The sequence below is a fragment of the Calonectris borealis genome, chromosome Z (genome assembly GCF_964195595.1).
Source record: "Calonectris borealis chromosome Z, bCalBor7.hap1.2, whole genome shotgun sequence".
Taxonomy (NCBI): Eukaryota; Metazoa; Chordata; class Aves; order Procellariiformes; family Procellariidae; genus Calonectris; species Calonectris borealis.
This window is the reverse complement of record NC_134352.1, coordinates 81,197,311-81,485,668: the sequence shown is the minus strand read 5'-3', so window position 1 is coordinate 81,485,668 and position 288,358 is coordinate 81,197,311. Positions and strand designations below refer to the sequence as shown.

The 288,358-nt window shown below is 37.7% G+C and overlaps 1 protein-coding gene across 1 annotated transcript; it reads left to right on the top strand.

Moving 5' to 3' along the window:
• Positions 1 to 58,360: 58,360 nt before the first annotated feature.
• Positions 58,361 to 234,082, top strand: LOC142075383 (GTP-binding protein Rit2). The gene is made up of 5 exons (XM_075136612.1): positions 58,361 to 58,640; positions 110,617 to 110,673; positions 131,332 to 131,405; positions 150,947 to 151,138; positions 232,722 to 234,082. Exons 1-5 carry the CDS (start codon positions 58,538 to 58,540, stop codon positions 232,947 to 232,949), a joined length of 654 nt encoding a protein of 217 aa, XP_074992713.1. The 5' UTR covers positions 58,361 to 58,537; the 3' UTR covers positions 232,950 to 234,082.
• Positions 234,083 to 288,358: the final 54,276 nt, after the last annotated feature.

Genomic DNA, 288,358 nt, shown 5'->3' with positions numbered 1-288,358 from the left:
CCTCTCCTCAGCTCTGTCTGGATCTAGGCCAAGATAATTAGCACCATTTGGTGTTGCAAAGCACACTCCTTGGCATGCCTAGACCGTTGCTGTACAACCTCCCGGCAGCCCTACCCAGTCCTGTGGGGAAGGGCCGGGCCTCAGCACACCATGCTATGCTAACTGCTGCTGTGACTCCTGTGTCCCCTTCCACTGCTGTGTGCTTGACCCTACCCTGTAAAGTGCCAAACTTCCCCAGAAGCAGCCCAAACCCAAAGGCAACTTCCAGCATTGGCAGCAGAGCCCAGAGCTACTGCTGCACGCTCGGACAGCACCGGCTGTTGGCAGCCACCTGCCTATTTGAACGGTGACACCGATGGCCGCACCTCTGTTCGCAGTCCCTGGGCCGCGGTGTGCCCTGAGGAACCCCTCCACAGCCATCCCCAAGCACCGCTGCTCTGGCATGAGGCCTCCTCCCCCCTCAGCCCAGCTGCATCCCATCTCGGGAGTCTATAAACCCCACCAGGTGTTGGTGTGCACCACTGCCTGCCCTCGCTGCGTCTGAAGCTGCTGCAGCCCCAGCCACAGAGCTCCCAGGTATCGTAAAGTTTCTGGAACTGTTAATCTGATTCTTTTTAGGAACCTGCAGATCCAGTGGGATCTCTCATTATGAATCTTTCTGGCAGTAAGATGCTCTTAGGCCATTAAAGAACAGGTTGGACCTGGTGGGAGAATCCCTCAGCTTCCTTTTGTCCTGACGAAGGAGTTTTCAATCATTATTGAATCTTATTCTTCCTCTTTGGGCAGTCTCTCAAAGAGCTTTTTAGGTGACTGAGCTGAAAGAAGACGTGTGGTTTGCATTTTTGTAAGTGGATGATGCGGCATGGAGTTTGGGTTTAAGTGAAACGTGCAGGAATTTAAGGTCCCACTGGGTGACGGATAAGTAGCTGCTAACACTGTGTTATTGCAAGCAGCTTTACCAGGGCTGAGGTTGCGCGTAGGGCTGAGGTAGTAGTCATGTGTAGCAGTTCTGAGTCATGGCGTTCTGGATTATGAGTTAATTGGCAAATATAAATTAGAATAGAGTGTTTGCAATATAAGTTAATGTTGCAAAAAGATCCCTGTCTTTCCTCCACATAAGAAATACTGCGTTATGAAAGGCTCTAGTTCTAACAAAAAATAGAATATACAAAAAAAGCAGAAACTCCAAGACGCAGAAGGTCAAAATGCACAAAGCAGCATGTTAAGACTATTTTCTCTTGAAATGGCTGGAGAAGAAGCATCATTTTAAAACGTTATCATTGCTGTTACAATTCTTTTTTTTTTAACCAGCCAAGGGTGCTGTATGGTGACTGCAAGATTTAATTTAGTCTTGAAGACAATCACAGAGATAACCATGAATTTTCTCTGACAGATGCTGTAAATATTTTACATGGCTCTGAAAACACAACTGGTTTTATGGAAACAAGTAAGAAGTATTGCACAGTATCACTAGCAATACTGATTACATTTCAGTAATACCCTCCAAATGAGATTGCCTTTAGGACTGTGTGAATGAAAGTTTCTAGTTGGACACTAACAGATGGACGGGGAAACCTCTGTATGTCTGCATCTGAGGTGCCTATGTACATTGATTTGTAGGGCAAATAAACAGTATTCTAGTCTCAATTTTCCTTTCAGTAGCATAGGATAAAGCTTAACAACATCAATGGTAGCTACTAACTCTTGTTATGAATTATTATTTTCACCATTCTCTGGGGTTGTAATGCTGCTCTGGGGACTGCATTTTCTTGAGATAAATCCCTCAGAGCTGTATGATGCAATGGGTATATATGGAGAAGAAAATAGCTGTGAACTGAATAGGCATATAACAATAGAGAATTATCCCAGGCTAAAATCAGAAGTGATATTAAGCAGCAGTAAAAGTTATAGATAAGTAAATCAATGTGAAGGAAGTGCACATAAGTAAAATGTTGTTAGCAGAGGAAAGGAGGTAGAAGTCTGATACTTCTTCAGAACAAGTGGAAAACAGGTGTAGTTGGCCTCTGATACACATTTGTGTTGGTTGTTTTCCCCCTTATTCCCTCAATAAAAACAATACACCCGTATTTTAGCCTGCTTTGATTTTCATCAGTTAATGAGCATTTGTTCTAACTTGAAATTCACTATGTGTGATTGGTCTTGAATTTGCTTTGAACAAGGGTTTCAAGGGTTGTGTATTGCGTTTCTTTATATATACAAAAATTGCCTGAAGGACTGCCAAGGCTTTGCTGTTAGGAAGTGCTTGGGACAAGGCTGATGCTGCCAGGTCTGGACTGATATGGTGATGCTAGGAAGCTCTGTTTGTCTCAGGTGTTCCTCTACTATCCAGGGAAAGCACTTTGTTTTCATTCCTGGTCAGGAGGACCAAAGAGGGGAGTTTTGACTTCGGGTATGGTCAGAACAAGAGGTTTGGTTTACTGCTCTGCTCCAGGCTCTGTGAATAAGTACCTGCATTACTTATTATTTTTTCTTGTTTGTCAACCCTCATTTTTGCTGCCCTTGTATGTCCTTTTCTTTGACTAAGTCTTCACCCAAACAGCCAGCCTACCTCTGTTACTCCTCCGCTCCCATTTCCAATAGTTCCAGTTTTGCTACATCCGTAGCCAAATTTGGAATTTCTGATACGGTTACCTAGGTAACCTCATCCTCTCATGCTTTTACTGATACCTTTTCTTGGACATGGCTGGCACTGCAAAACTTGACTCCCACAGAGGTCTCCAGTGCTTCCCTTCAGTTGTCTGTGAAATTTAGCCATTTCTGACTATAACTCCCCCTTACTCACTTGTGAAGTCCAGCCCTCCCTCACAACACTATCTGCAACTTTTCTCAGCTTCTTACATTACTATTGGCCACATTCAGCTATTTCTTATGTCATGTTCAGCAGTTTTCCTGTTAAGCTGGCTAAATGTCAGGCCAAGGCCTAGTCACTTATTATTTGGCTGTGGTCCTAACGTTAACTGGTATGTTCCTCATGTGTTCGTATGCTTTTATGGGATAGAAATGAAGGGTCAAGAATTAAGCCTGGATTCTTGGTGTCCAAGATATCTGTGTTCAAAGACTAGCTAGTTTGTCTCACCTTTTAGTAAAACAAAGAAGTTAGCCACCACCACAGGATAGTTTAGCTCTGATCTAAATCATTAAGATCTGAAACACTGTGGCCCTCAGTTTAGTCCACAGGTACTGTCAGGGACCAGCAAGAGCCAGCTGCGCCGTTGGATACGGGGATCTGAGCATGGTAACATGGTCAGCAGGGTAGGAGTCCCTGCAGTACAGAGGAAGGCAAGCCTGCAGATGGCAGCTAGGGTTAGCCAAGAGTCTGTGTGGGTGAGGGTCCTAGGTGAGGCTGCTTAGGGCCATTAAGACCTATTAGTGCCCTTAGGGCCCTAAGAGGTACCTTGAAAGACATTTATATAAAGCTATGGTATTTCTTAACACTTCATTTAAGTGGTTCAAATTGTACCTGTCTTGAATGTTTCCTAAGCCTGTCTTTGTTGAATTACATTTATTACTTGATTCCTGATTTGGATGAACTCTGTTACCTCACAGTTAATGCATAGATTATGAAAAAAATACATTACTTACTGTAACACATTCAACAGCAAATATCTGTTTTCTCCCTGTCTCTCTAAAGCCAACATTACAAAGCCAGAGATCGAGATACAAATGATCCATCATTACTCAGTGGAAAATCCTGGTTCACAAAGCTAGAGCAGCTTTGAGATTTCACAAATGAAAGTTCATCCACCTCTGATTAAAACTATAAAAATACAATTAAGGTAAAAGCAAACTTATACCTAATCTCAGAGTAAGACAGCTTGAAGTGACCAAATGACCGTCCCTTGAATAATGATACAATAATATTCTTTATGGAGAGGCAGTATCTTGCCCACCAGCTTCCTTGTGAGCAGAATGTTTTAGTTGATATTTTTTAATATTCACATTCATGCAGGATAGAAAAACCTTGTCACGTAGTATGCATGATTTCTGGACCTGTCTCTGTCCCAAGGGGTTGTGTTCCTCACCCGTGGAGGTAAGCTTCACACAGCATTCTACTGGAGGCAGTCTTCTGAGTGGAAAATGGTTGTTACCAAAATTATATGAAGCTCAGAAAATGTATTCTAGGGATTGAAATTTTACTGTGAATTTTTTATTTTCCTGTTTAAAAGACTGGTATAGTTTGTGGAAAGGAAGCAGTTTTCAAAGACCTTTCAGATGGAGAATTATTTAGACCTAAATTGAAGCAGGGAAATTAGTTCTTTTAATGTCTGTTACATTAATTGAATGGTTAAGGCTTTTGAGTTGATGCATGCCGATTCAAGTTGTTAATCCATCTGCCTCAGTTTCAGGTAAATACCCTGTCTCTGAGACCGCTGGGTACCTAGAGAGGCATCACTTTCGTACTCATGCATTGTATGATACTCTGCTCTGGAACTACTCAAAACTTTCCTAGAAATTTCCCAGGGAGCAGGCAGCTGGACTGACACCATCCAGAGCTCAGAAAAGTGCCTAAATACAAGACACAAGATTTTCTTACCCCCTTCTTTTAATCTAATAGTATTTAATAAGAATTAGAAGACAAATGTCTTGATACAGAAAAGTAATACAGTCTGAAGATGTTGTGGGCTAAGAAAATAGTTCATTCACACAAGTACAAAAAAAAAAAACAAAAAAACAAAAAAACAAAAACCAAAAAACAACCAAAAAACCCCCAAACCCCAGACCTTTCTTAGAGTATTTAGTTCAGAACGGAGAGTAAAATCAGATTATATTAAAGTTTGTCACTGTAGTCTTTAGAAACCAGAATAACAAAAGCAACAATATGGTCTTGGAGTTTCTACTTTATAAAATTGAATACCTGATCTTCTAAAGTTAGAGGTGGCATAAAGGGGTTGTTATAAATGTTTAAGTGTAAATTAACAGATGATATGTCTCCAAGCTCAAGAACAAGTATCGTAGTATTTTATTCTTTGTCACATCTGGGTGTGTGCAGAATCCTCAGGGCAAAGAGCACAAAGAAATGGTGGGGACTTAACCCCAGCATTCATACATGCACAGTATGCATGCATCTGACCATCTCTGTTTCTTTCTAACAATAACTGACTGTCGTCATAAAGGATGATGGGTCAATCTGCTCTCAATGGGAAGAAGGTGTCAATGCTATATACTTCTCAAAGTGGTTGTAAAGCTCAACGAAAAAACACTTGCAAACCACATGTAGAGGAGCATTGCTAAGAATTGCTATGAAATTCTATGATTCTATGAAAATGATCAGATTGGAACTTGTGCTTGCTTGGCATTTTTTGCCCTCTTAATGGTAATTTGCAACATAGAAATGTAAGAGAGTTATGATACCCGGAGCTAAGAAATATCTGCAAAAAGATTATACTGTCAGCCAGCATCAATTATTGCTATTAAAACCTGATGCAAAAATAATGCCTGTCCTAGAATCCCCTTGTTGATATCTTTGTTATATATACATGGCAAAATATCATTCATCCACATACACTTAACTGAATTTGCCCTTTGCCTAAATCTACAATATATAGTACTTATATAAAGCAAACGATGCTTGATATGAATCCTCTCTGAAATATGGTCCATAAAATTGATACAAAACAGGAACAAAGTCAATGTAACTAAAATATTTACAGTAAGTAATTTAGGCCTATAATACCAATTTCCTATTATTTTTTTCTTTGTACTTTTGTGCTAAATGCCAAAACTGGCCTCTAGTAGTGAATGAATGAGAGAAATATGGTATCGTATATAGTGTTCATGTCACTTTTATTCTGTGCAATAAATTTAAAAGAAATACACATTATCTGAACTGGTATCTGCTATCTGAGCTGAAAACAAACATGTTCTCCTATAATCTCCGTGCTATATTACCCCAGTTGTGCTTCGTATTTGTCATTTTTTCCTCCCTTGTGATTAAAAGCATCTAAAAATGGTGTCTTGCACAGTCTTTCTTGGAACCACATTGATCGGCCTGAATTCCTAATTCCTGATTACATCAGGGTACAGGAATTGCTCTAAACCCAAGAAAACTTGGTGAAAAGTAATTCCCTCTAAAGCAGTTATGCAGATGTCAGACTGTGAATGGGGCAGTTATGGCTGCCCATTCCAACCAGCCCCCTACAGTGTCTCATCTGGCATCTTGCCTGGCTGGGCAGATGTGCTGCTACCTGAGTTCGTTTCCTGAACATACATAGGAAGAGTCATGCTCCATCAGAACACAGAGTCATCTAGTTTAATAAATGGCAGAAGGTGAAGGGCCTGGAGCACAAGTCTTTTGAGGAGCAGCTGAGGGAACTGGGACTTTTTAGCCTGGAGAAAAGAAGGCTGAGGGCAGACCTTATGGCTTTCTACAACTACCTGAAAGGAGGTTGTAGCGAGGTGGGTGTTGGCCTCTTCTCCCAAGTAACAAGCGATAGGACGAGAGGAAATGGCCTCAGGTTGCACCAAGGGAGGTTTAGATTGGACATTAGGAGAAATTTCTTTACTGAAAGAGTGATCAGGCCTTGGAACAGGCTGCCCAGGGAAGTGGTGGAGTCACCATCCCTGAAGGTATTTAAAAGATGTGTAGATGTGGCGCTTAGGGACACACTTGACAGTGTTAGGTTAACAGTTGGACTCTATGATCTTAGAGGTCTTTTCCAACTTAAATGATTCTATGATTCTAAGGAACTGGGTGTTTAGGAAAAAAAGAGATAGGGGTTTTGAGAGCAAACACTTTCAATGGTATAAAGACACAGGTGTTATTAATGAAGTGGATGTGCTTCCTGTTACTGGGAAATTTTCTTTAAGAAAATTTGTAACACATGGTTCTCACTTACCTAGGTATCAGACAACTACATGACTTCACCAGTAAGAACTAGAAGGCACAAATCAGGGTGTCATTATGATGATGAAGATTAAGTATCTTCTCTGATAAATGGGACAGTGCAGGAATACAAGTAACAGGGAACGTATCCAGCACACATGCCACAAAGAGGTCCTGCGATGCATAGTCCACACCTTCTGCAGTGCTTTGGAGGTGATCTGTATTCAGAGATTTCCTGAACAGCTCTGAGTAAGGCCAGAGAAGGGAAGAGATCTCTACGTATCATTGTGCTGTGTGAGAGAGTGGGAAGCCGGACCCTCCCAAAAGGGTTTTGCTTGAAAAGCTGAATTACACCAGAATCCACATACGCAGCTAGTCAAAACAAACAGTGATAAAATTCTGTCAGGAAAAGAAAAAAAAAAAAGAAACAGTTTTTGGGAGACATAATTAATTCTACTGACATTTTCAGAAGTGGATTTTTTTTTTCTTTTTAAAATAATGTTGAAACTATTTTATTTGCCGAGATGAGAATCATCTGTTTGAGGAAGTATTTGTTTGAGGAAGTGTTTGACTCCAGCTTCATTGTTTTGATTCATTTAGTAAGGTTTTACAACATTTTCAATATCGTATTTCTAAACCACAGTAAGTAGGAAATATACTTTGTCATTTTGACACTATATAAATAAATTATTTCAATGTCTCTGAATAAAATGACTTTTCTATTTATATGTCTTAACAATGGTGCAGATGCAAAGATTTGAAAATGTGGATTGTTTTCTAGTTTCAAATGATAACTGTTTTGGAATACTGTTTTTTCTTGTAAAACAGAAGTTACATTTTCTGAACATCTTTGCTGCTAGGAATTCAATTCTGCAACTTTAACGTGCTTAAAGCAAGACAGATTAACCCCAGCCTATAGATTTGAATGAGCCTCAAGGAACTACTTATTTTCCAGGGCTTTTCCAAGAGCATTTTTCCATATTAGTGCACTATGGTCTAGAAGGGAAGAGAACAACATCCAAATTAAAAGCCGCCTTATCTGTTGTCCTGTATGTAGTAAAAACAGAAATAGAGAATTTTTGGGTAAGCTCAAGTTTTTAAGGTGATTAAAGCCCTATTCTTTATAGACCACTCTCTGATGGGTGTGTTTCCTAGGGGCAACACAAACATCTCTTGCAGAGTTCAGGGCTGGAACATCGCTCTTTATTTGTGTCTTTGAAGTCAAGCTTGTTTTGCTGTTGTGGTTAAGAAACCAAACTGTTCTCTTTATCTTCCCCTTAAGGGCAAAGGGGACTGAGACATAAAGTGTTCTGCAAAATTTTCAGGGATTCCTGAACACAGGCTCTTGACTATTTGAAGCCCAGTGGCTTAACAAAGAGATGTTATGCTGTCCCTGTGTTCAACCCTGCAGCACAGTGATAAAATAGGACTCGGAGCCTCAGGGGATGCAAGATAGGAATTAACATTAAATTGTTGTGTAACTGTCCTCTATCTAATAGAACAGTAATATACATACATTTCTAGCACTATATCATGAAGTAGATGAATAGAAGCCAGCAGAGCTATACCAGATGGATATCTGAAAACATAACTGCAAACTTTTCAGGTGGTGCATTTGGATTGTCAGGAGTGTTCTACATTTTAGAGTTCAAAATGAAGGACTACTGTTTATTTTCTCAGGCGTTGCACTTTAAAAATATAGCGTATGCTAGCAACACATCGCTGGAAAGAAACATTACTTACACGGGGTTATACTGGTACTTCTGATAAAACACTGGACTCCCAAATTGCTGCATCAATGTTTTTGATTTTGATACAATGTACAAAACTTTATGCAAGGAGGAAAATGCAGACATTCTTGGTTGCCACAGTTATGGATTTGATAACATGAGATGAATAGAAGAAAGGAAGCACACTGCAGAGCAAAATAAGCAACATAAACAATGGTTTCTCTTGGTCTTTCAGTCTGGCAATTTAAAACTTTATTAGCCCTCATTTATTAAAAGGCAGCATCATTGAAGTTTACCACAAATGTATGGACACTGCTCTCCCTTAATATCATCAGAACAGATCCTTAGAAAGAATAATGCATTAGGCAACTGTAAGCCTGAAAGTTATTGGACATTAGAGAAAAAGACTGTAGGAAACCACCTATTTTTATGAACTTTAAAGGGGAAAGCATTCATGATTCACTAAGTCGCCGAGGCGAACTGCTCTGGTGCCGGCACAATCGCAGTGGAGCGCTCCAGCGCAGTGCAGAGCGGGGTTTCCCAGACCAAGGTGAATGGAACTAAATCCAGTTGGTAGCTGGTCACAAGTGGTGTTCCCCAGGGCTCAGTGTTGGGACCAGTTCTGTTTAATATTTTTATCAATGATCTGGACAAAGAGTGCACCCTCAGTAAGCTTGCAGATGACACCAAGTTGGGCGGGAGTGTTGATCTGCTGGAGGGTAGGAAGGCTCTGCAGAGGGACCTGGACAGGCTGGATCGATGGGCCGAGGCCAACTGTATGAGGTTCAACAAGGCCAAGTGCTGGGTCCTGCACTTGGATCACAACAGCCCCAGGCAACACTACAAGCTTGGGGAAGAGTGGCTGGAAAGCTGCCCAGAGGAAAAGGACCTGGGGGTGCTGGTCAACAGACGGCTGAATATGAGCTGGCAGTGTGCCCAGGTGGCCAAGAAGGCCAATGGCATCCTGGCTTGTATCAGAAATAGTGTGGCCAGCAGGAGTAGGGAGGTGATCGTGCCCCTGTACTTGGCACTGGTGAGGCCGCACCTCGAATCCTGTGTTCAGTTTTGGGCCCCTCACTACAAGAAGGACATTGAGGTGCTGGAGCGTGTCCAGAGAAGGGCAACGAAGCTGGTGAAGGGTCTAGAGAACAAGTCTTATGAGGAGCAGCTGAGGGAACTGGGCTTGTTTAGCCTGGAAAAACAGAGGCTCAGGGGAGACCTTATCACTCTCTACAACTACCTGAAAGGAGGTTGTAGCCAGGTGGGGGTTGCTCTCTTCTTCCAAGTAACAAGTGATAGTAGAACAAGAGGAAATGGCCTCAAGTTTTGCCAGGGAAGGTTTAGATTGGATATTAGGAAAAATGTCTTCACCGAAAGGGTTGTCAAGCATTGGAATAGTTTGAGTCACCATCCCTGGAGGTATTTAAAAGATGTGTAGACGTGGTGCTTAGGGACATGGTTTAGTGGTGGACTTGGCAGTGCTAGGTTTACGGTTGGACTTGGTGATCTTAGAGATCTTTTCCAACCTAAATGATTCTATGATTCTATGATCCTAACACACTTACTCACTTTCTGTATCTCATTATCACTTAAACACAAGTACAATATTGAAATTAACTTACAAACTTCTCAACTTCCTCTGCTGGCTTTCTGCCTGAATTTATAGGAGTCTCTGTACATTTGAAGTGTTCCCAGTAATCACAGGGGACTAACCAAATGCCAATTTGGAAATGAAGTTCTCTTTGCAATCTCGTTCATACTTTACCCCCTGCTCAGAGAAGGAATTCGGCTATAACCCAGTCACTAACATCAGACAGAATAGTTAGGTTAGTTGTCTACATAATGCATCAGAAAAGTACGACAAAATCTTTTTGCTTTTGCATCTTGGATGAATCTTCTTTCTCATTTACTAGACAGATAACAGATACACTGGGTGCCATTCAATATGAGAAATAACACTTGATATTTTAATCACATTTTCCTGGCTTTACAAAATAACTGATGATAATATTTAACAAAAATACTACATTTATTTTCCAGAATGATGTACTTGGAAGGGAATTAGGGACAGCTTTAAAAAAGACACTTAGAAAAACAATAAAAGCATGATATTGCAAGTTATCATTGTTTTTAAGAACAGTTGCATTTTTTTCACCCCCCAAATTAATAACCTAGAAAATTAGCTCCATTTAGAGTGGGGTTCTGACTGAAGAAAAGATAAAAATGACATTTGAAATGATTGTCATCGTGGCTGCATGAATCCTTCATAAAGACGACCAAACCACATAATTGTTAACTCAGTAGAAAGACAGGAACCATAACAGTTATTTTTGGAAAAGATATAATAAGTACAATACAGGAATATTATAGAAAGATTATAGAATAATAAAGAGTGAGAATTTGCATCTTAAAATGAATATACTGGATTAATGATATTAAAAGTGTTAAATATTTCATTGCAACAGCTGTATTCAGATGGAAATATACTTTGATCAAAGCTGTTGCAGAATAATGTTAAGGACTTATTTAGAGGTTTTTCCACTCCCTTTAATGAGTGTGTGATCTGGATCCCCTTTATCCTTGATTCTCTTTTTATAGAAGAGTCATGTAGATTTACAAGGTCGTGTTTAACCAGCTTCCTCATAGGGGGGAAGTGACATTACAGTCATGACTGAAATGGAGCCTTCGATTTCCTTGGGCTTTTTCTTTCAGTGGGATTGTGGAAGAAACAAATGTCTAATACTAGAATACAAAAATATCAAGGATAATCTAATAAAGAAAGCTTTTATTGGAATGATACTAACTAATCTTTTAACGAGAGAGGCACATATCTCCCTGTTTTTATGAATTCTTGTGGAGTAGACAAGATGCTGCTTTTTCAGGTCAGATGTATCCGTCATTTATGCCATTGCTTGGATGAGCGGGAAGAAGCAATGTTAAAAAGTGCCTCATTTTGCACCCTAGTTCTACCCACAAGGAAACAGGATACTGTAGCAAGGACAATTGAGAGATATGAAGCTGTCTGCCTTTTATTAACTAAAAAGCAAGTTGGCATAGAACAGTCTGCACTGTCCTAAGGATGAGTAGATCCTCTTTCAATGACTATAATTGGGATCACAAAGGACAAGATGTAGTTCAAACCTTTCTCTAACATAAGTGTCTGTCATGTTTTCCACTGGACAGGACAAGTCTCTACCTGTAGCCTTGTGTGTTCCCCTCCCACATTGCATAAGCTACATGAAATAAGTGAAGAATTCAGCAGAAGTTGAAGGTTTTCAAGCTTATAAGAAGGGGTATTTAGAAACTACATAACAAGAACAAAAGTTTTCTAAAGTGTTCTCCCAGTGTTTGACAGGCAATTAGGATTCAGACAGAAAAAGTAAATTGTGTAAATGTGATCTTATAAAATTATATTATTTTCTGCTACGAACAGTTATTGAGCTTCCAATTTGCACTCTGTATTTAGTTGTGATAAACAAAATAAAAGATAACAGGCTGAAGAAGCAGGAAAAGCCATATCCAGTATGGGATGCCTTTGATGGGAAGTGACATTCAGTGACCCAAGAAGGGCCTTCCAGCCCTTAGTTCCAGAGAAGATCAAAGGAAATGTAATTAAAGTATATTTTGGCTGGAGAAATTATTCTCAAAAATGACACAGGAAAGTTATTAGTGCTTGAAATTTCTGTTAATTTTACCAATGTATTGCCACTAAAAAGACACGTCAGTAATAAAATAATGAAATTTGAATTTGCTGAGCTTATATACGTTCATTTAAAATGATAGGTTCATAGTGGCTTGATTGTAGCAGCAATTTGATATGCAAGAAACTTATTACAGAAGGTGATAACCAAGATGGATTTCTGTAACTAAATCAGGATTCTAAGTCTTGACTTTACATATGGGCCTAACTTACCACCACCTCCCCCTGCAAAAAATCATCCCTTTACTTGTAATTATCAGACTGCAATAAAAGACATGCAGGTAATCTGAAAAAAAGCTCAGTGGTCTCTAGAGAGAAACAAAATTGGTAGTAGGATGACCTTTAGAGGGAAATCAGGAAGGCTGTATAATCTGATTGTGAGACTTTACTGCAAGATCAGAGACTCATATTTATATGCTCAGGCAGGTGTTCATGTAACGATCTGATTTATTCATCCATGCCAATATTGAGAATTATTTGTAAAAATAAAAAAGTAGCAGTGCACAAAAGGAAAATACAGAACTGGAAAAGTCTGCATTGTTCAAAAATCCATGGTAACTTGCAGAGAGAAAACACTTCCATAAATATATGCATTGGTCTTAATTTTTTAGTGATTTTAATAGTGTCCCATTGTTTTATATTCCAAGGTTAAAAGGCCCCACCAATAACAAAAAGTCTGTTCTGGTTTTCTACCTGAAACAAACATAATAATTTTGCATCTTAAGGGCTGAAGTGAATCTCAAAGTTGAAAAGGGTGTAAAGAGAAATATTTTCTCTCTTAATTAACTATATTAACATTTTTGGTTTTAACGCTCACAGAGCTATAATGTTCCTCTCCATAACAGCCACGCAAATCATTGGAACAGTGAAGAGCAGCTATGTTTGTGTTAAATTCAAATGGAACTAAACTGTAAAATGGCTTAAATTGTTCCTGGCATTAAACTAACACATTATGGATAATGTGTTTGGCCTAATGCCATCCTCTCTACTTGGATAGATGAACAAACACAAAAAGAGTTTCAGCAGAGGATGTTTTTGAATGGTTTTAATGTTTGTAAATAAAGAACTCTGGTTCTCATAAAGAGCTATGGTCCTACATAACTGATTGGGGAAAAAGGACAAACAAATGTGTCCCTTGTAGCTAGACAGACACTGTTCTGTTACCATATGAGTTCTCAACAATTCCACTGTAACTTTCTGAACAAGTAAACAGCCACAAACCCAGTGTTGTGGCTGAGACGTTCGTTCTTTGTTGCTCTTCTCAGCTAGACTTCTTGCTGACGCAACAAAGACCTCAGGAAAGTCATATAGAGGTTCTCAATGCACTGGCTCAGATATTGCTAAGTAAGAAAGTATTATTTTCCTCTTTAGTGCAGCTTCATTAAAGTGTTTGATGTTGTGTCTAATTGTAAGTTGAATTTCACAGTATAAATATATCTTTGGAGGAAGCAGTGAATCAGAGATTCCAGCAGTTTCCTAGTCAAACCCTTGTCTTCCCTACAGAAGTGATCAATAGTCCAAGTTCATTCAATTAAGGCATACTCAAAAAATCTTTCACTAGAAAGAAAGTACATCTGATTATTTCTTTGTGGCCCTCTATTCCCTTTAATTCATCACTCCTCTAAGTGTAGTCTGATACTTTTTTTTTTCCCCCGTTTTTATTTTGAGTCAGTAAAAGAAGGTTGAGTATTCACCGTGTAGCTCTCCTAAGGGGACTCTCACTGCAGCCTTGCCTACCTCACTGCAGTAATAATTTTTGTTTACTACAAAAAAAATTGGTGTTCAAAAAATGGCTATGGAATTCTTCTATCTTCTGTACAAGGAAGTAGGTCATAGTCTTCCCTTTTCCTTTGTCTCACATCAGCTGTAGTAGAGACACTCATGCAAAGAAAACATCTCCATTTCCTTCCTGTGCCCAAGAATCATCCTTCGCTGTTTTAAACTCTCTTGCTTTCCATGTTATTCCTTCTCTTGCTAAAATACCCTGTTCACCAAACTTAAGTCTCTTCCTAATGGACAAGAATTTATACAGAAACAACCTTTCTCACTGAATGCTTTCTGGACTTTTTGTTTTCTTGTGTGCACAGTTTGTTGGTGGGTTTTTTGTTTGCTGTTTTTTTTTTTTAGTGCTCAGGAAGAGGACCCTAGACAGCAAAAGCAATGTTACATATGGCATAAATGAATAAGTCTTTAATGGTTTGGAAATCATCTGATTAATTCATTTATGAAATTCCCTACAGAACAGTTATTGTGCTGCAAACCTAATTGTTTCATTTGGTGCAGCTTTTCAGTGCATTCTGAAATACATTGTGTTGAAAAAACATTTAAATATATCAAGTCCAGATCTGTCCTATCTGTTTTTAGTTTTGAATCCAATTAAGAGACAGTGGTGGTGATGGGGAAATAATATTGAAGCATCATATAGCCTCAAAGGATTCCATTGTCTAGACTGTATAAAAAGTAGAAGAAGTAAAGACTGTCTTGACAAGCTTCTTATTTAGAAGTCAAAGGAAAGAAATGCACAAAGAAATGACTGAAAGCCACTGGTTGCAGGCTATAGGTTTAAACAGGGAAAAAAACTGTGCCAAATTTAGCAGTTCAGTGGTTTTCAACATGTAACATAGGTGTTTGAGAGAAAAGGACAATATTAAATATGAAGGACAGGTAAGTGGCAAGTCTGTTTCCTGGAATCTCAGATTTTTTATACAGCATTTGCACCTCCCCTGGAAAGTTGTTGCACTCTGCGATTCAAAAAAGAGCGAATATTTTGACTGTAGCCTTTCATTTTAAGGTCTTTCAATAGAATTGTAAGCTGGTTAGATCTAGTGTGATAGATTATTCCAGTGCTGATTTTTCAATACAGAGTATGGGATCCTCCTCAGAGTCTATTTAGAGGTCTTCATGTATTCCAAGGGACTAAGCTCCCATGAAATCTACTGAGGGTGGTTGGTTGAGTCTGTGAAGCTAGAGGGCTTCAGAATGAGCTGAAATTGCTCTGGAAGACTCCGGAGCTGATAGTACTGGACAGTCTGGGACTAAGCTAAGTTACATTGTTAGTTCTTATATTTCAGGTACAATTCTCAATTTCATTTACCTTGGGTTTGCTTGATGCCATTGTATTGATCTTCACACTTACTGTGATTGCATCCGTCAACACACCTAACACTTAGAAAGATTTGACTCATCTGTCCAGTTGAAATTAATCAGCCAGTCTTCCTTCTTAAGCAATACAGAAATGTGGCAAGTTTATCTTAGAAATGTACTTTAAGATAGCATAAGACCCCTTTGACATCTGTCTTACTTTTGACTCTAAAGGAAGTAAGACCCACTATCATACACTGAGCAGTGAAGTTCAAGTGAGATAAATCCCAACCATAACACTATTTTTTTTTTCTCAGAGAAAGAAAGATAGCTAGATATGTGGGAAGAGAATCTTACTGAACTCCATGACTTTGACCTTGGTTTCCCAGAGAGGTTTTCAGGATAGGCTTTATGATGTGGGGAGGAGGAAATCCTACACCCAACCTTCCAGCTTTTTCTGGATAAACAGTAATTCAATAATATCTTGACATAAAATTAATTTGCTATTAACATTTTTACATAAAAGTATAAATTGCAAGTATACTATTGATAATTACATAGCTTTAGCTATAAGTCAAGTCTATTCTTATTTTCATGTTGTGGTTCTGAACTTGCTTTAGTTTTCTGTGTGTATTTTTAAATCTGTTGCTTTCCTATGTCTTCTTAATATCTGTGATAACTTTTAAAAAGGAAGAAATACAAATCATATTGTTCCACATAAACATTGCAGCTGGAGAGGTAGCAAGAGCTACACTTATAGTCTGCAGACATTTCTGTTACACCTTTGTCTGCTCAGTTGTTTATAACTTTCTGAAACTTTCAGGCTACAATTTTATAGTCTTGACATGACCCTGATGGTTTTTTTCTAAAGCTAAATATAGCAAACAAAGTCTTTTCCCGCTTTCCATACTTTGATTTTAAGAGAGTCCCAGCGTATTGTGAACACATTCATGACTAGAAGGAGAGTTATGTTAATGGATCACATAAAGGATCTGCATCATACTTTGTCCTCCGATAACAGGTAACCATACTTGCGCCTGTATGTACATATCACATGTCAGATACAGCCACATAGCTGCATGCAACAGGACCAGATTCTTTTGTTCTACAAACAGTGGATTTTGCCAACGGAATTAAATTATTTCTTCTCTCTGATGTCTTTCTGGGAGAACTTGGTGCTCCTCTATGTTTTAGTACCATCATTCATAACATGGGAATACCAATACACAGGACTGTTACAGAACTTGTCAGAGTGGATTGGGGACAAAAGTCACCCAACGGGTAGAACATTTTCTCAGGAACATCTAATACTCTTCCATTGCAGCTCTCTTGATGGTTCATTTCCAAATCTGAGTTTATGAATCTGAAACTACAGATTCAGATCAGGGGATACACTGTGCTATCAGGAGCTGTCTAGGGTGGACACCTCCTTGTACTATTCGCATTCTTGTTTTTTTCCAGTTTGCTCGGGGATGAGGTGAAATTGGAAAGGGAGGTAGAGAAGAGGATGTAGCGGGTATTGTGTTGAGGGTATTGATTAAAACAGAAAATATGGAGGTTTCTTGTGGGTGACTTTGTCTCTATTGCTACCAGCCACACAGGGTCAAGATTTCTGGGCAGGATTTGAGGCACTGGCAATATTATTTAAACTTCACTGGCCCTGAAAAAATAAATTGAACTAATCTCTTTACAAAAAGATGTATTTTTTTGCTTCCTCCTTTGAGGTTTGGAGATAACTTTCTCTCTCAAAGGATTTTAGTGTCATAAGTTTTAAACATATAATTGCAACTGAAAAGATTAAATTAATGTAAATCTATGGCCTACCAAACTTTTAGCTGAGAAACAACTTAGTATACACTTTGTAACTTCTCAGATTTTTTCCATATTATATATATGCCTATTTATCATTCTTAAAATGGGCTATGTGAGGTCATTACGACTTCAAAGAGATATATTGAAACTTTCCTACAGAACTGAAAAAGAATAATTTCACAGAAGCACTTTTTTTTTCCCACCTACATGAGGATTTATAAGGTGTGTACTTATACTGAACCAGAAATTCTTTACTGTAGGAGCTATAACAACCTGTAATCTACTGACACACCTTGTAGCCTGTTAAGTTATATATTAGTGTATTCATGTACAGTGGTTACAAATAACTTCTAAATTTTATTAGTAGGTCATTATTAGTGATCATTTTAATACCAGAATGTTTACAAGGCTAATCAAGTATAGGAAGGATAATCCAAGCCAAGAAAGTGTAAGTACGGAAAGCAAGACCTTCTAAATGTTGTCCAATCAAATGAACTAAATGGAATGACACTGGACTTTCATCCAAATAATGACTTGATAGCTCTATCCCTCTCTTTCCAAGGGTCTGATCCCACAAGGAAGTCTGGATTGCAACATCCCTACAATGATAGGAAGTATAACCTTCATCTACTCACTTAAATACTGTTAGAACTTGAACAAATTTTTTATTTGTTAAGCTGAGCTCCCATTTCCCTTCTGTAGAAAATTAGCTCAGCAGGCTCACAGTCACCAAAATTCCATGATCTATAGTCAGAAATGGATCTGTGATTCCTCTCTAATGATAGAGCTTAAGAATGTGGAATACCTAGTGACAGCTGCTATATGAAAATAATCAGCCTTCAATCAGTGGGAATGATCTCACAGCAGGCTTCTATTATTCAACAGTAAATGTTTAGAATAAAAATTTTATTGGTGCAGAAAGGAAAAAGAATTAAGCAATAAATAGCTTGTCAGAAACCCGATAGCAAGTTTGATTAGGGTACACTATTACAAACATACTCTAGAGACGGAGAATAATATTTGGGATTTTTTCATCCAAGACTGGAGCATGTTGCCGTCCCCGTTGATTTCATTTTTCTTTCTTTTTTCATAAATGCTCAATAATAGGAAATGAATTATTTATGAAAGTACAGACTTGAAATGCTGACCTGCAACTTCAATATAACATTAAAAATCAGCAATTTTACCACCCTCAACTAACAAGCTCCTGTGATTTCACTGAAAGTCACAGAGTTTTGCTACTGAGAGTTGTTGATGCCTCCATATCAACCCTTAGCTACTGTGACAGGTTCAGCAGAGGCCATAATAATAAGCACAAAGTGATGATATAGAACTGGACATTTACAACACATGCTTTTGCAATAGGATTACAGGATAATGATCCTAAACTAAAATCATAATAATAATGCATTTGAAGTGCCTGAAAAAACACAGACAAGAAGTTAGATTCTGCTCTGTGAGCTTGCAACATCTTCTTAGATGAATAACCTTTTTACAACTAGAAAGGATGAATTAAGAACTGGTCTAAAAGAGATAATGAAATTACTATCTTGTATGGGATGCAGAGTACGTTTTATTGTCCATTTGCCCAAGTAGGTAGCATGGCAAGAGTGAGTGTGTGGGGATAAACTGATTGCATTCCTTATTACTATTTCATACTGTCATTGGCTTAACAGCAGTGCCAAATAATGAATCAATTAATTAAAAATACGATTTTTCCCACCTTCTTTTATTTCTCTTTCAGTAACCCTTTAGAAGTGTTAATTTAGAGACAGATCCCTAATTATTGTGGTCCCAGAACACATGGAGGCCTCCCTTCTGTGCACTGAAGACACTTACCACTCATAAACACTAAGATACGTTTTAGAAAAACAAGTCATTGGTTGAAATGTCCTGTCTGGGGAACCTCACTGAACTTTTTGGTAGAACTGAGACTAAATGTGATCCAACAGGTTTTTCTAGAACATGTATTATTCATATGACACACGTATTAATATATATTCAAATATTATTGGACTAAAGATACAGTGCCTTTAATAGATTTTTTTTTTTTTTTTTTAGAAAGAAAGCAAATCCTTCACAAAGAAGCATTTATTACAGTACACACTATTTAAGAGTTTGTTCTTTGTCTCATTAACTTTGTCTTATGTCAACAAAAATACTGTGCTATGAAAAACTGCATGGGAAGATTTTGTCACAATGCTGTCTCATCACTTGACTCTAGACAAGAACAACTGTAGTTATGCTCAAACCCAGGGACTGCTTTTGAAGTAAGATAATGTTTACTGCATAGCCCTGTTGTGGCTATGAAATTAAACAAAAAGAGAGTGGAAAAAGAGAGCTGGCTCCCTCACAACCTCTATGAAGTCCCTTTCATAAAAACTATCCAAACCCAGCTTTATTTCACATGAGAACACAATTGCTGTTACTGTATCACCAATGCTGTTCAAACTATTTCACTGATTTTTTTTTTTATTTTTTTTATTTAATTTAACTGCTGATTTTTTCGTCTATAGCAATTTTGTTCAAGTTGAGGGTATTTGGATGCCACTCAGGAAAGACATGTCCCAGAGCATTTGGTTACAAAACACATTAGTACATCATTCCGTTCCTTATTTCAGATGATGAGTTGCCTGAAGGAGGATAAATGGCTCATAAAGTTCTCAATGGCCTAAAAGCAGGACCATCTGTTGAAGTCATCAGTGACTTTGTGGCTAAGCTTAGCAGCTGGGAAACCTTCAACTCATCAGCTCTTCTTTAATCAGGTAGGCATCTCTGAAGTCAGTGGGATTTATTGTAATAGATTCTCAAAGGGCTGAGACAATGATAAGAGCTTTTCCCATTTTGAGGTGATATCCATATTTCAACTCATTTCCATACGCAGATTTTTAGTTGTTCAGGTACCTGGCACTCTCATGCCAGAACTGCTCCACATCTGTTCATATTGCTCAGAGAGATTTGTCAGAATACCAGAAAATGATAAAGATCCACTGGACCCTTAGTTCTGATACTGCTGGTAAATTTGAATACTCAGAATCACATATGTGCTTCTAATGAATTATTGTTTGTGAATTTCATCACTCTTGGGAAGAGCAAGCATGAAGCGCCGGAGCAGAGGAAGGGGCTGAGGTCTTGCTGGAAGAAAAGAAGAACGTGGTTTTCTTGGCCCCAGAAAGATCAGAAAGTTCTGTTTTCCGTTTCTACTTAAGCCGCAGAAATGTTTTCATGTACAACTAGATTAATATTTTTTAAGTTGAATTACAGATCTGAAGTCATATTTAAACTCTTGAGGCACTACATGGGGAAAGTTCTGTGAATCAGAGTGGAACACACAATAGTGGATGCTGAATGTAAGCTCTTTTAGCTATTTACTAAGGAACCAACGGGGATAGGAGTGTGCCATAAATCTACCTTCTCGGAAAGGTGGATTGTTTTGAATTGTAATGTTGTATATTCTCAGTGGAACTCTCCTCAAAATGTAGGAAACTGACCCATTACATTTGCAACTTATTTCAGGAAACTGGAGAAAAAGACAGAGGCTGGTCATTCTTGCAAAAGATTTCAGCTACTTTTTTCACTAGCTTCAGAGAGTAAATTATGAATTTTAAAAGTTATTTTTAAAATAGTAAAAAAATACAAAATCCCCTCCTTTGCTTGACAGGATTTAAACATGGAACTTTTATTTTCTAAACCTGAGTGTTGGATAAAAGTGTAAATGACAACAGTTGTTGAATGATACATTTTGCCTTTTCGTGTATTTGTCACAATTTTTTATGACTTGTTAAAATATATGGCATATCAGTTAGAGTTTGTACTTCACTTCTGTATTACCTGTATCTCCTTTGCCTGGCAGCTGTACTACGCAAATCCCCATTAAAGTATTGGCACTGAAATTTCAAAGGAATCCTTAAGATGCAAAATTATAACACCCTTATGCAATGATAATACAATTCTGTTCACCTAAGTGAAAGATTTTGATATAAATGTTGGAACACAAAGTGCTACTCAAACTTAAAATTAGTTTTATTTCATAACATGCAAATTCAAAACATATTAATGGGAAATGTCAAATCTGATATGCTAAAGAAGATGAAATCCTGCAAAAATTTCTTTACCCTCTCGCAAAAAAGAAAGAGGGGAAAAAAAAAAGACTAGATTACAGATTTACTTGTGTGTCCAGAGTAAGAGCTAATAATATTATTTTGATACATATTCTTTGTAATGCTTTGTTAGATTATAGTTGTCTTCTGAGGCCAAACTCAAAGCCTATCAAAATCAGAGTGGAGAAATCCATTAGCTGTGAAGGATTTCAATTGAAGTTTGTTATTTTCTTTGCATTTCTCTGCTTATTATGCATCAGTTCAGCCAAGAAAGGGTCAAAAAATTATGAGAAATAGGTATATCTGTCTTCTGTTTTAACATGTGCATCAACATCTCTAATGTGTGAATCATAGGAAATGATTAAAATAAAAAAATCTTGTGCTACTTGGTATTTTCTTCCTGAAGTTCCACAGCTTGAGTATAAAGGTTTTCTTGTGGATCACAGCAGCATTCTTTTTTGTATTATTATTTCAAGGAAAATTTGTAACCTCTCAGCTTCTAGAGAAGAACTTGAAAGACATTGTAAATGCACTCTCTCCTGATTAACACCCAAGAGGAAGGGAAAAAAAAAAATATAATTTAAAATTATCTCAAGATTTTAAGTAGGCTGGAATTACAGCTTCTACATCCTTCATTTGTCAATACTGGATAAATATCTTAAAGACCAGAATAGGTTGGTGGGTGCCTTCTGGAATATGAGGAAGGTTTGATTTTTGAGTGTCCTGTTGTGCTTTGTATATTGTGTGTATTATGACAGTGAGAAGATTTACGTAGTTTTCTTTGAAGGAGTACAGATAACCTTTTTTAGCTTCTCCATGAAACTGAATAAATAAAACGAACATCTGTTGGTGAGCAAAAAGTATGTGATCTGTTCAGCAGCAGCAATTATATTAGAAACTGCTGCATGCTGCAAACCCATCTTGTGGGATTTCTTGGTTTGAAACAGCCATCCCTCACAGAGTGAGACTAGAAAGTCACAAGACAACTTACAGATGGTTAACAGATCTCACTGCCCAACCGATAGGAATATCCTGGGAAATAAAATGAGTTATAGAGAACCTGAAAGATCAGGTTTATGTTTTTTAATTTTTTTTCCTTTTTTTTCCCTTTTCTACTGAGCAACTTAGAAATTATTGGTCAGTTTCTTGTCGATTGCTGGTTTTGTGATTGTTTGGGGGAAACAAGCCTTGAGGAAAAAACCCTTGCAGAATTGGAAGCCTATTCCCTTGTAGTCAGCCATTATTGCGCATAAACCTTATTGGGAGGGTTAAGTGACTGCTGTATGTTGTATCTATCAGGGGTGAGGGTATCACATAAAGGGGTGATCACTGATGATTTTGGCGTTCTTTCTTTTCTCAATCAGCAAGAGCTGGGAATACTGAAGCACTAATTCAGAATATTACTTTGTATCTTTTTTCCATGTGGAAGTATTTTCCTTCCACGTGGAGTAGCTTCTATTAAAGACTTGATCAGCGTTTCTTTTAGCCTTTTGATGCAAAGTGCAGGGCACCTGGGTAAGATTCTGGTTCCCTAATTGTCCCAGCAATCTCCTGTTAAGGACATGACACACTGTGGTTTGTGAACAAGAAAAATGATAGAAGTGGGGGAAAAAAGGATTGGGATAGTCAGTTCACAGGGATACAGAGGTGCCCAGCCAGTCCTTGGAATAGGGAAGCACTCCACAGTGTACTGTTGAAGAGGCCACTAGCTTATATAAAAATCACAGCTCATTGCATTTTTGCAGGGTACCAGCTCCTGCCTGTCACTGAGTTTTGAAATGCCTATCAGTTGCATAAGACAGAGATATCCCTCAGGGATAAGTCAACTTACTGTAACCAATACAGCAACAGCAAAGCAGCTGATCAGAAGTGACTTGTTTATCTGACGTGCATCAATACCTCACCCACCTGTTGTAGGGCTCTTGTATTACAATTGCAGTGGAAGAATTGTGAGAATTAGTCAAAAAAATCCTGTTTAATACCCTCGTCTCTCTTAAAGTTTTCTTGACATCAATATTTCTCTGCCTTCTTCCTATTCAGTACTCTCCACACTATCTGGCAGACCTCCAAATCACCCCTTCTCTTTGATTATACAGTATTCTTTGCTCCCCAAGACATATTTCCTCTTCTGACTCCAGTAACCAAGCTTTTTCCTTTGCACTTTCCACTCTTAAATAATTCCTAGGAATCACTCTATATAGTTTGCTGGTCAAGTGGAGAGTCAAAAAGTCAGGCTCTCCTGTTAGTGTTGTATGGTCCTATTCCTTGCTAAATGACCGTGCAACTACTAATCCTGATAGTTGTGACCCTTGGCTGCTAAATGTTTGACTGAGATGAAGGAGCAGGGGTACAGCTGAGAGCTTCCCACTCTGGCAGGGCAGATATGTTAGACTGCATTGTTGAACTGGCCTGTTAAAATCATCCTCCACATAGAGGGCATTGAATCATCAGAGTGATCTCAGTGGGTTGCTTAGAAGACCGGCTAGCATGTCAGGGACCAACAGAATATGATGACCTTAGAAAGAAAACTGTGATCCTGGCTTGTACTTCAAAAAAATCAAGAATATCTTTTGATGGTCTTGCCTTATTCTGCAGCTGAGAAAAATGTTGCAAATCTTTCTGATGCAATCAATTTTGCCTGAGGCAAAGCCTTGCAGGGTCACTCTAGATTTGGCAAACACTTTCCAGGAACTGAACTTTTTGTTATTAGGTCTGTGTATAAACATTATGTGAATGCTTCTCAGGGGAAAAAAAAAGTATCCTATAGAGCTTTTTGAAGTCACATCTCTGTGTATAGGAAACTTGTTTCGCAGGAAGAAAAAGGTGACTGAGTATCAGGGAAGTTAGAAGTGCCTGGGTGTGAGCTGGGACATGAAGCTTTTGAGTAGCTCTCCTAAAGACAGAAGTAAAGAGGGAAAAAAAAAAATGTAAGACTCCCAGTGGCACAGTTTGGAGGATAGGTTAGAAGCTATACAGATTGTATAACACAGATAATTGTTCAAGGATTTATTTGATGTGACTATGTATCTTTTTTTTTTTTCCCTCAAAATATTCCAGAACTGCTTGTTGGTTTAGGTGAATAAACTGGATTTGTTTCATATGATTTGGGCCTATTCCAAACAATTAAGCTCTGTAGCTGGTTGAGATGAGTGATATTCTATGTTGCTACATTTTTTAAGAGCCAGCTCCCCGTAAAAAAGGGAAAAATCAATATTATTACATGGATTGGAAAAAGCATTGTTTTTTCTTTATTGCAGAAGAGGATGTCAGTGTAATTTCATAAAGTGAGACAATATCTTGAGTTACCAAGCTGGGTGCTTGCTTGTTTATGATAGCTTTTTTCCTCCCTCTTCCTAGCAACCAAGGAACACAATATTATCAGGTTAACTGAAGTAGTCTCTACTCAATAAGAATTAATTGCCCCTTGCAATACAGAAACATGTTTTCTGAAATCTCTGTGCCTCTTAGGTCCACTTATACCCACACAACCACCTACAAGCCTCAGGACAGAAAGGGGTGTGGATGAGGCTGTTTTAAGTATTCCACTTCAAAATCAAGCTCTCGGTTATGATTCTCATGCATATTATGGTAAAACTGGAGTAAATCCAGAATAAAGCTGGTGCAAAATGGGAACAAGTTCTCATCCCTTTTTAGAATTCTATGCTTTTTCCCCAAAACTGTACACCTTTCTTTCTTCCTGACATTTTTCTCTCTTTTCTGCCTTCTTGATTTCAGCATCGTTTTCTCTTGAAGTTTAGACACATAAGGAAATACTAGTTTGCTGCGTTATACTCCATGAGGCTGTGACAGCAAATGCTGTTTCTGCATTTTCTGTCATAATACCCATTTAAAATACCTCTGAAAATAATGATAACAGTCATGTTCTCAGATACTGCACTAGGATGGAGCTTTCTTAGTTGTATTCTGAAACTAAAGATTTATCTTTCCTAGATAAATTAAATTTTACCTAGTATGATGAAGATACGAATTTACAGATGGAAATTGTGTCCACTCTGTGTTAATATCAAAGGGTATGTTTGCTCTTGCATCTTCACATAAATGGAATCACAACAGGAACTGTTTGTTGTTTTTGATAACTTTTATATGTGTTATGTATTATGTTTTATATGTGCTATGTGTTATATATGTACAGGTCAGAATCTGGTGTCTCTTGGGCTGAGGTAAGTTGTCACATTGTACGTTGTTTTCATATCAGTCTGAAAAACAAGCATTCTTCAGCAATTAATTATTGTCTAGATGCTTCCCATTCTGGATTTTTGATGAGTCTTAGTACCAAGATTTTTGGACAGGACTTTAACTATCTATGCTGATTGGACTGTGGAGGTGAGTTGCCCTTTTAAAAAAGAAAAAAAGACTTTCATTAGCAGATCAGCCATTGCTCAGCAGATGTACTAAAATTTGTTTTCTTTCTGCCTCTGTCATTGCAAGAAGTATCATGTCTTAATCACCAAGATAAGTTCTAACTTTAACCATGCAAGATCAGAGGGTTGAAAATATCATTTTCAGGCCCTTCTATTCAGTGGAGAAAACAAATAAAGCTACCAAAAGTTCCCAGCCTTCAGCTGTATTTAAAGTTCCTTAAAGTCAGAAGGTGGAAGAACCGTTCATATTGAGATCATCCAAAAGCTAAAAAGTACTGCTGCCATATAAAATAAGCAAGAAAACAAATCCCCCTTTCTGTCGCTCTCACAAAATTGTCTTCCCTATTGCCATTGATGCAATGAATACTTTCATCCTACCTTGCTCAATTATGAGTAATCGGGGAGACATATGGGGAACAGCATTTCACTTAAGAAGGGAATGTCAGAGAGGAAAACATCCAGAAAAATAGATCTTTTTAAATCAAAAGGAAGAAGCTGTGCTTCTGAGATCAGAAAGAACCTACAAGTCTTATTTTACAGATGATATATTACTTTGGACATGTCACATTGTGTTGCGTCGAAGATGCTTCTCCATGTGAGAAGTGATGATGTGACTAATGCCAAAAGATGCGTAATATCATAATATGATGTGTCAAAAGAAACATTTCCAAAATATATCCCCAAAATCTTTAACCCATCCCTTGCCTTGCAACAATTTAGAGTACAACCTGCCTTTTCAGAAATTTTTATGTTTTGCATTAGTTATTATGAGTAAATTCCAAGGAATTATTTGTATATTATCACAGGCTAAAAAGCTCCTCCTGTCAAGAATACATGGCATAGTTTTCTGTTTTGACATCTGGCTTGTAGTGCAGCAATGCTACTGACAGGATTCATATCTGTGTCTTCTTCGAATGAGTAACAACTTCAGGGTAGGAAAGACTAGAGTTAGCTGTATAAAGTAAAACATTCGGAGTGTCAATAGCGAAGAAATGGAGCTTTTGTTTATCTTGCCAAAAAGGTTAGAAATTCAAAAATGCTTCTTTGGACACAGAATTTAAACATAACAGAAGAAACCAACCTAAAAGGATTTAAACTCATTGAGTTTCTGTGCTGATAGATCACTGGTGCAGTTTAAATGATAGCAAAGGGCATGATAATGAAACAGGTAAAAAATAATCATTATGGAAACTTCTGTACCTGAATAGAATCACAGCACAGAGCAAAAATGATGAATGAAGAAAAAAACTTGAAGGAGCTGGTGAATTTTGAAGCCATTTCTTTGAGATTGCCAGCAGAAAAGAACCAGAGTAGTGTTAGCCAAGATGTTAATCGTGACAGTATATGAATGGGAACTGTTATGTTAAAAGTGACTACCTTATAAACTTCTATAAAACAGAGTATGCCCAAGAAGATTTGTAGACATTTTAAACTGTAGGCCAAAACCATCTGGATTACATCTTGGATGGGTTTGTGTGAGATTAGGAAAGAAGTCTCAATAGACTGTGGGGAAAAAAGTATAGGAATTATGTGATGACAGTGATAGGATCAATCTGTAGACACAGAGAAAAGACTGAGGACTGATGAAGATGCTGGGTACAGGTAAACAAGCAATTTTAGTCAGGGAACAATCACGTTTGCCCAAACTCTCATCTTTTTCCAGAAGTATGGAAGTCCACTGAAAGTCAAATTCTAGCCTGTTTATAAGATATATGCCAAGCATTAGGAAAAGCTTCGAGATGACTAGTAGAAAGTCTGTCTCAGAGGCTGAGGTTCCAGTGTAACAGCTGGAATTCAGCTTGCCTAAATTTAGCTGTCTAAATAGTGATCATCTTGCCCACCCTATGATCAGTGAGGACAGGTGAATATCTCATCTATCTGATTCATTCAATCTTGAGGTAGGAGGGATAAAATGTCAGCACTTTTCCATTGACCTAACAAAGCAGAATAAGGGAAGTGATTCAAGACAGCCAGTGTGGCTTCACCAAGGGCAAGTTCTGCCTGACCAACCTAGTGGCCTTCTATGATGGAGTGACCACATCAGTGGACAAAGGAAAAGCTATGGATGTCATCTATCTGGACTTCTGTAAGGCCTTTGACATGGTCCCCCGCAACAACCTTCTCTCTAAATTGGAGAGATACGGATTTGATGGGTGGACTGCTCAGTAGATGAGGAATTGGTTGGATGGTTGCATCCAGAGGATAGTGGTCAATGTCTCAATGTCCAGATGGAGGTCAGTGACGAGTGGTGTCCCTCAGGAGTCCATATTGGGACCAGTACTGTTTAACACAATCATCAATATCATAGACAGTGGGATCGAGTGCAACCTCAGCAAGTTTGCAGATGATACCAAGCTGAGTGGTGCGGTCGACATGCCTGAGGGATGGGATGCCATCCAGAGGGACCCGGACAAGCTCAAGAAGTGGGCCCATGTGAACCTCATGAGGTTCAACAAGGCTACATGCAAGGTCCTGCACCTGGGCTGGGGCAACCCCTGGTATCCACACAGGCTGGGGGATGAAGGGATTGAGAGCAGCCCTGCCGAGAAGGACTTGGGGATATTAGTAGATGAAAAATGAGGCATGAATTGGCAATGTGCGCTCGCAGCCCAGAAAGCCAACTGTATCCTGGGCTGCATAAAAAGAGCGTGGCCAGCAGGTCGAGGGAGGTGATTCTGCCCCTCTACTCTGCTCTTGTGAGACCCCACCTGAAGTACTGCGTTCAGCTCTGGAGTCCCCAGTGCAAGAAAGACATGGACGGGTTGGAGTGGGTCCAGTGGAGGGCCACAAAAATGATCAGAGGGATGGAACACCTCTCCTATGAGGAAAAGCTGAGAGAGTTGGGATTGTTCAGCCTGGAGAAGAGAAGGCTTCAGGGAGACCTTATTGCGGCCTTTCAGTACTTATTAGGAGGTGGGTGAAAAACTGGCAGGACTGTCGGGCTTAAAGGGCAGGTGTCACTGACTGAAAGTCCAACTGGCTGTCAGATGTGAGTAACGTTCCTCAGGGCTGCTGGTCAGAGGGAGTTCAACAGACTGGAGGAGGGGGCTGATAGCAAATTTGGGAATTTCAACAGTCAAATGTGAAGTCCTGTGCTGGGGACAGAAATAGCCCCATGCCTTAAGACATGCTAGGGACTGACTGGTTAGACAGTACCCTCATATCTCCTCGTATCTTGATGCAGGTTTTGACAAGAGGTTCTTGTTAAGAGAGGTGTGCAGGAGGGAAGAAGAGACAGCTAATTTTTCTGTACTATTTAAAAAAGAAAAAAAAAGCAAAGCAGAGGATCAGTATTTGAGACTACTTTTTTTTGAAGAAAAAGGCTGATTTCTCGTACGTTCACTGATGTTTATAAGGCTGCAGAGTATTGGGTGGCAGGGACTTCTGAAATCCTTGACTCTCAGCTACTGCTATTCTAAGCAAAAATACAATGCATTTCCAAATTATTATTTGTCATCCACAAGCATATAGGTGACAAAGCGATTCCTGAAAAAGTTTGCAGGTCTAGAGGGTACAGCAAATTTGAGGTTATTTGCTGCTCCAGTGGTTGAGGTCAGGAGTGCTTTAGTACTACAGTCAGAATTTTGTGATCTTTAGCAGGATTGTTACCCATGCGAGCAAAGAATAGTCCATTCATGAGCTTTGGCAATAAAGCCTAGGAAAGGATTGTTTCTAAGGTTTAAATTACTGGCAAGAATCTTTGGCTGTTAGAACTCTAATTGTGCTATCAGCATGAAGCATATTTTACTTCAGATTATAAATAAAACAGAAAGCCGTTCTAACCCATTGTAAGAAAGCATTACAAGACTCCATGGAAGTAAAACCCTGGTTTGTTAAATCTGCTGTTGTATTAACAGTTACAGTAAGAATCTTGCCTCTATCACTAAGGCAGTTAAGTTATATAAATATTTTAACAGGTATTTCTATTGTGGTACTTGGAGAAATTACTCATTGAAATGCTTAAAATGAACGTGCAGGAGTCCATCAAACTGAATGTAATACATACATTCATACATACATACAGGAGAGCAGATCTCGGCCTCTTCAGGAATCTGCTTGGTAGAATACCATGGGATAAAGCCCTGGAGGGAAGAGGGGACCAGGAAAGCTGATTAATATTCAAGGGTCACCTCCTCCAATCTCAGGAGTGATGCATCCCAACAAAGAGGAAGTCAGGCAAAAACGCCAGGAAGCCTGCATGGATGAACAAGGAGCTCCTGGACAGACTCAAAAAGCAAGCGTACAGAGGGTGGAAGCAAGGACAGAGATATTGTCCAAGCAGCCAAGGATCAGGTTAGGAAAGCTAAAGCCCTGACAGAATTAAATCTGGCCAGGGACATCAAGGGCAAAAAGAAAAGCTTCTATAGGTATGCGGTGATAAAAGGAAGACTAGGGAAAATGTGGGCCCTCTCCAGAAGGAAACAGGAAGCCTGGTTACCAGGGATATGGAGAAGGCTGAGGTACTCATCGACATTTTTGCCTCAGTCTTCACCGGCAAGTGCTCAAACCACACCGCCAAAGCCGCAGAAGGCAAAGGTAGGGACTGGGAGAATGAAGAGCCACCCACTGTAGGAGAAGACAAGGTTCGAGACCATCTAAGGAACCTGAAGGTGCACAAGTTCATGGCACCTAATGAGATCCACCTGCTGGTCCTGAGGGACCTGGCGGATGAAGTTGTTAAGTCACTATCCGTCATGTTTGAAAAGCCATGGCAGTCCGGTGAAGTTCCCACTGACTGGAAAAGGGGAAACATAACCCCCATTTTTAAAAAGAGAAAAAAGGAAGACCCGGGGAACTACAGGCCAGTCAGTCTCACCTCTGTGCCCGGCAATTTCATGGAGCAGATCCTCCTGGAAACTATGCTGAGGCACATGGAAAATAAGGAGGTGATTGGTGACAGCCAACATGGCTTCAATGAGGCCAAATCATGCCTGGCAAATTTGGTGGCCTTCTACGACGGGGTTACAACGTTGGTGGATAAGGGAAGAGCAACTGACATCATCTACCTGGACTTGTGCAAAGCGTTTGACACTGTGCCACATTACATCCTTGTTTCTAAATTGGAGAGATAAGGATCTGATGGATGGACCACTGCACGGGTAAGGAATTGGCTGGATGGTCGCACTCAAAGTGTTGTGGTCAACAGCTCGATGTCCAGGTGGAGACCCGTGACGAGTGGCGTTCCTCAGGGGACCGGCACTGTTTAACACTTTTGTCAGCCACATGGACAGTGGGATTGAGTGTATCCTCAGCAAGTTTGCAGACAACACCAAGCTGTGTGGTGCGGTCGACGCGCTGGAGGGAAGGGATGCCCATCCAGAAGGACCTGGACAGGCCTGAGAAATGGGCCCGTGTGAACGTCGTGAAGTTTAACAAGGCCAAGTGCAAGGTCCTGCACCTGGGTCGGGGCACAAATACAGGCTGGGCAGAGAATGGATTCAGAGCAGCCCTGAGGAGAAGGACTTGTGGGTCTTGGTTGATGAGAAGCTCAACGTGATCAGGCAATGTGCGCCTGCAGTCCAGAAAGCCAACTGTATGCTGGGCTGCATCAAAAGAAGTGTGACCAGCAGATCAAGGGAGGTGATTCTGCCCCTCTACTCTGCTCTCATGAGACCTCACCCGGAGTACTGCGTTCAGCTCTGGAGTCCCCAACATAAGAAGGACATGGACGCGTTGGAGTGAGTCCAGAGGAGAGCCACAAAAATGATCAGAGAGGTGGAATGCCTCTTCTTTGAGGAAAGGCTGAAAGAATTGGGGTTGTTCAGGCTGGAGAAGAGAAGGCTGTGGGGAGACATTAAGTAGCCTTCCAGTACCTGAAGGGAGCCTATGAAAAAGTTGGAGAGGGACTTTTTACAAGTGATAGGACAAGGAGTAATGGCTTTAAACTGAAAGAGGGTAGATTTAGATTATATATAAGGAAGAAATTCTTCACTATGAGGGTGGTGAGGCACTGGAACAAGTTGCCCAGAGAAGTTGTGGATGCCCCATCCCTGGAATTGTCCAAGGCCAGGTTGGATGGGGCTTTGAGCAACCTGGTCTAGTGGAAGGTGTCCCTGCCCATGGCAGGGGGGTTGGAACAAGATGCCCTTTAAGGTGCCTTCCGACCCAAACCATTCTGTGATTCTATAGTGGTTTGAATCACAAGAATAGGAAACAATAAAAGTTTGGTAGAGCTTTTCTGAGAGGTGGTAATATAGCTTTAAACAGTTTTTCACTTTGGCTTGCTGTAGAGCTACTCTGCAAAGAAATACTTATCAGAATTTTATGCATAGGACTGTAATACGTAATGCATTATAAGGCTGTAAGGGTCTTATGGGAACTGTATGGAACCCATAGCATACTGCATAACTAAATGCACCTTAATATTATAACTGGACATGGGAGATTATTTTCATGCAGAATGTTTTTGACAAATTTTCCTTTTTTAATTAAATAAGTTTTTAATCTTATTTTTATTTAACAATTGAAAATTAACAGATTCCCCCCTTCTTTTGTGGCATTTTCTTATGTTTTAATATTTGCCAGGGAAAAAAAAACCAAACAAACCAACTGACTTCTTTTGGCTTGGTATGCATAAAGCAAAGCAGAAAGCATTAATGTTTACGATTCTTTAAACTCTGTAGTTTTCTACCATGTGCTTTCAAATCATAGAAATTATTCATTGTACAATTAATAGAATAGGTAACCATTATCATTAGATAGAATAGGTAATCATTATCACTTTTTTTTTCTATTATTCCACCTTTTTCCTTGCTTTTCCCAAATAGTCTTCAAAAAACCTCTAGTGCACTTCTGGCTCTTTTGTCCAAATTACCTCTACTGTAAGAACAGAATTCTATATAAATGCTTTTAAGGTCCTCATTTTGACAATTCAACAGCATTAAATGACTTAAATGAACATAGTTGCACTATCATGTCAATATACAAGCGTGATACTGAGACTTAACACCTCAGGTAGTCATATAACAGACACCAAATGATCTGGGCTTTATTAAAGTCAAATAAACAGTTGAAAAAGGCCATAATTTTTTTTTTTTTTTTTTGTGAATGTGACATCTAATAGTGCTACATTTACTGTTGGAGAGAAGAAGTAGTGATATTAAGCTGCTATACAGGAAGTCTGTGACAGAACTACAGATTCTGAGTGTCAGATCAGTACTTTAAACATTCTTAAGTAAGTACCACAAGTACTGTTCAATTGTGCTGATATTGAAAGTTCACAGGTCTCTCAACTTTAGTTGGACATTTCTGATTTTAAATACTCACAAGGACTGTTAACGTAAAAACCACTTTATTTCCTTTTAATGTAATTTGATTGTGTTTTATACTTAAATTATACAGTAATATTGTTATCATAATTGTCCTTAAGGGATGATATAAAATGGAAGAGTTAAAATAATAAAAAAGACACAATTATCAGGCATGGTAGAACTTTATACAGAGAAGATGATCTTTCTCAGAAATGCCTAAATCAGGCCAAGTCAGAAAAAAAATGACACAAGATGATTACTCAACATCCATATTGTCACAGAAACTCTACTTTACCTTTGAAAGTAAAGGGAAAATAGGAAAAATAGGAAAATCCTTCAGTATTTTGACTAACAAACTGGGAAGCCAGTACAGAAAATATTTTAATAATTCCCCCCTCCACCTTCCTTTTCTTCTTTTTTGGATGGATTTGTCACCTCAGACTTAGGACTGTTCAGTTTTTGAACTATTTTCTTTAAATATTAAAGTCTATTTGGGAGAGAGATATCTTTCCCCTTTAAAAAAAAAAATCACTTGTTTAAAAGCCAATTTTTATTAAAAAACAAACAAACAAACAAAAAACCCCAAAAAACCAAAGCAAAAACTCTACAGGTTTTGAAGGAAGGTTAATCCTCAATTTGGACCATGTGTTTTCATACGCAGGCTGTAAATTGCAATAAATGTCAGTGTTTGCTAAGGTGTTACTCCTTTTTTAGGTATGAAAATATACATATTCCCAAACAATTGTATTGCTTAGGCAGAAATCATTTTTAAGATCAGACAGATCAAATGTTGCATTAACTAGATACATGAAACTTGCTTAATATATAAGAAACATTCTCGGAATAAGTTTGCAGTAAGGAAGGAAACATGCAAAAAAAATAGCTGTGTGTCAGTAAACAACAACTGCTGCAATAAAATACAAGTTTAATTTCGTCTCACATCTTAGCAAAGGTAGTTCATTAAAATTTACACAGTTTTATGAAAAAACTATTCAAAATAGTTGTGTGCATGTATATAATTTAGAATGGCCAGTAAAAGTGGAGGGTTAAGTAGGTAGAAATAAACATAAGAATAAAATAAGCCAAATTAAATTTGGTTAATTGAAATTTAATTTTTAGAAAAGTTATATGACAATGAAATGATGTGGAAGTATCTCAGGGCTTAATTGCCAGTGGAAAATCAATGAATCCTCTGGAGAAATTCAAATTCAGATTCAACTCCAAATTGGCAGTATTGTACAGAACTCAAGATAAAACTGATAAAGAGCAGTTTGAAAGCTTCAGTTGTATTCCAGGACTTAAACGTAAGGTAGAAGCTTTTTTGTGGTTACTTTTAAAACTTGTGTTCAGGATCTGATTGACATGATACATAGAATATGTAAGTTGAATAATTAAATAAACAGAAGATAATTTTTAAAAAAGGTCGTATGAGAATTATTTTTAAAATACAATTGTCATTGCTTCTTATCAAAATACAGTAAGACCCCTGCTTTCTGAAATTAATCTATTTAAAATAAATGGCAGAACAATCCACCAATATTTGGTGAAAATTTTTAGAGCAAAATACAGTAGAATAAAATTAGGATGTAGTTACTAGAGTTCAACAAAGATACACTGAGTTTACCAGCACAGGAAGGAAGAGATTAATCTGTGTTTAAGAGAAAAACCTGCCAAGTAAAGGGAGTAGCATTTTCAGTGTAGAGAAAGGCAGACATTCCATGATTTGTTATGAACCACTGAACAGCAGATTAATCTATGTCCATCTATCAGGAAGACTGATGGTGCTCTGCTGCTCGTTAATACTAGGTCCTTTTTCATCCAGAGAGTTGTCTTTGTGATGTGCGTTTTATGGCTCTACAACTTTCCAAGGTTACTGTATTTATGATAGATAATAATTTGCCAATTCTGCTTCTGTTACTTGAAGTAATGGTCATTCTACCCTAAAATTACAAATTAATAGCTATCAGTACCTACTGAGGATACTTCTAAATCATAGAAATAGACTGGGAGCAGGGGGTTCTTCCAAAGATAACCTTAATTTGCTAATTTGGTAACAGTGGACTCATCCAGCTGGCAAATACAAATGTAAAAAAAAAAAATGCTTATCAGAGAAAAAATTGCTAAATGGTTGCAAAAGTTAAATAGAAAAATGAAAACAAAAAATACCCAAGAAAAATCAAGCCTTGCTTCTTCTTGTTATTGTAGTCAACCTGTTGTAACAATATGGTCTGTATTTTTGTCATTGGCCAGCTACATTATATGTTGTAGCTAAATCTGGTTTTGACAGCTGTATGATCATGAATCACTGAAGTCAGTAAAAGATTTTTCATTAATCTCACCTATTTTCCCAGGTAGAAACATTATAAGATCATCTGAATGAAATGCCTTGATAGCAATGTTGGTCAAAGTTTATGATTGTCTTTCTCTGTTTCTGGGGGTCAACTTTACATAATCCATGAAAGATCAAGGGCTTTGAAGACTGGAAGGCAGCCATTTTCATAAGGTGTAGAACTCCAGCTTTCTGCTCTACAGCTACACAGTTAGACTTGTTCTCACCAAAATTGTTTTATCTTTTGATATATTTCCAGTGATGCTATGCCAGAACCCATCACACAGTTTTCCAACTGCAGTGTAAAATATTGTAAATTAATTCAGCATTGAAGTTATTTATTTATTTTTAGCCAAATAATAACAATTGTATTTTGGGTTCAAGTAGGGCTAGTGGCTTTTGAGCATCTCAGTACGAGTGGATTTTGAGTCTAGGACAAAATTATTTTATGGCTAAGGCCCTTATTTACAAGATTTAGGTGCAGAGATTGCTCTCTCTCTCATTTTAAATATTGTGGTTATTAAAAAATTCTTAAAGTACTACTTTCATATACGATATTAAGAAATTATGTTCTGTAAATGTTCCACTTGCCAAAATAATATCTTTTTATATAAGTCTTAAGAATAGATTGCAAATACTAGCTGGCTTCTGAAGCAGAATCTTTTTTTTTTTTTTGAAAGGGAGAGGAGTTTGGTTATCTGTGTTCTATCAATATAACGTATTTTCTAATTGTGAAGTATAATACAAAAATGCTAGGTGCTTGCATCAACGTTATAAAAGTTCATACAGTTACATTTTTCATCCGTGATCCCCTAAAGCAAAATAGGACCCTTTTCCCCAATTTGTACCAGTAGTATCATTCAGATTTTGTTACCCAATTAACTTTGAATGGATGTTTTAAGTCCTTTTTTTGCAAATCAAAGTGAAACTTGGAAAAAACCCACAGCAGTTTGAAATAAACATATACTTGTTAAAGTTTACATTATTTATAGTGGCTTGATGAAAAATGAATGAATACAAGGAAAATAATAGAAGGCTAAAATCACTGCTTTTGGCACTTATTCTTTTCATAATCTTCTTTTTTTTTATTATTTTTGTATACTTTTTAAAGAAACTGAAAACACTCCATGACCTTTGATTTGTCCACCCTGTTATGCGTAGAATGTCTTTATACATAGATCGTGTTTGTCAATGTTATCAGTGTTATACTTCAGCATTTTGTAAGAACTTTGTTTCCATCTCCAGCAGATACTAAAAGCAATCCATATTTCAGCTTTGCCAAACGTGTATTTTAAAACAAAGCTAAATGGCGACCTCAGTAACATAAAGTTAAAAAAATAAAATCAAATCCATAATACCAGCTGCACTGATTATGGGATGAAGTCATATAAGGTTATCATAAACGTGTTAACTAAGGCTGAATGCATGGCTTTGGGACATATTTTGCTTCTGGTTGGCTAATAATGTTCATGGCTGTGTCATTTACCATAGAAAAAATTAGTTTCAGCCAGTCTGAAGATATTTACAGTTTTAAACAAAATTCAACTCTTACATAAGTACCTTTTTTTAAAGTGGTACCTTTCATGTGATTTGTAGATTTGGCCACCAAACTAAAAAATTAATTATTCATGCAGAACTATTTTTTGTCATTGCTGAGATGTAGATATGTTAATCTAACGAAGCACTGGAATCCTATATAGTCTTTTCCAAATTTGTTTTTCAGTTACCAGTAGCTTTGTATTTAATATAAGTTTGTTTGTGATTGAACAGAAATTTCCCTTGGTGGCACAGTTTTCAGTGTTGTAACGTTTGGGACAGATGAACTGTGTTTCTTTTGCAGCATTTACTGCTGTTAAACTAAGTTGCTTCTTTGTTATTCATGTATGGGATTACTCTCCTGTCAGTTTACATCATTATTAACATCTCTGTGAAGAACATACCTGTGCAATAAGGATCCTTCCCCAGAATATCGGACTCAAATATGGTAATCGTTCTTCATTCAAAATCTCACAGATTTCAGAGTTTTTAATGAACTGAACATAGGTGAAATTGTGTGGGGTTTTTTTTTTTTTGGTCATACCATAGGTTATCTAGAGAAACAGATAAAAAAAAAAAAAAAAAACTATTGTTCATATCAAACTATAATAATTCTTACACAGTTGAGAGGAAATAGAATGTTTTCTGTCTGCTGTCCAGAACAAACTAAAAACACTTGGGGTTTCCTAAGTGCAGTTTACAGATGATTCTGGACTGAGGTTCAGCAAATACAGGTGCTTTGTCTGTGCAAAGGTTATCTTGCCTAAGCTCATCTCTTCAGAGCAAAGGAGGTTGTCGACATTTTTAAGAAAATCTATAGCAAGCTGAAGTCCATGAGGGAATCATAGCTTTAATTTGAAGCAGCTGGGTAGCCTGAAAAATCTATTTGATTTAACAAAGGACAGAAAAAATATGCTAATACTAAGGCATAAGGCTTGACATGGGGTGCTGAAACCCTACAGCAGTTTATAAACCAAACCTGCAAAAAAAATCAATGACTGAGCCCGAAGTGTTCGAATCAGTGTATATGGGTCTTAGTCATATGAATCCTAACAGTCAATAGGATTTCCATATATCCCCAAACCATGCTTTCAAAATGCACTTCTTATCCAGAGCTGTCTGAAGCTGATGGGGAGAAAAAAAAAATTCCTCTTGATTTCACTGTGCAGTGAATAGGCCACTTATGAAGAGCATATCTTTTCCAGGCAGCATCCCTAAAAAATCCATTGTAGGACAGCCACACAAATATTTTAGTAGGGAAAGAAAGATGAGAGACTTTAAACGCAAAAGTGACAGGTGCTTTTCTGTGACATACAAGGAAGGGTTTTGTTAATGAAAGGGTGTTTCCTAGGCCAATGCAAAAGTCGTAATGAGTATTTAAGAGTAACAAGTACGGTACATACAGCAATGAAATCATACAGATTAATTACTAGGTTATAAGAAACTTTTCTGTTTTCCACTAGACAACAAGAAAGGGAACTAATGATACCCATTTATGAGGATGCAGAATTCCTTTATGAAAAAAGAGAAATTCTGTTCTCTGTTCTGATAATTTATATCCTGCCAGTGTTTTTTTTATTATTATTGCTGTTATTCTAGGGAAAAAAAAAACAACAACAAACTAAATTTTTTCTTTTTTTTTTTAACTTGAGTTTTCTGTAAAAAACACCAAACTTACTTATGTGGAAATACTTTGTTCTTGCAGATGTTTAAAGGGTTTTGATTCTTATCATAGTATGCCAGTTCTTTTACAGTTCATGGGAGGATTCCTTGGGAGAGTTAATAGGAAGGTAGTGGGAAGGATGTCTCTGTAGACATTGTTCAGAGAAGCGCACATAGCAAAAGACTTGCCATCTTTCTGTGCTTGTCCTGTGTATATCATGATTGCATCCAATCCCAATTCTGTAGCTTTGTAATTTGTAAGTCAGTGTTCAAAAAAAATCAGCTGCCCCATCACTAAACACCTAAACATGTAACATAGCACATCTGGCTGATATATTTTTCATTGATCAATTATTGCCCTGCTAAATGACACCAGGTTTGTTTGACAAATTGAGTGTAACATCATCACTATGTAGTTTACAGTTTTCTCCCCCAGCATTTGTAACCCTGGCAGATTTATTCCTTCTGACTAAAACAGCTACAGACTCAACTAAAATAACACAAAACAAGTTGAAAGTTAGGGACATTCCCAGTGAGTGCCTGCGGTTAACATTGAACAAATTCTCAGATGGGATTAAGAATTAACTACTACAGATGTATTAGGAAAAGTTGCATTCACAGTCACTGTGAAAACAAAAATGACTAAGAATCTTAAAATAAGGCATAGGGACGTGTTTTCTTTTATTAACTGTAAATATCTACACATGAATTTCTCTCTTGATCTCCTTTTATAATCTGAAATTAGGTAAGAGGAATCCTGCTTTATGTTCCTGTTTCTAAAATTGCATTTCAGAACACTACCATCCATGTGGCAATTAACCATGCAACAACAGAAAACACTGGATACCAGCTTAAAACCAGCTTTGGGACTGAAAGAGAGCACAGCCCTCTTTCTGTTGATGTGTCTTTCTCTCTCCAGCTGTCATGTATATGGCAGAATTGCACGTGTATATGGCAGAGGGGGCCCCTTCTTCCCAACTCTTCTGTACTAGTCTATTAGGGGATCAGATTCAAACTTCCCAGTTCCTACAGGAGTTCTAGATTCTGTTGCAAAGTGTAGTACAAAAATGTAAGTAGATGCAGTGTCCTCTGTTACTTCTCACCCTTGCTTCATCTGCTTTGTCTCTTCTGGAAGGAAAGGCCATGAAACTGTCTCACCTCCAAATGAAATTAGGCCTCTAAATCTGTGCAGTTATTGTTAATAATGGAAGCTGCCATAAAGAAAATAAGCTTGTTTGTCAGGGACTGAAAGATGTTGCCATGATGGTTTACAAGTGCAAACTCAAGATTCTGCTAGGCTTCTAGTTTGTATTAATCAGGCATACAGATTTACAGGAGAAAGTAAAGATCCATTCCCACTAACATTTAGTACCAGTCGCCTCTCTTGGGCAATAACAGCCATTAGTTGCTTTATGTACATGTTGTTCTGTTTTTTTATGTAACGTTTTTCTTCATTTGTACATTCTGAATCTAATTCTCTCTACAGTTCCCATAGTAAACTCTCAGTTTTCCACCTACACAAGGAACAGTATTTTGTTCTTATCTTTTAAGCGATTGTATTCTCTTTACATTCCATATTTCCTGTAGATGTACTTCTCCAAGAAAATTAGTCAAGTGTGTACTAGAAGTAACAATAATAGTGAGTACCCTCTTATAGAACCTTTGGAGCGTTTTGTTTTCCATTTCTATTATTTAGATTTTTGGGTGGATAATCTGAAGATACTAGAATACCTTGTGTGGCACTGAACTGAGTATTTTGTAGTGATCATTTCCCTATGTGCATTCATTACCATTTGCAATTCTTTAAGCATAATGATACAGCTAAAATGAAATTTGCACTTTGAAGGATGGGGGGGAGTATATATACCTGCAAGTTTTATAGGCTATTTACATCGTAGTTTATGACACAATGGAATGAACATGCATGGAATAAGCATAAAAGGGCATGGTAAGAGCATGCAAGTGGAACTGGGAAGACAAAGATGGGAGCTACCCCTCCTGTAAGCCTTTCTGCATGTTCTAGTTTAGATTGTGATGATTGTGTTGTGTGGACACCCAGACAAGAATCGGATATACTGAAATACTAATTCACTAGCAGAGTGGATTTGGATCTGAGTAGGAGATGGGAAAAGAACACATCACGCTACTGATTCTGTTATTTGCTCAGAGCTGTAGTAAGAATTTACTCCCTAAGTATCTGCTGAACTGCACGTTGTCTTGTTGCTGTTGCTTCATACTACTAAAAATGATACATAGGGAGAACTGGAAGGCACGAGGGTGAACACCAACCCAGACTTCAGTGGCTACTAATACTTTGGGATGTCGTGATTTTTGATGCTTTTCACCTGAGCTGAGAGCTGAGTTTCAGAAAAGCTTTCTGTACCAAAACCACAAACTGTTAGATGAGAAATAGTTAGCCACTGAATATTAACTTTATATTTGTCATTATGCTTAATGAAAGGAAGGAAGGAATGCAACTTTCTGGGAACTCATTTTCTTATATGACTACAGAGGTTTAAGAGTCGTTTGATGTCTGTTTCCTTTGTGGTGGGAGAGAACGCTTGCTTTCAGCCAGTTAAGTGCTATCCATTTATTTTGCTTGAATGCCAATCACCGTAGGATTTTTGCTACAAGTGTACATTGCATTTTGCACCTTCTATCATCATGTTATTTAATGCAAGTTCTCTACATGAGGAAATGATGCTGAACGAGATGTCCAGCTTACGGCATCAGTATCATTCATATCTATGTCATCAGTGATAATGGAAATCTAGACTTCCCAACAACTCTATGCTATCTCAGGAAAATGGGGAATGAGGAGCAGGAACTTAGTACACAGAGCATTTAAGAAGTGCAGTATCCTTATGATTATCTGAAATGGTTATAGTGAGTATAAATGTGCTTTTTGATGCAGTGCAGGTGGAAAAGCATGAGCCTGTAGCTAAAGCTATGTAGAATATTGTGTCAGGAGTGGTGATTATTTCTACAGAAGTTAAGGAAATATCCTGTGTAAATGGAGTATAATTGCTGGGTGAAGTTTTGGAGGTTTGCTGAAATGAGGATGAATTTACATGCTGCCAAGGTTAGGTGGCAGCTGGCTGAAGTATTATCCCATTCTGAAAGCAGACACATTCTCTTTCTGTCTCTGCCAGTTCACCGTAAGATGCTGCTACTTCTAATATTACTAACAAGACAGGAATTCTTTAGAAACCATCAGCTGGAATCCAGGGCTCATCCTTAGCTGACTGACCCAACAACTAGGTCGGAGCTGTGTTCTTACAAGACTGTCCTATCAATCCTATTTGTTTGCATAGTGGCAAAGTTGCAGTAGGGCAAATGGAATCCATCCTAACAGCCAATATTCAGTGGTTTGATATGTTCCCCTGCAAGATGCGAGTTACCTGATTAAGTTCCTAAATTCTTTAAAGAGAGCTGTGGAGTTTGAATGACACTTCTGGTTCTTTTTCTCTTGCATTTTTGATGATGTAGAGTGCTGGCAGCATAAGTGGAAGTGCCCTATATCTCTCTCTTCCGTGAATTGCTTATGGCCTGAAAATAAAGGGCTTCTTCTATGGTATAGGAAATGTGATTTCAAAGAGGTTCCGAACTGTAATGGAAAAAAGGTTCTTTGAACAAAATAAGTTGTAGCTATAATGACATTTTAAAAATAAATCACTTTTTCTGGTGTGTCATAGGCCCACTTTAAGTATACTGATTGGATGGAAAAACTGAAGAGAAATACCTGGAGTGAAACAAAAATGTAGAGTTTTCAGATTGCCTTGTTGTCCAGACCACAGTGTTTCTGGGAATGATGAGCGCCATGGGAAACTTCTACACAGCCCAGGGAAGCAATTACTTTTTAGTAAGGGAGTAGGTAGTGTTGGGTACTGATTTTCTGGCATATATGCAACTATGGCATTTAAACAATCTGGATTTTTCACTATGAAGGATCTAAATCAGCCTTCTCTCCCTCCTTTTCCCTGTCTTTTTCTGGTTTTCTGTTTTCCTGTCCTTCTTTGTCTTTTTCTTCCTTTCTCCTTTGCTCCCTTTCTCTCTCTCTCTTACTTTCTTCTGTCTCCATCTATGTCTTTTCCTTAATAAGCCAAACTGTCTATTCTTTTAGCTAAAGTTGGAATTGTGGTATTTTGAAATATTATTTGGAGTGATTGTTGCTATTCACACTGCAACAAGCTAAGAAACAGAGTTCTAACTCTAATATTACTTTTCCATAGTGTTTCTTCTGCAAGTAGTTCCCAAATTCCTTTGCAAATTCTAGTTATTATTGCTACTATTGTTGTGTTAATTAAGAGACATAAACATAGACTTGTATGCCCAACCAGAGTGGCAGTGAAACATTATAGGAGCGTTGCTATAGGACACTCTTTTCAGCCCTCGAGGGATGTTATTTAAAATCGGGGCTTGTCATACATTATGTTAGGCCATATGCTCTGACTGCTCTGTGGATACTGTTCAGCACTGGTGCATAGCCTCCAGTGTCAGATGTAAAATGAAACTCCAGTTTGAAATCTATACCTGTCATGTTCTTATGTTTTTGGGTCCCTGAGCACTTCAGGTAATTCGAAAGACACCTGTTTGCTAGAAAACCTTAAAAAGAGTTCCAGACTTTGAAAGTACTGTATAAGCTTATGATTTATGAATGTGTCTGACTCTTGTCTTTATTAGGAGTCTTTAAGTACTTGAAGTAAACATGTTGTAAATTTGGAACTAACTGTTTGTAGACACTGACAGTGTGTCTATTTTCTTAAGAAGGACATGATTGTGAAGTGTTAATACTTTCCTCTTGTAATAATCAGTGGCTTGTATTGGTTTGGCTGGTCTTATCCCAGAACAAGATTAAAAGAAAATGAGGGTAAAAGTGGTTTCACGCTAGCTCAAAAACCATCCAGATTTCTCAGAGCTTTTCTGACCGGCTTCCTGAAGTAGATTTCTCCAGTCTGAGGGTTTTAGTAAAACACAATACTTCTCAAAGACTCCTGACACAATGTCAGGCAGCCATGAATGAAGGAGAGAGTTAAGAAAAACCTATGTGATTTTTCCTCTCCTAGAGACCAAAATACCATAGGTATTACTACAGGACTTGCTACCAATTTTTTCCTATTGATAAAAGATTTTCCACTGGGTTGATTTACTCGGGTTTGGGCAGCTTTGGATGAGCTAAACAGATCTAAGAGCTGCGTAACAGGTTTAGTCTTAAAGCACATCACAAATGCTGTTATTGAAATAGGCTATGAGATATTTTTGTGAAGTAGAAAGAGCCTCTCCCTTTGGACTCAACAGGGAGTACGGGAAACCTGGTGCTAAATCTTTAACTGGATGCAAGATATAAACACAAATGCTTTTTATTTGCATTTGATAACATCAGACACCTTGTAGCTCTCTGCCCCTCTTCTTTCAGGACGAATTTTTTCTTAAAACTACATGTTTTAAGCCAATATTACATAAAGAATTTTTGCAATTACTGCATTTTTCCTTTTTCTGAAGAATATTAAAAACTTCTTTTTCTGGAGTTATACCCTTATCATAAAGCGCTAGTGAAGCTGTTGTACCCAAAACTCCCATCCCTACACATAGATCCAGTTTTATCTTACCACCTTTTCCAGCTTTGTTGAATATTTGCATCTGCTTGTTCTTTGAAATTTATGACATTGGATAATCCAAAGGTTGTGGTGAGAGGGGAAAAAAACCCCAACCTATTACTATTGCCTCCAGAAAACTCATTGCACTTCCCTGTCCTTCCCCGCTCTCTTTGTTTCTTAGCTCTTAGAAGTGACACTAGACAGCAGCGAGTATGTAGCCCAAAAGAGTGGATCTGTAGAGTGAATCACCTGGTGCTATGGACCAAACATCCTCACTAAACACATTACTGAGGGCAGTCAACTAATGTTCTTCAAAAGCACACTCCTAGTCCAAACTAACATGCCAGTCTGGATTCACCTTTAAAGACTTTCATTTTGGACCCCATTAAGTCTATGATAAAAAACAAAGCAAAGCACTAATCCATTTCAGATGGGATCAGAATCAATGCAGTACCATTTTCATCATGAAATTCGTGATAAGCAAGGTAAGACCAGACTATAAAAATCCGAAATGTTTCTTCTTCCTAATCCATCTCACCTGTTCTAGTATGGTGAATAAGGTAGAAACAACTAAATTGGGTGACAAGGGCAACAAGAACAGAAGACAAAGTTGTCATAAAATACAAGGGAAGCATAAAAGCAAAGACAAACAATGCTAAAAAAAGGAAGCCAAAATAGAAAAATCATGTAAGTGATCTGTGGTAAATCCAGATGGATATCATGTCCATTTTTTGACCATCTGCCAATGGAAAAACTGTCAACATCATGGCATTTTGTTGTGAAAACTGGATGGCGTAATGTTTATGAAAGCATAATATCTGTATTTGGGCTAGGGATTGGCTCTCATCAAAACAGGTCTCTCGTGCAGGTCTCGGCTGTTGTTGGTTTTGTACAATAAATTGCACAGATCTGTGACCTTACTTAGCTTACAGAGGATCAGCCTACCTCTCTGACTTCAGTCACTTAGGATGACTTATGAAATTAATACTTTTTTAATAAAAATTTTGTAAGGCCCTCATCCTAGAAACACCTACACCAACAATTAGCATTATATCTCACCCTTAATAAATGAATCATGCTAATAAAGGTATGCAGATTCATACCAACTGGAGGCCTGGCACTTCATTTCCCCAAACATTTCGACTTAACAAGTAAAATAGTTCTTCCTTGTTCTCCTGCAAAGTCCTCTCTAAGCTTTTTGCTGGAACATGAGTCAGGAAATGCTTTTGCCTTGGGTTAATGAAGCCCTGAATGTTGATCTGAAGCACATAATCTTTCAGACTGCTCCGAAATCTGGGATTCTGAAAGTCTAGTAGTGATACACTGCACCTGCAAGAAGTCAGGATGATGTGAAACTTCAAAGTGAACAAAGTTTGTGCCCCATTTGACAGCAAAATGGGAAAGTAGAGTGGGGGGTCATGTGGAAAAATTCCTGGATTTATAAATTACTTTCATAGTTTGAGGTGAGTTTTTTGGGTTGAGCCTTTGAGCCCCTTTACCATTCTCTTCATTCCAGTAAGAGTGCCAAAGGGAAAAATAACAGGAATCCGGAGCAGTGTGATTCTCATAATAAGGTCTCATTCAAACCTGACCATTGTAGGTACAGACCTACTTTAGGTTGTATAAAAATAAAAATAAACATTCTGAGAAATTATCATTGTCAGATGTATGATGCCTTCTCAGAAAACCTCCGTCTAGCTTCAGTAAATACCTTGAGAACGCACAATCATTTTTTTCTGCACTAGGGATATGTACGTGCGTGCACATGCGCAAACACACACACACATCTCGCATCATAATTCTGTTGAAGACTACATTGAGACAACATCAGTGCAAAAATCTCCTTTGATTGTGAATGATTTTGAGGAAGCAATGTGATGCCAGTGGTTGTTCTGGAGGATATTAATTCATCAGACAGATCTCCGTTACTATTCATCAATTTGAGGAAAAGTAGGTAGACAGGAGAAGCCCAGGCAGTTTGAAGAACTGCACAACTCGGACTCCACTTCCAGGTTTCCCAGTTTACGATTATTTTTATTTCACATAAACCAAATCCAAAGTCCAGGAAAAAGAAAGAAAATCTTGATTTTTATTACTGAAATCTAGGTGACTGATTAATCCTGCCCAAAGATTGGGGGAAGTAACAAGCAACAGGCAAATTAGATATCCTTCTACTACATGCTTCAGTGAATTCAGTGCAAAAAAATAACAGGCACTAGATGAAATAATGATATAATTTCCATCATGAACTGGATAAGATTTTGTGGATAGAACATTAGAAAGATTTGTGAAAGACATTTTATAATGATTATATATGATATCCACATAAAATAAAAGTATATTAAAAAAAGAAAATATTAATAGCTGAAGCTTTGCACATGAATGAAAAAGAACAGCAAGTCATAAGGAAGTACTCATATTGCCAGTGGTTTAGGAAAGAAAATGAAAGCCCATCTAAAAAATAAAACACAGTAAGAAAACACATATTTGATATCATTCTCTTAGGTACAACAGGATGTGAGGTAATCACCGTCTTGTAAAGTGCATTGGTAAACAAATTGTGATTAATTGGACAGTCTTTGACAGTATCACTCTTAATTACCTGTCTTTAATTTGAGGTTTCCAAAGATTCAGAACTCTAGAAAATCAAATCTCCTTAAGTTCCAGTGGGCTGTCAATTAAATTTGACTGATTACATTCACCGTTATCCTATAAAGATAATCCAAAATTAATTGCTATACTGTGCAAATTGCAGCAAGACAAGAATAGTTTACAGGCTTAAGGAAATGTATGGTAATGTGCACCTATGCTCTCCAGACACCTGAATCTCAATTTTAATATTCCCAATGTCCTTCCAATGTCAGACTTAGTGATTTTTATGGGACTCATTATAGTGCATTTCTGCTGCAATTGGAAGATTCTTTAGCATGGTTCATGGCCCATACCTGCCAGATGAATCACTATTACATATACATGAGAAGAAAAAGAAATGCAGGCTGGCAAATTCAGTATTCCCAATTTGCTTTGGGAATGTTTTCTTCAGGATTCTGAGGGCTCAGGGAAAGAACTTTCTCCGGAAGGGTTTCTTGACTCTGTCTGTACGCGAGCTTGGCCATTAAAACTTCCTTTATTTAGAATAAAATTGTGTAGCGCCTGGTTGTATGAATAGGATTTATAGGAAGATTTAAATGGGATAATCCTGTCATTTTTTTCATAGAAATGAATGCTGACATTGAGCACAAATAGAAAAAAATAGCTGGAAAGGTGAACGTTCAGCATTCAGCAGGTGTAAGTGACATGCTGCAGTAGTAGTGTTAGACAACGACCCACTGGAGGTAGCTACAGATTCTAGAGAAATGGGTCAGAGACCTCTCCTTTTTTTTAAGAAATCATTGAGAAACATGAAAAAGCTGGGAGAGGAAAAATTGTTAACAAATAAGACCAAAATCGTGGTGATTCTGTTTTGCAAAATAAAAAGACAAAGATTGTGTTGAGAAAATTTTAGTGATGCTTCTGCATTACTGTGAGTGGAGATGAATACAATATAAAAATAGTAATCAAACTTATTTTAACTCATTCGTGTGTTTATGTAATACAGCTATTGTCAGTGACACTTTCTGCATGATCAAATAAATATATGTTACTAATAGCCAAATTAAATAGATGTCAAAGACAATTAAGGAATTACTAAGCTATGTCACTAGTTATGTAGCAAGTACCATAACTGCAAAGGAATAATATTTTTCTTACTTGCCTATAAATGTATTTACAGTATCTCAAATCCATCTTTACAGTCAATGAATTCTTATCATGGTATTTTGCTTTCCCTTCCTATTTCTTTTTTGCTAACTCGTAACATTTTTCCGAGTCAGTATTTCACAAAGAAATATCACTTAATTCATGGAAGAATTGAACTGTATTTAATAAGATGCATGATAAATCTAGACACCATTTACTTCAGGCAAACTTGTAACTAAACTGCCTTCTAAAAGAGCAGAACATCTATTCCTTTATGTAAAAAAAGTAAGACATAGCTATGGTCTTTATCTTAAAAGTGAAGCTGATTTAATAAAGAATGTGAGAATGTTCTCTGCAGGGTAGAGGATAATCTGGTTTTGGGGTAATCAAAAGGAGTGGTATGTCATGAAAGAGGTTGCCTTTTCCACTTCTCTGTTAAAAAAAAAAAAAAAAGAAAAGAAAAAAAAAAGAAAAAAAAAAAGAAAAGAGAAGTAAACCTTCCATTTTAAATTTACATAATTTTACAGTTTCTCCTATTAAAGCCAATGTATCTCATAATCTTTCTGGAGCAGGAGGGTCTTAAATGCTGTAGAAAATATTGACGGCTGACAGGCAACAGTTATATCAAAGTCATAGTCTGCTTCTCATCTGGTGGTTAAGCTGCTGAGAGAGATTTTCTGGCAATACTGATCTAAGAGTGGGCCTTCAGATGAGAGCACGAGTTACTGTACTGTTATTGAGATGTATATGCTATACTAAAACCTTGAACGATGTGATTATAAAAATAGTTGTTGCTTAAGGAAAAAGAAAGTATCAGTATGCTTTTGAGGAACTTACAGAAAAATGGAAGGCATGTTACAACACAGAAAGAGAATGACCTTTCTGGGTGTGGTAGGAGAGAGGAGGCAATACATTCTAGTACCATTAGAATGTACAAATGTTTAAAGTCATTTAAGTGTGAATGAAAATACAAAATTGAGGAGTTGAAAGATATTTCCATAGGAAAAAAAGATGTTTGGATTGATTTGAAATAGACTTTAAATTCTAATTAAAACCAAATGGAAGTAAAGGGACCTCTTGAAAAATAGCCTAAGTAAGAATTAGGGTTTGGTTTTCAAATTAAATTTTGTAAACTTCTTGTCCCAAAGATTGAAGGATATGCATACAAAATGGAAATGCAACACAGACTAGCCAACTCAATATTTGTAAAATGATGATATTATAAGGACTGTCCTGAGATGGTGATCAGCTCCTAAAAGATTCCTGAAATCCAGTCAAGGTCCTGGAAGAGGTGCATTTTTCATCTGATGTGTATCAGGGGCTTGGCTGATTGCCAGCATTCAAGAATCCTTTATGGTCTATAGTTAATAGGAAGAACATAAATTCCTCTGATCTCTTTGTTGGCCTCTGTCTAACATGGTATTTGTGTACTCCTTCCTATTAAAGATCCATTATTGTCTCAGCCTTTTCCTTTTGTTATATTGTCAAGGTCCCTCTACAGCAAACAGCTACAGCAAAACTAAGGAGGATAAATTTTTCAGTCTAGCCCTCTTCATGAATAACTGTGGGTATGTCTTCTAGGCACATTAGTACCCACAGACAGCAAAAAGTACCAAAAACTCTCTCATGGGCGCATACAAAATTCTCTGTTTCTCTCCAAACTTCAGTCTAACACAGGTGTTCTGATCCTCAGTCAGAACTCTGAACCTGATCTTATGGAAGGAAAAAGTATCTGGGACTTGAGACCTGACCAGATGTGGCTCCCATTCAAGTTTTTTTCATGAGAAAATTAGGCAGGACATTTGTTTTTACTACTTTGTTGTCACAGGCAGCAAATTAAATGGCTTCTCAATAATACCATTCTCACCTCTTGGAGCCCTGGAACAACATTGCCAGAAGAAAATGGTAAAACTTTACATTGGTTGAATGCATGTTTGGAAATAATGTTGTAGTGTAGGTTTTTAAGTCTTGCTGTAAAATACTCTGTTTAAGTTATATTGTCCATATATGTGTTATTATGTATGAGTTTGTATATATATGTATATATATACATTTGACTCCAAATTTAAAAAACATCAGAAGGAAAATGTCTTAGTAGAGATTTGTGGACATAATAAGGTGGAATTTGGCAGGTGGATGTATTTGTTAGCCTTTGAATTTCACTTGTCATCAAGATTAATCCATAAGATATATTTATTTTGGACAGAGACATATGGTTCTTCATCTCAAAACTCTGAGCTCAGTTGCTTAAAGAAATTACTCCATCACTGAGTAAAGATGAATCAAGGAAAGCACTACCACCAAGATTTTCTTTCTTTCACAAAATGATTGTATTTCCAGATAGCTATAGCTGAAAATACTAACAGCTTCTGTGAAGTTCCAGGCTTTTGAGAGTCAGACTGTGTACTTCTGGAAAAGAAAAGTAAACTAACTTTGGTAAACACAGAGAAATATTGGGACTTAATTTGAATGTAAAATTAGCTTGTGTCAGCAGCATTCCTACATGGAGACTTATATGGTTTCAGTAACCAATTAAGCTAACTTAAACTTCACAGGACTTGGCCCATTTATGAGCTTTCTAAGTTGAAGTAAGACAAACACAAGGGGATTCAGCTTTCCTTAAACCCCCTAAGTACCATCTACAGGCTTTATTAACTGTGGCCTTTTGAGACGATCCTCAATATAGAATTTGAAAAATATGTTTTCCTTGTCAAGAGAAATCTGTCCTCCTAAGAGAAGAAAATATTTGATTACGCAGTCTTTGTTGAAAGCACTTCATGGAAATATGAAAGATTTTATCTAGCTAACCCCTCTTTACTGTTTTATCTCTTTTTTTTAATAACGTAGTCACAAATAACAGATTTAGGCTTTTCTTTGTCATTTCCCAGAGCTTTGGTGATGATGACATGTCACTGAAGCAGGGCTAATTTGGGCTTTTTTTTTTTGCCTCCTTTCAGGCTGTATTTTTACTAGTTTTATAGGAATGTCAGTAAATACTTAATTGAAATATTGTCTTTGCTGAGTAGACAGAAGGATCTCTGTTTGCGGGTATCTGAAGAGTCTACTTTTGGTGATCTCATTATGGTGTTGACAGCTGCAAGAAAGTCATCACCTGGTGAATTTAGCCCCTCAATCTGTTCAGTATTTTAATTTTCAGACCATCTCATGTCTTTATCCTTCTTCCTCCAGATTGCAGAGTTTTCTTTTCATTATAGAGCAATGAAAAACACACCTGATATGAAAACTGACATTAAAGCTTGGAAATAGAAGATTAATAGGTCATCTAATACACAATATTGTTTTGGACAATTCTTTAACAAATTTAGCTCCAGTAAGGGATATTAAGTATTTCCAAAGCAAAGAATTGGGGTTCAGATTTTGCAGCAGTTTTCTGAATGATTTTTTTTTTTTTTGCTAAAGCTGAGCTTTTTAAAGTTAAACAGTTAGTGATACAATGAAGCCTATTGTGACCTTTTTTTCACTCAAGGTTAATTAACAACATTATAAAATTACTGCACTACTTTGCTTTTCGTGCCATACAGAGGTTAGATTAGCTCTTTTCCTAACACATAAGCCTATTGATCTTACAATATTTGTAAGAATAGCATCTTTAAACTGATTAACAGACTAACTAGTGACAGACTGCAGTGTCTGTTGTCCTTGGCAGAAGCAGATCTTGAAACACTGTGGAAGTCACAAGTGGAATATTTGTAATCTTTTACAACACAACTCTGTAAGAACTTTCCAAATAAATGAATTTATGTACTTGTTAGTTCATAATCCACTTGCTAGCGCTTAAATGCAAGAGTTTATCTCAGATTTGTAAAACATAGTGATATCTTTCATGAAGGATTCCTGGTGTTTTCAGTGCTATTTTTACATATGAAAATGATCCTTTTAAACAGATTGGAAGCTATCAAAATAAGTAGGATCATCAGAATTCAAGCACAGGTATGAACAGAATGGCAACAGAAATTTTTAGTCAAGAAGGTACTGCACTATTACTTCTGAAAACAAGAGTATATATCTTAATTTTTGTGCCATTTCTTGTAATCCATTATTAGCCCATTAGGTAGCTGAGTCCAACCCTCCATTGCTCTAAACTTGCTAAATGTTCCTCTATTCAACATTGGAAAAAATATGTCCAGTGGGAGATTTAGCTAACCAAAAGTCTGAATTTTCTTGAAGAAACCTTTCACTGATGATTTTAAAGGAACTGACTCTGTTTTTCTTACTGTTGGTACAGTTGTTCACCTTAATTATACATTTAGAAGATTATTATTAATTGCAACAGATTTAAGAACTGCAAAAGTACTCACTTCTGTTCAAGCAACAGAATACCAATAAACAATTTGATTTCTAGAATAAAACTATCTCAACATGGAAAATAATCCATGATGCTAGGAAAGTCTAGGTCAGAAAAATTCAGATTTATCCTGTTTGGTGTTTCCCTGATGAAGCTGAAGCTAGTCTCTGTAGGTTTACTCATTATGGACAGCGAAGTGGAAAACATCTGAATGACTGATAGCAGATCAATTCAAGAGTCTGTCTACTGCTTTTTTTTTTTTTTTTTTTTTTTTTTTCTTCCCCTGATACACCATTTGACTTGATTCAGTGTTAAAATTCACATGCTTGACATGAAATCCAGGAAACCGTTTTCAAGCACAACAACTTTTGGGATGCAAGCATTATCATAAACACCTTCAAGGTAACAGTCAAAATGAGAGAATCTTATTTTTTGTAACAATCAAAATTGGAAGAATCTTTCCAGAAACCAATATGACAAGGATGACTTGAAAAAGAAGAGAGTAACAAAAAGCTAAAAGTCGGAAACTGACACAGTCCCAGTAGACTGTGATTTGTCACTGAGAGCATTCAAAGACAGATTAGAAAATACCAAAAATTTTACATCTGTTACTGTTGATCGCTTGTGTTTACTGTAACTACGCTAAGCTTGAAATGCACTGGTAGTAGGTGTAAATCCATTTTATATGAAGTCTGGAAACAATAATGCGGCCAGATTGGGAAGCACACTTCGAAACAGGCAGTGGAGAGTCTTTGGGAACACAAGAAGCATAAGAGGTTAATAAATGATTTACGAAGGAGGATTGATAGAGGCATGTAAGAATAAGAAGAGACAGAAAGGCTGAGGAGAACAACATTCTCTATATTTATCTTGTTAATTTGATTCACTAGCTCACTATTTAAATATGTGTTTACTATGTTCACTATGCCTTTTCATAACAGCTGTAGCAGGTAGGATCAGAAGTTATAGTCTTACTGTGTAATAAAGGACATTCAGGTTTCAAAGACAGTTCTAATAGGATAGTGAGGCAATTTATTTCAGCATTTGAGAAACTGAGTAATTTATCTCTCTGGAAAACTTTAAAGTAAGGTTAAGCAAATATTGTTCAAATTACTTAAACAGATTTGTGAAGTGGGGCAGGGATGAAAAAGATGGCCTCTTCAGAGCTCTTCTGACCCTATTTTTATAGTATTTCGTATCATATCCATGCTTATAATTCTCCTTCCTAGCAAAAGCACTGAAAGGTGAATGAATTTAGAATAAACATATATTCATGCTCACAGAGAACATGTTTATGTGGAGTTAAGTCTTTAAGATCTGCACATTCTGAATATCAGTGTTGCATTTGAAAGTATAAAAGTCTTATCTATAAATGTAATTAAAATTCAACAGAAATCCATAGATGACCTGCAATCATTAGTACTTCTTGACAGTAAGATCATAAATCATTTGTGAAACCTTATTGGAAACCCAGAGAAAATAGCTTTTCCTTTTGACGTACTCTAGGACACGACCTTCAATGTTTCTGTTCTATAAGAAGTTAGTAATCACTTGTAAGAACTTTTAAAGTTAACGCTACTTGGATGTTCTCAAGAATGTGATAAACTGCCCCTATTTCTCAAACCTTTGCACAGCAAGTACAATATTAGTTGCATTGTTTGACCTGTTTGATAAGCAAAGGGAAGATGTTGCTCACGGCAAACCTCCCTTCTTTGACAAGACCAAAACCACAATGCTCTTTTACTCTATGGACTCTGAAGTTGTTTCACATTTTCTGTTAATAGTCTCACATCTTTTCTCCTTTCATTTGCTTTTGCCACTTGACTTACTAATAAGTCTTGGATTAAAATGCATTGCAGCAGAGGCAGGGGACAGTATGTTGTCTGACACTAGGGACAGAAATAAGAACTTCAGAACAAAAGGCATATGTCTTAACAGCTTGAGCTGAAGAGCGAGTTTCAAGGTGGGAGGTTGTCAAGTGTCCCATCAACTATACTATGTGTGATACACCGAGTCATCCTACAGATGGGTAATTGGAGAATAGAAAAAGGATGGGGATTACCTAAGGAAGTCAGGGTGCCTGTGGCAGATGGGTGGTTGAACCACTGGGTGTGTGTTGTAGGAATCTGAATTCCAAAAATGCAGAGCTGCTTCTGTAATTTATTGGAGGTCCCTTAGCAATATGATTCAGAGGTGCTCAGCATATTTAAGAGTTAATATGTTAAAGCCGTTAATGTAAAATTTAAGTTTAAAATTTTTGAAGTCCCCTAGCAATTACTTTATTATGCTAGCGTTACTCAGAATTGATCAAGTTAAGCTAGTGTGCCAAACGTACTTTTTCGCGGGAGCAGATTGGATCAGTTCTCCAGTGCTGTGCAGTGATTTCTGCATTAGCACTCTTCCTTGTCACAGCAGCACTTCAGCAATTCAGCAAGGTGGGTTTATATGCCTTTTTATGAATGATGCTTTTTACATTTCCTCTCTCTGCTGTGCCTAATACGTAAACATGAGGGACAAAAGAGTGGTCAGTGTTTCCATAATAGCATGGCCCGCAGTGGGCTTATGCATATTCACTTATTATTAAACGGTTCACATGCCTTTAAACCCATCACTTACTCGAGCACAAATCCGTCAAGATTTGCATTTTGCTTGCTATTCAAGTTTTTAAACTCATGAGCTCTTTGCCTAATGACAAGAATATTTATCCAGGTTAATTGATAAAATCTGCTCAACATAAAGTGCTCTAGGAAACAATTTCAGAACATTTACATGTTGTATTAACATCTCATTATTTTATTCAACACCCCCAGAGCAAGTGGGGATGTAGGATGAATGGAATGTGTTTTCTAATGGCATTTTCTCTAGAAAAAGCTCATCTACTTCTCTCCTAACATACCTATCTCTATGTTGTCTTTTGCTTAAGACCTAAACATCCTTAAAGATCTAAGCATACAGCTATTTCAATATTAACCATCAAAATGTGAATTCAAACAAAGCAGTTGCTAGATTTTGAATACTGAATGCTTTCAGTTGATTGCTGTATTTTAGAGTGAGTTTGAATAGCAAATTAAAAAAAATAGAAACAAAAATCAGCAGATTTGCTTGTATGGTCATAAGCAATATGTAAATAGCAATAGAGTCTGAATTTGTTAAATAAATGATTCATTATAGGCTAGTACCCCAAGCTTTTTTCCCATCTTTGCTGTTGCTCTTGTTTTACTGAGGGCAGTTTTCTATGAATTTACATCATGATAAATGTGTCCTTAAAGCAGGGAAACAAAGAGAGAAAATAGAGGGTTGGAATTCCTTGTGGAATAAGTCACTCATTGTAAAAACTCTAGTATCTCAGGTTCAGTTATTGTATTTGGTACTGCTTCTTCCTGTTCTCCATAAAGCATTTACACTGATGTTTTTTCCCTATATTATTAAGTGTTTCAAGCTGAGTCATTTCAAATCTTCCCAGTATTAATTTTGTTGGCAGGAGACTGAAAGCAAAACCTCGTACTTTTCTGCTCAGGTGGGAGAAGGAAGACTAATAGATGTTATCATAAATGGGAGTTAAGTTAAATACTTGTCCTCCACTACTGAATTGGATGAAATTAGGGCGGAGTAAAGTGTTTGTCAGTAGGAAGTTATGAGGAAAAACAATTAGAACAAATCCTGCATTATAAATAGGAATGCATTATCACCTTTTTAGGCTCTGGACGAGTCTCTGTGAAAGTTAGGAGGATATGTTTGTCCAAGTGTTTATATAATGTAGTGATACTTACTAAACTGTTGAAGTTTAATAAACTTGAATCTTTGTCTTTAAAGCAAGCTTTAATGGTTAGTCCTCAATCAATAGATAAAAATATTTATTCTATTCTTTCAGACATAAAAATGCTGTCTTCATTTTTCTAGGTTTTTTTAAAAGGTGAGGAACTGGCTTTCCATTTAGTTCTGACTTATTCTGCTTCCTGCAATAACATAACTCCCTTTTGAAGTCTCTTCCATTTCTTATATTCCTTCCCTACTTTCCAGCTCCAAACAAAAGAAAAAAAATGACTTACTACTTCTTTCTGGCAAACACCAACAGCAGGAAAAAAATCTGACTTATCTATTACGTATATATAATTTTCACTAATATTTTTTGGAATATTTTGCTTGTTGTGCCCACAATACTCACTTCCCTGGCATTTTAATGTCAGCCAAATGTTACTGCCAGCTATGGGGTTAAAAGCTCTTCAGGAGGAGATTGTTGTGTTGATGGGAGATTACCAGAAAAACCCAGCTGTTCTAAACAGTGGTTTTGGTATCATTATCAGTTTTATCTAATATGTCAATACTGAACACCTGAGGATGATTTTAGTGAAAATGGAATTCTAATCATAACAGGGATTTACTGACCCGCCTGTCTCTTTCTGTTGAAGTTCAATATTCAGACATCACATTATTACATTCAGAATTTCCTGGTTAAGTCCTGTTTTATGCTCTGAAGACTAAATCCTTCTGAATTCTGAGGTTTGCATCCAGGCATCAACACAGCCACCCAGCCCTGACAGTACAAAGCTGCTCGTAGCATGGTTATTACAGAAATCCTGTAGGACAACAGTAGCAGATCCTGATTCTGGATGAGTTCTCAGAACACAGTGGCTCTCCTTCTGTTCTCTTTCACTCTGTAGCTGTAAGCAGACCATCATACTTTCATTCTTCAGTGTTTTCCCAGGATCTGTTGGTGTGACTACTTCTTAAGCAAGAGGTGGTGACTTTAATAGTCCACAGTGGATTTTGTATTACTCTCTATTTAAGTTCTTTTGCATTACAAGTTCGTTTCTACTGCCCAAACATCAAGTGGCAAGAAGTTCCTTAAGTCAGCCATGACTCTTATAAAAACTTTGGTTTTGAACCCAGCTAGTGTCTGTTTCATCTGATGTTTCCTAATTTTTTTATTAGGAAGGAAAATGAGTTTTCGTGTTCTGTTCACCTTCTCCATTCCAATTATAATTCTATTATCATCCCTACGTATCTCTTCTCTTTAATCATGTATTTTCCTAGTCCATTAAGCGATCTTTCATACATGTGCTCTTCTATACCTTTTCCTCTCCTTCCTAATTTTCTTTAAATCATGTCCTTAATCAGGCTATGATTTTTTGTGGTGCGTTTTTTTTTTTTTCCTTTCCCTTTCAACTTTTAATTCTGTACTCCTGTGTAATGTCATATGTTTACTTTCTGTGAAATAATTGGAGGAGCGGACAGATGAAGATGTCTGACTTCCAAGACTGATTACTTTACTAGTCGCCTCTCCTGCTTCCATTTCCCTGTCTCCTTAATAGTTGCACGTGTTGTGAAAGTCCAGCGCTTTTCAAAGGAGAGCAAGTTCTGCTTTCCACCCCATTTGCAGTAGATGCTTTTTGGTCCTCAAAAATATTGCATAACACTTAAGGCTGGGCAAGTATCTTATTACTTATCACATTCTTTAAATATACTAGATCTGTTAAGGACATCTTCAGAAAGCAATGAAGAGCTGCAGTCTTTTGTTTTAAGTTTTCACTGAATAATTCTAATGGAAGATTTTCACACTGGTTGTCATGCACAAACTTCTTGCTTTATTCTTTTCTTATTTATTTGGACCGACCATGTTGGTTAGATAAATCACCTGATATTAGTATGAAATACTTATAACAATTTGTTTTTCTTCTTTGCTTACATGGATATTTTCTGGATGAACAGATCTTTCCCCCTCCCTTCAGTCCCAATCCCCTTCCGAAATTCTGTGTGGGGGAAAAACAACAACAACAACAACAAATTTTTCAAAGTACCTGGTTTATTTTTCAAAATAATTGATGCAAACTGAACTAAAAGAGAATTCATCTGGTGGCAAATATAACCTTAGAAAACTTCTCTGCTTTGCAGTAAGCGTCATGAAGAACAAAGACTCTTAAAAGTTGTCGCTTATTTCACTTCTAATACTATTAAATGTAAATCTAGCAAACTTGATGAACATAGGATGAATATTGAACTCCAAGGTGGCAAGGAGGTTGTCTGGTCCGTGTTATTACTGTTTAAGATTCAAGCAAGTGCTACATGGAATAACAAGCATCATAATTAAGAAATTTGATCCGTTTTCTTTTTCTGGAGGCTCTGCTCAATTTGATTCCAATGACACAGCAACACCCAGAGGTACCAGGGCTCCTGAGCCTCACAAAACTGCTTCTGTCCAGGAAAAGAAACACAGAGAATGATACAGAGCTGGGAGGGGGCAGAGAGAGATTTTTATTGGAAGCTGTTAAAGTGGTTGCTATGAGACCTTCTCCAGCTAACACAGGCACAGCAGCGAGTGTGAGGCTGATATATCGTACCTCTTGTATTATACCTTTCCTTTCTGCCTTTTTTTTTTTCCTAACACAGCTTTTATAGTTGTTTAAGATCAGAGAAAACACCTGCCAGTTGCTTTTTCTTCCCTTTTGCTCCCTTCTTCTGCCTCGTGCAAGATGGAGCTAGAAAATGAAATGATCAGCTCCTCCAGCAATTCTTCAGCAGGCTCCAGAGAGTACAAGGTGGTGATGTTAGGAGCAGGGGGAGTTGGCAAAAGCGGTAAGTTTGAGCAACAGCATTTTTGGGGAGAAGGGGTGAATTGGGAGTGTAAAGTTTACAGAACAAGAACGTTGCTTAATGAGGGGTTTCGTTCCTCTTTCTCTTGCACATGGCTTGGATAAAAGACTATAATTCGTGATTGGGGCAATGAGTCAGCTTAATTTGTTACAGATTGAAATGTTATAAGCCTTTTTAATTGCATGTTTTTGTCAAACTAACCTTGGCTCCATTGTATATGAGGAGAGAGTGGTTAGCCTGCGGCTGTCGGTGTTAACAGCAAGCGGTCAGGACACTCTAACACTTGGTGAGGGGTGATGGTTTGCTGGATGTAACTTGTTGGCCTGCCGGTCCTTGTGCCCAGGCAGAAATGAAACTAACTGCAAGTCAGCTGTACAGTGCAAAGCGTGCAGGATGCCTACAGTGACTCTCTTTTCTTCCCCACATCTTCTTTTGACTTTTTTGCTGAGTTTCATTATGGCTTAGCTGGTGTTAGTCTCCTCTCCTGTCCGGACAGTTACAGAATGCATCTGAGTCTCACTCCAGGTGATATGGTAGATTTGCAGTGTATTTTAATATCCCTGTCCAGTGCTGGCAAGATATGCCAGTGTCTGACAATGGTATCTCTTCAGTGGAGTCATTATTTTCTCTGGACAATGTTTTCTTTTTCACAGATATTATCACCTTTGATTTATTCTCACTGACGCTAGCATTCTCTGTTCTTAAAAAGACTTTGCTGAACGTGCAGTGTTTGTCTCGGAAGCCAGTGTATTGAGCTGGCCACACAACAAGCATTTGATTACATCCTCTGGAAATTCAAAAGAAAAAGAGAAAAAGAAAACAAACAAGAAAAAAAAGGATAATAAGATATATCCAGGCTAGATTCCAGACAAATTTCAGGATAAGTAAGCTGTGACACTAAACTGTAATAATTGTGTAGATCAAATAAGTTTTATTTCCTATTCAAACAACAAGACAAGGTATAGATGCAAAAAATTAAATATTGGGAGTGGATATAATTTCCTCCCTGTATGCATAATCTCTGTTTTCTTGTTATGTTTGGCTTCAACTTCAGCGGCACATCTTTCCGTGAAAGCTATTTCCCATCAGTATTGCTTAACCAAGCAAACAATTCTTGCACAAATGTTAGGCTATGATCGCTATATAAAATGGGAAAGAAGAAAATATTGGTTATCTCAAAGTAACTTTCTGCAATTTGAAATTATCTTTTCCATGGTAAAGCAGGTATCCAAGATGTGTCAGCTGGAACTTTCAGTAAAATGTCACTTCTTTTTTTTTTTTCTTCTTCTTTTTTTTTCCTTTTTTCCTTTTTTTTTCTTTTTTTTTCTTCTTTTTTTTCTTTTTTTTTCTTTTTTTTTTTCTGCGTGCATCCAAAAGATGGCAGCAATTTTTCCCAAACCTATTATTGTAAGAACAATGTCATTTTAAAGACTCATTCACCAAAACAAAAGATATTTCAAACTATTCATAGTATAACTCTATCACAACAGCCAAATTTTATACACACATTCAGGAAATTTTAGAGTTCCCATTTACTATTAGATAAGAGTTTTAAAGCACAAATGAAGTTTATTCAAATCTCCTTGTTCAGAAAAAAATAGCTGTTGATTTCATGAGAATAAAGCCTTCAAATCTGTGGATTTACACAAAGTAATGATACATCTCCAAAGCTGAGGACCACATAATTATTCAAGAAGAATTGGGTGTCTGTCTGGTCTAGAGAAAAAAAAATAAGATGGAATGGATAGTTATGTTCAATGGGATTAATGAAAACCTTCTGTTGTTTTCACAAAAGTGAAACTTCTGGGGGAAGAAAACAGCAACTGAGAATTAAGAGTCTAGAAGGAGGTTGGCAGTTCATCATTTACCGGCTATGAACTTCCAATGTGGAATGGGTGTGAAATATTTCAGTAGAATCCTGAGATGATTCGGATAGAGATAAGGAAAAATTGATGTCCTTCCATAAATCATAAATTCATTCTGACTGTTGTATAGGCAGGATTAATTTACAATGGATTAAAAGCAGAAAAAGGCCTGAATGACTACTTTCATTCTTCAAGATGAGCTCTGCTTTCCCCTAATGACCTAGATTCACTCTGTCCAGGAAATTACGGATTTAACCATAAAAAAGGGTCAGGGTAGAATAGGGATGAGAGATTAAAAAAAAAGTTCAATTTCCAACTTAGAGTTTGACACATAAGTGATATATGGGATGATGTATTAATAATATCCTGGTTTCTTTCCCCTTCTTTTCCCTCCTCATTCTCTTTTTAAGTCATGATAAAGCAGTAACAGCTGGGGTTAAGTTGCTGAGTGGGAAACCTCTTTTGGATGAAAGCCTTTCAGTTCCTCATTTTGTTCAGTATTAAATAATTCAGATTTGGAAAGAATTTTCTTTAAAAACCAAGCCGCAGAAATGTTAGAAGATTTCTTTCTGCCCTGGAACATAGTTGACTTCTAGGGATCCCCTGGACATTTTGGTCTTCTGTTTCCCACCCTCTTCTGCTCTCTTATTGTGCCATTTCATACTGTATGTAAGGAGGTCTTTGCACTGAAAATTGCACGCTCATTACAAGGGGCCGAGGGTGGTGATTGTACGTGTGGAGAGGGAGGAATGAGGAAGAGGACACCAACCATGGATGTTCTTTTGAAGTTTGTGTTTATAGAGTATTTGCTTTGGGTGTCAGGCTTATCTCTTCAGTTCTGTGTTCCAAGATGGCAGAAAATCCAGAAGGGTAGCCAGCCTCCTGTTATTTGGACTATTCAGTGTAGTGGACATTTTACAAGAATTAGTAATAGAAGATAAACTCAGCACATCCAAATCTGATACCCACCACATTCAGAGTAATGATGTGTAAACTGCAAATAGTTTAAGAAGTCACTTAAGGGTCCTCATATTTCAAAGTCAGTACCATAAAAAAAAAAAAAAATCTCTACCAGTACTTTATAGGAGGAAAATAAAACACCCCAATCCCCAGAATTCAGAACAAACAGGTTATAGTGGTTTTTAATTAAAATGTACAAATCTATAACTTGGCAGTGTTAGGTTTATGGTTGGACTCGATGATCTTAAGGGTCTTTTCCAACCTAAATGATTTTATGATTCCATATGTAAATTTTCCTGGGAAGTGATTTCTGTATCGTAATTATAGATTATAGATTCCCTAGAATGATTTATCCCTTCTAAGACTTCTGAAAATAGAACTATTTTTGTTTTCAGAGCAATATGCTAATTTATTACTATATGTAGGTTGTGTCTGACATCAAGCACAGCTATACACTCTGCTGTAAATTCAGACCAAAATTAGGCTAGAATCGGGAATTAGACTGAAATGAAATAAAATAAAATAAGAGTAAATTTTCTACTGACTCTTATTTGATTATAGTCCATACTGAAATTACATGTTTCTAATTATAATTAAATTTCAATTTAAAAAAAGATTTTGACACTTGTTCTTCTCTGGCTTGATGACAAATCTCAGATCAGCTCAGTACTGTTGAAACCTACCTGAAGTTGCTTGACGTAGGGTTTAAATCCTAAGAATCTTAGTGGTTTTGAAACAGGTTTTGCTTACAAATACTTTCAGAAATCTGCATCTGGACAGTGAAGCTAGTACTCTCATGGTCCCCAATCTGATGCAGCTCAGACCTGTGGGTTTAGCTTTATTTTTCAGTGTTACAAAAAATATACACAGAAGAGCCTCTAAATCCTGAGACCATGCATTGCTGGCTTATATTTAGCAAACTAATTACACTAATAACAATAATTAACTGCAGCACATTCTGCAAAACATTAGCAATAATTAACTGAGGGGTTGAACAGTGACTACCAAAAAGAGCAAACAAATTGATGTAGCTGTGCAACTGAATGAAATAGAAAACCTCTGTCTAATGAAAAATTGTTATTACCTAGGCATCCTTCAAATGTTGATCAGATTGCACCACAATCTAACTTTACGTGTATCTTCTGGGCTAAATGAAAATGTTATTTTAGTTTGATTTTTTTTTTTTCCCCCTTATGCTAGCAAAGTTGATTTATTTAAGGGTGAAGACGATCTAAGGTTATTCCTGGTAATTGAAATTACATGTTTATCCATAGAATGGATGTATCATAGATGCAAGGTGAATTTCATGCTACCTGTCCTGTGAAAGTTGCATTTCAGATGAGAAGAGGAATTTTTAAAATATTCAAAAATTAATAAATATTTGTAGCTTGTAAACTGTTTTTTCTATCTTAGAGAAAATGTGCATTTTTCAAGATTTATTTCTCAGACTGATTGCCAGTTTACTTGTTGCCACCTCAAAAAAATTGAAATTTTTGTAAAACTAATATATTTTTAGTTTTAATATACAGGTTTGGAAAACCTTTAGATATATATTTCCAGGTTTCAATCTTAAAAAAAATAAAAAAACAGGGGAAGAGAAGGAATTAAAAGATTCTCTTAGGGTTGTTAGAGGAAGAGTATGAAGATATGTATTTCTCAGCCTGAGCTGATTAGGGAATGCATGCTTACCCCATTGATTTCCATCATTTTTTTTGCCAGTGTTGCACAAATGCCCTATTTCTACAGATACAGGTGACTCATCCAATTAATTTCAGGATCGTGTGTACGAAATAAGCTCCAAAATGTGTGAAAACAACAATAGTTTTTGTGTTGTGGGAACTTCTGTACTAGGAATTAGATTAAACCCCCACTTTTATTTATGTGATCAATTCCCTTTGTTTTGACTAGTTTTACCTCTTATTCTGCCTAGATAAAGCAAATTCTATGCCTATTCATTTCAAGCACGTCCTCATAGCAAGAGTCCCCAGTAAATAGAGGGGTGTGTACTGGAGAACTGGCCCACTCCAGCTGTTTGGAGATAAATTAGCATATGATCCAGGCTACACTGGAAGAAGATGAAGAGCGAAGGTAGAGATTCCACTGGCATCAAAAGAGCTGAGGTTTAAAAGTACCATTTGGGTCTGCTGATGCTGTTCTTACACCATCACAAAGCTCAGTATTGTAGAACACTCTTCATACATTGATCAAACACTTTCTCAGAAGGGGTTTGGGGGGGGGGGTGGTGGTGGTATTGGTTTTGGGGTTTTTTTTTTTGTTTTTCCAATATACTCTCAGGTACAGCTATGATTCCCTAAATGCCTGGTAAATGGATCATCTTCTGCCTGAAAAAAGGTAATTTGGATTTTTAAGGCCAAATATAAGACCCTGGGAATTTCAGGGAAATAATTAATTTTACTCATACAAATGAAAACAAAAAAGAATTTAAAAAATGGGAAGGAAAAAAGTATATCTGTTTGTCACCCAGAGAAAAACTTCCTTGCTTGGTAATACTTCTGAAAGCATAAGGGTATCGATCAGTCAAAATGACATATAAATTCCCTTGGTCACTTCATAGTACTGACTGTAACCTGTGATCAGCTGTGACCTGATGTGGAAGTGTCAGTGCAAGGCTGGGAAAGGAAGAGAGGAGACAGCAGAATACTAACAGTGGTACAACCCAAAAGACATAGTAATACATCTTGGCAATTATGTATCCAGGGAGAAAATATCCTAACTGAACACTGTAAGCCACCAGCTAAGTTTGTCACGTCTGGGATGGTGTAAACTGAACTACAGTCATAGGTCTAGTGAAGAAGTACAATGTTATATGCAGATTGATGGTGGTGTAAGTTGTATTTTCTCCATGAAAAAAAAAAACATTGTAGAGAAAGCCCACCACTGCCAGACAACCACAGCCCTGGGTATAGCCAACTTCCAGTTTTTCCCATAAACCAGAGTAAGCACCAGAGACTTTATAAATGCAGAGTTCTGATATATTTGTGATCTTTGATAACAAAACTGTTCTTATGTTTCAGTTACCTTCACAGATAGGTTATTGAATTCATTTCAAGCTCGATTTTGTGTAATTCCAACTTCTAGCCATTTTATCTTATCACTTCTGTGTTAACAACTTTGAAAAACTCCCTATTCTCTTATTTTCCTATCTGCTTATACCTATAGACAGTGATCAGTTCACACCTTGATCTTCTTTCTCTTCCATACATCAAGCATCTGAAATCTCGCTTGTAGAAGCTTATTTTCCTGCTCAGAGCATTTTGTATCCTTAATTTGAGTGCTCTAGTATTTCCACATCATTTTCTGAATATGCATTCCAAAAATTCACATGCTATTCTACTAGTGGTCTTACTAGAAGCAAGGCTGCTTACTGGTTTCCTCTTGATAGTCCTTTTTTGTTCCTCTGAAATAATGAATTCTTTTGTTCACGTATAGTTCATAGAGATCACATACAGAGAAATATCCGCAGTAACCCTTAAGTTACTTGCTCTTTCCCCCAACGCAGTCACCTGTGCTATCACACCTTAGTGATGACCTGAATTCTGCATTTCCATATGTGTTATCCTATTTTGGAAGTATTTTGCTGAGTTGTGACCATTGAAGCTGATGATTCAAATAATTCTGGACCGGTTTCAGATATTCTTCATTTATCTTTAGTATGTTTGTTATCCACTTGAAAGGATTAAACACATTGCTTATTCATTAATTTTCTTGACTATGGGCAGACCTGGTGGCCAGAATTATTTGCCTTTGGGAAATGAGTTAAAGATGTTTTCACTATTTTGCCAGTTCACATAATTCAATGGCTGGAGGGGTGGAGGATTCAATTATGGCTCCTGCATTTAATAGGATGGTTTCTGCGTGTGAGATACCAATTGGCTACTGAGAAAGCTGTCTGCAGTTCTGGTTTCTTCAATACCAGAAGCTGTCTGATAAATAGGAGAGAGTTCAGAGAAGACCAATAGAGATGATAAAAGGGTTGATGCAATATGATTTGTGATGACAAATGACTATGACTATATTCAAATAGCTCTGTCAACCAGTAGTCCATGATTCTTTATTGTGCAACTTGCATATGTATACGGTGATTTAATGTAAATGGGACTGGATGCAGCTGTAATGTGAATGGGTTGGTCTATCCAGCTTCTCCCATCATAACATCCAGATGATGAATACCCACTTGGATAAGGCTAGCAAGTGGGCTGGTCATTGTCTGTGCCACTTTGGCACAGGGGACGGAGAATTTACAATATCTGAAGGTAATAAATATCAAGACAAGAAGACATGTTTTCCAAAATTTGAGGAGGAAAGGGACCAGAATTGCTTAATGGAGAGTAATCAGTTAAGTGGTAAAATTAGAATTAGAACATGTATAATTAGAGATGTATGAGATCTTCAGGCCTGATTTCCTTTGGTCAATAAGAGCAGTATATATCCTTAACCATTTGCTTAAAAGCAAGATGGAGCAGATTGTGGCATAGTATTTGAAAGGAACAGGGTGGTGAAAGTTGTATTAGTCTAATTGGTTTACACTAATTTAAGATAGAAGAATACATTATAGAGATTGAGCATTAATGAGCAAATATACTTGAACAGAAAAAGCATTTACAGACTTCAAACTCTCTTATAGAGCAGAAGGAATACTGTCATCCTCAAGATTATGAAACATGTTAAAAGTCCTCAGGACTTTGTGGCTGATGTGGCATTACTAATATGTATAACCAACATCTTTCTTTATGTTCAGACTGCTTAAGAGAGATCCTAAGGCTGGCCTCAAGACTGAACTTGTTTGTTGTGTACAAAAAAAGTCATTTATGTTGCCTCACACAGAGCTAAAGTGCATCCTTTAGAGTATAAGGGCTCCTGTGTAACTGGAAACAGGCTGAGGTGCCACCCTAACAGTGATGGCCACCTAACGCGTATGTTGGGTAGTGGTGCAGGTGGAAGGTAAGTAGATCTGTTAGCTCACCACTTGCAAAAGAACTATTCTCTGTTCTGCTGATGGAAATGGGATTTACCGATTCAGGACCTTCATCTGAACCTATTCTACGTGAACAATGATGTGAATTGATTAGAACTCATGGCAAGTTATATTAATGAATCTGCTTTTCATGGTGTGATTTATGGAAAGAGGGCTTCACTTACACAGTGAGGATTTCAGTGAGATGTATACTGTTCAGCTTTTCCCATTCATACTGCTTGCTATTAAGAGATAGGAAACCTTCTGGGCTGTTCCTCAACAACAGGAATTGAACTATCAAGGACCCTCTTGGTTTCAACCACACACAAATCTGCCATTTGAAATGCCCAGATTGAAGTCTCAAATAAGGGAACAAGCACTGTTTCATGACAATGACTGGGCACTGTCGGTATCTTTGCTGTAAACAATCTGTTGAGGCAGCCACAGGAACTGTTCCCCTTCCAAGCCATCCCTGCTGCTGAGCTGAGCCATCTGCAGCATTTTCGGCACATGTTATCTGCTAGAATTTGGATGAGATTAAATCCATTAGGGACAGTCTTGAAAGCACAATTAGGAAAGATTTTTTTTTCCCCTTCTGTTGCTGCTTTCATCTCTTTTCCTTCCATACTTTCAATTATATTTCCTTCCATTCCTGTGGTAATCCTTTTCCACTTTTAATTTGTTCATTGACTTTAATTAGTCTCCCTTCATGCCTGCAAGCCTTTCTAATTTTTTTTTCCTAGAAACTAGAAGACTCATCATGTTCACACAGCTCCACAGACAGGTATTGAATGTTACCAAAGCATTGTGCAGGGTTCCGGTTTCAGAGGTCTTGCTGTCATGGGCAGACACTTTGCTGCAAGCTATAGTGATTTCCTAATGAATTACCTGCCCACTAACCAGATCCTGGTGGAGACACTGGCTAAAACAACTTTGTTTCAAGTTGTGTGGAGAATATCGAAAAGAAGAGAGTGTGTGTGTGTATAAAAGACTACCTCAGGACTTGCCAAGTTGAGCTATTGTGATTCTGGCCTCCAAAAGAGGTATGTTTTCAACTCAGTTACCTGTTGTAAAGCAGTGTTTCATCTTTTCATTCAGATAAAAACCAAGAACTAAACTAGTTATTTCAGGGACCCACAAATGGTTATAATTTTTCAAAATTCATTTCATAAGCTTTTGCAAAGTAAAAGCTGTAATCAGCTGAGATATTGATGCACGCAGTTCTTCTTTAGCTTACACTGACCAGTTACGAGAAGAGCTGCTGTTTAATTTCTTTCCTTGCAGTCTCATTGAAGTGCCATGCAGTTTTGTAATTCTGTAGTTCTTGTCCATTTTCACATGCACAAAATAAAGGAACTCTAGCTGAAATTCATATTCTATGTCAGATCCTGTGATTCCTTTAGTAACTTTACTAGCCTGCTACCTGCATGACAGCTTGTTTTGTTACACTGAACTGCTGCCTGCTGAACAGGATCTGTAGTGTCTTTACAGAAATGTCTCTTTAGCAGCTTGCAAAATAAGTACTATTGTTTCAGATTTTTACTCAGAATGTTCAAAACCAAAACCAAGTATTGTCAAAATTTTGATTGTTTCAAAACAGCGGAACTCCAGCTTCTTAAATCGTGCAGAATGCCAGGCAGGCTGTAAAGTTTCCCTTTCTCTAAAATTTTGTCTGGAACTTTCTTAAATAGAAATGATGTTCCTTTCTCAATTTGAATAAAAAATAATCATTAGACATTCTCTACACAGTGGATAATCTTACTTGGGTTGCCTGGTGACAGGGTCATCTGTTCACTCATCACACACAGCATACCAGAGGTCTGCTTCTACAGTATCTGCCACTGCATACAGCAACAAATGTATTCCTGGGCCTCATGAGGTCTCCTTATGTTTGTAGATATGCTCTAGAGACACTTTATTTCTCTGCTGGGAAGAGAGGAGAAGAAAGAGCAATCTATCACAGTAATCAAGGAGCCCCCCTTGCGCTCCAGAAACCTGGTTTCTTATGCCTTTCTTTCACTTACAGCAGTTTCAGTGGATTTTCTAGTGTCTAATAATAGTTGTGAACTTGCGTCATAGTCTCTCTCTCTGTGGGTACTCCGTTTACTGATCTGTTGTTATAAAAGTGGAAGTCAAAAGACCCATTTTTTAAATGGTTCCTCCATGAAAATTGACCAAGATACTTAAAAGTTATTAAATGTCTGACACAACAACAAGTAGTAAATCACATAAGCTTCCACATTTTTTCGGACAACGTGCTCAAAATGACAATTGTCTGTGATATCTGAGGGTGGAGAAGTGGTTAGGAAAAAAAGCAAAACAGGAGATACAAAAAAAATAAACCGTGGAGTGGGAGGGGGAAATGTAACAGAGGTGAACAACTAAGAGAATGTGAAATTAGAAAAAAACAGAGGCATAGCAAAAAGATTGAGAAAACAGAAGACTAGACAAAGATGAGTAAAAGCAACGGTAAGGGCATAAATGGATAGAAGGAAAGGGCGGTAGCTCACACTTCAAAGAGCATTGGTTTCAGATGTTGCCTTTTCATTGTGCTTATCCTACTAGATGCTGCTGGCCCATGATTATACCCCAACATCTTCTGCAGGTACTGGTGGCCAAAAAGTATAGAGAGGTCATGTTAGCACATCTTTCTCCTGCCTCTGTGACTTCTTATCCCATGTTCCTCACCCACTGGCTTTCTAGAATAGGAATCTGCAGCGGCAGCAGCACAAATCATCTTGGTACGGCCCTTTTTTTCCCAACTCTTCAGGTGCTGTAGAAGCTTGCCTCAGCCATGGACACTGCTGTGTAAATCTAACGTTGATATAAATTTATGGGGTGCTAGGCAAAGCATAACGTTTTTATGATCATCCAGAACTGAGAGGAGTTTGCGGGCCCCAGCCTTAGCAATACCTAGCAGCTAGTGAAACCAGTGGGAGGCCCAGCACTTGTCAGACTCTTCTCTGTTCTTTGAAGAATTAGATCCATCCACACACAAAAATCTCAAATAAAATAATGAATCACCGTAGTACTAGAGATATATTTCACACAGCAGCAGGAAATAAAATTAAGTTCTGTTTTTCCCCAATGTGGGAAAAGTGTCAAGATGCAAAGCAAAAATATATGTATTTCTGTATGTTTTCTCTTATTCTTTGTGACCCAGCTGTTACCTTTGCTCTCTTTCCCTAGCTTTTACTGCTCATCACACTTGCCTATAAACAAACAGCTACCTCCCTATAATCAAATGTGGACAAATGGCAGTAGGAGGAAAAATCAAAACAAAATGCCAGTGATTATAAACAGATTTAAATACACACATCGTTGAAACATGCTCATGTAAGATTTATTTAAGTGTAAATATAAGACACATTTTCACTCTTTAAGGAAAATAGTTGTTAGTGCCAACGTGTTATTCAAAGAATTATAGAAAGCTCTGCAAAACCCAGTGAGATTACCACTTCTACTGATTGACAGTGATAGTATATTTGAAGAATAGAATTATTTGGTGACTGAAAGCCTTTATTCCTTAATGTCATTTAAGTAAAAAGAACTATGGATCAAAGTTTACGAAACTGCATTGTATGTTTCTAAAGCATCATTGTACCTGCTGGATGAGTATTACTATATTAAGTTTCAAGTATTAGTTAAACCAGTTTTGTATGTTAGGATACTTTAGGATGGTGTAATTCAAAGTCATCAATAAGGTTGTGAATTAAGTGTATTTCTCCTTGCCTATAAGCAGGAAAAATGCAGAAATTAAAATTTTTGTTCCAAGAAATTTTTAACTGTTCCCTTCCTGACTCTGAGTATCTCAAATGAAGTTGATAAAAATTGTAGGCAGTGAATACTTTACTGCCTACAAGGTTGGAACTCATGGGAATATCTTTGGCAGAACTGATGTACATTTAGTCACAACAAATAGCAGGATGTGGATTGGGAACAGATTAGATAGGCTGTAGTAGACATGATTGCTCAGGAAATGACCTAAGTAAACAGAATAGACTGTGAAGAAAGTTCCTGATGGAATCAAAGGTTTCCCTGGCTCACAGTTCAAGTTCAATGCAATAGAAAAATACCATGAATAATTCTTTTCAGGTTTAGTGCATAACAGGTTGCTAAAAAATCATTAAGATGTTGGTGATAGAGTTACTTGCTTCTGAGTTCTAATTCCTTCCTCCCACTTTTCTCTCTTTTTTCTTGCAGGCTCTCCCTTCAAACATATGGTATAATTTATGAGGGATGTGGTAAATGTAAAATACCACCTGTTTATGTTAGTACAGTGTGTGGAGCCCATGCTATCTTTCAAAATTCTTTTAATCTTTCTCATAAAATTACTTTAAATGTGTTTCCTGCTAATAAAATATTTTACCAGGAACATGGCAGTGTTGAATGGCTTAGTTTGATAATCTATTGTGAAATAGTTTTTCTGTTCCCATTTTAAATTTTTTATATTTCTAATTTACTTCTATATTTATATTAATTTCAGGGTGTTTAACATATGATAAGTTTCCCACAATGGCACAGTGTTAAAAATTTACCTATCTTCAGAACCATCTCTAGCTAAACTGATAACCAAATACATATTTCTTTACTTTAGCACTGGAAAACCAAGATAGGATAGGTCTTATTTGTTCCGTCAGTGTCTTCCGTGTCATATCTGTTCAGCTCAGTGATTACTGTCAGTATTGTGGCGTTTAAAAGAGCTGAAGAGAGAGTGGAAATGCAATTTGTGTTCCATGCTGTCTCACGTATCACGAAGAAAACTGGCAGCTTAAAGCAGACTCTTTGCTTGGCCTTAGCAGTAGAGCAGAAAGAATACAGCTCTTTTTTTTTTTTTTTATACTGAGAGTTCCATCCAAATGAATGCATCTTAATGGGGAAGCCATTTGCACAGGAGTAGGTGGGGAGGGGAGGGAAACAGGGAAAAATTATGCAATTGAAGAAAGAAATCTGTACCTGTTCTTGACTGTCTCTTTGAAATTACCACAGAATGCCTTGACCTCTGTTTTCTGCCCTACCCACTCAAATATCTGTATTAAAAGGGTTAAAGTCGTGCATGGTTAAATGGGATGGAGCAGAGAGAGGGGAAGATGTAGGAATTACTCCAGTAATTTCTGTAGATCTGGGGAGAAGTATCAAACAGTCTTGTATCCAGCAGGTATTATAACAGAATTTATAACCGAATTTTAAGGACAAAGAATCTCAAGCATGTTTGGAGTTTATACATTATGGAAGAGAATAGCTAACAGGATAAATGTTACCAGGTTACAAAAAAGTTTCTGACGTTTAAGAGATAAGTCTTTGGGCAAGCAATTATGGTGGATTGATCCCAGCCAACAGCCAAATACCCACCCAGCCGCTTGCTCGCTCTCCTTTCCCACAGGAAAGCGAGAAAGTGGGAAGCGAGAACACTTGTGGTTTGAGATAACAGTTTAACAACTGAAGCAAAAGCTGTACACACAAGCAAAGAAAAATAAGGAATTTATTCACTGGTTCCCATTGGCAGGCAGATTTTTAGCTGGAAAAGAGCGTCTCGGCACATAGTGGTTACTTGGGAAAAAAAGTGCCATAACCATGAATGTCCCTGCTTCCTCCTACTTTCCTTGAGCTTTTATTTCTAAGCATGATGTCAGATGATATGGAATATCTCTTTGGTCAATTTAAGTGAGCTGTCTCAGCTGTGTCTCCTCCCAGTTTCTTGCCTACCCCCAGTCTACTTGCTAGAAGAAAAAGAAAAAGCCTTGGTACTGTGCATGCACTGTTCAGCAATAGTCAAAACATTTGTGTGTTATCAACACTGATTTAGTCAAAGATCCAAAACATAGCACCATACGGGCTGCTATGAAGAAAATTAACTCCATCCCAGCCAGAGCCAGTACAGCATTTTATAGTCTGAAAAGGAGTGAAAGAGATTTAATTGTTCTTTGTAATTTGTGTCTGTGACATCAGGTTTATATCATATCAACCATACGTTGGTACCACCATGCTCTTGTGTTTTGTTGAGTTGCTGTTGGAGAACACAAAGCCAATGAGGGCCATCATTATTCTCCTTCTCTTTTCTCCTTGTTTATAATTTGGTTATTGAAAAACTATCTGTTTTTTCTTTGTTTCCTCACTTTTCTTAGAAACATCTTAGTTAAACTCTAACTACAGATGGACATCTCGGTGGCATGGAGATATTTCTGCTGTACACCTTGCACATGTATGGTTTACTTGTAGGCCATCTCCTCAGTGCACACATGGTGGTTTAGAAATATTTGCAGTCCAGCTGTCTCACACATTCCTGGGGAGCACGAGCATTGAACCCAGCTGAGTCTTACAGTCAGGAGCTAAGGTACTTACAGTGTTCTTGTAGTTTTTTCACACAAGAGGCAGTTTATGGCGTGCTACTTTTTTTTGCAGTTGAAATGAGGAATGCCATATTGATAGCATCATTAAATCATCATTGGCAAAAGGTGGGTCAGTATCCCTAGCATTTGGTGTCACTGCTAAAGTACCTATAGTTCCAAGGAGACTTAAATCACTTTGAACTGTCTTTCCTGGAAGGAGTCTGTTGCAGCCCATACTGCAGGTCAGTACTAGTCAGTATTGCAGTCATCTTCCACACGAGGTCTTTATTCTCAGTCTCAGGATTCTCCCTACGACACTGTATTTGGAAGTCAGTCTGGGAAGCCAAATTGCTTTTGAAGTCTAAGACTATTCAATTCAGCAGTTCTATTATAGCTCAGTAACTCCAAGCCAATATCAACCACACGCAGAAATCAGACACGCTACGGCACAGCTGAGACAGTGGAATGGGTCAGCAGCAGACTTCCAGGCAATTTTGATGCCATGCAGAATAGACACTAGAACAAGACAGCAGTGCTGCCTTCACACTGCAGCTCTCGTCATCTCTGTGATATTGGCTTGCAATTCTCGATGTCCAGGTGGTATTTTTCAAAGCGTGGTTGTTTCTTGGCCTCGTCGGGATTCTTGGCGAATCTTTGTATCTGCTCTGTGGCAGGGAATGGCCAGTTCTGCATGGTGATCTCTAAAGATTGTTAGCACGTTCTTACCAATCCCAGTAGTCAGCATTGAAGTATGCAGGGAACAAGACTGATGGAAGTGCCAGTTATTAAAGGCCGATGAGTTTTTTTCCCTCTTTCTTTTGGTTAAGTTAATTTGATAGACATAAATGCAATAAAAAATATAAAAATAAAAAATAAAATTATTTTCTTCACTATTTCATCTGATCTAATGTAGTGCTTATGACTATACGTTGAGGCTGTGTTTTTTCCCCTGTTGCCATCTTGGTTCATACATATTTTTAAAAACTGCATATCTATTTGTTAGTTTTTGGGCATTGAAAAGACACAGAAAGTTTGAGTGAACTAGGAGTCCCCAGACAGCCATAAATCTGCGGCTGGATTTTAATTTTCAGTTTTTAAATACATAAATCTGTGTGATTAATGATCTCATCATTTACTTATAAATAAAAAGAAATTTAAGCTGCATGGTGTGTAGAAACAAATCACTGGTATTGTTATTATGGCAGCTGATGCATATGCTGGTGGAAGTCAGAAAGATATTGCAAGCATAACACATGAGTAAATGTAAATACCTTTCTGGTCTAAGTTTCCTAATCTCCTGACACTGGAACACGGGGCTACGTTGCTACTGATTATCTAATGGCAAAAAACTTGCATCGGAACACAGAATCTTAGCCCTTTATCTGATTTCCATATTTTATGCTGTGTTTTGTGGTCTAGTGTACATCCAACCTCTCTGCTTCTGTTTCCCATCTGTAAAATGAGGCCAGAGATATTTGCCTTCCTTTGTATGTATAAGCTTTCTGACCTTCAAATGCACAATACTTTTTTAAAGCTATTAAATGATACATCTTCGTAGATACTTAAGCCACAAGGGGTCATCATGTGCAGCATAGTTCTGTGACTGGTACCGGGTGACAAGTTCTTTAAACTTTATCCAGCAATTTCTTCAGAGTCCATGTCATCTCAATAAGCAAATTAGGATAAATGTGATAAACACTAAGATAACTTCTGTAAAGATGTCACGACTAGACATAATGATTCAAGGAAAGAGAGTCTATAATACATTTTGGTAAACTGAGCAATCAGTGAAATTAGTGTGTATCTCCTCAAACAGAAGAGGGACTGTGAATGCCTACTTGCTACAACTCTTGAATTACTAAGCAGATGGGGAGGCACAGCCAGCTTCTTGGCCGTGTTTTGGGCAGGGCCCAATATTATTCCTTTTCTCTGAGAATTCCTCCCAAACTGAAACTCCAAAAGACAAATAATAGTTTATTTGAAACCTTGATAGACTTAAATGTGAAAGACCTAATTAGGTATTCAAGATTCAGGCAGTTTTGGGATTTCCCAGAAAGAAGCATCCAGGAGACTCTGTGGGAAGAAATTTAGGTAACAGTGCTAAAATTCGTCTTGCATAATTTCAGCTTCTGAAAACATTATCTGAGTCTAGATTGTTTGAGAAGCCCGGATGACTAGGCAACTAGGATGACTAGTTGTCAAAGGATAGGTGGTAATAACCAGAATTCAAATGTTGGTAGGTATGGCTATAATTGATGTGGAGAGTTCTTGAACATAATAAATTGTTGTATTCAGTACCAGTTCCTATTATTGCAGAATTTATCAATGTTTCCTCTTTTTTATGTAAGATATATATGATGGCTTCCTTAATATTTTTTTTTTTAAGATCTTTTTCCTTTGTTAAAACCATCTATAATTTCACTAATTATAATGTTCCCCTTTAAGTTGAAAATGTATAGTCTGGTGGTCAGTGTTGTGTGTGACTTCCTCAGACATTAATCCACTGGGTTTGTGAGACTTTTTCAGTCCCAGTCTAAAGAGCTTGTTTCTCTTATCTCATGTAGACTGATGAATTTAACTTTGGAGTTCCCTGTTCTAATATCAACGCTGGCCAATACAGCAGCCTTCAACATGCCCAGAGATGAAGCTTCCAGTTACATTTCGTTTTTATTAAAGCAAGTTAGATGTGTGACTTTTTTATTTTCAGTGAAGCAAACAGTAAGCAATTGCTGTCCTCCTGCAATCTTCTTTTCATCCATTTTCCAACTGAAACAATTTAGTTTCTACACATGACAAAACTGTGAATCAGTTATTATTTAGCGAGTTTTAATTTTGCCTGCATTAAGTACCGTAGATTTGTGTAGAATATTTTACAAAATGTATGTTACTGCAAATTCCTTTAAGGATCTCATAAGAGAGAAGCATCATTACAGACTACATCTCTGTAAGAAATATTTTTAATCACATGGTAGCTAAGTGTTCCAGAAATGTAGGATTGAAAGAAGCTGACAGGGTGCAAGGCTTTGCTCTGCTTCCATTCAGGCAGCGAATTCTTACCAGATCGGAACTTGATATTCATAGTTTCATTGAAGCAAGTTAAGTCAACAGTTTCAAAATGGTATCACTGTATTTAGAGAGTTTGGTGAAAGATGAGTCAGCGCTTCATGGAGCAGACATATCTTCTGACATTGACATCACTTTGTCTGCTGTGCTTCTCATTTTCGCTGGCACCTGTTCTTGATTGATCTCTTGTTCTGTGCCACTTGATTCATCATGGTCAGTGATCTAAGGGCATGAAAAATTCATGCCAAGACAACAAATACTTTGTAGTTTATGATATTTCTTTCCCTTTGGATTCAAGCCAATTAATTCCTCCAGAGAGCGGAAAACTTATGGAGAAGAGCAATTCTGGCATTTCTGTGGAGAGAGCAAGTGCAGCTGTGTGTCTCCATTCTTTCACGCAGGAATAAAGATAATGTGTTACAGAGCTGAATTATCTAAATAATGACAAAAAGTAACTCATCTAAAGGAGTGGATTGTGCAAAGGAATTTATTTCTGCCCTGATGCTAAGTACCATTTAATACTAAATTTCCAGAAAGACATATAGACCTATATCAACAACAATTTTCTTTTTAAGGAAAAATCCTGTTTTAAACTACTTATCTCACTTAGATAAATAATTTCCAGCCTATCTTCATGTTGCTGTACCTTTATTTATTGTGATATCTACTTACCTACATTAAAATTTGATCTTCCACAAGCAGAATGGCTCTGTAATGTGTACTTCTCTCTAAACTTGCAGTTAAGACCCAGGTTTTTCACCAGTTTTCAGCTAAAAGAACTGGAGTGGTGTTATGACTGTAGGTACTTTGGAGATTCTCAAATGAAAACTCTACAATCAGCCACTATTAGGTCAAAGAAATGAATATAGAGCTCCCAAGTTGCAGGACAGAGTCTTATCCTCAAGATCACCTTTCCTTTCTCAGAATGGGAGTCCAATTTGCACATCATCAGACCTAGAAATTGTGATATTTGATAAATGCTGTCTGATGCCTTTTATGTTATCTCCTGTAAGACAAAGTGGCATCTGAAACAATCAAAGAGACAAATGAAGTGAGAACTTTGCATAAGAGACAGATGATATGTAATTTAAACTATCTAGTGGCTGACTACAGTAATTGAGTTGAACAAATTACTTTCCTGAAAACAAGTGGTAGAATCATCTGGTGCAATATGAGTAAATAACTGGTGCACATGTGTCAGAGCTGAACATGTGGTGCATAACTGAGGTAAGAGAGCCCAAATCACGCATCTGCTTGTTCCCAGACTCTCATTACTTCAACTCTTTGTCCATGCTTCTCCCTGTCTCACTATATTCAGGTTAAACAGATAAATCTTGTCAGGTATTTTCTATTGTGCAAAGAAGAGGCATTTTGTCTTTACATTTCAAAAGCTGTGTCATATTGCAAGGCTTGTGTCACTGCAATATAGGACAGCTCTTGTCATGTTCTTTTGTCTCATACTTTTTGCCTCATACTACATCTTTAATGCTTTCTAAGAATTAACATCGTTTTCTTCATGTATGTGTTTGTGCAGAACTGCTCATGTTCTTTATTCACAAACACCAAAGTTTCTATAAGTCTTGTGAGAGTCATTTATTGGAAAATAATTGATCTTTACATGTGCTTTGTGTGTGTTCAGGGAGGAGGAAGCAATGTTCTTAATGTGGCAGCTCTGGAGCTGACATGAATTTATGCAGTTCCATTAGTGACACTACATATCAATTCCAGCTGACGAATGCTGTGATTAGCATGAGCAGTATCCCACTAAAATTTCACAGACTTTGACAGACGTGTGCAGGAAGCCGTATTTCGTCAGATGTCAATGGATACTTCACCAGGTGGCTAGATTTTCAAACGCAGAATGATATGATGTCATCTTCTTACACATGCTAGCCTCCAAAAAGGAGTATCCTTAGCTATACCAGTAAAATGGGTCATATAGATTTAGGTTTCTATATGATGACCTATATTTGAAGGTCTGCCTGTATCTGAAGATATGTTATCTCTATTTGAATTCTCAAAGATAGATCAGTACTGTCAATGAATTTCTTGACCGTGTTTCATGCACCCCAGGATGCGGTTTGCCCTCTCGGCTGCCAGGGCACACTGCTGACCCATATTGAGCTGCTGTCAACCAGCACCCCCGGATCCCTTTCTGCAGGGCTGCTCCTCTCCCAATTTATACTTGTGTCCAGCATTACTCTGTCCCAGATGCAGAATCTGGCATTTGTTCTTGTTAAATTTCATGTCACTGATGATTGCTCCAGTCTATCTAGATCCCTCTGCAAGGCCTCTCATCCCTTGAGAGAGTCAACCAAGAGGAATCTTCTTATAGTGTTAAGAATTCAGTCTCTATTCCTCCACTAGACCTCATCTTAAAAATAAATAATAATAACAATTAAATGGATTTAAGTAGCAATTTGATAAATTCCTTGCTCTATAACAACTATTGGACCCATCATAGGGATTTCCCTGACTTGTTTTCCATATCTATTCCTGGCCAACCATATCAGATCCTGACATAGCCAGAGGTCAGGAAGAAACATGGAAAAGCTGAGGCCTTCTAAAATGGGACTAGCATTGAGAAAGGTATCAACATTTCTTCTTGACCCTTGTCACCAGGTAAAACTACTTAGCAAAAAGATAGCCTGAATGAGATCAGGTGTGCGTGCTGTTAAACAAAGTGACTACATGGGTTTCCAGAAGGCTCCAGAGAAGAGAAATGTAAACCACCTAGCCTTTGCGAGCCTCCAGACTCAAAGCAGATGAAGCCTGCTCCAAATCCCGTTTAATAGCACATTGATACAGCTACAAAACATGTGAAGAACATTAAGATCAAGAAGGTCCCTTTATGAGCTAGAGATTACTACTGTCAAGTCTCTTGAAATGTATAAAAATAAACTAAAGCCCAATTTCTGATAAATATTGTACATTTCAAAACTGATGCACAGTTCCTCCAAAAACAGCTCTTTGCAAAAATCAATTCAGTAATTGCAAAATGCATAAAAATACACTGTGCACCTGTCTTATCATTATCCACTTGAGAATATCACTTTCAAAGGAAGGCAAAAAGAAACAAACTCTGAGAGTAATTCTTTTAAAGCAATAATCTAAAGAATCGATAATATGCCACTCCATGTTAAAAAATAGATTGAAAAGGTGACTGTGCTCTTCTGAATATTCTGTGAGTGGCCAGATCCGTCTGACTGAATGTCTGAAAAGCTATATGGTTTATTTTCCTTTCTGTTACATAAACTTGTGGTTAACATGTTGGTCTTCCAAAGCAAGCTGAAGATAGTGACAAGATTTATGTCGACTTCCCTGGACTGTGAACAAAGATATAATGCTCACCTTCTCTGTATTTAACTGCACCAGAAGTTTTACTAATCTCTTTGTACGTATAATTACTCTTAATCTTTCCTCAGTTCTCAAGAGTTTTTCCCATGCAGTGATAAATATACATCAGAAATATTACAGGATTTTGCTACTGTCCTTTGTACGCTGATACCAGCTAGGAAACGAGTTTCAGGTTTATGTGAAACTCAGTGATCTTAAAAGACTCATTTCTCTTTTCTTTCTTTATGAGTTGTACAAAAATGTTGAAGAATCTCAGCTTGGTATAAGTACTTGGAAGTAAAAGGAGTTTGAGAATACACCACCACAGCAAAATGACAATTCAGTCACTGAGGATTCATTTTGAAGAGTAACATGATGAAGTCCACTTAATACTTTCAATACTTAACATGATTTAGGTTCAGATTCAGAAGTCTTTCCCTATTTAGAAAAGGACTGATCTCTATTTAGGCATATTTTATGCTGGCTAGAGATGGGGTTTTGGTATTTCTTGAACTGGGCTGCTGTGTCTTTATTCAAAATCTAGTGAATCAGTGGAGAAATCCCTGTAGATTCCAGTAGGCTTTGGGTAAAGTGTTACTGTGAGACTTCATCTTCTATTAGAATGGATATCATATAAGAAAACAGCTTTCGGTCATGAAATACAAATGTTTTAAATCAGCTGCCACCACTTTAATGTGTAGTTTCTATACTAAAGCGTCCACTGTCAGTTCTCTGCAGTTTAGAAGAGATGGTCAAACTGTGGTCTTAGACTTTGTGAGAAGCTGAATCGTTTTTCCTTTCCTTTTCCGAGGTACATAATGGTAGGAGAAAGGGGAGTGGAAAATGGGACTGATAGAAAGTAGATATCAGGGTGGGACTGATAGAAAGTTGAATGTAATAATAGATTAAAAATACAAGAGCTAGTATTTCTTAGTATTCACACAACAAACAAATCTCTCACTTGTAATACTAGGGGGTAAGGAGGAGGGAGCAATTCCTGCCATGTGTCCATTAGAAACAGAAGATCCTGCTTTTGGTTTTAGGTACAACAATATACAGTCCACTTGAATTAAGCACTTAAGAAACTTCTGTGCAGGTACTGTCTTGGGGAGGAAGAGATGACCCATGTCCAATACTTAAATCAACGGTTATCCTTGTATCTGAATAAAGCCCTGGAGAGCCATGTCTATTCTTAACACAACAAAGAAAAGCCAGCAATTACATGGAGGAAAAAAAAAATTAAATAGGGATTTAAAGAAGAGTTCAACGGACAAATGGAATTAAATTCTAATATTTGCTCTTTTTTAATCTTTCTAAAGACTAGCTAGCCTCATGCCTTCATAACAGCATTTAAACAGTTTAGCTACAGAATAGTTTGATGAGCTACTACATTGCCCTGAAAAGGTTATTTAATATTAAATATTTTTTCTCCTTTGTCTTTATACACAGATTTGTTTAATGGAGAACAGAGATATTTACCAAAGTGTTGGGAAAATGTTTCACCTTAACAGCATGTAAATATAGCAGATCATATATGATATCATCCACGTTAATTCTGATTTGGGCATTCTGCTAACTATCATATAATAAAAATTTAAATCAGAGTGAGTATTAAAAAGAGAAAGCTGAATAAAATGCATAGATTACTTAAAAGAAACAAAACAGACCATTTTCCTGAAAGCTCTATTCTTCTTTTACATGAAGACACTCTTCTAATCACTTGCATTAAAAAGAGGGGCAGAGAGAGGAAAGACTGAACAACAATGGCAGCGGTAAGGAGTAGCTCATAGAGGATTCACTCCCTTTTCTATTTAAGGTACAATTACACTTATTTATTTGCAATATTTAATAATTGATCCCTGTCGTCTTCATATGTAGGTAAACCCAGTAAGGAGTGAGGAAGAAAGGGACTAATCACTTGCCTAAGGTTTTTACTGAAAAGAAGTAAAGTAACATAAATCTCCTAAGTCCAAGTCTACTCCTCTCTGCATGGGACAATTATTCAGGAGACAGTTTCAAATGACTAGGTTCTGACACGTAAAATGTATGATGTTACAATGCGAATACTTGAAGAATTTGCTCTGTGGTGTATCAGAGTTATCAGGGAATATCAAGACTGTCCTAGCTGAAAAGAATTAAGCTCACCAGATTTTATGCATTTCATTTCCTGAATATTCCTTGAATGGGTCTTCAGTGTACACCAAGTGTAAATTGTCCCTCTGTCCCATTTTGAACTAATGGAGATACACCCAAATGAAGAATCTCAAGAGACATTTTTCTCAGGCAGAAACAGTACCTACTGTTGATTCTTCCACTTAAGAGGTCTGATTCAAGTAATCTGAAATCAGCTGAAAGATTCCTTTGATTTAAAGGGGCTTTGTAACTTCTTATGAGTGTTCAGAGTCGGTAAAGTGTGACTTCTAAAATCCTTCCTAAGCATGTCCTTTGCTGATGAAGTCCTGAGTTTCTGAATCACCAAAGGACTTAAATGAGAACAAATTTCAGATCCGGTTACTTCTGAGAAGGTCCAGAAACAGATATGTTTGAACAGATATGTTAAAAAGGAAACTGAATGAAAAAACTTCAGATATTGGGAATGGATGTTTCTCCAGGCAACTGAGATAGGGTTTGGAAAGTTGAAATTTTGGGCACAACCATTTAAAGTGGCATTCAGGCCTAAATTCTCTGTAAATCAAGGCGATGACTTCTACTTAAGTTTATACTCAGTGAGTGCTTTATGGAAATAAACGTATGAGCCTTCATGCTCTTGTAAACATATGCTGTATGCTCTACATATGAATACATGTTCATACACAGCTTGTACATCTACTGAGAACTAATCATCAGACCAAGAACTCAGAAAATCCAACACCTAAAATAAGAAATGATTTATAGCACTTTTGATCTGCTACTCAATGGAGTAAATAGAGGTGATTCTATAGACTTTAATGAATATGGAGCGGATCCTAAATTAGGGAAAGGTTTTGGACAGGGAACCCATCAGTTAAAAGAATGGGAAGGTTAAAACTTTCTCTGTTAAATCAGCTCAGCGTCTAAACTGAGAAAAAATGCAACTCTGCATTTAAAGACAGTGATAGTTGTCCAGGTACATACGACAGAAAGCAAAAAGGTACCTACTGTACTCAACACAATAAATGGAAATAAAATCAAGCAAGATAAACTTTTGCTTTCCTAGTTGATTATCTCTGTTTTTCAGGGTATTGTATGAAGGAGTATTTGACAGCTGATTTTGACATGAATGCTTTGTCTTTATGTTGCAAGGTAAGGGACACATTAGCTAATCACTGATATATTTAATAAGTAATCATTAAAAAAATGGAACCATGTTTCTATAAATAAAATGGCCAGTGATAGTTATTACTGTGCTCTGAGGACCGGCTCATCCTTCTTAAAAATAAAACTGCTCTGTGTGAGCCAGAAGCAATCGTTATTTTCAGCTGATTTCAAGCCTCTGTTGGAGAGAAAACCTCTTTAACACTCCACAGAGAGTTAGCAGAAGAGAAGGCTTTGATTAACAAGCAAACCTGCAGCTAAACTGAAACTACATTAATTGACAGTGACCAACCCTTGAAACCAGGGAAAAACAATAATTTCCTTTCTTATGACTTACTCATGCATTTCTTCCTAGTCAGATATGTCATGGTCACATCCTTTTCCTTTGATTCAGGTTTATCAGGGATGAAAATGACTCCTGTAAAAATCAAGGATTTGCTAATTGCTTTGCCACAAAGCATTTGTCTTTTTGACAAACATTTTAATAGCGTGGCAGAAGCTGTAGACCATCTCTTGATCAGACCCACTTTAAAACTTAGATTTTTCATTATGGAAGTGAAAACATTTTTTCTTAGTTTTTCAGGAGGCAAGAAGGTGATATTGCGCTTTCCACTTGTTATTTTACCTTCTCATTGATAATTTAGCTTGCTGACGGGAATGTATTAGCTTCTGGCACGGACAATCGGCACAGAGCTCATTAACCTTGCGACTAGTATCTGGGACCTTTTGGCCCAGAGCATAACCCTGGACAGCTGTAAGCTCCTGGTGTTTGAAAGCAGCTTTACAGACTGTGTTGTTTGGTGCTGAAGACTTCAGTGATGTGCTTTCGGTGTACAGATCTATTGAAACAGTGCCTGAGCAGCTTCTGTTGTCTTCAGGCGCCTAAATTATTTATGTCTTTTTAATTACACTTTTCTTTTGAAATGTCTTAACTTCTATATTGGGGTGAAGGTATACAGCAGTGATTATCTTTAACTGGCAATACTTAAGTGTTGTTTTTACTTTTCCAGAGTCATTATTTCTCTAACTTTGTTTTCAACTAAACTCTGTATAGCTACAAATTATTTATAACAGGAATTATCACAATAATTGCTAAAGGGACACATTTATAAGACTCAGGGTCAACGCTTGGGAACTAGACTGCATGATTTGTAATCAGTTGTCTATAAAATGAGTATGATTATACATTGCTACTGTTTTGAGCAGGATATTGAACCAGACTTCTTCCTGAGACATCTTCCAAAGATAATGATTATATGATTTAATAATTCTAAATATACCCTGAGTAGGGAAAACAGGGCCACATACCTAATATGCCATGTCCAAAGACTGATAATGAAACATCAGGAATCTAGTTTGTCCTAGCCAGTATGTTTTGTGGCTAGATGATCATCTATGTCTTCTTTTTGGATATACCTCTTACAGTGAAGATTCTTCACATACATTAAAAAAAAATGCTACTCAGTTACCTTGTGGGAGAGAAAGTAAAATGAATTGTGAAAACTTGTCTGTGGATTTTACAGCTCTCAAGAGAAATGTGCTATGTATCTTCATAGTAGACTTTTAGGAAGGAATTGGGAAATGTCTTACAATGGTCGTTAAATGATCTTTTAAAACTCACCTGTGCACTAAACATTAAATATCTATTTTTTTTTTAAATAAAATGTAGCTTATATAAATTTTCTTAGCTGACTCATTTTTGGAAGATATGTACATGGTTAAAATTTCCTGATATTGCAGATGAGTCAAGATGTCTCTGTTTTCAATCATTTAACCTGTCACTCTCATAATCAGCATTTTCTTTATATTCCAGAAACTGGCCTTTCTTAGATATCTTATGAGGTTTTTAGCTATCTTATGACGTGTATCCTAAAATGGAGGTATCTGTCTCACATTTTCAAGTCTTGGCCATCTACAACTCTGCAATTATCCTCAGCTTGTGTAGCTCAGTGGGCCTGAAGATTTTATGTCTTTGATGTTGCGTATCTTGCCTTGTAATGAAAATGGTCATGTAGTTTTTAATAACAAGATCAAAACCTAGAAGGGTCAGACAGGAATAATTTTGTAAAATTGTTGTTGTTCTATAGGCTCATGAATTTTTCACACCGTTTTCTTCTTTCTGAGATATTCTGAAGGAGCATCACTAACCCAGACTAATAATGTGCTAAGACAGAGACAAACTATAATTACACAGTGAGGCATAGCTGAGCAGAAAATGTAAAGTAGATCAGCTTACAGAGAATAGAGTTCTTCTCCGAGCACAGATAAAATGTGTTTGTTTTGTTCACTCAGAAAGGGGAAATTCATCCCTTCTTGGGGGTGAAGGGAAGGAAGAAATCCCAGCTATTCGTGCAGCGCACACATCAGCTCAGCTATTCCTAAGCACAGTGCAGATGCTGCCTGCCCAATCTAACAGCCAACAACTTTCTCTCTTGTAACCTTTCCCAAACAGATAGCTGGTCATTAGGAAACAGTAACCGTTGTATATGCTGGTGCGCATTTGGACTGCGTAACTCTTATTTCTTAATTTACTTCTTGCACTTCACTGCTTATACGCGAGAACTCCAGAGTGGCATATTTTCAGCTTGGGCAGTTATCCAAGACACATGCCATCTATCTTTGCATATGCTGAGCTGCTAATACACAGGGAAAATCTTTTCTTATTTTGTCTTTTCATTACTTTGTTTTTCAGTTTTGTCTTCTCCTCAAAGTATATCACACCATGTTCACTATAATTCAGATAGCCCCAGGATTCGATTACATTGATAGCATACACAATAAAACTGACAGTCAGACAAATGCTGACCCATCAGACATAACATGGTCAACGATTCTATATATGCCAATCAATTGGATCAATCTGATCACCTGTAAAATGGTCCTATATATCTTTTTTCTATTGACTGATGTGCTACATCGTGACAGAGCAATGATGGAGGGTAAAATGAATCAGCATTGGCATATGTCATCTTGTATCGCTATTTTGAATATTGAGGATAGTCATGAAAAGACTTGTTGTCATACATTTATTTGTCACTGATGTTCTTAAAGACAAAGTTGAGATTGGAACATAATTTTCACAATAAGGTTTATGGCCACAAGATCTTGCATGAACTCTGATATATAAAACAGAGACATACCCGGTTCCTGATGTATAATTTCATTGGCATTAAAAACCTGTTATTTCCTCATTGTTTCCACCTGAAATCCAACTTCTTTCTTACTATGCACTCCATGTTATCCTATTCTTGGGTAGTAAGGTCCTTGAAGAAGAAAGCAGGATTTTTGTTCTTTGTTTTTGGAGCTCTAGTCAAAAGTAGTTATCTTACAGATTAGGAGTCCTCTTCCTTCTTTCCTGGACAGAAAATGTTATTCATAAAGAAAGATTATATAAAGAACACACACATATTCACATATACACAGTCATGAAAGTAACAGGCAGAGAAAAATACTTATCTCACTACACTGTTCACGGAGCCCACTGGAAAGCTATCACTGGTATCTGTATGAACACAATCATATATATGTCTATTCTGTATATGACCGGATTCATCTACAGCACAGCATTAGAAGATCCCCATATGATTCTTGAATTGTCAGCAAACACCAGTCCACCCATTCCATTAAAATGCTAAGCTGCTGGATGGTATTGTGTAGTTAAATCATCAGATTTGCAGAGATCTGTGTACTCTGGAAGGTATTTCCTAACAATATTAGGCTAACCCCACCAAGTTTACTGTCTGATTAAGTGGCCAACAAACCAAAAACATGCCTGGATTTTTCTTTGCCTGTGAGTTTATACATCACGGTTTCTAATATTTCTGAAAATGTTTTAGTATGAAAATTGTTATATACATAGGAAATATTAGTCTTATAAACATTTATGATATGATTATGTTAGAAATAAAAACAAAATAGCATGCAGAAATAAAATTTTCTTAATTCAGTGAGTTCTTTATTTTGAAATGTGTTTCAGCATTGAAGTGAGCATAAATAAACTGAAGTAGGAAAAGCAATCACTCCGAGGATCATGTACCTATCTTCTATAAATGCTTCAAGAGGCACAGTACTATCAGATCTGATGATGCTAAGTATTCTTTCTGAAATTACATCTTGTTATTTAATTCATATGTTACATTGAGTAAAATGGCATAATTTAGTAATGGAAGCTAAGAAAAAATTTGTTATCTACAAAATAAGTGCACGTTAGCTGGAAATGCTGCAGTAATGGAAAAAAGAATAGTGTTTACCAGAAAGACCTTTTTGAATACCAAATTCACCCTGAAAAGGCTGGATTCTAATTTTTGGTATATACATCTTCAAATTTTGTCCAGTCCAGTATTTAATGCTTGAAAATTATGACCTTTAAATGAAGTCTATTATGATTCTGTTTTCAGTGATTCAAAACTGTCTTATAAACTTTCTTATGGGATGAATTCTCCATGCTTCAGAGCAAACTCTCTGAAACACTTAAACACCCACTCAACTATAAGTGTATGTCTAAATCCTACTGAAAACAATTTCTTAAATACATGCTTGAATACTTGCGTAATTAAATTCTTTAGCAGTTTTGCTGAATAATCTCTATAGCAAAGACTCTTTGCAGGATTAGGCCTTGCCAAGATCTAAAATTGGTCCATAGTTCAGCCAATTTTAAATTTGTACCACAGGTTTATGCCAATGTTGCTTAGGTCTGATGTCTGGAGGACAAATCGTTTAATTTTTTCAGTGAGAATGTGGCAGAAGATCACCTAAAATGGATATTTTTTTTTTAAAGTTTCAGTTTTGTGTTGGCAGCTTTTAACTCATTTGCTCCACCAATGTTCTTTTCAGTTTTAACTTTTTGTCCTTTCCAGCTTAAACAACTCCATCAGTACTGGCAATACTTGTATCTCTATTTTGGAGCAAATAATGTGATAGAAAAAAAAGGAACTATTTGTCGCCTCATTAAACTCCTGTTAATACTATAGCCTCTGTCATAGTATAGGAACCTGATAATTCTAAATTCATATCGGTGGTTGCATATATATAGATTTTGTTTCTCCTTTTCCAATTCCCTCTGACAAGAAAAAGCCTCTTTAAAGCTAAATATCTACATTATGTTTATAAGAAATTGTAGCCAGGACAGGCCTTCTGTAATCAGCCTACAGTGTGGAAATCAGTCATTCTAGTTCTTGCAGGTTCATCTGAACCTTTAGTCCCAGGGAATTTATCTGTTCTTTCCTCTACTTATTATCACTGTTTTTATCATAGCTGTTGCTGATTATTTTGCATTGAAGGAATTCCTAGGAAGGATTAGGACTGTGTTGTGCAAGGAACTCTGAGCAAAAAAAAAAAATCAAATAAATATTACCTAAATAATAGACAAGGTATAACAAGCAGATGAAGGAGGAAAAAAGTCAACAAGGAGATTCTAAGGCTAAGAATAATAATAAGCAGTGGCGATACTCCAGCAGCTGTTTAGCTGTTGCTTTCATGTAATTTCTTAGGCTGATGTTATGGGAATATTTAAAATGTTAAGAATTGAAAGGAACAAGATATGTGGCTCTTTGCACAGGATTTTACCCATGTGGAATTCACTTACTTAAAACATGTAAAATGGAGCTGTTCACAACTCGTCTAATCTAATAACCTTTACACCCAATGGAGAAAGTAGGAATTCCAGGATATGATCCAGCAGACCTATTTTATCACCTGTTCAGTGAAACCGAGTGGTATCATATACAAGAATTGCTTGTTTCACTTGATTATATGTGGAGTCCATGTGGCAAGTCTTGGGTGCTGTCTAGGATTAGTCAAGTAAATCCCCTCCCACTTTTATCAGGGCTGGGAGAAGCCCAGAAGGCAGGGGTCAGAAATGCAGCATCTCCTTATGCAGCAAGATTTCTACTCTTGGATACATTGCCTCAAGAAGCACACATGACTTAAGTGTGCTCAAGACTCAGCCTGAGGAGTTGGTACTGAATTCAAACAAAAGTGACTCAAAAAAGTCACACTCAGGAAACAAACATGGAGGTAAGGGAAATGCACTAAATCTTTGCCGGCTTTGCTAAGAGAACCCAACTATAGAAAAATATCCAACAGATATTGAAAATATAAAAGCACAATCGCAGCTCCTGTGCGGTAAGTTCCCATACAAATATTCTTTAGTAATAAGTTTCCTTTACGTTTTTCCTTAAGAGGAGAAAACTGTCCACGTCTATAACCTACTCCTTCTTTAAAAGGAAAGGTGGCACTTTTGTGCTGTTTGTGCTGTTTTGTTGCAGATTGACAGCATCCTACTGTTGAAGTATGACTTCAGCCTTGCTTTTACACGGGAATCTAACTAGGGCGTCTTCTGTTTTGTGACATACACAAAGATTATCGTTAATTATTTTTCCTTTATATGTTACTGCAGCAGTATTTCATAGACATTCACACTCACTGTGGATTCATTAAAAGCAGAAAATAAGTATATTTAGTAACAAGCAGTTTGTAGCTATCATCTTCAGCATTAATGTTTATTTGCTAAGTGAGTAATATGAGAAAATGAACAGGAACCAAACTGGATATTATATTCTAAAAAGCATACAACAAAACTTTACAGCTAGTATAGCCTCTTCCAGGTAATGTTTTGATAAGCTGCTGTATATGGCAAACCAGAAAGTTTTCTTTGTCTCTTCCAAGTTTGAGAAAATCTCTTCTGCCCATCAGTCTTTTATTATAAACTCATCAGAGATTACCAGAATGCTTCCTAAAAAAAAAAAAAAAAAGTTGTTGATGAATAAACCATGAAAATAATCAGAGGGCTGGAACACCTCTCCTATGAAGAAAGGCTGAGAGAGTTGGAGTTCTTCAGCCTGGAGAAGAGAAGGCTCCAGGGAGACCTTACTGCGGCCTTTCAATAATTAAAGGGGGCTTAGAAGAAAGATGGAGAGAGAATTTTTACCAGAGCCTGTAGTGATAGGACAAGGAGTAACAGTTTTAAACTGAAAGGGTAGATTTAGATTAGATCTAAGGAAGAAATTTTTTTATGATAGGGGTGGTGAGACACTGGAACAGGTTGCCCAGAGAAGTCACGGATGTCCCATCACTGGAAGAGTTCAGGGTCAGGTTCGATGGGTCTTTGAGCAACCTGATCTAGAGAAAACTGTCCCTCTTCATGGCAGGGGGATTGGACTAAATGATCTGTAAAGGTCCCTTCCAACCCAAACCATTCTATGATGCTATGATTCTATGAAACTTAATGGTACACAAACTATGAAATCACTGCACATCCATCACTGTTTATAGCAGTTACCACCTTGACACAGCACTCCAAGAAAATAAATCATGTTGACTTAGAAGGCCTGTATTATTAACTAGTAACAAACTACTCTGGCAAGTTCTGTAATTTCAGAATGCAAAAATGTACCTTATTCTTTAGTTGCTGATGTATATGGCTGTATGACTGTTGATATGACTGTAATGACCATTAAAAGAAGACAGAATTAGAGACAACCTACCTGCACTGTGGCTGGGGCTGAAATATAAGTGGTACACCACTGTTTCAAGGCTAGTAAAGTGCTAAAAATGTGTCTAATTGAAATACAAAATGTAGTTATCTTGAGGGGTTTTTGAATTTGTTTCATGAAGGACTCATGAAGTATGAACTCATGAAGTATGACTTCAAAGCATCTCTTAAATGAACAAATGGCACCCTGTGGACTATGTGGAGGGTATTTTGTGTCAGTAGATGATATTTAAACTCCAGATTTGCTTTCTCGTGTATTGCATGGAATTTTGGTTTTAATCTATATATTCTACCCAAAATTACACAGTTCACTGGGAAGTGTGTAAATATTCCCAGGACAAGCAGCTTGATGTTGATCTAGTTCACCGTATTTTCATTATCCTGCAAGTTATATATTCTACTTTACAGTAATCAACATATTTCCCATATAAACACTGCCAAAGTTAAAATGTAAATTTTACACTTTCCCAGTTGATCAGATAAAGTAACAGGTTTCAATTTCATTTATCATAAAATGCAACTTCCTGATTTTTCATTTTTTCCTAATATTTTTCCTAAAATCATGTCTGTCTTTATCAGCAAATGTAATAAGTAGATTAAACTGATCGCATGTGAGATGCATGCTGCCTTTTTAAGAGAAAAAGTTTGTGTAATGCAAAATACAATAGACTTGCTGTGGTTGCTTTTAGTGTACAATTTGTGTATGTTCTACAGAATCCTAAAGGAAGACGTGTTTGTTTAGCTATGGTGCCTCATAAAGCATACTTTAATATTCCCTTTAGGCACACAATATGGATCTCTGTGGTAGTACTGGACTTGAAGAAAGACAAGTTTTGCTTTTTTTAGTTGTACACTAATGGACTCTCATTCTGTCCCCTTGAGCTAACCTGAATACCACAGGTTATGCTAGCTTTTCAATAGCTAGGGGTTCAGATGGGGCATTATGGCAGTGCAGAAATAAACTGTAGCTCCGGAATATAAATGTATACATGCACGTGTGCGTGTGTGCGTATGTACATGCGTGTCTGTATGTACAAGTGTGTGCATGAATATGTATACAATGCAAACATATGAAAGGTTGACAATCTAAAGAATTAAAAGACAGCACCAGACCATGCTAAATGTTAAATCCACCATGTAGTTCATATGCCAAGGTTGACATATCATAAAGTGTTATCAACTCCAGAGCAAAAAAAAATGTATCAGAGCAAAAACAAATGTATCAGAGCAAAAAGTACATATATCTGTATGTGCAAGTAGAACTACATACGTACATACATACATATATATATATGTATGTTTGTGCATCCAATTACCATTTGGACTATACGCTCTTTTCACAGCTACTTTTACAAAGTGACCAGAGCATAGAATTAAATTGTCGTTTATGATAAGCACCGTTTTTCACTCTGTGGTTAACATCTCTGTATGCAATGCAAAATTGGGCAGGTATAAGTATGATTTATTGTTGGATGATGCCACTAGCTACTTATTCAGTATTCATTATTTTAGATTTTTGCAGCATCCAGTGCAAATTCAACCATATGATTAATGTTAAAGAACTTCAGATAACAAATGGAATGCTTAGCTTTGTCTACATTTCTCAAATATAGAAAAAGGATAAACCCAAGATAAACAGCACTCATTCTCTATGAGTTACTAATATGTAGTGTTCCATTCACATAGTTATTTTAACAATAGTTGAAATAAGTGACATTTCTTCATTTGATACCAGGAGAAACTCAGACTCTCATCACCATAAAGTTCTGTGACAACTTCTAGGAAGTGTGGAATTGTGGTAAGGGGTAAGAAATCATAGTTGTCTCCCGCTAATAATCTTCCTCATGTGTCTAGACATTTATTTCATGTTGCTTGAGCATTACATTGGTAAAATTGGAATAAAAATAACTCTTCTGAAGAATTGTGAGATAGTCTTTATTCCTAGGTAAGTGGTTGAAGTTCAGCTCCTTGCAGGTGTCCAGGACACAGTTCTTTTGTGACTTCTTCAAGGCATTAAAGAAGACTTAAGTAATGGGAAGTCTTAAGCACAAGGGAATGTTGTTGAACAGAAAGGGAATTGTGCCGAGATCGTTGAATAAAATGAGTTACAAAATTTCGAATTAATTTGGTCCATAGAAGAAGCTTAAACAGAATTTTGAGCAATTAGTTTGGGTTAAAGTGAGGATTAGTGTAGGAGACACAAAAGGTTAGCATTTCTTCATTGATTTTATAACCCCCGGGGTCAGTGCACTTTCAGCATAGGTCTTTCATTAGGAGAGACATGAAGTTTATTAGTTGAGCTCGGTCTGTAAATTGCCTCTTCGAAGAAATGGTCCAGCCACTGGTGCTGAGCCAGATGGTGATTCTAAGTTATTGGCAGTGTTATGAGCTGCAGGGGGTTGTTGTAATGTTTGTTGTGCTCAGAGGGCTCATGCAACTAAATTTTAAATATTTGGTGTAAGCCACTGCATCTACTTTAAAGGTGAGGTTATCTGTTGCAGATTCTTCAATAAAAACCTGGCATTTGCAGGTAAATGCGACATTTAGGATACTCATTCTGCTTAACTTAGGAACAACCGTGTGCCTTCTCAAGCATGTGCACCCAAGCTGCTGAAATGAATGTTCACTTTAAGGCTGTGGGTATAACCCAATTATCACTTTAAATTGATCTGTTGACTCCAGTGAACAGCAGATAGAGACCAGAAGATAGAAACCAAAGTTGAAAGTCATTCAGCTCTAGGACTGAACACAGATGTCTATATAAAGGCAACGGTTAGAATTGCAGAGTCTCTCCCTAGTATAAACATGAGTTTCAGAGTGACCATAAATATCAAAAAAAGCCCTCATAGAGCTGAACCAACTCATCCACTGAAATAAGGCCTGAATGTTTGCATTTGTATGTAATAGATTCTTAATGCCACACTTCATCATAATGTCTTTGAACTTTTGATAGTTTTATGCAACCAGACCTCAAAAATCATCTGAGATTTCCCCCTTACTAAATCAAATGTCAGCTTCAAACTGCTATGCTGTACATATTAGACTGTATTGCATACACGGTTTGGTTAATTTTGCTGTTATTTATAGCTGGTAAATTTGACTTAAGCTGTGATTTAAAAAAACAGGTAGAGTGGCAGCAGAGATATATTCATCTAGATAAATCCCCAGCTGTAGCTTGGAATACAATTGCTTCAACGTCCCAATGACCTAAGAATATTTAGTAAAGAGTTTAGTCAGATCCTCCCCAGCTCCTCAGAATTAAGGAATTCTATCATTAACACCAAGGAGTGCAGAATCAGACTCTCTTTTTGGCAGAAATAACTCCAAAATTCCCATCAGTTATTGTCTATCCTGCTATTTATTAAGGAAACACGCCTTTGCTTGCTGCCCCTAAATGATTTTGTCTCTCACTAATAGCAGCTTCAGCCTTTTAGAAAAAATTACTGTGGATGATAACAAGAAAGTGTGTAGGTCTATTAGGAAGGAAAATCCTGGAGGTAAAGGTGACAGCTTTACGACACTAGCCCTTGCCTTATTTGCAGTAACTCATTTTGTATATAGTGTTTCATATTGGTGAAGCCAAGGGCTAGAGCTGTTTGTTATTTACGTCAACCCATAAGGGGGATGGTAGTATCCAAGAGGGCAGAAAATAGGTCTGTTGATTAGAACAGTAAATTAGGGGAAGACAGAAAGACAGAGAAGAATAACTGGGTTCCATAGACATGCATAAACATTTCATGTTGTTTGCGACTTGTTACTTGGCTTCCCTATAAACTCTGCTCCAGAAGTCTTTAAACTAATAATAAAGCTTTCCTCCTCATCCCATTCCCTGGGTTATTTATCTCTCTTTGGTTAGTCAGACCTCCTGTTTGTCTGACCTCTGTTACGGTGACAAAAAAAAAGTTCTTTTGTTCAGAGTGCTCGAACTGCCAAGAAGGCAAAACTATCCTCCATGCAGCTGTGCAAGCGTTTGTTTTTGACATAGGTGAAAAGGAACCCTATATTTGGGGAGGTACATTTGTCTTTTCCTTATACCGTACTGGATTTAGCTCTTCAACTAATGCCCTGAAAGACCACTGGCCTCCATGCACCAATTCAGGGACCATAATATAGCAGTCTTCCCGAGATGTAAATTCTCATCTTGACTGGGGATTTTACAAAATTCTGTTTTGTTTCATGATATATTTTATCCAGTTTGTTCCAGCTACAATATAATAAGTAAAAAACGTGGCAGTTTTAGTTGTGCCACTATATTAACCATTTATCAAGATGATATACAAGGCTGGTAGTATATTTCAATATTTAGTTTCTTTAAAAGTTTAGTTTCTCTAAATAGAAATATATTGAATATATAAATATTTAAAAATGCAGAAGTATATTAAATAGATTTTACTCTTTAGTTTCTAAATATACAGTTTTTATAAGAGTTTGTCTAAATATCTTACTCTATCAAGAATAGTTTCTGGTTTGGTTTGGTTTAATTTGATTTCAACAGTGTACATTTTTGTTAAATCAAAATTATTATAACAGAACTCACTGGGGATTGCTGAATTTTGCAAATTAGCAGATTACACCCAATTTTGATAATTCACATGAGCATAATTTTGACTTTAAACATGCAAATAACCTCATTGCCCTTAAAGTAAAGCAAGTACTCCAGTTTTGACTTCAAAAGCATATATGATTAGAGGTAGCAATGAACATGCATTATAAAATATATACATTTTGATATACATATACAGATGATAACTAGAATTTTGTTTAATTCACTTCTACTATGTCCTATTTTTGCATTATTTCTGCTTTCTTGAATTTTTCTGGCTGTTTTCCAGACATCTTTGTCAACTTTATAAGTTTTAAGATCTTAAATGAATTTATTGTTCAAATGTTGTATCAGAGTAAGGAGAAATCTGTTACCAAATTCTTCTGAAAAGGGAAGGCTATTGCATAGAAAATAAGATAAATTCACATGCACATCCACTGGCCTTAGTGCAGTCAGGATTTCATCCATCATAATTTCCATAAACACAAATGCAGACCAGATGTATGAAATAAAAAAATAAAATATGGCTTTTTGTAAAATTTAGTTTTCATACAGCTCTTTCTATAGTACAGCACAAAACTCAGGTTGCAAAGAACAGTATCACTGTGTCCATTTTACACTTGAAAAAAATACAGCCTACAGAGTAAAAGTGATAAACCTAGAGTCACTCATAAGACCAGTAGTCTCCTCAGCTCTTACCTGATGAAGCATCTAACAGATTAGATCACTCTGATGAGAAACGGGAAGGTGATGTCATTTTGTAGGTGTCTTTTACTTCTCCCCCCCCCCTTCCCCCCCCGCAAATATTTGCCTTTATATAAAAAAATTATTCCCTTACTAGAAAACTCCTGAGAAAAAGTGTGATCTATTCGGTAAGAAAACCTGGCTGAGAACCAAGGCCTCCTGAAGGTTTGGTCATTAAGTGAAATCAGTCAATTTGCAGTTGCCAGCAAATAATTTTAACATGACGTACGTACTTTATATTTGCTTGGGTTTCACCTATGCACAGATCTGAAGATCCTGTACAATTGTAACTCTTTTTTGTCTTAGCTGAATGTATCCATCATAGCCTAATTTAGAACTATCCTCAAGGAGCATAGACAGTTGGGCCAAAGAAACTTCCAGATGTAACTTTATAGCTCAGATGTGAAATTTGAGTGCTACACTTTGGGCCAGATGTGATGGCTAGGTAAGGAAGTGCCTAAACCACTGAATGCTAGCAGTAGAAAAGTATGTACTGGAAAAGATCACTTTATACCTGCTGAGTTTTTTGTACTTTCCTGCCTACCTACTGCTGGAGATAAGGTGCTGCACTAGACAGACCTTTGGACTGAACCCACAGAGAAGCTTTTATGAACATATTTGAAATGTAGGTGGATGGCAATGTTCAAAAAGGGTTTTAAAACCTATAACAAAGATGTCATTATATTTAGACTTTGCACTGTCTTTCCACAGTTAATCCAAATTTTGGATCCTTTCAATAACACAGCTTCCTAGAGATAGCTGTGTTCTAGACCTGAGTGTTCATAAAATCTTCTTTCTTTGCAAAAAAAAGACATTTCTCAGTTAAAAATAATAATGAAGATCGTTAGTTGATTCTTTTTTTTTTACTAAAAACTACAAAAAACAAGTTGTACTTTGTAGGTATTTTTTCTTTTTTTTTTTTTTTTCCATTTAGAAAATCATCAAAATTTTGAGGTGTGAAAATATATTTGCACCAAAGCAAGATTATAGGTAGTGAATGTATTCACTTATACAATGTAAAGGCAAATAACCACAGTCATACATTGATATCAGAGAAATTCCAAACCCAATAATGTCAAAGGAAGGTTTGTCACTCATTTCAGAGGAGTCACAATTTCATCCATTATAATTACTTTGGAAAGATATTTAATTACTCCTACTTAAGAACATTGTGGAAAGAGCATTGTGGAAGTAAAAATTTAATGAAACACCTACTAATATCAATGGAAAAGCTCCCACTGATTTCTGTGGGTCTTGGTTCTTGTCCTTCAAAACCTTTTTGGAAGAATCTCTCAAAGGAAAAGATCCCAAGCCCTATCATGCATGACATCTAAAACTGAAGTAAAACCTATACTGAAGGAAATACTACAGATGAAAAAAATATTTTCACAAGAAAATGGGCAGAGATTTATCACTCTGTGCTTAGGTGAGCGCTGCAGCAAACTTATATCCTCTAAATCAGGAACAGACAGAAATGTATAAAGCCATTGTACAGTGGGTTGGACTTGGATAGATACTAGCATTAAAATGGTGTTTAGGGTTACGGATGTAATGAGCTTATATAACGGATGTTATAGAACAGGCTTAACATTCAGATCTTTTTTGCTTACTTCATTTTGATTGCCTCCTTTTATTTTCCAGTTATAAATACTTGCCATTGAGCCAAAGACTTTGCTGACTAAAACACTGGTGACAGATGAGTCATTCTGTCACATCTATATCACTGCAAGTACCTTCAAAAAAACCCTGATTCTCCTCTTTTCTGGTAACTGAGCTGACTCATTTCTGAATCAGCATAGCACAGTGTCATCGCACTGTTGGGATATGGAGTACTTCAATACCATCTTCGTCACTGAGCCCCTAAAAGTCCTCCCAAATCCTTTTTAACATACATGAGGAAACATTTCCAGTTGTTATAACCTAAAGCTGTGTCTTGCTTTGTGTTTTAGGTAATCATAAGCTTATCAAGGTCTTGAAAAAGTTCCCCTACTGTTTCCCAGTCAGCTCCCAAATCCTTATCTTCAGGGAATTGAGTTATGATGCCACTGCACCACCAAGACAAAATTTCAGTGTTGTAATTACTGCAGGGATTGGGAAAACATAAATCCCAGTCCTATGATGGAGCAGATGAAGTACAGCTCCTAACTGTGGACAAAATTATTTTTGTTAAGATCTGATTATGGATCAACTTTCTAGAGTAATTAGGAAAATCAGCAATGGCTAAACATATCCATGTCTTTTATGGCCTTTTATGAATAAGAACATCATTTTGGTTTTAAGGATTTTTTTCACAGTTCAAAGAACAGTTTTTACTTATGAGTCCCATCCCAATATATTGTGTTCCCAATTAAGCTTCAGAAATCCTGAGAAGAATTTTGCCTCTAATATGAGGGAAGTTTTTGAGACTCCTGTAAGTCCACTCTGTGGTGTTTGTTTGCTTGTTTGGGGAGTGTGGGGGAGTTGTGGGGGTTTGGTTTGGTTTGGTTTGGTTTGGTTTGGTTTACCTGCTGCTGGTTTTGCATGGAAAGGTCTAAGGTCACCAGATATGGCTTCTGTCACCCATCAAGCTCAGGTGATACATAGCACCATAAACCCCTGAGACAGCTAGGTTCACACCAGAATAAATGACAAGTGCATCAAGGGCAGAAAACGCATTATGAAATACATGAAAGTAAATTTCCCCCAGAAGGATGAAAGACTGAGACTCAACCTATTCTAGGGGCCTAAGTATTCTGAAGCTTATTCCTGGGTCATGAGCCATCCCTTTCCAGCCATAGGAAAAAGACATTGTAAACTTTTTCCTTGTTGTTAGTCTTGATAGCTTTAATGTTTCTTATTCACACTGAGGCTACAAACCTGAATAGGCTAATGTAGATTTTCTCTGTGAAAATACAATCAGCCCTCTAGAACTTTTGTATGTGGTTTGTAGCTTTCTGACCTTTTCAGCGTCACGCTAATGCTATAATAAATCACCTCTTTTAGTGCCTGAAGTGCTACCTTTCACCCCCAAACATGTCTTGCAACTGTGCCCGCTGTCAATATATCATCATAATGTAGCGTGTACATGTGTCAAGCAATACGAATGCGCTTTTGGCAGATGTAAACTTCCAGCTGGGTTTGTACTGTGAAAGGGGGGAAAGAATGAGAGGATATGTAGCTATTTTACTTTATCGTCCTTGTACTTTGTAGTCTCTTCATCTCCACTGTACGAGTAACTCATATTTATTGTGTAAGGTGTTTGATCTCATGCTTCCTGCCTCCTTTTATCCAGGTAATTTCATGTTGAAGGGATTGGTTAAGTCTGTTCTTAAAAATGTCATGGTTTTACTAATTTGATTTTAGATGAATAGTTAAGGAATGTATTCACAGCCAGATCTTATGCAGCGATCCTGTAAATCTCAAAGCTCTCTCTCCATATTGCTGTTGCCTTGGTTTTTTTTGCTGGTGTGGAAATTGAGGCAAAAAAGATGGTGGTGGTGATCAAAGGATAAAGAGCTGATAGCAGAGCCAAACGCTAGAAACACCTCTCCCCAGATTCACATGATCACATAAGCCTTCTCCAGTAGTCTTACCGTGGTTATTAAGTCTTTGTAAAGTAAAAGTAACAGAAATCCTAGGGCCAGTACTGTCCTCTGAGATAGCTCATTATTTCCTATTGTTTTGTTTGCAAAGTACACGTTGTTTTCTAGATCTAGAAGCTCTCTTCTTCCCAGTCAACTCAGCCTTTGAAACGTCTAGGTGTTTAGTTACTATATTCCTTTCCGTCTGTTCCAGGGTGTCTAAAATTTGCAGAGGTCAGACCCTAACAGCTGAACGTTTAGGGCCTCTCAGGTGTCTGGCCTCTGAGCAATATCGAGAATCCTCTGTGACACACACACATCAGCTGTCACCAGGAAGAGTCTGGTGTCTCACAGAGGAATTAGAAAGGCAGCACTCGTGGCTGGGAGCCACCTAAAGTCAGCACACAAAACCTGCAGCCCTTTAGAGCCTGCCAGTGCAAACCGATAGCTTTTCTCTTGCGTGCATTTATGATATTGCAGCTGAAATGCGTATTTTAATACTGCAAGAGTATTGAATAATAGTGATAAATCTAGGAGTTGATTTACAATGGAAGAGGATTGCCCCAGAACTTGAGTCTTATTTCAACAATTCCTTTTCAATATTGTTACCTTTGTGATTTTCACTTCCCCTGCATAACCATGTTCTAAGTGGTGCTGGTAGCAAAACAGAACTACTTCTTCCCCATCCAGAAGACCTTGTTATCCTCAATTCCAGGCTTTCTCAATTGTTTGATTTGCTTTTTGGGTAACAGTTCATAATTATCAGGCTTTTTGATTTCTGTGTGTGCATGTATGTATGCAGAGGGGAGTAAACAACTGAAGAGCCTCACCGACTGAAAAGCCTCACCCTTCTCTAATCTTATGGAAATTCTTCTAATACAGTAGAAAAGACATTAAGAACTCACGTTCGTATACGTGATAATGTGTCAGATTTGACTTCATTGTGAAGTGTTGCCTAATTAGCTGAGAGAGAAACATCTCTGAGATCTGACAAGGAAAATATGGTCAGTTCAAAGTCACGTCTGTAGTGAAGAACACTTTTAAACTCATATAATGCAAATTATGTGATATTTATCTCCACTGAGATAAATAACTCCACTGAGATAAATATAAATTTAAGTATATAAGTAGGAAATAAATTGTTGAGAACAACATTCTGGGATTAATCATGAATTCAGATTTTTGGGGAGATTTTAGTAATATCCTGGTGTCAGTTTTCTGGCTTTAAATATATCTTCAGATATGCTTCCTTCTTTCTTAGTTTATTTCCTTTAAATATGATTTGAATACCATTGTTATCACTGGAAAAATTGTGTCAGATGTTAAAAGAACGGATCAGAGAATTTCTGAGCAAAATACAGTATTTAAAATTTTGTTTACATTTTGCATTGAAGAAGAAAGCCAGCATATTAAGCTACCTTAGTAAATTGAAATTTTGCAACAGATCATGAAAATGATGAAAAATTATCTATAAATCATATAATTTATAGTAGAAGTGTAAATATAGGTAATATGCTATAAAATATTTAACAGTAAAATTAATAAATCAGTTCTGTACTTTGAATAATTTTGATATCATCAATCCAAAGCAGTAAATTTACCATTATTTGGTTTAGTTTCTTTTCCTGAATTTCATCCAAGTCAATTTTCTCTCCACGAAGTATTTCATTTCAATGAAAGTTCATTCAGCAGCAGGAAACAAGTTCATCATCCTAATCATCCACACCTTTAAAAAACAGATCTGAATTTTTGAGAGACACAGGATATTATTCAGATCAGCAAGGACAGATAAACACCTAAACCCTGTTAAGTTAGAGGGAATTGGGTACCAACAATATTTGCAAATCTGGATATTATCCTCTACAGGACTTTAACTGATATGTTGAGAAACTCTAACATTGGTAAGGAAGAAAAAAATAAAAGCTAGGCTGCGTTTTAGCCCCGAATAAGACTTGTGTGAGGGGTTAAATGGAAGAGTTGTATCTTCCTCTTTGATGTGTCATCAATTTTCCAGACCATAGGTTTGAAGTACAGAAAAGTTGGTACCACATTATAGAACAGCAACTATTCTCCCACTCGCAAGAAAATACAGCTGCTGTCACTGCCAATTCATCACTGTTTGATGTGTGGGGTATAATTTCACATGGAAGATATCACAGGGGCTAACCACTAGTTTATGTTAGGAAACCTGCAAACAGTGTTAATTTACCACTACCTGAAACAGCAGTAAACCAAGTCAGAGCATCTCAAGTTATCATTACATGGAAACATGTCAGCAGTTAAAAAAAGGGAGAGAAATAAATGTGGTTGCTGAAAGGTTTCTTTTCATGGAATGGAATGACTTTATCTTTTTTTGAAAGTCTTTTTCACAGTGAGCTAATCATACTTGAGACTGGTAGCTGCAAGCCAGGGCCCACTTGGATAAAGAACCACCCTATATTTTTCTCGTTTGCTGTACTTCCTTCGTAAAATTGGGAGATTTATCCATTGACTTTAATTGGAATGTGTCTACTTGTAATGATTCAAGATCAGCTCTATTGTTCTCTGAAATAATATGTGAAAATTGAGTCTTTCTAGCTTTATTCAATGTATTCTGTTTTAAAAATCACATTATACTGGAGTCTGGTTTAAAACCTTTTTATGTCATTACATTTTGGATTGCTCACTAATGGAAGGTTTAAGTTACCATTGGATTTTCTAGCTGAAGTACAGTAGAAGACACATTAAGTTTTCTCACCGATTTTAACTTGATGGAAGAAACACCGTGGGAAAATGCGCTAATAGCAGCATTTACCAGAAGTAATTTCTGTTTATTAATGCATCTTGTCAAGTCGCATAAGCTAAGCAGGGTAGGGAATATTCAGAATTTTTGTGGCAGACCTTTCTGGTAGGGGTCAGGACATATTACAGAAGAAACGGTGCATAAGTGGTAGCAATCTACCTTGTCATTATCGTTAATTTGTATCACATTATGATGATGTCTCTTATATGGGGAATAAATACAACTCTCATCTGCTTCCCTGTTTCCTTAAACACTGCACAGAATTTTTAACATTAATTTTATAATGCAGTGCATTCTGCCTTCCTATATTGCACCAGGAACTGAGTCTGGATGTAGATATTAATGTCAGTCAGAAGTTTTTAGTACAACCATTTTTCACCAGAATGTGCTGATTCAGAAGACATGGAACTTTTCTGCAGTGAGAGCACTTTTGCTGAAGGTTTCCTGAAAGTTTCTCAAGTGCAGGATGAATTTTTGCACAATTTCTCTTTTTGTCCTTCAGTCCCTGCTGGAAAGCTGTAACCAAACATGTCTTTGTTGCACTTTGATCACACTTTGAAGAGAAATAGTGAGAACTCATGTCTTTATGTCTAATACTTGTGAGAAAATGCAGCTTGAGAGATACTCTGAGATTAGTGATTTTTATTTATTCATTCAAGATGAGACCCAAAATAAAATAAAGGTTTTTTTCTACCTTTTCTTTCTGAGGGAATGATTCTCCTCCTCTGCTTCCTAATTCTTTGCTTTTACTCTGGGGGCACATATTGCCACAATATATAGATTTCTGCATCAAGTCCTTTGTTTCCTTCTGATGCAAGAGGTGAAATTATAAAACTGTGACTATTATCCAGAGAAAGCTGCTTTCTGCCATGCTCTGTCACCACCAACTCCACTTCAATGTATTTTGATTTTAGTCTGCTCTTACTTTACGATGGTAGAGGGTACAAAACTGTATGAACAAGCCTTTCTCTTGTTCTGCAGTCTGAACAACAAAACCAGCTCTCCTATTTCAATCACTATATATGTTCATTTTTGGGTTTGTTTTGTTCCGTTTTTCTCTTGAGACTTATTTTACCATGTTTCCCTAGTAGTTTTGTGTGTTACACTTTTTTAACAAGGAAATGAGGGATCTAGCTGGGGCCCTCTGGAGGGATAGAGAGACCATGACCGCAAGAAAGTGTGGATTCCCAGAGAGGAAATGGGATGCAGAACTGATAGGAGCAAATAAAAGATGTACAGGCCTTGAAGATGATGGAAATAATTTTTCAGGGGACCACAGAAGTCTGTGCAGTGCTTTCAGCAGCTCAGTCTTTAACCAAGACCAAGTCAACACAAGATAACAGAAGGATCCATCTGCTACAATTCAAAGGACACGGAAGAGTTCCCTGGTTCTGTTCTGGCTGTCCTAATAACTTGAGTTTTCTCTGTTTAAAATTTACGTGTTCTGGGGTTTTGTGTGTTTGATTTTCATTCTAATAAGACTGATTTAATTTAAAAGACTTTTGGCTTTTAAGACTCTGCCCTTCTGATGCTTACTACTCTGCTGTGGACTTTAGTTTCGGTAGGTGAACAAAACACCTATCACTTTAGCAAAAAACAGCATAAAAAGCAATGCTGTATCAGCAGCCTAGCATATGCAGTAGATTGTTGTACAGCAAGCTTCTGTATTTTTCTAATATACCAGAATGAATTTAACCCAGAGAAATAAAATTTAACTTGCCTTCATTTCACAGCCAACGCTCAATAAATAATACATTGTAACACCTAAAAAATTAATAATTGCAGCTCACAGACTTTGCAGCATTCCTCCCTGAAATGATGTAGTAAAGCTCTTATCCTATTTCTTACAGGGTATAACAATGTAAAAATGTACTGGATCAGAACAAAGGTGCCTTTGGGCTGGTATCCTAGTGAATCTAGCCTGTAGTGGTTGTTTGGGGAAGAATATATGAACAAAACAAAAGATATTAAAATTTCTCCTGGAAAAACTTCACATCCTCCAGCAGTATGAAGATAAGAGTGTCTTATCATGGGGTGAGATCTTTAAATTTATTAGAACCAGTTTTAAAAAAATCAAATTTTTTAATCCAGCAATACGGTCTGCCATTTACCATGTCATGGGACAATCATGCAGTTAACTATACTCAATGTGCAAAAATATTTTATTGCTACATAATATTGCCTCATATGGTGATAGAATAAATAATCATTCTCTATTTACCTTCCCCATACTCTTAAAATTTCTTAAATCTCTGTAATACCCTGCATTAGACATCACTCTTCTCCTCATTCGTCTTTTTGACTGAAACAGATACTCCTCAAGACTCTTGTCATATACCTTCTGGTAGAAATAACCTTCAGCCATTATGGATGTTCAGTGCTCAGGTCTAACACAACACTACCTCAACAATGGTACAATGGGTAATCCTGTTGATTTCAGTGTGAGGCAGGTCATTCACATACTCCTCTAGATAAAGGGTTTGATCTCCATCTAATCAAGTTAGCTACATGTCATCATGGAAGACTGGTGGTTTGGATGATTTTTTCTCCACTGACATCAACCAACCTCTTTCACCTTTGACATTGTAGATGTTGTTTGGCAATTTTGGTTCACACTGAAGCGAAGCACTTGAATGAAACAACATTATTTCATCATTCTGACTCCTTTTGTTTTGGTTCAGGTGACTACTGCTGTCAATTATTTATTTTAAAACATACTGTGCATAGATAAAATAAATACAAATTATGTACTCAAATCACATAGTCCTTTGTGACCTGGAAAGCTGTCATCTGGTAAAGATGTCTGCTATCTCCTAAGATTACTTAGTAAGGGGTAGGAAAAAAGATAACAGTGCAGTAACTTAGAAGTCCAACACATTTTGTTCAAAACAGCAAAGGCTGTAGATGGGCTGGCTTTGACTGCATACATTGTATATGAAGTTCTCTCAGATTCTTTTTTTTTTTTTCCCCAACACAAGTATATCATAAACATAGGGTCATTTAAGTTATCCCTGGTTATTACAAAGCAATGTTTTCCATATGGAAACTTACCCCTGGAAAGCAAGAGGCTCTTCATAAAACGTTTGAGATCAAAAGCACATAGTAGTTTAGGAAAGCAAACATTCATTTCCATCACTGGTGTTAGTTGAAGACCTGATTATAGATGCTATCTATATTAAAATATCATACAATAAATTAATGTTTTCCCCACCTGAAATTGAGAATACAAGAGAAAATTCTCCAAAAAAACCTTCTGTGTCACTGATTCAATGCAATCCTTTCACTTAAGAAGCAACTTAAAATCAAAGAAGTTTCTTGTCTTTTCCATCCATGTTTGAATTCTGTTTCAGAAAATCCCTCATCTGGTGGCTAGAAATATTTTCTAATTTGTAGCCTCAATTTATTCATAGCTAGCGTCTCCCGTTTGTTTCACAGTAAAATTTCCCTTTAATAGCTTTAATAGCTTTTCTTTTTCTTGGTTGCCTTTAACCTTGATTTATTAAACTTGCAGAAACTGAACATACATGAAATCTTCCTCAGACTATATTTAGAGTTTTTTTAACTTTTTCTTTTTTTTTTTTTTTCCACAATATATTCTAACATTATTGATGTCTCCAGCCATTCAAAGTTGCTCTGAGTGTTAATGTAATTCTGAGAGCAGATAAGATTTTGGAAAAACTACTGTCTTCACTTCTTGCTGTTCATCATGTACATGTTTGCACATTGTTATTACAAAGTCTATTTGATAAGACTCAATGGGCAGAAGAATGATTGCAAATGACTTTATACTTGACAAATCAATCTAAAAATTCAGGAATGAGCTCCAAAAGAGTTAGTTATAAGGATGTTTGTCATTTTTCCAAGCCAATGAAACAGAAGTAAACTTTCCAGTTTTCAGACATGAACATTTGAAAAGATCATACATTTTAGAAGGTGATACCTAGGGTCTTGTGGGTTTGAAACCATCAGAAAGACCAGAACTGTTCAAACTATCCAGTATTTCAGAGATAAAATAATAGCTTGTTTAGTTGCTGGAATAGTCTAACTTTGATACTGTAACATTTTTACATATTTAGTTATATACAAACACCTTATCAAAGGAATAAAATCAGGTATGTTCAACATGCCCTGGCCATGTTTTTAGAAAGTTATTTAATTTTACAGATTGATACAGGCAAGGATGTCTCTTGAACTGTTAGCATATTTATCACTTTTTCTGTTCTGTTACAAAGTCTCTTCCTATGGTGCATACTTTGTTAATATGATCTACTGTTCTGTTTTTAGACTTTAGCTTCTTTGCTACCTTCTCTATGCTAATAATACCTATATGCTTTCTTCTTTTTTCATGAGCTTCATGAACTAATCTATAAGTCCACTGACTTTATCATATTAGATTATTTTTAGGCCTGTCTTCTATGCTGGTATCTTTGAAATCTCAATGTTTATAAATATACAAGTTAAAGGTCCACTTGAATAGTAGATCTAAACTAAAGTGAATCAACCATATGGAATCACAGATCTCTGAGTTACAACTACTGTGGTCGTTTGTTAGACTATTTAAAGTGTAGAATTTTGTGATAAGGGTAAAGATGCTTTTGGAAACGGATTAATATACAGTCATACACAGCACCCAGGAGAGTATAAATATGTGGAAGTTTTTGCGTGAATAAAGAGGGACAGGGAGCTCAGGATGAAATATTCATATCAGGGATATTATTACCATAAAGAATATTGTGTAAAATAGCAACATACTACCCAGCTTTGAAAAATAAGTGTAGGACTACTTTCAAAGTTGTCGCTACAAATCAAAGTTAGAACAAATTAGAAGGACAGCAGGATTCTACTCTACCTGCTTGCACAACTGCATGGGTATTGAAGCATTTTTTCTATTAGCCTGTGGGCCCATGCAAACACATATATTTTTAGAAGTTGATACCTTCTTTTACATGAAATTTAGTATTGCTACACTGATCAAAAGGATGCTTTAGAGTAAGTAATATAACCTCAGCCTTTTTCTAAGCATAACATTTCCTACTGGGAGGTAAATAAATTATTATTAGGAAGAGAGTAGGAATTATATTGAAAACAGCGGACAGGACTAAGTTTCTTATTCATAAGAAACATATATATTTCAGTGCCAGCATAGATATCATGTATACCATTCTAGATAGTTAATGAGCATTGGATAAGCATAATTGGAAACAACCAAAAATGAAATGCAGGATCTGAACCCCTTTTTTACTTTGAAAACACAAGAGAACTTTAAGGTTACATAGTTACTCATGCATATCAAGCTTACATTTATTCAACTGAGGTAATCTGCACTTGCTTAGCCACAGATGGATAGAAGGACGATACTATTCATCTCAAACAATGATCCTTTTACTTATAGTAGTTACCATGTGATGTACATGTCCCATTTAAATGGAATGATCTTCACAGTGTTGTAAAATATTCATTAAAAATTTTCAGGCAACTTGCAATTCAAAATGTTTCACAATATCTGCTATGGATTAAAAGGTGTTTTGTTTGATTTTTTTTTACCATTTTTAACTGACTCTGCTTTGACATGTATATGTATTTATTCAAATATCAGTCTTATCTATTTATTCTGTTTTAATATCCTGCTTTAAAAGCACATTTTGATACAGTGCTTTATGTGTAGTATAAATTAGAGTTAAAGGTGCTTAATTTATAGATCTGTAAAAATTTGGAGCAGTATTATTTGGATTTCCAAAGGAAAATGGCCACAACAATATCTGATGATGGTTTGGATTTGTTAGGTGTGAGTGTTAATTTATATGGAAATACGGATAATGGATAAGGAAAAAAGGGAGGAATCAAGGAAAATATTTTCATAAAGCAGCATGGAGTACCCAGACCATTTTGGTATTAGTTTTCAAAATTAATTTGCTCTGGAAAATTACTTTGGATTTGATGTTAGAGCTGGGTATAATATATATATATATAAAAGCAGATCCAATTCCCAAGGCTCCAGTTGAGTTGTATGGTTACATATCAGCAGTGATTGAGCCTTCTTTTGGTCTGGGAAGCATTCCACCAACTTCTGACCATCATTCAGAACTCATTTCTGCATGTCCAGCAGCCAAACCTGGATTGTCTGGTAAATCTGGACACAACTGGTTTTGTACATCAGACCTGATGTTTTGAGAATTCCTTGTCCTCCATCCTCGTGGAGTAAGGGGTTTGTTGTTTAAAGCCAAAAGCTAGTTGTTCCTTTCCCTTAGGAAAAGTGGCCTGTTATGACTGCTCTGAAAATGCTTGCTGCACTAATATTCAGTAGGGTTTAACAGAAGAAGCTAATTTTTATTTTAAAGAACACACAGAGGAAGATGGGTTGCAATTCTCACCTTTTATACCCCAGTTTCCTTATTTTACATTGTAATACAGTGATTAAAAAGATCAGACACTGTACCTCAATGCCTTCCGTCTGAGAAAACCAAACCATGTAACCTATTTCTGGGAGAGGGTGCTAATCCCCCATGCAAGAGGTGACAAGCACTAAAGAGGCCAAAGAGGTTCCTTACCCTGGCGGTTAGGAGGAGCCCTTGACGAAGAGCTGTCATGGAAGCTGTTGTGGGACAAAAAGCATATAAAAAGAGACTTTTATTCACCATTTTCCTAGCCAGCTCGCTGTATGATGTTTTCATTTCTTCATACAGAGTGCTTCAGTGAACACCTTTCTCAAATTCTGTACCTCTCCGGATTCATTTTAGATATAGCCAAGTCAGCTCATGTAGAGCTCTGGACTGAGACTAGGGTCAGGTGTATACAGGTCAGTATTGTTGCACTTGACATTACAAGACGTAAGTTCCTCTTCAGATCTGCCTCTAAAGCACTGTGTGCAGCCTAGGTTCCTGTGAAAATTTTGACGATGCATATTCACACACACAGAGTGGTCTCGGAGATATAAATTTTACATGTCCCAGTGGCTAACATTTTGCACGTTACTGTTGAAAGTCACTATGATGCTTCCAAATTATTTCAGTCCTCTTAGATCCTGTGAATGTAATGAGGGTATGTATTGATTTGGGGCTGTCTCAGGAGAGAGGAAAAATGTTTACCGTTAGTTCTGGGTATCCTCTGAGAATTTCTGTTTCAGTTGTAACAACAGATTTTGTGACGCAGGCATAGCTCCAAAAGGAAACAGAATTAGATAAGATACAGAGTAGTTTGCTTTTAAAAAAAAGCTTGGCAAGAAAAACCAGCAGGTAGTGAAACAAATTGAATTCATTTGTGGTATGGGCCCTCAGAAAGCTCAAAATGTGTAGGCATAAACCATATGAACAGCATCTCTGCTAGCTGCCTGTGCTTCTCAGAGCAAACTAGGCAGATCACATTAGGCATCAATTTATTCTTCATAAACCACTAACAGTTATCAGATGGAGGTGCCTAAAAATCTGTTGTGATTAAAAAAACAGGTGTCCTGGAAATGAAAGTGTCCAAACATACACAGTACTTAAAAGTAATGCATCTGACAACAGATAATATAGAAGACATGAGTATCACTGCAAGTAGATTTATTCCCCTATAATATGTATAGACTGAATGAGCTTTTTTTACACAGTTACCCTCTCTGAGTTACTATGAATTTATAATGCTGCTTCTTAACATTTATATTTGTCTACACTAAAGATGCAATAATTTATTAACATGGTAATAAATGTTTAATACTCTTTGTCTGTATCATTTTGTAAAACTATCTCCTTAACCCCCTGATTCTTGAAAATATAAGGAGGACAAACATTAAACTAAAACAATGCTCTTTTAAAAATTGATGTATTTATACGCAGAATTTTTAAAATGTCACATTTCTCGTTCATAACCTCTGCTATTGAAGGTACCTGAGATGTTCAAGACATAAGGCAGAATCTCATGTTTGGTTTAACTTGTTGTGACTGATAGTTATCATTCAGGTAGGGTACTTCTTTTTAAACAAATGGCCACATAGGAACTATAGTGGAATTTTAATGCAGGCATTAAAAAAGCCATGAAAATTTAAAATAATGAAATTGACTTAAAAATCAAGCAGAATTTTAAAAAAATCTGTTGGGTCCTATTTTTTTACCCTTCTGTTCAATTGGAATTCACCTACTTCACTTTTGAAGGTCTTTTTTTCACAGCTCTCAGTGTTAGGTAGATTCCTTTACTTTTTAAATGAGCTGAGATTCAAACTCCTGAAGAAAGACATCAAAGATAACATAACTTCCCATATTGTTCTGATAACTGATGGTATGACTGTGACCATTGAATATGCAAGCCTACTTTTGCGATTATTCAAAGTCCATGAACTTTAGACGACATGTTGGAAACTCATGGTTGGACAGGATATAAATGCTTCTGGCTTTCTACATAAATTGGAATTTAATTTCCAGAGCGCCACCTGTTCCAAATGATGCAAAGCAATTTTTCTGAAGACTTGTGTAACTTTCCTAAAATTTCTGTAAGCAGGTAGCATTAACCATAAAACAATGTTCAGAAGAAACCAAGCTCTAGGTGGTTAACAGAAGCATTTGTCTGCTGTGTCAAGTTTAATGAGTTAGGTATTCCTAAAATGCACCAGAAATCAGATCAGGTACTGCAGTTAGTGGCATTTTGTAACATCATAAAAACTTTTACGAATCAGCCTTATAAATTACATTTTATGTTTTCTTCATGACAATTTTCATCTGTAGACAATATCAGGTTAACCGTAGTTACCAAGTGTTAAAAAGATGTAACATTTTAATACAGCAATTGACAAAATGCAGTTTACAAAGGAAGAAATTAAGACAAATAAAGAAGTTGAATTAATTTTTTTTTTTCCATTTATCAGTACTTAGTTATCACTGTGATGCCAATGCATTCTTGCAGCTTTAGACATAAGACTGACTTTTAACTCACTTTCTGAGCTGATATTCGGATGAGTGAATTCTCTGCTTGTTCTTTTCCCTATTGTCATTTAAAGGTAGTAATATAATTCTTTCTTCTTCCCTCTGTCTTTCTCCTTTCCAGCAATGACAATGCAGTTCATAAGTCATCGGTTCCCTGACTATCATGATCCAACTATAGGTGAGTAGAGAGTATTCTCTTCTTCAACCTCTCTGCCTATTCAAGATTGCCATACAATGAGAAGCTGCTCCTAAATAGCACTTAGATAGAAGCAAGTTTGTAAACTTTAGATTAAACCTTAATTTTGTGCTGAAAATTAAATTGTGTTATGGTTATACCACAGTTAGTTCTTCCTGATATGCTTTGTACAAAATCTCTTTCTCTCTTTCAACAACAGATTTGTGGCTTCATATTCTATAACTATTAATGGCTGTGTAATTATAATCACAGAAACTGAAAATCTTACAAGATAGAAAGCAATCTTTCAAAATACTAAAATAATGTAAAGACTCCAGTCTGGAGTGTGCCTTTTAAAGTTTTGTTATTTTAGTACTGTTTTCCACTTTTAAACTCTTAGTTGACCTTCTCTAGAAAGATCAAGTGCCTACTGAATTTAATATACTGGAGTTGTGCTCTGGGATCACATACTCTACTAACACCATTGGGTTTACCTGCATTGTAACCTCTGCATTACACTGAAAGTCATCATCTCTAGATGCTGACCATTGCATGACTATATGGCTGGAGTACAATGGGACAGTCTGAGCTGGAAGAGAGATCTAGAATGAATTCTGGTTGACTGAACTGAATTTCTGTTTCTAAATCACTTAATACAAAATGGCTGTGGCAAAAATTGTGTCTCATTAAAACATTTCAAATGTTTCCCCCCTTCTAAGTTGGGTACAGATTTGGAAGATATTTACAGAGTATAAAAGTAGGTAATTTAATGACCTGAAGAGCCCCAGATTCCTGTTGTATTAGGTATCAACTGTTCACATCCTGTTGGACACCGGGTGGACACCAAGTTGTGTATGAGCCAGCAATAGGGCTCATGGTATCCTGGACTGCATTAGGAGGAGTGTTGACAGCAGGTTGAGGGAGGTGATCCTTCCCCTCTACTCAGTACTGTTGAGGCCACACCTGGAGTACCATGTCCAGTTCTGGGCTCCTGAGTACAGGAGAGCATTAGCATAAGTTGCCCAGAAAGATTGTGGAGTCTCCATCCTTGGAGATACTCAAAACTGTATAGATAGTCCTGGGCAACCTGCTCTAAGTAGCCCTGCTTGAACAGGGGTATGGGCCAGATGACCTCCAGAGGTTCCTGACAACCTCAACCATTCTGTGACTCTGTCAAGAATGGTTGTAAAAAAGCTAGGTTTTTTCTTGTTGTTGAGCATCTTTTAGGCACTACTATAATCATTAATATCAATGAATGTAGTAAAAATATATGTCACATCGAAGTAGAAATCAGCAGAACTGAATGTTTATTCATTTAAGGGTGGTTTATTAGTTAGTTTTACTTATACTAAAAAGCCCTTGCATTTATAGGGATTATCCATGTGTAATATTTAGTTATACCTAGGAGAAGATGGCAGAATCTGGGCCTAATAAGTGGGAGGCATTAAAAATATTAACATTTACAAAGATTGCTTTGGAAAAAAAAAAAAAAAAGGGTTTTCCGACTCCCTCAGCCAAAACAATTTTTTGTTATCTTTGAAATTTTCAAATATTTCAAACTCAAGTTTAACTTGTGTAGAATTACTGCATTGCTAAGTAGAGCAGCTAATGGTAGTATTTCTTTTAATTTATTATTTCTATAGTATTCCGCATTTACTGGATATTAACTCCTGGTAAATTGTGGTATTTTAATGATGGAAAAAAAAAAGATGTATAAACTCTTCATGCCATTAGTAATTTTATAACTATTAAAAACATTACAGAATAAAAATGAGATGTGTCAACTCTAAAGAAGGCAAAACTATTATGGAATTGTTACAAATTCATTTGTTGCACTCAGGAAAAAAATAATCATTAGATCTAATTGGAAAAGAGGAGCATTAGTAGTTACTAACACAATTAAGTTATGTACATACACCCATCTTTATTATTAACTATCCACCTGCCATCTGTATTTATCCATATATTGTATCTTGCCATAATCTTAACTTATTGGTCTCTAGACACTACCACAATATGAATAATAGATAATCATAAAGAGAAGGAAAGCTTGTCATGCATTATAAGTACATACTGCAGGAATACTTAGAGTACCTAATCAGGATGAAGGTCTCCTTGACTAAGAGACAGCTTCTACTCGGTAAAACCAACACTCTAAACAGGAGAAGAGAGAGGGAGATAGGGAACAGAGAAATGAAATATTGAATTCAAACTCACACAGCTGGTTAGAGGCAGAATTGGAATTACGACACTTTTATCTGTTCAGCACTTCTGTCTCTCAGAACATGTTGAGGACATCCTGAGAAAGGTTTATTTCTATTCATGCTTTAAAACATGTACTAAACAGCAGAGTATAATCTTGGGCTAAGTACGTACGTTTCCTCTTGAGTAAATATGTGGTATGACCCCTCAATATTGGACACAAAACCAAAAATTAAATAGAAGGAATAACTTCTTATCTGACCTGTAATAACAAACAAATCATTTAAGAATCTCAGTACACTGAAAATGTTTATACTGTTGAGATTGCTTTTACTACTTTTGAGCCGCTGGTCTCAAATCACAGAATTCATCTCATGTTTTTTTGTACATCCACTGATAGGCATATTTTAACTATTTTTTTAACTAAAAAAATATTAGCTGATCCAGAATAAGCATATCCAGGGCCAAGACTATGCTGATGCCAGGAGCTGCTTAGAGGAGATGTTATTCCTCGAAGGTCGCAAGAAGCTAGCCACGAACAGATGCTTTGTGTCGTGGGGAAGTTATCATGTTGGGGCAGAACAGGGATCTGTCCAGTCAGAGTTTTGTTTCTCACAGTAATCCAGCAGCAGGTGATGAGGAAAGAAAAAAACAGGCCGCATATAAAATGTACCTTCACTCCAGCGGAGTGGCAAAGCAGAAAATTGAACATAGCTTTTCAGCTGTGTGTGAGATCACTGATCTCTCTGGATATCAATATATTGCCTTTCTTTTGTGTTATACATTTTTGGCTACTTTCATTCCGCAGCAATTTGTATCCTGTTTATGGAACTGTTCAGCTGTCCTGAACTTCTCTGGGCGTACTGACCTCAGATTTTAGTGTACTTCTTTGGAAATAACATATTCTGCCTACCTGTGGTTTTATTTGTCTTTGGGCATTTAAAGGAACAACAGTTTCCGTAGGTGTCACTGAGAGGGTGATATTCTCTGGAAGTAACAAAAAAAGTTCTATGAAGTGTTTGGATGATAGTCCATGGATTTTCCGTATTAGCCAACCTGTTGAGTCTACTATAAAGCTCCAGCTGAGCTTTAAGATAAGGTTTATTGTTTCTTTTGCTTTACATGGACATAAGAATTTAATAAATACCTACATATTTTTCCTAATTTTCTTGCACTAGCAACTCCATTCTCTATGTTTTCTATGGTGTGAAATTGTGGCAGTAGTGATCACGATACTTCACTGTGTGAATTTAGCCACGATTTCAGTAGGTAGCGCTGACAGAATTGATGCTGTACTTCCTTGCGTTTCATGGGGCTTTTTCTAAGAGCTGTCCTAATAGAAATGGGGAGGTGAGGGAGTGTAAAATGGAGGGGCCTTTTTAAATAACATCATAGTCTTTTAAATCCCTGAAGTCTATCACTTTCTGTTTTACAGGAGAGACTTCAGCGACCCCTGGGGCTACTAAATGTTTATAACAACTTTGTCCATTTTAACATTTCATTGTCCACCTTAAGCATTGACATGGGAGTGGAATAATAATTTCAGCTGTTTTTCATCTCTGTAGATTCTTGTGAAATACATTTGCATCTAGGTAAAGAAGACAGGGGACAATAAACCATTCCCAAAGCACATGAGCATAGGACTGGTATAATCTGGTTGATATTCTAGTTGAAAAGCAGAACCAAACCATTCAGTCCGTACAAAGGATCCACAAAACCTTCCTGTATGATCAGTTAGGAACACATAAAAAAGCTGAAACAAGGAATCTACAATAGTGTTTGCTTTGACTTGAAAATAAATGGCTGCCAACAGGTTTTCATATTTTATTTCATAAAAGCCCAAATCTTTTCAATTCTACGAAATGTTCTGAAGTTTGATTCTTTTGGTATAAAGATCACATTTCATGTCCTGACCTATTCCTTGCTCCATAGAAGCATAGCCATGGGAAATTGACTTTTGAAGATTTTTGGAAGATTTTTTTTTTCTCCTTATTTTATTTTTATGTTATACTTCATCTGTAAACTGATAAGACAGTGAGCTTTCAAGGGAATCTAAAGATGAGAATATATTTCTCTTTTGTCTCGTCCAACATGAGGCTATGGTGAAAACTGCTTACTATTACTGACCAGAGAATACAGAGCAGTCCTTTCACTTTAATATGCTGCCAATGTTCTCCTTCCCACTTCTGCTTCCCTCCAAAAACACATTTAGGAATTTATCCTAAACATCGTGCAGTAATAATCATGTAGCTTTAAAAATCCAGAGGCATTATTTTTCCCTTTATCGTGACAGTCCCTAGGAACATAGTTTTTCCCTGTCATTCCTTTTCATTGTGGTTCAAGATAATGTTACTAATGCATTAGAGTTTTCCCTTTCTACACTGACTCTAGCAATATAGTAGAAATATACAATTCCAATATAATGGTGCTTTGTACTTAGAACTTTTTTTCTGTTATCCACTGACATTTTTGAAAGATTACGGGGGATCTTTTTGATCACAGAAAGCTGCTGCTACTGTGAGATTATGCAGAATTTTTGTTGAGAGGATATTTCAGTTGCTACATTATATATGTGCTCATAGATTTGTATGTCAAATACATACATTTCAAATGTGTTAATTTTGATCCTAAAAGAGCTATGCAAATAGATTTAGACTTATTTACATGTTTTCCCTTCTGTTTTTATCATTTATAGAAGGTGTATCTATACTTTTGAAGAATTTCCTGGATGTGGTGATAGATAGTCCAACACTTTTTTGAGTTGAAGACTTTTTTAAAGACTAGTATGGATTTATTTGGGGGAAGAGGCTACTTTTTGTTCTGTTTGGGTTTGTTTTTTTTTTTAAATAAGTGGTGCATTTTTGTTCCAATAGGATTTTATTCAGAGAAGTCATCTGTACACTGTGGATCAGACATACAATGTCAAAATAAATGACTACAATAAATGGTCCCTTCTGATGTATGAAACTGTCTTTTATTTTAGCTAGTTGTCTTAGCTTGGAGAAGCCGATAAAATCTTGAGAAACTCAGACTGCAGACATTATATACAGACATAAACAAATGTGCGTATACATAAATACACAAATAGATGTGTCAGTATTTGTTTAAAATATACAGTAAACATTGATTAAAAAGTTAAATGCTATCTGAAGTGCTAATTTTAATGCTGTCACTTTGAGTTTATTGCCACTTCAAAATAAAGTGGGAATAATGACTGTATTTTAGGCTTGCTACAAACGTTGTGGTTCAGAATTTTGAGACAGAAGCATATTATTTTTGTAAGGAAATGGGGAGGGGAAGGAGGAAATTCTTCTAGTATTAGGCTGTATGTGGGCAAAATTTCAGAGGTTAGCACTTCATGAAAATGAAATTATTTCAGCGCACATTTAATATTTAATTGTAATCAACAATGGGAACAATTTCCAAGTGGCAGTGGATGTGATCATTTTCTGGAACAAATGGATAAGAGCAATTTACACTCTACAGTCTTTGGCAATATCAAAGAGAGTTAATGCAAGTAGAGCGGCAGAAAAGGAAGCATGACATAGTGTAGCAAACTGGACAGCCTCCAAGATGTTCATTAGCCATGTGACTAATCTTAAAATGAATACATAATGCAAACGAGATGCGAAAGCAGCTTCCTGTTTTGGTGAGATATCACTGCATGAGATTGTGTCAAATGAGCAGTTGAGGATATTAAGGCTGTGTCAATGTCACACTTTAATTGAAATGGGTGTGGGATGGGAGGCATTTTAACATTAAGCACATGAATTTCCATGAGGTTTCCTGACGAAGTAATGCATTCACCAATGCATCAAATAAAACACATTTAAACTCATCTTTAATAAGATGGTGGAAATGCGTGGGTGAATTTGAGAAAAGAGATAAAATGTGACTGAAAATATTCTAAGGTTGTATAATGCGTACCAAAAAATATCTGTGTGGTAAAGAATATTATATCTGTTTTCAAGGCACAAAAATGAAAAAGGACAAAACAAGGGAAATACGAACTCATTAGTAATGACAGAGTGAAAGAAGACAAAGATGGGACACATCTGCTAGATCAGGAGAGGGACATCTTGCCATAAAAGTACTATTCAAATTCAATGTTAGGGTACAAAAGGTTTCTAGATCATTTCTACTATTATCTAAGACGTGTATACTCCATCTCTAATTTCATTCTCATTTGTCTGTAGAAGGTAAAACATTTGGATTGGACTGAACAAGCCAGAACTGGATTTGAGCTCCAAAATTTTTGTTTTTGACAAAATAATATGATTGATAGATAAATAGTCACCACTGTCTTTCATTCATCATTCTCCATACCCATTTAGTAGCCTTATCTGAGACTGGAACCAGTACAATTTGTCTTCAAAGACTGTCTCCAAGGGTAGTCAGACTGATTGCGTAGACATAGCTAAATTGCCTGTTTGTGTTCTGTATTCATTATAATTTAAAACGAGAAATGGAGAATATATAAGATTACACGTGTATGCATTTGAACCATAATCCTAAACCCGTGTTTTGTTATTAGTATTCATTTTTCTATCTGTTGGTATTATCTGCATCATACGTCACATTAAGAGGTTAATATTTCGGTATAAAGCATTTTGACTTACGTGCATGAAGAAGAGCAAACAGAGATTATGCCTACTATGTTAGGACTAAGTCTTACATTCAGACACATAAATTAAAATGCCTGCACATGAGCTGTGTATCTAGCTTCTGGTTTTGTGGGATTCAGGGAGATATAGGAGTGGAGTGGAGATTTAGGTCTTTGTTCATTTCCCTTATCACAGGCTTCGAGAGCCATTTGAGATGTCCTACAGTATCCTGCTTGTGTTTGGGTTCCTGATCCAGAATGCTGTGATCTCCCACAGGACTTGTGTCATCATCATCTGGCCCCCTGTGGATGTGACACAGGACCTATGGGGCACCAGAGCCCTTCTAGTCCGGTAAAGGAAAGCCAGACAAGATTCCTGAGAGCGTATCAAATAGCAAGAGTCATGTGTGGGCAACTGAATAGAGTCTATACTTCCATTAAGTGTAAGGGGATTGTAGATCCCTACCTTGCATTTAGACACATATTTTGTAACTGTCTAAACATAGGTGCCTGAATCTGAATTGCAGTGCCTTGCCTGACAGCTTGTCAGAACAAGAGCCTTCACAGATCATGATGATATCTCTTGAGTGTCTGGATAGATGTCCTGCAGTGAAGGGAGGAAAATGCAGATTGAGACTTGCCATGCAGAATCCTTGTTAAGGTGGCAAAAGAAAGGAGAACATTGGCATGTGTCTAGCAACGTAGGTGCTCCCACTGTAAGATTAAAAAAACCCCATGAATAGAAGAGGAGGGAGTAGTACTAAGAAATTAAGAATGCAAAAAGTGCCTAAGCTGCTCAGTTAGTGAGGCAACAAAATACCTTCTGCTTAGTGTTGTTATTATATCCTACCATGGAGGGAAATAGAAATTATTTGAAGCCATGGAGAATGGAGACTGGAAAACCATAGCAGATCTTTCTCTCTATGATGAAAACAAATTGATTAAAAAAAAAATCCCATTTCTCTTGGGAAGGATTATTTGTAAAGTTGGTAGTTTCCCTCTAAAGAGCAGATTAATGATAGTTGGATCATCTCTCAACACTTCAGTCTGAGCTATATCCTCTAACTTAGATGCATTTTCAGCTCAAGATGATCTTTGATTTTTTACCCCTTCCTCTGTTGAGAACTTCAGTATTTTCCTCATTAATGAAACAGTCTGGCCCCATTCTAAGTATGTTGTGTTACTCAGATACGTGGTCTCTAGCTCTGTTGTTAAACATTTTTTTTCTTGGGACTTTGCTTTAATAAGCCAATTATTCAGTCCTAAACAGTTTGCAGACTTCATGTAAGAAATAGCCAAAGCAACCAATTACATTTCCCTGTCCATAGTCAAGATGAATCACATCTAAAATCCTGGACGTACACTCAGTGTCTGCTACTGCTTTGTCACATTCATGTTTTCTTATAAATGCAACTCATCATGCAATTATTTCAGGGCTGTTTACACCAGGTGACAGCTCACTGTCACTTAGCATTTTCAGAAACTTGGGAAACAGTGCTTAATCTAGTAATTTTCCTTTGCTAATATCTCTGATAGAAACAATAGCAGACACCCAAATGCAGTCTTACGTCTTTCTAGGGAGTAGGTGGCCCTGAGAGCTGTTCCTACACTTGTCATTTGCTCCCTCTCATTTCACCGAACAGCTGCTCGAAGGTTGGAGGTTAATCAGAACACCTTGATGAGCATTTAGGCTCATCAGTCTTGGAAATGCAGTTGTCTGTCTGTGTCCATCACTCATGCCCTTAGAAAACATAACGCAGAAGCTATGCTAGCAGATTCACTTCAGCCACAGTGGTACCAGGCAGCAGCTACAGTTATGAGTCTCGGCAGCACACGGTGAGGTCTCAGGGAAGGAAATAGTGTACAGAGGAGACCTAGTGTAGAGCTGTCTAATTTCTTTACCCTAAATCACGAACAAGGAATGATGCATGAACTATCACCTACTAGGAATAGACTTTGGAGGCTCTGCAATAGGTTGTAGTTTTGCAAGATGGGATGAGCCGAAATTTAACAACTCATTCGTGTGGAAAAGAAGGAAGTCCCACTCTTCATCTCTGCCCTTCTCCCAGCCTTATTGGCTCTCTGGCATTCATTAGACAATTTTGCAGGCTGATTCAACAGTAGTCCAGAAGAAAACTAAGCCACCCCGACACAGAATAGTTGTCTACCAGGTTAGTGAGTTTAATCATTTTAGTAAAAACAATTCAGCAAGCTCAAAAAGTGGCAAAAGGGATAGTGTAGAACCACCTATGGGGAAATGGGAGTATAAGTGGGGACGAAAGAGGAGAAAAGAGATCCTTTTATTTCTGGGACAGGTAAGATGTGAAAACTGAGTCAACCATCTCATGCAGAGTTACTCTCAGACATCAGCCTGTGAGCCAAAATTCCTTCCTAAGTTGACCTCTGTTCTTAAAGACAATGGGGATAATTATCTGTGCCAAAAATGTAGATGGATTCAAAAAATACTTAGGTAAACTATTGGAGGGAAAAAAATCCATCAAGGGCTGTTAAAAACAAAGATGCTGCTTCCCGTTTAGAAGGGCTCTTGAAGTGCAAATAACTGGAAGCTGAGAGAATATGCCAAAAATCTTTGTAGGATTTCCTGGGCTATTGGTCACCCTCCAAAAGAGGAAAATGGATTAGATGGACTGTTGATCTTCTGTGGCTCTACTTTTTATATTCTCATTTGGAGCATTTACCTAATCTGAATGACCTTAATTGATAGTCTGGCCAGTGATCTGACTTCCCTTTCTCCTTTGTTTCTGAAAGCAAGCAAACAGATGAACAACTCTATTCCTCAGACATCTCTGCCCAACATCTGCCTACCATGGCTGGAACAGGAGAGAAAAGTGTTTCTCTTGTGTGTTGCCATGAGAGACCTATGTTGCGTGTTCGCGTGCAAAAAAGCTCTAATACCGCTTAACTGTTAATGGTTCATACTTATTATTTTCTATCCTCCATTAACTCTCTTTGTGTTAGAAGTAAGACATATTCCTGCCTTGGCCATCCTTTCTTCTCCACTGAATAAAGTGTCAATGGAGGATCAAAGCACAGTATATAACCCTTCTACTCCACCTAGAAACCTCTGAGTTTAATTGCATATCTGCTAAACATAGAGAGAAGAAAAATAACTAAAAACTGTATAGAAGTGTGACCTTGTGGTTGCTATTCTTAAGCACTGATTAGCCAGATAAAAATTGAGGAAGGAAAAAAAGCCTTTTCTCATAACTGTGACAATATCAAAACATTTCTGTGGTATATTGTTTAATAACAGTAATATTAGTAATAATGATAATAATGAAACCATTGTATTAGAATTCTTTCATAATGTTATCTACCACATTCAGAATCAGGAAAGAGTAAGCCAAGAATAGAAACCATTGTTAAAATATTTTTGTCTGTTCTACACAAAATAGGCTATTTATTTTTTTTCATATCAGCTTCATACAGGCAGAAGACCTCTATCTCAGCAACTGGTGGTTTTGATTTGACTCAATCCAACAATCCTCACCCACTGCTTTGATTCACCAAGTCTCTAACTGATCCACCTAATAAACTGAAGTGGCAAAAGGAGTTGAAGAGTGCTGCTTCTTATCACACAAGAGCTTATTTTCAGAGCTGAGCTCTTCAGGCTTCCCTTCAGGCCTACAGTGATACTCCAAACACTGACCTCTCAGAAAATTGGGACAACAGCTCCTTCTTAGGTTCTTAACAACTGTAGAGTTTTTAGTAGCGTTTCATATACACACTTTCATTGGATTGAGCCACTCTAATAATCTGGGGAATTCAGCTCTTAGTCTATAGATCCTGACTGGATTTAAGGGCGAGCAAAGTGTCCATCTGGCTGGTGACATTGAGGCAGGAGAGTTTGTATGTTTATCCAGAACTATAAACCACAGTGAAGTCACATGCAGGTTGCGGTTTCTAATTCATAACATAAATGTACTGAAGTTCTAGAGCATGATTCATCTCACCCTAACATCTGCATCTCAAGTTAGTCATGAATAATGCTCTCAAATGTGAAATACTGTAAAGAAAGCCTAGGTTCTTAGGGCTAAAGCAGGGTGGAATGTCACGTTATGTGGCAACTGAGGAGTTTCAAAGGTCCTGGGAATTATTGACTGAAGTTGGAGTGAACACCTAAGTCATCCTGTGGCTTTAGCCCAGTGGTTCTGTTATAGGTATCACAACCCACATACAGTGATGATAATTATGATTAGGATAATGAACTAAGAAGGAGCTGAAGTGAGACTTGCAGCCCGTAAATAGGGTCACCAGTGGAAAACTTGCTTACTTATTCCCTGTGTAAAGTGATTTGTACAAATGTTCCTTAAATGATTTTTGAAATTGGAAGAGACACTCATGTTATAGTTTCCTAGAGGTGGATGATTTATCATGCTCAATTCAAAATTCTTCATCACAGGACAAATGTCTCCATTAACCTTTCTTTCATGGAAGCCGGCAGCCATCTACACCTTACTAAATCCAAGGCACCATCCAGGCTAATAGCCACGCAGGTGTAGTCAACTTGTTAATTACTCCCCCTGAAATGACAAGAAGTGAATTCGTAGCTGTCAGATCCTCCCACTCAGCAGCACAATCCTGGACTTGAAAGAGTAGTGAAATTGCTACCTGCTATTCTTGTTCCCCAATATAAGGGTACTTGGACTCCTGTTAATTATCATGTTTTGATTAAACAGGAGTACTTTGTTCACTTTGTTCATGTACATCTTTGAAGTAAATGACATTTTTCTGGAAGCAGAAAAAGTAATGATATGCCTTTATTAAATATTAGTAGCATTATCTATATTGCAAGTGGTTTCTAACAGAAAAGAAAGTGCTATGGCAAAGGTTTGCCTGAGTTATCTTTAGCCCTGATTTGCAAAAATGTTAACATTTATAAGAAATCATATTTTCTTTTTGAGAGCTGGTTCTGAGAAAAATATTTGTCACTTGAATAGTCTTATTCATATGGGTGGGACACTTTATAAGCAAAATTTAACCTGTTTGAAGGACTGTAGTACAAGGTTTGAAGAAGAGCTGAGTAAGTTTTCTGGGCAGCAAGTCATATCCTTTATAATTGTTTATATAAATTTAGTCACATCTGTGCATGCTTGCAGAATAAAATCATAAATGGTGGCTTTGTTAACAGCATTTGCATCATGAATGATAGTCACTGCCTAGTTCTTAGGCCAAATTATTCAGATAGACTTTGTCAGTCTTTTATCCAAATCTCTGCTGTATCTCAGCCTCTTTGCAGAAGCTGAGGTGATGACATTTATAGGAGGTGACTATTCTACATCCAGGGGAATCCTACATTTCACAATATGTTGTAATATAAAAATGTAATCAGCTTCTCCATCCATATGTCTATGGGAAAGAAGGAAGAGGGGCACATTGTTTTCTAGGCTTCATCTTGGTTATATGAATTGTAGTTAGAACTTGATCAGAACTCTTAACGATTCTGTTTTTCATGGGCTCTTCTGAGCATGCATTTTACTTTTATTAATAATTACATTTTCGGGGGAAAATACATATCTGCAACTAGAAAATAAAATGTTGCAAATAGTAAAAAATTAATATATAGTGTAGTAGTATAAAAATAGCCTATGTTTCTACAGCAGAAGCCATTTGTATTAGATTTTTGTGTGTTTAATTTTCAATCTGCTCCTGGTCCTGAATTTTTTCAGGACTAGATAAGTAGCTTTACACATTGCAGGTGCTCCACATAGGGATTAATTTATGATACTCTCTTCTTACACATTCAGATACTCTGTCTTACATGTCTCTCTCTGTATACGTAGGTACATAGATACTAATGCACAAACACATAAAACCACATACGTATGTGTATATGTCTAATCTCCTTATAATGAAGCACCTCATGGGAATGGATAAATATCAGTACTTGATGCAGAAGGATCTGTTGACTTGTTGTGTCAGAATATTGAGTCGGAAGTGAAGTAAAAGGACTATGATGCACCCAAGTCAACAGTGTGAAAGCCTTCAGTGTATGGAAGGCAGGTAGTAGTGGAGAAGGTGTTTCTTGTAGTCAGTTATTGTTATAAATGGTGGATGGCTTTGATTGATTTCTGTGGAGCATTTGCTACCATGAATGCAGACTGAAGGTGTTATGTTCACATATACCGTTATAATTTATTTGCACCATATAAAAACTTTGAGCCCTGATGACAGAGATCTGACTGTGTGCAAGGTGCTGTACGACCAGAGAATGTAGCGATGTGTTTGCCTTGCTGGCCACTTAGGTCTTACATTTTTAACCTTCTTCACCTGAAAATGGATATCTTGCCTTGAATTTTCTGTTGTACATTGTGCTTTGTCTCCTTCTTAATGAGTAAATGTAGATGAAAACTTCTCCCATGCAACACTTTGTGCAACAATATCACTCTTAATTTTGGTTCTTCTTGAAAGCCACCCAGGCCATTATCTCCTTTTCCAACTGTTTTGTTAGCAAACATCATGATAATGAGGACCCAAAGGGAGAAGACAAACCAGATTTAACTGACTCAAAGTTCAATTCTCTCAGATTTCTGTTCACACAAAACCTTTTAGAGCACAGATAACGTTTCTTTTTTGTGCCTACCACAGACTAAGTGAGATTAAGTTGCTTTTGCTTGCCCTGCTTTTCAGCAGAGAATGAAAAGGTACCACAGTAATGAAACTGCGAGCTGACATTGAAGAAGAGGTGCTTGTACATATCTATAAGTACAACTGGGGGGGGAAAAAAAAAAAAAAAAAAGAAGACAGAAAGATAACCCATTTCCCAATTTAGAAGGCACTGAGAGCATTTCAGGTCACCGAGAAAACTGCCATCTAAGTACCCAAAGCTGAAAATCAATCAGGCTCCTCCAGCAGCTGTGTGTTATCAGTCTTGCCCTGCAGAGCACAGATCTGAAACATTAGGCAGCCCAACAAGAGGGAGAAACTTAATTTGAGAGCAGCTGTTTTAAGACAGATACATAATGGCATTAAAAGAGGAGCACTGCGGTGAGGTGAGAACCAAACAGAATACCCATTAGGTTGAGGAAGCTTTTAGTTTTATTATTGTAACCAGATGCAGACAGAGTACGGTCAATGGCATCCAGAGCCTAAGTTAAAGGAGTGAGACGGGTGTATGGCAATGAAGATGGCTCAGTTAAAAACTACTAATAACAAATAGTCAGACTGCATGGGACTTACTGGGCCTAAACTTAAATATTTATTACGCTGCAACGATTCTAGATGCTCAACAGGTAACTTAGGCCCTGTCCCCCTCAGGTATTTAGGCACCACTTTTCGTTGATGGTAACAGGATTAAGTGCAGAGGTTTGTTTGAGGAACTGGGCATAGTCTAGTTATGCTTCTGCTTTCTACTGAAGATATTAGCACTGCTTGTTTCAGGAGAACAAAATCAACTAGAAGTTATGAGTTGTTCTGCTCTTTTGTTTTCAGACTTAGAAAGTAGGAGTACCTTGTATTTCTATTTGCATCTTTACTCCTTGAAATCATGAATTATCTTATGAACACTCAAGGATTTGTTTTTATGTGCCTCTGAAGATATAAGAACCTCTAAAACAGAACACAGTAGTTAGTTAAGAGCATGTCATAATGCTGAACAAAGGCTAAATAAGGGAAACGAAGAATTGCATCTTCAATAGAAATTAATAAGGAGAGGTGGAATGTACAACAGTAATATGCATTTGAATTTAGCAAGGCCATTTGAAAACAACGTTAGAGAATCTTTTCTGAAGATGTACGTGGCCAAGACCTTGGTTTAATATCTTATCTGAAAATATGTTTATGGTAATTTGAATGCTAAAATGAAAACTGAAAGATAGAAAGTGCTGTGTTTCTCATCATGCAACTGAATGTATAATGAATAAATGTATGAATTCCTTTTACAATAAGCACTTAACATGACTAATGCTTTGTTTTTTCTCAGATTATTTTAATTTTCTCAAGGCCTACACTATAGTCTTTTTACAAGAATAAGGCTAGCAGAGAGGTACTATCTGTATTAAATGCTGCATTACTTACCTGCTTCTCTTTCATAGAAACAGCAGAGATGTTCGAAGCATGTGGTGACTGAAGAAAGAGTTTCTATCTGTGGGTTTGGAAAGCCAGTTTGGAAAGGTCATTTTTTCTCTGTTCAGCAAAAAATTAGCAAGATTCTTCTGCCTAGAACGATGTTGTCTGTTACCATCACTTCTATAGGCGGGAGCAGGCAACTTGTGCTGTTAACACAAAACTGAGCAAAACCTGGAAGAAAGACCTGACAAAGCTAAACAAATGACAGCATAATGGCAAACGCAGTTCAATGCTGAGAAATAAAAAGCAGCAGCACTGGAAAGAATAATCTGAAGTATTCTTAATTGCTGGTATAATCTAGAATTATGTAACACTAGGCAGAACTGGAAATGGGATATTTAAGTATCCTAGGTACCAGTTTAGTACTAGTTTTCCTACTTGTCTTATTTTAAAGGGTACTTCTATCTACATGAGTATTTACAGAATAAAAGGCAATCAAATCTGTCAATTCTACTATTCTAAGCCATTCATTGCTTATCATGTGTGCATAGCTCATAGGAAGGCAACCTCTGTGACTTGGTGTCCTTGTCTGCAAAATGCTGATAGCAATGTTCACCCAAATTATAAAACACTCATACTCCAGGAAAATAATTATATGCTAGGGGAAATTGTAAGACCAATGTATTTTGATGGGCAATTCCTATGACATGCATATTTTTATCTCAAATAGGAGTTTATGTGTAGTGGTTGGTAACAGTGGTTTAAGTCCCTGTTCATCCACTCTCTTTTTATTTAAAAATTCCTTGTTGTAAATAGAAACAGCACTCATCCAGCCAGAAACTCATGATCGTCCTACATTCAGGAGCATCTCTGGATTAAAATGTGTATGTAGCAGATAATCTAAGCATACCAAGAGCTGGGTCTCCTGATGTCTTTTTGGCACACAGGGAGAACGAGAGGCAGAACTCCAGGTGTGGCTGACTAAGCTTGGACTTCCTTCTGCTGGTTTGGCACCCCCTTAGCCAAATAAAATATATTTTGGCTCGTCTATATATGTGAGAATCAGATTGGTTTTAACTGCAATTGATAGACTATAAGACAGAGAAGAAGAGAGAATATTTATTTAGAAAGAATATAAGCAGAATTAACAAATGAAGGAAAGAAGCAGCTGACCTATATTTCAGGAACTGGAACATGTCTGTAATGCCGAATGAAAAACCCATTCCAACTCCCCTTTAAATTGTACACCATCCAAATCTATTTGTCATGAAGCAGTTACCTGCTCGTAGCTGAAAAAGGGCTTTGATATATTTTTTATGAATCTAGCTTCTCCAGTGCTAAGATAACAGATCACAACACAACCTTGCATTAATTATTGTACTTCTGTCTCCAGAATGATGTCCTATAAAAGAGGAAAGCCGAAAAAAGAGGATGTATTCATTTTACACACAAAAAGACAGATAACAAAAGGCTTAAGGAAGAATTTGTCCTTTTCTTTCATAATACTGCAGAGGACAATCAAACAATTAAGAGAAAAAAGTTTAAAAGTGCGTTTTTAAAAAAAACAGTTTTTCTTGGTTTAAATAAGATATTCAGTAAAGGAAGAAAGAATTAACAATAAAAAAGAATAGGTGCCATTCAGAAAACAGTTGGAGCTTTTTTTGTTTTTTTTTGTTTCCTACCCTGGAAAACAGTAAATGGTCAGTATAATTAAAGCAAAGTAGTATAATGTTTTAAGCTGAAATTTTTACCTATTTTTATTTTTTTTTTATTGTTTGAAGGAAATAAAATTCCTAAAGAAGCCCATAGTCTAGATGGAAAAAAAAAAAAGAATAATTTTCTTTAATAATTAAGTTTTACCAGCTATTTATTTTAACTACCCAGTTCCTATATTCATATATTCACATATGCAGATTGTAAGGATGCAGGAGTTTTTATCTAATTTTTCGCTTTGGTGCGAAATGCTCATTCTTGCAGTCTGTGTTTGAATCATGGATATATCTCACAGCAATATCAATGAACTCCATTCACAGTTTTTTCTTATAATACCCTATCTTTCTGCTGCATTTTACCTAAACCAAAAGCTGGGACCTTACTGTTAGCCTCACAGAAAAAGACTAATGCTGAACTTAATATAAGAAATATAGTTATTGTCTGATTTATTGTCTGATGTCTGATTATTATTCTCGTCTCTTTTTTGTACCTTATCTTAATGCTTCACTGAAATGGCAGCCGGATTTTGGCCTTTTAATAAATATCAGTCCTTAGAGCTGTAGGATGTAAAATCCAGATACACGTGGCTTAGCAGCTCCCAATTAACTTTAAAGGGAGCGTTATATTAGTATTATAAATTAATTAGGTGAAAGAAAATGTAATGTACTCAAACACTGTAAATAGTGTAAATATACCAGACAGCATTTGTAATAATGTGAATAATTTTTAAAGAGAGGAGATTAGACAGTGAGTTTGCTGATGAATACTTTCCTGCTTTGTTTTATATACACTCAGATGCTATTTCAGTGGAACATCTTCACTTCTGTTCTTCTCTACCTACATGTTAACAGCATGTTCCTCTCAGATCTCAGGGTTTCTGTTTCCTTAATATGACCATAATGTCTACCATGTTGCCTGGACTAAAAAAACTAGCCACATAGTCGTCTCTTCTGAAATCCTTTAGGAAGGACACCGGGGTTTCTGCTTAGCATTATAGCTACTAATAAAACAAAAATATGTTAACTGGGTCCAACATACAGACATATCCAACTCTTGATCTCTCGGAGATTGTTTCTTTCCAGGTTAACGCCTCCGCTCCACAGTCCAACAGAGTAAAATAAAGATGTTTGTCTATGTAATCCCTCACTCAGCTCTATTTTCATTACTTCCTGAGATGAAATTCCAGTTTAAAAGTATTAATTGTAGACCAGAACTAAATGGTACAGCTCTTCCACTCTTAGTTTGTCTTCTTGGTCTATAGGACGTGAGATGGGAAACAAGGTTTTCAATGTATGCATCTTCCTTCTACCTCCTGCACTGGAAAAATTCATTGTCCTAGTAGCCCGGAGATCAGTGAATACACAGAGTAAATGAAAAGATAGTGCTTCTCAAAAGACTGGTTGTGCTCAAGCATTAAGAAGCTGATAGGTCGTAAGTGGGTGCTATGATCTGATCTCTGGTATGAGGGTGTCGGCTCAAGATAGCAATTCCCGCGGTAAGTGTAGGCTTTAGGACTTCCTCTTAAGTGAGTGCCATAAGAAAACTAAGCAATAAATCTCCCATCTATTTTCCATTCAAATACAGGTTGAGAATACCCCTGTTTATCACACCCCAATTGAGGATATTTTTAAGCTTTTCTAAATTATCTGTACTACCCTGCTTTTTGCATATATGCAGAGAGAGAATATTACAAAGGAAATTCGTATCTCCTTCCTGTTTCATCTCTACATTTCTTGGGGCAAAGGCAAATCCTACAAGTAAAAAGCATGTTCCAAATACAATCACCTAGAAAACCATTTAGATTCATGTGCTTGGAAAATGCTGAATAGAATATGTTTCACTACCACCAGCAGAAGATGTTAGCATATAGTAAGAATGAAAATGGGACAGTGATTCTGGCACACCTTTGTGAAGTGTTTTAAGGTCAGTAGTTTGAGGAAACGAAATAAATGAAAATAACACAATGGGTTTGTATATTCAGTGTTACCTTTGCAAAGTAAAAGGGTTATAAACATAACCTCGCTCCAGCTTTTAGCAGTTGAAACTTCACTGATTACAGTGGCATGATATCGGGGTACACCTGGTGTAGCTCAGCAGGGAATTAGACGTAGATATCTTACGTTTACTTACTGAAAGCTATAACTTATATTCAGAGGCCAGTGGGTCTTTTAGTTAGTAACTCTGAACTCCTAATTCATTTCCTTAGCAAATAAGACAGGATTTATCTAGATTCCTAGTTTCATTTTTATCCAAGCTGAATTTAACTATGCAAATGTCTCTCTGCATTAACTGTTTTAAAGCTACTGTATTAAAACTCAGATTGGTCTAAGTGAAGAGAGAAATAGGACCACGGCATATTGGCTTTAGAGTATCCAGCTGCGAAGCCAAGAGTGCAAGCTAAATATATGCAAGTCATATGTTAATTATGTATGCATTAATGTAATGCAAATGGGCACTCACCTGCATGGCAATATACTAATAATACATTATAGTGTTAATAGAATCTACATGAAGGAAATACCACGTTTGATTTTATGTATTTTCTTTTTTTTTTTTAATTTTTAGTTAAAAGGTAAAAATTCTACTGTACCCATCATTGTTGTGCCATAATAGATTACTCAAACTGTAAATAGCCTATTTGAGTCTATACGGTCCCCCTTCGGCATGGAGTTTCTTATTCAGCAATTCCTAGAAAGAGATCTATTGACTGAAACATATGCTGGTTGGAGTGTTCTGGCTTTCTCAGCAAGGCAATGTATCATACACGTACTTAAGCCTCTGGGTCCTCCTGATATCAATGGGATTAGGTATTTGTTTAAAGCAAGGCATGCGCCTAAGTTATTTGCTGAACTGAGGCCTAAAAGAAGCAGGACAGTCATAGAAATTACCGTATGTGATGATGTCATTAAAGATAGCCTGCCACTGACTGCGCAGGAGCGGGCTGAATTAGGGCCATATAGAATCCTTCATATCTGAATGCTTTAATGTTTCCTTTGTGTAGGTGGAAACCAGGTTTTTACATGCTTTTATAAAGCATCATATGATGCAAGATATAAAGGGTACAAATTGGACTGTCCTGAGAATTCCAGCTACCTGCAATATAATCCCATAGTATAATCCCAATATTATCCCAGTAATCATTGAGAGCCTAGTCCTGAGGGTCTCTGGCAGCCAGGGCTTGCAGGATTAAGTCTTTGCACAGGGCCAGCCATACACTCATGATGATTAATGACACTTCTCAGATGCATTAAATGCACTTGTCTTGTCTTCACACCTCAATGCACAGCCAAAGCATAACATCAGTCGCCAAAACCACTCAGGCTGCTATGCATTATTGTTTAATTAAACAACACAGATAATTTCCAAGACTATTTCCACTATAAACATAGCCTGATATCTAAGCTGTATTTAACTTTAGGACGGAAGTACGAATGTTGAGATGAGAGTGAAATTTAAATGTGAGGAAAACAGCTTATGGAAATAGTAGTTCACTTTTTTTGGTTTTCTCCTTCCAAATTTAGCTTGATAAAATCATGTCCACCAAGCACAGGTTTTCCCTCCTCCACCCCAGCCATGAGGAATGTGAGGACACTGATTACAGAATTTATTTTAAAAAATCCATTTGCATTCTCTCCAGAGATATACAGAGTCCTAATTAGTTGCTCTGACATATCTGAGCCAGAAGCCCTCTTCAGCCACAGGGAGAGTATCCCAGTAATTTAGACAATCTTTAGCTTGAAACTATTTGCTGGAAAAGCTCTGTGGAAATGTGATTGTGGTAAGTAAAAACGACTCTGCTGTATAGCACCAACACAACACCTACGAAACTTTGTGACTTAAACAACACCTATGGTCGGTGCTATCCTTTTAAAGAGAGGCAAATTTACTTCTTTAATATTTTGAGGTGGTGTAATAGAAAAGACTAGATCACGCCTTTTTGCTAATACTTTGCAGTGATGGTAGGATTTCAGAAAGTGTCTTTTTGACTTGAAAGAAAGCAAAGTTAGGTCAGACTGGAGAGCTGTTGAAAAACCTACTCCAAACTAGCAAAGCTATTTCATTTTCCATTCTCTGAGCCACTCCTATGCTTAGTCGTACTGCACTGTGTTTTTCAGAGGATGCCTATAAAACTCAAGTCCGAATTGATGACGAACCAGCCTATTTGGACATTCTAGACACTGCTGGACAGGTAAGTAGTTTCCCAATGTGAAACATTCAATCAGAGATAAAACCAAAGATTTTAACCTCAGATATATGGGTCACAGAGCTAGAAACAAGCTTCCCTATTCAAACATAAAGGGAGCAGTGGCAGAAAAACATTGAGGAATTAACAAAGGAGAAGATTAAAGGAGTGCTTCAGTAGTGTAGCAGAACTTCAAAATCTGACCAGAAGAGACAGACAAATTTAATTGAGTAGAAGATAAAAAGCTGTTTGTTTCTTTTTCTCTTGTATACAGAAACATCTATCACAATCATGGAATGAATAAATGCTGTTGTTGGTTTGTCTTATGTGTTTATCATTCCTGCTTTTCTGTATATTACAGGAATCTTCTGGTCTACTTATAGATCAAGTATTTTGTTACCATTCTTCTCCTCCCCACATTATATTTAAACATCAAATGCTCACCTATAAAGAAAAGATCTTAATGCCAAAAGTAACACACAGTGTACGTATAATGTGTATATGCATGTGTGAGCATCAGTCAGGGAATTAATTTTCACATCCAGTAAGGCAAAAGAAGGAGTTAAATGCAACAATTCCTTCTACCTGACCTAGTTCACCCCTGTTCCACCTCAAAATATTTTTATTTGTTTAATCAAAATGTTGCAGCTGGTTGATCTTTTCCTGAAGTATGTGTCAGGTTTTGTTTGAAGGCTTGATAGTTTCATGAGTTTCCATAGTGCATGTGCACCTTGTACAGGAATGAGTCTGTCAACAAGGACAGTAGATCCTTAAAACAAACAAGCAAAAGAAGATTTAGGAAGTATAAGCCTAGAAACCTTGATCTCAGCTTCCCAAACGTCTGAATGCACCTTAGCTGGGCACTGCAAATGGTGTGAAATGCAGTCTGCTGCCAGGAATTAGAATAGCATCAAGTTATTAAAGTTGAATGTAGTTCAGGGGGACTGTGGCATGAGTTTTACATGGGAATGAAATATAGGCCAATTTCAAAGTGAACTCAACCCAGTTTCAGGAATCAAAAGATGCCCTGAATTATTCTTCCTTGACCCAAAATTATACAGTCTCAGCAGTTAACCAGTAACTTGCTGCTGAGTCTCCTGTGAAAGTGTTTGATTATCCAGAAAATGTAAGCTAAATTTCAAGGCATGTCTCCAAAGCTGTGAATTTAATTGACCTATTATTATAACAGGCCCAAGAAGTTTCTTATGCATAATAGTCCTAGCGTAGCTTCAGCAATGATTTGACTGGGGGAAAGAAGGAACATCATAGTTGCTACTCAATATGTCTGAAAATATCTGTACTTCTGTTGGAGAAGAGGAAGCAACATCTTCTTTGCTCACTCAGGAAGTCTGAGACTGGTAACTTCAGCCTTGTATCGTCGTTAGAACACAGTCGTTAGGGAAATTATACCTTCAGCTTTTTAGTCTTGTAAGGCTTGATGTGTTAGGGACCTCCTGTGTTATCCTCTAATATAGTTCACTGTTTATATCTACTTCATTCTACTCCTAAATTCCCTTTAGTCCCATTTTGTAGAGTCAAAATGCTAAAAAATAAAATACTTTCTTAGCCAGAGCTGAAGAGAAATGATGAATCAGAGTTTATGTGTCCAACTTTTTGCTAATGGAAAGAGGACCAAAGTGCTATACAGGATTTATTCATTTTCATAGATGTGTTCCTAATTTGCTGTGGAGACTCTGAGAGAGTGCAGGAGTTAAACTCTGCAAACCAAGAGGGTACAGTAGGTACAGAGCTCCTTGCGTTGTGCTCCTGCTTACAGATCTGTGCAGAGAAGATGAGTTACCCGATCCTAATACCTGCAAATATTAGTTATACAAAGGAAATAAAGCAGCTTAAAATCAAAGCAAAGAATGGATGATGAACAAAACAAAATTGGATAGTGTGCTTTTATTTTGAGCTGGGGAGTAATATGTTGTAAAAACCAAGAGGAATAATTTCTTCTACTATAAGTTTTTCCATTTGTTTTTGTTACTAGAAACATAAAGGTTTGTAGTATTGAGAAAAAAAGATAGAATCAGATATTGAGAGTTTCCTTCTCTTCCTAAGCCCCCACCAAAATCAAAGTCTCTATTTTTCCTTTTTTTTTTTAATTAGAACAAGTATTTTTTAAATAGTATTTAATTTTCTGTCAACTTATTTTAAAATGAAAAAAAAAAAAAAATTGAGCCCAATCTTCAATCCCTTTGAAAATATTTTTTAGATTCAGGAAAAAGGAAAAACTATCCCTATGCACTGGCCTTTTAAGTAGCTGAAAATATCATGTTTTCCAGTTTAAACAAAGCTTATCTTTTGTCAGTCATGTTCACTTTTTAGGAAAAATTCCCCACAAAACTGTACAACTTTTACATGATTTTTTATTTTTGATCATAAAAAATAGCTAGAACAAAACCTCATTTTTAATTGGTGGGGGATTCATTGCCAATATTATGAATTTTAGCAGAACTGAGAGTTGTAAGGTAAGAAAAGAAATCAGAATAATGCAAACAGTGAAAGTTGGTGAGAAAAATAGTAGAGAAAGGCTGGAGAGTTTTAAATTTCATTTCAAGAAGGGACCTAAATATCCATAATATTAGAGGCCCATGGCAAGTAATGACCACGTAATGAAATGTGGTGCAGAGATTTTGGAGCAAGCAGAGAGCTGTGGCGGTAGCACCACGCTCTGCAGGTACATCAACCCAGGACATCGTACAGCCTGGACATACCTATTCATGATCCAAGTTGAGTTGATACAAGAAAATCTCTGCTTTAAATTTCCCTGTTCTTACAGCGGAGACTGTCGCTGAAACATGTCTCAGTGTATCTATGCTAGGAAGCTCTTCCCACTTTCCTAGGCTCCTATTTTTCAGAAACTGTCCATTCTAAGTATCCTGGATTTAGCTGCTTGTCTTTGCAGTTGTCTTTGAATTTGTTGCCTCTCTATCTGCACTACACAGCTCCAGAATAAATCAAGACCTAATCCAACTCCCATTGAAGTCAACAGCTAAAATAGCCTCTTTCCTCAAAGAGGGCTTAATGTTCCTCTCACTGAAGTTCAAACTGAAATCCTGCTGTGACTTTGGTGACTCAGGGTAAAAATCCAAAGCACCCAGTCATGCTGATGATGGTGTGCTCTGATGGTACCTCGCTGGGTTTCATGTTAAAGCAGAGATGGTCTTACAGCTTCTAAATCATGTAGTGGAAAACTCATTTCTCTCTGGGTGTCCTCGCAGTCATAAATACTTCATCATCAACTTTGAATCATGACTTTAATCACTTCAGAAGATCAAGGAGCTAAAATTGTAATTTTTCCCTATTTGGGAAACACAGGCAGCCAACAGAAAAACCAACTGAATTTAAAGTATTTTGCTGTTGTTCTAGAGAATATGTTTCACCAAATATGCTTCTCCTTTCCCTGCTGTACCTATGCAGTAATTGAACACTTGGACACTGACCAAATATTGATATTTATTAATAATTAATATAGTTCTTTATTGTCAAGTCCAGAGTTAAAAATCCACATCTGACTTCATACCTGAAACTGGATAAAAAGCTTTGATATTTTAACTGATAGATACAGTTTGGAGCACCAAAAACATAGATGGTGCTTCAGAAATACATTTCTGGTTCTCAACTTTCCGAAGTTACAAAACATTCAAACAAGGTGAAAACCAGAAACATAAATAAACTATTAGTATTGCTCATCTAGTTATTGGTCATCTTCTTCTCATGCGTATACATAGACACCATTAAACATGACAGATTGCTCCTATCAGGTAGCAGACTGATGTTCCTTGAACTCTGGATACATATTTTCTACATCATCAATTGTCCTCTAATGCTCTTCCAATATCATTTTTCCACTGAAGGTACAGTAAGAGGCACATTCTTAATGTATGTAGGGCTAGTGTAAGTAGTTATGCTTCACTGAACTCACTACCCCTGCTTTTCACCACCCGCTACATCTGCCTGTCTTTGCTCAACGCAATCAACTTCAGACAGAATAAGGTTACGTCTAACTCAGAGAGTTTCAAGGGCAGCTGTTGCTGAAGTCACTGCTTATAGCCAAATTGTCTTAAACAGCACTTACTTAAGCAGTTCCTACCATAAGGCTTGAAAACGTGGAGTGCAGCGAGAAGAAAAGGAACAAAAAATTGATGTTGGTTCTCTTTTTCAATGGCACAGCTGAATCTAGAAGACATGTAGCCTTAGCCTCACGTTTGCTGCCAGAAGAAGCTATCAATGATGCCTTTGGCTCTCCTTTAACTAGAAGTTCTCCTCTTAAACCAAAAGTTTTGGTTTTGCGGCTGCATTTCAATTAAAACAAAACCAAAAAGCAAATGAAAACACAGAGTAAATGTGAGATTGAGCTTTAGGAGGGATTTTATTTAGTTAGCTTTTAACCCTCTAGGATAGCTAAAATTTGGCATGTGGAGTAAATAATAAAACCTTAATGGAAATCTGCAAATGCAAACTATTATCGGGAAAGATAGCTTGAGCTTCCTTGTTCAATCATGTTCATAGGACATTTTTTTGAGTAACTTCCCCTTGAAATTCACCCATGTGCCTCTCTCTATCCCTTAAGGTTGGGAGAGGTGTAGGGGAGGAGGTAGTTCTGAGGTTTCCCTTTTCTTGTCCAATGTGTCATAAACCTCACCTGCTTTTACATATATTTGATTTAAACTGGTGTAAACTGTTTGACTGCCAGGAAACTTGTGGCTGCAAATGAAAGGACATTCAGACCTCAAGTCCTTTATTCTGTGTTTGGTTCCCTTCACAATTATTCTCAGAGACTGACAACCCCCAACTGCTCCAACCGTGCACAAAAAGCCTCCACACAGGGTTATAGAAACCTTCTGTTCACTCATTTACGCTTTTTCACTCTCTCTTCTAACTTAAAAATATGTTGTAAGTTCTGGAGCCCAGTTTGAATTCCTCCTCATGGAGCATACACAACAGTTATCTCTCCTTCCGTATTTATAAACTGTTGACTGACACAGGAGCTTTTATTCTTGCCACAGCTCTCCTCCCGATGACACATTACCCAACCTCCCTGTTTAAACCTCACGCCGAACTTTAAAAGAGCATCAGACAGCATTCCCTTCACCGAAAAAACAATCTGAGATGACCCTAGGTAGAAAAGGCAAACTCGTTTTCAGACATGAAGCAGGCAAATATGCAGAAAAATGGATTTCTGTACCTGTCAGTGAGACAGTACGTTGCAAGATTATTGCACCAATTTTTGCTTGTTAAAACGTGAGCTTTTTATGATAAACTTAGTACACCAGTATATTTCCCAGGTGTGAGTCAGAGACTTGAAAAATTGGCCTTAAAATGTAATGGCATGCCATTTCAGGGAGATTTTCCTTTGTCTGGAGCTGTGTGCACATGAATTCATTTCCAGGCAGACACTTTTCAACCTGACAACAACAGTGCGCTCTGTAGTGAAATCCATCTCTCAAATTGCTAGCAAATCACAGGACATGTTTATCCTGCCAACCTCCAGGACTATGATTTTTGCCCCCTGCTTCAAGCTTTGAAGAGGAACCATATTAGTCCCAAGAGCCCTTCAGATAAACACACTTTCTCAGACTAAACACTATAGCCAGATGACTCACTCAGGCTGTTATCTGAGATCCTTCTGCTTATTATCTAAACATGCTGCTCTAATCCTGAATCAATGGAAGTCAAATTTCAAACTACACTACTGCTGCTTATCTCAAGGAAATGTGAAATGCCTTTTTGGCAGTAATTATATTTTAATGGGCCTTTACAGCATGTTCTTTTAAGGGGAAAATAATTTTAGTGCACTTTCTGCTAGGTACTGTAGTGAGTAAATGAAATCCATTTTATTTTTAAAGCACAGTGGTAGTGAACTAAGTAGCAACCATTAACACAGTGTATTAGGTGAAGAACATTAATTTTATTTTCTTTATATGTTGTTTCACAGGCTGATGATGACATACTTAGAAAAAATCAAACCATAGCACTGAAAATTTGGTGGATTCTCAAGACAAGCTGTTCTGTACTTTCTAGGGAGAACTAAAATCTCTCACTAAAATGACCAAGCCATTTTATTTGGGAATGGACAGATTTTGAAGAAACATTTATTTGGCACAGATATTGAGTGAAAAAAAAGGTTCCAGTAAATCATATATGAAATTGCAGACCTGACTCCAATTTCCTTCAAATTATGGGCAAAATATTCTTTGGCTTCAGTGGGAAAAGATCTAGGCATATACTGTCAAAAAGAGTATATTAATTTAGCAAGAACAGGCAACTAGCAACTAAGATTCCCAACTTCCTTTCCCATACCTGTCAATGAATGAATCATGGTGCAATAAAGGATGAATTAGTTTGTATTTCTGCATTTATCTTTCTGACAAACAGGTGCAATAACATGTTGCAGGGAGCAGGCATTGGGGGTGAACATCAGGATTTATTGAGTGTAGTGATACTGATTTCCCACCCCTCACTACCATTTCACTTCAGTAAAGTCAATGCTAGTGGTTCCATATTACAGGTGGAGGAATACTTTCTAGTGTTGTCTGTTCTTTTCCAATAAATTCTTTTTTTTTCTTTTGAAATGCGTTCTCTCTCGCTGTTCTTTTTCTTTAACTAATAACTTCCAAAAATAGATAAATATCCAATGATACTGCTGAATGTTTACTCTTTGACTTTTTAATGAACATTTAAAAGAAGAAAATACTTTGTTACAAATTCTGATAAAAGTAGCAAAATCCTTTTTTCTCCTTTCTAGATCTTTCCTTGTAGTATTTCTTGTTTGTTTTTGTTGTTGTTGTTGTTGTTGTGGTCTGGTATACATTGTATGAAAAACACCTATATAAGCACATCCCATATGAGTAAACTTCATTCAGGTCCTCCACAAGACTATGATTATGTAAATTTGCCTTTTCTTCTAACATTACAAACTGTATTGTATACTTTTTGTTCCCACTGTTGAATGGCACTGAAGTCCTTTGAAGTTACTTCCAGCAGATGTTGGACATGCTCTAAGTGTGTCCTACTTCTCTCTATATATGTGACTGTCCTAGATAATCTCACTAGGAATTCCATTTTACAGAGGTTTGTCAATCTTGGTACCAAGCAGCTCTACACAGACCAGGGACTCCAGTGGACAGAAAACTGTTTTCTACTTGTACCAATTTTCACAAAATTCACATCAAAAAGGTATTTCTAGGACTAAAAACTTGGCTTGCATGCTGAGATAACTGGCATGTGTAACAGCACTGCCTGGTGCCATTTGACCTGACAGTAACAAATGACCAAGAGAAGGGTTTTTTGCAGAGCAGGGTGTTAATGCTTCTCAGGAAAAGTGGGTTGTCCCAAAGAACAATAATTTAACAAAACTTATTTGTCTTTTATGCTATTCTGTAGCTGCTGGATACTCTACCAATACATTCAATGGTGGTGTCTCCAGACAAAAACAAAAGAGAGCAAAAAGTTACATAGTCTTACCCGTCTGAATCCAAACCTTTGAATTGCAAAGCTGCATGAGATATTTGGCTGGAAGAGGCTTTCTAACGATGTTCTTTTCATTTTACACTAACAGGAGGGGCTGGAAAAGCCTAAAAACAAAAGCCATCTTTCACAGCTGAAGTTCCAATAGTTTTGCCCCAGAACTTGGAAGTGGCATCTGCCCCCCACCAATTAAAAAAAAAAAGAAAAAGAAAAAAGTAAATGTCAGTAAATTTTGAACTCCATTGCTCATTGCTTGTCACCTTTCCTTTATAATATGAGGAATGTTATTGTATCTATCCAAATTTTTAAAAGAGGAAGTGAAGAGCAAAGTAGAAATTCAAGACAATAATTAGTGAAAATATGGAACATTTTCTGTTTTCTTTTTTAAACTGGATGTATTTCAGCTATGTATTTTTCTTGCTTCCATAGGAGCAAGCTTGCATATCTTGCATAGGTTTTTATGCCTGCTTTTATTTTGTGCCTAATGGCTGAGGAGAATAAATTGTTGCCATGGGAGTTCCATGTCATTATCAGAGCAGCAGGATGATGTGAATCATGCCAGGGAGCAATTTTTTCTTTTAAAAAGTCAAAACTCAAAAGCTTAGCAGTAGCTGCATCAGCTGTACCTGATCTTCTCTTACTTACAGTGGAGTACCTGAGTAACATCTTGAAGCAAGCTGAAGAAGTCAGACTCCACTAACTTTCAGAATTGCAGATGAGTTGTGTCCTTGTGTTGGACAGTCTTGGCATATCTCAGAAGCTATTCAGCATCTTTCAGGATCTATTGAACTAACCTAGATACCTCATGACTACAGTTTTGGAGGTCTCTCTTTGTCCTCACAGCCTTTTTCTAAAGAAATGAAAACTATACCCCCATTTGATAGGCAGACACAGATGCTATGGATCTGAAAATGGAACTTGGTAGCATTTACCCCAGTGGGTGTCATTTACTCCAACAGAACTGAATTAGTTTCAGTTAAACTATTCCTCATTTACTTTAAAGCCTAGGTATCCTAGTAATGGGTCTGGATGAAATCTTCAGTGTATGTTGAATGTATGAAGTGGTGATCAACTCCTGTCCCGGTTTTGGCTGGGATAGAGTTAAATTTCTTCCTAGTGCTGTGTTTCGGATTTAGTATGAGAAGAATGTTGATAACACACTGATGTTTTCAGTTGTTGCTAAGTACCCTGCTAGTCAAGGACATTCAGCTTAAAAACAAAAAAACAAAACAAAACAAAACAAAACAAGCATCGGGAGGGAGCATAGCCAGGACAGCTAGCCCAGCTGGCCAATGGGGTATTCCATACCATGTGACGTCATGCTCAGTATATGAATAGTAGGCGTGTTCCAGGAAGTAGCGATCGCTACTTGGTTATCGGTCAGCGCAGGTGGTGAGCAATTGCATTGTGGAGCACTCATTTTGTATATTCTATTATTATTATTATTATTATTATTATTATTATCCCTCTTCTGTTCTATTAATCTGTCTTTATCTGAACCCATGAGTTTTTCTCACTCTTACAATTCCGATTCTCTCCCCATCCCACCGGGGTGGGGAGGAGTGAGCGAGCGGCTGCATGGTATTTGGTTGCCTGCCAGGTTAAACCACGACAACTCCATAAAAAGTTGGACATTTGTTCGAATTGTTAGAGGAGAATTGGTCCCTCTGAACATCTCTTAGTGCGGGATAGCTGCATTGCAGGTGAAGGTACATTAGAGACATTTTGTGAACTGCTTACTGTTGAGGTGACACACGTTCCTGCTTTTTCAGCTAAGTCTTTGTTCCCACAAGTCCCCAGAAGGTCACTGAGATCGGTGTTGCAGGGCTATATAGATGTCAATCCAGTGACTATCTCTGTGCACGTAATGCTATCTAGTCATCTCAGCTGCACCAGAAACATTAGTGCAAATGCAAAGAAAAAAGAACGGTGGGATGTCCTTCATGCTGGAAGCCACAGGGACATGACAACTCAGTCCTTTTGTGTCACAGAGTCATACTAGATTTTAATATTGTAAGCAATACAAAATCAGTGCAGCTATAACACAGCTATTTTGCATTCATATTGGTGACGATTTATGTAGTCCCCAGGGAGTACATCCCTCAGATAAACACTGAGCTAAATTTCAGTGGCAGAAATGAGTGCACAATGGATTAAATGCTACAAAAGTCTAAAAAAGACACTCTGCAGGTTGTTTGCTTCTTTTTTTTCTCCCTTTTCAGATTCTTAGTTAAAATTGTATCTCTGGTGATGAGTAGGGCACAAGGGAGGGGAGAGAAATACCTATGTTGTGGAATTTTTAAGGTAAGCACACTTGTTATGGAAGTCATCATGAAAGAATCTATATGCAAGCCAGGATATAATTTGCAGTCATTTATCAGAGCAATGAGGTGTCTGACTCCATAGCCTCCTGTTTCACTTCTGCAAGGCTGCACAAGCCTCGCTGGGGAAGATGGCAAGTCTGCAATCCCCATGTAAGCTGACAAGAGCTTGTTTGAATCCCTGGCGAGCCCTTGCTTGCAGCTGCAGTCATTACCTCTTCACTAGTGGGTTGTTGCCTATTTTTTTTTTCCTCTGCTGTTTACTAAAATGTAATTACCAAGCTATTAATTGTTTCCCTTTACCATTTATGATGCATTTGTGATAAAAGGTGAAAATTAGCTTTATTCTTTCTTGCATACCAATGAGGAGGGGCGAAAAGTATTATATGGTGCATGCTAAACCAAATGCAGTTGGGGGTTTTAGAGGTAGTTAAGAATGAAGATTGCTTCAGTGCCTGCATTTAGAAGAAAATTACTAAGGTGTTTATCCCTAAGAGAGAAACCATTAGCATTAATATGAAAGAAAAAGACAGTTCTCTGAGTTAAGAAGTGTAGCACCGAGGCATTTTTACTGGCATTGTGGAGAACTGATATGGTGATTTCATCCATATTTTGGGGTGAATGAAAAGTAGATAACATCTCGCAGGTGATGGACTGCATATTTTCATTACTGCATATGACAAACCATCTTTGGAAAAGCAGGATTAATAAAGTTAACAAAAGCACAGTTGCAGCAAACTGGCAAATATATTATCACCTGAAGGCAGGAGGGCAATTAGAGTGGGAACATCAATGCAGAGAAGCTGCTTCTGGAGGGAGGGTCTGAGTGCCAGTGCAGGTTATTTAGTAGTTCCTTAGTGAGAAAGAAGGGTCAGTGTGTGCGGCTATTTTTTGAAGTCCTGAGTTATTTTATTGGAAGTTGTTCTCATTTGTCTTTTTTTCCTTAGTTATTTTTCTTTACTTATTTTTTTCTACCAGGCTGATGTGGTTCAATCTTTATAAGCAAGCCATAATGCCGAACAGTATGTGAATACAGAATAGCAAGTGCATACAAAATGTTGTGCTGTTAGCGAATGGGGCAGTGCACCAGTCATCCATCAGCGTTCCAGGTGTGAAGGGACATCTACACCTGCCTTTCATGAGACTTAATCCTGCATGGTCTGTGACTGTGAGCAATATCAGATATGATGGGAAGAAGTATCATAGCTGAACAGAGAAGGGGACCTGAATCTTTAAGCTCACACGTGGGAAACGACATGAATTCACAAGAGATGAAAACAGATTTTGTCCCACAATGATTTAAAGAAGTCAGTAATCCAACTAACCTCACAAACCAGTGATTTTCAGAAAGGGTGAAAATTTAGACATACCAATTCAAAGTCTCAGACTCATCTAAATGAAGATGAGACTAATGTCCTCATGAATTAACCTGATATAGTAACACAGATTAAGAAATGAAAGTCTTTATTTTTAATTAATTCATTCTTTATATTCAGGACTGTAGAGGTTCATAAAGTCTCTCCGGTAGTCAGAGATTAAAGGTGTATTAACCCACGTGAAGGAATCCATCTCTTTCCAAGCAAATACATTAGTCTTCGGAAAGAATCCTGAACGGGGGTCTAGTGTAATACCAGCTCCTGTCTGGGACTGAAGACCTGTTTCTAGAGGGAAAAGGTTGATGCTGAAGAACATAAGTGTGGGGGAAGGGCTGGAGACGGAAACTAATTTAGAAAGTTTTCAGCCAAAATTTTCGAAAATTAGGAATGTAAGACTGTGCTTGCATTTCATATTCAGTGCGAGTCTAATTTGTTTCTTAAATTGCCAACCATCCATCACTCAGCTTGGACCATTTTCTTGCCCATAGGCAAGGTTTTGAGGCGCTCCCTCTCATTTAGTCTACCTGGGTGAGCTTATCTCCTCCATTTCCAGTGTGTACACTGACCACCAGAAAACCCTGGAAATTAGCAGCTAAGAAGTAATGTTGCTATTTGTCACAAAACTGAAAATCATACCGGTCTCTTCCAGCAAAGATCACCTGTTATGAATATGCTCCTTCTTCCTGCCTGTTTCTCTTTCCAGGTAAATAAATTAGCTTAAACAGGGGGAGGAGTAGCCAGGTAAATAGGCACTGATTTCAACAGGGTTGATATTGTCGCTGCTGTTTGTCTTCTAGATTACGGATTAATTTTGGTATCTGTCTCAGCTTTTTACTTATACATTCCCAGAGTTAAGAAAAGGCTACTGATTTTGTACAATGTGGAGTTCATAATATTGCCTTGGAAGGCTGTCAGATTAAGTTCAGAAAGACATTAGTCTGCTAGGAACACGGACTGCATCTTTTATGTTATCTTTATACTGTTCCCATCATCGGTGATGCACATTTTGTCCCCGGTACAAATTCACAGAAGGAAAGGGATATAGCTGTTTTATAACAGAAGCAAGGATTCCTTCCTGTAATTATAAGGCATGAGACACTGACTGATCATTAATCAAGGGACTGATTATAATAATAATCCACTTCCACTGCAGGCTTATGGGCTAATTCTCATTTATACTAATCCCATTTTGAACTGCTCCTGGATCATTACTAGAGCAGGCAAAAAGAGTCATGAGAGAGGGGTTGATGTACAACCAGAACAGTGTAAAGACTTGATGCAGAGAAGAATCAATCCCTGTCCTCCAGTATTTAAGCCAGAGCCCCTGCATTTCATTTGGTCTGTATCTGAGCCGTTATTCAGCTCCCTTCCTTCCTCCCGGTGATGTGGCAGATGGTTTAGGCTGGCGCAGGTGGCTGAGTACCACCTGCTGCAAACTTTTCTGTGTCTTTTGCTGTGTAACTCCTTTTGTTGTTGCTCTTTGCAAAGGATGACTGGAAATAGGAGGGAAGCAAGAAGAGAGTGTGAAGTGATGCTGATATTGTTCAGTGCTTACTTGTTTTCTGTTCTGTCGTTGCTGGGAACCTATAGCTGGTGTATGCTGGAATCCCGTGAGCAAAGGCAGCAGGTTTGAAACTTTGACTTCTGTGATTCAAAAAGTGTATCTGTTTATTATCTCCTAATTTAACTTAACCCATGCTGACGGAGAGCGTTTCCCACTGCTGGGTGCTGTGAAGGCAAAAATCCTCCATTGGCTTTAGGCACTAGATGTTACTTTGTTTTGACCTTTCAAACTTCATTGGAAATAAAACAGCCTTGTAGAAACGAAATGAAAAGTTTAAAATGAAGAGGAGGACAAGCCTCATCATCCAAATACATGAAGGATAGATGACTGGGCAGGGGCTGTGGCTGATACTGTGGACCTCAGAGGCTGGGATTGGTATTTAGTCTCTGTTGAGGCAGTGAGAGAGGTACAAAGGAAAGTCATCCCTGGTATCTTAAACACTTCTGTGAGGACGGGTTGAATTACTCTCTGGAGTTGATCATCTCTCTCTCTTGACTGTAGGAGAGATTGAAGACTAATGTACAATAGGTGACTACCTCTTCAGTGGCAGAAAGCAGCTGAAACATGTCTCATCCTTTGCGTCTAGATTAGTAGCGGTATTATGGTGGTTATAAGATATAATATCTACCCAACTTCCTATCTGGATGCTTTCTCATTTGAAATGTAACTGCTGCAGGTTTCTTGTTGCTTGCTTTTACAAATAACCTTTTAAAAGCTACTTGCTTTTACCCTCTCCTCCACCCTCCCCCCCCCCCAAGAAAAAAAAAAAAGACTAAAAAATTAGTGAAAACCAAATAATTATCACAGCACTTCTCACCAGTGTACTTTCCTTAGGTAAATCTATTTCAGGAGGTAAAAGAAAAGCAAAGTACACTTTATGACAGGCAGTGCCAGGTGAATGATATGTAATCCCAAGGAAGTCAACTGTGATGTGTTTCTGTGTAAGAGAATTTATTAACAGAGAGATATGGGAAGGTTGCACTTTAGCTTTAAAAAAACATTTGCTGCTAAAAAAATAATCTTTGAGCATATTCACAAAATCTTTCCTGAGATAAAAGAAATTCTCAACCTTTTTGTAAACAAAAATACTGATTTTTTTTTTTAAGTGAACAATACGTTTTCACATATTTCTTTTTTGTTGTATGCTCTTTACTTTTGATTCTCTCACTCACTATTTGAAAGATTTTTTTTTTCCCCACTGAGTTTCCTGTGTCCTTTTTGTTCATTTTACCCTTGTTTGTTCATTGTCATAGATGAACAATATCCTGCCTGTTTCCAAGAACATACCCCCTCCTCCCTCAGCGTTCACTCGAAATATAAAAAAAAAAAACCCTTCATAATAAGAATGACCCCTGTGGTAATCGGGGAGACAGCTTTGATTAAGAACATCTGTTAGCAGATTCCTGGTTCTAAAGTCAAGCACAACATCAGATGAGAAGATATAGAAAGTGGCATTTCTCAAACTGTGAGGCTGGCCTCCCTGGGGAGATTCTGACCTCTTCCAGAGATACAAGCCAAGATCATAAAAAAAGAACAGACATCAAAATGCGTGGAGTGTGTGTGTAGTTTGAAAAACATGACACCCTTGTTTCTGAGGTGCTGCATCTTTAAATTTCTAAGCACTACACTTCTGAGGAGTGTGGAGAAGGACTGCACTTCTAAGCATTGCGCCGTGTTTCCTCCTCAAACACATCACCACACACTGAAAAACAAGGGACACGTATCGTGATCCCCTGCTCATTGCCTGTGTCCTTTTTTTTTTTGTTAGTTCTTCTCTTCCCCTCCCTTTTTCTCTTATCCTTTTGGGGCTGACAAGGCTATCTATTAGCAATGCGTAACACGGGGATCTAGGAGAATTGGCTTCAGTTTTGAGTTCTGCTGGTGTAAAATGGTGATGTGGAAGAGGTTGCTTCTTAACAGTTTCTATTCTGAGTTGGATAAAAGCATTTCTAGCCCAGCACTCTTTCTCCAGCATTGTTCAGGAGAAAATACTTAGGAAACCGTAAAGAACCAGGCTTGGCTTCATTGAACTTGGTGATACCTTCCTAGATTCTTTCAGTCAGCAAGATAAGATTGTCCTGAGCTGAACGTTAGATCCAGACTGTTATGTTTGATAGCAACCTATAAACTAATCCTTCATAAGGATCTATGTATCTAAGTGTAGTCTATCTGACTTTGCTGCTTTGTTTCATTTTCTGGAGACATTAAGATATTGATCTTATTTGGAAAGGATTCTAATCTCTAACGAAAAAAAAGAAAACATACAAGCCCTATTCATATGTATATGAAAACAATATGAATTTTAAAACTAATTAAAAATATTGCTTTTCATGAAAAGCTTTCTTTTGCTTGTTATGAAAATTGGATAAAAGAGGATAAATCAAGATGTCAGAGAGAAAACAGAGGATAAGTATTTTCTTCTTTGCTAAGTTGTTCTCCTAAAAGCTAATAGAAAAAGCAAGCATATAGAGAAGGATGAAATGTGGAAACAGGGACAGTCTCCCAAGATCAATATGGAAGTATTTCTTGGGCATGAATGGATTAGATTACAAAAGCCAAAGTGTTGCTGGAGTTGGAACTTTTGAGAGATGTAAAAGGCAATGAGATAGGTTTCTACAGGTACACCGGCAACTAAACGAAGACCAAGAAAAATGTGGGACTGCTACTGAAAGGAGTGAGTGGCCTAATGTTGAGGACCACAGAAAGGACTAACACACTTAGGACTTTCTCTATCCCAACCTTTACAGGCAAAGTGTGCTCTTATGCCTCCCAGGTCTTTATGCCTTGCAGGAAAGTTTGAGGAAGAGATATACCACCCTTAGTAGAGGGGGATCAATGAGGGAAAAGTTAGTTAAGCTGGGTGTATGCAGTTTGATACAACAGGATGGGATGTATCTGAGCATGTTGAGGGAGCTGCTCTATGTCATTGTGAGGCCATTCTGTCATCTTTGAAAAACCATATGAGATGCCCAATAACTGGTAAAAGGCAAATGTCACATCCATTTAGGAGCAATCTAATAATTTCTAACTTTCTTCAACAACAGGTGGACATATATAATCTTATGAGAATTAGTATCATTTTTTTTCTGCATTCAATTATAATGGAAAAAGAAAAGGAAAAAGTTATGCTGCCTTCTTTCAACTTTTAGAAAATTTTAATTTTGTTTCTATCCAGACTTGATGCTTGTTCTCAAGTATAACATCTCTCCCAAGAAGAATGGTGATTTTGTTTCAAAAGATTTCTTATCATACTTTTCAGTTAAGTCTTAGTCATAATACACAAGAGAGTATTAGAGACTGATGTCAAGCTGCAAAGTGCTATAAGCATGACAAACCTTCACTTTAATTCTCAGATTTATTTCCTTTTGAGGAAGTGTGATTTCCTTCTGTCTCTTCCCTTTGGCATTTACTGACTTGGGAATGTTTCATATTTTCCCCCTATTGAGTAACAAATGACATCTAGCACTATTCCTGAATAATTTTTTAAAAAGCTACTTTTACAGCAGAAAACAATTAAAGAAGATATTAGTGTGCCAGCTGCACAGGTACATTATTGCTTATTTTATAAGAGAACCAGGCAAGATATAAAAATAAAACCACTGAAAAAACTGTAAAACCTTTGGGTCTATCTCCATCTACCTCTGAACATCCACAAAACCCAGGTGAACTTGGATTTTGATTCTGCTTACTGTAGAGATACATGTAAACTGTGAAATCTGGAGTAGGACTTGAATTAAAAAATGAACAAAGAGATTTAATTACATCTTAGTCCTTTGTCTTGTATATATAATATGCATACATCATTGCAAGAGTTATAGTATGTTTATTGGAAATTGTATTTATTCTTTTTCTTAGTATATATTATTATGTTGGGGTTCTTGGTGAACAGAATAAAAAAAAAAATCACTTTTTTGAAATCCAAGAAAAGGCTTATTTATGTTTGACCTTGGACTTCTTGACTCTGTAATGAGGAATCATGCCAAGGGGAAAAAGCTGAGAAGTGAAAGTCAACATCAAAAAATAAGAAAGGAAATGACTGAGTTAATAACAGAAAACCAAGTGGATATTCCCAATCTAGTTTGCATAGAATAATTAATGCCTCTGAAAATGGATCACTGCAAACATGACACTACAGTATTTTGGCTGTTTAGTCTAATATATCAGCAGCAATAACATGTCATCATAAAAAATTGCAGAAGTAAATTGATTCATATCCTTAAACTCATAATTATGCCCAGACATGAACCAGAACGCGTAGGTAAATGACTCCAACTCAAGAATGGCAGTGCCTAAAAGCTGAGCACTTTGTCCCTTTGGAATGATTCACAGTGTGTAAAATTAGGAACCCAGAGTGTCCTGGCAGTCAAGGAAAGTCATTAAGCATGCCTGGGGAGTCATCCTGGGAGTCCTCATGCTACAGAAAGTCACTTATTGGAGTAACTTAAACAGGGATATGTGACCTAATTCCTTCTTGGTTTGCCACAAATGGCTGTAAATGACTGTAAAAAGTCCTGAGCACTTCCTAGAGGTGGATCAACTCACTAAGCAGAGCTCATTCTTTGTAAAAGGCTGTGCAGAATAATCATACAGTGTATTTACGAAATCTTTAACCCAGGAAGACAGGTCATCTGGGCTGGGACTTAGGTTCCATACCAAAATATTTACTTTTAGGTGTCTACATGGGAGCTAGCGGCTCCATTCAGTTGTAGAAATGTTCAGCTCACTCTGAAAACAAAAATAGATAAACAAGAAATAGAGAATTAGATAACTAAAGAGATAATTATTTTTCATCAGCAGAAGCAATCTGTAGTCCATTGATTGCATGGTCTAGTGTACCATTATCTGCAACAGGAGTTTAGGTAATGGCCTGCAGTTACACATAGCTAAATTCAGGAGCCTTAATCCACAAGTTTAACTCCACATAAGGTTTCCATTGTCTGCTCAGCCTGAAGGGATCCTGGCCTTGTTCAGCTCCTCCTACAAAGGAGACTAACCTAGAAATCACGGTGCAGAACAGTTCTAGGTGATTGATGCAAAGAGAAGAAAATCAGGGGCATGGAGGTGTGCGGAGAGACCCTTGTTCTGGCAGCAAAGCCTGGGATCTGTGGGTGAGTAAGGGAGAGGGGGTCTCTGTGTTTAGTCATTAACACTCCCTACCCATAATTTGGAGACCTTGGGTATAGTATTGCATTGTTTATTAATAGAGTGATTATCTAATGTAGATGGCAGGCAAAGACTTGGGAACAGAGACATATTTCCATTCATTGTCTTGCCAGAACCAGCAGAATGTAGAATCCTTTTTGTCTGACATCTGTGTTTCTCCCCACTGGTGCCCTACTTCTTACACATCCAGTTTCAAGAGGATGGGATAGAATATGGCCCGATCCACTCTATGCTGTAGCTTGGTAGTTAATAAACTCTCCCGGGATGCCCGTGGTGATAGTTTAGACATTTTGAAATTCCGAGTAAGTCTCAAAGCAGAATCCTACCTTTAAATTACCTATTAGTCTGCTATTTTGGAGCTTAGTCTATGAACTTTTTCTTGTAGCAGGTGAAATATTTTGAATGATATACAAGAAAGCCCTTGGGTAAAAGATACATCATGAATAAATGATAATGGTCAACATGAAAGTCTATTCACAGGAAGTATTATCAATCAATATGAGTGACTATTAAGAAAGATTTAAGGCTGAGACTTTTAAAAGAGCATAAGCAATTCATTTCCCTTCAATTTTCAGCAAGAACTGAGGATATATATATAAACTAAACTGTTTTAAAAATCCTAGCCTAAATTCTAAACAGAGTAAAAAATACAGGACTTGATATTGCATCCTGCTGCTCATAGAAATGGTCCAATGTTGATATGTGTTGATATGTGTATTCCTTGCTTTATCAGACCTTCCTGCATCTTAATATCTCGGGAGAACTGATTCTGTCGGGAGGATTCTGATCCTGACCGACTGTTGCCATGGTATTGGGTTATTCTGGGCTGTGATCAAGAAGAGCAAACAAACTCGAAAAAGAAACTGGCTTTAAAATATATTCTCAAGCCACAGTGCCTGAGACTAGTTTTTGAAAACTAAATCTTGATTTTTGTACACTGTGGCAGTTGTTAAATCCTTCTAAAAAACCATACCAATAACCAGAAGTGTTGGTATGACAATAAATACATACAGAAATAGAGGAAAATGCAGGAGGAGAATTCTCACACTATTTGATATTGTTAATTTTCATTTAATGGTATTATCCCGCACTGAACTAAACCCCCCAGCTTCTCTGAGAGCATTTGAAAGAGTAGAACTTTTTGCAGATTATATTCCTCTTTTACTAGGCACTATTCCAAAACTGGTGGGAGTCAATGAATGTCTTTTTGATATCACTGATCTTTTGAAGTGAGTGCATAATAAGGAGTTTGTCTCCCATCCCTAGATAGTCATATAGCTCTTTTACACCTGTTAGTATTCATTCAATTGTAAGCCACCTATATTTACCGAAAGTGCTGCAGAAAGTTCTAGAAACACGAGACACTATTTTCTGTATGCAGGCACTGGCGTAATAAATTCATATTCTTAGAGGACAGAGTTCCCTTGATGGGAAAAGGAAAAAAAAAGGTCCTAAAGAAATCCTAGTGGGGTATTATCCAGGATGATGACCCCAGAAGGATGCACAAGTTTCAGCAAGCAGTATTTAAAACAGAAAACAAGCAATGTGGAATTATGTAGGGAATGGGGGAAGTTTTCAGCAAGTTCGTTATTTACAGATGGATAATTTTGTTTGCAAATTACTGAGCATGTTCTTCCTATTCCACAGGCAGAATTCACAGCCATGAGGGACCAATACATGCGAGGCGGAGAAGGCTTCATTATCTGCTATTCCATCACAGACCGCCAATCCTTTCAAGAAGCTGCTGAGTTTAAGGAACTCATTTATCGTGTCCGGCACACCTATGACATCCCCTTAGTGCTGGTGGGAAACAAAATAGATCTTGAAGAGTTCAGACAGGTAAGCAACTTCTCTGCTGTTTTTGGCTTGGTTTTCCTTGGCTACCTCAGGGATTTCTGTAGCATATGTTGTACAGAACTACTGAGAATTATTAGCACAAGATGAGGTTTAATCAAAGAGTAACACACTAGGATTGGTAATAAATTAAGGACTTAGCAGTAGTTTTAATTCATACATTATGGATCTTAAAGTAGTCTTTGCCAATCACATCCAAATGTTCTTCATTTTTACTTTGAAAGGAATCCCACTATTTTCATTGGAAGTTACATATATATCCAGCATGGAAATAGATTCAGTCAGGATCTTTATGGCAAAAAACCTGTTTTCTTTGGAAGTTTCCAACCATTAAATACAGAATTTTTCATAAATGTACTAGATTTAATTAAAGGTTTCTCAAACTCAGACTGAAAAAAATTCTAGTTAAAATAGATAAATGCATACACGATTATCTTTGCCTGAAAAGCCAGTGGCTGTGTTTTTAGAGTGCTCAGGTAAGTTGGGAACATGCAAGACTTGAATTCACTTCGATTTGTATACAAGATTTGAGCCACCACCACCCATAGAGCAGTAGATTTCTTTGACTATGAGGGCATTGACTACAGCTCTCTCCAAGTCTTTAGTAATCTTTGCTCACCCTTTTCCTTTTGCTTCCTCTCTGCTTCCTCCTTGCCGTTTGTGTTGATGTGTATGTGAGCAAGGGAGTGAGTTAGAGAGAGACCGTCTTAGAAATGGCTTGGTTGTGACCTGGTACTGAATGGAAAATATCCTTAATCTTAAGCAGAAACTTCGAAAAGGGGAAAAAAAAGATTTTCCTATATGGAAATCTTAAAAGGCTCTTTATACATACTACAATTGCTTTGAAATGGCTGACTTCTGTGCAGACATATGTAACAGTTAAATAAAATGGTGTTTTTCAGTTCATTAGCATCTGTGCTCACATGATCCTGTCTACTCTTTTCCACTTATCTTGTCACTCTTCTCCCCATTTCTTTGTCTTCTTTCTTCTACCTGAAGAAAATCCAAGGCAGTGTTAAGCTTGAAATTAGTCCTGAAGATCTAATGATGTACATTTAAAACTTCACATCTGTTTCCAGATCATTGGCTTTCTCTCTAAATCATACTGTGACAAAACCTTAATGGTGACAATCCAGTTGCAGTTTAACACCCAGCTTGAGACTTCAAACAACGGTGCCATGTGCAACATGGAGTACAATCTGTGCAGCTTCTGGGGTACTTATATACCAGATGGGGGAGGGATGTGGATTCAGTTGTTCTGTTGGAATAGGACATTGCACCTCATCCCAACAGAAATGGGATATGATTGATAACCTACAGTTACCTATGGATGAGGTTTTCAGGAATGTTCTATTCTCTAAGTGATATGAAGACTCTTGGAGGAGAGTTATATTTGGCAGTACCTCTTTCTGATCTTATGTTTTATTGGGCATTTATATTTTAATCACTGTCAATGCATATATAAATATATGCCTGATTTAAATGTTTTACATGCTCCTTGATGATCTTGTCTGGTCTCCCAAAAAGGAAAATTAGTGTGCGTGAATGTCTGAATTGGATGTCACAAACAACACTCAAGATTAAAGGGCATGGGGAGGTTCTTGGGAATGATATTAGAAATTATGTCTTTGAGATGTGACAGACACACAAAAAACTGTTATACAAAGCTGTCACTGAAGATCTTGCCTGAATGTGTATCAAGGCAGTTCCAAATTGTGGTCCTATTTTTATTAGAAGCTTTCAATGAACAGGATTTAGGTCTTCAGAATCTTTTCCTCCATAACCCCTCTACAACTGTCAGCAAACATGACAATGTCAGAAGGGTTTTCTCAAATATTCTGCAATCCAGACATTGAGCCATGGGACACCCTTACATCAAAGACTACTAAGATAATACAATGCAGATCTGCTCCTTTGAATAAAGCACTTGAATATGACTACGTCTACATGAGCAAGTAGCATGAGCCAACAGGTGTAGAACTGTAGAACAAAAAAGTTTATTCTGAAGTCCACATTTTGGGAATTTATTTTTAACTTTGGACTAGCTCTACTCCAGGGCCATTGTCTCCATGATTAGCTGGTGCTGAGGTGGGTGAGTTGTGCTTCTGGAGCATATCTTCGCTTAAATTTCATCCATAGTTCAGGTAACGTTCACAGAGACCAGTCCACAATTCAAAGCAAAGCACGGTTAAGTGGAGGTGATTAGGAGATACTGCTCAGAGTGCCTCTCTGACCTCAACTAAAGCTCTAAGGTGTGGGAGGTCATCTTTGTGCCCAGCTTTAAGCGCATGTTAATGGACTTTGGCAGCTCATTATTTCAGAACTGGGAAGTGATGATGTGCTGTATGCTTAACAAACACTGAAATAAGTTATATCTGTGCTTACCTGTTAGGTTAAGCAATATTTAAGTAACTTGATGAACTGTAGGAAGGTAGATTGAAAGGAATCTTTTCAAGGTCATGTACTGTAGTTACAGCTTCATTAAAAGCTCTTGGACGGTCAAGAGGGGTAGACAGCTAACTCTGGGTGACAGACAGCAATGGTCCGACAATGTATGGCATTAACGTATCAATGAACAACCGGTGAGGTACACAAACATACCAAATTCAAACAACTGAGAAATAGTAGGTGTCAGAATGCAATTAACCAGATTGGAATTTGGCCAGGGCACCAGGGCTAATGTTGTTGGTTTGTTTAACAACATTTTTCTCCTATGAAATGCATTAAAGCTACTGTAATGATGGTATTAAAGCTACTGTAATTCATGGCATTTGGAAACATAACATTAAGTTCAACATTCCCGGGCATCATTTCCATTTAATGACAATTCCGCAACAATCAGACAGGCTGTAGGAGCTCGGTCAGGCAAAGCTCTTGTTTTAAATGTCATCCCCTACACAATACAATGAATGATGTATGTCACTCGCCTCAAATCTATCAACAAGACTAGAAGAATAAAACTAATCTGCAATTAAAATTTTGTGTTAAGAGAAACACTAGTGAAAAACAAAACCAACAAGCTTATTATTTTTAAATAATGTTTTAATTTTCTGATGGCTTCAGTGAAATTATTGTTGTCTTGAAGTATGCCTGTCATTTTTAATGTCTTAAGAAATGGGTTTGTCTGTACTCCTTCTTAAAACAAGTTTTAATTACATCCATCAGCCTAAAGAATAAAAGCTTTCCATTTTCTCTGAAACAATGTGGGGGAACAACTGTGAAACAACTGTGGGGAAAAAAATATAATAACTCATTATCTCGATGTGCATATTCAATTTGGTGGCAAGGCTCCCTCCAACCTCCATTCCCTTCCACCCATTTGTACTGCAGCTGCGTCTGGTCCTTTGTGACATTTTTCTGTTTTGTGTTCTGAGATTCACTGGGAAAATGAATGAACGTGAATGGTTAAAGCATTCATCTGTGTTCATTCCTTGATTTTTAGCCATTGCTCTAAGAAATATTTAAGTATTATATGTATTTTATCCCATAGCTGTTCGATGTAAAAAATAGCACACTAAGTGTTTGATTAGATACCATTTAAATTTCAGTGCTTTCTAGCATTAAAGTAATTAGATTAATAAAGATAGGCTGTATATGTCTTCTAATGTCATTAGAGCTTCAGAAACATTTAGGACCAGCTGATATGTAGTGCAATAAATACTTTTACTTCAAGTAAGCTTTGTCACTTTACTCCAGATCAACATCTGGTTCTTACTGAAGTTTAAAATATATATAATGCATAAATACCTAATTAAAACATATTCATCTTTAAAAAATACAATAAACAACGGATCCTCTTTGAGCTCATGCCATGTGAAAGCTAAATTGCAGCTTTTAATTAAAATATTTTATGATAAAGATGTGTGGCACTGCTGAAAGGTTGTTTGAAAAAATTATCCATAAGACTTTGCCTACTGACCATTGCAATATATTACATTCAGCGGAGGGGAACTAGCTACATAAACTCCTTTGAACAGTGTAGCTGTAGCTGTAGCTCTGAGCTGGAAAGAATAGACACTTTCTATATTTTAAAACTTTTTTTAAAAAGAAGTTTTTTAAAACTTTTAATGTAGATGTGAGAACCTCTCTGGAAATTTTACCTCTGTAGAAATCACATAGCCTTCATGGAGCAGATTTTCCTGTACACTTTTGTTTGACCCCAGAGGAATAAGCTGTGGGCTCAAGTCGAGTCCATGGATAACATGTTGACGTCCATTGAGTCCAAGGTTATGAGGGCAGCTCACGCTTCATTCAGCGCTCGGCCTCTCTGGGAAGCCTGTCATCAAAGTTGTTAGTTTTGCCAGTACAGTCTTGGTCCTGAAAAGAATTATGCAGTTGTTTACCCTTCCACACATGAGTTGTCTTATTGGCTTCAAGCACAAATATGAGTAGGAGCAGTGGTTTTGAAAGCATTTTCTTCCTTTTCTCTCCCCCTACAGCCTCCCTCCTTCAGTAGGAAATATGAAACCAATATGAAATCTGTCTTTAACACGGAACAATATCTTATTTGGAGTGCAAATTAATTACAAGGGCTTCATAATATTTTCTTTCTAAGATTTTATTATACCATAAGATAATTCTCAAACGAGGATTACAGTGGCTTAGTACATTCTCATCATCTGAACCAGCTGCCCGCAGAACATTCCCACTTCGATGAGGTTTTACTCTGGAATTTGCTCAAGATGAGTTGACTGGTTATCAGAAACTGTGAGCACCAACTTTTAGATTTCTCGTTTTGACAGTTGTTCTCTTTTCATGCTGGCTTCTAAAACCTTGAAATATCTATTGAGTCTGAGACAACTAATGTTCTTTTTGTTTTGGTTTGGTTTCTTTTGTATGAATAACTGTTCAGTATATTTCAAACATTGTCAGTCTATAGCTTCTGGTGCCTGGCTGAAACACTGAAAATACTTACAGAACACGACATTATATTTTATTTTATTTTCATTTTTGAGTGCATGGCTATGAAGCATTATTTACTAGATGCTCTCTTACTCATATTAGTCATGAAATTGCAGTATTCTGAATGTCTTACCTTAGCATCAGGCTGAATTCTTTCGTTTTTGGGATTAAAACTGCTCTCAAATTTGTAAATGTCCTTTACCATCAGTAGTTCCATTTTCTCTTAAAGACATTTGGGTGCAGAGTCTGTCTACTGAAGACTCTTGTTTCCCGTTTATCAGGCCAGTGTCCTACACAAAGAGTGAAAGGTTTCATTGTTTCTTCTGAACTTTCTAACTGCAAGTCAAGGAAAATGCATTTCCTGACAGAGAATATTATACATTTGAGTTAAGTATAGACACGGTAAAGTGATTAGGCTAAATGAGTTGGCCAGATTCTCTATAAAATCCATGCAGATTTCTGTTGACTGTAGAGGGAGGTATGGACAACTAGATTCCTAGTCTTTACACAGCAATACGTGGGTGAGATGAAGACTAAATAATTTGTTTATGACATCCTTTCAGTTGAGAATCTAAACTTACTGATTATTCTCTTGTTATTGTTGCTGCTAACTATAGACTAGACTTTTGAAGCATGCTTAGCTTGCATTTGGTTTTTGAATGAATAAAATCTAATAAATATTCTTAGGTGGAGCTCCCTTCTAAAGATCAGTAAGAGCTGTGATCTTAAAATATCTCAGATGTATCCAGGCAGGCTTACCCTAAATAAAGACTACAAAAAACATAGTGGTATCCTTAATGGAAAAAAGCCAGAGGAGAATATAGCACAGAAGAGCAAATTCTTCAAAATTATTTATTTGAAAGTTGCAATGAATTTTTAGATTAATTCATTTACCCATCTTGACGTCATCTTGGCTGTTCATTTTCCACGGACATCCACACAGATCCATTTTGCTAGCATGAATGCCTGCTGAAAATGAATTACATTTGTAAGGAGTTGCCATCTTCACTTACATTCGCTTGCCTACATATTACCTTTCCCACATGACATCACATCATATTCTTTGTTTGTTCTTCAAATTCTGAATAATATAAGACATTTTTGCTCTTTTGATGGAGCTATGACAGTTGTCTGAATGTTTGGAACTAAAACCACTGAAGTTGTCACGATGTTTTATTATCTTAGAAAACTGTCAAACCTTTGATAATCACTTTCTTACATTACCAAAATATATATCTGGATTCTGGCATGTTCCTCTACACCTCTAATTTCTATTTATTTTTAATTTATTTTGATTTTTCAACATTTCTTTCACACCGTTCACTGTCCTAAGAAGTCTTCCTTATATTGTTTAAATAAAATCTTTTAGTGTTTGCCCTCCCTCCCCCCCCCAAAAAAATGTGTGCTTTTCTATGCCAACACATATGTAGAAGTCAGTTTAGCAGTTGTAGTCTCTTGGAAGGAAATTTTATTATTATTAACTTAACTGTCTCTAGCAAATGTTCATTTATACATAGTTTACCTCTTTGTCATTACAATGCTTTTATATTTCCACAAAAACCCCCAAACAACAGCTTTATATTACCCAGGCTGCAGTAAATGCACTCAGACATACAGACAATTGTAATGAAACTGTTGGCTCATTTCTCGATTCATAATTGTGTTAACCTCTAGTGAACCATCCTGTAAGCCCTGTAATCCCTTCAACACAGAGCAGAAGACATTTGAAGGGGACTAAGATGCAGATAACAAACTGCTCTATAAGAGAAGAAACAACAGAGAAACAATAGCTGAACTGCAGATAAAAATCATTTATAACAGAAAACCCTGGATATTCAGAGATAAAAACAGAGGCAACTAATTGCTTGTAGCCAAAGCAGGACAACACAGGACATGTAGCAAGGGGTATACACTAGGGATGGTGCTGCAAGGTCACTTCACAGCTAGGGATATTAAACAGCAACACACTTTATATTATTTTAAAAGGCTCCCAGTATTTGTTACCTCTACCTGCTTTACCTTCACCCTCCACCTCAGAGATTTCATCCTCCTCATGTACCAAATCCTGACTTGGTGTGGCCATGTTTGACTCCAGTGGGAGAACGCCTCGGAGGAGAGGTGTGAAGCTACAGAGATACTCTCTCACCTCTTTTCTTCTTGATGTAGATTGCTCCTCAAGGTGAACTTGGTCTATAAGATTTGTCTGTTTGGTCTGTAAATTGGGAGATTATCTGTTGTGATAATAAGGCACTTTTCATTTGGCAGCCATGCCAGCAGGATCTTTCTTCTTAACTAAAGCAAGCAAGTTCTGTTGGAAAACTACCCACACAAGCCTTCTGCAAAACAGCCTTGTGTAGGGCTTGTTTGTGAATAAGTTCAGGATGCTGTTGCATTCCTCAGAGCTTCTCAGCGGGAAACCCATTGGTTACACAGTGACCACACAAAGAAGTACAGCCTGCAAAGAAAACCACAGTGGTATCATCTGTTGGGTGACTGGGGCTTAGTTAGTAGCCTCTACAGCTTCCTGTGCTGGAAAGCAAAATTTGTGAGGAAGCTAATTATCCCTGAAGGACTTCCATAGTTCATTTTTCACCAGCAGAGAAAGGCGTAAGGAAGGAGCTGTGTGTGACTCTCAGGCCAGTTCCTCCCCTGCTCAAGGGAGAGTGCTCTAAAAGTCTGGTTGCAAAATTCGGTTTTATTCATTTTCAGTTTAATTGCTGGAATCTTTATTGTCCTGTCTGTGAATCTTCCTCTCACACGCTCTGCACAAGCCAGGCATCAACCTGTTCTTAATGCAGAAAGGGGAGAAACATGAACATACCACATCAGGCAGTACTAATTGGGGCACAGTTTTGCCTCTCCACCATCCATGCCTGAAGCAATATGACCTCCCATCTCTCAAGATTTATCCTCTCATTTTCTCCACAGGGGCAGATATACGTGAAAGGGAATGGCATGCAATGGGAAGGTATCTTTTTATATACATGCTGCTATTTTTACATCAGCAAAATCAACGTTTCAGCCTAACTCTTATGTATTATTTACTACCATTCCAGTTCAGGAAACTATTTAAGCATATGCTTAATTAGAGTGGAACTAATGCATGTTCTTCATGTTAATCTGCACTTGAGCGAAGATGCTGTCCTGAAAGTGAGACAGTAATGAGCAACTTTGTAAAAATGAAAGTCCCTTGGCAAAGTAGCAGATTAATATAGGAAGCAACATTTACTGAGTGCATTGTTTCTATAAAAATGTGAATTCCTGGTAGCAAGGATAGTTTCCTGTATGTTTTTGGCAGTAGTAGCTCAAATTACTTGAAAGAAGAAATTTTGCCAGAATTTAATTACAGCTCATCATGGTATCACAAATAAGAGCATGACCTAGCATTTAAAGAAAAGAAGATTAATCGGTTTAATCATCTTTGGTTTTTTGAAGATTTTTGAAGATTTGCTTGTATTCTTGTCTTAATGACTCACTTTTTTTTTTTTCCCCAGATGAATTAGAAACTTAGAGAGATTTGTTTTTATCCAGATCTAACAACTTGGCTAAGAATAGCAGCATATTAGCTTCACACACTGTGAGGTTGTTTAAGCTGTGCAGTCATGACAAGCCAAAAAAAAAAACCACACCAAACCCCAAAAACCCTTACGCAAACAAACGAATCTGAAAAACAAAATGAAAGGGAAAAAATCTCTGTGTTATATCCATTCTGGAAACTTCCAGTCTCTCATCCATAGTGTCCAAATTTTACACTATAAAGTCTATGTATAATGGCAGCTTCTAAATCTCTGAGTAAATTGTTTGATATAGCATAGTTAATTCAAGAAGGTCCAGGAAATTACCTGTGATAAAATGACATTAAAGCACATTACTACAGTTGAAACTGAAGATGCTAAATGTCTATAAAATGTCAAAACTCTGGTTTTGGTGTTACAGTTATTAATGGTATTAATCACACAGTTTTACTGCTCAGAACCCCAGACCCAGTCTAGGACTCAGGGTATGATATGTTGTTTATTTGAAATTAATTGGTATTGGAGTTGATACAGTTTAATACCTTCATCCACCTTGTCCTGATGGGTGTTATTTCAAAAAGATAAAAGGATGGACATGCCTTCTGTCATTGCTGCATTTATTTCCTCTGTTGCTCAGGGAATGTTCTTTCCCTCTGTTTCCACCTATGTCATTTTTACCACCTACTACAATCCAAAAAGGTTATTAAGGAGAAAAATAATATGTCTTGTCAATTTTTTTAAATTGTCTGGTACAAGCACTGATGCAAATGTGCGGGGTTTTGTATGTGCTTATGTGCGTCTGCCTGTTTTAACATTGTAATCTAACACCAACCATGTGCTCAGTATAGGATATTCATCAGCACCACAGGCCACCCTTTGGGTATTCCTGACATAGATAGTCATTGAAATTTTGAATTTGCTTTATATCTCCTCTGAGGTGGTGGGGAAGACAGTGTCTTTACATTTAATGATGTTTGTCATTACCAAAACCATGGGACAATTCTTCCATTCTTTTCCTGGCTGTGACTCATACAATCTTTTTTTTTCGTTATTATTAAAAAGTAAAATTTGCCTTTGTTTCTGAGACTCTACTCATTTCTACAGCTCATGATTTCTTGGATTTTTAAACCTGAGGAACGCATGAGATGATAGATATGTTTTGTTGGGGTTTTTTCCCCCCTCTGAAATCTGAGTGATATTACCCCAGATGTGCTTAGTCCTAGCCCACTGAAACTAGAGACCAAACCTAGTTACCTTCCTATCATTGTGTCAAACCTTCCTACGACTTCTTCAAACCACACACAAGCTATTGCCACAAAGTCCTGGTCTATTTTCCACTGAAGTCAAACACAAGACATACACTGACTGCAAGATCAGGCTGGGAGGTATGGCCAGATTCTCAGAATTATCAAGTCATTTTCTCTTAATGAATTCCGAACTGGTGCAGGAATGTGGGCTTCAGGTGGCATTCCCGATCTCTTTTGCTGTCTTTCTTAACATATTATATGAAGAAAATTGTGTGGATTTTCTCTATTTAATTAGAAATAGAGATTAGGTTTTTTAATAGGTTTTTTAATAGGTCATTTGTTATAGGTTAGGAAGGGATTGCAGGTGGTTGTGTGTTTGGTGGAGTCAGAAGAGAAGGTGGAAGAGCAGGAGATTGGAAGAGGGAGTAGCAATGATCTATGCATTCATTGGAGTGAAATATGCATTGAGCATTCATCAGATCTAGTGACATCTGACTTGATTTGGGCTACAGTCCTGTGTAGCTACATTCCCAGTGCACCCCACTGAAGAAATGTTACTTATGGAAAAGTTGTATTCCTTTTTCATCCCATTTTCTTTCCCATCTGAAGTGAATGAGATGTTTTCACGGATGATTGCCTGTGAACTACAAGATGACTGGTGATGCCAATTAACCTTTTCAGGATTATAACGCTCCCAAAACCAGGAAGGGGGTAGAGCTTGAGAACAGTTTGATTTCATTTTGAGTATCTGCAGTTGTCAGAACCCCTGAGATATGTCAGAAAAAAAAAGAGGAATGGGAGAGTTAGAGAGATCATAAATGGGTCAGCAATGCTTTGTGATCAGTGAGACTGAAGCCTGAAAGTCCTTTGGGGAACATCAGGCAGGACTTCAGACATGGGGGTGGCTGCAAAGAAAATCTTTCTTGAGCTCCTGAATAATTGCTGTGTAAGACTTTAAAAGTATTTAATGTTGTCATACTTCTGAATTTTGAGACAAAGAGTATTTCACTGCTACATCTGATGTCTTTGCTCTTGCTAGAGTTTTGTATCTCATTTGATAAACACTTGAGCCTATGAGGAGGAAGAAGCGGAAGGTGGGGAGGGCTCATAGGTCTCAGTTCATTAATTACTGCTTTTCCTTGCTGAAAGCATATACTTCAGTCCTTTTGTGTGTAAGGATAATTCCTAAATGAATAGTGTCCATATAACTTATCAAAAATCCAGGGAAGTTAGTATATTTTTTCCTTCAAACTCTGTGGAATCTGGAGTATGAAGCCATGGCTAGATGGGACAATGATGAAAGTGCCCTTGTACTCTCTTCTGAAAAACTTTCCTGGCATTCTTAGTAACAGGGGTGAAAAATATAAAGGTAGTAAGAACTGAATTTTTGTCCATGCCAATGCTTTCTCTATTTGAGGTGTAATTAGTCTTTCAGAAGTTGCTGGAGAAACTCCCACTCTTTGTACCACTGTTCTGTGGACAGGAAGAGTGCTTCATTCTCCAGGGCTGTCAACCTAGCACCATTTATGTCACTTAAATTTAACATAAAAAATAAAGAATACTGCTCTTACTAATTTTGGAACCATAGCACATAAAAATAATTTTATATTTGTCCTGATTGCTTGACATTTTCAATATGGAACGTCTGTAAAAGAGAAATTGCTTTTTATGGAGCACAAGTAAAAAGGCCATACGGGAAAGAGAAGATAATTAATAAAAAAATTCATAAAAAGCTATAGAATAGTTCTGATAGGAATGTTTTTATTCCTCTTGTGCACTTAAGTTAAAAGCTTACTGTTATGCCAAACTTACACAGTAGTATAGAAATCTTCTTTATTTTTTTAATTAGCAAGTTCCTTAACCTTGTGACTAGAAAGTCTGTTGTTCTTTGGAAGTGTGTTTCATTAAAGCAAAACGGGGTTGGAATGGCAATTTTCCTTCAAAAAGTACAAACAGAAAGAAGCAGCAGAAAGCTTCATAGTATTGTAATCTCTGGCAGAAAACAGTTGTGTAAACGCCCACTGATATTTAGAGAGAAAATTAACACAACCCAGTAATAAAAAAATCCCCCATGATACCTGAAATTAAGTAGTAAGCTATTACTAAGAAACTCCGTGAAGCCATTATCTGTTAAAATGTATTAAGCCTTCTACTTCTTCAATGCATGGTTTTATTTGTCTAGATAGTGATTGAAAACAGACGGATAATTTAGAACATCTCCATTTTTCAATATTGATGAGAGTATCAACAGTGCCTACATCATACCTTTTTTCCCCCCGTTTGTGATTCTCACTGAAATTCTATCTAAGATCTGAACAAAGTCAGTAATGATGTTCTGCCTTTACCTGCCTCCGTATCTGTGGTTTTATTTTGATGAATAATGTACCTAAATGAAAGGATTTGTGATATTTGTATTCTGAACAACCACAGGAAAGACGGAGAATGCCGAGGTGACTTTGAATGATAGAAATGTGGGTACCTAAAACTGAAAAATGGGGTTATGACATTAAGTTTAGTTCATTATTTATATCAGAATAAGAGTGGCAGTTACAGAAGGTCTGCAGTCTGAACATAAGCTTCCCAAGATTTAGAATTAGGACTTCAGTTTTGAGGGATTCTCTAGTAAACTGCCTAAATTCAGTACTCGGGCAGCTTATAAAAATGCTGGTTTTGGAACTAACTGATGATATGAATGGTACCAAATCATGAGGAACAGATGGTATTCACCCAAGAGTTCTAAAAGAATTCGAATATAAAATTGCTGAACTATTAACTGTGCTTAAAATGGAATCAGCACCAGGGAAATGGAAGATGGCAAATTCAGAGCAGTCCAGGGAGCTACAGACCAGTAAATCTGAGTTTTGCTGAGCAAATTGATAGCTACTATAAGAAAGAACAGAAATAACAAGTACATGAATAAATATGTTTTTACAGGCGGAAGTCATCATGGTTTTCACAGAGGTTACTCATGCCTAACAAATATTTTAGAGTTCTTTGATTAAGTCAACAAATATACAAGGAACAGGGTTCCAGTTGTTATATTTTCCTTAAATTTCCAAAGTGGTTTATGTGAATAACAAAAATAAAATTAAAGGAAGACGTGTCACATGTTAATAAGTGTCAAAAGGCAGGAATAAATGGTCAACAATGAACAGAGATTATCATTGTAATTCTGTGTAGATATAGATATTCCTGTTTTAAATATATACATTAGTAAGTGGTCAACAAGATGAAATTTTCAATTAAATTTAACTGTACCGAATAGTAAAAATGACAGTTAACCATGATGAGGTTTAGGAGTAATTCTTAATACATTTAAAGCCTGGTTGATAAGATGAAGTTCAGTGCTGAAGACTGGAAAATAGTAAAGGAACAGCCATGACAATAGATACATGGCAAAGGTCTGTAAACAAGCTATCGCCACTGAAAAAAGTCACCTTAGAATTATTGTTGACTGATTTCTGTCAGCTCAATGCTCTGTAGGAGCCAAAAAGCAAACTGAAATATTAGCAAGGGAATAAAGAAGAGAGCAGAACAAAGCAAATGCTACATGTCATTAAGCATTGCTTAAATACTGTGAGAAGTGGTAGTGTCCTCTTCTCCATTCTGCTCAAAAGTGATATAGTAGAATTTAAAAATATAAAAGTAGGTAGGCAAAGATAATCAGGGGTACTAAACAGCTTCCATATGTGCCTACATCAAGTAAATTTGGTATTTCAGTGAGGAAACTGGGAGAATTTTGACATGGGGAGAAAACGTCATGGAAAACGTGAATAAGTAAAGACTACTAATTGTTCCTCGCAATACAAGAATGGGGAAGAATTAAATTATAATCTGATTAATCAGGTTTATGGTAAGCAAATGAAAATGCTTTCCTACACAGTGCATAACTAAACTATGGAACTCATTGCTGCAGGAATTATAAATGTAAAAGTTTTTCTGATGGATTAAAAAAGTAATTCAACCAGACGTCCAAGGAATATTAAAGAAAAACATGACATTTCTAGCTCAGGATGTGCCTGAGCCTTAGATTCCCAGAAGCTGCAAGGATATAGAAGAAGAAGCAGCTTGGTCTATTTTCATGTCCTGTTCCTAAGCTAGTGGCTGCTTTGATGATAGCGTGGGGGACAAGACAGAGCTGTGGGCTGATTTATTTAGCGTCACTGCTCTTCTGCTGTAACATGTATAAAAAATGAACCATAACAACTAATCTTGATAGGGCAAACACACAGAGGTCTCATGAAAACATTCATTTACATAAGTATTTACATTTACATACACTCATATATTACACATTAATGTGTACAGAAGCATTAACATAGTGTTAATATAGAGTAACCACTGTACTTACATGAGTAATCATGTTCACATGATTATTATATAATCATTGATATTATATTATAATTACTGCTGGTTGGTACTTGGTTTCCACTGGGACTCTTTATTTTTTCTTCTTTGTTTCGTTTTCTAAGGTACTTTATTTTCCAAGCAAATGTTACCTTGAAGCAGAAATCACTGGATAAAGATGTTCAATCTGCACTATAAAGCAGTCCAGAACAGTGGTCCCAAGAGTCCTTGCTTTTCAAAAGTATATGCCTCTTTTAATATTCTTTTATTTTCTCTTTAAGTGCAAGGAGAGTCTTCATAGTAGTCACATTTACTAGAATAGTTTCTGGAAAGGAAAATCAAAGGATCATCACATGCTGACAGCTAATTCAATTCAAACTAAAGGTTTCCAGAAACTTTTCTTACATGTGTGGTTCTGTTCCCTAATTTAATGTACATATTAAATATGCACATAAGACAGGAGTCACAAGAGAATCAGGAATGGTGTCAGAGATAGAGCCCAGGAATCCTGACTTCTACTCATCAGATCAAAACACCAGATAATGTGGTCTCCCTTGTGCATGATTATATGCTTTGTGTCATTTCACAACAGAAAATAACAAGTAGTAAGGGGTGGAGAGATTCACTGATGCATCTGAGGAGGCAAACTCCAAAGCCTAAGGCTGACATTGCCTTTCAAAACAATTTTGGCTGTGAGTGTTTGCAAACAGATGTCAAGCTGGGGAAAAAACTGATCAGCAGTGCCACTAATTTGATGTCCTCAATGCTTCACTAGCTGGATGATTTCCCATTCTGGACTACTGGCCCATTAAACCTGTCTTTTATTGCATAGTCATAAACCTGAATGACAGAAAATAAATAATTAAGACTAGTCAAATAGAAGGCAAAGGATCTACGTGACCCCATTTGTCTAAGATACTGAGGGATGAATTGGAATCTAAGGGCTAATATGGGGAACCATAAAAAGTGTTTGTTTTCTGTAGCACCGAGCTGAGATGTTTATAGCAATGTGGGGAAAACACTAGGTGCATAGACAGAGCTATTATCCCAATTACCTGACGTGCCAGGAAGGAAAAATCAAGCATACTTCCTGTGCTCTCAAATTTACATTCACCTTTCTCCCAAGAAGAGGAGCCTGGATAAGATTGCTTTTGAAGCTGGATATTTAGTGATGGGGCATTCTTAAAAGATTAGACTTGTGTTTACTTTGAGGAAAAATCCTTGGTTTCTGTTACATATCAAGAGGTGATCTGAACTTTCAGAGCCAACATTATTGAATTGAAAACCTTGCAACACTCCCCATAATCTGAAGTACTTGCATCATGCACAGCTAGAAATAAGTGAAGAACAATGTCCTGCTATGCTTTGTCTTTCTTCTTAATAAACTGTATAGTCTATATTTTTAATATGGTTACTTTCTAGAGGTCCTTCTCCAAAGACGACAAAATTCATGTAGGGCTTTCCTTTAGCTTCAGTTTACTTAAAGATGGAGCTTCAGCAAGTCAGAAGTGATTCGAGTTGTTTGCTACAGCACTATTGCTCCTTCAGTCAGGAGGAATAATGAATAAAGTCAGCAGAATTGAATCTTCAGTATCATAATGCGTAGTGGGCTGTACATAGTTACCAAATTAAAAGATGCAAATGTTTTATTGTCTTTGAGCTGCACCTTTGACTACAGAGACATATGAGAGATGGCTGGCACTTGCCACTTCGTTCTCATTTCCCAAATCTGCAACCACCACCACTGCATTCAATTGTTCAGAAAGAGTCTGTATGATCTGAGTCATTATCCTGGTGTGAAATGCTGTATTTTTAAAAGCAGACTACTTCTGCTGAATAAATGTTAATAATTCAGGCAAAGTTGAGATGCTTGTTCTACACTGACTACCTATTTCTTTATGCAGTTTCTTTTCCTAATATTTTCCATCCTGTAAACTTTTTATCAGATAAACTCCAGATATATATTACAGCATCTATTTGGCTATTGAAATCCAATATGAATTTCTGAAGTTGCTAGTCATACATAATTGTAGGTGTTCACAAGATGTACTGTCATGTACTATAACGTACTATATCTCACTGGTTTTTTCCTTTAGCCTCTTGAAATAAAGGCTGGAAATCTGGATCAAGATTGATGACTTGGGCCCAAAAAATAAGTCTAATTTAGTACCCTTGAATTTTATTGACCTGTGAATTTAATACTGTTTCTGAGACTGCGTAGTCTGAGATCAGAGTCTGTCTTTCATGAAGTGTTTCTGTGGTATCTATAGCAGAATGCTCTTCTGGTCAATATAAATAAGGTACTCATGAACTGGCAGCAATAATATCACTGTTTGTAATGTTCCCTCCTCCTCCAAACATCTCAAGGAGTGAACTGGCTTCCTTTGAATGCACTAATATTTTGGATCCCGTGTGAGAATTGCATCTAGTAATCCCGTTTTCTGAATCCCATACATTCTGGAAGAACTCAGGAATCTATACAAGTTGGTTCAACAAAAATCACTAGACATGCCATTCATACAACTCAAGGAAGCCTTCTTTCCTAAGAAAAGGTTTCCCCAAGTATTAGGTGTCACTGCAGGGTAGGCAAGGCTTTTCTGGAGGGTTATCTTTATTTCAGTCTCTTAATTCTTGCCTACATGGTGAACTGGAAACTATCAGAAGATGTCAGTAAAAACTAAAACATGTTCTTTTAGATTGGCTGTGTGGGGGTCTGTTACCCAGCTGTTGCCTGAGTCCTATTTTACTCAGACATGTGGGTAGTGTGGCTTTTTCCATGACTGATCCACAGATTTTGTTTTTGTGGCCTGCATTCTAATCAATTTTATTAAGAATCAGTAAATAACTGTGGGTGTTTCACTGAAAAAGATATACTTAAAAAAGTCTTCAGCAACAATAGACCATTAACGTGGAAACTGATAAACCTTGTCTGCAATTTCAGTTAACGAGTTTCTAGTTCTTCCTTTCATTTTTTCTTTTAATTCTTTTTCTTTGAGCTTTCTCTTATGTTTGCTTCACAGAAGCATCATTAACAGGCAAAGCCTGGAAAAAAATCAGATGATTTCTTTTTAATAGAAAAGAAGATTAATTTGTTGTGCTGAAGACAAAATAACATTTTAATGATAATTAGGGATATATAAATAGTTTTCAGTAAGAAAGATTAATGCAGTTTTGCTAACCATTACAGCAAAATATTGAGGGCACACTGCTAATACACTGGCAACACTGATTTTATGAACTCATTTTATTTCAATTCCTGCTGTCATGCAATACAGTATCTTTGAATGTTGCAGAAGCATATATAAATATAATTTTCTACACAAAATAGAACAGTTAGGAATATGCAGTGAAAAATGTCTGAACAATTATGTAAATTGTTATGATTCTTGGAAAGCAGAGTCTAACTAAGTATTTAAGTTTTACTGTGATATTTTTATTATTATTATTTCACCTTTAATGGAGCCTATTTTGTGTGGGGGTGAACCAGAAGATTATGTTGTAGCTAGGAAGAATGTTAACGCAATTTTTGGTACATTGCGTTAATAAAACAAGTGTAATGAGCCATAGTGGTGTGCAATATCAGGTCAATGTGAGAATTAAGCTGCAAGTAATTATAATACTAAGATTGGTTGTATTCTAATTATCCTATGGCTAATAGTACAGAGACGATTGGCTGAAACTGAAATTATTTGGGCTGGAGTAGTTTTAGTATAAATGAATAATCGCTGTTACATTGTTATTGTGCTTCCATGAAACAATATGGTAATTTGTTTTTCAGTAAAAAACACATACCCCTCAAAGAAGCAGTTAGGTTTTGCTTCTAAATGGAAATGAAAAATGTTGCTAGATTGTGAGAAGCGATGACACACAAAGTCCCTGCATTTTTTCTAGGTTTTATGGTGTAAATAATGTTAAACAAATTTGTATTCCATGTATCTCGTAATGCAAGAACATGACTGAAAGAATGATCCCCATGAAATTAGTAATTACCAGAGAGAAGCAGTGGATGGATATAGTTATATTCTGAGCACAAATTGGACACCACTCTTGAGTGCGAACTTACTTCACGCACAAGCTGTTTGAATGCAAGTTTATTCTCAGCTGGGAACTTTAGGAAAATTTCCAGGCGTACTGAAAAATGGTGGGGGAAGGGTTGGGGTTTGTTACATTAGCACGTCTTCACCAACGTAAAAGGCACGGTCAGAAGTATACCCTCGCTGGGTAGGATTCACCTCATCTGACTAACCTGAGGTAGCTACAATTAGTTGTCTAAAGCTGACCTGGTCACCCATTCTCTTGGTGTTCAAGAGGAGAAACAGATGTTCTGTGCAATCAGATAATCATCCGCCCTATTTCAGAAACTTTTCTTAGGATGTGGTAACCACCTAGCTGATGCTGACTTTCTGGTGATTATAAAACATGTATGACTGGTTTAGTCTTAGAGGCTTTTAGACACTTTACGTACATCTTATAGGAACATCACATGTTTAATAGGAGGCATAAAGGTCAGTCACTTGGTTCATCACTGGCATATGCCAACATCGTGGGTTGGAAGATTCAAAGGAATTAGTAGGAAGCCTCCTTCACACAGCTCTTTAGATGAGAACATCTGGATTACACCAAGCTGTAACTGCCCTACCCTTGGCAGCCAGATATAGAGAACCAGGTCTGCAAAGTATACTGGACTTTGGTTCTCTTTCTGGCTTATAATTTTGAGAATAGAAAGGACATAGGCAATGCAGAGGAAATTAAATAAAATAAAACTAAAAATATATATGGATCACAAGTATATCCTGGGGGATATTAGATGTAGAGGGGGTCTGATATTTGAAAGCATTATATGTTCTGCAAATCATATAGGTTTAGTAAACAAAGCAGTTTGGCTGGGTGGAAATTTTGCCCAAAGGAAATGGTTCCGAAAGGGACCAAGAGGTCCCTGCCCCATCCCCAGGAGCAACTAACAGAGCCTGTCTTTGTAGTTTAATTGACTGAGTATGTAAATTTATTTCATATATAACTTTCACAACAAATAACATTCTCAAACAGTTTTTATCAACAGTGGAATTTTCAGCAAATTTATCCCTCTTTCTCATTGTAATTTATCAGTGAACAAGCTTTTCCTTGCATGAATCTCTTTATTATTCAAAATCTCCATAAAGGTAAGAATGCAGTTTATTTTAGAAATTGTTCATCAATTTTTCTCCGAGACGATTACAAAGAATACTGGCTCATCATAATTTGCAATTCATGCTGCTTAATGGATTGCATCACTCACAAGTTTCTGGTTCTGCTCCTTGTTTATTTCCTCATTAAGAGACTTTTAAGCAGCAGCCGAAGCAGAAGCAGGCATGCATGTCCCCACTGCTGGGACTTAGGGAGATACTGTCCTGCTAGGCTCATGTCTCATTTTGAGAAGCCTCACAGTGGAGATTACCAGCCAATTCCCCTCATTTTCTAAGCTGATGAGGATCCAGGTAATAAGTTTTCTACAAGCAAGGAAAGTATTCACCCATGAACAAATTCTTGTTATTGAAGTAAATGAAAGATCATTACGTACGTCAGTGACTTCAGTGTAAAAACCAGCACTGGGCTAGTTACTGGTGTAACTGCCGGAGAGCAGGATGGGCTGGCTGCCCTGTAAGGGCAGGGGAGCCAGGAGCCAGGAGCCATCGTAACAAGACAGTGGCTTTGCCAACACGGGGTAGTCCCACAGCACCCGAGTCAGGTGAGCAGAGCATATCCAGAGATGGGAACCAGGGCTGGCTGAGGGTCCAGATCCTCAGATAAGTCTGTGATGAAGAGGCAAATCCAAGGAAAAGAAGCCAGGAACAGGAACCACAAAGTCAGGGTCAGGATCAGGTCTGGTGACAGCAACCAGCATCAACCACAATCCGGAGATCATCAGGCAAGTCCATAGAGATGAGGCTATTTCATATGTGAAATCATCTAACAATAAACCTTGTAACAATTCACTTATGGGTAAGTTACAGGTAAAACCAGATTCCAAAGAGCAATACACCAATCCTAATGTTCTGATGAGTTTTTTAAGTTCTCCAGCACTTTGAAGAGTCTAAAATTAGTAGTAGATCTTCTTAGCGGTTTAGTATATCTGCATTCAACTCATGAAGATTTTTAATGTGCAGGTGGTATGGGTGAGGAAACTTCTCAGAGCACTTTGTAACAGCAAGATTGCAGTTGGGTTTCATAAAGGTTAGTGAAGCTGGGAAAAGGATCTTAGACATCTGAAGTCAGATCATTTTTCTCTCCTCTGTTTTCAAACTTATTTAATACACTAGAATGCAAATGATCCAAGTGGTTACATTAAAACTATAATAAGCAGTCATCTAGATTGTGTGTGTTGAGGCACTGGGTGGAATACTAAATAGGGCTGTGGAAAACAGACTTCTTTTTATGGTTATACTTTGCACATTTGTAGTGGTTTTGATTGTTTACATTTTTAATGGCAATTAAGACCTATGTCTGAATCAAAATCTTTGCAAACTTCTGTTGTATATAGCGATGATTTTATTTTCATTCTGTATCATATACTGTGAGAGTGATAGTGTAACTTCGCTGGAACTATGAAAAAAAAATTCAGAAGGGATTTTTTCCTCTTTTTCTTTCCAAGTTTCCTTCACAGCTCTGTCTTGTTGATTAACACAATACAGACAGCATGGATGTTTACATTTTAAAGACAGTTATTGAGATCTGTGTGTCTCTTGCTCAATAATATGTAGATTCTGTTTTTTTTTAAGACAGCACAAATGGAATTTAGAAACAGATCTGGATTAATAACTAATAACACTGGCTACGCAATTCCATTGCTGTGCAATTACCTTAAAAGAAAGACTCCATTAGACTTGTAGGTACATCCTGTTTAACATAGGCTCAGAGGAATATAGGCTTTTCTCCAGGAGAGTCACTTCTCATATCATTTAAGAAAGAAAACAAAGGAAGAAAAGTATAAAGAAAATTCTGCAGTCTATATTGCAGATCAAGGGCTTTTCACCCCAGTAAACCCAGTAGTTTGTCACATAAAATTCAATTCAGGTCAGTGAAATTAATATTACAGGGCTTCCATCAGGAAATTGGTGACAAAAAGACATTTGGGTTTATTACAGACACAGAAGACCTTCAGTTGTTCAACAAGAGAGTTCTGGGTCTGGGTCTGCTATATGGTTTTCTTCTCTCTCCTTCCAACCTCTGTTTCATATATGTTCTATAGAAGTGATAATCTGTAAGGCTGTAATCAGCTAGAGTATGTAGTGCATTAAGCAATGGTGTTTCTACCATTTACTAAATTATTATTAGCAAGGATTTTCCCTCCCTTCTTTTGGATGATAGCAAATTAACAGAACATGCCTAACTGTGCTTTCAAAGAAACATAGCTGACTTTGCCTAGTTGCAAGATAGCCAGACAAAAGCTCTTGCCTGGGAATTGTATAGTTTCATCTATATGACACCATGTCCTGCTCTGTTAACATCTGTATTTAGATTCCAGGTGAATCTTTATTCTTCCCTGACTACATGCATCTGGCAGCATACAGAAGGAAGCTGAGGTCTGCCCAAGTAGACATATCCCCTATATTGTCCTCACAGAGTCAGATCTTAAATTCACATCCCTTAACATCATTAGGGTTGGGACTAACTTCTCCTAGCTTTGGGAATCTAAATCGTAGAGCTCTACGGCAAGATGAACGGCATCCTAAAGAGGATCTCTGAATGAACCATATGTGAGAATGTTGAGTTCTTTTCACTGATAAAGAGGAAATGCAATCAAGATGACTAGCTCACGTGTAAGACTATTATGGTTTATAACAGTTGAAAATCTCATCTATCTTAACTATTCTTAAAAGCTAGGATATGTCCATATAAAATCCCAGTGAAAATGAAATTCACAGCAGCCCATCTGTCAGAGTCTACAGGTAGAAACTGCTATATTATTCCTCGTGGGGTTTTGTGTTTGTATTTTTGGATTGTGTGTGTAGTGTGTTTGAACAATGCAATTGTAAGAACACAGCACAATAGGTGTTTAATCAAGAGCATCTGTAATGGACAGAGATAAATTAGGGAGAGTCTGAATGGTATACAGAAACAATCTGTTAAATAGAATCAGAAATAATAACATGATAAAGTGGAAATCCTTTGTGGCTAATTTCCTACCAGATGCACCTCTGGTTTAAGAAGGACAGTGATGAATATGCTATTCGCTAATTGTTTCCTACAGAACTTTCTTGCAGAGTCAATCACCATCTGGAGACATAACTAGTTTTTAGGAAAAGTTCCGCAGATGTGGATAATGGTAATAATAGCAGTGCATACTTATATCGAATTTAACATTTGGGAATCACAAGCACTTCATAAATACAGTGAAAAACTTTCAAAACTACAGTAAGGAAGTTGTATAATAGAACTAGGAAGTCTTGTGGGTCAAGCAGAAAAAAACACTAGGTTTATCTGTTAATATTTAAAGTGACCCTTGAACTGTCTGAGGTTTGCACGGACTTCTAATTAGATTTTAGCCAGTGAAAACCTCCCTTCCAAGGAACAGAATTTGCTCTTCTCTGAACTGTTTGTGATGTAGTTGTGCAAATAACAATTAAGTGTCTTTACTCAGTGTCCAAATTGAAGGTGAATAAATTATTTAGAATGACCTCAAATTAATGCATTTTTTAATGTTTATATCCAACCAAAAGTGTATATCAAATGAGACGTTCTGATCAAAACACAGTGAAAACTGTGTTTTACAGCACTTCCAAAAAAGTTAAAGCTATGGAGATGTCAGTGTTGTATCAACCTCCTGCTCATCCCCTTTGCTGCTGATAGTCCTCGCAGAATCACTATATAAAATATGGCTGATCTGTATTCAGGTTCTTTTTTTGCTTAATTCAGAAGACGACCTCAAAATCTCACAGTTTTCACCGGGGCAAAACAGTCACAAGGTTTGATCTATTACCAGGATATATTCTGAGCCTTGGGATGAGCCTCAGAATAACTATTTTAGGAATCTGAAGCTAAACACATTCTTCAATAATCATAGGAAATAGGTTATTCCATAACAATTTATTTATTTAATTTATTAAGCTATTTAATTTCACTTCTTTCCAAGTACATATTTATATGACTCTCACTGATATATTGTCTGAGTGGTTTCCTGTAGTACAATAAGCAAAGTATTCACCATCTGTCACATGTGGCTCATTCTCAGCATAGGAGGAGTGATATATGATCAGCTAAGTGTTTTGTTTTGACATTGTTTTGGTTTATTTGATTTTTGAAATTCATTCCACTGTATATTTATCTTAGAAAAAGTAGTTTAAAGAAAAACCATCTTGGTCTTGGAATGAAACATGAGATTTCAGTCTTAGATCCTTAAAAGAAGCTATTCCTAGAGTCGGTTTTAAGAAAGCTTTGGGTAAAGCTTTGTTGTTGCTGGAGAGATGCTTAATGGTGGCTTAAAAATGCCTATTGCATCTGAGAAGTGAAATTATCAACCATAGTCCTTATTCAGGCACTTCAGATAATGTTTCAGTTATTATAAATGTGGGTCATTAAACACCTTGAGTATAATATCAGAGATTGTGAATATCTCTGACAAGGTGATGTCATGTGCTAGGAACCAGGTCTAAGGTAATCCTTGTACAAGAAAGCCGCATACCTATCAGAGCATGATGTTTGATGACTTCATGCCAAAGTTTACTGCATCATAAGCATGAAGTGGGAACATGACTTTCAGCTACAAAAACCCGTCCCTGATTTCCCCAATGAACACTGTGCATGGCCCATCAGAAATCACACAGGTTTGTTTAACAGGTAGTCTGATCTTTTAAATTTAGTATATGAGATGGGCCATGAAGCCTTTGAAAGGCAGCTGTTACAGATGATTGTACACTCAGTGGGTCATCACTTAAGTCTTGAATAGACAAAATTGTTAGGATTTAGCTGTAGCCAGACTTATTCTTGAAAATCTAGTTAGGTGAGTGTTAAGAAATGAGGTGCATGTCTTCATCAGTGAGAGCTAAATAAGCATAATGCTTCTGCATCTATACAGTCTCTGCGAGGCTTTGCTATCTGACATATGGATTTACCAGGTTTCTCAGAACTATCTTAATACCAAGAGAGCTAAACAATAAACCTAGCTGGCTAAAAGACATGGGGAAAGCTTGGGATTCTTTCAGGTTCAAAAATGAGTGACAGAGGCATGAGGCTGGGAAGGAAGGCGAGATGTTTCTATTTAAAAACTAATTCAGAAATGAGAATCTCTTCTGAAATCAGTGAGAAGGGGCCAAGAAACAAATAGACAGAGGGAGAACTGCCAAAAGCCATATTTTGTTAGATCTTAAAAAAAAAGAAATCAAAGTAAACAATAAAAAAATACTGATCCAAGATAAATGACAAGAGAATGTGAAAGGACGAAGTGGGATCACTCATTCAGAGAGGCTGTGGTTGACACAATACACTGTTGAATTGTGGCCCTAAAGTTAAATTAATACCTTGCTTATGTTTTAAAGGAGAATGTGTTGAAAATGAGCAATTGCAAGATGTGTGCAGGAGATGATGGAGTGGAAGTGAAATTTGCCATAGTCAGGGTTAGAATTAAATCTTAAAATATCCTTAAATCAGAAGAATTGGGCAACGTACATCCTAGAATTCAGAATTAAATGGAAGATGGAATTGCAGGTCTGGTTCAAAGGGGGTTTTAGTAAATATCTTAAAATGAATGTTTACTGGAAGGCCAAAGGATAATAAATAAAAATAATAATAAAATAAATTTCCTGTGCTTAAGGAAAAGAGACACAGGAGAAAGTTCTGTACACTTGAAGAATAATAGTCTGACTTCAATTAGTATATATAAGAAAACAAAATATTTTGAAAAAGAAATTCTCAAAATGAATTGATTAAAGCTACACTATTTGAGGATTGAGAAAACATATTTGGCTTCAAAATTTTTTTCTGTTTTGTAAAACAAAATATTGTAGCTATTTTACATATTAAAGAAGGAAGGTGTCTTTTCTGTTTTCCTTTTTTCCTTTTTTGCATAAACCTCAATTAAATTACAATATTAAACTGATTGCACCAGGAGTCCATTAAAGATTTAGTTACCTTCTGTGGTGAACATTAAGAAGTTATTACTCAAATTCTATTTAAACAGTTAAAAGGAATTAAAATGTATCGGAAAGATCATTACATATCATGAGCTAATTTTCTAACAAAAGCTTAGCAAGTGATAGATTGTTTAAGCCTCTCAAAGGTTTTAGTTTCATGCTCAATTCAGAGCAATAATTCAGAGATGAGAGTGGGTTATGTTGATTCATAATTTGTTACCATCAATTTTTCTCAAACAGTGAATGTTGCAGTACAGTATCTGGCCTTATTTTATGTTCTTTCTTTCATGTTGTGTTCTTCGTACTTGAAAATAATAACTCATCTCCAAAACTGACCCTGCTCCAAGCACAGCTGAGTTTTCTGCTCAAATCACCTGAGAAATGAAAAGAGGTTTTTTTTCCTCCTTCCCATTGTTTCAGGATCTTAATTTTGCAAACTTCTGTAACTGCTTTCATTCCACCATGAACAATTATTTTATAGTTATTTTGTTGTTGTTGTTGTTTGGGGTTTTTTTACTTGAATTTTTATAACAGGTTGATATTCATTTTCTGTATAAAGCATTGTTGGGCAGACCCAGATGTGGGAAACAGAAAACCTCTATTTAAGGTTCACCTTAGTCTCATGAGTTTTTATCAACAGTTCCCAAGTTTTAGGAGAGCTGAGGAGAGTCTGATAAACCTGAATCAACTGTGGTCAAAAATACAAAACTTGTACATTCAAAAAACCTGCAGAAAGAGAAGCTGTGTAGAGTCATGATTAAATCTTCAACTGGGAAGGGGTCTGTGCCAGTGTCCAGGCCATATTATCTCATGATTCTTATTACTTCCATGCCACATTTAATGGTATAAATCTCTAGAGGGTTTTGTTTGTGTACTCATAATCTGCATAGGAAGTGCTTTCCCTTCCACTGGGAGATCAGGACCATGTCATATAGTTCTGGCAAAGTGATTTCCTTAGTCTTTCATTAAGGTTTTAATTTTGACAAATGAATAGAATCTCATGATGGTTTAAGTGTTTTTAATATATTCAGCCCTCAGTTGGATACTGTTTCCATTTTTAAATGTCAAGTATAATTCCATTTCTTATCAATCAAACCTATAGATAGGATTTCATTTTAAAGCTTTTTTTATCCCTTTGATCAGCTCATGAAGTTAATATTTCTCGCAAAAGAACTAATTTTAAAAAAACCTCCTCATGTTCAGTTAGCTAGTTTTAATAAGATTATCTGTTTCGCTTGGCCACTGTGAATACTGTTTGTTCTAATTATAGAATGATCCTTCCTGAACACACTGGCGATGTGCACTGTACACTGAAATGCCAGGCAGAGCCCTCTAAGCGTGCGTGAATTCAAGCTGGCACAACCGGGCACTCGGTGCAACACTGGGCTGAGGTAGTCACCTGGGTTTTGCAAGGCGTGTTGGTTGGTTAGCAGTGAATGAGATGACTAAATCAGGCAGAGACCATGGGCGCGCAACTCCGCTATTTCTTGGTTTTGTGCTAAAATGGTAAATACATCCTGGAGTCCATCGCATGGGGCAGATGTTTCCATGCCATTCCATTAATAGTCAGTGTTGCTAGTATTACTGTGTTAATCAAATTAACACATTCTCTCTCTCTCTCTGGTCGATACCTTTTTCCATGTCTTGCTCATTTTACAATCAACTTTTGCTTCATTGATCACTGTGTTACAGGACTCCCGTGTTAATGGAAGATGACTATGCGTAAATACAAATAGCTAATTAAGATGCCAATTCAGGGTGCTCAATATTGTGGTATGCATCCAGTGTTTTACAAAATAACTTATTGCACATTGCAAATGTGCTTTTTGAGTACCTTTTTGTCTGGAGTTGTTTACATATTCCAGACCTCCTGTGGAGTCAAGTGTAAGGGGAAATGCGTCTTTGGAAAGATGTGAAACACACCCTCCTAAGAAGTACCAACGTTTACTGACAATCTGTCCTCTGACCCAGAGGATACCATCTTGCTCGTTCTCACTCTTTACCATATGTGGACAACCTTTGGCATCTGAAGAAGACATATTAGTGCAAAAACCCCCACCCCGTGATGTTGCATTCCCTGATCCTCAGAAAGCAGGCAGTAACAGCATTTCTACCGCCACATTTCTGAATAACTCTTCTTCGGAAGAATAGGCTGGAGATTTAGCCTTCTGGATAATGATATGGGTTAGCTGTTCTAAAACTTCAGGAAGATTCCAACTATTTTTCCATTTGAAAAAAGAATAATGGAAGAGAACAGAAAAAAAGTGAAATAAAGAGATTTTCCTTCTCTTAGGGATATGATCAGCATATACAGTGCAAAAGAAATTCCAATTACTGTATCAACGATAACAGTAGAAAGACTTGAATAATTAAATGATTATTGTGTACAGGGGTTTCGAAATTTTTCAATTATTTAGATTCCTAAGGTGGAAAAAGCGAAAATTGAAAAGCAAATTGAAAATCCCATTAACTGCTCCTGCTAGCCATGCACCTACACAGGCATATGGCTGGATCCCTTTGCAACTGCAGATGTTTTAAGACAAAGGACATCTGTAGAGAATGACTGCCAGAAAAACACAGTTGGGTTGGGAAGAAGCATTGTCTATTCATGTGGTATATACGCCAGGGAATTAGTGAAAAGCTCAGAGATCATTTTAAAAGCTATCTAGCCCTATAACAAATGTTCCCTTGGCTGTTAATAGTTCATCTGGGACCACGTCCTGCCAATATGTTTATTTGATAGTTTGCTGCCTATTACAATAAGCAGGTATGGTTGGAATATTTCTACTTGAGCCGGATTTTTTTTTACATTAATTGAGGTTGCAACTAACTTTTTTTAAACTGTTCATTTCCTTTCACAGTATTGATACTTACAAAATTGTACATCAAAAAGTAAAACGAATTCCATTTATAGTACTTTGATAAATTGGATTTCTCTGAACAGCCTTTTACCAAAAAACATTGCTTTTGAAATTTATTTGGAAACAAAGTCATATATTCTGACCAGCTATAGTTATGACTGAATCATGTAATTTCAAGCACTGTAAATATTATGAACTTGACAGTAAGCTCATCAAAGTAAATGAAAGGAATTCCACTGACTTTCATTATACCCTGTGTCTGGTAGTAAACAGCTTCACAGTCAAGCTCGGATATGTTACAACAATCAGTTAATTATACCATGTTCGTGTTTGCTGTTTCTGTGTCTGGCTGATCTCTGAAACCTGTTTTGATTATCCGCTTTTTCCACCATCCCAGGTTTAGATTGAAGTCTATAATGTCCTTTCAAAGGGCTTTAATATACGTAGGTTTTTCTAATCAACACATTTTTGCTGCAGTAACCGGGAACATTTCCTCTGCGCACGGTGATATCAGATGAGATCTCACGCATTTTGGTGTGTTGATAGCTGTATATAACATAACAGGTATAATACCTGTGTCTGTATGGAACTATAGCAAAGGAAAGAGGGTTTAAAAAAAATGAAATTACATACCAGTTAATCAAAAAAGAATAAAAAAAAATTAGAATAGGACACTTAGAGATCACTGAAATCTATGATCCCACAGAAAAGAATTTGACAATGCTTCATTAACCAGTATGAAAGGGGATGATAATACCATTAAAGTTTTAAGGGAGAGTCCTTTGCCGTATAGAAATTATCCTTGCAAGTACACTTGTCCTCAGAGAATCTAAAAGGCCAGAGACTTGTAAACAAAGAGAGGGGTAAACAGCAAAGTTATAGCAGCCATTCACTACCTTATAGCCCTGAAACACGGTAGACCTAAGGCAGCAGGAGGAAATTTCACTGGATGTTATACTGGCACAAAAAATGAAGAGCTTGATTCTTCCCTCAGAAAGTCTTGGGAGCGCTTCCACTGACTTCAGCGGGATGACTGCTGATGGGGGATAGTTACAGAAAGAGGAAAATCAGATTCCAGGCTTGTCTACCTGACAGCTTTCATCATCACTTAATTTTTAAAAAGTACAAAAACAAATGGCTCTTTTAAAAAGAATAAAATGAGCTACTGAATCTGCCTAAAGTCTTTTACCAAAGTTTCATCCAAAGCCTTCATATAGCAGAAAAACAACCACCTATTTTGTATCTTTACAAAAATGAGAGCTTGGATGATTGAGTTTTACGATGACTTGAGTTTGCATCTTTCAGTTATAACACTAATTACAATTTGGAGTGGGACATTGATTAGATAATGCCACCCAAGCACCAGTTCTTAATGATGCAAAACTAGAGCCTCGGAACTAAATTGTGTTTTCAAAAATCACTGTGATCGCAGGGCCTGTATATCCCTACCCTGTCAGTCCCAGCAAAAGCTGGCTTTTGCAGCTTGAGGCCAGCAATAGTGTTGCTTCGTTATTGTAATATAGAGGAAAGAAGGGAGAGAAAAACAGAGGGAACAATTCCTGCTGTATTTAGAGGAAGAGACTGTAGAGGGACTTTGGTGAAGAAGAGCAGTACAGAAAAATATTAATGCCAAAAACCTGTTCAGAGAACTTGTGACATTTTGATTAAACGTTTAGGGATGTTATACTCTAATTTCTACCATCTCACCTGCTCAGCAGTCGTAGGTAATTTATTTTTTCCCATCCTTCTCTCACAACTTCAAAAATACATGTAATAATTCTTTATTTCACTGCATGTTAAACAACTTAATAAGGATTGAAATAACATACATAGCTTAGCATATTACATGTGTGTTAAGGTCTGAGGGTAATAAAAACTCTGTGCTTGGGTTGGGGCCAGCAGATGTTATTGCAGCGATTTCATTATTAAAAGTTGGATAAATTGGCTGTTCTCCAGTTCTTTCATTCAGCATGGGTTTATTTCCTTCTGGATGCTTTTAACTCAGTGTATTTTGTAAAAATGTAATTCTCAGTCATCGGAGTGGATTTGTGCACACTAAGAGCTATCAATTCTTTAGTTGGAAAACCACAGCTGCAAGAAAAGTCTAAGGGCAAGGAGGAGTGGAGGTCTACCTCAGAGCTCAGGATACCTTTTTAAAAATGATGGCAGTAGAGGAGTAGAATTCACGCAGAATAAATATGTTCTTTTCTCCTCTTCTCCTGTTCAGAACTATTTCTTTTTTCTTCAAAGTGAGAGGTTATAATAGTCCATATCCTCTTGCTTTGAAATATAAAGTAAAGGAGCCTTGCTCTAAGGAAAAGTCACAGCAAAAGTGTGCTCTACTTCTCAATAGCACTTTTTTTTCAGTAACTGATATTTATACTTTTGTCACCTTCACTTCTTGTTCATCTAGAGAAGATTGATTCACAAAACAAAAAATAAACTTATAGAACTACAGTTATAGCTTGTCAAAAGACTTTGCCGAGTTTATTATAGTTTAACAACATGTTATTTCCTTTATGAAGAATTAAAGAATCCAGAAAGTAAAGGTGAATATATTTCCAAATCATAACTGATTCCTTAATTGGAGGAGGGATGATTTTTAGCTCATGCCTGACTAGGTCATATTAATTATTAAATAAATATGAATTAATTAATAAAAAGAAATCTTTCAACAAAGGAAAAGAAAAAATATCACATGAATAAATCTATCACCTGAAACTGAACCTTAGTAGAAAACAATTTATAAAAAATCCGTTTCCTAAAAATGATTACTTTGGTTGCTCAGCCAGTCTGTTAAAAAGAAATGAATGCCAATTTTTCTGACATGAAAGGGATCCATTCTTGCTTTCATAAATAATTTGACTGATGCTGCAAATATGAAAGAACATCTGAAAAATGTTTTATATGTAAGATGACAGTTTTAGTTAATGCAGCTTGGAAAGTTTCCTGAAGAGGAATATATATAAGATAATGTTCTGTGTGCATATAATGTAAAATATATAGATATGCAATTTTAAATGAATTCCTTCTTAATTTATTTTAAGCACTGGTAGAAAAATAAGAAAAACAAATGTCATAACAAGGATACTGTGTGTATCCCTACATGGCATAATATAGAGATCCCAGACCTAACATAAAATAAACAAAATTGTGCAGATGAGAAACACAGAGATAATTTGTAGGCCAGAAACAGTTTAGTCTATTCTGTAAGACACTGTTCAGAGCACTAATTAGTCTTGTTTAATTAGACTCTGCTCAGAACTGTGTTGATGCAGCCATACTGTTTCAAATTCTGGAGCTAACTCCTAGGATCTATGATGGGTGTTTCTGCATTGCAAGGTACGTGTCTTCATTTTAAGCAGCATCAGCCACTCCTCCCCATGACAGAGCCCAGATGATGTGGCCTTGCGAGGCAGACCACGCTCCTCCAGCCTTCGGTCTCTGACAGTGCCCACCAGCAGAGCCCAGGGAGGTCAGGAAAACAGATAATGACCTTTTTTTCAGGACACGCTCTAAGCCTCAAGCAGCTTCTGGCCTAAAAGCTTCTTGAGCCAGAGGTGAAATTTTTGTGTTTACTAGTCCTCAGTGAATTTTTCTGCTAGGAATTTCATCAATCTCTTTTTAGGGTAATGTAAACTTTTTAACATTTGAGGTTCAGTTCTGCTACATAATAAATATCTTGGTTTATTTTGTTCTTTTCTGTTTGCCTTTTGAAAGTGAAAAATCATTCTCCATTCACCTTGTTCCTACCACTTATATTTTTATAAATATCTGTCACTAACAGTTTCAAAGCACTAACAGCACTGGCATTAAATAAGCTTAATTGTGCAAACAACAAATGCAAAGATAGTTTGGATCCTAGAAGCTGTATCAATGCCTTAGCAAAGGATCAGGATCTTGAGAAATGTCTTTTTAGGACCAGTTAAGAAGTATGAAAAAATGTAGGCTCCGAGCTTCTCAGAAATAGACAATGTAACAAAAATATAATATAGGTAGTACGCTAAATAATACTGTATGTACTGTAAGGTTAGAAATAAAAGGTAGTTAGCCATATCTGGAAGAGATGTTATATAAAGGAAAAAAAGAGAAAAAAAAAAGCAGTTTCTGGTGGACTGTGTCAGGAAAACCCAGAAAAAAATCTAGTAATAAATATAATATTTCATGACAGAATACTCCATCCCAGCGCTCCGTTTCATAGTCAAGAAACACAGGAATTAAAAATAATGTATTATTTGCTGTTACAGAGACGTGATGAAGTGTAAGCAAAGGTTGAAATACTAACAGAGGGCCTCCCTCTGGGCTGCATGTCCTTTTTCTCTTCTGAATATTCCAGACTTTCCAATTCCTCTTCTTTTTACAGCTTTTTTTTTCACATCAGTACCTTTGTTTGAACCGTCTGCTTCCAAGCACATTTCCCCATCGTTTTCAACCTGCATTAAATGTTCCTTTGTTATTCTTTATCCTTCTTATTAGTAAATCTTCAACTGTTTTCTTTCTCCTTATTGCTGTTTTGCCATCAGTCTTTTTCTGCCATTTCCTCTGTATTGCTCCCTCTACTATCTTCTTTTCTTCTTTTTTTTTTTTTTTCTCTTATATCCATACTCCTTCCCAGCTAAGGACACTCCTGTTAAACTCGATGGCGAAAGGGAGGGGGTTGCTCTGCTCCTCTGAGAACTCCAACTCTCTGGAGAGTGGAAGTCTTTTTACTTTGGTTTTCCTTCAGAAGTTTCTTATACATATATCACAGTAGATACCAAATCACTTCCATTCGTTCCTGAAAAGGGGCTAGCCGGGGAATAGGTCTTGCTACTGACACCATACAAGAGAACAGAATGACATATATTGTGAGAGAAAACGATCCTCAATGTAAGAGGATCTCACTTTCATTCAAAATAACAGGATACTGGTCTATTTACTTGAAAACTCATTTTAACTCAAATCTGTAAACACTTGTTCCCGTATAACAATGGGAGGCATTCATTCTAATCCTCCGAGGAGATTGAAATGTTATCAGTTACTTGTATTATTGGTGTTTTAATACAATGCGTGTCACAAAAGGTTACCTTCTCATTTCATATTGTCCTCTATATTATGTCATGCTTCATCACATAACGTGCTGTCAACAGACATAGTAACAAAAGACAAGCTGATGTGGTGTGACAAGATGGGCAGAGGTCACTTTGATATTACATGATGTAGTTTTCCAGAATGTGTCAGCAACGCCATAGTCTTAATATTCTGCTTTCATAGAATTTTATGTAGTTGAGCCACCTCTCCACCCCCATATTTTTGTGATATGCTGTGTACCATTTCGCTCTATTCTCCTGAGATGTCTGAGGTATTTAGGCTTCTCATTTATAAAGATCAAGGTGCAAAAGCCCCTTTAGTCATTTGAGACCCCTCATGAGAGTCTTTAAATACTGGATACAGAAGAGCTTTCAGAATTGGCCTTGTTTTAACAGTATCTTGCATGGCTTCTTGCAAATATATGGAGAATTTGCATTACTCTCATCTGTTGATTTCCAGCTTTTTGAGTCCCATCATCTACCCAAGAAGTAAAACTGCATTAATCTTAGGATCTGGCTATAGGCATTTGGACCGTGGCACCATCTTTTTGAAGATGGGACTAATTAATTCCCTTCATTTTCTTGTTACCTTGCAGTTCATCATTAAATGTATCATGTGTTCTCTACCTATATTGTTTCCATAAAACAGGGAGAAGTTATCTATTTGTAACAGCTGAGCATATATGAATTTAGTAAGTTAAAAATTCTAAAAGAAGAAGTCAGGTTTCTTTAAAGGGGGAAAAGCTTTTAGGCAGTGGTTCAATTATGCATCTAAATTCAGTGGAAGCCTAGATTGCTCTTCTGTTCCATGGAAATAGGCATGAGAGAGCTAGACACTTTCCAAAGTTTCTTTTCATTCATTTGTAGTTACTGCTCTCTAGTCATGCTGCTAGAGAGGTACTTGAGAGAAAAGAAGGTAAATAAAACAAGAATCACCACACTCAAGTCTACAGCTAAGGAGAAACATCTGTTTTCAGCTGTGTGATTGTTACAAGAATGGGTTAATTCTGGGCTAGTTTTTCTCCTTCTAGTTACAATCTATGTCAAGTGAATAGATGAATTTGTCCCATTTTCACTTCCCATTACAAGGTTTGTCATGAAAAGTGAGTTATCACAGGATTTTATTGCCTGATATATTTGGTGAATTATGACAGTGTGCAGAGGACATTTAACCTCTTTCAATATTGTGTGGCTTGATTGACTGACTGTTCCTGGGCATGGAAGGTGGTACACGGGAATTCAATGCAATATATTTCTTTGCATACAAAGTCAGAGATGACTCTTTTCAACAGAGCAAGGAACAAAGTTGGATCCCGTTTAAGTGCACGTCGTGATCAGGCAATGTTATCCCTGTGCAGCAATCTTGCAAAATTAAAGGAAAGAACAAGTAACGCTGCAAGCTGTGGTTGCAGAAGTGCTTAGCATAGTTAAAACATTTGGCTTGTAAAAGCAATTGCTTTAGCTTGCCTGAGTTCTGACCTCCAGGATGTTGTTTCTCTGCGATGCATTTGGTCCTCCGTGTTGCAAATGTTAACAAGTACAGGTGGTATTATTCCTGGGGAGAAACATTGTCATTTGATGATTTTCTGGTAAGGTCATATGTCAAGAGGACCATCACCTTCTACTTTTCTGCTATTACCAAGATAGTTTCCAGAACATTATCCAATTACAATAACTAGGAAGGAGGGACAGCAGAAAGGTGCTAAAGCAGACAGCTTCCCCTATCATTCATCTGCAGCTAGGCTTATTATATTTAATATGTGGGGAGTGCAGAAGGAAGGACTGATTTTACTTTATAGATGTTCAAGGAGCACACATTTCCTTATGTCACACATTACAGATATTGCCATATTACAGATAATCCCTTCTCTATGATACTACTAGTAATGATAATAATGACCATTACATTAAGTTTCTCAACTTAATATGCAAATAAGTCATAAATATCTATTACATGTTGCTAATAGGCAGGTTACAGGACAGAAGGGAGAACTGCAGTCCCAGTATAAATGAAGATACTAGGGAGTTGCAGAGTCACAGAAGTGTAATGGAAACACACTACACCGGCCAGTGCTAACAGAGGAGAAGATCAACGCCATATTGGCTTCTTAGTAAACCCACATCTGGAACTCTACTATTTATGTAGAATTTACCAATGTTTGGAGGATGGAAGGTAACATCATCTTAACCCGGCTTTGCAAGTCCACATAAAAGACATAACCTCCTTGTCTCTCTGAGGAACTGCAAGGGGTCTCAGCTGTTACTCGAACATAACACACACACAAAAAGTAAATATACAGACGAATGTATATAGAATATATATACATACATATATATATGCACATATAATGCAATTTTAATTAATAAATATAGTGGAGGCTATGCTCTAATCTAATACCAGGGAATGAACAGGGCACTTCAGTGCTGGAAGTGTGAACTTCCACAGTGAGGGATAAAGAACGCAGCCATATCAGGAAAGAACAGGCCCCATAGTCTGTTCTCTGGCTCTGAGGCCAACTGCCATGGTTCATGCAAATCTGTTCCTCTTAATCAAGAAGGGCTTTATCTGAAGAATGGACAGGTCCTCTCCATCAGCAGAACTGAGCTCATGCACTGGAGAAATCTTGCAGGCGCTAGAAAGACTGTTTACCTTTGGGATGAGTAGAAAACAAAGAGGAATATTTCATTGAAGAGTTGCAGATCCTTTGATGAACTGCTTAAAGGACATCAAATGCGTATGTTGCTCTCACACAAACCTTTGTCAGTTTTTAACTGGAGAGAGTAAATTGAATGGATAAGCTATCTGAAGCTGCTCATGGGAGCAGTCTCATTGGCTTTGCAGGACTAAGTTCCATTTTACTGACTAAAAGTCGCATAACTGAGGTCCATAGACTGTGGTCAATCAGTTTCATGAATATGGTTGTTCGGAGAACCACCAGTAATTAGTCATGCAGCCCTACCCAAGAAAGCACATCATAATGTCTTTAATCAATCCCAAACAAGGGAATAGCACAGGCAGAAAGTTTAATGTGTTTTAATCAAAGGCCACAATCATCTAAATCTAATGTTATAAAGATACTATCAGTCACCGACAACACTGCATGCCAATTGTGCACTGTGTAGAGGTACAAACAAATCATGCATAAAGCCTATTAACAGATTTATCATGGAATGAGGTCTAAAACCAGATTTATTATTCCTTACAATACAATCCATTAGCAGTGCATAAACATGTTCAAGCAATTTAGATAATGTGGGTAATGGTGGTACAGACGATATCACTACCCCAGGGTAAAATGATTCAGAGACTGGTGTCACTCTGAGCTTCATGTCCAGATGTAAACTGACTATTCATAATAGCAAATTAATCACAGGAGAGCAAAAGTATGGGGGGACGGCAATCAAAGGTGTTGTCATATTCTAAAATCCAAATTCATCCATTCTGACCAAACAATCTTAAACAATCCTACTGCTTAGTGAAAAACGTGTAGAAAAAAAAAATGGGAGGAAGAAGGCACCTTTATTTTGCTTTGTTTGATGTTGTAACATTGTAACTCTTATCCCATAGAACTTATTCAGGCAACTAATCTTGATGAAGTTCTTGGAACCACACTGGTGGGTCAGCACTCACCAACTTGAACAAGGAATATGCCAATCATAGGTATCACTAAAAATCAGCGTGATATGCTCTGGGCATCCAGAGGGATGAGATCCAAAAGCAGTGTTAGGAATAGAATTGTAATTTGATTTATAGTACTATTTGTGGTTAATATTAGAATAGGTAAAATTCTTCTAAAAATGAATTTTTGAGGGAATCAAGAAGTGTGCATTCTCTTGATTTAAAGCTGTGTTTCTACTTTGAAATCATCCAAGCACCTTTCAAGACAGTGTACGTGAACTGGTTTTAGGAAGATCTATCAGACAGGTATTTAAGATATATATGTATTAAGATAGATATATACAACAGACAAATTGCCATATTTCTACAACAGTAAGTCTGTTGTCTTTCTCTTTGTGGGGCAGGACTTCCTAATCCATTTTTAAATTACCAAAATCATAGAGCTTTTACATGAATCCTTTTTTACTCTAATTTTGATTCTGACCGACCACACACTTAGGAGTGGATTCTGGCCAGGATCACAAGGAATAGTTAAACATTGCCTGTATAAAAATTCATGTGCTATCTGTAGAAACCAAGTCCCAGGGATAATTTTCATCAACGTTCTTTGACTGCAGGAGGAGGAGTGTGTATGTGTGAAGCTGCGGTAAATGTGTTTTATATTATATAGCTGACTGACTGCTGTCTCTCAGTGAATGTAAATTAGACTTCAAAAATTACAGATCAGGAACACTTATAAAGTACAACTGTGAAGGACTGCTCATGACTGATTTTCTAGCAGTGATCAGGGAATAATACTAAATTATTTTTTGCAGTTGGGTCTTCATCAAGGGCCAGATTCAAGATTGCTTGGATTCAATAGAAGAGTTTCTTCCTCCCCTTCATTAGAGATTTCATTGCGCTTTGGTTTAGGCCCCTGAAATTGTATATCCGCCATTAACGGGAGGTTCAACATCTCAACAAAAGCTCTCAGACTTATGGCCTTGCTTCTCTCTTTTCTGTTGTCCTGGCAAAGAAACAATATTTTGATTTGATTCTGATCTCAAAGAGCTAAGTGGAGCATGTTTATTTTCACAAGCACCATGCAAGGTTTGTAGGGGTTCTTCAGGAATGTTGGCAATCCATATATCAACCAAATGGAATTGGACTGAAGCTGATCATTAAGCAGCCATGTTGTAACCAGATCATTTAACTCAGTTGTATGGGAAGGATTTAAAAAAGAATGGTAATGTATTATATCGTATAAACTGCCCAAATCCCAAACTTTGATGAATCTGGGTTTGTATATTGGCTTTCCAAAGTCAAAAAGTAAAATATTTTCCCCCACTTCTTGGACAATTGTATGCCAGACTGTAATGTTTATTGATCACCATTCTTTTATCACTTTCCATTGACCATTTGTGTCCGTAGTTATGCATAAGGACTATTGATTGGGTAGTAATTACCCTCTAATGGAGGTCAGCTAAGGTCACCGGTGCAAACTTGCCCTTCTTGATTTTTGTTAATTTAGTTTATTGGGATTTTGTTTTTCTCATTTTCAGTTTTGGAATCAATTTCCTTTTTTGTGCCTTTTTACATGCCATGCAATATTTAAGTTGTTTACAAACTGCTAAGAACCTTCAACTTTATCAGTTGTCTAAGGAATATTTATTTCCACTGTTACTATATGTTAGTCTTCAAGAATATGATATACATTTTCCTGGGTAAAACCTAAAGTGGAAATAATTAGTGTAAAAATGCAACATATTCAGAAAGATTGTTTTTATTTGTTTCCCTTTGGGACACTGGTAGACTGTAACTCGGATTGCATCTCCTCTTCAGAATGCATAATGAATTTACCTTCTTGTAGAAGCCACTGGAGTGTGAGTAGGGTGGAAGTATGTTTGAAAACCTGGGTCAGAACTTTAATTCTGGTCTTATAGTCACAATAGCTGAGCCAGCACAGGGAGTGGGAGTATTAATTTACCACTGAAGTGTGGGCCCACAATGAATTATTGCACTCTGCAAGCACATAATTAGAGATGAAACTGTGAGATGGGGCTATTGTTTGTTACACTTGTCTGCTATGTCTAAAATTGAATCTTGAGCTGTTCCAGGGAGAGGTCGTATCTTCCAATTCACTTTCACAGAACCTAGCACATCAGTGGTCTGATCCTCACTGAGTTTGTCTTTGAGATGACACAGCCACGGAAGTTATGATAAGCAGTAATAGAGTTTATTCAGTCATCAAATTGCAACAAACGTGTGTTACATTCAAGCAGACAATTTTGGAGTCAGCAAAGCTAGTCAGTTAGTATTTTGCTTCTTTATAGACTTCTGTGTTTAAGTCAATTTTCATGCCCACACATATGAAGGACATTTGCATTTCATGGCACATGCATATCTGAAACATTACACAAAACTGCTTGAATCCCCTCAGACTGCTTTTTTTCTTACATAAAATATATACTTTTTTCTTCTCTGGATTGCCTTTTATCTAACTCTATGCTATGAATATGTTCACATAGCTTCTGAAGCAAATGGAATTCTAATTATCTCCTTCTCCAGGCTGTTCATAGCAATAATATTGGTGGTTTAATGAGTGACTAAGCAGTTAGGACATGTTTGTGGGAACATTGAATCCATCTCAGTAAATTAGGAGGCACACTTCTAAAATTATCCATTGTAAAAGATATCTGCCTGCTGCATAGAGGAAAATGAAGCAAATAATTTGACCTAAAATGCCATTAGTGATGCAAAGTCAAAAAGTTTGCAGAAAATGTGTTGAAACATGTTAGACACTTGAGTCTCTGCTAAGTGTAAAATGAGTTTCAGAAAGTGTTTCATTCATTTCAGGCTTTACAGACTTCACAACTGTGGCCTTATTGCTTCATCTTTGGAAGTCTGAAATTCCCCATGGCTGTCGTTCACACTGACCTTTACATTGGCTCATTGTCCATACTTGACATGGGTCAGGCAGACAAAAGTTGCTTTCCTCTTGTCAGTCAAACTGAGTTCCTTCTAATTTGTCCTTTAAGGCCATGTCATGCCTTTTGTGAATCTTTTGGACATGACAAATCATATGAGAATGTGTTTCTTGAGGAAGGCCAAAATGTCGTCTTCTCTTATAAAAGCTGTGAAAATCACTTCAGGTATTTACTGCTGCTACTATGTACAAAACAAAGGAAAACAAACCATGACTCATTAGAGATTCATATAGCTCAGTTATTCTAGCCTTAAGATTGAACTGTACCATTTGATTTGCCCTGTGAATGTGTCTTCAGATAGCTTTACCATGAAACAGCTAGGCATGAGGAGCCACTTTCCTGATCCCCTGGGAGGGTAGCTACAGAACCAGACACAGACAGACAATTTTAGCTGGTAAAGAACAACAAAACTCCTCTCCGAAGAGCACATTAACTTGAAATTTTGCCCACAGCTACACGTTTTCCAGACGAGAACTGATGTTAGCCTTGCTATGTCAAAGAAAAAACAGAATTGGTGTATGACTCTTTTCATTAGCTATCTGAATATGCCTTGTCTGCTGTTACATAAGTCTTCTGTGAAAACAAACCAAACAGGCCGATGGGATATTTTGCAGAAAATAAAATGATTTCTGGTGTTAAATACATGGGCCCGAGGTACACATTGTTCACTGTGGCGTGGTAGAATCAGACTTTTCCATTTTGCCCAGTAGTCAAATGCTGCTACTTAAGTTTAGTTTCAGGACTTGATGAGCTCTAATGAAAGTGATAATATTAGTCCTTTAAAGAAAAAAGAAAAGCAGAAACTTTAGAAACTTAGGTAAAAAAAGGTAGAAAGAGGGCATAGATGAGTAAGTGCATGCTAACAGAGTTACTCAAGAAAAGAAAATGTCTTCCATAAAATAAAACCGATTTTATTACACTGAAAATGTCTTCCAGTTATTGTGCTTATATATGATGTCAGCTGACATCCTGGCTGTAACAATTTTTGAAAGGAGCTGAGAATCAGCCAATGTGGCTGAGGTCAGCAGTTAGTAACTTCTCTTAGGATTAGGACTGAGCTACAAAGTGGAATGTCTCAGCTCTCTAAGTGGTTTTGAAAAAATCAGCTTACGGTGGTGGCCAACTCTTTGGATATTTGCAAAATGCAGTTTCACTGCATTGTCTTTCATTAGTTAAATTATCTTAGACACCTGTCTTATGAAGAAAGCAATTTTAAAATGCTTGAGGTGGGATTCATCCCACTACACTTAAAAAGGTTAAAAATAAGTTGCTAAACAAATTTGTTGTTTGCAGACCCTTTCTGTAATCAATAGAGATAAACATATTCAGAGAGCAATCCAACCATTCCTAAAGTAAAAGTTCAAGGCAGGTGGTGCTTATGGCCAAGGGGTATCTACCTCTTCTCTTGAGTATACAAGGAAGCTAGTGAATGAGTCGAGAATTGGTTCCTAACTTCCAGGTGGCTAAACTTAAGAGACATTATTCAATTTGTGATGTATTTTTAAAATATTCACCCCCTTCCACCCCTTTTTTTCCCAGCTGAACTGATTCAGCCACCCTTTCACATTGTCTCTTATTGCAGGTGTGAAATGGAGCCTTGTTCCTTTTAGGATTTTCTATCAGACTGTCATGATCACACTTCCAAAAATCTAGATTTTGCTTAGTAAATACATCTATTCAGCCTTAACTGTGAGTTTCATATAGTTAAGTGCTAAAGAGTCTGATAACTCCTATTTAGCCAAAACTGCCATTGATTTCAAGCACTTTCAAAAATGAAGCATCGGATCCTATATTGGGTCCACTAAGTTCTGCTCAGCTGAAAGGCATATTGCATTTTGCCTGGTCTCTCCCTATAATTCTTCTAGTTGTGTTTACTGATGGAATAAGGACAGCTAGAGGACTCTTACCTGACCAGCTCATTCAGCAATATTAAGTGAACTTTGTTTTATGTTCAGACAGTTTAGCAATGATGCCTTTTATATGACTAATTTATGTCAAACATGTCAAGAGTGTTTTTTCAGATGTACTGCATCCAGTATGGCATCAGCTAGCTGCCGTTCAATACACAGCTGCATACCTAAGTGAGCAAAGTATTAAACATATCTATCAATCAGGCCTGAGGCATTGCTACTAAGAAAATCCACTAGAAACAAAGTGCAGCACCCCAATGTACAAAGCGGATTTTCTTGAGAACTTGCTGTAATTTCCTGTCTTCCAGCATCCCTTATTGCAGTTTTATTTTATGGTACAATGTCATATAACTTATAATTTTTGCCCCATTCAGGTAGGGAGAAGACAAAACCTAGCGAGAATTTGTAATGTATCCTGAAAAGAACATGTTCCAATTTATAAGATAACTGTCGTATAGCATTTATAATGTTGTGATCATTGTCATGAATTCCAGTATTGTATCCCAATAAGGTGTTATGACTCAGGTGTGAATTATTTTACTTGGACCATGGCTGGTTTTTTAGCCATGGTTAATATTTGCAAGAACGCTGAAGTGACCTAAATGCTTCAGCACCATTTGTAAAAAAATGTCATACAGCAAGATTCAGGCTCCCAGCGGAGAGTTTTTTTCAAAAGATAGTAGGTACTTAAAAGTATCTAGAAATGCATATGCAAGCCTAAAGATATTTTTTAAAATATCTGATCATGTTAGGTGTTTAATTCACACTGAGATGCCTATCTTCCCCTCATCCACAATGGAGGGATCATTTCTATAACACCCAGAGAACAGACACAGGGGACGAAGAGGAAGAAGTTTATTCCTTTTTAGCTATTCCGACGCCTTCATAAAACACTGAAGGACTTTATTGTCCTAGGTACCAAACCATGTAATAAAACCACGCCATTGAAAACAGCCTGAGGAATACTAGGTCAGTTTGTAGTGCAGTGCCTCTGAGACTTCCCTGATGTTTGAAGTACCACATCATTCTCCAAAATCATCTCCTCTTCCAGCTACTTCTCTATTGAACACAAATTGGGTAACTTCAGTACTGGCTTCAAATTATGCCTTTGCTACTTTTCTCTTTAGGTCATTGTATTCAATAAATATAACTTTAAAATAAGCTTCCTCTCTTCAAAATTGAATAAAATATTTCTCTTCACCGTGGCTTTGGCTGTTACAATATTGAACAGAACATATGAATGTAGATTATGTATTACACGCTGTCATGACTCCTCGAGGTTGGAAAGGTTTCAGATGCAAAAGGATTAAAATGAGACAGACATTATAATGTGTTTGTGAGCCATGACAGGTATTATTGATCCTAATTACCTACCTTAGATTCAGATACTAAATTAGAGACCTGATATCCTGAAACTGGTAATTTTTCATCTTAGACAGTGTATCAGGGAAAAAGAAATCCTTTTGGGGAGAATTCCAAATCCCTTTGAAGCAGTTTCCATATCATATTAAGCTTTTTCATTAATTTGCCGTAGAAGCAAGAGTCACTACCAGATCCACAAAAATAGGAGTATTTAAAAAATTTCCATGTACTTTTCTTTCACTCTTGGTCAATTTTTCTAAATCCAATGAAAGATTAGTCTTGTTTGCTTTCCTTTAGGAAATGGCATCAAGGTAGTTAAACTTGTTTTCTTAAATTCTGGAAACTGTTGCACAGTAGGAGAAAGGGAGAATGCTCCTTGAATATTTTGGCCCAGTTCTTCATTTGGCTTTGAAGACTTTGCATTTGTTCTGTGTATTTTTTACAAAATTCCACAAGACTATTACTTAGGCAGATAGGTATTTAAAATCAGTACCTATAGACTGAATATTTGACCAAGAAACATACGAGAGAGAAAATACAGCAAAGCTTGAAAACCAGTCAGAGTATTTTATTGGTCCTATAGTTTCAGCTCTAGGGATGTCAATCTGGCTGCTTTTAGCAATAACATTTAAAGAAGATACAAACTAAGAAATTTAGTATGATCCCTTAAGCCCAAAGTTTGATTAGAAATACTATTCTCTCCTATCCTTTCCCTATTCCTGTAAAACATATCTGGAGAAAAGAAAAAGGCGGGGAAAAGAGCCTGGGTGAAACACTGAGAAGTTTTGGCAAAAAATAAAAGATAAAATATTTTCACTTTTAAGTCATGTATAATACTTGTTTGATGGTAAAGGATACTTCACACTTCTAGCCTTGTTGAGGAGACTGATCAGGCTACATCTCCTATCATGACATTCACTAAAAAATAGTAGGAATTTATTTTATGTCTGTATAACATAAAGCAAGTACAGCTCATTTATTCCTTTCTCAGATAGCAAAAAGACTCATATGAGGAATAGGCTGGAAATATGTTTCCAACTAGTCTATGATTCCACTATTCAATGTAAAGAACTTGAGTTGCTAAGTGCATATGTAGGAAGGGTAAAGCAATTTAATATTGTTGTAGATGAGCAGCAAATTACAACCCTTGAAAGCAAAGAAGAAGTAGGAAAGACATTATGATTTAGAAGTGTTATGGTACTTCCTAGGGCTACTACTGGCTAAGTGTTACTCGTACATCAACCCTTGCTTTTGGCTGTATATGAAGTCAAAACAACAAGATACTGAAAGCTGAATTCATGGGGAGAAATCCTAAACCCCACTGAAGTCAGTGAAAAGAGTCCCACTGGCTTAAATTGAACCTATATGTCACACCTGGCATTTGCACAGTGTGATGGGAAGTATCATGGGCTTAAAATAGTACAGACAGCCTTAGCAAAACAAGGGTGTACCTTATTCATAAAAACGGCAACACTGTAGTTATGCGATGTTCTTAAGGATTTTTTAAAAAATTTTGTTCCTGTGTAGCTGTCTCACTTATTAAAAAAAATAAAAAAGATTTAGAGTAGCGTTCGCAAGACGTTAGCCTCAGAAAGTAATTTAATATGAATATCATTATTAAAATCCCACTGCTCCAAATGAATTTTTTCAGATTAATAAATCTGCTGAGATATAAAAATATCTGATTTATAACTATGTATTAGTAGATCTGAAATGTCAGTTATTATCTCCCTGCTTAATGCTTAGATTGTTATATAATTTTATGCAGCTTCTAGAATAGGTTCAAAAGGAAGAGAAATAAGAATTTTTTGGCCACCATTTCAATTAGATTTCCAGACCAGAGATGTAACTCAAGGTTACATTTTCTCTGATTAACATAATCTGAAATAAGATATCATAGTGTTAGTAATTGGCATGGTAAATAGTTTCATTTACAAGAGTCATTTCTTGTTTAATGGAAACCCAGGAACTGGATACATTGGAAATAATTTACAATACAAAGACTTTGTTTCAGCAGGAGTGAGTCATTGTGGTGTAAATTCTATTAATAAATAAACTGAAAACAACCTATTGTCCATAAAAGAAGACAAAGATACTAATCCTAAAGTTTGTACGTTAAGTAAAAATGCTTCCTGGATAACAGCAAAATCTAGACTTGATGCCAGGCAGTGAATACAAAATCACTGGCAGTGCATTTTTTTGTTAGTGATGGATCATGGGGTTAGTAATTACCGGAGATGTAATCCTCTTCATACAGCATGAAAATCAGGAGCCTGCCTCTTATTGCTAGAGATTCGACACTGAAAATGAGCAGAAAAAACTCTGCTGTGCTGGTTAATTCATAACTTACAAAAATTGGCAACTGACTTTATTGGAGCCCTGAATTTGTCCTATTCTTGACATAACTCTTTCTTTTAGACTTCATTTCCTTTAGTGAAAATATTCTCATTCAGTACCTGTCCTGCTTTGCTCTAAAATATAGTGCACTGGGAATATAGCCCTTGTGTAGAAAATGCATTAATTCCTGATGGGGTTTCTATGTGCAAATTTATTAGATAAGCAGAAAGTAATTCTACAAACCATGACTGTGTTCTTTGCTGAAAACTATTTTCTCCCATACCAACACCACTGGAGTTTCTACATCCAGTTCAAGATCAGTAACACAGAGGGTATGTGGCTTCTTTATCCCATAGTCCATAAAGACTCAGAGCATTCCCTGGTGGACAACGCCCCAAAATGTGATTTTTAAAACCCTTCCCACCCCACATACACACAAAGAAGTAAAGTTACCTTTAAGTAAGGATTTTCATCTTGAAGAAAAAGCAAAAGAAAAAAAGCACAACACAGGGAATAACAAAATGAGCCTTAGGGCCTCTCTCCGGAAGAAAAGAGCATACATACTGCTATTGCAGTTAGCAAAATCAGCTGTGGAGCTAGCGGGAACTCACATTTAGCTGAGAAGCCAGCACCTGGCAATGACTGATATAAAAAGCCTAGCTCTCACTTTACCTTGTGTCAGTCGCTTTTTTTGGTAACCGCATGATATTAGCACAGTTAGGAAAACATAAACCTCAGCGTTGAATGTTATAAACCTTCCTCACTCCCTGCACTTCTCTAGAGTCAAACTACGTAGAAGCTTTTCTGTAGCTGTTAAGGCCAAGGACAATAGCTAACTTTGCTCCTAATTCAGGCTCCATTTTAGATCACTGAGCCATCAGAGAGAGAATCCACCAGTATGGGGTTCAGGCTCAACGTCAGGTATTTAGTTGGAAAGGTTCTGCCCATGCACAGTTCATTTTACATCTTCAATAATAACACTAGTGAAAAACTCTCTTCCGATCACTTCTCTCATTTCACAGGTATGGCTAGAACTGTTTTTGTTCTATTTATATCACATCCTTTTTATATTCATGTTCTGCTGGGCTCCAAGATCACCGGAGGTTGTTTTCTATTCCCTCCCAGAATACCTTTACTCCGTCTGCAGCAGGCACAGGCCTCATCTGAACCCCCAAGTCTCAGAGTTGTGCCATAAAAAACTGGCTGGACGGCCGGGCCCAGAGAGTGGTGGTCAACGGAGTTAAATCCAGTTGGCGGCCGGTCACGAGCGGTGTTCCCCAGGGCTCAGTACTGGGGCCGGTCCTGTTCAATATCTTTATCAATGATCTGGACGAGGGGATCGAGTGCTCCCTCAGTAAGTTTGCAGATGACACCAAGTTGGGCGGGAGTGTTGATCTGCTGGAGGGTAGGAAGGCTCTGCAGAAGGACCTGGACAGGCTGGATCGATGGCCAAGGCCAACTGTATGAGGTTCAACAAGGCCAAGTGCCGGGTCCTGCACTTCGGCCACAACAACCCCAGGCAACGCTACAGGCTTGGGGAAGAGTGGCTGGAAAGCTGCCCGGAGGAAAAGGACCTGGGGGTGCTGGTTGACAGCCAGCTGAACATGAGCCGGCAGTGTGCCCAGGTGGCCAAGAAGGCCAATGGCATCCTGGCCTGTGTCAGAAATAGTGTGGCCAGCAGGAGCAGGGAGGTGATGGTGCCCCTGTACTCGGCACTGGTGAGGCCGCACCTCGAATCCTGTGTTCAGTTTTGGGCCCCTCACTACAAGAAGGACATGGAGGTGCTGGAGCGTGTCCAGAGAAGGGCAACGAAGCTGGTGAAGGGCCTGGAGCACAAGTCTGATGAGGAGCGGCTGAGGGAACTGGGACTGTTTAGCCTGGAGAAGAGGAGGCTGAGGGGAGACCTTATTGCTCTCAACTACCTGAAAGGAGGTTGTAGCGAGGTGGGTGTTGGTCTCTTCTCCCAAGTAACAAGCAATAGGGTGAGAGGAAATGGCCTCAAGTTTTACCAAGGGAGGTTTAGATTGGATATTAGGAAAAATTTCTTCACCGAAAGGGTTGTCAAGTATTGGAACAGGCTGCCCAGGGAAGTGGTTGAGTCACCATCCCTGGAGGTATTTAAAAGGCGTTTAGATGTGGTGCTTAGGGACATGGTGTAGTGGTGGACTTGGCAGTGTTAGGTTAACGGTTGGACTCGATGATCTTCAAGGTCTTTTCCAACCTAAAGAATTCTATGATTCTATGATTTTCTTATATACTGGAAGTCTTTTGGGTTTTAGTTTACTTCATCACAGTCTATCAAAAAATATTTAAATTCATGTTTTGAATATTTTAATGTAATAATGAGCCTCATATCTAAAAACATAATTTGGACTAGGACAAAAAAAACCCTCAAAACTTTTACTCTCTCATTCTCACATTTAACGGTCTTCAAAATACTCAAGACTTCTCCCCACATAAGGATGCTGCTTACTAGAGAAAGAGCAGCATTTAGAACTGAAAAAAAAAAATTTAAAAAAATCATTCTTGGTATCCTAGGGCAGGATCATTAGTAGCACATCTGGAAAATGCAGAAGAAAACCAGTTATGACTACGATTTCACCTCGTTTTTCAATGCAGCAGAAGTTGTGTCATTTGGATAAAGCATTTACACTTCTCAACAGAGATTTAAAATCACTCCTAGCAAAATCAGAAGCAATATTAAATGGGTACTAATATTGCAATTGGACAACAGGCTCCTGTTAATCTTCCCTAAAAAGCAGATGAAACATAATTCCTCACATAAAGCTAATTCTGTGGTTTCCTGGTTCCTGTGGGCTGTACTAGCAGATGGTATCAGCAGCATCCCTTCAGCTTTGGCTAAGAGTCAGCTTTTCATTTCAATTTGTCTCTTTTTAATTTCAACCATGGGCACTATATACAGTAACTGCTCAAGTTAGTCAAATAATTATTGCAAAATACCATTTGTGGTGAAATTTAATGTCTACCTACTGAACAACAATTTGCAGATAACATTTTTTTCTCTGCAGCCAGATACAGAGACAATTCAAAAGAACTTTCTTCATAAGCTACCCAAGGCAGATCCACACAGTGTCACACAGCATTCATCCTTCCTAACATTTTGGGTCTATTTTGCTGTGATACCTTTCAAGTGTCTTTCCATATTAGTCATGGGCCCAACTGGCAATGCAAAGATCCTTAAATCCTCATCTGAGCCTGGGACCGAGGAAGAAAAGTTTGGAGCTGGCGTCGTATCTCCTCATTATTAGAGATGATTCTCCAGGAGGTATATGTCTCCCTCCAACATTTTAACTTCCCACAGCCTTGGCGCTGTTTTCCTCAATCCTTGAGACCAATCTGCCTGTCCTCAAAAGCCTAAAGCATACCTCTGTCAATGGTGTTGGTGACATTCCCGTTCTTAGCTTGCTCGCTGTTGAAGGAGGGCAAGCAGAGGAGTCAAAATGAATGGAGTGACATTTTCCTGGGCAGGTTTGCTTTCTTCATACAAAATTAGGATCCTTGTCAGTAGCCAATCTCTCTGCTTTTTATGGATGATGGGAGAGAGGATCAGACACGTAGGGATGACTATCTTTCTGGACTGTTATCTGGAGAACCCCATTCTGTGCATCCCCACAAGTGGTAGGGATGTAACGCTAGAAGAAGACTGATTGTATCCCAGTGGAGGCATTATTAAAATTAATTCAAGTATGCCTAATAAAAATTTAGCAGGTCTAGCTAAGAAAGCATTACTTTCAAAATAATTACTTTACAAAGTATTGCACAGATAGATGGGCAGAATTAAGATGGCATGGAAAATATGATATATATAATTATATGCAAAAGTGAACATATGAGAAATAATAATTTTATTAGTGGTAATTTTTTACACAAAGGTGTTCTTTGTAAAATTACTTGCATTATATACATAAAATCAAACATAATTGATGGTCAGACACTGTGGGAAAGGGGACCGTAAGCCTAATGGGATACATGACTATGAGCTATAACTTAAGGATAAAAATTTGTATCTTTTAATTTGTTTTGTTGATCTCATGTTGAGATCCTTAACCTTATTCTGCACTAACCGCATCCAGTCTTATTTTTTATTTTTATTTTTACTGATGGGTTTATAATCTGTTATAGTTATTTTTTAAATTATTTTTATTTACAAATAATGACTGCTGCTAGCAAGTGAAAAGGTCAGTTATTTAAATATCAGAGCCATACTTTGCTGTAGAGGAAAAAGGTTCATTTTAAATGACAAAGAAAATTCTAAATTTTTGGCTTTTACTATTTTTCATCAGGACAGTAACAGTGTATTAGTAAAATTCTGCCTCTAGGCTTATGATAAACATAATGCCATGCAAACCTTTTATCCTGAAATTATTAGGAGAATATATTATCTCAGTCATTTTAAATTGCATTAAAGTGTCCAGTGAGATTAAACTAACAGTGTTTCCCTTCCTGAAGTAACAGCATGAGTTTAGTTCTGTGTGATTGTCTTTGTAAACATTCCCTCGGGTACCCCTTAGGACCTTTTAGGAAACAGAAGATTGGTGCTCAGAAAAAAAAAAACCCAACAACTTTCTTTTATTAATTTTAAAGTTCTTAGAAATGTAACTCTGCCCTTGTCTTGATGACATTCATCAAATATTTACCAAATGTGTCCTTCCACATCATCTTAGTATGTAACTGATGAAACATTAAAAAGCTGTCAACAATGGTATATTTATAAGTTTGACTGCAAAATCATTACATTGCCTATAAAGGTCGCTATCGTGCACTAAACCATTCCTATGCAGGAAAAAAAGGAGAGACGATCCCTCTGATATTTTCTGGACAGTTATTCGGGGTTGTTGAATGAAAAATTTGATTTCACAAGTGCAAGGTCTCCTTTTCACGCACTAAAGTATCGGGGTGGTTCTGGGCAATACTGGATGGGAGGGTCGGTTGCACTGTATGGTTACTGACTTTAGTCCTTTAGTACTTTAATGATGAGGGGCAGACAAAAGTATCTCCTTACTATTAAGTCAAATATCACAATACTTAACATCTCCTTAATATTAAGGAATATAAGGTGTATCTCCTTAATATTAAGCAGTGTTTATCTGCTTTGCTGAATCAGAACTATAGTTGTTACCTATGCACCTATTAGGAGGATAAGGAAGGAGAACTGGTTAGGTCAGCAGAGGACAAGTGATGGGCAGTGATCAGCTGTGGCGATGGATGATCGGTATAAAGCAGGCAGATAGATAAGAATAAAAAGAGTTAATAAGTGAGAGGATGAAACCGAGAAAAAGAAAGACTCAACAGCAAGAATAAAGTTCCTAGCACTGAAGTCTATTAGTATATGAAATTATCTGCTGTAGGAAATGATAGATATTCTATTTTTTGACTCACTGCACACTAGATGGGATAAGGTATTCATAAACAGACAATAGTAGGAAAAAAAATCCTGTTCTTACAAGCAGAAAGACAACAAAATAACCTTAACAAGGCTTTCCAATTTTGTAATTTCCTTGGTACTGTTTACATGACTTAGTGACAGATATTGCAGAGCAGTCTGTCTGTCTGAGATTTTTAATAGGTTGTTTTAATAAGCCTTTCTTGTGATTTGTGTTTCTGATACGAACAGCAATTACCCAGCCAAGTAATGAGACTCTAATGATCATGTCTTTCCTAGATTACTTTAGAAGTTCATCAGAGGAGCCTGATAGCATTGTAAAACTAAAATCTGCTTTTCTTCCTGTCAAGACACATCTGATTGTTCTACTAAGTACTTTCTACATGAGTAATTGAGAGATGAAAAATAAATATATATATTTATAGAGGTGTGCGTATGTGTGTGAACATGAAATATATGTTATTTTTATTTACCATTATTTTTATTATAGTATGATATAGGAAAAAAAAAAATTGTTTCTGCATACAGTCTGATCCAAATCTGTGCATCAATATATTTGTTTTCACCACAAGTTTCGTGTTGAAGTGTATCTCCCCTGTGTACAGGAGGGAGTTTTTTAGTATTTCTGAAATTCCAGTTTATTATTTCTGGAAAAAAAAAAAAATTAGAAGACCTAAACAAGGCTATGAACTTTACTTCAATGCAGTGCCATAAAGGACTGGCACTATACAACGAAGAAAAGAAAAGTGGGGTGATGATTTACCTCTGCTTGCAATAGGTATGAGCAATAATCCTGACTCATTGGACTACATATCAAAATTTCTGTACAACCAAGTGTTGCAAATCATGTACCATATAACTTCGAGGGATAAAAGGCTAGAGTGAATTTTTAAGGTAGTTTACTGGCAAGAAAGGACAGTACTATACATCCTTTTCTTTAATTGTTTTAGACATTTATCTTATGATGGAATGAAACCAGTCCTAGAAGGGCTTATTTCTCCCTCTTAATAGACAGGGAGTCTTGTAAGACTTTGATGTTGAGGTCCCCATTAAATAGATTAACATTTGATCAGAAGAATCCCATCACGATCCCATGAAACGATAGTTCATGAATGATGTGACTCAAAAATTTTCATGGTAACAAGTCTTAATTTAAGCTGTGAGACAAAAGTTTCTTTTATAGGGCAATTAATGTATGCTTTGGGTATGCAGCAACCTCATGACTTCAACTGCTCATGACCTTTAGTCATGCAACAAAATAATACTGTGAATTGTTTTACTGGAATAAAATTTAAAAGCAATTTCAATCATTTTGACAAGGCTTTATTTTTTGCCAGATGATTTATTAATGTACTGATTTGTTTGTTTGTTTTGCTATATCTTTTCCTCTCACAATGTGTCCTATAAAAAGGGGGACAAAACCGAATTGAGAGAGTTGATACTATCAATTGGAAATAGTTTTTTCTTTATCATATCTACATGTTTTCCAAACAGATTTTCTTTACAGCAAATTACTTGATAGCAATGTGGTCAGAATTTAAAATCATTTCAGTCAAATGAGCTGCTCATATTAAATGATGATGTGAACTTCAGGTGGATGCATTCCTGGCTTAGGTATTTAAATTCCAGGTTTAGGCTTTAAAAGCTTTTAAGGTATTGATTGTTAATGGTGGCTATGCTTTTAATGCCAAAAAGAAAAAAAAAATGTTTAAAACTCAGAAATTTTTAGTTTTGTTTTCCTACAGGTAGTCAGTAGAAACTTAAAAAAACAGGTACTGTTAATTATCCTGATGCTGTTCAAATAAAAATCACCTATACTCTGTCTCAAACAAGATTCAGTGTAAAAAATATTAATTCAGTCAAGCTGCTTTGACTAAGGAGAAATATGAATAGCAACAGCAAAAACGTCCTTTTATCCCAGAAAGAGACCTGGGAACCAGGTTGCTAGCCCAAGGGCCCCAAAACTTTTCCTCCTGGAACTCAGTTTCTTTCCTGCAAGTTAGAAATTGCACTCCTTGAATTCAAAATATGTAACTGCTGAGATAAACAATTCAGGAACAAACCTTACCTTGCAAATTGATGGCTGCAGATTGCTGGTGTACAATGACAAATGATGACTCTGCTCGGGACGTGTTTGCAAGCAGAGAAATAAAGGACGGGCTACGTGCATCAAACACTTAAATTGCATTGAATAATGCGACTGGTTGTAGTCAATAGTAAGTAGAAAACATTAGAAAAAGGAGCCAGTGGTTTCACAGAGTGAAAAAAATGGCACAATATAAGAAAAAGGAGGGCTGTAAGGCTTGGGAGTGTATGTGCAGAGATAAAAGTTTGAAGCGTTTGCAGAAGGGAACAGCAGGAAAGTTACAACATAGGTGATGGAAGGATGGTAACAACTATTAATTTTAATGAGAAGTTACTTGGGCTGAATCTTCATGGCATGAAAGCGGTGCTCACTGAAATAGTGTCTTAGTTCAGTAAATGGGGCTTATTAGCAGAGATGTGGTGCCAGCAAATTAAATCTTGCAACAAAAGGAAGTGCAAGTGCATGTTTGGACTTGAAATCCACTCTTCGAACCAGATCGTTTATGTTAGTACCCTCCATCACCAAGCACCTCCACCCATGAGTATACAACCTCAGATGCCACCATAGTGCCAGACTGACCAGCCATTTAAAACTCTTAGGTGAACAGAAAATATACAGGGAGGGAAATCATAAGAAAAAAATATAGTTTTAGCAGCTAAATATCTACATCTTGGATGCATGCTTTATTGACCAAAATATACTTTGACCTTTTTTTTATAAAAGGGGAACATGTTCTTTTCTTTTGGTTTATTCTATTTGACAACTAAATATACTTTTCAGAGAGTTCTAAAAATAGTTGACAGACTTTTAGTTATCTTTTTTCTCTAAATCCAGCTCATATAGCACGAGGTACTTTGTAAGTACTTAAAAACATTAAACAATGGTAATTTTAGAAAATGAGACTTGAAACAGTTCTTGTAATATCCTGACAGTTTTGCTTTGCTTCATGGAAAACAAATGACAAGAAAAGTGGTGTTGCTAGCGAACAGTGCTGCAGAGTGCTGAGCTAATGTAAATCCCTCATTTATGTAAAATAAAGGGTGAAGAGAGATTTAGTGAGTGAACTCAAAAGTCATACATAAGAGAAAACAGGTTTCAGAATTGACCTGAGCAGGATAAATTGTGGCATTACTCACACAATGCACACAGGGAAATGGATTATCTAAGAGAAAAGCAATAACAAAGATATTCTTATTGAATAAACTTTCTGTGTTCATCTCAGTATTTTTCCACTCGATGACAATAAAAGGAACGGGAAAGCTTATGCAGTAGACCTTTGAAAATGTCAGTGTCTTGTGTACACTTAGTACAACATTTTCTTAATCTCATTTCTTCACTTTCTGTTTCGTTGCTTGAGGTACCATTTTGTGTAAATTCTCAGGGGCAGGGGCCATTCGTTTACTTTGTGTGTACAGTGGCCCACACAGGGTAAAAAACTCAGGCAAATTGTGCAGCTGGACATCGCTATTAACTGTTATGTTATACATCGTCAATAATCATAGCCCTGCGAAAGCTTTGGAACAGAAACCTTTTAATTTCAGAGACAACATTTTTTGAGATATTCTTGTCCTGTTATTTGAATTGAGGTCACCAGGATTTTCTCTGAGATGTTGCACATATGTTGCTGAAAACCAGGATATAGCTCTTCAGCTCTTGTGACCTTCTGTAATTTGTGTATTTGTGCGACTGCCGTGTTTAACTCACTGTTTATATCTGAACCACTGTTTTGTTTTATACAAGCAAATTAAACTGGGTATGTCAAAGCCATACATCCCCATAATCTCTGTAGAAATGAACCGAGATGCATGACACTTACTATTGCAGTAAATTAACAAGATTAATGGGAGATTTCTTCTTACCTTGTGAACCCAAAAAATCCATTTCTTTGTTCACACTAAATTAACTTTACTCTTTGCAAGTGGCCCATTCCTAATTTTACATTCTTCAAAGATTATGAATAATACCAGACTGTAAATTTCTGATGCAGCACTTTAGTGGCATGCCCTCTGGGATTTTGTTTTCAAGTCTACCTTGAGACCTGAACAGCTATCTTCATCCAAATATGTACCGGTCTCTGGTTCTGCATATACTTATCTTTTGTCTTCAGATTCAAAGCAGATTTACATGGTGCGAAAAATCTCCACACAGATAAACCTCGGAACATGGGAACCATTATAGTCCAGAAGGCTTGAGTCTTGTTGCCACTGTGGAAAAAACATTTGACTACTCTGTGTCCAAATACAACTGAAGCAAGTTGTTCTCAGCCGGAGTAAAGATAATATTATGCAGAATTATCCTTGCAATGACTTACTATTTTAGGTATGTGGAATTTATTGTTCTAAACACAGCAGTACAATGAGTTACTATAAAATGTGTTCCTTTCTGAACAGGTGACTAATTTAATAAAAAGGAATTTTATTTTATTCATAGAATTGTAGAATCACAGACACAGCCTACTTGAGTCTTGGAGGGACTTCTGGAGATCATCAAGTCCAACATCCCTGTTCAAAGCAGAGTTGACTAGAGCACGTTGCTCAGGGTTGTGTCCAGTTTTGAATGCCTCCAAGGATGGAGACTCCACAACTTCTCTGGGCAACTTGTTCCAGTGTTAGGTTTACTCAGCCTGGAGAAGAGAAGGCTTCGGGGAGACCTTATTGCAGCCTTTCAGTACTTAAAGCGGGCTTAAAAGAAAGATGGGGACAAACTTTTTAGCAGGGCCTGTTGCGACAAGACAAGGGGGAATGGTTTTAAACTAAAAGAGGGGAGCTTCAGACTAGATATAAGGAAGAAATTTTTTACAATGAGGGTGGTGAAGCACTGGCACAGGTTACCCAGAGAGGTGGTAGATGCCCCATCCCTGGGAACATTCAAGGTCAGGCTGGACAGGGTTCTGAGCAACTCCCTGCCCATGGCAGGGGAGTTGGACTAGATGACTGTCGTGGTTTAACCTGTCAGGCAGCCAAATGCCATGCAGCCGCTCGCTCGCTCGCTCCCAGCCGAAACCAGGACAATGACCTTTAAAGGTCCTTTCCAATCCAAATTATTGTATAATTCTATTCTATGAATGTGTGTGGCACAAGCATAAATATGAGCAGATCAATAGGAATCTAACTTCAAAGGGGAAAGAAAGACGTATTTTTCTTATTTATGGATGTAGAACAGCATCACCATAAATGTTCATCCCACAAGATCAGCAGAACAGATTCTAACTTTTTGGAAGTTAGAATTAAATTTAAAACCTGTTTCATTTAGAAAAAGAACCTCCAGTAAAACTGCAAAGTACATATGTAGTAAACTTCTAGTCTAGTATATTCTGATCCAGGTCAAGATTGTTGCATATATTATTTTAACTTCTTCCATTATTTAAATAGCCCCAGAAGCGTATTAGATTTTTTACACAAATATGACAAGATCTATTCCCGTTTTCTTAGAGGCTAGATGTTAGATGAAGCATATTGAGTGATAGTAATAAAGGAAAAAGAAGGATTGGAACTGTAAAGGCAAAAAAAGTCATATACTTGTGTTGCAATATGAATTTCTATACTGAGTAGACATAAAGACATTAAAAATATTTACAGAGTATAGAATCCCCAAAACTATACTTTAAAAAAGCTTTTCTATTTTCTGTTTTTCCCTTCCCTTCCCTTCCCTTCCCTTCCCATTAGTCCAGCTAGATACGTTCCAGAAACCAGAGCGGAATTCCTCTTTTCAGATAATGACCTGAGAAATTTATAGCCACCTATTTATGATCTAGATGAAGACATTTGATTTTGGCTCATGACTCAAGCTTTCTATTTCTCACTGCTGAATACATTACTTGTAAAAAAATGCAAATACCTTCTCACAAAGTTTCCAGCAATTTTATGAAGAATTAAAGGGGAAGCTTAGGTCATTCAAAGAGCAATTCAGATGTTAGGTGAACCTTCTGTTACCTGTTGCTAACTGTACAGGCAGCAAGAGGTGATGATGCCATTAAGTTAGTTAAGTGCTTAAAGTTCATGGGATGAAAACAGACCTTTGTATACAGTATGTATTCTGAATCAAGGTTATTCTCAATTTTAGGTCCCTAGCTGAGATTTAATCTAAATATTCTGTATCAGAAGATCTCTGAGATTCAATCTGTGGCCAACTCTAAAGCACACAAAAAACCTCTCATATGCAAGATAAATAGGGAAGTTCAAATGTAAAATGAAAATGAGATCTTCAGAATGGCAGAGGAAAACAAAGTAATTGCCCTAATTAAAATTATAACATTTTAATACCATGTTGAGGTTTCAGAAATTGGAATTGGTTTTTTTCTTTACCATCTAAGTATTTTTTACTCGATATATTAAACTACAGGTAATGAAAGCTACATGAACTCTTACTTTCTAGCAAAGCTGTAGCTATATTTTTGCTGATTTTTTTCTCCTTTCTGCTGTACTGCAGTCTTGAAGACAATAGATAATATTTTCTTAGCTCACTGTTCTCCTGCAGAGAAGAGAATTGGTATAATAGCATTACACCCCAAACTGGTCCCAAGTCTATAATAAGATTCTAATTTTGTTGTTGCGCTTTCAGGTCATAGAGCTTTCTTGTAAGAGTAAATTGTCAGGATCATCTTGTGCTTTGGGGAACTCAAGTTATATTCAGTGTGGTTTGAAAATCACCACTAAACAAGATAGAAGAAAAGCTATTTTTTATATTCCACTTGGATACTATGGAACCAATCAACAGATACAAACCACAACCTCCAACATTTCAGCAAGCTCGAAATTGCTTTTGTTTCGTTACTTTTTCACAAATTTACTTTTTCATTGCCTTGCTTTCCAGTTTTTTTCTCTCCCTCCCTCTCTCCTCCTCTCCAAAACAAAAGGTAAATGCTTATGAAAGTATGTATATGTAAGCATGTCTGAAAAATGCCAGCAGATTGCATTTTTGTACTAAAAACATTTGAAGAATTCTTAGAGAATGTCACAATGATTTTCTTCACTATTTCTCATTATTTAGGTAATAAAAAATCTTGTATTATTTGATTAGTTGTCCAGAATAAGGTTCCCACTCTGGCTCACTGTATCTCTTAGAGATAAAAGTAGGGATGGACATGTTAAAATTCCTATAAACTTGGGTGAAACAAATCCTTTTTTTTTGATGTTGAGGAAAGTTTTTAATATCGCTTCCCAATCACTGTGCAAACCCTAAGGGACTGGGTAAGCATCACTTACCCAGTGAGAATGCACTCAGATGGGAGGCAGTTTCGTAGCACACAGAGGAGTCTGGGGAGGCTTCTGCATATTGAAGCATTCAGAAATCTTTAGGCTACAAAGGTGCTGCTTTATCCAGCTAAATGCTGCCAGCAGCCATCTCCTGACTCATCTCTGCATAACTTTTCTTGGCTACTTAGCACAAGATTTTAATGCCATGTTTGACATTAGACTCATTCAAGTTGAACTTGAGTTTTAAGCTGATATTTGTCCATCCACATTCATTTTATCCCTAATAAGCAAAGCACCTTCTGAATCATGGTATTGCTGTAGCATATGTCTTCCTAGGAGAAACCATTAAGGTGCCAGATTTTCACAACATATCATTTGTGAATTGCTTGACAGTTATTTCTCCCATTATTATTTATCATGTTTTACTCCTCATAAAGTGGAAAAAAAAAGGTTTATTTTCTGGTTAACAAGGTCTAATAGGAAGATGTCTCTTGATAAATGACAGGATATGAATCAGGGTATATCGCACATTGTGAAACATTTTCCCGTAGTAAAAGTGCAACAAATAATAATTCTATCAGTTTTATTGGATATTGGTTGGTACTAGAGTTGCTCATACTCGTATGTTAAATGGATCTCTTAGAGCACCCATCAAATCTAGTATAGCTGTAAAATACACATCCCTAAGCCTTCAGTACCTGTTTTTATGTAAGAAGGTAAGGATAAGACAGAAATACATTGTAAGAAGGCTACATCAAGCAGGGCAAACAGCTGATACAGCGTCCCAGAGGAGTGAGGAAAAATGCTGTAGACTTAAAGCAAGGATGTGCTTTATGATTGCAAATACCAGGAACAAAAACTTCCCTGGCAGAAACAAAGTCCATGGTAGTGTCTACATTAAGTCCACAAAAGTGACGGCCTCTCTGCTTTTAACTAGAATAAACGAGTAATAACAATAACAGTGATAATAATAATAATAGCAACAATCATACGAATACTATGTCTCCTGAGTGGAAGACACCTTTGGGAACTGCTCAGAGACCTCTGCCTGGACTAACGAGCGAGTTTGCACATCACCACGTACCATCCCAGTGTCTGCAGCTCTCCTTTGTCCTCTCTCCCCTGACAGCAGTCCTGAGCAACAAGTATAGTAACAAACTAAAGAAAATCCGCCCAAATATCTGCCACAACAATCTAAGGTATTCCACGGCACACATCACACCTGGGCAGCAATTCATTCTATTTGTAATGAGATAATTGAGGCTGGGAGGCAGCCTGTCTTTCAGCCTCTTCACAATCGGAGGAGGCATCTCCAGAGGGTGGTTTAACACTGTGTCTGCTAATTACAGCAAGATCCTAGAGTGAGCGGGTCCATACCACAGGTATCTCTGGAGCCAAGTTTGTGTGACCTCACTTTGTTAGACACAGCTTATCTCAGATAAGCATAATGACACAGAGATTGGACCAAGATCTCTTCTGACAGTTATGGTTAGGGCCAAGGAGTGGGCTCAAGCACTGCTCTGTAGTTATTTGTGCTGTTTAATAGTTAGCATGCTCGCTCAGGGGTATTGATGCATGGGAAGTAGCAGCTCCCAGTATGATGTCCACAGGTGATTTGGATGGAGGTAAGGCTACAGGCTATTTCTGCTAGGCAAGGGGACCTTTCTTTGGGGTACAGAGAAAGTTTAGCTATATAAATTTAGGATTAGAGAATGGTCTCCAGTCCATTTTATTTATTGGGATAGATTTAGACTGGGTAAGTAATTTCTAATACAAAAAACACTTACCTAAAAGACAGTCTACATAAGTCAATAAATGGTCGATACAGTTTGTTCCCTGCCTCGGGGGGTGCCTGACATTGTTAGTCTCTAGATGTAGCTTAGTGGTCATGCATTAACAATAAAAAGTTTGCCATTCTTGTCATTTGAAAGTTTTTGGTAATGGGGATACTCTCCAGTACAAGCTATTTCATGAGGTCCTCTCCACCCGCTCTCTAATCAGCCTTAGAGAGAGTGTGTTGACAGGTAGTTTACAAAACAAGTATTACTCTAAGTACGTTTGCTGGGAAAAAGTGAATTTCTCTTTTACCTTCCAGCTTTTTTTCCACACTCATAGTAGGGCACAATCTGGGCAGGAGACTAAAGGCTGTAAAGTCCCAGTATGGGCATCAGGAGCAATCTATATATTACGTATTATATAGAAAAAAAGAACAAAAAACCCCCACCCAACAATGTGTGATTTAATGCATCCAGCCTGTTTAATGTGGGGTTTCAAGGTCCTCTTCTGATAGCAGCTGGCTACTGCTGCAGAGAAGATGCTGGCCTTGGTGAGAAAGGAGAGTCAATCACCACTGCTCCTTCTGTGCTGTCCTCATTTGTGCTTCAGAGACATATAAGAAATATGTCCAAGACCAGTCAAATGCTGCAGCTCTCAAAGCAAAATCAGACATACCCACCAGAAAAATCCAAAGGTCTATACACCAGCACAGTGACTGAGCACAAGATCTTGATCTGAGGCATCAGTGTTTCTAGAACACATTCATAAATTAATTTAAAGCAAAAGGGAAGCAGGAGGGGCAATCCACAAGGAGTCAGGAGAGCTACTTTTTATTCTCAGTCCTCTTTTAGACCTTTTCTGTGAGTTAAGCAAGACCTTTTATCTCTTTATGTCTTTTTCTAGCTCACCTTTCTTTTCTTTGGCTTCTGTAAACTAAGTCCACCTATTTCTAAGCTGTGTCTGATTATGGAGTATGAAATCTAGCCCAACACTGGCTACAGTCTCTAGATACTGCTGTAATAAAAGATCTACCCATTTTCACATTGTGCTTTGCTTTAGAATCAAGTTGTCTTCAGTCTAATTGTCCAGTACTACTATGTCCCTGTTTTTTGTTTGCTAGAACAGTTATCACACTGCTATTGAACCAGAATGTGTCAAAAAAAAAAAAAAAATTATTTTTTCATTTCATAAAATATATATCATCCCGGGGATGAGGCCTGCAGGATGCACATTACTATGAGAGACTTAAAGAGTTCAGTCTGTTTGTCTTATTAAATAGAAGGTTGAGAGGTGGCTTCATTGCAGAGTTTAAATACCCCAGTGGGAATAGAGATGGGGGCAAAATCCACCCTAATGTTTACTGTAGCCAGCACTGAAGCAGCGATGGCTGGGAGCTAAATTCAATTACAGTTAAAGCCCATTCATGTTTGAAAGGAGGCTCAGCATTTTCAGCAGTGCTTGACCACTGCAGCATGCCACCGCAGAAGCTTCTCCTTCACTTGTCTCCTTCCTGCCAAGGTTGGATACTTTCCTTTGCAAATGATTTTTAACACAAGGTACCGAGAAAAATGAAACTCTATAGTCTGTGTTACTCTGGAGGAGGTCTGATCAGTTAATTGTACCTTAAAGTCTCTCTATATTATGTATTATTATGTCAACATATTATGTGCATTTGAGACTGTGGTAGTGAGAAAATTACTGAAGCAGATTATATGTCTGTTGGCACTTTTATTTCTTAATCTTTGAATAGAGGCACCCATAACAAATAAATTGGTGCAATCTGAGGCTTAATGAGTCCAAAACTGTGCAAGGTGTGGCAGTGGAAAGAGCTACTTATTGGTATCGTTATTGCCATTGCTGCAAGCACAGTCCTAGAGGTCAAAATTCACCACATTTGCCTTTGTGGGACAGAAACTTTTGCTTTCAAGGAGATATCTGCAAGTCTTAGAAAGCAAATCTACAGACTGTGAAGAAACTTATTCTGACTAGTTATATAAAATGGATGATTGTGAATTTCTTTCAGTGACAAAGCAACAGCTTACTTTATATAAGCACAATGGTTCATAAAACACTTTTTGATGACTGCTTTATCTGATAACCACAATTAACTTACAATGGGAAATGGAGGGTGACATGTTTCTATGTTAAGAGAGCTCACCAGATCCAGAGATGATCTATATTACCTCTAAAATAGTCTACTTTTCTTTCTTTTCTTGTGCTCCATGCCTTTAAATATCTGAAAAGATGGGGGGGTGGAGGAGAAATAGGCAAGTGAAAACACTCTTCTGCAGAATGCATCACAAAGACTGCACAAAATAAAAAGAAAATGTGGTAAAGATTAAATCTTTTCTGATAAAAGACTTAATAATGCTACCTAATTGCCTCTATCATTTTAATCTTTTTTTTTTTTTAACAATATGCATGACACCACATGGAACTGGCCAGATAGAAGTGAGTGTCTTTTTGACCTTTGTTTGGTTGATTAGGTTTTCTTTGGGTGACTGATGACTGTCATTGATTTTAAAGTGACTCTGATGATGATGTATTTGTGATATGTGGCTTGATTTTCAAAAGCACTTCTTATTGGTCTCGCTCTAACTATTACAGGTCAGTAATACAATTGTAGTGAGAGTAAAGTTAAGTCACTGATGAGTAAATGAAAGAAAAAAATCCATGTACGGTAGATTTTGGGATATTTTTTCAGGGAACATTTAGAAAGCAACTCTTATTTAGAAAAGACTGTAGAACCTAACCTTTGAAAATTAGGACCAGTCAGTGGTTCTCCAATCATAAGCCAAACAATGGAGATACCCAAAATAGATAGTCAATTCTGAAAGTATCGGCAAGACATGGAGATGAAAGGAAAAGGAAGATAACACGCTCAAAATGTATGTTAAATTTTACTTCAGTAATGAGCAGGAATTTCAGTGATATGCTCACAGAGCTGAATTCACCTTGCATAAATTTGATTGAAACTATATTATTCAGAGGCCATGGTATCCTGAAGGATGGCTAGACTTGATAATTATTTTAACAACCCACTACTTTCTAGCACAAAATGAAAGAAATTGTATTACTGAGACTATATTAGGCAGACTGCTCAGTCAGTACGTTTATGAATCTCTCAGCACCGTGGGAGAGCATGGTATAGTGAGGACTGCCAAAGAGACTATATTGCCTGGGTAATTACTTAATCGTTCTTAAACTTGTCTTTCAAAAGGTGTGAGTACATTTAGGCCTCATGGAAGTACTGAAACTCACCAAAACTTCTGTACTCAAGAGTAGTTTGGAGAAATGCTGTGAAAACATCCCAACATAGAACCTTGCCAGTACAATTCAGTCCTGACCTCGTTATAATGCCTAGCTTCTTTCCAGCAAAAACTGCCCAAGTCTGCCAAATTCTGCCAGTACATGGTGGCTTCATTGTACAGACTCAGACGAGATGCCAAGCTTATTCCTGTGTGTGACCCATGTGAAATGAGGTTTGAATGAAAAGAAAAAACTCCAACAGCCCCCTTAGTACATGGTAGGGTAGATAGGATATCCACCTCATAGGCTAAATAAAGAAATGGGGAATCTGTTCTGAACTCTACAGGTAAACAAGTATGACATTTTACTATGCTTTTGTGTGGTCGTTATAATTGAAGCTTGAATATTCAATTTAATATAACTTATTAATTATGTTAAGGATGACAGTATAGGTAGAAAAACATTTTATTTCCTTCTATCACTCCTTTATCCAAATATAGTTTGGATACTTATCACTGGATTTGACAGGTATTATAAGATTATACCACATAACAGGTTGATATAAAACTTAATTCGATATCTGCAGAGTGCTTTGAGCTTGAAAGGAGATATGCTATACAGCAAAATCTGTGCGGTAGATAGAAGTATTATAGAATAAAAAAGTTAGAAATTTAGTCACAAATTTTCGTCTATTTGAGGACAGTCTATGCATACTTAAATACACCTTTTTTTTTAAACTTCAGCACTTTTAGTTTAAAAAAACCCACACACCATTTATCTGTCTCATCTCTTAGAAAAAACAAAGTATAGCAAAGTAGTGGCCCAAATAGGGCTGATACTGTGGCAAAACATAGACAAATAATATCTTTAAATGACTTAAATAATAATTGTTGGATTTATCTGTGGGTTTGTTCTGCTATTTTTTATTTCATTTGTTGTATAATGGAATTCGGTGTACTCTCTTGAGAATGACATTACAACTCTATTGCCAGAGGCAAACAAACAAGGTACAGATGCTTAAGGGAGATAAAAAAAAAGGCTAATATTTTAGTGATGTTAAAAAAAAAAAAAAGATGTTAGGGCAGGAGCTGTGTTCAGTGCTTTTTTCTTTAAAAGAGTAGTTCTCCCATATATGGGGCAGCTACAGTTTTAAACACATAGATTTTATTTCTGCGGGTTTTAGTGTTGGGGAATGTGACAAAGTAGTTTCTGACAGATTGCCCTGAGCGTATATCTGATCTTTCCAACTGCTGCCTCTACGGTTCACTGAGAGGAGATCAAAAGGCCTGAGGTTGGCAGGTGGCAATGCAAAGCACACAAACGAAAGGGTTGTCTTTCACGGCTTTTCTTTTTTTTTTTTTTTTTTTTCTGTTTTTTTTTTTCTTTCCTCCTTATCGCTGGCTTCCAACAGTTTGGTCTGTACAAATCCCCATCTGCTCTATCCCCATCTCCAAAAAATGGCACTTAGAAGCAAGCTTGTGCAGTTAATTCATACAGAAGCCTCAAGGCGTTGGATTATTGGAATTAAAATTGCACCGCCGACCAGCGCGGGTCGCAAACCAGGGCCCCCCGTTGTGATAGGAGCCGCACTAAGGGCTATTCGCAGAGTGGGGTGTCTGGAGCAGCACAGCTTCATGGCTTCTTGCCATGGAGCGTTTAGTGTCTGTCAACTCGGTATTTTCACATGGAAAGCGATGCTATTAGACTGTTTTCACCCAATGTAGCTGGGAAGTCATAATCACACATTAATAAAAATAGGGACAATCGTCCAGCATTTCATAAATCAACCTTTTCTCCACTATTTTCTGTACAACCGTAACAGATGGGTTAGTTGAGATGGGCCAACAGAGATGGGTGATTTACTGGCAAAAAAATTATGACAGCTGGGTTGCACACATATACAACTACACACACTCTTTAATTTAAGTAACGTTTTAGAAAGGGAGGGTTTGGTTCTGACCCCACCAATTGGAACTGCATCTACCCCCTAAGAATATTAGGTATTACCCTTCAATTTGCTGATCTTTAACATTTTCATTAATGACCTAGGCATAAAAATGCAGGAGTGTACTGACACAATTTGCTGATAACACAAAGTGGGAGCATTTTCTATCTAGAAGAGACAGGATTATTGTAGAGGAAAAGCTGTGTGACCCAGAGGAGTGATAGAAATGGAATTAAATGTAATTGTAAAAAGTGCAAGGCCATGCCCTTAAGGACTAATAGACAGACTGTTTGCTATAACACATCGGCTGGGAGGCAGGAGAGAAAGTCTTGGATATATCAGCCACTTACAGCGTGGTTATAAACCACAAACCTCATGCAATTGTGCATAAAATAAATGTCACTTCAAGAGGTATTCGGGGTGCTATGTTTATCAGTGGCATGGAAGCATCGCAGGTATTATAGAAGATACAAGTGAAATCTCAGCTAAGATTAGCTGTAGTTGCTTATGGATGATGATGGCAAATTCAAATTGGAACAGATGCAGACAGTGCACATCAGGCCGGTCCTATCAGCGGAAATTAAAGACAGCTTAATTTCTTTAGCCTAGGTAAATGAAAGTAGAGAGGTGATAAAAGTACTGTGCACACGTTGATAAGAAGTGAAGGGACATAAAGAATTGTGAGGAAGAGCCATTTAAAATCAAGAACAATGATGGGATAACATTTAATGGGTATTAAGTGGCAAGGAACACATTCTGCCTAGAAGTTAGGTGATGGTTACTGATCATCTCATGACAGTACAGAGTCTTCAGGACAGACATTCAGTAGGAATGAAATGGGGCACAAGCTTCTCTTCTCTTCTGTTTTTGATTGGGGTGTATCGTGTCATTGCCAGAAACATTGAAGAACTGAAATAATGACAAGGAGCTCTTAAAGACCTATGTTATTCTTCCGACCATCCTCCACAGGTGCTAGGGTACCTATTTCTCTACAGTGTGTGAATAACTGATTTCATTAAGTTAAAATCAGAGCAATTGCCTCTAATCAACTTTAACTTGAAGTTTGCAGCTTCTGATTCAGACCTGAAAAACAGATTGTATAGCTGAAGTTTGTCTATGTTTTCTTTTTTCCAGTTGTATCAATTGATTTGACAGATAAAACACTGCATCTCCATTCCTTTCTTGACTGTATCAATGAATGTTAAAATAGAGTACTAAATATACCCACGACTACCAGTCCTAGTAGGTCAAAAAAATAAAAAAAAAAAGAAAAAAAGAATTAAGTTCTATAAACAATGGGATTATCTTCAAAAGGCTTCCCTTCAGTGATTATTCTATTTATCCTTTACTCATCTCATTCTTTATGTTGTCTTCTGATTTCTGGGGCACTTTCAGAAAAACTTTTATAACATGTGAAAATGTTGCTCTAGATCTATTAAGCTACAAATTAATTAACAAAGAGGAAGAAAAAGGTGGGAAGAGGTGCCATATTTGGCATATTTTACTTGAATCCTTGAATTGGGCATCAAAAATAGCTATAAATTCTGGAGTGTTAATGTTTTAATTGTGGCTATGTGCCACTCCAGCTGTAACCTTTCCTGCCCATCCATTTGCTCGCACAAGAGCTTGGTACACTTACACAGGTGGAACGCCACTGAGATACATCTCATGGTCTCCTGTTAGCACTCTCCAGATGCACTCAACCTGCTGACACTCAGCTCAGCAAAATTCCATTTTGGTTCTACCCAAGAATGTTGAAAGGACAGAGATCCTTACCCAAGACAGGAGAACTATTACAACTGATGGGCAGAGTTAAACATTTGTATTTTCTATGAGTAACCCTATTGATTTCACAGGACTACATGACTTACAAATTCACAGAACACTAGTAACAAAAGAAAGTGAGTCAACATCAGACACTTAATCCCTAGAAGACCAAAGAAATTGAAAACTGTTAAATCCTATTGCGGATGAGCTGTAGTGTAATTTTCATTTAAGCTATTTACTCTTCCCATAGCTACATCTGTTCTGCAGTCTGCAGTGTGCCCCACCATCAGATTATGGAGTGCAAAGTTCAGCGTATGTTCCAGAATGAAAGCAGTATTGAATAGTGGATATAGATCAAAACAGTTCATCTTTCACTAGAGACATCAGAGAAAAGTAACCATTGCCATAAATGTCAAATCTACATAACAAAGCAACAGCAAACCACCTTTTTCATGGGTAGGTCTCAACGTCCAGAGCTGTATACGAAAAGGTGCAGTCATTCTGGATTAAAAACAAATATTCTCTTGGATCATTTTAAGCCATCTGTGGTCTAAGCTGTTCCCTTCCTTCACTGCCCCCCTCCTCCCCCCACTTTTTATTTTGTATACTCAGGTATGCCACCTGTTCAGAGACGGATGACTGCTTATTACCAGACTGTTTTCTTTAGAGCCTGAACCGAGTTGTAACAGGAATTTTTCCATTTAATTGAGTAATTTTGCTTTTTTTGATGAACCTTCTTGCCCACATGGCATGAGAATTGAGTACTTCTACTCTCTTTTACATTGTCTCAGGCTGTGAGGCTGTATTCTGCCCTCCTTGATATGTGGTCTACTTTGATTTTGCACTTTTTTTCAATAAAATACTAGTAAGAAAATGAAAAAGGGAAGGAAGTATCTAATCAAGCTTTTAAAACACGAAAAGTGGTTAGAAAAACAAAAGCAAAAACTAAAAGATGCAAGGCAGAAATCCAGCAAAGTTCAAGCTGTGACCCAAAATCTTTAATTATCAAAAAACTCCACCTGTTTTTACTTACATGGGACAGGGTTATCTCTTGTTATGTTTATCTCAACTCAGCAGTTATATCTGCATGTACATTCTTTGAGCAGCCTTGGAAGAAGCTTCAGCGAGGCTGAAGTGATAGGGGGCTCAGCTGGTGGGTGTACATTCAGGTTCCTAGATAGGACTGTACAACCTGTGCTGATGTCTCTATTTTTAAATATCAATACCTGAGCTAAGTAGTTTAAAGCTAAATCAATTATGTCCATAAATCTTTTCAATCTAGTTGCCTGGAAAAAAAATGGAGGATTCGTTTATGAAACAAATCGTCCAAAAAGCCACGTCCAGGCACATGAAGGATAAAAAAGTGCCTGGGAACAGCTAGCATGGATTTACCAAGGGCAAATCATGCTGACATACAATGACAAGCTGACTGACTTCTGTGATTGCCTTCAGAGGACTCATTCGGTGGATGAGAAAAGCAGATTATGTTTACCTTGACTTTAACAAGACTTTCAACTCAGTCTCTCATGGTGTCCTTGTAGCCAAATAAGTGAGATATGGTTTGGATGGATAGACTACAAGGTAGATGGGAATTAGCTGGAGCACCAAGCTCAAAGGGTTGTGATGAGCAGTACAAAGTCCAGCTAACAGCGAATTACTAGTAGCATTCCTCAGAGGTCAATTGCAAGGCAGTATTTTGAGTATCTTTAATAACAACTGAATGCTGGAACAGAAGGCACCTTCATGAGTGGTACCTAATTGAGTGGTGTGGTTGATACAGTGGCAGGTAGGGTATACATACAGAGGAGACATTGCCAGTCTGGAGAAATGGTCTGACAGGAACGGCAGGAAACTCAGCAAAAGCACCTGGGATGGACAACGTCATGCAGCAGTACCAGTTGGGCACTACTGGAGAGAAAATAGCTTTGTAGAAGAGGACATGGAAGTCCTGGTGGATGAGTTGACCATGAACCAACAATGTGCCCTTACAGTGAAGGTGGCCAGGTCCATCCTGGGTTGTATTAGTAAAAGTGTAGCCAGCAGGTCCAAGGAAGTGATTCTTGGACCTTTATTCAGGACTTCTGGGAATGTATCTGGAGTATTGTGTCTGTTTTGGACTCCCCAGTACAAGAAATATCTTGACATACTGGAGTGAGTTCAGCAGAAATCTCCAAGATGGTCTTGTGGATAGAGCACAAAAGGTAACAGGAGAGGCTGGGAAATCTGAGCTTGTGGATTTGTTCAGCCTGACGAACCAAAGGGGAACCATCTTGCTGTCTTCAGCCACCTAATAATCAGTAAAATGAAGTCAAAGCCAGATTTTTCTTGGAGGTGCACAGTGAAAGAATGAGAAGAACTTAAAAAAGTTTTTCAGCACAAGAAAATCTGATTAATTATGAAGTTTTTTTTTCACCATGAGAGTGGTTAAACAGTGGAACAAGTGTCCAGAGAGGCTGTGAGATGTCCTTCAAAGGTGTACAAAACTTGACTGAATATGACATGAGTAATGTGCTCTGGGTGGACTCATTACGAGCAGTAGTTTGGACTAGATGAATTACAGAGATCTCTTCCATCCTAAACCATGCTATTATTCTCTGATTTCTGTACATCTTTTAGTAGAATATATTAATTCCAGCTTGAATCATTTGTGTCAGCCATAGTAACTGCCTCTTCTCTCTGAAATGAGATCTGCATTTCTTTTTCCACATCTTTTTCTCAAAGATATCATACCTATCCTCTTATTAATATTCCTTCCATTGAGTACAACAAAACTTTACCACAGGCAGTTGTCGTTTTCTAAACCATTTAATAACACTCATTTTATTTCTAAGTGTAAAAAAATAATGGGGTGATAACATGTCCTGAATTGCTAGTGACAGTAACTGTTAAGGCTTCAAGCACTTACTGTTTTTCACCAGCTGTTGCTTTTAGTATCAGCAATTTTATTCTCCCAAACCTAGGCTTATTTATGTATTTAAGGGGAAAAAAAAAACCCAACAACCCAGCCATTAGGAAATTGTGAGCAAACTTCCTGAGAGAAATCAAATGAGTTATTGTCTGTCTTTGTCACTGTTATACCTGCATGGCTGGGTAAAGGTGTTACATTTCCACTCTGCGGTCTGAACCGTGGTGTTGCTCATCCAGGCACGCGTGGCGATCTGCACCAGTCCCAGATTTACCTACCAGCCACCGCGATTATCAGTGATAAAATACTGTTAATATTTCATCGGCCAGATTAGGTTACTCCTGAAAAGCTGTATCCTTCTTCCCCCCCTCCACCCTTAATACTCTTTATGTTTTAAGGTATTATTTATTTCCCACATAGTATTATTTATGTATTTACCGTAACTTATGTGTTATATTTCCTGTCCTTCCTTTTCAATCTTTTCTGTCTGGGAGGATGCAGAAGCAGCGGGTCACCCAGCTGCTTGTACTCCAGGTTACTACCCACCGATTTTTCCTCTAAGAATTTCTGGAAAACCTTGAGAAGAAGCAGGAGGGCAGCCTGGCTTGCGACAGCCGTGCTACACACACTGTCTTTTCACCTTCTCAGTGCCGTTTCCAGAATCCGGCCAGACTGCAGGTTTGAACTAGCTAGCTGACTGAAACACGGGAAATAAATAAATGTCAGAAACCAGCTCTAATCTACAGAGGAGCTGATGCTGAATGTCTCCCAGTACCGAAGGGACACTTTAGAGCAGTGTTTTTTCAGCATCCACATCCAAGTTTTGCTGTAAGACCAACTGTTTCTGCCAGGTATATTGGATCTGATCCCAGCAGCATTTGTTGTGCCTGTGTGTTTATGTGTGTAGAGGCGCATTCCCACGTGCCGTTAGGTAAACTGAGCTACGGCTTTATCAGTGGTGGACTGAAAAGTCTATTACTCTGGATAAGAATATAAGTTTATCGGCTGTAATCACGATTTGGGCTCCCATGGTGTATTAATACAGCATCTTTTACACATCAAAAGAATATCTGCATAATTGGATGGATACATCATGGATAGAGGAGGTTAAACAGATGCTTCTAGGAAGGAGTTTCTGCCATTCTGTTTTCTCATTCTACCCGTGAGTAGCATAATAAAGATATAATCTGTCTTCCTCCCCTCCACCATCCTTCCACCTTCACTCTTCTGCTTCTCTCTTCTTCTCTCTTCATTATATCTTTTCCTTTATGGCAATAAACAAGAACTAGCATCCCAGCCAACCTGTTTGGCTTCAGTCAAAAATTAAGATTCTAGGAAAAAATCCTACTGATTAATCCTCGAGCATCATCATTGCTTAAGTTTCTGTTACTAAAGCATCCAAGATGTCTTAGGGACGTATGTGAGAAAGTTTGGGACTATATTCAACAAAGTTAAGATTCTGCCAGCTGTTAGCTGTTACTTTGCTTACTTTTGAGTAAAAATCGAGGCCCACAGGCAGCAAATACAGAAGGGTTATCCAAAGAAACTGCCTGCCGAACGGGGAGCTTGCCAACAGGACAAGCTAACCACAGATGTACGAACAAGTTACCACGGAAACTATCCGAGTACATGTTCTTAGCCTGCAGCAAAAATGAGGTAATTTAAGCGAGGTTAGCAGGCAATAAGAGAGCTTGTTATGTCTAATTAGCTAAATGCATTCTTAGAGCTCTTCCTACCCACTGGCCATTTAAGATTTTTAGTTTTTCTCCCTCAGCACATTCATTTCTCATTGTTATCCCCTTCATATGCAGTTCTTCAGACTCAATATTTTATTACGCATTGTCCACGCTGGCAGATCACATCACATGATGGAGCTAAGCGAATGCTCCTTATGCAGCTGTCATTCCCGTTTTAAGAGTCCGACATCATGGGCCTCTCTCTTTCAGTGTTCCTGTGACCAAGAAAAGACTCTTTGTTCATCCATGAGCTCTCCTTTCAGCATATTAGAAAGGAGCTGAAAAGGAAGACTCCAGTGAAGCTCCCATGAATTTTTTCAGTCAATTCATATTCTGCAAAAGTATAATATTTTGCCTGAACTAATATTGACATGGGGAAGATCAATGTCATTAGTTTAATAAAGATACGGTGGAAGTATTTCCCGTAATGAGATTGATTGACAAACCTTCCCAACAAACTTCAAAATTACTAAACCCTCAAAACATGTTCCAGGAAAAAAAACCAACAGCTCACCACTTCCATTTTCTGATATATCATCCCCCTCTCATTGCATTGAGTAACTTTTCCTTTGAAAAGAAACCCAAATAATAGGTGGAAAGGTGAAACATTGTTCTGTAAATTGTGCATAATGCACTTAGATACCTCATATATTTCAACACTTGTTTAATTCAACAAGTGACTTCTGAAAATATTAAATTATTCCACTGCAGTCCAAATCTCTAGAAATCCATTATAAATTCTTCTTCTGCCTCCCTTCTGTCGAATACCCACTTCAGCAGCCTGGACAGAATCCCTGAATCCCAGCAGATGACAATTGCATGGAGATGAAGGGAGAAGGAAGAGATTTGTTGCAATTTTCTTTTCACTGCCAGGAACTTAGCACGGTGTTCTCTGTCTGCCTGCAAGCTGTGTCTGGGAGTATGTTTAGATGTGAAAACTGTACACCAGAATAGATGTGTATTCCATTCCACGTAGTGGGAAGCAGTATGTGGTGTCAGGACACACAACACTATTTACTGCATTTGGAACATTTTTGTGACCTTTTTATTCCAGTGTTGGAAACTCATATTCAGCTTAAGCATAAAGGGAACTTTCAGAGCTTAATTCCAGTAGCCTGTTCATATGTCTAAAAATGACACATTTAACTGAACACAAGCTTTGGGTACCTTGGCTCAAAAGATTATTTCAGTTCTGTGAATCACCAGTATTTTTGTTTGGTTGTGTGGGGTTGTTTTACTTCATTTACAGTTCTCCTTTGTGACTATATGTACAAACACACACAAACAAATATACAGTTTTTTCTGCCTCTTCCTTGTTTTCTATTTAGCTCTCCAGATTTCTTTGTGATTTCCTTCAAATTTCTTGAATCACATTTCCCAATTTTCAGCAGATAACTGTGGAAAATAGCCCACTGAAAGCAGCGTCCTGCTCTGCCCTCCTCCTTGACTCCTGCCCTGTTTTCTTCTCATGTCAGTGGAGTGTTTTCAGGACAGAATATTGCTGTTAGAGGCCGTGTTACTCCCATCTTCAAAGTAACATAATGACAGAGAGATTTGCATAGGTTACCAGGTATTAAGTGGATTTACTCAGTAGCCAGTCTGCTTAGTGCCTGAGTCCTACTGAAGAACAGAATTCAACTGACTAGTGGAATTTGAATGTTTAACACATAAATGAAAATAGCCTACAACAGTCTATAGATAGATAAAAGATATGGGGGCTGGCTGTACTGGACTGATAGTTAACTTGTGCTCACAAAGCAATAGAAATCACTTGCAGCGTTAAAGTAAGAGTTCAACACTACTAACTTTCTATTTGCTTAAAAAAAAGTCTAAGAGGTACATTTGCAGCTTCTTTTACATGTAAATTTTTTAATAACCATCTGTTGCTAGCAGATGATAATTGATTTTTTTGTTGTTGCTTACAAAAAATTGAAAATATTTTCCGTTCTTGTGAACTTAAAACTGCAATTCCTAGATTTTTTCCCTACAAAAACCTGGTCTCCTACTGTGGATGTTCCAAGCTGAACTGATGTAGAAACGTCTGCTTTTTGCAATCGTCTTATGGCCATCTATGTCTTCAGCTGAGCGTTGCAATCAAAGTACCTTTAAAGATGATGGACAATTTAGAAAATTGTCAGATCTTTGAAAAATGCTTTGAGCAATTGACCCGTACTTGTTCATCTTGAAGACTGATGCTAAAGATTTAACACTTCCACATTCTCTTCAAATTAGACCCAGAGCTACTGCTGACTGATGCAAGATCATGTGGCTTTGAGTATCCAATTCAGTCAGATCCTGAGGCCATCTTTCTGATGTTTTAACCCATTCATCAGTCTTGCTTTTGACAAGATAAAGCCAAAAGACTACAGTCTGTAGTAGAGAAGAACAACTTCAGAGTCTAACCTGCAGACAGCATCCTGATTCCATGTGATTTTTACATGAAATGAGAAGTTGATTTAATTATTTAGCATTACATCTGTGAAATAATGAAGTAACATTATCACAAGTTGGAAACAATAGACCTAGGAGCCTCATGTGTTTTGCTTGCTGTGCAACTAGGCAACTGCATGGAGAATGTTTCTCTTTACTCAAAACATTTGCCCAAAGTAGGAATGAAATTACCTGGAGGCATAGCTCCTGTATTACAAGGGTACTGTGGATCCAAAGTGTGGAAAGAGGAAATCCAAAAGGGAGAGAAAGACTAGGCAGAAATCAGTGCTAAGCAGTGATCTCCATCATGAAAGGTGTTAAAAAGCTCCAGAAATTATTCAAGAATGAATTAGCATTGGATCTAGAATTTTTTCTTATGAAAAAGCATGAGACGTATTTAATGAAATAGTTAGTAATAGCTTAGAGTTTTCACATAAGAGTGTAGCAATGACCATAGCAGGTCACAGAAAACGTCAGTTAATCTAACAGTGGTCAATAGTGAAGAGCATAAGAACAAGTGTTTGGTGATGCTTCATCAGATTACTTTCCCAGGCCCCAACAGTTTGCAGTTCTCTGTGATCAAATGAGAGGATGATTCTTCCTGGCTCAGAACGGAGAGTTTAAGCTGTGTTTTATGTCCCGCCTTAATAACTAACCAGGTGAAAAGTGCATAATTTGGGACAGATGAATCTCTCTGGTTTTGTCTAGAAATGTAATTTTTCTCACGACTATTATATAGTTTTCCTTTAAAAAATGAGCAAATTAGTTTTACCGTCCCACATTCTCCATCCTCCATCCCCTAGAAATAAGACACAAAGCTCACCACAGAAGCCCCACACAATCCTATTATTTTCTGCATTGCTAAAACCGCATTTTCCTTCCTGTCTAAATGCAAAGGCCAGGTTACGAGGGGAAGGGAAAGAATATCTGAGCCTCTGTAATGCAAGTGTCTTCAGAGGTTGGAACAACCGAGGACGTGAGATGTGTAGTACTGTGCCATGTGCTATTTCCATGACATCCAGTCTGTCAGGGCATAAGTTCACACAGCAAGACCACATCTTCTCCTTGTCCCAGTCTGCTAATGCTGTCTGATCCCATGATCCCATTCTGGTCACCAATAATTCTTAAGTGTGAAACCAGTAAAAAGTATTACAGAGTGGCAAGGCAGGAAGGAAAACATGGAAAACTCTTATAAGACACCAGCTCTCACGTAACTCTGGGGAGGGAGAAAGAGGAACAGAACTAATTGCAATACCCTCACAATAATGATTAATTGTATGGTAGTTTTTATCTCATCTAGCCTTGTAATCTAGAAAGCCCGCAAAGCTGAGCCTGCAGAATTGCCTGCCATGAAGTTGGTGTGAGGTTTCTCCAACTAATTACTTCTGAAGACTTCCAAATGAATTTAAGAGTAATGGTGTTGACACGAAATTCTCCTCCCGCGTTTCTGCAGCATGTTACTCATTTACTGCTCAGGTTACTGAAAAGAGGTGTCTGCTTCCCTATGGATTGAGGAAAAAAATAAGGCGCACGTTTGGTTGAATGGAAAATGCTGGTTTGTGTCTGCAGAAGCTAGTTGTGAATTCTAGTGGAATCTTGGCCAAATCAAATTGGTAACTGCAGTGTATACATTTGCAAATGTGATCATACATAAAGGTTAAAATGTTTATGTTTGCAGAAGGAAAAGTTTCAACACTATAATTTAAAAAAGTAATTCACTTTAAAATTCATTTAAAATTCTGAAACAAAACAGAATGTTTGTGTTGAGGGAGATGGAAACTGGAGATTTTAACACCAAGGATTTTCGTTTTACTTTTGCATTTTACTGTGCATTTGTTTAGACTTGAAACATAGTCATATTGAATGTCTGGCCATAGAGAGGAAACACTGGTTACTCGTAAAGCCTAGTCTTCAACATTTCTTTCAGCCTGAATTGATTTCCACTTGATCTTGTTTTTTTCCCCTCCTTTCAGGGATGTCATTGCACGGTGGCAAGAATAAGATAGGCAGTTTATAAATGTAAATATCTGAAGAAAGAGAAGGGTAAAAGGGCTGGGAACATTTTTTTTTCTCCTTTTTAAGAAATATTATATGACAAATATTATGTGAACAAATAACAACAGTGCTGCTTGTCTTAAAAAGACACAAAGATTGATTTTTCTGTTTTATCTGGTTCTGCTCAGGTTTTCAACCGCAGCCACTGCTGTAATACCCAAGTATTTGAGCTTTGACCTGAACAATAGCATTTCACACTTGGAAAGATCCTTATACCAGCCTGTAGAAAGTCTCTGCCACCATGCCTGTTGATACAACACTTGTCCAAGGAAAAAATGAATAACTGTCAAAAATGACATAGGTATAATAGATCTGTTTTTGGGTTAGTGGATTGGGTTTCATGTTTCTCAAAACAGGAATCAAATGCTTACAGTGAAAGCTTTTGGCTCTAGGAAAGGCAGGTGGCAATGTAGGAACGCTCAGCTCAGCCTTCGCTGGACCCAGACCCATCTATAAAAATACAGAGCTTGTCCCTCTCCAGATTCCCGGGTAGGTCCCTGACACTTGTCAGTGCTGGGTGGCCAGGGACCACCCAATTTCTTCCTGGTACCTTAGACACAGAGTGATGAACTGAGACTAGTGAAAATTGGTCAGTCCTGGTTGTTGTTCATCATTCATGAGAAATCTCGCAGGTGGTGTGCAGGAGTGCCTTTGGCATAAACTCAGCGGTCAGTGCTGGGATTAATAAAATTATCATTCATGTCAGATAGGCAATACCCCTTTTTTGCTTTTTGTTGTCCAGGATGGCATTCACTTTCTAGACCCATGAGATGATTTTTCTCTTTTTCTCTTGGCAAATTTGCTTATTGGAGACCTAGGAAATGGTCAATGCCTTTGATCTCTCCAGCTTTTTCCTGTGGCATATTATAGGTTTGCACCTGTACCAAAAGCTTATGATGTTTGTTCTGATATGCTGAGAGAATGGACTGTGATGGGAAGGGATGTGAACGTTTGTGTGGAATCTTCTGGATTGCCTGCCTGTCTCTAAACTAATATTCAGGTGCTAATACACAACCTGGCATCTGGGTGCTTGTTTTCTGCAATGGGGCCTGTCGGGAAACAGAAAAAAATCCACCAGAGAAGAAGGGAAGAGATGTGGATCTTTCCTAGACATCATTCAGAGCACTCATGGCTTTTCCTCTTATTATTTGCTGTGGTACAAACAAGGCTGCTCAAGATGCTGCAGCCCTCCCCCTATGTTCTTAAATAGGTATCTTTTGTTTACAGCTCACATAAATTATTGCCTGTCAAAAATACAGAGCTTGATCAAAAACCACTGGAATTCCTCCTATTAGCTTCAGTGGGATTTAGATGAGCACTCTTTTGAGCAACATGTGTCCCCTTCTGCCTCTGATTAGCGATCAAGACCTCATGTCTTCAGCAAAAAAAATTCACAGAACGAAGCTTTTGGATCTATAATTATCATGCTGTTTCCCATTGCAAAGTTAATGAGGATTGCCAGAGTGGAAGTCTGTAACAAAAATTTAGGAGAATCTTGCAACCCTTAGCACTCCATCTGCAGCCTCCAGACCTCTCCATGGCAACCTGGAGGTCTAAATCACAGAAGGGAAAGCTGCAAAAGCCATTTCAAGTAGACCATGCTGTTGCAGAGATGAGATGCACAAGTGGAAATGCATTGCTTTCCTGCATGAAGGCCACCACTGGCTCACCCAAGGTGATGTGGACTCTGCTAATACGATCTCGGTCAATGAAATCTACTTTGGGATGCTTCTGTTGCTGCCTTGACTAAGGGAGAGACAAAGCTGAACATAAAACAGTCTGATCCCGATGGGGATTTGCCAGCTAATGACAGTCCAAGGGCAGAGGTAGATTATTGATCTGTTTAGTTCCTTTGCATTTTCCTTCTCAGATCCAGATATTTTTATGTTCTGCCTATCGGGGCCAATGATTGCCATTGCCTCCCCACCCACCATCCAGCCCGGGTGGCTTTGTGCTCTCCTTTTGGTTGTGCAGGAGCTGACCTTAGTGGGGAAGTGGCTGTCTTAAAGATGGCAGCTCATCCATCACGGCTTTCACAGGCTGTCAGCATTGCATTTAATCTCACTTGTAATTTTCCAAGGGATGTTTGCAAAAGCCACAAACAGAATCTTAATGTTATAAAATGCGGTTTGTAGCCAGTGAATACTTCTGTATGAAGCTGTGCTGCGGTCCAGCTGCCCTGAACTATCCAGAGGTGAAAAACTCCCAAATTCAGCCTACAGTCCCATGTGCTGTCCGCAGTCCACGTGCTGTTGTAACTGGTATATCTTCCCCCTCAACTCGCATGTGCCCAAATGGGCACTCAGAACCGTGCGCTTTGCAAGGAAGACGTGAACAGACCGTTTTCCTGGGGCTCACGCATCACGTTCATGAGGCTTCGTCGCCCATTTTATGGGGGATCTTGCTCTTTGGTTATACTGCAAGCTTCATGCTCTGCTTCTGTAAGTCCTGATCCAAATCTGGCCCAGACAATCTCAGTTTTTAAAGTTTGGATCAAACTCAGGAAGCTTCTGCCAGCTCCTAAACTTCATTTTTCATTATTTTCACTACACCAGTCTTCCTCCTTCATTCCCTTCTTAAGGTTTACCAGCAAAGAAACAAGCTAAATTGGAATCAATATAACCAGAATTATATTCTGGGAAACAATGCCAGATTCAATCACAGAGGGTTACTCTAAAGATGAGATATAAAGCTCTGCTTCCCAGATATATATTCGATAGAATGACCTCGCTCCCTGACCCGTCTGTCCGTGTCACGCTGACAGATCATATCTTCCGCTGATACAGACCCGCGGAAGCTGCAATTTGTCAACAAGTCCCTGAGCTGTGCAGATCTGGGATGGATTTCTATGATATAGTTTCTCTCCTGGCAATAAGATGGGAACAAGGTAAATCCCTGGAATTATGTGGGCGTCAGTGACCTCATCAAAGGCTTTATCCCTTGTTTCTCATTCCATAGGTGTCTAGCCTCTTGACCGAATTATGAACCGAAAGAAAAATGTCTATTTTTCCTCTAGACATCTCTCTATATTTACAGTGTCTTCAGCAAACAGATTAATTAAATTACTATAGCTGTATTTTCATTGGTGCTCGAAGCAGTAGTGGTAATTATGACAGCATTGCATTTCAGAGAAATCTGTTTTCAGCCTTGAAGCTGAAAAACTTCAACTAAACTTCCTGAAATTGTTTGTGCCAGGTGTCCTCCTCATGCTGAATTAGTTCATAAAATTGCACCAAAGCAGTTAATCAGTTCCTGAGGGCAAAATTTAAGAAAAATGCCATGCTTTGAAATGAACCATTGCCATTAATAACTTTCATGCTGTCTCTGTAATTTGGTAGGAAACTGGAGTCCAAAACCAAACTTTTGTTGCTTTTTATAGAAATCCAGCCAAATTTGGCTAAGTTACAAGCCTCCAGCCACACAGAGACTGGGAGGAAGTTTTTCTGCACAATTTATTTCTCCTGAGTATTCTCCAGTTCTCACAGCTCTTAGCAGTCTTGTTTCATTACGGAGCATAGCATGTCTTCCCCGCAGTTGTTATTCCTTGCAGGTGGGAGAAAGCATAGTTTTGATCCTAGAAAAGACAAAAAAAAGAAAAAAACAAGAGTGGAATGAAGGAAGTATTAGATGGGCAAAGACTAGAAAACCAGAAAGCAAGGGGAAGGGCAATTTTTTATATTTGAGTATTGCTGTGTTTGCATCCTAATTATATTTACAGCCTTACCATTCTCTAACATAAGGATGTTTCAATTTATGTGCCTTTTTTTTCCTTTTAGGTAATGAATGTATAAAATCTTCACTGAAACTGCAGCTCTGTGTAATCGTTTGCTCAGAACTGCAGTCTTTAACAAAATAAAACAAAAAAACCTCCTACAGCTCAAGCAAGGCATAGAAAGGAAAAAAATGATTATAAAGTCCAAAATAGACCAAAATAGTCTTCTATCCAGACAATCAATTTCTCAATGGTGCCCAATAGACATATTGAATCACGCATTTTGCTTACACAGCTGCCCAGAGAAAAACAAGGACCATATTGCTACCCATCTCCTTTTGCTAAAGGTTGGCAATTATAACAGTTGGAAAGCGGTAACAATCTTTCATTGTGTCAGTGAGTATTATTCAGGTTGGCATACAACCTCCCTGCTTACCCTTAGAATATTCTTAATTAAATTAAGATTATACCTGTGACATAGAGGAGTGATCCTACTAATGTTACAAAGTTTGTGACTCAATGCAAAGGTGACGGAGAGGAATTCTGTGGTCTGTGTTTTGTGGGTACAGGTTCAGTGCAGATTTACCTCCAGGCTGGAAGGAACTGATTTTCTGTTTCATCCAAAATCCTGTTTCTCACTGTGTCCAGCTTTACAGATAGGTGCAAAAAATGCATGGTGATGTCATAATTTTATCATAAAGGACATTTTCCTCACGGTAGGTATGAAAGAGTTTGTTTGTATCTTGAAACATCAGGGTTTATTTCCCTAATAAATATAAATGGCACCTTTGGGTGCATGAAGGTAGAAATAAGAAAAAAAACCCCAAGACTAGTGTTGTGGTAGACAGTAGCAATTGAGACTTTTCATAGCCTATTATGTAGCCTTTCACAAGGCTCTCTCAGTACTTTTTTTGCCTTTTTATCCAGATGGTTGGAAAGTTACTTGAATAAATCATGATATCCAAATACAAATAAAAACAAAGGCTGGTATTTCTGACCTAGAATTTGAATATACACCATACATTTCATTCATACAGTTCATTCATTCAGTTTTGTGTTCAAATACTGAAAAGAAAGGCTAGTCTACCAGCTGGAAAGCTAGCTTAACATTTAGAAGCTCAGAGGGTTTGCTCCTTGTTTTGCTGCAGACTTACTACGTTACTGGATGAGCTCCCAAAGTGCAAAAAATACCTTAAATGGTAGGCAGTGGTACTTCTTCTGATAAGCATTTAAATTCTATTTAAACCACACGTTAATCAGCATGCTGAGCACCCTTCCATTTAGCAGGCTGGCAGGTCAAATGCCAAGAGGTAGCCAATATGGAAAGTTTAGGGATAAGATCCCTGTTTCAAAATTCAGGCAAATTAAAAAAGAGCTCCCTTGATTCCCTCTAGATTCATGGTGATTCCTCCCCTTACAGTTCCTCAAAATACAAAGACACATTTCGTCCATGCTCTCTGAGAACAGTAAGTACATGAGGCCACTTAGGGAAGATGAGCTGAAAAACAAATAGATTTTGGATCTTTGTACAGCTCAGGCATGAGCTAAGTGATAGGATTACAGGCCTGCCAAGACCAAAACACTTAAAGGCGTGCTCAGAAATTAATGTGACTGAAAAATCTTAAGGTATGAAAGCTGGTGTGCTTAAAGAGTCAAGTTGCCTCCAGGATTAGGTTAATGCTGAACAGGGATTTTCTAGGACCTTAATTCTATGTAAGTCTTTTTGGCCATCTGTTCCAGTCTGTGGGATAAAGGTACCAGCACTATCAAACTGTACGGGATTACTGCACTAAAGAGAGGAAATGCATGGAAAAATTGATGCATCAGAATTAGGGAAATAATATACCTGAGCACAGGAATATCGCTCTGTTCAAACATCTCATGGATTCAGTCTGACCCTTTCACTTTGAATCTTCTCTGTGGGGTACTGTTAGAATACTTTCCTGTAAAATTAAAGGTCGGTGATTTGCAGTATCCAAAAAGTCAGATTACATATACTGTAATGTTTTCGTGTTGATTCGTGCTCTGTGCATTAGGCAATATTTATGGACTTTTCTTTTCCTTCTAGGTCTCGACTGAAGAAGGAATGAGCTTAGCCAGAGAATACTCCTGCTCCTTTTTTGAGACTTCAGCTGCTCTCCGCTTCTACATTGATGATGTCTTTCATGGACTAGTGAGGGAAATCCGAAGAAAAGAGTCCTCACTGCCCATGGTAGAGAAGAAGATGAAGAGGAAGGATAGTCTGTGGCGAAAGCTGAAAGGATCCCTGAAGAAAAAAAAGGAAAGTACAACCTGATGGTGATTCCCCATGAGCCACCCATCAGGAGCTGACCACAGTAACCTGTAACAGTTCAAAAAGGCAGCATTGACACAGCATCTTCCAGACCAGGTCCTGGAGTTCCTTCCTTTCAGCCCTCATGCAGAAGTAGCTCCTTGAAGGCCCAATTCATGGTTGCCCTATGGCTCCTCTGTATTATAGATAAAGTCACTTATCATACCCTCTCATCCCTTCTCTGCAAATCTGAGTGGAGAAAATACTGTGTTTTTTTCCCTATGGTCCCTGGCTGGTCTTCAAATGCTAGGAGTTAAGCCAGCATCCAAGGCAGAACCAGCTTCCACCAGCTCTAGGGCAAGGGTGCACTTATTGCCTCCTCTCTACATGCATGGATCATTTCACCATCCCAGGAATGAATAACATTGATTTCAATGGACATTTTGCCTGTTTAAGGACTTTAGGATTTGACCTTCAGCTTGGCATTCACATGTAGGTTTAGGGTTAGACTGTGCTCAGCCCGCGTGCGCGTGTCTGTGTGAATGTGTGTGTGTGAACCAGGCCCAAAGGGAATGCTTGGAGGCTCCAGATTTTGACCCTATAGAACCCCATCCTCATTGTGTCCTTTCCATTTAGCAGGAAGGGTCGGCAAGCATAGCACAAGTCATGCACCAGCCATCCAGAGGCTGCAGGGCTTCTGCTCTCTCTTGCTGCTCATTACTCACCAGGACGCGCTACCAGAGGTGCGGTGTCCTACAGACATACAATTCATTGACCACGCTCCTGCGTCCCACCAAGGAGCGCACAAAGGCACAGTCCGTCTGACGCTTCCCAGAGCCCTCCCTAGAGCAGTGCAGCTCTGTCCCACCGTGTAATAACATCTGCGATGTAGAATTCAGCCCTCGACTTGCTAGAGAATTGCATCAGGTCAGTCACCATCTTTCACAGTCCTTGACCATCCAAGTGAATCAGTTGATCGATCAGTTGGACAGGTCTTTTAAATATTCCTTTTTAAAGCTGGTGTGAAGTAAAGTACAGTCTCATCAACTTTTTTTCTTCCCCAGACTTCTTTTACTATTGACTTTTATTTATAAATTTTACAATTAAAACATGTATACATTTTGTCAAAAAATAAAGATTGTGATTTCCATGAAACCATACTAATAGTCAGTGTCATTTGTGTCTGTCTTGGAGTGATAACTGATATCATTAGAAAAATATGTATGTTCGTTAGTACATATTCATTTTTTCACTTTTCTGACTATTTTGCAGGGTTTGAACTAATTATATTTTGGATGATCTGGGGGGCAGTTGATTTGTTTTGCTCTGTTAAATTTGAAAAGGTTATGGTTTCATGAAGAATTTCAGTTCATTAAAATTTGGTGGTTTGTTCTCCACTTCCTCTTCCTTTCAAGAAAATCCAGTGATAGTTTTTGACTTGTCAAAAATTCCCCATCAAAACTACTACTTTACTGTATATAGTTAGATAATATGTGGCTAAATTTCTATTTCAGAAAGATTATTTCAGAGGAATTTAAACACATACATGCATTCAAGGTGAATTTTCTGTTTCCTGCCTCCAAATGCTGAAGTCTGCATTTATACTATTGTAATTACTATTATTATTTTACCTGTATTGCCACAGAGATTTTAGGTCAAGCATCCCAGAGACAAAGAGATGTGCTTGTCCAAAGAGTTTATGAGCTAAGTATTGATGGAGAGACAACAGGAGGCTGCATTGAACAGATGGCAGCTATGAGACAATAAATAACAAGGGGAAACATCTGTGACTGTTCCAATAGCGCACACTGCATAGAGGAGGATGAAACAGTCGTTCCACGTGTAAGAGACCATAGAAATTAGCATTCTGAGAAACCTTGAGGGATGCTCATTGGACTTTTTCAGGCAGATGCCTAAGCTTCGAGTCAATTGAAAATGATTTAGTATTGGTTATTATGTCATTTCACCCACCCTGCTGAGGGACATATTATATCAACACTGGCTTGGCTTCATAGTTTTAGGGGTACCTTGTTTCTGGTCAGTTTGCAATACAGAAAAGGTTGTAGAAGGCGGCATAGATACAATCTAAGATTAAGCCTTAAATGGATTCGTAAATTAAACATGCCCATTCTCTGACATCAAGGTCATCTGGCATGGAGCAACATCTTTCCATACTATTAAACTCTCTTAGCCTTCACAGCAGGGTTACCACACACAAGCTGCTGTTGGAAGTGGTCCCCTGCACTATGCTAGACTCTGCACCATGCTCAGCAACTGGTTACAAAAGTGCTAGCCTGACATGGTCTGAAACCAAGCTAAGGATCATTTTAACAATTAAACCGTATATAGATGTGCTCGGGTGCCTGCCTGCGTATGTTCAAATTACTAGCACAAGCACAGCTTACATAGTCATATTTTTAGGTGTACCAAGCCCATGAAAAATCCAGGTTCTGAGTGTCTCCACAACCAGCCCATACATGCAACATTTTGAAAGGTATTTGGTACAAGGTTAGTCTCTTCAAGAAGAATGAGACATCATACCCTCTGAGGATCTTCTGCTACATCCTCCATGAACAACTTCAGGCATCTGAATATGTATTTATCTTCTCCACTTGGATCATATAATAAAACTTCAGCATGACATCTAGTCTTTAAGAGTCCCTCTTTGGTTAATAAGGAAAGAGAGGTTCTTCTGGTTGGTAATTTGTCCTGTCCAGCTTGGATGGTTAGCATAAAATGACTCAACCCCTGAAATGGTTGCCTCTTTCCGGTCACTATATGTTGCTCCATAAAGAGCAGCTTGGTCTCCAAGCCTAACTTTTTGATGGCTAAATTTAGGTCTGATAAACCCCATCTTTAATGATTTGTCCATCCAATATCTATGGCAGAGAATGGTGCTGTAAATGCTTGGCATTGAATCTTGTCTTTGAAACACCTGACCATCCCTTATTTTTAAAATGGGAAAGTCATTCTGATTTACCATCACCCAATTCCTCAATAATCTATACTGCTTAACCTCAGTTAATTGAGCAGAGCTGATGGAGGTTAGAGTCAGTGAAGATAACATAAGTCATAACTGCACAAGAGGCTGGGTGCAGCTGCTTTACCTAATTAATAATTACGATTCCATCACAGAAGATTGTATTTAGCTGTCAAGCCTAGCTGACAGAATAAAAAAACAGTGGCTCTGTATCTAAAGACTTTTCCATCTCTGACTAGTCTCTCATCTAATCATGTCTGGAAGATTTGAAGAAGGAAACTGATCACCTTATTTTGCTGTGTTGCCTACAGTCCCATGAAGGTGGCAGCTATAACTTACTCTACTGTCAGACTGTGTCGCAGTTGGACTGTAATTCAGCTTCCTTCAGGATTATAATTAAAGCCAGCTAATAAATAAAATAAAATAATAACTTTGCAAATGTATCCATGGTGTCTCTTGCAAATATATAATATATGGCAGTTAATTACCCTTCTTCCCAGTTATGGCAGATCACATGTGGTACCTAGTTGAGAAATAATCTGGGAAAGGCTGTAAGTCAAGGTGGAATATTGCAGTACTTACGTTTTCCTTTTTCATGGGTTTTGCATACAGGCCTTAGGACTTAAGCACAGAAACCTTCTGTGTTCCATCAAATTGTCAGTTCATGAACTATGTTAATGGTCTGATGTCTTTACAAATGATTGAAACTAATTTATTTACCCACAAAAAAATGTATATTTTGAGACGGAGTTGCTAGAATGAAAAGAAGGAATTCTCCTCATTTTGTCCACTATATATATTATATAACATATATACACACTATATATAAAAAATCTATATAAACAATAATATATATTGCTTCTATATGTGTCTCATTCTTAGCCTTTCTTAGATATTTGAGCCCTCCCTGTATCATGACAGATAGAAAAAACCATATGCAACAAGCAAAAGATGGACCTCAGCAGAGTTTAGTGTCTCATAGTGATGATTTACACTCTACAACTGCGTCAACATCTTCTCCCAAGTTGAATGTTACTCTCTGTGGGCCAGATTGTGATATTTGTAACAGCAAAATAGCTGCCAGTGGGCCTTCTTGCAGAGATAGTAAGCAAAGCTACTTGCTGCAGCCACCTCAGAAAGTGATACTGAGATAATGATGTTGACTGTTAAAAATTAAACTGAAGACCATCAATTCATTTCATATAAATCACATGAAGTTTATAGTTAGCTATAGGAATGCAAACAGCGTTTGCCTGAATTTGTACTAGCAATTGAAAGATGGATGTCTAACAATTGTAGACAATTATGCTAATATAATTCAATTAAGTATACTTACAGTAGTTAGCCATATTTAGACATCCCCCTCAGGGACTCTTATTTATACAAGTGTGCATTATGCACACTGCTCATTGTTTATGTATCGGAAAAAGCCCCTGAAAAGTAGCAGAGGAAAGGCAAAATTACAGAATGTGACTTTAATACAGTATTAAAATCTCTGTTCTCATAAAATTGAATGGCAGCTGAACAGAATAGTGTCTTAGACCAGGTCTGATCAGCCTCCTTTTTAGCACTGCTTCTATCTTGATCTGTCCCTTCAAGTATGTGGAGCTCCTTAGGATGTCTGCCTGGCAAAATGATTTGTAATGGGGATGGCATTGTCTCACAGATGCTGTGAAAGTCACCCCAAGCGGCATTGCCCTGCACCTCTAGCCTGATTTATCACTCCCTGATGCTCCTGGTTCTAAGCCTTCTCAATTTGAGCTCTCCAATTTTGTTACATCGAGCTGAATTATGAGGTTGTTTTGTGATGAGGACAAATGTCCGCTCAAGAGCACCAAACTCATTTCATGATCTGAACTTTTCCCCCAAGAGGTAATAAAGACAAGAACATCCAAAGCCATTGCATCACCTACTGTATATCTTCTGTCAATAGATAATTAATGTGACAATGAGATTTTCCCATTCTTGCACTTTGTCATGCACCATTTTTTTTCAGTGCTTTTAGACTCACAACTGTTTCAACAACTACACGACCAAGCTCAAAAGCCATTATTTTTCATGGCTGCAGTTGAAACAGAATTCCAGTTAAAGAACAATGTTTGGAGGGTAAAGTAAAGCAAGTATTTTATATTAATATTACATTACCTTTATTTGTATAAAAGAAAACAATATCATTTTACCCTTATAGTTTCAGTATAATTAACAGAAGGGGAAGGCAGTCTATTTCACATCTATGAAATTCAGTGGACAAAAGTTTTATATTTGCCTGCTCTTGCTGCATTCTGCAAGCAAGACAGTTTAGAATTCCTGGTCCTGGAAAGAATGAATCAGGATAGAGAGGTTGTAGATTCAAGATTTGTTTCGTAAATGATGGTTGTAACTTCATTCAGCCCCTTCCAACATTGTAGCCTGACAAAGATTCCTAGGCAGTTCCTTCCGTTAGTTTCTCTGCAACCCCAAAACATCAAGGCTAACCTCTCCATCCTGAGCTCCATCCAGATAAACTCACTCTTTTTCATTTTTATTTCACTTGTTCTATTGCATCAGTCTCAGCAATGTAAAAGACGGTCTTGGGTGCTTTTAACAAACTAAAGACATTGCATCTTCTGCCTTCTTCATAAATTTACCATTAATTTAATGTTCATACTGAGGAGAATGAGTAATATTTTTAATGATAAAGTTTTGCAAATTCACTCAGCTTTCTGAATAAGAAGCTGACAGTTCCTGCAAATTGACTTTGCCTCCACTGCTAGACACTGCTGACTAATCACAGATGCCTCTTTATCTAGGACATTGAATGAATAAGTTTGAACACTTAAGGTATTCAGTCAGTGTAAGTGGGCAGCTCTCCTGAAGGCAGTGGAAAATCTTAGAGTTGATTCACATCCGTATCCTGAAAAGAATTACACTTTATCTCATGATGATGAATATACTTCAATCACACAGACGAAGATGAGGTTTCCGTCCCTGAAAACTTACAAAAGTCATAACCCAAAGCAAAAGACAATTTAAGGAAGACAGAATAAACAGACTATTAGTAATGGGAAGGATAGGCAGAGGCGGTACAGGAGAATACAGTATGAGTAAATGTATGAAAATCAAGTGAACTTGGAATGCCTTACACCATTCTGCAATCTGGATGTGTCTTAATGCCTTCTAGAAAGGGAGTAAGAGCAGATATAATGACAAAAGGTAAAAGACAAGCTCCAGAGATTTGATTCAAGTGCATACACCATAGGAGTTTGATGGAGGATATTAAGATGAGACGGGTGATACTAAGAGCAATACAAATCGATGATGATTTGCTTCATCCTGTGGATGATGCAATTTGGTTGAATAGAAAACGAAGGGAAGAGGTCAGAGAAATTACTACTGCTGTGAATATGCAAGATAGTTTGGGAACACGTTTTAATGAAAAAAAAAATACGAAGAACACAGCACAGAATGGAAAATTAAACGGGAAGAAACAATACCTAAACTCAGTGAAGTCAATGGGAAGTTTGGATTTCCTTCCCTGCAGTATGCATCAGGTTTCTAATGAGAATCTGACGACATGTGACTATGGAATACGTTACCCCTTCACTGAAGCTTCTTTGGATACTGATGAGAATACTTCTCTCTCTGTGGTGTCTGTCGGCTCCCCGTACTGAAAACTGAAAACTCCCCATACTTTCAGAAACTGAAAGCAGCTGGTTTCAACTGAACAGTTGGGGAAAAAGTAGGATGCTCAGCTCTGTATTTTGGAAGGATAGTAGCAAAACCCTCATTTACATGCTTCATAACTAACATAAAAGATGGTATGATAGCTCCCTGCTGAAGATTTTAAATGGTACTTCAAACACGTGGTTTCATCTGGGAGAGCAGCTACCAGTTTGCAACCAGTGCGTGCAGATCATTCGCTGCTGGCTTTTTCCCTCCCACTGTTCTCAGACCAGATGTTAATGAAAAATGTAGGAACCCGTTTCTGCTCTCCTGTTTAGTTAATAAGGTGTTCACCAAATACTCCTAAGTCTTTATCTAGCAAAACTGGATGAGATCCAAGTTATCGGAGAATACAGCAGGGATGTCTTTAAGGAGGCAGATGTTCAAAGGAGTACTTTGAAGAGTTCTTCAACCTGTGCGGAGTTGATTACCATGATGTGGATGAAAGATGAGAAGAAAAATAGATGAAACCACAAAACCTAGGAGAATATGCTATACCTGTCAACAATAAACTTCAGAAAGACTTAAGTTATAGAAGCTGTAAAATATTGCTGTGATAAAACTTCTGAGCCAAGAGAGACCTCCAGGGACTGCCGAGAAATTTGAGAACAGTCAGTACCATATCAGTTCTTTCACCTGACAGAGACTTTTCGATCCACTTGCCGCTGAGTGATAAAAATCCTTATAGGGAATCACAGTGATTCAAATAGACAGCAGAGGAAAAGACATACTGCGACACAAAAGGACCTTCACTTTTAATGGATAAGGAGGTCTGACTGGTTTGCAGACTGCCCACCTTGTGTCAGATTTTGTAAATTAAGAACAGTTTTGAAGACCACTGTTAAAAGCCGTCAGTATACTGCAGACATAAATCAGTGTCAATAATTTCACTGATACACAAGTGTCTGTGCTGATCTTCAGCCCCATACTGAAGCAGACTGTCCTCCTTGGACAACACCTTCCAGATACCATATAGAAACTGCATCCCCAGATATTCATTCGTTGACATATGGTTCATCAGTAGAGTTGCGTTGACGCTGAGTGCTACACCTCAGGCTCTGCCTTACAAACCTGATGCTGGGCCCACAGTCACCTGTGGGTCTCACTTAGGGGGCAGAGGCTGGACCCTGGAGGAGGAATTCCTCGTTTCACCCATCACAACCCTTTGGGCTGCAGCTGGTCCTTACCCCCTGGGGCGGCCAGGAGCAGGAGCACCACCACCACTGGGAAGGCATCTGAAGGCAGATGAGCTTCCCCAAGCCTCCCTCAGCTGTGCTGATCAAACAGCAGGGGAACGACAGCTCTTCTTGACACATTTTTTCCTGCAAAAAAAGTCAAAATGCTAGAGTTAAATAAAATGCTTTTTACCATTTTGGAGCTATACGTATTGTTTTCATCTTGTAAAGCAGGGCAAGCACTATATGACTCCTTTCTCACTGGAAAATATATACTCTTTACATCCTAAATAATCTCAGCGATATACATGTATAATCATACAAACACACACTGTGTTCAAACTCCAGAATTTCATCTGCCCCCATCTATCTTGCAGCCTGTATCTGAAGTAAAAACTAGGGTGGGGGGAAAAAAAAAGTATTTTTTTCTCCACGTTTTTGTGCCGCTGGAGGAAAATTCCTGATAGCATTACTGCTAATACCCACAGCATCTGTGTGCCTCACTTGGTATCTTTCAGTTGCTGTTTTACTAAACATACAGATCGGAATACTCTTACTTTCACTGTGGAGAAAGCCAGGAAAATAAGCTTAAATTAAATGTGTAACTTTTATGTGGCTATATTTACCTAAAAGAAGTACTAAACAAGTGCATCGGCTTGGACTTGTAATAATTCACAGTGAGGATGAGCGGACTATTGGCACTTGGTGGAGTACTTGCATATGACTTATCTTAGAGATTTCTAATCTGTGTAATAAAAGTGGGCCAGAGAGAGAGAGGAGTCTGCTGGGACAACTTTGGGTGTGTATATTAATCAGTAGTAATAGAAAGCAGTAAATAGAAGTTCAATACTTGGCTAACTTCCAGCTGGTGAGACACATTTGGCAGTAGGCAAGGCTTCCAAGGGAACTGGTAAAGGCCTTTACATTTAGATCACCTATATTTAGACAAGATAAAGCACTGTGTCTTGCCTACTAAGAACTGTTCCAGCTTAATAGATCATTTCTCTCTCCAGCTTTCATACTTCTACAGGGGGCTGCTGTGCTGCTGACTACAAAACAATGACTGGATTTGAAAGAAGTATGAGTATTACTTACCTAGAAATAAAATGCATTTATCGTTAGAAAATAAAAAGTTGAAAGGGATAGGGATCTAATTCATTCTGATCAATTCGTAGTATTTTTTGTGGGATATTATTTGATCAGGTTTCTGCGTTTAAGCACTTGCAATGACTTAGGTAACAGGACTAACACCTATCACGGGTTTCCCTCTTCTTATAGGAGGAAACATTCTCAGTAGATTCTCGTTTTGGTATACTTCATATTGCTTTATTTTAATTAGAGATTTGTAATACAGAAGAATGTATGTTCTATACTGCAGCAAACCAAATACCCATCTCCTACTGAGGCCAAAGCAGAACCCCAGGAAAAGGATTAAAACATATTAAGGTAAGTTACATATGCTCTCTCAAACATCATTCATCAGAAACTTCCTGAGTCAGAAATTATTTGTGTAAATTCAGTGATCCTCAGTCAATTTCTCTTTTCATGAACTTGTTCTAGAAACCCTTTTTGGGCCTGTAAACTTCTGCATCCACAACATCCAAAGGCTAGGACTCCAAAATTTAAAAGTAGAGGTTTTGGGAATTCTTCAAGAATTACCCCATCCTGATCCAACATCAGGGGAGATTTCGATACGATCCCAAGAGCGAGATTAAGACACAAACGAGGTCAAACGCTACCATTTACATGTCCTAAACAACTTTTATTATCAGAAGTAAAATTTAATAGAAATAGGATAGACCAGAAGAAAGATGGAAATGAAGCAAGCAGCCGGGACAGAGTTGCAGGAACAGCCACACCACGGATCCGCGGCGTTCCGGGGGTGGGCAACCGCTCCGGGATCCCAATCTCCCGAGGTTCCAGTTTCGGCGGTGGGCGATCGCACCGGGCCTTGTCGCGGCAGCCCCTTTTACCGCCGCTCAAGGGCTGCAGTTTCCATGGCAACGGCACGCACCTGCACGTTGCTACATTCCTGCGCATGCGCGTCACGCGGCTCCGGCCTCGCTCGTCACGCGGCTAGCAGGCGGCGCGCGCGCTCCTCGCGACTCCAGCCAGCGCTGGGTCTATCGCGACACAGCACAGCCCCGGCGCTCCGGAGGTCTCCGCGGCCGTGGCCGTTCCTATCGTGTTCAGAGGATTCTTCGCTCAGAGAAGCAGTCTTCGAGAGGAGCGTTCTACAGTTCGGTCTCTCACACCCCCCACCATTTGAGAAGACTCTGTTTAACTCTTTGAGGTAAGAGGGTGACTCCAGGCTAAGTTGCACAAGACCTTCCTGAGAAACCTGGAGAAACACGAATGATTTGCCTTTTCTGTGCTAGAAAGGGTATTTTAAATGTGTCATAAAAGTTCACAGACTTTCTCTGGACATTATCGGTAGAAAACAGCATTTAGACTGCTAGGGCTTGATTTCATGAGCTAAATGTGGGCTTTTCTTGCCTCTTGAGAAACCCAAAGACATTTGCAGCACCCACACAGACGACAGACATGGCACGAAGAAGACACCCCAGTTTTTCTGCAGCAGTGGCTGGAAGCCCTGCAGGGCACCCTGGGACATCCCAACGGCACGAGGACTCCTTGGGCAGGTAGCTGTTCATGCGAATATGGGAGACAAACACAACCAAACACAAACACAAACAAACACCATAAGAAGGTGTCTCATTGCGAGTTACTTGTATGGGATGATTCCTGACACATGCTAATGTCCAGATGGTGCCAGGGCATTGTTTCTGGGGAGTTGGGTTTGCCCTGAAGGAATACAGAGCCAGGTACTCTGAGTAGTCTGAGATGTGCGTGATACATACATTTTACAGATAGGTCCATATATATTCACCTCACTGTGACTCTGGGCCACATACTCTTCTCCCATAGAAAGGACAAGATTGCCCTTTAAAGTAATCACTAATGAAGAACCTGTAATTCTCCTCTGCAAGAGGAGCAAGCTATTTCTCTCAGCAGCTGCTTGAACCAATTTTGAGCTGTGTATGTGAAAGAGCAAAGTAGGATGGGACCAGTGTAGCCAACAAAATTATTACTGGCATATTTTCAAGTCACTAGGCTATGTCAGAGATGTCTGTATGTGTTTTGTTGCCTTGTAAATATGAAAACAAGTTTGAGAGAATTGTGGCAGCTGCTCTGAGATGTGATAGAAGTTCAGCTTCTATGGGCCATCAGGAAGAAATATGAGTAACCTTTGAGTTTGCAGTGAAAACGAGTGCTACGGTGTCTAGAAGAAGCAATGCATTGAGCAAGCTCATTTTTTTGAAAAAAGACCATCTCCAATGGAGAAAAATGTTTAAAACAGTTATTCATTTACTTGAATGGATCATGAACTTTTAAGCAGGATGTCCTGTTCCACATCGGCTCTGGGCACTCTACATGCTTTTCTCCAGGTACGTTTATTTTACCTTAGTCCTAGTTTCCTCATTTGAGCATAGAAATTAAAAATGAAGAATTACCTGTGTGGGTTGTATAATCTAAACTTCAGGGATATTTCTGAAATCTTCTCTAAACCGTATTTTCTAGGGCTTTTTCACAGTCTTATAAAATTATCAGGAAATTCATTGAACAAATCACTTTTCTTGGAGGACAAGCAAATAGTCTAATAACTAATGACTTCCCAAGTCATTTCAATAAGGATGCTCTCTGCTGTTGCCCCCACACCCCCAAAAATCTCATAAACACGTACACAATACAAATGCATAACAGTATCATAACACAGCAAGAAGATTTTTTTTGGCAAAATAAGAATTATTTTGGAATATTCGGGTTTAATCAACTCTTGATGACTTAAGAACCATTTCAATTAGAAAACCCTTTGTGAAAAAAGAAAGGATTTAAAAATTATTTTTAAGAGCAGTAAATAGGTTTCCTGAAGGCTTCCCGTGGTTATCCCGTGTTCAGTGAGGCTTTTCCTCTGTTTAAACATAGCCCTAGAGCACATTATTTCTGCTATTTGACGTATATGAATGTAAGAACATAAATAAGTTTTGCAGATCATATATAAAAATTACAAACATGTCAGGTTATTTATATATAAAATCAATACAGTAACTAGAAATCTGTAACTTCTTGACAGAAAATATTAATTTTGATTATTAAATGTCATGCTTTGTATGTTTGCCTTGTTTCCAGTTCAAGTTTTACATATTAAACACTGAAGAATTGTTTTCTTGTTTCCTTGAAGGTAGCTTTGATGGAAAACTTTAAAAAAAACCCTACCATATCAGAATTAAGGGCTTTGAAAGAAACTTTTTTCTTTTCCTTTGTTCCTTTTTTTTTTTTTCCTTTCTCTTTTTTTTTTCCTTTTTTAAAATCTGAGCTGGTTGGTGGTTGTCAGGGAATCAGCAGAATCTGTCTTCATATTTACAAGGACTTTGTCCAGACAGCCTTTCTTTATGGCAGTGACATTCCCCATGTTCCTACATGACCAGGTAGGGCTTAAAGCAATGGTATTGCCTCTTGCTTTGTGCAGAACTAATATTCAGTGACCCCCTTTGTGAACCGGACCACATCAGTTAAACCTGTGGAGCAGAAATGTCACTCAGCAAAACAAGAGCAGCAAAATGATGAATTTTCTGCCAGCTTAGCACTCAAAATCTGGCAGCGCAAGGAGGAGGGCAGGGCTGCAGCAGTTTTAACTTGATTGCCTCCAACTGTCTTAGAAATGCAGCCTTGGACCCTAACTAATTCTGTGCTTGGCAAATGTGTTTAAACTTTAAAGACAATGAAGAAATTATAAAGGGTTTTTTTGCAAATAATTATCTCTTCTAATTAGGCTTGTTAGAAATTTGGCTTAAAATATGGTAAAATGACAATCTGAAATGCAAGAGAATGGTGGAAGCTTATTATGAAACTCTTTCCATCCTTGATCCTTCCAAGATTTTTATGCCATTGTCCAAGAAGACAGCATCACTTTTGTTATGTACCATCGCTATTCTACACACCACCTTTCAACTATCAAATCTGGAGTATAATTGCGTTTATAATGAATCTTCCAGTGCCATAGGTGCATTTTCAGCTTCATACATTGAAGGCAAAAAAGAAATTATAAAGCTGAAGTTGTCCAAAATGTCCAAAATCTTTACATAGCTTTTGTTCAAAACATGTATGGGGGCATTCAAATGACTCAAGCTGTAATAAAATCTTTCTTTTAGATATTTGGAGGAACGTTCAACAGGATGGATGGAGTCAGCTACAATGAGAAAGATAACATAAAATTCATGGGAACTCCTATTATTTCCAAAGAGGTGCACTTCTGCACCATATCAGACAAGGCCCCCCCATCCCATGATGTTGTCTCTGACAGCACAAGATATTTTGTTAAGCACTAAGAGAAGGAGGATATCTATAGAAACTTTGTTTAATCCCACTTGAAAATATCTGTAGGAGCCTGCTACTTACAGTATTGTGGTTTTTTTTCCAAAATGACATTAATATATTTCTACATTACTTGATGGCATTTGTAGTATTGTTAAAAAATATGAGAACCTAAATTACAACATGAGGTTTGGATTTAAATTTTAAGACCACATTTGATATGATTTTATGAAATATTTTTGTTTTATCACAAAAAAAGAAATTTATTATAGAAAAATCTGCTTAAATTCTTTTTTTTTTCTGATTATTTTCCATAATATCTCATCCACCCTAGTTTAAAAAAAAAAAAAAAAGAAAAAAAAAGAAAAAAAAAAAGAGCTATGTGGGCACACAATTTCTACAAGTCCTGCCAGGTGATGGAAATGAATAACTTAGAAAAAAGCACACATGCACGCCTACGTCCATGAACACCTCATGTCAGATCTGTCCTCAGCACATATGATGGAAGGCTGAAGATCAAACCGGACCTCACGTGTCAGAAGGTTTTATTCCCAGTCTGCTAAATCAGGTGCCCAAAGTGGGTTTCTAAATTCTTTAATCAAAGCGTAAGCAGTGCTGGGAGATGAACAATGGGTTTTAAAGGCCAGCCCTGATAAATAGTTGAGTTAGTCAGCAGAAAGCAGCGTTCAAGGGGAGTGTATGAGATCCTGCTTATTTTGCGATTTAGTGGTCTACTTAAAACTCTGAGTTAAACACCTGTCTTAGGCTTGTGTCGTCTTTTGTATTTAAGCATCTAAAATATTCATTCTTTCTTGAAATGTACTGAGAAAAGCAGACTAGGATAGTAAGCGAAGATCACTCTGAATTCAGGATTCAGGGGCTGTGAGGTAGAGTTCATCCATCCATAGGCCCACGTTTATGCACCTGAAGTGGCTCCAGATGTTCGTTGTCTTAGAAGTCTGGGCATACACCATGTTGAGACAACTATGAAAGTTATTAAAATGTAGCACGCGACTAAGGAGTCGGGCAGGGATTTTGGTGCATGAATTTAGATTTCTACATTTCATGTTAGAAGCGGAATATTGTTCCCGTCCAATTCACACGTCTTGATTTGGACCGTTTTATTTCTATTGCACAGTTTCTGTCAAAGTTTCAAAATGCATTATCTGGATGAGCATCCTCCTAAAAAGAACACCATAAACAATTAGATCTGCAGATGAAGATTAGGAGTTCTTTGTAAGTACGCTGCTGCCTGCTGTAAAACCGTGCTTCATTTTTATCAGGTCTCTGCTGCAATTAAAGGACTGACCAGTACTAACAGTTACATAAAACTATTATCTCATTGGAGCAGTAGAAATAATGTTGCCAAGGTGATTCTGGTTTTTGTGATATTCTAAACATATGGTGAGACAAACCCACTGTAATACAAAGGCTTAAATCTTGCTAGGCACAAAGGCTACACTTCAACTCTCAACTGAGAAACTGGGACTTTCATTACTATGATAATTTCAGGTAAAAGGGCCAAAAATGATTGCTTTTTCTACACTCTTTAAAATGAAAATTCTTGCACAGCCTGGAACATCTTAGCACAGCAGCAGGTTTTTATGAAGATAGTGTTAGTTAACACATTGCATTACTCTATGTTTCAGTTCAAAAAAAAAAAAATTTCCAAGTTATGTTGGATTCGGATCAAATCATCCAGGCAAGCTTCCAGAGAGTGGGCCGTTTCCCAAATGACAATAATTTCATTAGTATATTTCCTGCGGCTCAGCCAACATGCTACACCAAGCACTTGGTAGTAGATGATGTTGGCTAAATATTTTGTGCTCCTATAATAAGGGTTTGATAAGTGGTTTAATTCTGTTTTCACTAAAGTAAATAGGTGATTTGCTATTGACATCAGTATGAAAGGAATCAAGGCAACTGCTTTATGCGACTGCGCTTTATAAAGCGCTCAGTTGACTGGGTGTATTTTGAAGTTATCTATTTATCACCTGTCTTTGAAGCGGCAGAGATTGGCCGCAAGCAGACACTGGACAGGGGTGACAGCTTTAAAGGAATAAAAAAATTGTTTAAAGAATCACAGGTTTCATTTCTGGGAGCACAGAAAATAGGGAATATATTAAGGAAATTAAGCACAGGAAATATATTGAGGAAGATTCACTGGGATCTTGGCATGTTTTCACATCCCGCTGCAATGTGGGGCAGGTGTGTCTCATCTGAGCTTTTTGCTTGTAAAGGTCAGAAAGCTGTGCAGTCTCCTGCACAGAAAACCAGCAATTTCTTCTGTATTTCAGCCTAAAATCTTACCGCAATTCACCCTTTCTTTCTAAATTTACCAGTTCTGTCCTCTAGTTTTCTTGTTATTTTTCCTCTTCTGACTAAAACATGAGTGAATCCTGAGCGAGAGCATCAGGACTTCACCATTATCAATGTCATTATTATCATTATTTCTTTAACTTCTTCATGTGGTTGTAATTATTTCTTTATCTGTCTTTTGGGGGGGGGCTGAGGGTGGTAATAAAACATCACTTAGAAATCCTGCCTCAAGCCACATCAGGTGGTTAAGGAACAATTTCAGCACGGGTTTTTGCATGATGGGGTTCAGTTGTGCACCCGTATGTGTGTGTCTGTCTGTCTGTGCACCTCGGTTACAGTAAGCGCTTAAATGTGAGAATATGCAAGAGAGTTTTGGGAGGAAAAGAGCTGGGTTTCAGCATTGTTTTTTCATGGAAAACAGCCTTTCACAAATGATCTATGTGGTCTATAATCCTTAGTTGTTTAATATCCACTGCTAAATCTGCCCTCGCGTATTGTCAGATCTGGGAGCAGGAAGGCAAAATACTAATGATCTTAAGTCATAGATGCTACACCACGAGCAGTGCAATAAATCTTTTCTAAATAGTTTTATCATTTTGCTCCATGCAGCAGTTCTGCACATTTTCTGATAAATTATTGTAGAAAATTGGCATCCATTTGAAAATTCTGAGTGTGAATACGATTTATTAGAGCAAAACATCGTAGTAATTAACAATAAATCGAAAAATGCAGAGCAAATTCAGCTTTCTCATCACCTTATCCAAGCAGACTATGATGTTATAATCCAAAAACACCCTAATACATATTTTATTCTCTTCAATGTTGATACAAATAATTATATGGAATCAGATCTCTTAGGACTTCCAAATTTCAGCTTCATTTTGTTTGGTCCAAAATGTTCAATAACCTTGATTAAATGCCAGCAAGGGATCTGTGTCTGAGACATCACATAATAAAGCTGAGTCAAATATTAGTTCTGCACAATCCTGCGCACTTTACACCACCTTTGGGAATACTTTAAACTATTACTATCCAGTGTTTTCAACAGCATTGCTAAGACCACTCTGCTAGCATATTGCAAACACTGGATTCCTAAGATTTTGGAGAATGTGCAAAAGTCTTTGATTTACATTTTATTTTCAGGAGGGCAGTCCAGCTCCCTTCACATCGAGTTTATATTCCGAGTGTGTCTGCTCATAATCCATGATAGTTATTTTTTTCCCATTGGCAAACCCAGGCTTCAAAGGAGGGGAAGGAAATGCAATCACACGTCCCATGAAGGATTGTCATGGTGGTGGCAGGAATGTCAAAACCTTTTGTGATTTCCTAACACCTGCGGGGGTTTTTCCATCCTTCCATTTCGCTCTTTTTCATTAAAGCTAACAAAAACAATCAAAAGCAAGCAAATGGCCATCGAGATAGATCAATGTCAGATTAAGTTTAAAATATTTTAATATGCTATGTCTTTGTCTGTAGCAGAAATTGAGATGAGCTGGGAAATATTCATAGGCACTGGAACATGATCTTTTATGCTGCTAATCTGACAGAGCACTTACCAGCTTGTTCCAACCAGCGCTTTGCCTAAATAATTCTTGGACATCATTTTGTAATTAGAATAGTTGAAGGGCCTTTCCCTGGGAACCACAAACATGCAGCCTCCCTGTAAAGTTTGATCCATTTCCTGGCATAGACATGGGGTATTTGGTTCCTGTTGACCTCCATGTCCTGGAACATTCTCATCCACACTCAATTTATTGGTATAGAATTCACCTCAAATTCCTTTGTTCTGGATCCTTCTTGACTTCTGTTCTTTGTCTGCAAGTACCTACATTTTGTCACATAGAAAACTAATGCCTTGATCCTCTAAGGAAACAAAACCACATCAATTTAAGAAGCAAAACAAACCAGCTATCTATGAGGAATGATCAGAACTAAGGAGTCTTGCTCTCTTGTAGTTTTACTTTCTGGCATTATTTGATATTGGCAATTAATTTCTTAATTTCTTACATTCCAAAAATGAATGCATGAATTAAAAATTTTCTTGCATACAGATAATTTTTTAGGGTTGTTCCTTGTGTGCAGTTTCTGGTGTCGATGAAAAGCAAAGCTCACACTGTGTCCTGAACCTCAGCTGGAATACTGGCAGGTTTTATCTCTTCTCCCTGCCCATGTATTCTGATGAATCTTGTTAAAAGTTCGTGTATCTAATCGTGCCCAATCTTTTGTCAAATATGGTTAAAATTTGTCAAATTGATTTATAAGTTATAAGAGCAGCAAGTAAACCAACAAACACATGAACACGTGTGCACTCATGCTGTGCCACACCAGCCTTGTTTTTCTTAGGAAATCCAGTCAATGAGAACTCCTCTTACTATTTTTAGTATCTAGTTTATTCAAAGTCTTTTCTTCCAAGATGATAACGCTACAGATGTCATAAACTATTTCAAAAAAATTTAGCATGTTGCTGGTGCATTATGAGCTCCTATTTTAGTCTATGATACATAAAGTAAAAATTAAAAAAAAAAACAGAAAAAAAAGAACAAATCAATGAAAATACCTCACCCTGTCATATATTTTCCTTTGGAGGTCCGTAGCTGAAGCTCACAAACATGTTTGACTTCTAGTCCTGGGTCTCATCAGTTATGAAGTGTAATGATGTAGAATACAGGGTAGTGAACAAAGAACTTCATTATGCTGTCATACTGTTAATATCCTATCACAGGCCTGTATAGAGATTTGTCATGCTTTAGGACCGCAGTGTTAACATGAGTCATTTCAGTTTTTTGGAATTACATCAATTTTTCTGGTGCCCTCCTAACTGTGATGAAATCATATGTAAAGATGCCAAAATCGGATAATGTACTAACATTTCATTTTGAGATTAAAATTTCAAAAGTTTCTTGAGATCATACACAAAGAGCAGCAGTAGTAAATTACTAAATGTCATGTCCATCGTCACTTGGATTTGTATATAGTGTAGCTCTGGAAACCCAAGGATTGTGAAGTATTTTATAAACATTAATTAATCACATCTCGCTGCAACAACTCTGTGGAGCAAGTATGAATTATTAACCTTAGGTTTACACATGGGTGAACAGGCACTTTACTTTAATTTCTCCCCTCCATAGCAATTTATACTTGTGTTCCAGTATATTCTGAATTATCTGAAAGGCTTCAAACTATTACATGTGTGCTCTCTCTCTCTCTTTTTTTTTTGTTTTTCTGTTTACCCCCCAGTAGTTCTTTATGCAAAGAATGAATATCCACGTTTGCAACAAGATGTGTGTGTTGATTATTCCTGGAGAGCCGCTGCTCCACATGAGAGAGAAAATCCCTTCCTATTATTTCTGCAGTTTAGTAATTGGTTTACTGTATTTTGCAGTTGTATGTCCAAATCCTATTTGTTCTGTCATTCACAGTTATACATCTCTGATGGAGTTTAACTAGGATGGTGTCTGTCTGTCCCTCTCTGTGGGCTAATTATGTAAGATAGAAATTGGTCTGTGAAATAATTGTAATAGCCTTTTTTTTTAAGGTAGGAAGGAAATAAACCATATAGAGGAAAATGAAAGCAAACAATAAAATTACAAGTCAAAGGTTAACATAGCTCTTATTCAGCTGCAAATAATGGAAAATAAAGTTTGGCAGTGTTCCTGGGATGGTTAGTGGGCTTCTTAATTTTTTGGGGAGCTAGAAGACTCTTAGCTTTAAAAGGCTGAGAAACACTGCTCAAGACACTGTGATTCTAGCTTCTGACCTACTTCTGTCTAGGTGAACAACCCAGAAAAAGTAAATTTACTTCCTATTACTTCCATTTTCCTATCAGTTTTAAGGGGATAGCTAGTTATTTTCTTCATTAAATAAAAAAAAAAATTACCCACTGAAAGAAATCTACTTTTTGTTAATTGCTTTGCTGGTTTATACTAATAGTAGCTTCTCCAATTGCAGTCCCATGCCTATGTAATATTGCTGTCAGAGGGAGCTTGGGCCAAATCCTTTGAGGTCACTTTGCTACTGTAATAGAAAAACGGTCTTCAAAATAACAACTTTTTGGAGACTCTGAATGCCAATGGAAATTTCCAGTTCATGTTTCTGACATCACACAAGAAGAAATAGGCTGAATGAGAGGGAGAACTGGGAAGGACTGGATGAAGTCGAATTTGTGCTGAATCAGGGTCTTGGTCAGGTATGGCCCTGCTGGGGACTGCGCACGGTGTCTCCAAATTTCTCTTGGCTCACAAGTGCCATTTTTAATCCCAGGAAGAAACGTGTGCTCATTCATGGGATGCCCAGCGAGTCCAGTGGTTTGCAGTTGCGGGACACTTACTACCTACATCTTCTCTTTGTGTTCAGTCAACCCAAGACATCCGTGATGCGCAGATCATTTGGTCTGCAAGTCTGACATTTCCCAGATGTGTCAGGCTAACTGTGAATGTGCAGAGAATTTCACACATGCTGTGCATATGTCCCAGATTCCTGCATATCTGCCAGCCTTACCGAAGAAATTTTTCCTCCCAGGGAAAAATCTAGCCAAATAGCAGAATCTCCATTTACATCCAGTCAGGATTTTCAGGTAGAGAAAAAAATAGCCCAGGCGAAAGGACGTGCTGCTGAAAAATTCCCATGCTTGCTCCCTACCTGTTCCTCCTCTTCCAGGGATCCTAAAAACTTCTAGAGCCCACCGGCCAACACTGCTGTTTAGGAAAGCATGCTCCTGTGCTCCTTTCTCCTCTGTCTCAGATTTTGCACCGACTGGATAAACAAATGCCTGATTTTTCAATTTTTAATTGACTATATTACAAAAAGGACAGTCTTAGAAAGAAGAGGAGTGTAATGAATGTCACTCTCTTCTTATCCCAGATGTGGATGGGCTGAGATGTTCTGGGACTAATCATTAATACGTCCTGGACAAACGAACCAGAGATGCCAAACTGTGTGCAAAACCCAAGTAGATCTGCTTGTACCATCCAGTACCAACTGCCAGTGGGTCTTAATCATTGAAATGATCCACAAAATCCTGACCAAGGCACCTTGGGGGACTTGTGACAATAATTTATATTTTTGCCTGACCTCCACCTGTTCTTTTAAACTTGAAATTTGAAAGACTTTGCTTCAGCCCTGCTTATTAGAAGTTGATGTCATGGACATACAATGGTGAGTTTTTGTAACGATGGATCAAAAACCTTCTGACATAATAGTATGTTTATTTGCTTTCTGCTACGTAGCTTCTATCCAAAGTCCTAACGTGTCTCCACTTTGTCATTTTCTGCTACTGGGTTGAATTTGAGCAATTTTCAAACCCCAATGGGATGGCCACAATGAAGAGCGCTGCCTGTTTGATTATGCGTTCTTTGGCACGCACACTGTGCCAGCATTAAACAATTCTAGCAAATATGCACTATAGACTTGACATTTATTGTATCTCAGCGTGCGGCTGTCTGTGGTTTTGATGGTTTTCAAACAATGGTATGTGAGCCAGATTGCATGAATAGCCTTGTGTTGTTGAACAGCAGTAATGAGGATGTCAGTTGAGAGTTTTAAATGAGCTTTCCTTAGTCATTTAAAGGATTTATGTATGTATCTGGTCGTTTGTCAGCTTCATATTGCATGAGAAGAGTGACCCATATTTTTGAATCAATGGAATATACTTGCATGTTCAAACAAGAGTGGAAGGGGAAAGTAGCGCAGACTCCCAGCTATGCTCTCCTTAAAGTTAGTGTTGCAAACAAAGTAAGAAAATAACATAGATTCACGTATGGATAAGGGAATAGCTGTAACTAAAATTACTTGGTTTCCATCCACAATTATCTAAATTTCATGTACTTTGTGCTCCACTGCTGTTGCTGCAGTAACTATAAAACAATGAAACTCCCCGTGTAACATCTAATCATATATACCACAAGCCATGCTGATGCATATTTACAAGTGCAGTAAGTGCTGAGTCCAAAATACAAGTAGCACTTTGCCTTTGGAAAGGATGTTTGTTTAGAGGTTTTTATTTATTCAGCCAAATGAGATGTTGCTGAGTGCAAAATACTCCGTATCGTCACCAGACAAGGATATGTTCGTTAAAGGTTTCATACTGTCTCACACCTGCAGCTGGTAAAACTGAGCCAGAGCCCAGCGACCAGAAGAATCCAGGATCCGAAAGGGGGGAAAGAGTGATAAGGAGAGGGATAGAGGAAATTAATTTCTTGTCTTCAACCACTTGATTCTCTGAACACACTATAGCACTAAACAGGTTTTAGTCAACAACTCTCTGGTTAGCCCCAGGCGAAGAAAAAAATCCCAAAATGTATTATTTCCTTTTTCACTTGTAAAGGTAGTTTTAAAGCAGGTTATTTGTTTATCCTCTATACAGTTTCTGCAGTCAGATATCATGTCTTTCTTTCACACAGACCAGAAAGGACGCGAGGAAGTGGTCTATATTCCCCATTAGGAGAGTTTGTGAGGCTCAGATTTCAGGAAGCTGTTTGAGAGTTTGCATACTCCAGAGGGAACGAGCTCTGCTCCATGACTTTAGACCATCTCGGATGGATGGTGACTCATCTCTGAAACTTTCGTTTCTTGCTCTAATATCTGGGTTTTCACCATGATCAGGTAAAAAGTATGTGGGGAAACTTGTGGTGAAAGCCCATGTAAGAAAGAAAAGTAAGAGAGCACCAAAAAGCACCACTGGCACATAAAATATTCTCTTTATTTTCTTTTCTCTCTCTTCAGGGGAAGAAGCAGGGAAAGGAGGTTTTCTGATAAAGAAAAGCTGTATTTCAAAATTTCTTTGTAGATCATCCAGAACAAGTAATCTCAAAAAAAGTTTATTATTTTCTTCTTGTTCTAAGCAAAATAAATAAATCCACATTTCCCAACATGATCTAGTTATTATCACCAACTTCTGATGCAAAACCAAAGGACAGAGAGATTATATTTCTAGCCCAATGTCACGGCGAGGATTTCTTTCTTAGCAGATGCTCTCTCAGAAAAAGATTGTAAAGACCTTCACTGTGGCCAGAAGAATACATCAGACAACCTTCTGATGGCTTTGTCCTTGTTTGTCTCTCTTTCTTGATATAAAAAATGGGGTCAGTCTGGTATGCGGATCTTTAAAATGCCTCCAGTATATTTCTCCACCGGCAGGTACTATGGGGTCAGGAGACTGAGGTTATATGTATCACTATTTCTGGAAACTTACATTATTCACTTTAAATATTTTAGGAATGATCTCACTGGAATCTGAATATCATAGTGAAGTGACTTTCTCCTTAAATATTAATGAAAAAGAAAGCGGAAGGAAACGATGCTGCATAAAAATCATAAGCTGTGTAAAAAGGACTCTCTATTAATATGTACCTGTGCTCCTGTGGCTGGTATAGACATAATCCCACATTTAGAAAACATTAAAATAGCACCCATAGACACAATCTCTCCAGCAAGCAGCCTGGTTACAAAAAGACTGATTCTGTAGCCACATCACAAACTTGGCTTTGATCGTCTTTGATCTTGCTTAAAACATGCATTTTGTTTCATTTTTTATAGCTAACATTGCATTTATTATAGTGACTTTTTTTTTGGTTTTGTTTTCTCCCTCCACTCTGGTGTAAATCAAGTTAGAGTCAGTCCCTGTAAGTAAAGTTTTGTGTTGTGTTCTGAGTTTAATATGGTGGAAATTAATGAGATGGGTACAAAAAAAGCAAGTATTAAAAATGTATTTGAGAAAAAATGTGTTAATTGATTTGAAAGGCTTTCTGTTCTGAGATAGGAAGTACCGAACACCATTTGGAAGAGTTGTGTGGAAATGCATTTCCCATCCAATAATTCCCCCCCCCCCAGTCTGTCTCAGGACTGTTTCAAGAGCTGTCAAATTTGCTATGAAAAATGAGGGTGAGAGACCTGAATCTACCCGTAACAGCTAATAGCCCAACCGTCACCTGCTATGTCAGAGAGCTATTTTACATTTCTTTTCTGCCTTTTACAGATCAAAGCCTTGAACCTTCTTATGTGCAGTATCAACTCCTAGATACGCGCTGCAGAAGAAAGAGGTTTCTAACTCTCCCAGCTGAAACGTTCCCAGTTTGTACAAACAGTTAAATGCTAATTAGAGATGGAAATTAAACTCAGATCTCCATATGAGATAAGGTTTGAAAATTATTCCAATCTTTGGCATTTTTTAGCTCAATTCCATTCTGGACTCAAAATTTCAAACTGGAAAATATATTCCCCAAAGGTGCCTGGTGGTTTACAGCCTGTAGTTCTGACCTTTTTATGTGTGTGTCTGTGTGTGTATGAGTAAACCTCCCTCTAAATCGTGTTCTCACGACTTAGATATGCATGTTTTGCCCATTTTGACTCAGTTAATATTACCCTTGTTCTGTTGATTCAAATCCCCCAAGGTAACGTACCCTCATGGAGATTCACCTTCAGTGATGTTCAGCCGATGAGAGACATCTGCCTCAACTCTCTGAGGCTCAGCACAGAAAGGAAAATATAACAGAGTGCCAGGAGGCAGGAATTGGGAGGATAGCCCTTCGAGAATCTGTATTTTCACAAGCAAACTGAGTCATTTCTACACGATTGTTTAATTTTTGCATGAGTCTTTTCATAGGCAGAGGTTAGAGAACATATTGTGTACGAAGAGGTTTTTATGAGGTCACATTTCCATCTGGAGCCGTAAAAAGGCGCTCCTAATCTAACACAGGGGCTACAACATGGAACAAATAGTGCTTTAGTGCATTTTTTATTGGGAATCCACCTGGCCCTTTTATTCTGTTTTTGTTTTCCTAGACCTAAAAAGCACCAGCAGTGGAAAAGGCGGCATCTCCCAGCACGCGGGGGCTGCTAATCTTAACCTCCTTCTGTGCAAAAAACGGCTTAAATTGACTTAATTATTTAATACCCCCTCGCTGACACAGGCTAGTAAAAAGATCAGCATGTTAATGCTCCTTTCTAGCACTTTCTTTCCAAAAGCCTTTAAGAAACTCATGAATATTTAATGTCCCTCAGTCAGTGCTGAGGAGATGGTACCATTAAGGGTGAAACCAAATGCCAGTAGTTGCGTGTGCATCCCAGAGCTGCCCAAAAACTTGCAGCGAAACCTCCTCGAATGGCTCTGCCCTCGCAGCTCAGCCTTTTATGACCAAGCACTAAAGGATCAGGTTTTCCTTGCCTTCTCTTTTCCTCTTTTTCCCCCTCACTTTTCCCCCATCGGAGAAGGAAATGGATCACTCAATGGAAGAATCAACCCGTGGCCGTGTGTATTATTTTTAAGTCTGACATCTGTTCAAAACCGTGTAAATGGGCCCATGTTAATGCCTAAGAAGTATAAAAAGTATTCAGACTTAAACACAGGGAAATCATGTTCATTCACCAGGGAACAGCAAATCTAGCTGATTTTTTTCTCCTATGTACATTAGAAAAAAACCCCATTTTTTTGCTTGGCATTCTGTATGAATTTGCTAAAGTAGGAGTGGCTGATTTTTGATATGTCTGTGCTTAATGCACACTGTAATGTATGTGCTTTAGATTTTGCTTTTCTTGTCTGTCACTTAAAATGAAATAAGCAGAATAATCCACCATATCCATATGCTTAAAAGGATCAATGTTTGCTGTAAAGTAGTAAGTGTTCGCATTAAGTTCTGTAACAAAATGCCTGTCACTCTGTTTTTTTGATGGAAAATTATTTTTTTCATGAAGCTGTTTGTTCCACTGAAAATATCCATGATGAAAAAATATCATTTTGCTAACTCAGCTTGCCTTATTTCAAATAAACACCCAATAATCTGACTGAAGACTGAAGGTGGCAAATCTAATAATATTTTGCATTGCATTCTGGAAACGGTGTCTTTGTTGGTTCCTGTCTTCCCACGTCTCTGGGGGTGCAGTCTGTGGGGAAGTGCATGCTCAAGGAAACACAATGCCTAACCTACTGTTACTTTCCTCACTTCTCTAAAAGGGTAAAATAATGAAAATTATTATTTGATAAGACAGCCTGGCCCATAAATGTGATATAAGCATAAGGAATTCAAACTACGTTAGGTTGCACAGAACACTTGAAAAAATTAAGATAACAGCATTTTCAAATATCTGACCAACTCCATTGTTTGTTTAAAATTTAATCCTAAACCTATTTGAAGATGAATCAACATTATTTTGAGTTTCCTTATTTTTTCATTAAAATATTAAGGGGTTTTTAATCCATAAATCCAGACGTTAATTAAAAAACTGTTGTCAAAATGATAGATTGTTTTTTTAATCTTTCCTTTCAATTCTAACTAATTCTCATAGAGGACAGGACCCAGGGGAGTTAATTTTTCTCAAGAAAATAGCAAAGACTGAAGTTTGCAAAAAGGCTGCTGTAAAAACAGAAAAAGACAAGCCGCCATCTAATGAGGTGCCCATGAAAACACTTTTCTGGCTCTGCTTTTGATTTTAACAGACAAATAATAATGTTATAATATATTGATAGACAACTAATATTATAAAAAATAATCTCCAAAGTTTAGTACTTGTGAAAGATTTCCCATGAGCTTTAAGATATAGTTTGATTGTCCATCACCAACCCATGGGAACAAATAGGGAGGAAGGCAATGCTGAACCTGCCCCCATCACCGGGCACATGTGTAATGTGTGTCACTCAAAATCTGATGGTGCCGACCCAAGTGACTGGTTACACCTCCTGTTTGTGTGAAACAAGCTTTTGCCACATACACTGGAGTTACTTCAATTCCTTTGCCTCTTCGGAGTGCTGAGGCCACTGAGACCAGTATTATTTGGGATAGGTTAGGTCCCCAAGCCACGATGCTGGAGAGTCGACACTCTGCAACCATTTAGGAGACAACACTCAAGTTATTTGATGTGTTGCATGACTCAGTTTTCCTTCTGCGATATTCACAATACCGTCAAGTTTTGTGGTGAGGCTGAACAAATTACAAACTGGGAGAAGTTTAGATACAGCAGAGTATGTGAAGTTAATTGCTCATCTACTTCCTCCTTTTCCAGACAAACAAAAGTAAAATGCAATAAAATAGATGTGCAACAAATAAAATTGTGGACTGAAGACCAGCTACAAAAGAATGTGATCCTAGAAGATTTTTCTTTATTTCCAACAGCCTTGTGCAGCCAGCAGTACTTTCATAATCCATGTGAATAGGACTGCTGGCGCTGCCTCCTAGATCCTGGGGGATGCTTTTGATCTAACAAGGCATTGCCATTATTAGAAAGGCTGCGGTGTAACTACAACATCATTGCATTCTGTCAATTTAGTTTTGCATGAACCACTTGGCTCGTGACACTCTAAATTTAATACCGTGCTACAGATAAACTAGAAACAGAATAAATATTGTAAGAACAAAGCCGTCACAGAAACACACTCCGAGTGTTTCGACCCCATTCAAAGGCCCTTCGCTATAATTGTCTCTGACAGAAGGCTCCTGTACAGTAAGTACTTTAGTTGCCAATGACTTTAAACACGATTATCATTAGCCTTCTTGTAATACTGCCTCTCCCTTGAACTCAAATTACTGTGCTTCTCAGATGGTTTTGTAAAGAGAGTTCAGTGTTGTAGTTAGCATAATTCAAGCTGTTTTAATCAATTCTGTGTCCTTTGTAAATAAAGCTGCGTTCTGAAATACACGCTGTAATAATTACATCCATAATTTGTTATATTTATTGAAATAATTTTGACTATAGTAATTTGAATTACTGTTGCAAACAAGCGGTAAGGAAATAAGCAGGTAATAATTTATGTTGATACATATATTAGCACCAAGCCTAAAGTTGGGTTTTGTTTAAGCCAAACATTTGAATAATTAAACCATGTTTCAGAGGCAGTAAAGCTACCTTGACTTGAGAGTGAAACTCACCTACAATCTCTAAACCTTTCTAAACTCAAAAGAAAATAAAAACATGTGCCTTTGTCTTGCCTCCACTGAAAGTACTCAAAGTTGATGGCTTGCCAAAGGCTGACCAGCACATAGCAGAAGAACAGAGATCCCATCAGGCATAGGATGGCTCTGTGGAAATTCATTTCCAGCAGTGGCTGGGGCAGGTTAATTACTGTGGGGAACTTCTCATGATGTAAATCAGTGAGTAAAAGTCCTCTAGAAATAAGCCTCTTTAGACACATTTTAGAATTTAGCCATTGCAAGGCACAGAGGCATTAAAAATAATTTCCAGCAGCCATCTCATATAATCCCTTTCACAATCCAACCCCCCTCTTAAATGGGATATGTTCTGTTCTTGTTATCCTAAATGGACAACTGTTTCCTGAATCTCACTGGTTTTATTGCTAGAAACATTCTAATTTTCAGCCTGAACATATTTATTTATTATTATTTGTTTTCAGCTTATCATTGTCCTTTTGCATAAACCTCTCTTTTCCCTTCCTGGTATGCTGTAGGGTACATTTTTCGTGACCCAGGACCCACAGGCGGTAAAGGCTATATTTAAGATCAGTAGGAATTTCATTAAATTATTTCCTTAGAGAATTAATTGTTATTAATGAGTTAATTAGTGCTTATTAAAAAACTAGTTTTACTCTTAAAAAAAGATATAATATCCAGAGGTTACAGTTATATGTTACTAGAAAGTAATTGTACAGTGTACCTCTGTTTTACTAAACGTAGTCAGGTATTGTTAATTTGATTGATTTTATACAAAAGTCATTTATAAAAATAAAAAAAAAACAGCAATCCCTGTCCTGACTAGTCTTGGAGAAACACCATTAATAACTCTCCAGTAACACAATTCAGCTTTCAAAACGCTAAGGGGTGCCTAGGTGGCCAGCTCCTTATCCATCATGCAATTATAATATTCATCCCTTTCTTCTCAAATATCACTGGCATTTCCTATGTGCACCGTATCAAATGTTTTACTGAAGTCCAAACAAATGAGATCTAACATATTCCCTGGAGGAAATCAATTATCTTCTCAGCAAAAGATACCCAGCTAGTTCAACTTGGTTCAAATCTGATATTAAATATTATAACAAGGCTTCTTTCTGTACCCTTATTTCTTAAATCTCTGAGGGCAAGCTACCAGGTCTATGGCCTGTTGTAAAAAATGGAACTTCTTCCTTTTTCTCAGATACGGTACTCTCTGTTCTGTGCAAGGTATACTATACCATCTCTATATTAGTAAGGCGTTGCATTTTTCTTTCTTATTTATTCTGAGGAATATATGCAAAAGATTGACCTTTTCTACTGCTAGCCTCACTTGCACACTGATTTAGTTCCTCAGATCCCATCACCAACAATTTTAATGGAGATTGGATGTGGGTTTGTTTTCTATTGGTTCATTTTTCTCCCTAAAAATTAAATTCTAATTCACCCAGGAGACAATTCAGGGAAAGTCTATAGTCCTTATTAATACAGGGGGGTTAAACCAGATGGTTGTAAGTTTCTGTATCTATAACTTGTTAACCTGGCATTGTAGTTTTTCCTGTAGCCATTAAGTTTTTGCCTGTATCAGAATGCAGGCAGGGACATCCAATGTTAAAAAATGATGCTTAGTAATGATGTTTCAAGTTAGACATCCAAAACCTGGATATTCAAAGCTGGTTGGGTTTTTCTTGTTTGTGTTTTTTTTTTTTCTTTGGGTATTTTTTTTGTTTTGTTTTTGTTTCTAAGAGCTTGCTGATAAACTTCATGGTCTTTAGATTTAAAATATTATGGTAACACAATTTCTAGACATTATTCTCAGTGCGACAAAATCACAAAGGTCAAAATCCATCCGCGGGACCCATGCTCTGTAAGGAGAAGGCTCACCGACCTGTTGGATGGAGAGCAGTGTAACATTACTTACTGTCTTCTTTTTTCCTTCACCTCCTTTTCTTCCACTTCCTAAATTTAGAAGCAAATTTGGATGAAGCATTTCCAGACAAAAAACATCCAAACATTATTTGTGGGGGACAAACTTCGGATGTCAGACCTTTGCCATCTAAGCATACGCATGAGACACTTTAATGATAAAAGTCCCCATCTATCATTTACCTGCATATGGGTATGCCATGTGGCCATGTGGCCTACTGAAGCATCCAATTTGCATCAAGCCAGCCAAAAGCCTGAATGATAAAATGATTGAGCAGTAACTCTGTTTTATTAGCCAGCTGTGAGACCATCCAGGTCTCACTGGAATGACTTAATGTCTTCTCACCATGAAGCTGAAACGTGGTACTTATCTCTTAAAAGGAGCAGCAAGGAGAATTTGCTTATAATGGAGCTTGTGATAGAAACAAACAAAAAAAAATCACTAATAGCTATAAAACAGCAGGCACTGAAATTTATGATGTCTGGACTTCTGATTTCACTCACTTCCCCTCAGGGAAAGTTCCTTCCCTCCCTGCCTCTTTCTCAGGGGTTCAGTCTCCTAGTTCTGCTCCCTGAAGTGACAGAGGAGCCACAACTTTTCTCAGCAATGCAAAAGTCTATATCAAAGCTCTTCATTTATGGAAAAAAAAACTAAAAGCTCACCAGAGCAGGGAATGCTGCAATCTTTTTATTGCACCTTCCTCAGACTGAAGGATACCACAGAGAAGCAGAAAAAGCCTAAGTTGTGGTCATTGCTTGTGACCCTCCTACTCTAAATCTATGCCTTTCCAGCAGTGATTTAAAACCACACGGCCTGACTAAAAGTAAGGAAGAGAAAATAATTTAAAAAAAAAGGATAATATACATATCCTGTCTAATATAAAGGTGTACAAAAACTCTTCTGCCTACAGGTAGTGCACAAATGCCTTGCATGAAAACAGCAGGCTCTTCTGCTTTCTTAGCTTTGGAGGCATGGGGACTTTAGGGTCTTTTACAAGACTTCCATGTTTCCCTGTTCCACCCTCAGGTCATGCAGTTAGTTACAGCCTCACTGTGGCCTCATCTCTATACATCAAAAGGTAAATGTTAGGGTTGTCATACTCTCAGACTTCAATCATCAGTCTTAATATCCTGTGGAGCAACCAGTAATCACTACCAACCTTTCCACTGGTGTATTCCATGTGGAGACCAAGAGTCAGTGACTTTTTTACAAGACCAATGCACCCTTTCCTTTCTAGCCTTTAAATGTCGAATGACACATTGAGAGGTTTCCCAAGAATCTCTAATTAAATGAAACAGATCAGGGGAAACAGGAGTTTTTACCCCTCATGCTACAATCCAATAATGCTTTTAACCTTAAGGACATTGCTTTAACCTGACATCAGAAAAGCTTCATAACTTGTGTCTCTGACAATTGCAGGAACACCCCAGGAGCTAACAAGGGAGAAAAAAATGCCAGAAAGAAATCACGTAACAAATATGCCACTGCCCACATGGCAGGAAGATGAAAGACCCTGGTAACTCTAATGTGAAAAGAAAAGTAGGTCTGGGGAAGCACAGTGGAGCGTGGAGAGCAATTAGAGGGGTCCATTCTTACCAATATTAGCATTTTTTGACTGTAACCTTCTTGGAAGTTAATGGGAGTGCCTTCAAATAGTATACTTAAAATTATACAATGCAGAGTTGCAGAAAATCTATTATTATGCTTATGATGATGATGATCATTATAATTACTGTTGCCTAAAGTGTGGAAAAAGAGAGTAATGTGCCCCAAAAGCTTAAATGCCAGCCACTGAGCAAAAGGACACCACTGGTAGGCGTTACTGTCGGCTGTTCGAGACAGTTATAGCAGTCAACTCAGCATGCAGCTGTTGAAATCTTCTCAGTTTTCTACATCAGGATGAGTTTTAAGACAGTTTCAAGAAGGTTAATGAAGTGTCTCAGCAAATATTCATTACATTGAGCTTTTCCTAAGTGTGCAAGGCAGCATGAGAAAAAAAACAAAATTGCTTATTTAAAATATTTGAGAGCACAAATGTACCACTGAAGGGAAAATTTCATTAAAAGCCGAAATGATTTCTTTATTATTTTTCTCTCTAGGAGCAGACTTCTTCAGAAATTCGCTAGGTGTATCAGAAAAACTGTAAACATAAAGTATATATTCTAGCTCTCTTGAACTAATTTTCTCACTGGGAAGGACCCTTATTCTCAAGTTCGCTTTTGATGTTTAGAGATCTTGGGAATGTAAGTCCCTCGATATTTTCCAGTTTTCTTGGCAGCTCCATAGAATCTACAGCAATATTTTTTTTTTTCTTATGGTCCTAATATAGCCCAGGAGGCTGTTGGAGATTGTTTGCTACAAGGAAACATTGATGGCTCCTGTTCAACTTGCTGCCCACCAGGACCCTCAAGTCCTTTTCTGCAAAGGAGAGTCATCTCCAGGTGCAGGTCTTGGCAATTCCCTTTGTTAAACTTCTGTCCTGGTTTCAGCTGGGATAGAGTTAAATTTCTTCCTAGTGCTGTGTTTTGGATTTAATATAGAAGAATATTGATAACACACTGATGTTTTCAGTTGTGGCTAAGTGCCCTGTCAAGGACAGCTTCCATGCTACCAAGCAGAGGCTGGGAGGAGGGAGCATAGCCAGGACAGCTGGCCCAGCTGGCCAACGGGGTATTCCATACCATGTGACATCATGCTCAGTATATGAACGGTAGGCGTGATCCAGGAAGTAGCGATCGCTACTTGGTTATCGGTCAGCGCGGGTGGTGAGCAATTGCATTGTGCATCACTCATTTTGTATATTCTATTATTCCCCCCCCCCCCTTTTCTGTTCTATTAAACTGTCTTTATCTCAATCCACGAGTTTTTTCTCACTCTTACCCTTCCAGTTCTCTCCCCGTCCCACTGGGTGGGGGCAGGGAGTGAGCAAGCGGCTGCGTGGTATTTGGCTGCCTGCCAGCTTAAACCACGACAACTTCACAAGATCCCCATGGGTCCATTTCTCCAGCCTGTCAAGGCCTCTCTGAAAGGAAACACAACCATCTGGAGTATCAACCACTCCTCCCAGTTTTGTATCAGCACTGCACCATCATGACAATGTGCTTCATCTGTGGAAGAATCCTTTAGCAGCCCAGAAGAGTCAGGCCTTGTATTCTTGAGGTGACAGCTTTTTAGCCTGGTTTCCTAAAGGAAAAAAATTCCCGCAGTCATGGTCTCATTCTGCCTGTCCAGCTGTCAGTAAATTTAACTTCCTCTAATAACCTTTAATCTTCTTGTCTGACTCAATGACATTTGAGAGAAAGGCTGAATTTTGAAAGATACCAAGTTCCTATACACCTAGGTGAAGGAAGGAAAATTTCGAATGCTACTACTGAAGAAAAGGTAGAAAGAACTCAGCTCTTACCCATTTAAATTTGGATGCTAATAGCAGATGGGCAATCAACAGATATATATTTGCCTGCACTATATTCTAACTCTTCCGCAGGCATAAACCAAACAATACATAGACAGAGGAAAGGGGAAGAGCTTAGGCATTGTGAAGAGAAATTACAGAGAGTTATGTACAAAGGGTGTTACACAGAGCCAAAGAGGGGGCTGGGGAAGAGTTGTGCATAATTGATGAGAAGATTTTGGGGACACGAGAGGAACCGGATGGTACTCACTTATGAAGAGGTTTAGGAGTACGGATGGAAATGGGAAACTCGGAATCACTGGAAACAGTGGAAGGACTCAGGGTTATTACCAGAAAAGTGGCAAAGGAGACAAAGGACACAAACCCATTAGTTTCATCAGGTCCATTATTCACAGACCAACTTCTACCTCCTGCAGACTTGTTTAATAATAAGCATTTCTGCATCTTCTTCCCAAGTTCATTCTTTCTTGCAAATCAGACAAACTATGGCATAAGTATGTAATTTAATTTGATGGCAGAGGGAGTAAAGGGAAAATGTAGAGATGCTGAAAACAAAAGAGAAAAATTAACAAGTTGAAAAAATGAGAGAAATTAACACTCACTGTAGATGTAAACATCTGGTATAAATGAGAGTATGCTAAAGAATAATGATTTTGTTTTAGTGGGAAAAGGCCACTGAACAAGAGAGTTTACCACCGTACCTTTGACTATGATCCATCTGCATTATTTCATGAGTAAAGAATTGGTCCTTGTGCTAAGTGTAACTGTTAAGCTGAAGCATTTTATTTGCAAATACATATTTTGTATTGGATTTTTACAGTTATAATTGCAAATAAGACAATTAAACATGGTGACCTTTTGGTAGGGAGATTGTGTTAGTGCAGTGTTAAATGCAGGGGATAGTTTTATCAAGATGGCCATGAAACTATATATAATAGGGAAAAATACTACCACTACTTACCAGTATGTATAATTTGCTTCCACACTTAAAGGGAGAAGCTATCAGAAGTAGATTAATGCCGCTGGGTCCTCCGCTAGAGCCCAGATCAAAATGCTACATATCAGCTGGAGAGAGCTGAGGAGCATTTGGCTACGGCAACTTCTTTTATGTATCTTTTTCTTTTTTTCCCAAAGCACTTTTTTCACCTATTGGGAGGTAGCATAGAAACCAGTCACACCAGCTTTTTGCTTGTTAGGACCCCCCATGCGAAAGATAGAGACTGTCATAAAAAGACCATTTTCCTCTCCCTTTCGTGCTGGCTCTGGGTCATTATGGAAGTGCAGTTCTATACAGACATGTTTTTTTCAAGGATATGATCAACATCACTGTCATGTTCTGGTATCCCGTACTCGGTTGTTCCTGCTATTTATTCTATCACATCCCTCCAAGAGACTCTGCAATGTGCATTACTCACCTTTTCTACTATTCAGTGTTTTTCTCTTGATAGGAAATAAGATGGTTTCTATCAGTGTCCAGTCCAAAATGTCTCCCTTAGGCCTTGAACCGGTCTTTGTTGACTAGCAAAACGCGACTGCTGATTCTTTCTTTAAACATCCTCCTTTTTACAGCTCATACATCTTCTCTCTCCATTTACCATCAACTCAAATGCGGTACTGTCCTGGTTTCGGCTGGGATAGGGTTAAATTTCTTCCTAGTGCTGTGTTTTGGATTTAGTATGAGGAGAATGTTGATAACACACTGATGTTTTCAGTTGTTGCTAAGTGCCCTCCTAGTCCAAGGACAGCTCCCGTGCCTACTGACTGAGCTAGGTACACAAGATGGGAGGGAACATAATCAGGACAGCCAGCCCAGCTGGCTAATGGGGTATTCCATACCATGTGACGTCATGCTCAGTATATGAAGGGTAGGCGTGATCCAGGAAGTGGCGATCGCTACTTGGTTATCGGTCAGCGCGGGTGGTGAGCAATTGCATTGTGCATCACTCATTTTGTATATTTTATCATTATCATTATCATTATTATTTTCCCTTTTTTTTTCCGTTCTATTAAACTCTCTTTATCTCAACCCATGAGTTTTTCTTACTCTTACCCTTCCGATTCTCTCCCCGTCCTGCTGGGGGTGAGGGGAGTGAGTGAGCGGCTGCGTGGTATTTGGCTGCCTGCCAGGTTAAACCACGACAGGTACCCTTTATATAACTCTTGTTGATTGAACATCTATCATTTTTTTTCTTAATTCTTTTACCCATTATACAAGTAGTGGTGTGGGCTGCATCAAAGTGAACTCGTTTCCTGAGAGCTGATCAAACTCTTAACGACACACTGAACACAATGCTTTCCTAATGTTTCTTTCCTCTACACCTACATTTTTTATTCTGTTCAATTCTCTGATGCCCTTCTCTTGTCTCTTTCTACCCAGTTCACTGTTTACAACATCTGCAGCATCCTTTATCTCTTTGCCACCTCTTTTTCAGCTTCTCGCTTCCTGTAGAAATCTCACTGGCAAGGCTTCTTTGTCTTTTTGAGGCATCAATGTGATTTTTTTTTTTTTTAAAGTCAGCTGCATATCCATTTTTTAACATATTTTTTCGTGACAATTTACAGCATCTCTTCCTCTGGGCTGTGTGTGGTGCCAGTACAACTGAACTATCTTCTCTGATATGCACCTTTTTTTATATTTATAGAATTCGTGTTTTCATATTGCCATTTCTCACTTGTCTTTATTCCACTGGCAATTTTACTTAATAAATCAAAAAATGCACAGACAAATCAGCCATATATTTCCACTCTGACATGAGTCTGGATTGCCAACCATCTGGCTTAGCTTATCGGGGAAGAATCTTTCTTTTTCTCTTTTTTAGTTCAGCTTGTATGCCTGACCGAGGCAACTGCTGGTCCAATCCAATTTCATCTCTATTGCAAACCCTTGTTTTGCAAAAGATGAAAACCATATCCTGTAAATCTTCAGTAACTGCATAGCCGGTTTGAAGGATTTGAAGGATCTTTCTTATCTTTTGGAAGCGTTCAGCAGCAAATGGCTCTTGCAGGCCACTCTGTTGCAACAAACACCTCACTGTGCTCAATATCAGCCATGTAATTACTTGTCCGTGAGCTAAACAGCAAGACTTTGACTTTAATGTGCAAAAAGTTTTTCCATATCTTGTATGTATCTTTGTCTAAGTTTAAGCAGCTGGAGTACTAAATCCGTAAAAAATTACCGGACAGAGTTTCAATCAATAATCACACAGTGGAAAACCAAGCTCATTAATCATGTCATGAAATCACAGACAATCACCACTTTGTAATTAGTGCTGTTCTGTATTGGCAGGTCAGTGCATTTGGTAAGGAGTTCGTGGCGCTGTGGGTTGAGTGAGTAAATTGGGCATATTTATTTATAAGGCGTATACATGTATATGCTAATATTCAGCTTGGTTTACATCTCTCTCTGGCTAGGGTCAAAGTCAAATTAATTTGTAGCAAATGGGCCTCCAACAACCACGCTGCTCTTAGGATTGAATTCTTGAATTTTTTGCTCTTTTTCAATAGCAGCCACTTGTTTCTGTTTAGCAAGGCCAAAGGAATTTAGCTGCTTTGTACATCTGGTTTCAGCAAGGAGAAATTAATTTTTCCATTTTTGTTTTCTATTTCACTCCCTTCTACGAAATCACAAAAAGTCGTAGGAAGAATAACTGCTTTTTAACCTTAGCCATAGTTTAAGACAAGATATAGAAGTTGTGGATGACTTTGTGATGTCATTTAGGACCTTCAAATGGGCTAGGAAGATTTTCATCCACTTACAGTTTTAAGCATGAAATCCTGACATGATATACATGTTTGAAATTATTTCTTGGTTTAAAAGTTACGGTAAAAGTTCCATTCTATAATTTCTGGAGACTCCTATTGGCTTTATTTTTTATAAAAACTATTTGGACAGTTGACACTTTTCAGAATAAGTGCCACTTTGCACTTAGCTGTCAAAATCTCTTTTTAAAAAAAAAAAAGAGAAAATGCTTCTCTGTGAAATTCCCTTTTGCCGTGTGCTCTACTCTGTGTAAGCCAAGATGACTCTATCAGTCTCCCCTCTTCCCACAAGGCCAGCGAGGATCTCTGTCTCCTGCTGACTTAAGTTCAATAAGAAAGTTTTTATACATTTTTACATGGTCTGCTCAACAATCACGTAGTTACTGTACTGCCTTCCGCTACATGAGAATATGTTGTTTTTGATAAGCTCTTGGTGTCTGCTGCCAAACCGAATGCAGCGTGCTTTATTATCGATTCCAGGCAAGTACACATTTCATCTTTCCAGTTCACTCACCAGCACCTTTTCCTTCAGTTTTGGTTCGGCAGCAGCGCAGTTCCCCAGTCTGCCTTGCCACTTTGCATTCAGCTGTGTTTTCTGGCTAATAACTGTCACACCACATCCCAAAGCCTGCCGTGAGAAATCAGTCTCCTCCTCCCCTCGCCTCCACATCCCAGGTCACTGATTTCTCATCGAAAAGGAAACCTCTCTGCAAAAGCTCCGGGTTTGGTCTGCTGTCTGTCTGAATCTTATTTTCATTCACTTGCTGTGTTTTATCAGGGATGATGAATGATTCCTACTTTCCGTACCCAAAGATGACTCATCTGAGGAAAACAAACAAACAAACAACCAGCAGCAGTAATAAATACAGCAGGGTAGTCGAGCCTTTATTCAAATGTAGGCTCAGATTTCCCGGAAAGTCTTTGCTAATACAATGAAAGGACAGGGCCTGTTCCCTACAATTTGCCTTCTAAACCTAACACAGGAGAAACAGAGAGAAAAAAAAAAGAGACAGGGTAGAGCATGAGAAAACAACAAACAATGAAAATACCTGTATTGGCACCCCTACGTTACCAGAGCTATCGTGGGTTGGCAGGTCGCTTTGTGATGAGCTGCATAAGCAGAGGATTTGGGGCAGGGAAGGGGCAGAGGGAGTTACTTGCCGGAAAGGTAAGAAGACCTTGCACGTCTCTTTGGGTGAGGTTCAAGTCTGCTAAACATAAACATCTTAAACTGATCTAAGTTCTTTATGTGAGCTTCTCTTTACAGCTAATATACTCCGTAGGTGGATCTGCCTAATTATTTTTCAGTTTGAAACAGATGCTTGGGTTCCCTCTGTAGTCAGCCACACCGTCAGTTTTCTTAATTTTTAGAGGGCTAAAGTTAGGTGAGAAAATCTCACCTGTTTTACAGAGTCAGCCTGGTGAGTTCTTCAGGAACCCTCAGTGAGAGAGCTGGAGTAATGCTTTCTAAGTAGTAGACCATACTGGCATTAATTTTGACTTTTTTTTTAACTTTTTCCCTGTCTATTTTTGAAAGGCCTTAAGAAACTAAAAAATGGTTAAACCAAGATTAAAAGTTGGTCCCTGACTCCCGAAACATAACCAAGAACAACTGCCCCCCCCGCCTCCTTCCCCAAGTGCCACAGGAGCACTATCTAAAGTTTTCATGATCTAATCTGAAACCAACAGAATCCAGCTTGTCACCACTAAAGCTAATGGAAATGTTACTCTGCAGCCATATATAAAGATCTGGGCCTCCATTCACAAGCATTTATAGTAGGTTTATTGGCCGGTAAAGGGAGCCTGAGGATTTTGTTCCTTCCTGCATCCATGGGCCCTTTGCATTTTTCAAAGTTATTGGGGCATTAGGTTTAATTGAACATACAACTTAATCACTGGGAGCCTCTCAGCCCGGAACACGTGCTGTGCACTCGCAGTTTGATGCATCTGCGACGGCACGACTTTGCAGGGATGCTACTTACCAGGGATGAGTGCTCCTCGCTGCTGAGAGAGGCAATTCTCGCACCTTCCTTCCATCCTCGTCCCAATAAATCTGCTTTTAGGGCCTCTGAGTGATGACTCTCTGGGTGGGATGCTCTTATTTTTCCTACTGATATTCACATTTCTCATGCGGAACATATGTCTAATGTATACCAGGTCACCTCAGATATTTACCAAATAGGAAATAAGAGTAGTTGTAGCTGAGCTTGGTTTTGGCACAGAGAAAACATAAAGTCCCTTTAAAAAATCTTTTGTCGTATCATGAGGATATTTGCTTGTGGAAGAGAAGAGTGCTATTGAACCTAGAAAGGTTTTCCTGGCCTTGCTGAATTGGAGCTAGGAAGGGATAATTCTTCACCCTAAAAATATAATAAGAAAGGTATCCATATTACTCTCTTCTTCAAGAACAGAAGACAAACGTGGAAAAAGCAAGGGAATAGAAAATCTGACACACATGAAATACGTTCATAGCTTGCACAGTTACGTAGAGCATTCATAAAGTCATGCAATACAATTACAAATGCATTTATTAAGGCGTATTTCCTACTGTGTCTTCAAACCATATTCGGTTCTTTCACTAGGATGACAGACATCAGTGGAGCAGCAGAGGCTCAGCGCTAATGCGGGGAAACACAGCTCTCTTACAAATGCAGGAGACGTTTAACAGATACTGCTAGAGCCGAGTTTAACATTTTCAAATCTATTTTTCCTCTCGCATTTTCTGCTTCCCCCTCTCTCTTCCATGCATCCTGTGCTGCCACTGATCTTTCCAATCACGAGAAAATATGACATCCGAGCCAGGAAAACATGGTGTCTGCATTAATTTATTCTCCTCTCTGCATGGGAATTAAGCCAAGCTGAAGGGTTTCCAAAAGCCTCTCTCCCTCCCTTTCTTGTTTCTTCTCCTTGTTTCTTCCAGACGGTGAGTTTACAGAAACAGCTCAAAAAGCAATGGCTGAAAGGTTCCCAGAGCTGAACCTATTACTGCCAACTGATCGTATTCACCTGAACAGAAGCTGTAACACTGATATATGGTGCGGCAATAAATATGTTAAGAACAAAAAAGTGTTGAAGAAAAAGGTTTAACACGGCTTGAAAATTTTTTGCCATCTGTCCACTGTGATAAGGTCATGTCCCTTAGAGCCAGTTGGCTCCACGTTACAACGGCTGTGATTAACATTAAGTGAACAATTTGAGACTGCAGTTGCTGCATACTTGTGATTGTGGGGATTTAAAATTGTTCAAGCAAATCCTATGTTCAATCAAAATATATTCATGTTATGGGTCAGTGCAGTTAAAAATATGCCTAAACTTCATCCTAATTAGACAATTAATTTTCAAGTCCTAAACATTGCAACAAACATGCCATTAAAAATACATTCTCCTCAGAATTGCATTTTTTAATTCCATCATTGCTGAAAATGTTCCTGCCACGGTGGATATTTTACCAAGATTCTGCTTATCACAAGCATTAAGAAATGTTCAAATATCGTTTTTTGCAATTAAAATAATGAAAACATTTTTGAACCTTCAAGAAGTCCTGACTTGAATTTGAAGCAAATGAAATAACCACTTCTACGGTCATTTCAGTGTGACTTCCTATTCAAATTTTTAAAAAAGGAAATTTCCAAACTCCTTGGCAGGGCTTGATTATTTATTCATTAAAAAAGTTTAAGCTGAAATCTCTAAGTCACCAGAAGAACAGCAGATGCATGCATTTATCTTTTCAAGAAGGTGATATTCAGGAACACTAAGCATCCGGCCTTTTATTTTCCAACCCTTGTAGGTACATTTATTCAGTTGTATGAGAATTATGTGTGGGGTTTGGTGCTCATGCTTGTACCTTGAATTTGCCCTGTACAGTTTTCTGTACCCTACAGGTTACGTTATATATTTTAAAGCCAGTGGTATGCAGGCTTTCATCTTGTTTGTCAAGTTAGGTGCATTCTTGAGAAATTCTTTTCTTCTGGGTAATTACTGGCTTGTCCAATAAAGACCAGTAAAGTTACAAAAGTTTGTGCTTTTGTCCGTGATCATAATAGAAATAATCTTGGGAGCTTTAGGAAAACACAACTTTATTCTCTTCTGCGACCAAATGTACCATAAAGGGAGATTTATCTGGATGCTAATGATGTCTATTATGTGCTTTAGGAAAGGGACCAGAGGAAGCAAGCTGCTCATTCAGTGAGACATTATCACTACCGGCATTCTGACACCTTCGATAAAAACAGCAGCAGCATCACTATAAAATCTTCTTTAAAATCGCCAAGTTTATATCAGCAGTTAGCAGGAGAAAGCCATAGACATTCATCTTGCAGGACCTTGCTGGCACTTCTGATTTCCTCTGAAAGGTTTTAATTGAGGTCATCAGGTGCCATGAAATTTAGCATAAATACAGTTTAGGAGAATTCAGCTCTGTTTAAGAATTACACAGTTAGCAGAATTGACTGGGACCCCTTTGGCCCTGCCAGACCTTTGGTTCATTCAGGGGCTTAGCAAAGTTAGACACAATAATGTTGCTCTGTAATTGATGGCAAACTCTGCTCCATCCTAAATCAGCTCATCAATTAAGTGTGACTCTTACAATCTTGAGGAAGGACTGCCTGTATGTAAGACTTGGGTTTGTGAGTCTGACATTTCTCTTCTCTGCCACTACCTCTGCAGCTTTAGATAAACCACCGTGTGGAGAAGAATTGCGGAATCGGGAGCTTCAGCTAAGATCAGATAGGACTTTGGCCTGTGCGCTGAGAACCAGCAGACGCGGACATATGCTTGAGAAAAGACCTGAACACCTGGCTTAGTTGTCCCTTCTGTAAGGAAACTGTAAACATCAAAATGAAAAAGCTCTCAGTTAGGAATGCTGCTTGTGGTTACCCTGAGGTGTGGCCTAATGAGCACCAGCTGATTCAAGAGCCAAAACAGGTGAAGGGAGTTGTGAGCAGACATGTGGTCGTTGCCGGAAGGAAGATTTGAGAGAGGCAACGGGGAGAGTCAGAGGGGTGAAGCAACAGAGAGAGACTGTGGGACTGCCCTGTTATGATAGAGGCTCCAGTATTGCTGCGCATAGATATGTGAGGGTCTGTGCTATCTTACACCACAAATGGCGCCCGAACAGGGACTGAAAGAGGAAAGCCTGAAGAAAGAAGGTCTTGAAGAAAGGAATTAGAAATATCCAGTGGTGTACCCCTGTTGAGCTGGACGGAGGACAATTCAGGTGAGCAGCCACAGGGAAGTTATATGAACTTTATACATTAGTTATGGGGCAGTTGGCATCTCAGTCACAGAAGCTCCAACTTGAAATGTTTCAACGTATTTTGAAGGTAACAAGGTTTTGAAGGAAAACGGACTCTGTAATGAAGAACAGGAAAGGTCTCTGTATTAAAAGTGTTAAGTTTGTATCTCTGTATTAAAAGTGTTAAGTTAAGCTCTGTATTGGAAGTGTTAAGAAAATAGGTTTAGTAAGTTAAGATTTGTATTAGAAGTGCTAAGTTAAGCTCTGTATTAGAAGTGCTAAGTTTGTATGCTGTTTTGAATTGATCTTTGTGTTGTAGTGTAAATAATTTCTGTAGACTGTAATGTTATATGATAAAAGAAGATAGTTAAAATTAATATTTGTTTGACTAAAAGGAGAATGACCATGCCCATATTGGGATTCGTCATTACTCTGGGTACGCACTCCCACTCCGACCCATGGGTCACTCCGACACCACCGAACCTCTCACTGTCCCAACTTCTCCAGCTGTTAAACAGCAATAACCACGCCTCACTTGGTTACATCGTAAGTTGTTTTTGAGTGAATATCACCTACTGCATTCATTTTCAGTATTTACAGGTGGGTAGCGATGGCACGTAGGAGAGGTGGTGGAGACAGGATAGGGACGAGCACTGTTCCTAAGGACTATCACTCCTGGATTGTAAAAAATAGAGCAATTTGTTGCTGGAGGGACTTCCAAGTGAATAAAACATGAACAGGAAACAGCTGCACTCAGGAGTACAGCCTGGGATGATTTTTATTCCTAGGTGCTAGGTGAAGTGTTAGGTCTCTGATCACGACTGTTGGGCCAACACACTTGAACAGCCAGATCTTCAGCAATGAACTCTCATTTTAGTAGAGTGCAAAACCTCTTATAACATTTATGTGTTTCAAGTCAACATTTGGAGGCTGAAAGCTGGTTGAGTTGTGACATAGATGTAGAAGATAGTATAGGATAAAAAACCTGTTCTTTGAGGGAGTTTTGTTTTGTTATCCTAAAATTGGGTTTCACTTCACTGAAGTGAAAATGTTAATAAAATATTCCCAGAATCGTAAAATCCTCCAAAGCATCTTGCTATGTGGTATTATTCTAGCAGTCTAGCAGCAAATCCTCAATACACAGAGTCATAAAATTCATTATGCCTGCAAATGATTGTGGGAGGGATTCTTGTAATTCCCTGGACTGGGAAAGGAAGGAGGGGCGGTTCTCTCTGAAGTTAAGAAATTCTCAACTACAATAAAATATCTTATGCATCAAAAGAAACAGCCTTTTCTTCTGTATGGGACATTGATAGGGACTAGACTATAACCAGAACTTCAGAGTATGACTTGAGAAACAAGTGCTTCAACTCTGTTTTTAATATACTAGTGCGGCATCATCCTGACTTTCCAAAATTACCATCTGTTGGGGGAAACTGAAAAATGTAATCCAGCCTTGTGAATTTTCAAAGTGTGGTGATTCAGCTGAGTTCATAACAGAATTACAACAGACCATTAACTTCTCGAAACTGGGGATCTGAAAACAGCAAAGAAAGATTGAAGATGCATTTTCTGCATCACAGCTAGGTAGAAACATCACAGAAATCACCATGGTTTTCACACCATGCTGGCAATTTCAGAAGTCACAGAATGGAGAAGGGTTTTGAAGTATTGCAGCCATGTAGTTTATTTTATTTAAAAAATGTAATTTTCTTAGAATTTAATTCCAGGTTAGTATCAAGTTGTATATATTCTGCCACTTCCTTCCCCTCTCTCTCACTGTAAACAAAATCCCAAATCATGTGTTCAACACATTTCAGACCCGCTGCTTCACTGAGCGAAGACTGTCCATTCACAGCAGGCACTGATAGTATATGGTACATATGTCTCCCTATATCCTAACCTATGACTTTTCCACTTTTGAACCCAACTCTTTTGCATAAAAATGAGCATTGTTTACTCCATCAGAAATAATTTTGGCAAAAATTAGAAAGGTCTGGGGGAATTTGTTGCTCGCCATGCAAGAGTATCTGGAGTCAGATGGCTTTTGGTTGGCCCTGCTTGGCCCATAGGTAACTCTGCAGGGTGGCTTGGAAATCGGGAGCCACTCAGAAAAGTACACCGGGCTTTGAAGCTTGCAGCGCTCCAGAAAGCCTAATCCTTCATTAGTCCTGTAATTAGTACAGCCTCAGACAGGTTTTAACATCTTGACAGGGGATATTACCACAGCTTTCATTTTCTAAACAACTTGTAGAATTTCATGAGGAATCTGTCACCTGTTGTGTTCTAATAAGCCTATTGTAAGGAAATCTAATACAACTTTTTGCGTGCTTTCTAAATTTCCAAAGAACAAGGGTTCTAGTATCTGACTAGGTCTGATTTTATTTTATGAAGACTCATAGTCCAATCTCTCAAACTCACCAAGCAACAGAATAAAAAAGCCTTGCAAAAGATGAAAACCAGTGTGAATTCCAGATAAATGATTTCTGACCAGCCGACGTAAAGCCTCTCAGTTCAGCAAGAAGTAAAGGAGCTGCAAAACTGTGTGAATCTACATATCAAGCTTTGGAAAATTACAGACTTTTGAAGGCTCACACTTTAACCAAGCCAAAACGAAGGCTGTCACACCGTCTGCTCCCTGACACCGTGATGTCTTGACCCGACAAGCTCTGTAGGTGATAATAGTGAGAAACTTGGCGGCAGCGTTAGGTGCAGTCTTAAAACAAGGTGCAAATACAAAGCTCTGCTTCGGAGGTCCCTCTCTGGTAACACTCTTTCTTTTTTCTCTGTGGTTCAGTGATTTATGGTCAGCACCCTGCGCGAGGCGGCAAGGAGGCAAGTCCTCACCTTTCTTCTTCATACCCTGTAGAGGAGTGTGAGAGAGCTATGACATGTCGTCTTGTGAGAGAGCTATGACATCTCTTCTTGTGAGAGAGCTATGACATGTCTTCTCTCTCTTTCAGGGGCAGATAATCTTTGCTGCAATCCAGCCCTTAGAGAATGACTCACCAGGTGGATACGGATGCACACAGAGGCTGGTTAGAGAAATTCCCTCTTCTGTCATTACACTTGTCTGAGGATACTGCTCTGGCACAGTTCTCATTCACATGCAGACCACCCTGAGTGCACAGGTATTCTTTTTTCAATCTTAAATCGACTTTGTGTTTTAGCTTTCCCCTATTGAACTTACTTGGGCCATTGTAACACATGTTTTGAGAATGGCTTTATTTCCAGCTGTGTTTATATAGTTTTCATTTGAGAACAAAAAAAAAAAAAGCTTTGTTCAAAATCTGGCTTTTAAATTTTTTCACACTAAAGTTTTGAAAATTTTCTTTGCCTTTTCTGTCTCCCTCCTGTGGAAGAAGTGAAAATATTCATACAGAAACATACAGAAAAGGCCTGACTTCTACCAGTAGCTTATGAGGACATCTGAGACAAGATTCTTGTGAGTTAACAGCTTTATTTTAAAGGTCCAATCTCAAATTAATAATCAGAAAATGACAAATATCTTTCATTATATTTTTTTAATTTCAAAACTCCTTTTCATATCAAAGTGAAGTCAAATTGAAAAAAAAAGTCTGATTTATCTCACAACAGTTTATCTTTTAACATTTCCAAGTTGATTTACCCATCCTTGCTCGTTATTGACAAAGGAGAATTTACTCCCAGAAAATCTGGCTGAAAACTTCTTCAAAATCTGCTTTTCTCCACAAAATTATCAAAGCTTTGATAAAAAAAGAATTAAAAAACACACATACACTCACAAACATCACTGGATACGTACGTATATGTATGTATGTATGTATGTATATCCTAGATGCCTTTAAAAAAGGAGATCCCTAGCAGGGCTTGGCTTGCCTTCCTTCCAGTGCTATCAGACATACTGAACTAATTCAAACCTATATTCCATGCAGCCCTAAACAAAGCTCTTTCAGCTTATAGAAAATACCCCCCCTGAGTTCAGCAGACTTTGAAATTGGGGCCTTGAAATACAGAAGAATAAGCGTGCTGCTGGTGTGGGCATTCCTGCTGTACACCAAGTTTGAAAGGAGAAAAGAGCCCATCACTACAAGAACTGTAAATGAAGTTTTTTTGCCCAGGTCCAAACACTCAGAGAAGACTGTAGCCTTCCTCTGGAACAAATAACAAAATTACACAAAATTGCCATCAACCTGCAAGATGCCAATAAATGGAATAGGAACATACCATTGCACATCACAATAAAAATAAATACAACTCAATATGCAATATATCAGAAGAGATAATTACACATACCCCCAAGGCAAGCAGAATTTAGCAAAAAACCTATTTGATACTATTCATAGCATTGCTTGGTGGGCTCTGTGAAATAGCCATAAATCCTCTGTTTGCCTGGCAGATGGAAATAAAGCCAAAGTGATGCATCTGTTAGCCTCAAAATACATCCACTGATATTCAGCAAAAATGTGAGATAATGACCCCAAATTCTATACTCACCAGGGAAATTCAGTGCACTCTGTGCTTAGTTTTCAAGGCTTAGTTATGTAGGCTTCCTTGTGCTATCTGCAGCCATTGTTAGTCTGACATGATGAATTGCCTCCTCAGGTCTCAGCAAGGATAATTATTCTCTGAGCAACTCACACAACCACCCTCATCACACACAGAGAGAATGCAAAAGTCAGGAGAGCTTGGCAAAAAAAAAAAAAAAAAGAGAAAGGAAAAAAGAAAAAAATAAAGAAAAAAAAAAACAACAAGAACTTCAGACTGCTTATGCTCAACAGGTGACTGAAGTCAAACCGAGCAGACAAACCCCTCCCTGGAGCGGTGCAAAGCCACGGATGTAGATGTTAGTTGTTGGTCCTCTCCCCGAGGAGGCGAGGACACGTCCCCCCAGTAGGACGCAGACCTCCTGTGCCAGCGGGGATACATTTCCCATCCACCAAAACCGCCACGTGCGCGGGGAAGTCAGACTTTTGCATCTCAGCAGGGTACACGGTGGTTGCGATAAAAAGGATAAATGGCACTTACTGAGCCTCTTGATTTCAAGTGAAATGGCTTCCCTTCCTCAGCTGAGCCAGCTGACGGGCAGCGCTGGCGTTCACAGCACGGAGGTGACAAACTGGGACCCAGCCTAAGAGAAGGAGTGAAAAGGAGAAAAGCCAGGGCGGGCAGGGGGAGATGACACCACCATTACTGATTTTTTTTTGTGAAAACTGTTCGGATACTGTGATAGGAGGGTAATGTAAAACCAGCACACAGATAGACAGGCAGATACGTTACAGCAGATTGAATTTTCACTTTTATTTTCCTTAAATGTATCAATGAGCTTTAAGGGCTCAAAAAATACTTAAAAACTCTCCAGTTAAGCAGCTTCTGAATTTCTGAGGCCTGGTATGTGCCAAATATCCCTGTTCACCTCACTCCCTCATTAATACAACAGTTCATCCAGGACCTCTGACACTGGAATTGGCCCCATTTACAAAATACCATTTTATCACTGATAAGAAGCTCAGCCTGAGAACTTATATAAACATGATATGGGCAAGAAAAAGAGTAGAAGTAATGATAGATTTTATCTCCATCATCAGGGGCAAAGAGGCATAGAAAGGCTAAGTGATTTTCTCAGCCTGTAGAAGAGTTGAGACTCAAACACGGCAACATCCTCCCTCTGAACCACCGGGGTTTATTCCACACATTAACTGGAAGGGATGGGGATATGTGCTGGGATGGATGGACACGCTAGAGATCTGGAAGGCACAGGGTTTGGCTTGTGAAAGGATTAAGTTGATTACTTTTGTAACTTCGCCATAACTGAGGGAGAGTTAGCTCTCTGGAGCCTTTGAGAGTTTGCAGCTAAGAAGGTTATAAACCTGCTCCGTCCTGGAGGATAAGTGGAAAAACAGGATTCAATCAATAAGAAGTTATTAGCTGAAATCTTGCTTTGTAGAGTAAATGATCTGCAGACACATTTCTTTAGAAACCTACCTGAATCTCTGATCTTCAAAATGTTTTAAGCAAAAAGCAAACAAACATCCTAAGCCTGTCCCTTCTCACTCCTCCACTCACCACCTCCTTACAATCATTTTTGTGGGAGTCCTTTGTATTTTCCTTCATTTGCTTCAATTTTTGATGAGTCTGTGTTCTCAGTACTCATACGGCAGCTGCATCATAATTGCTTGGAATAAATATGATGCAAGCTGCTGCTGTTCTTTTTTTCTGCATGCAATATGAAACTGAAACATATGCAACATGTCTAAAATGGCTAATTCTTTGTAAGGAGCTGCAAAAGATAATGATGCAAAAGAAATAGTGGGTTATTGCTCTGGCCTATACATTTATGCTACCAAAAAATTCATAGCAACAATTTTAGCAGAGCCAGGTTTCCAATAACTGTCTTTTAAAGTGCATAAGTAGGCCAGGATTAAATACTCACACTTTACACACACTCAGATAGGTTATAAAGTACATAGAACAGAGTAAGCACCAAAGAAGATTCACAAAATATTCAAGCAGATATTAATACTTTACATACTTCTGCTTCTCAGACCTTTTTTTTTTTTGCCACTGAAACATACTCTCTGTTTTCTTTCAGTTCTCGGAGCCTTCCAGTCTTTGTGTTGTCTACGGGAGATCTGGCTGTTCAGGCGACTCTTCGTCTAACACTTCGTTTGATCTCCTTTCTTTATTTTACTCCCATCACCTCTCTTACTTTCCTTTTGCATCCACTACAGAAAATATTTTTGTCATAGGCCACAAGGAGAATATGATGATAAGCATTCGATTACTGACATCTCTCTAGCAATAATGCGTTTAGTGTGAAGTATTTATTAGAAGGAAATGAAAGATCCAGCCTTTTTGAGGAACGGTAGCCAGCTTTCAAGATTAACTGACAAGAAAATATATTGTACACTACTAATGGGAGTTGTGTCCCATTCTGCTGCTATTGAAGCTGCCACGCAAAATAATGAAATATTCTACAAAACATGTCTACAAGGTAATTTATACAGGACCAACACTTGTCATACTGTTGGTAGTGAGTGACCTATGCTGTTCGGTTGTGCTCCACAACCTCATTAGTTATAGTGGATGTGGGGAGCTCTATGGACAGGTGTCCTGGGACTCTATGATGGAGAAGAAAAGGATCATAAAGCCAGACCCGTGCTGACTGCTGTCTAAGGCTATTACAGGGCACGTTTTTAAAGTTCCAGTAAAAGTTCCTATAGAGAATTGTCATAGTTAACACACAACCCTGTTTTCAAATGCTGCCCCCAGCCAGGACGCGAGGGAAAGGACCCGTATCACATCTCACAAGCCGATCAGCTCCTGTCTGCAGCACTGGGGAAGGACAAAAACAGAGCTATGCACGCTCGTGGGATTTGATGGTGTATCGCTCCCCTTCCTCTTCCAGACAGGAACTGAATGGGTACAGCCATGCCCCTCTTTAGATTATATCCCTATTTCAATGTCAACACTAGCCTAAAAATGGCTTGCTCCAGCAGAATATATGAGATAGAAGACCCTGCCTCTTTTACAGAAGTATTTTCCAATTCTTTTCTTTTCCCTCTCTCTTATGTTGAGTAGTAAAGGGAGGATGTGATAAGCTGAAGATGGTGATGGGGACCCTATCTGCATGACAGGCATTATGCCACTTCACAAGGGACCATGTATGGCACCGGCTACTACCAGGAAGGAGCAGGGGAAGTTTTTCCCCTCTGTGGAAGGTCAACATCTGAGCACTAAACAGGAGATTTCTAAATCTAATTCTGACTTTTCAAGTTACTCACCATTTATTTATCTCTCCAGGCTTTGTGCTTATCATCTGCAAAATTGTGCTAGTTAAATACCTGTGTACAGTGTTTTGAGATCGACATGGAAATACAGAAATTCTACCAGGAAGAAAGCTTTGATGATGTGGAAATAAAATCAAATCCAAATGACCTTTAAGTTATCGTTAGAGAAGTACAGGATTAAATTTAGAAATTATGGAAACATTCCCGAGAATGTGCTTGACTGAACAATTGCCATAAATGAAACCCTCCCTCTCATCTGTTAGCACTTTGGCAAACAACTTGAAAAAGGAAAATGCAATACTGATCAAAGTACATGTGTAACTAATTACCTGATTTTCCATCCTTCCTCCCCTTTGTGCAGGCATTAATGATGAACATGAAATACAGGAGTGAGAGAAGATCAAAAGAACGTTACCTGAATATGCACGGATCTCTTATACCCCCCTTTCCTCCCAAGACTCACGTCTCTTCTCTTTTCTGCTTTTAGATGCTATTTCACATCTGTTATTCTTTTTTGTCTGCTTTTGGTTTGACAGAACTGCATTGCACATATTGGGGATGTGACCAATGATGATTTTAATTATCCAAATTTGACCACTGAGTCTGAATTTGATTCAAAATGAGGGCTAAGTTTTCTGTTAGATTGCAAGTCAAGACTTGTATCTCAGTTTGAATCTGGCAGCCTAGTGAGCTTAGGAGATATTGGAATGACTTTCTGATCCTGTGTGGATTTTTTTCTTCCCTTCGCACAAGCAGAACTCCTCTCATGAGAATATCCATCTTTATGACAATGCCTCTATCTTTTCCTGGAACGCTGTGGAAGAACGGCTTTTCTTGTGGGATTTCAGCTGCTTTCAAACTGTAATCAACAACAATCCACTTCCCCACCAAAACCCCCCACAAAACATACAATAGGAAAAAGCATATAGTACACATTCCTTAACTTTACGATGGAAATCACATAAAAGCTAGCATGCTGACCGACATCAGAATATGCTCACCTAGTTTGTTTTATTTTGTGTTGGTATTTTTCCTCCCTCTGTGCTCTCAAGGCGGATCAGATGGTCTTTCAGGCAGCATATTATACACAGGTCACAAGCTAAGGAGCATTCACCTAAGCATTTAAAACACTTGGTCAATCTCTAAGAGCCTGGAAGTCCTCTCTTCTATGCCCTTTGAACCCAAGTTACCTACCCATTTTTTCAGTCCGTATAGCATCTTTTCCAGAATCTTCCTGATGCTGTTACTATTTCATGGATTTACCTTTTACAAGCACAAATCTGTGCTTTGGTGTTTCTGCCCAGTGCCTCTTTGTTTCTGTTAATCTTAGCACTGTTGCTCTAATACATTTGTTTTAACCACTGAGCTTCCTTGTAACAGAAGACCCTAGTTGGGTTGCCTCTATTAACTAAGAATAACTGTCAATGAAATTACATCCTAAAGGCCTCTTTCATTAGTTTCTTTTGAACTTCTGAATGCTTTCCCAGGGATTTGATTGCTTTTAGACTGGCACTTCCTAACAAGGATTTTGATGTAAACTTTCATGCCACTGTTACTATGACAATAGTGTAATGCTGCAGCAGCATTAATTGGAATTTTGATTATTTCTTTGGCTCAGAAGACTGTATGTTTTAATAAGCGGTTCAACTGTGCTTCAGATCAATGCTGCAAGGCAAAGCTGAAATCTTTATTTCCAGTAAATTTTGAATTAACAGAGCTGCTGAAGAGGAAGAAATGGAAGATGGAAGTGGCATCATAACATCAACACAACCAATTTTCCTCACTATGTTTATATGATTAATGACAATTGGTCCTTGTATAGAAAAGATACAAATTTTCATCCATGCTAGGAAATTACTACATAGCTTTCCATATTCTTCTACCTAAATTAACTTTGGTTCAGATGGTAGACAGTGAAAAAGCATAATTGTGAATTCCTCATAAAAAAATATAATGTGTTCATGTTTGATCTGGAGTGGACTGAAGGAACATTGCAAAAGCACAAGTTACCATCTCTGCCAGCTATTAATATTCCTCATTCCTCAGAATTTGAAGGTGCAGCATATAACAAGGCAAGTCATAAAAGTTTGATGAGAAATATTTAACTTTTCCTGTTGCAGCTTTGTATAAAATCCCCAATTAGATATTACCAAGAGACAGAAATGACCAGTATCACAAAATTAATTCGTCTGATTCAATGTTTTTTTCACCAAAATTAATCTCTAGTGCTAATTCTCAATAATTCATCATATTATGACTATGTGTGTGTGTGTCTATGTATATATATAAATATACATCTCTCTCTACTGAAACCAACCTGGACATCTTTTAAGCCGAATTCAATATCTTTTTAGGTCATTGCATAGTGCTTTTCAATTCCTTCTATTTGTTAATTTATATTTCCAGATTTCAGCCAATATCCTGTTAGAAAGTTCAGTCTAATTCCTGAAGGCGGAATGCAGAAGGACCAGAAAGAAGTAATTTCCCTTCAGAAGTTTCCAGCTAAATTGTGCAGGGTCATTTATTTTTTTTCTTTTGTATTGTTTCTTTTTTTTTTTTTTTAGTAAAGATAACAGTTGGAGAATTTCCCAGCGAAATTCTTACATTTTGGAGATTTTTCTTCCCTGATGAAGAGAACATGTTGTCAGGAGAAAACCACACCTATTTGTGTCATGGTCTAGCCATATAATGTACAAATCTTCATAGACATAGAGGTTGATAGGTTATATAGCCTATTTATCCAAATCATTGAGTCAGTCTATTTGCATCATTACAATAAAATGCTTGTCTTTGGAAGCTTCTTTTCAGGGACATAAAAACAATCATCTGAATTCTTCACCTACAAAAACTATGGTCACTATTCTGTTCAGGCTTTTTTTACCCACAATTAAAAAGCTCTCACCAATCTGGTCCCCAGAACTTACCGATGTCAGCGTAACCAATAAAACAAACCACAACATACACATATAATGTTATAAAATCTTCTACCTTCTAAGCAAAATCCAAACACATGGGATTTCATTTTTATTTTTTTGTATTGCGAAACCCGTTCCCGTATTATTGCAGACATGTAGGGATGCATATCTTCAAGAAATCGATGGGAACTGTCTTGAGCAGTTTGATCAATGACTACCCCCGCCCATTTCAGCCTGGACATTCGTCTCCTGTTGTTTTGCAGACAGTTTACAGATTAATAATGAAGCATAAAACCAAGTTAGTGGTAACATATGAGCAGGGGAGATGCAAAGCTGAACATCTCACATTAAGGGCACTCTACACTAGCAATCCATCAGGCTGGTTTACCCTGCAACATTTGTATAGTTTCTTGTGCCTCCCCAGTAACACCCACAAATAAAGAAATACAGCTGCTTCCTAGGAATCCCTCTATTTCACTTATGAAAATGAAACCACTGGCCTTTTAAAGTGCAAGTGCAATTGGCCTGTTTCTCCCATCAGTCACACAAAGTAAATCAGAAGTCACTATATTGAATCAAGAATCTGTGATGATTTACATTGGTTATTAAAAGTAATTATTCTATGTCAAATCCAAGAGAGCTTTTACTTCTTTTTTAATTTTGAGGCTTTTTCCAAGATACAGGAATAACAATACTACTGCAAAGAAAGAGGATTATTCAGGGTGGTAAGGTAAATAGTCTGCTGGGATCACCTGTATCAGTTGTATGAATGTGATACGACCTAAGCTGGAACAACAAACTTTAAAATTTTTCCTGTGACGACTCAGGCCATTTTAACTAGATTTTGATTTAATCATTGATTATGAATAATTTCAATGATGTCCTTTCTTCCTCAATCCAATCCTTAAAAGAACATCTAGAAACTATGAGTAGACCTATTTTTTTTCTCCTTAAAGTAAAGACAGAGAGAAGCTACCAATCTGTGACTCCTTAACTCCGATGTTATTTCTTGTGTTCACACAACAGCTGTTCATTTTGGCTATCAACTTTACAAGTTTTTCAAGCAAGGCCACATGCGTCAAGCCTTTCTCTAAAGCAGCTGACACACAATCACTGCACAGCAGATGCTAATGAAGACAAGAATAAAACATTTAAAAATGCAACATTTCACCTCCAATACCAAAATCAGAAATAGGAAAACAGAGAAGGTCACTAACAACAAAAACAATTTATTTTAAAAAGTTTTTCAGAAAAGCTACTCAAGCAATTTCATTCTTTTTTATGTACATAATTTATATGAAAAATCAGGGTAGAAGTCTTTAGCAAAAAAAGAGAAAATCAGCCCAGTGGCACATTAACATAAAATACTTAGATATGGCCACTGACTGCATATTTCATCATCTGCTAAGACTGCATCTTTGCTGAATACGAAATGGTTGTCACAGTAAGGATATTCCAGGTCATAGGGTAAAAATAGCAGGCATACCTTTCCAGTTATTTCCAAATCAACCAATTATTCTAACTCTGTTATAAATATTTTACTCTAATTTCCCTGGGGTTCCCTAAAGATTTCCTGGAAATCTATGGTTTTGGACCAGTAAGGGGGGGGCAAAAAAAGACAACTGACATTTTGTTTTAAAAAACATTCACATCTGCTCAAATGAATTTGCCTTGCATTTTCATCTCCCTGGCAAAGCTAATAAACTGCAGTCGGAAATCATAAGTGAATCCGACTCCATTAAACATTTGCAAACAGCCAGGAAAAGCAAGCATCAAGAATCCTTGTGACATTTCACTTGTGCAATGCTGTGGAAGTAGCCAGAAAGAGCAGACTACAGCAGCCCACACTCTACAACGCAACAAAGACTTAATCCACTCAAACCAGTGAATTGAAACCTCTTAAAAAGACTGAAATGCAAATTGTGATTATTTAGGGGATTACATACGGATTTGGGTTTAGTGTTTATGTTGGCCTCCCTATTTTGGTAATGCAGGGTGAATGTCATTAGAGAAATCAGCAGTCAAAACCAGAGCTCATCTTAATAATTGCAAAGAAGGTTTTTGACAAGATTAGTTGCCTCGCGTGACCTGTGTGGGAGATTCAGCATTCCTTCTGCTCGCTGTATTCACTGGTCTTTTTGGTTTCTTGGCCCACCACTGCATCTCCACCGCATTCAGTAAGTGCTGGCCGTCTCAATGTCTCAGCTTGCCCTGCTAGATGAAATGCTGGTAAACTGTGTGATTGCTTCCTATATAAACTGATTTTTCTGTAAAGGTTTAGTAACCATTGCCAAATATAAATCAAAATGAACTGATAAGGCTTTCTGAAAATGTAAGGAAGGAAAAATAAGTGGAAAGATGATGGTGGCTTTCATTTCTACGTTACCCTTGCAGCTTCTGCTGCTGGGACGAATTCAGTGATGGGTTTGGTATGATGGGTATGAGCAGTTTGGCCATTTATTTCCTCTCCTTTTTTTTTTGACTTTGAACCAGAAACACAGGAAATAGGCAATTCCTGTGTAGTTTGACTGTAAGAGAATAATAGCCATGAAGTGTATGAATATTTCAACTGCCTATTTAGTCCTTATAAGGCTCTTTGTTAAGCATTTACAAGGGCTGGCAGAAGGATAGGCAGTCATGTACAACATGACCTGAAAATTCAGGCTTGATTCATTCTGCAGTTTACCTGTGGGCATCCAAAAGTCTGTGCTGTCTGTTGACTGGGAGTGGGTTGGAGGGCTTCGAGGTTAAAAGCAAAACAAAACAAAAAGAAAGAAAGAAAGAAACACCCCCCATTCCAAAAGGGAGAGAGGAAAAATAGCGAAAACTGGAAAGGGAAAGAAGGTGGCAGTGTTTCAACTTTTTGGGAAGTACCTGATCATAGAAAAATTGTATAGCAACTAATTCCCTCTCTCTTTTGTGAAGATTAAACAATATTTTTTTGTCATTTTTGGTTAAATATCTTGAGTTACTGGTATTGCATCCCATAATGG

Coding starts and splice junctions, on each gene's coding strand:
- LOC142075383 (XM_075136612.1), top strand. CDS start 58,538: ATGGAGCTAGAAAATGAAATGATCAGCTCCTCCAGCAATTCTTCAGCA. Junction 110,674..131,331: donor CTATCATGATCCAACTATAG/GTGAGTAGAGAG, acceptor TGTGTTTTTCAG/AGGATGCCTATAAAACTCAA. Junction 151,139..232,721: donor ATCTTGAAGAGTTCAGACAG/GTAAGCAACTTC, acceptor TTTTCCTTCTAG/GTCTCGACTGAAGAAGGAAT.